The following is a 288,358-nucleotide window of genomic DNA, read 5'->3' on the forward strand; positions in this document are numbered from 1 at the left end:
TAAAAGAGATTGTGGTAAATAAATAAAACATAAACAGATACTGAAAGAGTGTGATTATGAAATATATTTCTTGTTTAAAAAAATAAAAAATAAAATAAATATATTTCTGTGCTATACACTGCGTAGTCAGGATCTGACCAATCACCTATCACCATTTACCAAAACATAAGCGAAAGCCAATAATAACATTTACCGGCTTCCCTGATCCCGCCCTCATAAAGTACTCTGGCCAATCAGCAGGCTTAGTGGGCGGGGCTGTGTCGCGCTAACCTTGCTGTTACAAACTGTGGCGAATGGAGAATCACCTGTCAATGCCGACCTGCTGTCCCAAACACGGAAAAGGACACATTACTGACAATATTACACCAAGGTAATTATTAACAACCCTCTTATAAGTCTATAGAACCGATTTTATAGTTTCTGTTCTGTTTAAAAGTGCGCATTTCACCTGAAACGGCATCACTGTAACATGGTGAGGAAATACCGGTAGAGCTGATGTAGCTAGCGTTAAATAACTAGTTTACTGTGTTTCTGTCTTCCTGTGTTATATGTTATAGATAATTAAACACAGCCTGGACACTGAAATGGAAGACAGTGAGAAAGCATTTTATATATTTCTATTTTTGTTTTTTATTCTTACATCTTTTTACTACATTACGTTCCATATTAAAAATATATTTAAATGTTGGCCAAACAAAACATACCCGGCGTTAATAGTAAACCTTAATACATGACTGATAATTTATATTGCATACATTTATTTATGTATTTATCAGGACAGAACTAATATCACACTATCGAATTGAAATCACCATATTACAAGGAAATGTTAGTACCTTTCTTTTATAGACTTACATACAAAAAAAATAAAATAAAAAAAAAGAAGAAGAAATGAGGTAAACTAAAAAAGTATATTCGTAAACATTTAGTGTGTGCCTGTTCTGATCTGCATACTTATGTAATGTAAATACATGAATACACAACAATCAGACTTACAGATGATATAAAAATGATCATTGCATTTCAAATTTTGCACCAATTATGAGCAAGTTTATGTACTATAACATAAAAATAAGGTGGATGTCACAGTCAAAAGGCAGTAACAGAGCAAAAGTGAATGCTGAAGTCCTGCAGTGACAGAGCTAATCTGTCAGGATCAGGAGGATTTCAGGATAAAGAAGGGGATTGTCTGTCTTGAGCAGATCTCACCTAACATATAACTGAACCAGCACGCACAGTAAACGACAACACAAACCTTTTGGATCCTTCTTGTCTACGAGGATTTAACTTTGTGCTTTGTATTTTTGTACAGGAAAGGGGATTAAATGTAAAGGCTTTTTGTTTTTTTCTAATAAGTTTTCTGAACAGGATTGAGCTTTACTGTCCTGTCCTCTGCAGGGGAAAAGGTCAGCTCCAGTCAGACTAAGGACAACGTACTGGGATTCAATGGTAGAGAATAATGTAACACAGGTAATGTTCCTGCACAAATGACCGACTAATTGACAGAGGTGGGATGATTTACAGTCTATCAGTACCTGCAGAAGTTTGTGTCATTGTACCAAGTTAATGTTAAGCTTCTAAACCGAAAATACTGATCTTTTGGTTAGAAAAAGCTCAAAAAGATGAAAAAAATCATCCTCATCAAGATTTTGTCAGTTTGATGTGATTATTTAGACATTTATTAATTACTTTTACATAGATTATTCAGTTCAACCACTATCCACTTTTTGTTTAAGTGGAAAATTGTTATGCAGTTATTCAAGGTTTGGAAAAAATGTCAAAAGTGCTGTTCCTCAAGGAAAGCGCAAATATTTAGCATACCACACTTTTCTTAATATATGATAGTACATTATATCCAAAAATTAAACTGATATCATTTTTATTTTAGTTTTAAAAGACATTAATCCAACAAAGTAACAGAGTGAGATGTTTGCTCAGTGTGATGCACCATAATATTAATCAAGGATTTTATTAAGATACTGATAAAATTATCAGTCTTTGGCCACATATGTTTCATTACTATATTTAATACACATCTTTCTGCTGTTTTTTTTAATAACAAATAGCATTCAAAATCATTATATTATTTGATTATTATGAAATATAAGATTAGACAGGCATATATCTTGAACATACTTATTTACACATTGCTATTTCCATTCTGAATTTATGCTGTATGCATTCTTTTACTACCTTTGCTCTTCTTAATTTACACTGTATTCTCATATTTTCTTATATGTCCAGTTGTAATTCAGATACAAATTAAATGAACAGTTCTAGAAACTAGAGATGCATGTATTTCATGCTGAGTAATAAAAAATATGGTTTTAGAGAAAAAATAAATTGACCCTGATGTTCACTTTGGCTTGGCCAGGCCCTTTATGAGAAACTGATTCCTCCTATAGTTAATCCAGGAGGGGACTATAGGTGGAATTATAAGTAAGTGAAGTGCTTTACTTTACAAGTGCAGATAAAATAAAGCATAAAACATGAAGAGAGCATTTAAAATAATACATTATTAAAATTCGTCACATTAAAATAACATAAAAATATCCGATTAAAAGAACAAAACTAAGCCACCCAGTCAACGAAATGCCTGATTATATTATTATATTATGTGATACTGAATTTACTGAAAGTCCTCCCTGTTCATGCTCTGTTTGTTGGACTGGGCGTGGTGGTTTCCAGGTTTTCGTCATGGTCAGGTAGTTGTGGACAGTGATGGGGTTCTTCAGGCGGCTCACACTCCTACTCTGGAAGAACATCACATACCGCCGGAGAAACAAGGTGAAAACATCCTCACATCGCATCTAATTTGTAGATTCTGTAACAAAACAAACTCTCTAGAAAAAAATGAATTAATTCAGAGCTGCAACATTTGTTATTTGTGAAGATTGGCTCTTTTCCATTGTCGTATACTTGATGTCAGTCTGTATAATTGACTGATTAATGTGACAATTATGAAGGCATCTTCTTAATTATCAGAATAATCAATCGATCTTTACATTTTTTTGTTTCCTAGTGTCAGTGTTGGGAAATATGCTGCTTTGTCTCTTGTAACCACAGAATTACACACAATAATTTTTTGCATATCTTGAAAGACAGTAACTGGTATTCATATATATTTATTTTACTTATATTGATAATATTTGTTTTGTACATATTTTACACGTTGATTGTTCTAATTGAATTTTAAATGTTTTAATATATATGTTTAGAGCTTTATATATATACATATACACACATGTATATATAACAGGTGTCTGGGATACAAAAAATAATGACAAATGTCGTAAAATAGTTCTATATTGTGATAAATATCATTGCATTGGTTAGTTTTGTTTAAATTGTTATCTTTGCTTTCAAAATACCTCAGATGGTTTTTACTTAATTTCTCTCAACACTGATTTTGCTTCTTTTTTTTTTTCCATGACTATTTTAAATGTTGTACCTCTAAATTTCTAAAATATTTTGTGTGCGCTGCCTGTAAATAATAATTTTTAATCTACTTTCTTCCCATCTCACTTAGGAAGAAAAATTTCCCATGACACTTTAAGGAAATATTGATGTTTATAAACTATATAGACAAAAATATTGGGACACATCATGGATTTTTTGTTTTGTTTTGTTTTTGTTTTGTTTTTTTTAATCCATGACTATGATTTTAAATGTTCTACCTCTAAATTTCAACAATATTTTTCGTGCTCTGACTGTAAATAATAATTTTCTATCACAGCTAACCATCTACTTTCTTCATATCTCACTAAAATCTCCCATTAAACTTAAAGGAAATATGATGTTTGTACAGTCATGTAAAAAAATATTAGACCATCAAAAGTCATCAAAAACAGCAGTTATGCAGTCAAATACTAACTCGTGTGTGTATCATGTGACTAAAACAGACAGAAAAGAGAACATCTAAAAGCACTGTTTTTGTCAGTTCAATGCCATAGATATTGATGGAAGAACTGAAGTGATTTTGTTTATTATACAAAAAACATGGAAAATGGATAGATATCAGCTCTGAAATTAAACTACTATGAGCTGTTTTTGTTGGTATCATTATATTTGTCCAAACAAATGTACCTTTAGTTGTACCAGGCATTAAAATGAACAAGAAATTGAAGAAAACAAGGGGTGGTCTAATAATTTTTTCCACGACTGTATCTCAAATCAGCATCAACAGGACATCTTACAGCTGTAGCCATGTGTCCCAATATTTTTTTTATAAACATTAATATAATAGTGATAATTTCTTCCCTGTTACTTTTCCTTATATTTGCATGGAGCAGCTGTTACCACACAATTTCCTCTGGGATTTATTGAAGTATTTTGAATTTGAATCTGAATCTAGATGTTTTTCTCGCCGCTCATCTCAGAGTTCTGATTATCTTCTGCAGATCCAGCTGATCATCGAGCTCCTCTGGCCTCTCTTCCTCTTCGTCATCCTCATCTCGGTCCGTCATTCACACCCTCCTTACAAACAGACGCAATGTGAGTGTTGTTACGTAACCTTTGTCTTTTCAGCCGTAAACACTGGTATAAAAAATTGCTTCCTGCCAACCAGGTCAAGAGGATTAGTGCACTTAAAGTCAGTCTTGTGCCAGACACTCGATGTTGTTGTTGTTACCGATTTGACCTTCTTGGAAACGTCCAGCATTACTCTGTTGTGTTAAAATCACATGTAGGGATGTAACGATTACTGGTATAATGATAAACCGCGGTAAAAATCCCGACAGTTAGTATTACCGTTTAAATTCTAATTATCATGATAACCGTGTTTGATTACCGCACTTTTAACACAAACTTGATCTGAAAAATGGTCAAACAATGGCTATAAGGGGCCATCTGTAATGCACATTTATATGTTTGATGTTAATATTTGAATGTTTCTGCCAACAGAAAGTACATTGTGCTTAATATTTTATTTTATTTTTTATTTTTTTCAATACAACTTTTTTAATACAACTTGGTTAAATCATTTCAGGTTGTGTATAAGACAGGAACTTTTTGAACATTTCAAGCACATTTCAACAATACTGTGATAATAATGATAACCGTGATAATTTTGGTCACAATAACCGTGATAGGAAATTTTCACATCGTTACATCCCTAATCACATGGTAACATAATGAAACATGACACAACAATACATGACATAAATAGGCCAAATGGTCAGAGACTTAAAGGTAAACTATGCAACATTTAATTAAAAAAATGATGCCTACAATCCCTTTCAATCATCACCTGTGACCCATTCGAGGTGTACGGACATGTTTGTTACCTGTAGAGATCAGGACTCTTTCTGTATTTTCTTATTTTCATCTTGTTTTGTTGTATTTGAGACTTCTTTCTGTTACATTGCTTTTTCCAGTTTCTGTGTATGCGTACAGTGGGTGCATTCACTTCAAAATGAAAGTGACAAATTAACCCTTTCGTGCACTGTCCACTCCAGTGGACAGTTCTTCTCCAGCTGTTCTCTTGTATATTAATGGGTTTTGTTGTTTTAGTTCCATATCAGCCAACACAGTGGACGCTTATGCACCATCCAATACACTCTAATTCAGATCATTACTGTAACTTTACTGTTCTTGATAAACCTGATATGCACTAACATGTTTAAGTGTAAATCAGTTGTTATTTGTTAGACAAGAAGGTTTTTTTTTTGCATATTATCTCCATGAAGTGAGTAATTACTAGCATTAGAATATGTTAAAATGTGAGAAGACATCAGATTAGCAGCATTAAAAATGTTTTTATATCACTGTCTGATATTGGGTTTTAAACACATTTCTTTACTTCAAAAATTAAATGCATGGATATTTTTGTAACTCCCTAGAAAAGAAAAACCTCGATCGCATTGTGTTTTTTCATGGCTAAACACTGAAGAAAAAAATCTTGTCTAAGGTTCTCATAATTCGTGCATGAAAGGGTTAAAATGAGATTTGTTTCCATGTCATCCAGCTACAGTTTGTACTCAACTGGACGTTTTAGGATTTTTTGTTTCTAACACCACCAGCTTCTGTTAATATGGTGTTGATGTTTGTTCTTCCAAGGTCTGTAGACTGAATTTCAGGCCACTCATACAGTCTTTTCATTGTTTGTTCTCTTGGCACTTAACGCTCTGATTTGTTCTGACTTCCTTCTCCTTTGTTTGTAGGTCATTTTCCAAACAAAGCCTTGCCATCAGCAGGCACCTTACCCTGGATTCAGGGCATTATCTGCAACATCAACAACCCCTGCTTCCACAGCCAGACCCCGGGGGAGACGCCGGGCCAAGTTGGCAACTTCGACAACTCCATGTAGGTCGACTGGAGGTGAAAACACAGGCAGAAAGACACAAAAATGCAAAATAAAGAAGCTTTTAGTTGGGTTGTATATGAGGCAAAGTTTATGGAGCGTGTTTTTGTTTCATTCATTTTTGCTTAATTTTGGACTGCATTGTTAGAGATTAGATTAGATTAAACTTTAATGATCCCACAACAGGAAATTCACTGGTCAAGGCAGCGACAGGATAAAATGCAAGAAAATATGCATGCATAAGGTAGTGCAAAAAAACACAAACAATGCAAAAAAATAATAATAGTAATAAATAATAAAACTGCATAGGCTGTCTACAGTGGAATGCAAAAGTTTGGACAAATATGTCCTTCATGGAAGAGCCATCACAAGAAAACCTCTTCTGCGTCGTCACCACAAAATTCAGTGTCTGAGGAAGGAACATGTTGACAAGCCTGATGCATTTTAGAATGAAGTTAAAATAGAACTGTTTGGCCGCAATGATTAAAGGTATGTTTGGAGAAAAAAAGGCACAGAATTTCATGAAAAGAACACCATTCCAAGTGTTAAGCATGACAGAGGGAGACCGATATATTGTTTGGCCAATATATTGCTTTTTTTTATTGCTTAATTTAGTTTTGTATGTTGTAAGATATTTGATCAGGCACCTGTGTGGGCAGCACTTGGAGTTCAGTGAATGTTAAAAGAGTACTATATGTAGGCGTATTAATAATTTAATTTATATTGCTGCAAAAAAATCTTAATTATCTGAGTGTTTCAGTTGTAATTTTACAGTCAGTGTGCTTTAAAAAAAATCTGCCTTAAATATCGGCCTCTAAAATCAGCTGTAGATATTCAGATTCAGATTCAAGTTTATTTGTCATTTCAACATATAAAAATACACAGAAACGAAATATTGTACTCAGGTCCCCGACTGTCAGCAGCATTTAGTAAAAATAGTATAAGTTACTGATAAAATAATAAAAACAATAAAATACTGATATTAAAAAAAATAACAATAACACCCCTCCTAAAAATTACTTATAAATAACAAAAAAAAAGTTTTATTTATAAAGTGCACTGCAGTAAAGTGCCAATTTAAAAGTGCATTCTGGGCTCAAAGTTCAGCAGGAGTTCATTATTGGCCATCGGCTGACCAAATTTTTAAGAATCGTCATCGACCTCAGAAAAACCCGTATCAGTTGACCTTTAAAGCATGGGGCTGGATCCATCATGCTTGGAAATTGTTTTGCAGCCAATGGGAGAGGGAACATTTTACAGGTAGAGAAAAGAAAGGATTCAATTAAACTACAACAAATTCCAGAGGCAAACATAACACCCACTGTTTAAAAAAAAAAAAAAAAAAGCTGAAGTTGAAAAGAGAATGGCTTTGTTAAATGGACATTTATTCTAAACACACCCCAAAATCCATGATGGAAGACCTGAAGAGGCACAACCTAAGGTTTTGTCATGAACGTCACAGGTTTATATCGATGTTTATAAACTATATGGTCGAAAATATTGGGACGCGTCATGGCTGTAGCTTGTTAGATGTCCTGTTCAGGCTGATTTGAGATAAAAAAAAAAAAATATTTGTCATTATTGTTTTGTAGCCCAGACCCCTGTTAGAAACGAAACACCTGAATTCAACGTGTCCACATACTTTTGTCCATATATTACTTTAACATAAGAAGCAGAATATGCAGAAAACGCACAGGGAAATAATGCGGCTATTATGTGATAACTGAATTCTAACGTCGTCCTCCTGCCTTCGTCCTGTTCCAGATTGTCTCGTCTCTTCGTGGACGCTCAGACCGTTCTGTCCTACAGCGGAAACCAGACCTTCTCTGGGTTTCGTGACCTGATGGAGAGCGTTCAGAGGCTGGGAGAGAGACCTGGAGCCTGGCCAAGTACAGTACCGATTGTTTAGGATTCCCTTAGCTGTGATGTGAAGAGGATGCTTTGACATTCAGACACTAAAAACACACTCTGGTGGAAACATCTGATAAATATTTTCTTATTAAAAACCATGGATGGACAGATGAGGTTACATGTATTGATTGAACTCAGTCTTTGTTGTATCAGAGGACGGGCCTGAAGCTGGAAGTCCAGATGTGGATGTGAGATAGGAATAGTTCAGGGACATAAAGACTCAATAAACATATGAGGGTCTGAACTTGGACTTGCTTTACTGCCTAAAATCGATATCAGTTCAGTGTATGCTTTGTTTAGAATATCTTTGCCGTTCATTTAGTTCCGTCTGAGGGTGAACTGAAGCCCTTAACAGTAATATTAACCTCCTAAGTCCAAGCTATGGGTTTTCTGTCCACATTTGTGGATAAGAGTTTCACAAAGTTATACAAAAAAAAGGAAAGAAAATTGTCCACCACAAAGACCATTCCATTAAAATCTAAATAAGTGCATCTGAAAAAACTGTTGCATCATGATGTTTCCAATATAGGCACTTTTTTAATAAAAAAACAAAAAAAGCATGTACTTTGCTGACATTTCCTGGGTCTCAGGAGGTTAATTTTGCATCCAACTCTTCCGACCCACTGGTGTTTTGTGTGAGTTTAAGGTTTTTAACATGTTAGTTCAGCTGATCCAAGCAGCGATAAAAGACATACAATTGTGTTTGTCTTAAAACGTGTCTGGTTGTTGTGAATATAGGTTCATATCAGTTATATTTATCAAAATTAACAGGGCTTGGCAGGCTTCAAAGGCAAGGTGGGCTTTTTATACATATATATATATATATGTATATATATATATATATATATGTGTGTATATATATATATATATATATATATATGTGTGTGTGTGTGTGTGTATAGAAATTTTGAATGTTAGAATCACAGTACATAAATACAAAGTGAAGAATCTCATCTATCAATGTTTACAAAGAGGAACAAGTAAATGCATAAATAAATAAAAATGAACAATATAAATATGCACAAAGTCACAAAAATAAATGCATAGTGCAATAGCATTAACCCTGTACAACCTGAACCATTAAATCATTGACAGAAAATTCCAATTCTTTGAAACCGGAGCCTTTAATGGTCCGTCTGAACAACCCAAAAAATTGTCAAATATCAATTTCCATGTATGATTTTCAATTTTGTATCATATTTGATACATCAGGTCTCAATGCTCAAATATTATTGTTTTTGAACAAACAAAAATATAATAAAATACAAACATGTCTAACAAATTGGTAGTTCCTTTTCAAAATTGTCACAGTTCTTCCTCCTTCCTCATTAGTGACAGTCTTGTAGTGTCACTGGAAAGGCCTCTGGTGAATGAACTCCTCCCCCTGGTGGATTATCTGTCATGTACATGTATCTAATTGTATACATCACGTTTTTCAAGAAAAAAAAATATCTCTCTGATCATGTAGAGGGTTTCAAAACTCATGTATCAAATATGATACGTTAGGCTTTATAGGGTTAAAATGTCTACAGACAGCAGAGCGACACTACTCAAGGGGTTGTAGATTGAAGTGTTTTTGCAATACACTCAATGGCAGATACATTTATAGCACAAAAACTACTGAGTTATTCAAACTGGCATTGAGTGGTGGGCTTTTTTTTTTTAAAGGGTCTTCACGTAGTATTTCTATGTTCAAATACTTTTTTAAAAAACCGGCCTAAACTTATTATTAAAGTGTTTAGAATAAAGATCTGTGAAGTTCTGCCAAAGACACCAGTGTATGGGATTGTGGAGATATGAAGTGAATTTATTTACAGTAATGGGGCGGGGATTTATATGACCACTAGAGGGAGTAATCAGATTCCTCAGAGATGGTTTTACCATATAAACATTTAAAATCATAGTCATGGATTGAAAAAAAAAATATCAGTGTTGAGAGAAATTATAATAAAAACAGTCAGTGAGGCATCTTGGAAGCAAAGATAACAATTTAAACAAAACTAACCAATGCAATGATATTTATCCCGATATAAAACTATATTCTGACATTAGTCATTATTGTTTTGTATTCCAGACCCCTGTTAGAAAAGAAACACCTGAATTCAGTGTGTCCCAATACTTTTGTCTATATAGTGCAAGATAAAATGAGACTTTATTTATCCCACAGTGGGGAAATTCAAGGAGGAAAGCAAACTGTAAAATTCTTATAATATTCGTATTCTTCCTTTGGTATTAGATTTTCCATGTGATAAATAATGTTCTGCTCAACCGCTGTGTACTTTAAAGGTGCATTAGTGCAGGTTATGACGGTATGAATGTAATGTTTAACCAGTTTCATTCTGATCCCAGTCTTATCAGATCTGCTCTGAACAGTAACAGTAGCAGCAGCTGATTTGTGTCAGCAGCTTTAAACTGGTGTTGAGTGACTGGATGAATGTGTTCATTTACTACGGTGGAGATGGCCCTGAACGCAGCACAGAGCGACTGTAATGTGGACAGATTGAGTTACACAGTGAACCAGACAAACAATGAATGGATGAATGAAAACAGGTCGGCCTTCGTATGCAGAAGACTGAACGGGCTCAGAGAAAGAGACGACCACAGAGAGGAAATGTGTGAATAAATCATCTGAAGCAGGGACGTCAAACTCAGTTTAGTTCAGGCACCACATACAGCCTAATATGATCTCAACTGGGCAGGACCAGTAAAATAATCACATAGTAATCCTTAAATAATGTCAACTCCAAAGTTTTCTCTATGTTTTAGAGTGAAAAAAGTCTAATTAGGTTTGACTTTAGATTAGATGTTTGATTGTTGGTTTATATTCTCATACATGATGTTGTTTTATCTCACTCCTTTATTTTTGCATTGATTTGACGGCATCATGTTACGTTATCCCTGCCCTCTTTATTCCGATTCATTTAATTTATTTGAAGTGTCATGTTTCTGCATTGTTGTACACATCTCTCCTGTTGTGTTGCTTCTGTTTTAGTGTTTTTATTTGCATCATGTCCTGCTGTTGTGCCCTTTACTTGTCTGTCAAAAGCACTTTGTAAACTTTGTTTTTAAAAGGTACGATATAAATAAAGTTATTATTATTATTATTATTATTATTATTATTATTAGATTACATTATGAGAATGTTTCCACTGTTTACATTACAAACTATCCTTTAAAAAATATGAATAACTTATTACATTAACAGATTTCTTCTCCAATAAGTACATTATTTACTCATTTAAATGCAAAATAATTGACTTCTAGACAGTATTCAGAGGACAAAGATGGTCAGCTGAGAAGAGTGGGAATGATTAAAAAACAAAAATATAAAATGTAGATGTATATCTGTTGAAGGGTAAATGGTGGAATGAGTTTAAATGTTTGGATCAATTCTGGAAAGAATTCTTCACAGACTAAAACAAACTCTATGAACTACATGTTTGAGGTTTCCCAGAAAACACTTTGAATTTCAGCAGTGCCTGCTGTGTGTGTTTCTGGTTTAGATCTTCCAGTTGGGGAATACCTGAGAGCCAATGAGACGTTCTCCTCGTTCCTCCTGACCAATGGCAGCCTTTCTCCTCAGACGGTGGATCAGCTGATGAAGGCTCGTCTCAGCTCTCAGGTGAGAATCTGCCTTTACTTGTCCTTTTCTTCTTCTCCTTCTGCCTGCTCCTCGGTCTTCTTGTTCTTCTTTCCTCCTCCTTCATCTTTGTCTTCTTCCTCTTCCTCCTCCTCCTCCTTGTTCTTCTTTTTCTTCTTTGTTTTCTTCCTCTTTCTCCTCTTCCTTCGTCTTCTTCTTCCTTGTCTTCTTCTTCCTTGTCTTCTTCCTCCTCCTCCTCTTTGTTCTTCTTTTTCTTCTTTGTTTTCTTCGTCCTCCTCTTCCTTCGTCTTCGTCTTCTTCTTCCTTGTCTTCTTCTTCCTCCTCCTCCTCCTGCTCCTTCTCCTCTTTGTTCGTCTTTTTCTTCTTCCTTGTCTTCTTCCTCCTCCTTGTTCTTCTTCATCTTCCTCCTCCTTCTTCTTCTACTTTTTCTTTGTCTTCTTCCTTCTCTTCCTCCTTCATCTTCTTCGTCTTCTTCTTCTTCCAGAAACTTAGTGTCTAATGTGAAAATGAAGGCACAGTTTTTAGTCGTATAAGAATGATTTTCTTGAGGAACCACCACTGTAGCTGGAGGAAAGCCTGATGATGAGTTCTGAACAGGTTTCAGTTTTATAGATTTGTATTTGTGTCGTAGATCTGATCAGATTTGCTGATGTGTCTTGGTTGTCGTTGCGTCCAGGTTTCTGTGGCCGGAGCTCAGCTGCAGCTGAAGGACTTGGTTTGTAACGCCTCCGTGTTGGGACAGTTCCTGACGGTAGACGGAGGAGAAGATGCCATGAAGGACCTGCAGACGCAGCTGTGTGACGTCCCGGCTGACGTCCTTCAACAGGCCGAACGCCTCTTCCTCTCTCAGCTGGACTTCACCAAGTTCTTCACGGTAGGAAACAGATGAACTTGGAGTCCACAAAGTAGAACAATTAATCACATCAACAATAAACACATCCTCCAGACAGAATGATATGATAAAACTATGTGATGATCCAGAATATGATGACCAGGATATTTCAGATTTCTGATTTCTTTTAACCCAGAAAGACCTAGTGCTACTTTTGTGGCAGTTCCAAAATTTTTTTTTTCTTTAAATGTAAATTTTCTTAAGTGACTTATCTCCGTTTATTATATTATTATCCTTTATATTTTGTGTTTTATCAGTAAAAATTATGTACTTTCCTATATTTAATTTACTTATCATGATGTTCATAAAAGCTCAGATTAAAGTTGAGGGTTATTATATCAAATACAGAGAAAACTGAAGAAAAAGTGACTTTTGCAGCAAAGATATCAATAACAGTATAATAAGATTTATCCAACTACATGGATTTTGCTGGTGAGTCAGTGTTTCCATTTTTTATTCATTTTGTTCATAATGTTGCTTATTTTCTCAATGTTATTTATTATTTTGTTCATTTTGTTCATTTCATTTATTATTTCACACATTTTTATCATTTTGTTGATTTATTATTCATTTTCATTCATTTTATTCAGTACGCTGGCTGTTTTTGTTCATTTTGTTGCTTATTTTATCCTCTTTTTTTACTTTATTTTAGTATTTTTTTTGCAAATTCTTCCCACATTACTTATTATTTTGTAGTTTTTTGTTGTTTTTTGTTCATTTAATAAAGTCAGTTATATAAAACAAGTGTGTCCATCCACTGTCGTTGATCTGACTCCATGGGTTTTACTGGTGAATCAATGTTGTAGAAGATGACGGTGTTTCCATGGTAACTACAGAGCCTCTGAACGTCCAAATGGGTCATATCTGATGACCATGAAAAGATGAAGAACTGTATTTCACACCAGTGGATCAACAGATATTAAACACTTTAGATCAGTAGATGCTTTTGGTCACTACTGGTTATTTGGGTCTTAAAGGTTGAAGGATCTCTGGTGTTTCCCAGTAGTAAACCTCTTTAAAATCTGTTCGTTCCTCCGTCAGAGAGAGCGTCTGATGTCCAACGCCGCCGACCTCAGGGTCATCAGTCGGGCCGTCACCTCCGTCTCCCAGGAGTTGGCCGTCGTCATGGACAGTGTAAGAGCAAACACACACCTGGGTTTGTCCAGTTTGTAGCAGATCCTGTTGAATCTCATGTGCTACGTATTTGTTTTCCAGAGGTTTTTTTGGTCAGGTGTTATCAGAGTGAGGGGCTTGTTCTCCTGCAGGAAACATTTTTCAATTTCACTGAATTTTGGATCATTATTTAGCACCACACCAGTGGGTAAATGTATAAAAACCTAAAGCAGATCTCAAATAAACAACTCCATCTGATAGTGGTTTAGTTAATTTTGATCTTCTACAATAATTTGTCTTGGGCGCTGCATCTTAGTCTCATAAACGCTCATAAAGTACTTATTGACAACTATATGTCATTATTACCGCCGCCAAGTGAAACGATGGAGGTTATGTTTTCATTGGGGTTTGTCTGTCTGTCTGTTTGTCTGTTAGCAAGATAACTCAAAAAAGTTATGGACGGATTTTCATGAAATTTTCAGGAAATGTTGATACTGGCACAAGGAACAAATGATTAAATTTTGGTGGTGATGGGGGGGGTGATCTGCCTTGGCAGAGGTCTGTGTTCTTCAAGTGCTTTTCTAGATAAAACATAACATCATCTTAATTGCGTGATAGAGAGTTTCTCTTTATTTTAGTGCAAAAAAATGACATTAACCCTTTCATGCATGAATTATAAGAACCTTAATCAAGATTTTTTTCCTGAGTGTTTTTATTCCTCTTTAGGCATGAAAAAAACAATGCGATTGAAAATTTTCTTATGAAAAATAAATAAATTTAAAAAAAGTAAAAAAAAAAAAAAAAAAAAAAAACATTTAAAAAAAAATAGTAATAATAATAAAAAAAAAAAATTCTTATGAACCTATTTTTCATGAAGTTGCAAAAATGTCCACTCAGCTGGACACCATGCATTTAATTTTTGGAACATGCATTTACTGATAATTGCGTGAAAACTAAAACTATTACACTCAGGGGAGATCTACACAATGTTACCAATTCATGTCAGAAACGATATGTAATGTCTTAAAACTTTAATAAAGACATGTGTAAAAAAATAAATAAAACAACAAAATCCATGAATATACAAGAGAACAGCTGTAGAATAAGTGTCCACTGTAGTGACCAGTATACATGAAAGGGTTAAATTATGAAAATATTTACCTTAACAAACTATCCTTTACAATAAAATGTGAATCACCTGAACAAATATGAACGACCTGAAATATCTAAAGAAAATTAAGTTCAAATTTAAGAATATTCTGCTTGTTGCTAAATGTTTTGTTCCTTTGTGGATCCGATCTGTAATGCACATGTAAATAATAAGTTAGAATTGCACTTATTTTTCTTAAGAATTTTTCTTTTTTTCAAGTTATTCACATCTTTTTTGTTTGGATAGTTTGTAAATGGGAATATTTTCATAATTTAATGGGGGAAGGGGGGTGTTGTACTAAAACAAAAAGAAACATTTGGAGTTTCATTATTTATAGGTTGTTATATTATTATTTTACTGGTCCGGCCCATTTGAGGTCAAGTTGGGCTGAATGTGGAACCTGAAAGAAAATGAGTTTGACATCTCTGCTTTAGATCATAATAGACTTTTCTACTGCAGTTCCACAGAAGTTTTATTACAGTTAAGACTATGAGTGATACAACTAAACATTTAATTGAAATGTAAATGACAGAAAGAAAGAAAGAAAGAAAGAAAGAAAGAAAGAATGAATCAATGTTTTGTACAATATGAGAACTTCAGTCGAACAGTGGTTTTGTAAAAAATATTTGATGTCATGCGTATATTTATCCTATTTTCCAGTGTTTAATGCATAAGTATTTAACAAGCAGTATATCTGTCTGTCAGTTTTGTTTCTAGAGTGAAGCTGGAAAACTTTTCAGCATTTTTTCACTAAACATCCTATAATTTATTGTTATGTGTTGATGTTATTTTCTATTTAATCGTTCAGCATTTTGTTCATTTTTAATCACTTTGTTCCTAGAGCAGAACTACAGAACCATGCAGTATTTTTCTAATAAAGTACTCATAAACTACTTGAAAAACTCCTCAGCTCTTTTGTTGTCATTAGGCAAACTCAGAAAAAATAAGAAAACATCGCAGACAACTACCAGTTTTCAGTTTTGTGTGGGTTGAGGACTGTTGTTAATCTTCAATAAATCAAGGCTTTTCTCATAAAATTAGGTACAAACTATAATAACTGAACTAAAACTAGTCAATTTCCAACTTAGAAATGATATAAAACTACTTTTGACCTTGTAATAGAAACTAAAAGCCAAAGTGAAAGTCTAAACGTTACTAAATATCTTTCTTTGTGTTGACCTCGTCCCTCTTCTGCCTGTTTCCGTCCAGTTCTCGTCGCTGTCCAGCTTCATTGAGATGAGCGCCGCCCTCCGTCTTCTGTCTCCGGAGAATCGGACGGCGCGGCCTCGGGAGAGTTTCAGGGCCTTTTCCAGGATCATGTGTGGTCACCCTGAGGTCGGCGGCGAACGCATCCCTTCGCTCAACTGGTACGAGGACAACGACATCAAGTCATTTCTGGGCAAAAATGGTACAGAGGACACGGACGTGGACAACGACACCAGCACCAGTAAGACACGAAAACAGATCAGGCACCGTTTATGTTCTTTTAATCATTTCAATATACTTTTTTATTTTTATTGGTTTTATGTACCCTATACTGTCCTCTGATTGTATTTTTTAATATGTAGATTTTTTCCCCTGTGTATGTTCTTTTTATTTACACTATATGGACAAAACTATTGGGACACATTGAATTCAGGTGTTTCTTTTCTAACAGGAGTCTGGGATACAAAACAATAATGACAAATGTCATAATATAGCTTTATGTTGGGAAAAATATAATTGCATTGGTTAGTTTGGTTTAAATTGTTTTCTTTGCCTCCAAAATGTCTCGGAAATTGTTTTTACTTAATTTCTCTCAACAATGATTTAGGTTTTTTTTTAATCCATGACTATAATTTTAAATGTTCTACCTCTAAATTTCTAAACTATTTTTCGTGCTCTGACTGCAAATAATAATTTTTAATCTACTTTCTTCACATCTCACTTAGGAAGATAAATCTCCCATTAAACTTTAAGGAAATATTGGTGTTTATAAACTAAATGGACAAAAATACTGGGACACATCATGGCTACAGCTCATAAAATGTCCTGTTAATGCTGATTTGAGATATAAACATCAGTTGTTTTGTATCCTAGACCCCTGTTAGAAAACAAACACCTGAATTCAACATGTCTGAATACTTTTGTCCATATAGTGTCATGTCAAGCATACTGAATTGCATTTATGCATGAAATGTGGCATATGAATAAACTTACTTTACATTTATTCTTATACAGTCGAGTTGGAAATCAGTGAAAAAGAACTTGAGCACTACTTTAAATTATTATATGAGCTTGAGAATGTTTTTATTTATTCCAGAAAATACTGACAACATTTCTACCAACTTCCAAATATCACAATTTAGTGCATTTATAGTCAGAAAATGACAACTGGTCGAAACATAAAAAAATAAAAAATAAATAAAAAATACAGCATTTTCAGAGCTTGACTGAGGCAAAGAAAAGAAGTTCACATTCTTGTCCAACCACAAAGCTACTGTTTTATTTTATAGATCAATATTTAGCAGAAAAAACACCATTTTTAGTCAAAGCTTGCATGCATTTTTCTATTCTTTCCATCATGTTAGGGAAATCCTCTGAATGCCTTGCTTGATTTGCACTTTCAAAGCTGGACTCTGTAAATCTTTAAACAGTAGAGAACCTTACAGACTGCTAAGACTGGTCTGTGTGTGCTTTTGGTGTGATGTTTAATGAAGTCTTTACATGTAAAAAATAATGCACACTGTTATTTTTTTCCATCTTGCAGCTCCGTTCTGTAAAAGTCTGATCCGAGGTCTGGAGTCCAACCCTTTGTCTCGTATCGTGTGGAGAGGAATCAAACCTCTGTTCATTGGAAAAATGCTGTACACCCCCAACACTCCTGCAGTTGTACGAGTCATGAAGGAGGTAAACACTCACCTCTTAGTTATCACCATCAACACATAAAAAATTGTACAAAAATAATCACAGTGAGTCACAAATTAGGGGAAAAAAATCAAATGAACAGAAAAAAATCAACAAAATGAATAAATTGATCAACTAAACTGAACAAAATAATCAACAAAATAAACAAAACTAAAAAAAAAAACTAAATGAAGGAAAATGTTGAATTTGAATAAAATATGAGTAAAAATTACCCCCCAAAATAAACCAATAAAGCAATCACATATTTTTCTCTTTGTTTGTGAAAAAGTGTAAGAAAATTTTTCATTTATAAAATCTAATTTCTAATTTTATAAAATCTAATTTCACGTCATTTTGGATCATTATTATTATCGTCCATCCTGGCAGAAACTTGCAGAAACTTAAAGAATCTAGAGCATGTAAGAAAAACAACATCCAAAATGGTTAATAGCCAAATCTGATCAACTGATCTGGAAAAGTTATTATGTTAGTTTTGATATTCTGCACATTGATTCTGCAGTAGTTGTAGTTTAGATGCTGCTCATTAACCTTATAGTGGTAGTGAAAGCTCCATAATGCATTATTTATTATTTGTTTATTTGTGTCAAACTTTGAAGTAAAAAAAGTAAAAAACAATAAAAGCAAAAAGTCCATTAAACACTCAAGGAAAAAAGAAACGCACCATTTTCATTTTCTCGATTTTTTCAGAACTATGACAGTTATTGCAAAATTGCAAACTACAATGAGTTCAGTACTGTTCTGAGTCCAAATGAAATGACTGTTTTCCTGGTTCCAGTTGATTGATTTGGATTAGCAATAAGAACTGTATTTGTGTATTCCTCACCCATGTCTGCTCATGAGTCAAACTCACAGATGAATTGGACCTCTCCTCAGTTGAGCACAACCATTCCCTATAAAAGACACCAAAATGGAGCAAAAACACATTTGTCCACAATGACACCACTACTGCAACCGGACAGAGATGGGGCCATTGCCGGCTGAAACCTGTCATGTAGATGTGACAGCTGATTGTCCTGGTCCTGTGCAGCGGTTGTAACAGGCGGTCGACCAGATCTGGGACGGTGGTTGGAGGAGCCGGTGGTGTGGTAACGCTCAGCAAGAAGTACAACAGTAGAGTGGTGGAGTCCAAACACCCTGGCTACAGCCTGTCTGCTCCGTCCAGCTGAAACATGCCAATGGCCCCATGTCTGTCCAGTTGCAGTAGTGGTGTCATTGTGGACAAATGTGTTTTTGCTCCATTTTGGTGTCTTTTATAGGGAATGGTTGTGTACAACTGAGGAGAGGTCCAATTCATCTGTGAGTTTGACTCATGAGCAGACATGGGTGAGGAATACACAAATACAGTTCTTATTGCTAATCCAAATCAATCAACCGGAACCAGGAAAACAGTCATTTCATTTGGACTCAGAATAGTACTGAACTCATTGTAGTTTGCAATTTTGCAATAGCTGTCATATTTCTGAAAAAATTGAGAAAATGAAAGTGGTGCGCTTCTTTTTTCTTTGAGTGTATATTCATCCATCAATGGTCATTAATCACAGAAAAAGTAATGAAATACAGTATATTTAACATAAGTGTACATATCCATCAACTCATAAACACAGTTTGAGACGGGACATGAAGAAGCAAAGGCTTATCTAGTCCTGCCCCTTCATTCATAACCATTCATAACCAGTTGTCAGCCCTGCAATGAACTGGCGACTTGTCCAGGGTGTACCCCGCCTTCGCCCCTATGTAGCTGGGATAGGCTCCAAGCGACCCCCGTGACCCTAGCGAGGATAAAGCGGGTTCAGAAAATGAATGAATGAATGAATTCATAACCAGATATATTTCCTTCATTGGCTATCTATCACATTAAATTGGAGAACAATGAATAACTGGTCAGAGCACCTTTGTATTGGTTGTATCACTATTGCACAACCATTCTGCCAGAAATAAAAATAAACAATTTATTTATTAATGATTATTAAATATGTCTATCATAAAACATTAACTTTGAGTCATGTACATTAACATCAATAAACGGTAGAAAAATACTTCCTTTCCCATTTTCTGGTAACTTATACATATATATATATATATATATATATATATATATATATATATATGAGATAGGATGTTAAATGAGATATTTATTGTATTTATTGATGACTATGTATCACTATAGAGGTTATTTTTAGAAGTATCTATCTCCATTTCATGTTGTGTTAATGGCTACAGGCATTAGTAGACTTTTTTTCTCTGCAGTTTCATTTTATTATATGTGTAATTAAAACTACAACTGAAATTGCTGTTGAAGCTTTATCTGAAACATAAATAAAAGTGTGAGTAAATCAGAGGTACTGTACGTGCAGTCTGCTGTTGCTGTAAGACAAAACAAAGCCATCAATATAAGCACATCCTTTAAAAACTATTCAATCTCGTGTCTGCTTAAGGTGAACCAGACGTTTGAGGACCTGCAGATCCTTCAGCAGATGAATAAGGCCTGGATGGAGGTTGGACCACGAATCAAGAGCTTCATGGAGACCAGCGTGGAGATTAAGCTGCTGCAGGTCAGACCCAGGAAGTTGTGATTTTAGTTACTAAGTTTATTTAACACAACCAATGTTTTCTTAAATGTACTATTGATTTAACATAATATGTCGCTTTCAACAGTGTTCATCTTAACAAAAGGACATTTCAATTTAAGAATGACTGGATCTGAATGAGCTGAATAAGATACTAAAATATTAAAAACACAAAAAACAACGTTAATATTCTGTGGAGCATATTCCCATCATAATGCTGTAAATACAAAAGAGTTGAGGGGATGAATTTACAGTTGTATATGGCACAGAAATAAAGGCAGTGCAAAATGAATCCTCCTTTGTTACATTATGACTATTTCATTCCATAAGTTTGTGTCTATTTATTCTATTTTTGTAATTTTCTTTTTTTTATTGTCCTCTGGGCCTTGAGTTAAAATTTTGTCGTTTCATGTCTTCATATTTTAATGACAATAAATCACCTTGAATGGCTCCGATGCTCATCCTAACCCTCACATTTATAGGTTTTGATGCAGCACTTCTTATAATTGAACTGATAAATATGCTTCTTTCCAGTTCTCATGAATACACACTCTATAAACAAAGGCGAAGTTACACGCATTTGCAGCACGCAATGTATCACACTGGTACAAAAAATATGGAAAGAGAAAATGAAGATAAGACATCAAATCCAGTGTGTTATACAGTCATGAAAAAAATTATTAGACAAAACAATGGTTATGCAATCCAGTCCTAACTCCTGTGTGTATCACGTAACTAAAACAGACAGAAAAGAAAACATGAAATGCCTAAAAGCACTGTTTTTGTCAGTACAATGCCATAGATATTGATGTAAGAACTGAAGTGATTTTGGTTATTATCAAGCAAACATGGAAAATGAATAGATATCAGCTCTGAAATTAAACTACTATGAGCTATTTTTGTTGTTATCATTATATTAGTCCAAATAAATGTACCTTTAATTGTATCAGGCATTAAAATGAACAAGAAACTGAAGAAAACAAGGGGTGGTCTAATGATTTTTTCCACAACTGTATGCCTGTTCATGCTGTATTTTTCTGCCTTCATGACAGGACTTGTTAAGGCGTCCAGAAGTTGCCGTCCTCGTCAACCTGCGTCTGGAGAACACAACCTGGACAGCCTCTCGGATTGCACGTTTCCTGTCCACGCCATCACCAGACACTCCACGAAAGCCTGGAGCGCCCCCCAACTGGAAGGACATCTATGACGACCTCAACCACACCATCAGCACCCTGGCACAAGTCACTGAGGTTGTACACCATAAACGTACAAGTCAATAGGGATGAGAAAGTAGTGATTCTGGTTCCATTACTGATATTAATTCTCTTATTGGTTCTCATTGGATTAGGGACTAAACCATTGTACAAATGGCTTTGTTTGCATTAACTCTTTAACATGTTGCATTAGATTCGAACAAAACTCGTAAAGGGTTCTAAAGGTGTACTTAAAGGAGTGTTAGATCTACCTGCTGCAGCCTCTGAGCCTCATTGTCGTCTAAATGTAATTCTAGGACATGGGGATTATTCATAAACTACAGTAAAGCAGGTTGACACAGTGAAATGGCGCTAGCACTAACAGTATCGATAGAACCCGGAGTTTAATGTCAGCGGATGCAACAGAGGACGCCTTGCTCTGTGATTCACGTCCAGAGTCCCTTTGCTAAGCAGCCAATCAGAGACGTTCTATTGGTGCAGTTTAATCGGAGGCTGTGGTTAAATGTTTGTACACGTTGGATGTATTTAACCCTTTATTATAACACTGGTCAACAAAAAATTTATTGTTTAAGTTTTTTGAGCTGATTTAGGATAATTTTGGTGCTGAATCCAAAAATCACATTAATTTTGCTCAATCAGGTCAACTTTCTGAACTATGCTACATATTGGCTTTTTAACATTTTTGCTTACATTTATGGGCATTTTCACATCATATGATACAAAATTCTTTCATATTTCTTGCAATAAACGAGTTCTGAAGATTTTACTTTTGCCAATTTATGATTAATGGTTTTTTTAATATTACAGGTGAATGAAATGGCTTCGACTAGAAGATCTTACAAAAATAAGCCTGACATATTCTGCTACATCTGCGGTGAATACACCATTGTACCTAACAGGAATCAAGTGATCAAATGATTTTTTTTCTCTTAAAACCTGTTTTGGGTGAGAACTATATAAAAAATCAACTGATAAAGTCACAAAAATGTCATCAATTTTGTGAGAAGATCAAATTTTTCAAAATCAAATTAGCAAAAAAACCTGACCTGATTGAGAAAAACAGATGTCATTTTTGGATTTAGTGGTGCAAAATGGTCCTAATTCAGTTGAAAAAACCTAGACAACTTGCAAAAAACATTTTTTTGTAACCCAGTGTAATGGAAGCTCTGCAACTGTTGCAGATGGTCCAAGTGTCGTCTTTACTGGTGAAACACAACCATACTTTTAAGGCTTCTGAACCAAAATACGGAAATGACCTGATGATGCATTTGATGTGATGACATTGTGGAACCAATAAGCAGAATCTTGAAGCAAACAGACCAATGATTCCAGGGAACTGAGCTACTGGAATGTGGTACTGCTTATTGATTTCACGATGTCATCACCTCAAATACATCATCAGGTCATTTCCATATTTTGGGTCAGAAGCGTTCTAAAATATGTTTCTCTACTAGAACTGGTTCTCGATTCCCATGCCTACATGTCAGCAGTCTTAATAATTACATGTAACACATGTATTGGGGCTTATAGTAGGCCAGTGTTTCTCAAACTGTGGGGTGGGCCCCCTAGGGGTGGCACAAAGGCTTGCTGGGGGGGGGGGGGGGGGGGGGGGGGGGGGCATGGGATCACTCCTGGGTGTTTTTTTGTTTCTTCAGGTTAGAACATGTAGCAGGTGGAACTAAGGTTTTAGCGTTGGAGCACCCTAAAAGTTATAGTTGCGCCACTGTTAGAATGTTGTTGGGGTTGAGGGGAGCCTGGAGATTTTTCATCCTCCAAAGGGGGGCCCAATAGAAAAAGATTGAGAACCACTGTATGAGGCATATGTGCAACATTTTCTTTTTTAAAGTGCTTTCTACAAAAGACAGGTTAGGTCGCAAGAGGTCTAATGATTGAGCCCTGAGGGATGCCACATCTCGTCTTTACATTGACATATACACTGTTGTTGTTCTAATGAATAAAGGTCAACTTTTGACCTTTAACCTTTAAATTATTCATATTCTACAGCATTCCTTTTCCTTCTGCAGTGCTTCTCTCTGGACAAACTGGAAGGATTTGAGACTGAGGGTCATCTGGTCGACAGGGCGTTGGAGCTGCTGGAGGACAGGCAGTTTTGGGCAGGTGTGGTTTTCCTGCTGCCGAACTCCTCGTCTACTAACCTGCCGCCACACGTTAGATACAAGATCCGAATGGACATCGATGATGTGACCCGGACCAATAAGATTAAGGACAGGTACTGAAGGAAAAAAAAAACACAGCCACTTTTTCCATTTAAGCCAAACTACACACTGATATTTAATCATGTTCATGTGACCTTTCTGTACGAAATATATCCATACATACAAGAATTAGTCAATTTCATCCTCAGTTTTCTGTATTACCGCAGATGGTAAAACAATAAATAAAACTAAGTGATCAGGTTGGATGGGAATGGGATGAGGATACATTTGACCAACAGCATCTTTTCAGTCACTGAACTCAGTCTATAAAGTCAGAAAAACAAAACATATGTCCTTGAATTACAAACACATGAACACATGCTCACACCTACATATTGAACCGGTAGCCAATACCTGTTCTGTTTCTGTTGCCATGGTAATGCTACGTGATGCTTATATTAATATGCATGACTTATACGTCCTCGTAACCAGAAGAACGTCAGCTAAAAACTTAATAAAGCCAATTTTTGGAAAAGATAACAATCCAAACAACAGGCACTTAAATGGACAAATATCTAAAACGAGCTAACAGTCTGGGACCAGCACATGTCATGAATAATTTGATAAAATAACAGACCAATGAGACAAACTTTGCAGCGCGAAGCTAACACTAATCAGACCGAACAGTGTTATTTCTCTACCACTAAGACTCACTGATGAAGACAAAGAGCAATAATAAAAGTGACATAACATCTGCAAAACAAGCTAAAACTGGACTAAAGCTACTCAATTCCTCAAAAAAAGTACAACTAAATGTACTTTTGAACTTGTAAAACTAACAGAAGCAAAACTGAAAACCCAGACCAAAGTCGAAGGTAAAGATGAAAGCTGCTGTGCATGTGGATTTGTTATTTACGTGTTATTTTGTTTCAGGTTCTGGGATCCCGGTCCTGCTGCAGACCCGTTTAATGACATGCGCTACATCTGGGGCGGTTTCGTTTACATTCAGGATCTGGTGGAGAGAGCCGTGAGCCGTGTCCTGACCGGAGTTCAGCAAAATACGGGCATCTACATCCAGCAGATGCCTTACCCCTGCTACGTGGATGATGTGTGAGTGTTGTCGATAACACGTTTCCACTGTTACATACAGGAAATGAGCGAGTCCAGGGAGCTTTTAACAGGAGAGTTTAACATTTCCTGTCTGGTCTGTACATTTTGGCTGTGAGCTGATTCACAGTAGGATATTAAGTGTAAGAATTGATTCTATTAATGCTAAATCAAGGAGGCAATCAGCTTTACTCTTGTGTTATTTAGTCATAGTATTTGAGTTTGTGGGGTTTTTTTTCAGGGTTCTCAAGGGGTCTTAAAAGTCTTAAGTCTTGAATTTACAAATCTGCATTTTATACCTTAAAAATGTCTTTAAAAGATATCAGATTTGATAGGGTTGGTCTTAAGTCATCTTGCCCTAAATTTGTTCACTGTATTATGTTTAAATGTGTTTGGGAAATGTCCAAGCTGCAGAGAAAGTAACGTTAGTCGACTCAGTTCCATCCATTCCAACTCAACAATTTACATTGAAATTAGGACCCAGTTATCGCTAACTTTGCAGCCCCCGGTGAGAAATGACTCAGAACGGTGGGAATCAAGGCGCTGGAGTAAATAAATAAATTTTCCTAAATTCTTGGAGTTACAAATTTTTGCCAGTATGGCTGTGAAATGGGCATTAAATTCTGCTCTAAGTAGTATTAAATTTAACTTGTAGAAATCTGTAGGAACCATCTTAGACTCTTTACTTAAAGCAAGCCTGGTTTAAAGTGAGAAATCTGCTCAACATGTCAAAAATATTGTACCAGAGAATTTTTTTTCTTTGTTTAATGTAGACCAACATCTGTCATTATATTCTTAATATCACATCTCCTTCATTCATTCATTTTCCAAACATCAGGAGAGTCATGGGGTCACCCTGAACGCGTCGCTAATTCTAGGGCTGACATATACAAATGAACAAGCATCGACTCACATGTTTGCTATAGTAAATGGTAAATGGACTGCACTTATATAGTGCATTTTCTACACCTTCATGGTGCTCAAAGCGCATTACAAAGCCTCACATTCACCCATTCACACACACGTTCATACACCAGTGGGTGACTGTTGTCATGTAAGGCGCTGCCAGGCCCTACTGCTAGTTTAGATGTAGTGTAGATGTGTTTGAACAGTGGGAGGACCCAGAGAGAACCCAGGCAACTTGCAAACATGCAAACCAGTGGTTGGATCAAACCCCAGCAGCTTATTGAATCAAATGTTCGAGTCTAGCTTTTTTAAGGGTTAAGGGGAAGAATAATACTGAATGTTTTATCTTCACTGTAAAATCATAAACTGGTGTCTTGTGGATCTGGAAAAAGAATTAACTCCGGTGCTCTTCCTGTACAATCGCTTCTGTCAGTGTATACTCATGCAGTCACTTCCAATAATGTGCAATAATTCTGTGTAATGTGAATTATGTGCAATAAGTTTGTGCAAAAATCCTCTCTTCTTGCAATAACAATGCAATATTTATTCAATATTTATTCAAACATAAATGTACTATTTTTAGAGACTTTTCATAGATATACATATTGTTAATGTTAATATTGTTATATTATTATAATATTGTGTCTATTCATATTTTATGTCTATCTTTACTTCAGTCTACTTTAGTTTTGTTTTTATTTTACTTTCTGTAAAAATTTTCAATTCTATTTTCTTATTTTACTTTCAGTTTTTGTAATTTTCTGTTCACTCTGTTCTTATTTTATTACTGTTACGCCCCGGCCTAGGGGTTTACCAGGGCGAACATAATATCGCTCTACTTTTGTCCCCTCCCAGCTCCCAAGCACACACGTCAGTCAAAAAAACTAAAGTTCACAGTATTTATTTTTAAATCAACTAAAGAAGGGTTAGGGGAGGGTGCGGCTAAAACAACAAACAAAATATCTTCTTTAGGAGTTCAAACTAAATTACCTACTTCAAAATAAATGGAAGAAATAAAATACAGAAAACTAACCTAAACTCCATAACCAAAAACAGGAGAAAACGGGGAAAACAAAAGAGCCGACCTCCCCTACCAGAAAAGCATCAATTTACAAAAACTCTATTTACAACTATATACAAACTCGACTAAACACGAACACATGAAGACTGACAATCACACACAGGAACACACGGTTGGAAGCTGGCAGGAGACAAAAGAGAGAAAGCGAAGGGCTGGATCCAGGGCCATTTAAAGGGGCCGGGCAATCACACTCAACCAATCAGCTTCCTGCTAAACAAACAGACACATAAAGGGCACAGCACACCTATAGGACGGGGGAGAACACACACACTAAACAGAAACATATATACATATACAGATAAATAGACAAATTATGACCCAGGGTCATAACAATTACCTATTGTTTTTTTATTCATATTGTTGCACTAACTGGAATAGCACTCCTTATTTCATTACATACACACTAAAGGTGGTTCTGATTCTGTGTCTGATTCTGGTTGTGGACTCCTGTTTCCTGTCAGGTTCTTGCGAGTGCTGAACCGCTCCCTGCCTCTCTTCATGACGCTGGCGTGGATCTACTCTGTGGCCATGATCATCAAAGGCATCGTGTACGAGAAGGAGGCGAGGCTGAAGGAGACCATGAGGATTATGGGTCTGGACACCGGGACTCTGTGGCTCAGCTGGTTCATCAGCAGCGTCGTTCCCTTCCTGGTCTCTGCAGCGCTGCTCATCGCTCTGCTCAAGGTGAAATGACCCCAGATCAGATCTGAAGTTGAACAGCTGCACATTTACAGTACATTCACACTGCAGGTAAAAGGGACCCCAATCTGACTTTTTATCCATATGTGACCACACATCTGATCAGGACAAATCAGACCCAGGTCACTTTCATATTTGGTCCAAAATCAGATTCATAGCTGATGTTTTGCAATGTGACATCAGTCCGAACGCACATGTTGTATTTCATCTGACTTTAGCATCACTGAAATTTGACTAATCACAAAATTCTGCAGTGGAGGAGACTGAACCTGACAACATCTATATTTACTTCTATCACCACAGTGTGATGTATGTGACGTCACCTCAGGACTGTAGACTGTTCAGACACGAGCCATTACATTTACGTTATAATTTGAAAAACCTCGCAAAAAAATTTACATTGAGTATTGAGACCTGCAGTGTGAACTTACTATTAGTGTCCAACAGCATAAACACAGAAAGATGCAACATGCATTTTAACATGTTTCATTAATTTTTGTATTTTCATTTTTTCTTTTTATTTTCTCTTTCTTAGTTTTGAGTTTAGTTAAATTACTTTTTAATGTTTGGTTGGTTTAGTTTTAATTCCTAGAAAATAATATCTATGTTTTTTGGGTTTTTTTTCATTAGTTTTTTTAACCTCACACATGTGATTTCATGTCATTTAATATTGATCTACTCAAAATAATTGTGAGAAGCAGAATCAGACTTTTCTTTATTGGCCATATTTGTGCACACCAACTCTGGCTTTTAAGTACAGCGTTCTATAACACCTGCCAGAGGGGAGACGTTTTAGCAGTGTGTTAGCAGGTATAACAGGCCAAAATATACCCCTGGTCTTCTATTCTATTCTATTCTATTCTGTTCTGTTCTGTTCAATTCTATTCTATTCTATTCTATTCTATTCTATTCTGTTCTATTCTGTTCTATTCTGTTCTGTTCTATGTTGTTATCAGTGTTTAACTTTGAACATTTATATAGTATGGGGGACTTGCTAGTCTTAAAACTTGAAGTTTCAGGATGTGATGACTTTTATTATATTATGAACAGTCAAATTAATTCAACATTATGTTACAATTGCATTGTAATGTTTTATTTTCAAGGTGCTTTTATTTGTATGTGAGGGATCTACAGAGAGGTTAGTGTTGTATCTAAAGAAAAAACAAAAAAGAAACCTTAAAATCTCACACTCATGGTTAAAACCCAGTTATAAGTGTCTTTTATCCAGACTATAGGTCGGTAATTAGTCGTCTGTGACCCCAGTTCACCTCCTGGTTTCCTTCCTTCCAGTGGGGTGATATCCTGCCCTACAGCGACCCCGCCGTTGTGTTTTTCTTCCTGACGGCATTCGCCACCGCCACCATCATGCAGTGTTTCCTCATCAGCACCTTCTTCTCTAAAGCCAACCTGGCCGCGGCCTGCGGAGGCCTCATATATTTCGGATTCTACCTGCCGTATGTGCTGTGTGTGGCCTGGAGAGACCACCTCAACACCTCCCACCGGGTCCTGGCGGTGAGTAAATCAATACAGAAACAGTCACATCCACAGGTTTAGAGAAATCACTCCACGCTGTGAGTCAGTTATTATGGTTTTAATAACACTAGTCATCCAAAATTCACTCACCCACTGGCAGATTTTATGCAAGACAGTCTGGTTTTCCACTATATGGACAACAGTATGAAACACCTGAATTCAACGTGTCCACATACTTTTGTCCATATAGTGTATGTAGTGTTTATTATCAGTACTATAGTATGTCACCGCTAAACATTCAGTGTGGACATTAAACGGTGCTTTCGTGTCCCCTCAGAGTTTTCTTTCTCCTGTGGCCTTCGGGTTTGGCTGTGAGTATTTTTCTCAGTATGAAGAACAAGGCATGGGCATCCAGTGGTACAACATGCACACCTCTGCGGTTCAAGGAGACACCTACAGCTTCTTTACATCCATAATCATGCTTTACGTTGATGCCTTCATCTACGCCATCGCTGCCTGGTACATCGAGGCCGTATTCCCTGGTAAGACACAGTTAGGGCGCCGTTTTCAACTGGGTTTTGTTGAAATTTACTCTAATTTGACTGTTTTGTTTTTCATTTACTCTGAAAATCACTTGAAAATAGTGTTCAAAATCTGCTTTTTATTGTTCAGTGTGCTTTATTTGTTTTTGGGGGGGGGGGGGGGTTTGTTTTTTTTTTATGTTACAAGAAAAGACCCTGTTCATCCCCAAGTATTTTACTACACTGACAACAAATACAAGAAAACGTAAAAAAAATCAATACTGTTTATAAGTATAGGAATGTGTTTGAGTAAAATTAGCATTTTTGTTCATTTTTAGTAATTACTGACAACGTTGCTTCCACATTCCAAATTAATATCCAAATGAATGAATACTGTCACATCAGGCAGAAAATGAGAAATTATCAAAATAACCAACAAATGCACAATGAAATAGTGCAAGCAACAATAATCAATGATCCAAATCATCAATAATGTGGGAAAACATCTTCAACTGATTTAAAACGTCTTCAGGGCTGAAACTAACATGTATATTCATTATTGTCAATCTGTCAAATACTTACTTGGTCAATAAATTGTCAGAAAATGGTTAAAAAAAGATTTTCCGACCCTAAAATATCCTCCTTAAATGTGTTGTTTGATCCACAACGTAAAGATATTTAGTTTACAGTTTATAGAAGAGGAAAGAATCCAGGAAATATACAAATTTAAGAGGAAACTGATTCTCGAATTTCAAAGCAGTTGTCAGTTAATTGAATGATTGATCGTTGCAGCTCTACTGTGACTCTATCTATGTGAACGGCTCCTGTAGATTCAGGTCTGTGTTCAGTTCAGTCCAAACAGTCACTTCTGGAGACAAAATGCAGTCAGTTTAATGTTTCTACCTTTAGATGAATTGGTCTCCTGTTTTTTTCTTACATTAAACTCTAACGGAATTGAATGTAACTGTGAAATTGTGTGTTTTTCCATCAGGAGAATTCGGGATCCCCAGGCCCTGGTACTTCATCTTCATGCTGAACTACTGGGCTGGACTTCCTCTGGAGGTGGGGATGCCGATCCCCCCTGCACCAACCGAGCAGGATGAAGGTACATGACGCCGCTTTACATCACGGACAGAACCATTTGTTTACATGCGATAAGATTGGGTTGATTTCTGGTTGGTTGTGTCAAATTAAAAAGCCTCACTTTGCTAAATTCAACCAGTTTTCCATCATAAGTATGGTGTCAATGCAGCATAATAACATGTTTGTTGTAAACAGACTAATGGCGCCACTAATGTATTACAAACCATAAGTGATTTTACTGCTGAGCTGAAGCCGGAAACATGAAGGAGGATCATATTTCAGCAAACAGAGGGGATTAGGGTGAACATTGTGTTTATTGATGTGTTTCAGGGATGACATGAGAGGCTAAAACTGCACCAGTATGGTAACATGGCTGATCTGAAGCTCACAAAAGAAATGAAAAATACTCACAGAGATTTGAAAGTTTTCACAAATCTGACTTCAAACTTTCAGCATCTGGGCTGAATTATCTCTCTATGCAGTGCTCTAGGACAAAAACGATCCTCAGCTGACATAAAGCTGAGATCGTCCTGAAGGCATGGTGTCCGGAGTCTTTGACTTCATTAGCAATTACTTCAAACATCTTCTCTAATGAAACTACTGGTCGGATTCATTTAAAATTGTATATGTAACTTCCTTGGGACAATGTCTACAAAGTTTGTTCACTGTTTTGAGAAATTTAAATTTTTGCACATTTTTGAAATATAAAAAATATGCCTTTACTTGTAATGGTCCATATTTTAATGGCTTATAACATGGAAATGGCTAGAGATGTCAATATAGTTACTATTGAGCACTAATAGGAAGTCATATGGATGGTCATTTGGGTCTGTGACCTTTGACCTTGAGTGACCTTGAAGGGTCAAACTCAAGGTCACCAGTGTCTAGATTTCAACAATCTTCTCCGAAACTACTTTCTGGATTATTTTCAAATTTTAAATGTAGCTTCCTTGGGACAGTTTCTATAACGTTTGTTAACAGATTTCAGAAATGCAAATTTTTGCACATTTTTTTAAAAATATTAAACATTTGCCTTTACTTATAATGGTCCATATTTGGATGGTTTATAACATGTATTTTTTTTTATATAAAATGTGAATTAACCGCCTGAGATCCTGGAAATTGCACATTTTGCCTTTTTTTACTTAAATAATTGCCTATGTCTGAAACATCATGATGCAACTGTTTTTTCAGATGCATTTTTTTATGTTTATGGAATGTCCTTTGCAGTGGACAGTTTTGGGTTTTTTTTGTATAAACCTGTGAAACTCTTGTCTACAAATGTGGACACAAAACCCATAGTTGGGTCTTAGGAGGTTAAAGAAAGTGTAAAAAATGCCCTTGGAGCTCTGAGGGTTAATGACAAATTACCCTAATGAGTTAAGTTAATAAGCCCGATAAGGACAAAGTTTAGGTTCAGGAGGATGACACATTTTTCATTCTGACTTCTGCGTTTTATTTTGCATTCTTATCTTCAGCCCCTTCTTTTTTTAGAAATAGAACATTAAGGCTCTGTATAATTCTGTGCCTGCTTTCTATAATCAGACCACATCGAACCAGAGCCCACCAACCTGGTCCTCGGCGTCAGCATCAGAAACCTGGTGAAAATCTACAAGAAAGGAGCCAAACTGGCCGTGAACCACCTGAACCTGAAGTTCTACGAGGGGCAGATCACCTCGTTCCTCGGCCACAACGGAGCCGGAAAGACCACCACCATGTATGTACTGAACCAAAGCGATTAGATTAGATTAGATTAGATTAGATTAGATTAGATAGAACATTATTGATCCCTTGGACAGAACTTCTGGGAAATTAAGGCTCCAGTAGCAGTACAGTATTGTATGTGTACATATAAGAAGAATTAGAAGATTAAAAAAGAACAGAATATAATAACTATAAAAACAGTAGTAAAAACAGGCAATTGCACATTAGAAAGTACTAGTAGTAATAAATAATAAAAAGTAGTAGTAATTAATTAATAAATAATATAATAGTAATATATTAATGACAGTAATATATAATGATAATAACAGAAATATAATAATAAAAGTAATGAAGTAGTCATAATAACAGTAACTGTAACAATGATATAAAAGTAAGTATGAAGAATAATAATACAGTAATTAGCATTAAAAAACTAAATTAACAGCAACAAACAAATGTTGCACACTGGAATAAACAGTAAACAAAATTGCACAGTCTGAGATACACAGATCAGGAACAAGTTAAAGTGTTCCAACCTTCACAGTCTGTTTTTATAGAATTAAGTTTAATATATTCAGAGAAAGAAGTCACAATGAAAAGGTAGAACTTTACAAGAAAAATGTGGATATTCTCAAAGAAGATGTAAAAAAGCAACTCACAATAAAATAAATTATTACGATTGGATTATGAGTTTAAAATAATGCATTTTGTGAAAACATTGAGAAACTGTCTGATATTAAAGTCAAGAATTTACAAGAAAAGTAACAAACACTAGATTAAGAGCTTTTTTCTTCTCTTAAATTTTTAGTCTTAAGTCATGATGTTTTTGTTAAAATATTACCCCCTTCCCCTTTTATACCTAAACCGACCCTAACAGGTCACCATCAGAGGCCTAAAGAGTATGCAGAAGTGGAAAAATATATTTTATCTTTCTAATGCCGCTAACAAATGCAGCTTAATGCACAAATCAGCCTCTGCACTGACACTAAATGTAATGCTTTTTGCTGTATTAAATGTCCTGGATATGTGTGAAGTAACTAAGGTTCTGCAGCTCGTATTCACTGTTCACAGTTCAGTAATTTGAGATAACATGAGGTGTACAGGAACAAAGTATTGATGTCACGTATCTGATGTTCACCAGATCCGTCCTGACCGGCCTGTTCCCTCCGACCTCTGGGACCGTGTACATCAAAGGGATGGACATCCGTCACGATGTGGACATCATCCGGAGGACGCTGGGAGTCTGTCCTCAGCACAATGTCCTGTTCGATATGTGAGGCTCTAATAATAATAATGTATAAAGCCCATGAACATATGCTCCCCTACAGTGTACAGGAGATGTTTGAGCCCAGGCAAAGGAATTATAATTTAAGGGGAACTGAAATCTACAAGAAAATTAAGTGTAGAACAAACATAAAAAGTCAGTGTATCTCTGTTAGAGGGGTTCATCTGTGGAATAATAATAATAATAATAATAATAATAATAATAATAATAATAATAATAATAATAACAATCTGGAGCAAAACTTAAAAATCTCTTCTTCAATCTGTGCATTTAAAAGGATGTATAAATTCACTATAATAACAAAATATAGAACATTAGAAGTACGTATAAAATAAGATATTATAGTTAATTGGTTATCATGATAGGAAGATCATATTTATTGATCATTGTATTTGGAGTAAATATTTGGGGTTGATACGTATATTATAGTTTATATTGAAAACGGTTGATTATTGCAAATCTGATTGTGTATGAGGTGACTAAAAAAAGTGTATATGAATGGTTTTTATGGATGTTTTGTGTTATTGTAAAAAATATACAGAGGAAAATGTGTGTTAACAAAGCAAAGGCGGCGGATCTAGTTTGATTCTTAGTTCGTAAATAGGGGGTGGGAGTCAATAAGTTCTACTTCTTCCCACTCCTTTTCGAGCACAAAAAAATTGTATTTATTTATTTGTTTTGACCATGTATGATTCTTTGTTATCTGATGATTCTATGTGCTCGAAATAAACTACTACTACTACTGCTACTAATGTCGCCTGATAGAAACACACATCGATAGTCAATGTTTTTAAGAGATTTACACTGAATTCTACTTACTCTCATTACGTTTGATACTCATGGACTTAATAATAATGTACAAAAAACAGGTGCAATTATCCTCATCTTCATCCTCCACCTTCTCAGACGTGGTTTACTTTGTTTGGTGTATTTCTTTTTTTATTTATTTAACCTCTCTTTAAGCAGTGAAAGTGCTTTTCTCATCAAAATATGTCATTAACTGAACATAAAAAGAAGTGACTCCATCCACTGTCATTTATCAAACTCCATGGGTTTGATTGTAGAAGATGACAGTGTTTTCACGTTCACTACGGAGCCTCTAAACATCCAAATGGGTCATATCTGATGACCAAACTGCATTTTATACCAATTATTTAATTATCAAGGATCAGTGGCTCAGCAGTTATTAAGGAGTTTAGATCATTTGACGTTTTTGATGCCGGCGGGTTTTGAATGTTATAAGTGTGGAGGGTTTACTACTCACTGAAATAAGGAAATCAAGTCAGAAAATGGACTGTTGACACCAGGACAGGCACTGAGGAGAAAATGATTGTCCTTTCCTTCCTTTTTCTCTTTTTCATAGTCTAACGGTGGAGGAACACGTCTGGTTTTACGGCTGTCTGAAGGGTTTGTCTGAAGAAGAGGTGAAGGCTGAGCTCGATACTCTGCTGGAAGACGTCGGCCTGTTGCACAAACGACACGAGCAAACCAAAAACCTTTCTGGTAAGTTTATAAACCTCCTCATGAATACATCACTTCTAGTCTCCTTTTTACCACACCAGTCGATAGGCCTTTAACTTTTGTGAAGGCGCTATGTCTGGGATCATCGTCTTCATCGTTGTTGTCGTCTTCATTAGCAATTTCTTCAAACATCTTCTCCGGTGAAATTACTGGTCGGATTCTTTTCAAATTTTATATGTATCTTCCTCAGAACAGTGTCTACAAAGTTTGTTCACAGTTTTGAGAAATTTAGGTTTTTGGGGTTTTTTTTCAATACATTTTTTCAATATTAAAAATTTGCCTTTACTTATAATGGTCCATATTTTGATGGTTTATTTATTCATTTATTTGTTTGGGACAGCGCATATTAATGAACATCTACACTGTAAGTAGAATTTACTCAAAAAATTTGAGGCAGGTGATTGCACTTAAATGATTTGAGTAACGATCGACTAATCAATTGGTTTAAGTAGGTTCAACTTTAATGCTAAAAGTATTGAACTTAAACTATTAAGTAGAAAACACTAAAAGACAAGTTATTTGTACTTTAAATCTGTTGTAAAATCAACCCCACTATCCAACCATTCAACTCAGCATTTTAGCTTACAGACTAATTTTCTGAATTGCGGCCAGATTAATTTATCATTGATTATACAACTTTTTTTAAGTTAATCAAATTCAAAATCCTATTCCTAACTAAAATAGTTATGAAATTATACAACTTAATATGTTGTAGCATGAATGGCATTTAGCTCAATGTTATTTGCCAGTACAGGAAGTGCTTTTAATTTGACAAGACATTAAGATTTCCATAGTACAATAGCAATAGTAGATGAACAGGAAACTTATGGTTCTTCCTGTGGCTCTGACTCATGGTGCAGCTCTACAAAAATACAAAAACAAATACAAACAGGCCAATAAACACTGCCATACACACATTAAATCCAAATTAACACTAACACCACAACCCCGCTGAACCCCTGCACAGAAAAAGAACACATTTTCAACAACATCCCCAATACCCACAATGCAATGCGAAGATAAAAAGGTGCGGTCATGACTTAAACTTAGTGATTTAAATCCATTCAACTTAAACTTTTTTGTACTTTCAACTATGTCTACAAATTAGTAGAATATACTTAAGATTTTATAGTAACATCATAAAACTTAAATCATTTAAGTGCATTGTAATTAAAGCATTTTAGTAAATACAAATTCCGGGCTTACAGTGTACAGCAACTACAGCTGTAAATATGCCAGTTTCTACCAACAATGCTAATTTCCATCTGCAGTCCCGAGGCAGATGACAAGAAAAGACAATTGACAAAAGACAAAACATCATTAAAAACACACAAAATAACACTGTGAGGATAATCTACTGATGGTCACGGGCTTGGTTTTCCTTCATCCAGTGTTTAAGTTGTGATATAACATGTAAATGGTTACAGATATCAATATACAGTCACAGAAAAAATTCTTCACTCACACCTTTTTTACTTCAGTTTCTTGTTCATTTTAATGCCTGGTCCAACTAAAGGTACATATTTTTGGACAAATATAATGATGACAACACAAATAGCTCATAGTAGTTTAATTTCAGAGCTGATATCTATACATTTTCCATGTTTTTTTGATAATAAACAAAATCACTTCAGTTCTTACATCAGTATCTATGTCATTGTACTGACAAAAACAGTGCTTTTAGTCATTCTATGTTTTCTTTTCTGTCTGTGTTAGTCACATGATACACACAGGAGTTAGGACTGGATTGCAGAACCATTATTTTTGATTACTTTTGACAGTCTAATAATTTTTTCCGCGTCTATAGTTACTATTGATCACTGTTAGAAGTCATATATGGACTGTCATTTAATTAGTTGAGTTCTCCTCCAGTAAAAGTACCGCCCACTTCTATTGTTAGATTGATCTCCTCCATCCAGACCACAGGACTCTAACATAGAGACAGAACCTGACAGCCTCACAAATTCAACTGGGTATTGATTCTTGATAGAACATGCTGCTGATATAAAGGGACATCGGTTCTATTTTTAGGTGGATGAAGTTTTATTTTCTCCTAAATTGAAACCCGTCTCTGTTCCGATCAGGTGGGATGAAGAGGAAGCTGTCGGTTGCGATCGCGTTTGTCGGAGGGTCGAAGGTGGTCGTTCTGGACGAACCTACAGCCGGAGTCGACCCTTACTCCCGCAGGGGGATCTGGGACCTGCTGCTCAAATACCGCAAAGGTAGCAGACGAGGAGGGGGTTCTGGGGTTATAAGATGATTAACAGTAAGGAAAATAACCAGGAAATATCACGTAAAACCAATTTATTATTACATTTTTGCTTCATTTTATCTCAAAATGAGTGATAATGAGAGAACAGTCAAAAAGAAAGTCCACTACATCAGCACAGATCAAACCCATCCTCTGTTTAACTGCTTTCTGCTTCCATCAGGACACCACTATAGAGTTCCTCTAGCCAAAAAAAAAACTGACAAAAACTCTTTTGTTCCCATTGCCATAAACAATCTAAGAAAACAATACTTTTTCCACCTGTATTTTATTTTATTTTATTATCTACTCGATCATTTATTAGTTAATTGAGTATTGTGTACATTATATGCTAATTTATATTTTTATTCATAAATCAATTTATTACTGTTTTTAATACTGTAATTCATCAGTGTATGCTTATTGTATGTTTTATTTTTTTCATCTGACTGTGAATGAGCCAAGATGATTTTGATGATCTCTGATGTGTTTAAAGAACATAAATTATGTAAGACTCGTAGTTCGATTCACTCCTGCTGCAAAAAGCAGAAGCAAACTCTGTTTATAGATCTTAACCTGTCCCAGACATTCCTAAATTCAGGTTAAAATATTTACCCTTTCATTTAGATTAGATTAGATTAGATTAGATTAGATTAGATTAGATTAGATTAGATTAGATTAGATTAGATTAGATTAGATTAGATTAGATTTTATTGATCCCACAACAGGGAAATTCAATAGTCAAGCCAGTATCGGGATAAAATGCAAGAAAAAATGTACATGCATAAAGATAGTAGATTAGATTAGATTTAGTGATTTATTCCGAACATGCAATGAAATTTAACATATATGCGAACAAGCAAAACATAAATATTAATACAAATATCAACACCATAACAATCTTAGACAGAAGAACAGCACAGTAGTTCCATTTACGTGCCTGAAGAGGGGTGGGAAGAAGTGCAATTTATTGAATCCCACCCCCTCTCCATAAAATATTATTAATAATATATATGTCCCTCTTCCTTCTACATTACTCTTTTATATTCATATATCCATTCACACACACACACACACACACACACACACTCATTCATCCATGTACACATACGTGCGTACATACATTTATACATATACCCACAACATACAAGTACACATACACGCGTACAAATACACATATAATCTTTTACCTATATGTTTCTTAATTGTACCAGCAAATAAATAACTACAATAGTAGTAGTACAAAAGAGTATTTTAATAATAATAATAATAATAATAATAATAGTAGTAAGTAATAAAACCCTATAGACTATATACAAATTATATCTTTTGTTGTTTGCAGCGTGAAAATAACTCAAAATTACAGGCAAAACACAGGAATTACATTGAAAACAGGTCCCTAGATTACACAACTGGCAGATAATAACTGAGTAAAGTACGTCTTGTCCAGATCGGACCATCATCCTGTCCACTCACTACATGGACGAGGCGGAGCTGCTCGGAGACCGGATCGCCATCATCTCCCAGGGGAGGTTGTGCTGCTGTGGATCACCCCTCTTCCTCAAATCCCACCTGGGATCCGGATACTACCTGACCGTGGTGAAGAGGGAGGGGCTGGACACGGCCACGCCCAGCAGCACCAGCATCAGCACTGGGACCAGCATCAGCACCAACAAACTGCCTCCGATCAGTAAGGTCTGATGCCGTTTCTGAACTTTAAATGTCCAGTGAAAGGAAAGTTGTGTGTGGAGTCACATGCAGAGTCTGATATTTACTGCCTTCTTAAATTGTCAGCATCAGTTTGGCATTTATTTTCATGTTTCAGTTTTGTTCAGGGTTCCCCCGGGGTCTTAAAAAGTCTTAAAAGTCTTGAATTTACAGATCTGTATTTAATACCTTAAAAAAAGTCTTTAAAAGGTATTACATTTGATATGGTAGGTCCTAAGTTCTGTCGCCATAAACTTGTTTGCTGTATTGTGTTTAAAAGTGTCTGTTAAATGTCCAAACTACAAAGAAAGTAACATTAGTCTACTTTGTTCCACCCATTCAAACCTGATCATTTAAGTTGAAATTAGGACCCAGTTATCACTAACTTTGCAGCCCCCGTTGAGAAATGACTCAGAATGGTGAGAATCAAGGCGTTGGAGTAAATACATACATTTCCTAAATTCTAGGAGTCACAAATTTTTGCCAGAATGGCCGTGAAATCTACATTCTGTTCTAAGTAGTCTTAAAAGGTCTTAGAAAGTCTTCAATTTTTACTTGAAGAAACCTGTAGGAACTGTTTGTTGTGATGTGTTTTGTTTTTTGTTTTTTTTTTTAACTTTTTATTTTAATTTTTTAAATCACTTTTACAGGGTAGTAACAAAAACAAACAAACAAAAAAAAGCACACACACACACAATACAGCAAGGGGGGATGCTGTTCCTTATGCACTTGACTGCTTTTCCGTATCAGATCTGGTAACAAGAATTTGTGTCCTTGAATACGGTCCATTTCTCCCATCTTTGCTTAAAAGTTCCCACCTTAATCTTCAGATAAAATGTTAATTTTTCCATGGTATATATTTCCTCTATAATGTCCAGCCATTGCTCTAGTTGAAGAGGGTCACTTTTTAACCATTTCCTTGTGACTACCTTTTTGCAGGCAAGAATTAAGATTTTAAATAAGTAAGCGTCTTCTCTTTTAATTGTGTCATTAGGTATTAGACCCAGGTTGTGATGTGTTTTTTAAATCATCTTAGGGCTGAAACAACAGCACAGGAGGGAAATTAAAGATGAAGGTTAGATGATACATTAGCAAAGAAAGTATGAAAGACACGATTTTATTTTATTTAAACTTTATTTAACTGGCCAAGAGGTCAGAAGTGAGCTAGAAAGATATAATCTAGTACAGAGCATCTGTACTGTGAGTGTCTAATGTTTCCTGTTTGTGGTCCAGGACAAATACATGAATGAATGAAAGTCCCTGTGGTGTAAATGTAGCCTGTGCTTTGTGCATCAGGACAGTGAATCGTCTATGAGTGAAGACACAGGCCTGGGAAGTGAAGACAACAGCTCCGGTATGTCTTAAACCTCTGTGTGAACTGTCAGTGTTTCTATAAGCATCGCTTCAGTGTTATGATTAAAAACTTGACTGACCATCCTGTCCCTTCCCGTCTTTTTGCCTCAGGCCTGTCGGCGTTACTGTCTCTGGCTCGTCTCCACATCCCGGGGGCGAGGCTGGTGGAAGAACTGGGCCAGGAGGCGGTCATCAACCTGCCGCAGATCGCCGCTAAGGACACCAGCCTGGCGGTGTTTCTGTCCGAACTGGACCACAAACTGGTCGAATTGGGCATCAGCAGTTACGGCCTATCAGACAGCACCCTGGAGGAGGTATTTATGAGGACAAAAGTATTGGGACATGTTGAATTCAGGTGTTTCTTTTCTTTTCTTCCTGAAGGCATCTCCTTATTTATCAGAAAAATTGATCGATCTTTACATGTTTTTCTCTCCTGTTGTCAGTGTTGGGAAATGTGCTGCTTTGTCACTTAGAACCCCATAATTACCAGTACACACAATAATTTTTTGCACATTCTTTAAGACAGAAACTGGTAGTCATATATATGTATTTATTTTACTTATATTGATAATATTTGTTTTGCACATATTTTACACATTGATTGTTCTAATTGAATTTTAAGTGTTTTAATATATATATATTTAGAGCTTTATATACATATATATATATATATATATATATATATAGATATAGATATAGATAGATAGATAGATAGATAGATAGATAGATAGATAGATAGATAGATAGATAGATAGATAGATAGATAGATACACACACACGTACATATAACAGGGGTCTGGGATACAAAATAATAATGACAAATGTCATAATCTAGTTTTATATTGTGATAAATATTATTGCGTTGGTTAGTTTTGTTTAAATTGTTATCTTTACCTCCAAAATGACTTAGAGATGGTTTTTACTTCATTTCTCTCAGCATTGATTTTTTTTTGGGGGGGGGGGTTTATCCATGACTATGATTTTAAATGTTCTTCCTCTGAATTTCTAAAATATTTTTCATCCTCTGACTGTAAATTAAAATTTTCTGCCACAACTAACCATCTACTTTCTTCACATCTCACTGAGGAAGAAAAATCTCCCTTTAATCTTTAAGGAAATATTGATGTTTATATCTTAAATCAGCATGAATCAGCATGTCTTATAGCTGTAGACATGATGTGTCCCAATATTTTTGTCCATATAGTTTATAAACATCAATATTTCCTTAAAGTTTAATGGCAGATTTTTCTTCCTAAGTGAGATGTGAAGAAAGTAGATGGTTAATTGTGGTAGAAAATTATTTTATATAAAGTATTTTAGAAATTTAGATAGATTGTGAATTTATATGTTTTTGTATGTTTTTACTTTCCTGTCCTCTTTTATACAAATGTCATATAAACCTGTAGCCGTGCTCATTCAAGGAGGATACTGACACAAACGATTAACATGACAGTATTTAATTTTTCATCGTCCTGCTTATCTCCAGATCTTCCTGCGGGTTGCAGAGGAAACCGGGGTGGACGCAGAGACTCCGCAGAACCAGACACTGTCAGATGATCAGAGAACAGAGAGACAACAGGTGGACGAACCAGACAGAGGTGTGCACGTATACAAAGAACACATCCAACAGGATTATGTGTCTCAGTGTGTTTCATTTACAGTCTGTTGTTCAATGTGGGTGTTTTTTCTGTTGATGCTTCCAGTGAGGAAAAGGCTTCGTAAGCGAGGTACATTCGGTTCTTTTAGTGACGCCGTAGCCCCTTTTCCACCAACATTCCCAGCAACTTTTATTACCAGGAATTTATTTACCTGGGTAAAAGAATTCTTGGTAATCTGTGTGATTTGTTGTTTTTTTTTTTTATAAACGCTCTGTTTTTATAGACTCTTTCACAGATATATATACTGTTGATATTGTGTCTCTTCATATTTTACATCAGTTTTTGTTGTATTCTACTTTAGTTCTATTCTTATTTTACTTTTTGTAAAATTTGACATTTAATTTTCTCATTTTACTTTTTAGTTTTTGGAATTTTATATTTGTTCTTTTCTTATTTTCTGATGTATTGTTTTTAAAGGCTACTCTATTCTATTCTATTTTCAAATTTGTCAGGTTTCTTTGCTGGTTTCCATCTTATCTGGTTGGTCAGTCCTGATGAGGTGTCGTCTCTTTCATTGTGTCAGTCTGAGTTTTGACGTCAGCGTTTCCCATTTCAGAGCCTCAGGAGACCGACCTGCTGAGCGGAGATGGACGAGGCGGCGTTCCTCTGACTGGATGGTGGCTGACGTGGCAGCAGCTCAGGGCTCTGTTCATCAAACGGTGGCTTTATGCTCGGAGGAGTCGCAGGGGCTTCTTCGCTCAGGTGACGACAGATATCAGACCATCAGAGTTCAGCCAGAGCTCAGCTGAACTGGGTTTACAAATAAAAAAAACCAACTTGTAATCTGAATGTATTAAGTCCAAGTTCATTCGTGTAATAAGAAATTATAGTTTCAGTCAATATGACAGTGGTTGTTTTCACGATTTAGGTGAGGTCAGTCGTATTTATTTAGTCCATCCATCGTGTAAAACTCATTTTAGTTCAGGTTCCACATACATACCAATTTGAACTCTAGTGGATCAGACCAGTAAAATACTATCATAATAACCAATAAATAATAACAACTCCAAATTTTCTCTTTGTTTTAGTGTAAAAAACTAAAATTACATGAAAATGTTTATTTGAAAAAATGTCTTAAGACAAATAAGTACAATTTTAATAATATTTTGCCTGTTACTAAATGTTTTGTGTGTTTGTAGATCCACTGTGATCTGCGAGTTGTAATGAACATGAGTCGAAGCATACTATTGTTAAAACTGCACGTATTTTTCGTAAGAAATCTCAGGTTGTTCATGGTTGTTCATGTTATTCACAATGATAGTTTGTAGATATAAACATTTTTATAATGTAATTTTGCTTATTTCATTGATTGATTGATTGATGGATTTATTTAGAATATGAATGTCAAAAAAGAAGAAAAACTAGAAAAGCACTCGGAGAGTGCAGACCTCCGCCAAGGCTGATCAGTGGCCCCCCCCCCGTGGGCCCCCCCACGCCAAGGAGGTTATGTTTTTGCCAGGGTTTGTTTGTTTGTTTGTTTGTTTGTTTGTCTGTCTGTCTGTCTGTCTGTCTGTTTGTCTGTCCATTAGTGTGCAACATAACTCAAAAAGTTATGGACAGATTTTGATGAAATTTTCTGGTCTGCACCCCCCCCCCCCCCCCCCCCCCCCCCCCCCCCCCCCCCCCCCCCCGATCACCACCAAAATTTAATCATTTCTTCCTTATCCCATTTCCAACAAACCCTGAAAATTTCATCCAAATCTGTCCATAACTTTTTGAGTTATGTTGCACACTAACGGACAGACAAACAGACAGACAGACAGACAAACAGACAGACAAACAAACAAACCCTGGCAAAAACATAACCTCCTTGGCGGAGGTAATAATAAATAAACAAAGGAAACATTTAAATTTCATTCAAAAACATATGGAAGAGTAGCCCGTGGGCCAAAATCAGCTCTCCAAAGGGTTCAGTCTGGCCCACAGGGTGAATGAGCAAAATCCAAAAATGACACAGAAGACACTGACAGTCAAGAGTGTCACTGATTCTTGACAAGTTGTATTGATCATAAAATTAAATGCTGTATTTTTCAGTTCCAGATGCCTGTTCCTAAATGTTTTGTGTATTTATAGATCCACTGTGATCTGTAAGTTGTGATACACAAGTGTAAATGAGAAGCTCAGGCATAATATTGTTAAAATTACACTTATTTGTCTCAATAAATTTGAGGTCGTTCATTAATGATCAGGTGATTCACATTTTTTGTTGAAGGATAGTTTGTAAATATAACCATTTTCATACTTTAATTTTCCTTTTTTTGTACTAAAACAAAGAGAAAAACTTGGAGTTGACATTATTCATGTGTCATAATGTTATTATTTTGCTGATCCAGCCCATTTGAGGTCATATTGGTCTATATGTGGCCCCTGAACTAAAATGAGTTTAACACCCCTGGTTTAGAGGAAAAACTAAAATTTGAATGTTTTGAAGATTTTTACATTAGAATCAGGTTGTTTTGAGGAGTTATCTGTTATTTTATTAGATATTATAAGAGGGAAAATGTGCTGTTTGTGTGTTTTTCTCTGAGTTGACGGTGTATTTGTTTGGCAGATCGTCCTTCCTGCTGTGTTCGTGCTGATCGCTCTGCTCTTCAGTCTCATCGTTCCTCCATTTGGGAAGTATCCGCCTCTGCAGCTTCAGCCATGGATGTACGGAGAGCAGTACACCTTCTTCAGGTCAGACACGTTTATGTATACTGCAGTGAAAGGACATGGATGGATGGATGGATGGATGGATGGATGGATGGATGGATGGATGGATGGATGGATGGATGGATGGATGGATGGATGGATAGATAGATAGATAGATAGATAGATAGATAGATAGATAGATAGATAGATAGATAGATAGATAGATAGATAGATAGATAGATAGATAGATAGATAGATAGATAGATAGATAGATAGATAGATAGATAGATAGATAGATAGATAGACTTATATGTTCCCATTACATACAACTTAAATGCATCTGTTTAAATAAAGAGCAGAACAGCACATTTTGTGTATTTTATTTGGAAACTAGAAGCACTCGGAGAGCGCAGACCTCCGCCAAGGCTGATCAGTGGGCCCCCCCGTGGGCCCCCCCCACCCCCGATCACCCCCAAAAGTTAATCATTTCTTCCTTATCCCATTTCCAACAAACCCTGAAAATTTCATCAAAATCTGTCCATAACTTTTTGAGTAATGTTGCACACTAACGAACAGACAAACAAACAAACAAACAAACCCTGGCAAAAACATAACCTCCTTGGCGGAGGTAATAATTTATGTCTTGTCTTGAGCTGTTTGCTTTTTGTCTTCGCCTCTTCTTTCATGTCTACAGCAATGACGCCGGACGGAACCCGGCCATGGAGAACCTTCTGGAGGCTCTGCTGGACCAACCCGGGTTCGGTACCAAGTGTATGGAGAAAGAGGAGGACGACAACAGCACGTAAGACAACGACAGTACAACACACACAGTCGTCCCAGTTACAGCAGAATGAACAGCAGTAAAGATGAACACGTACAGTCCTGGTCCAACATTCTGTTTGTTGGTTTAGTAAAGTTCAAATGTCCAAACATATGCACTGGTCAGTCTCTGTATTAATGCTGCCTTCACGTGCTGTCAGGAAGATGATCCTTTGTACTGGTGAATTGGAAATTATGAGTGTGTTGTGTTCAAGTGCTTTTGTTGTCGTAGCGAAATGAAAAATGGTTGACACTTTTTTTTTTTGTAAATTGTGTATACTATAAATGTGTAAAATCATCAGCTAACAGCAGCAGAACGTTAATAAAAGCACTTTTTGTCATTTGCTGAGAATCCCTCATTTTCCACTATGTTGAAAAGGTCAAAGGCTATTTTTATCTCGGCCACTTGTGGATCAAGAAATTTTCCCAGTTCTCCAGTGGAAAATATAACATGAGGGGGCGTCCATGTACAATTTTCAAGTTCATTACTAGTATTTACTATAATTCGCACAGCATGTGAAGGCAGCATTAGACTGTAGACATATGGGAAGTATGTGCAACTGCATGTTTTACTGCATGTTTGTTTTTGTTTTTTGATACAAGACAGTTTGGTTCTTTAAGAATATCTGGGCTCTTTCTAGTTTGACTGGTATTGCTGTTAGTGTCAGATTTTAATGATTAAAAACATAGATTTGGAAATTATTATACTTAGACATCAGTGCTTACGATAAAAGTTGCTTCTCTTTCCAGACCTACAAAGTTTTTACTTCTCAAATAATCAGAATCAGTATACTTTTTATTATTCATGTCATAGTTGCTCCATTCAAGTGTAATAAAAGTATAAGGAAAGAAATTATCAATACAACAAGAAAATATTCCTCTGAATATATATACGAGGGCTGTTCAATAAGTTCATGGCCTCACCCAGAAATACTGGTTGTTATAATACAGGATGTTACATTCTTTCGTGATAGGATAGTGATGCTTGAACATCGATGGACCAAGTGCATTGCTGTAAATGGAGATTATGTTGAAAAATAAAATATAAATTATCAGTCTGTGTTGTTCTGTTCTGGGTGAGGCCATGAACTTATTGAACGGCCCTCGTATATATATATTTTTTATGCCATATATATATATATATATATATATATAAAACACTCTTAAGACACAATTAGAACGGCAGTTTGTGCAATATGTACTAGACAAATATTATCAGTATGATAATTTTAAAGACATACATATATAAGTGTGCAAAAATATTGTTGTGTTATTAAAATTATGTGGTTATAATGTGGAATTAAATCATCATCTAGAATTAGAAGTTGCATTTGTAGGTGTTTTATGTCTACACAAACTTCTCCCTTAACATGAGTTGACTGTCAGATCCTTCCTGGTCATGTCTTCAGTGTTTATATTCACTCAGTGTTTCTCACCCATCCTGGTTTCAGGAGTCCAGGGTGTGAGGTCCAGGGTGGAGGACAGTTCATGCGTCCTCAGGTGCTCTTCTCCACCTGGGAGATGTTCAGCAGAGGAAACTGGAGCCAAACCAGGATGACTCCTGAATGTCAGTGTAGCACCGAGGAGGTCCGACGGATGCTCCCGGACTGTCCGCAGGGCGCCGGAGGACTCCCACCCCCCCAGGTCAGTGACCCGGGTCCCAGATCCTGGTTCTCAGATCCTGGATCAGGACTCTTTAAGGATCTGAGTTCACAGCTTGACCTGCTTAAGTAAACTGGTCATGACCTCCACCAGTAACGTTATCAGTTTGAATTTAATATAGCTTTCTTTTCTTTTCCTTTAATTTTCTTTAATTTTGCTTTTCTTTTTTTACTCTACTTTTCTTTTACTTTTTTCTTTTCTATTGCTGTCTTGCTTTTTTCTTCTGTACTTTTCTTTTACTTTCTTTTACTCTCATTTTCTTTCACGTTTTCTTTTACTCTGCTTTTCCTTAAAATTTTCTTTTTTTTACTTTTTCTTTGCTTTCTTAACTTTCTTTTGCTCTTATTCTCTTTTATTTTGTCTTTTCTTGTATTGTTTTATTTTCTTTTACTCTTCTTTTCTTATACTTTTACTATTTTCTTTCTTTTACTTTTATTTATTCTTTTTTCTGCCTTTTTTGTTCTTTTCCCTTCTTTTCTTTTTTTTCGTTTTCTTATACTTTCTTTTATTCATTTCTTTTCAGTCGAAGGCTGACATGAGGTCTGTAAATATGTTGGTTTTTTGTTTTGGTTTTTTTTTCAGATGAAGAGGCTGACCGGAGACATGCTCCAGAATCTGACAGGATACAACATCTCTGATTATCTGGTGAAGACGTACCCTCAGATTCTCAAGAAAAGGTACCTCATCAAACATGAACCAGATCACATAAAATCAGGTGGATTCCTGTTTGTGGTGTTAATATATGTGGTAAATGGCATCATATATTTAACTGTATAATAATTTATATATATATAACATTATAATTTTCTTACATTTCTTCATTTCTGTTTTTTTTTTCCTCTCTTCTCACTTAAAGCCTGAAAACCAAGAAGTGGGTGAATGAATTCAGGTGAGCAGCTGGATCTGCAGGATCATGCTCATTGTGCTTAAAAACGGTTCTTTTATTTGAAATCAGGGTTGTCAAACATACGGCCCGTAGGCTAAAACTGGCTGTCCAGTGGGTTCATTCTAGCCCACAGGATGAAATAGCAAAATCCAAAAATGACACCGAAGACATTGACAGTTGAGTGTCACTGAATACTGACAAGTTGTATTGATCATAAAGTTAAATGTTATATTTTCCAGTTCCAGATGTCTGTAATTGTAGATCCAATGTGATCTTCAAGTTGTGATGCACATGTATAAATGAGAAGCTGAGGCATAGTTTTATTAAAATTGCACTTATTTTTCTTAAGAAATTTCAGGTCGTTCATTAATGTTCAGGTTATTCACATTTTTTGTGTAAGGATAGTTACCTCCACCAAGGAACGGCAGAGGTTATGTTTTCATCGGGGTTTGTCTGTTTGTCTGTCTGTCTGTTAGCAAGATAACTCAAAACATTATGGGCAGATTTGGATGAAATTTTCAGGAAATGTTGATATTTGCACAAGGAACAAATCATTACATTTTGGTGGTGATGGGGGAGTCTGGGGGGGGTGATCTGCCTTGGTGGAGGTCTGTGCTCTCCGAGTGTTTTTCTAGTTGGTAAATGTAAAGATTTTCATACTGTAATTTTACTTTTTTGTTTTAAAACAAAGAGAAAAAGAGTTGGAGTTGTCATTATTTGTAGGCTGTTATGTTATTATTTTAGTGATCTGACCCACTTGAGATTTTCATATTTGCTGTATTTGGCCCTAAAATGAGTTTGACCCTCTTGTCTTAAATGGACATTTCTCTTTTGTAGATATGGGGGTTTCTCCCTCGGAGGCAGCGCCACACAGACTTTATCTCAGGTCCAACATGTCGAAGACTCGATCATGGCCATCAGGACTCGTTACAGCGTTTCACAGGTACAGAAAAGTTCTAAACCAAGTGGAAAACATCTGTGTGTTCTCCTGGATGTTCACTGTTTCACCTGAAATAAATCACTGAGCTGCACTTTATGTCATACATGCTTATGCATTTTATTTTGCTCAGTTGCTTATGAATGTCTTCTAAATGATGAATGTTTTGTATGTGTTTTTACTCATGTATGTGTTTTTATGTGTCTGTTTTTAAATATTTTTATTGTTTTTATCTTATTGCTTACCTTTTTGCACTGGGACCTGAGTACACATTTCGTTCTTTTGTGTGCTACATTGAATAAATGACAACAAATGAACCTTGACCCTTGTTTTCTGGTGGTTTGTTGTAGAATAGTTCACTGGATCATCTGCTGAACCGACTGCCGGGTTTTCTGGGAGGACTGAACAGTCAGAATAATGTCAAGGTAAGTGTCCGTTTATCTCTGGTTACCTCTGAAATGACCACAGTGAGGAGTTATGCATGTTTGTCCTCTGCTGTGCTCAGGTGTGGTACAATAACAAAGGCTGGCACGCCATGGTGTCATTCGTCAACGTGATGAACAACGGGCTGCTGAGGGCGAGTCTCCCACCGGGTCCACAGAGGAGGAAACACGGCATCACGGCCTTCAACCACCCGCTGAACCTCACCAAGGAACAGCTCACAGAAATGGCCATGTCAGTTTTCTACTGCAGGGTTTGATGATCATACATCAACAGCCTTTAGGTTTTTATGTGAACTGTTCTGAACCCAAAAAGGGTCATTACAGGTCCAGAGTGTAAGATCAGGGAGGTTTTAGGAGGATTTAACCACAGATATGAAATATAATATGAATAATTATTAACTATTAATATTAAACTAAATCAAATCCAATCCGAGTTTATTTATAAAGCACTTTAAAAGCAACACAGTTGGATGAAGTGCTGCACACAAATACAACTCATAAAAGAGTTATAAACACATAAACCCAAATTTAATACTAAAGCAAAACAATAAAAAAAAACATTAATAACAATAAAATAAAAACATCTCAAACTGAGATAAAAGCCCAAAAGAAGAAATAAGAAATATGTTTTAAGAGATAAGAGATTTAAAACCTTTAAATGTGACACTTAAAGGTCAGTGTATGCTGCGTTTATGACCTGTAACCGTGTTTTTTCATTGAGGTTCAAGTTTGTTAATCTGGTCTGTTTGGTGTTTATCGATGTCCTGACCTGTCTCTGTCCTCCTCCTTCAGGATGACCACGTCAGTGGATGTCCTGGTGTCCATCTGTGTTATTTTTGCCATGTCCTTCGTCCCGGCCAGCTTTGTCCTTTTTCTGATTGAGGAGCGAGTCAGTAAAGCCAAACACCTTCAGTTTGTCAGCGGCGTCAAACCCATCCTCTACTGGTTGGCAAACTTCACCTGGGACATGGTTAGTACCCACTGACCCCAGGGAAAAAAAATGGTATTTTTGTTTGTTTGTTTTTTTGTTTGTTTTAATTTTTTTCCATAATATTTTTTGTATGACGTTTACAGATAAGATACAATATCAACAACATAGCGTCTTTCTTCCATTTTATAAAAACAGTAGGTAATCTATTACAACAAGTACATTGTGGACATTGAAATAAAATATCAAGGTTCAAGAATATCCTGACAAACTGGATTGGGGAAAAAAAATAAATAAATAAAGTAAGATTTAAATAAAACTAAATTTTAAATAACACATTGAATGCATTTTAAATTCATTAAAATCAGAGGAAAAATTTTTCTGGCATGGTAACTACATGGTCCATAAACATCCATCATTTTCAAGCGTTAAGTTTAAGTTTTGGACATAGTGAAAGTTTGGTGTGGTTTCCATATCTTAAAAAAGTTGTTGTTTTTTTTTTTTTTTTTTTAAGTTTATGTTATTCTTTGGAGTGGAAGGTTTGTTAACATCTGTCTCGACCACATCTGGTCTTTGAGCGGACAAATCCATAGTCACTGAGTAAAAGAATAAATAATAAAGAAATGAAAATTTAAAAAATAATGGAGAGCTTAAAGGTGTTCAGTAGTTTGTAGTTTTGTCCTGAATGTTTAATGTCATTATTTTCCAGTTAAACTACACCGTCCCGGCCTCCATGGTGGTGCTGATCTTCATCAGTTTCCAGCAGCAGTCGTACGTCTCTGAAACAAACCTGCCGGCTCTCATCCTGCTCCTCCTCCTGTATGGGTATGACCACGCCCACAACCACACAACCATGACCACACCCACACTGACTCCAACCTGATGGGATGTTGATCTGATCCAGTGTCGATCTATTATGTCCAGCATTGTCTTTGTCTTGGTCGTTGTCTAAGGCGTCATATTCGGTAGCAATTTCTTCCTTTTCTTGGGCAGCTGTGGCTACAGATGTAGTTTACCACCACCAGAGTGTGAATGTGAGAGTGAATGAATAAAGGGTCAATAATATAAAGCGCTTTGGGTGTCTAGAAAAGCGCTACATAAATCCAATCCATTATTATTATTATTATCATTATTATTATTATTATTATTATTATTATTATTATTCAAAAATCTTTTCTGATGAACCTACTGGTTGGATTCATTTAAAATTTTATATGTAGCTTCCTTGGGACAATGTCTACAAAGTTTGTTCAGAGTTTTGAGAAATTTTGATTTTTGTAAATTTTTTAAACATCAAAATTTAGCTTTTACTCATAATGGTCCATATTTTAATGGCTTATAACATGTAAATGGTTAGAGATATCAATAAAGTTACTACTGAGCACTGATAGGAAGTCATGTATGGACTTTCTTTTGGGTCCATGACCTTTGACCTTGAGTGGCCTTGAAGTGTCAAACTCAAGGTCACCAATGTCAAGATTTCAACAATCTCTTCTCTAAAACTACTGGTCAGATTCATTTAAAATTTTGCATGTATCTTCCTTAGGACAGTATCTACAAAGTTTGTTCATCATTTTGAGAAATTTTGATTTTTAAATTTTTTTTTACTGATTTTTGAAATATTAAAAATTTGCCTTTTCTTACAATGGTTCCTATTTAGATGGTTTATAACATGTAAATGGTTACAGATATCAATATAGGTCCTATTGATCACTGATAGAAGTCATATATGGACTTTCATTTAATTAGTTGAGTTCTCCTCCAGTGAAAGTACCGCCAACTTCCACTTTAACTCTTTAAGTGCCAGACAGTTAAGGGGATAATAAGCCTTAAAAGTGCCACAGAATTTGGCCGTTTTTCAGTATTTCGCATCGTTTCTATAATATTTGAAGAATCCTGCAGGAAACCGCTCGGTAACATCCGACCGATTGCTGATTAGATAGACAGCCGATTCATTATTGATCGTAATTTGCATAATTTATAATAGTAATAATAATAATAATAATAATAATAATAATAATAATAATCTTTATTTATATAGCACTTTTCATACATTAAAAACTGTAGCACAAAGTGCTTTACATATCAGTTTAAAAATCAGTACCGCCCCCCACCCACTCACCCGCGCACACACACACACACACACACACACACACACACACACACACACATACACACACACACACATATACATGCAAACCCACAAGCTCACACATACTTCAGAAGACTGACTGAGCACGGGCAGACCAGAACAAAAATGTACAAGTAAAAGTAAAACATCAGTTTAGGAGGCGCTGTCTCAGGGAGCCATCCGCACCAGGAGGCAGCCGCCGACCCCGGCGACCAGGCACCAGCAACACAGCCCCGCATCCCAACTAGTGGGAGAGGGCCAACTGGGACCCCCACCCACCAGAAAGGAGCGGACCCCAGTGAGAGAAGGCGCCACAGCCCCCGGAGTCCACAGCCGCCCCCCGGCATGGAGGGCTCCCTCTGATGAAACACCGGAGAATAAGAAACATTAAAAAGATAGAAAAATATTATTCGGTCGCGTGACCTCAAATTCCCGTCTGCTTGGTCTCAAAAGGGGGACACAGAAAGAACGTCATCGAAATGTGAGAAAGAAATGGGGGTGGATGGTTTGTTTGTACACAAATGTGGCGTGTTCTCCAAAGCCGATCTGATCGGCCCGTGGCACTGAAAGTGTTAATATGTGTGTGTTTTTATTTTTATTTTTATTTTTATTTTATTCTATTTTATTTATTTATTTTTTTTTTTTTTTGATTTTATGTGTTGGTTTCTTGCTTGCTGTTTTTGATCACCTTTTATATGTTTCTTTTATAATGTTTTAAATGTGTTTCTTTTTGTTTCTTTTATTTCAATGTCCTGTGTGAAGCACCTTGAATTGCCTTGTTGCTGAAATGTGCTATACAAATAAACTTGCCTTGCCTTGCCTTGCCTTGCCTTACTGGAAGTTTGATCTCCTGCATCCAGACCACAGGACTGGAACATAGAGACAGAACCTGACAACCTCACAAATTCAACTTGTTATTGATTCTTAATAGAACATGCAGCTGAGATATAGGGACATTGGTTCTGTTTTCTTTTTTATTCATGCTGTGCAGTAAAACAGTTCCTGTCTATCAAACAGAGGGTGACTTTGCATTTTTGTCAGGTTTGAAGAATTTCTCTCGCCGCATGAGTGGCAACAGTTAAATCCCAGAATCCTCGTCTGAACACATTACAAACAGACCAGTCTTTATTCCTTCACTTTCCAAGTCATTAATAGCCATATGTTTTTCTATTCACCATAATCATATACTGTATGATAATGCTTTGTTTCGCTCCACTTCCAGTTTGAACTTGTCATAAAACCATTTGACTGTTTTCATTTTTTCATTTCAGATGGTCCATCACCCCCCTGATGTACCCAGCATCCTTTGTGTTCAGCGTCCCAAGCACGGCCTACGTGGTTCTGACGTCCATAAACCTTTTCATCGGCATCAACGGCAGCATCGCCACCTTCGTCCTGGAACTGTTCGTAGACGAGGTGAGTAAATACAAGAAAAATGTAGAAATACGCATTTTTAGTACATAAAATGTTTATATTTATCACAGTTGTATAATTAATTGAATCACAATTGAAATCACATTTTGGAATGCAGAACACATAAATCAAAAAACAGTCAAATATCTTATCTCCTCAATTTTCCCAGACCTGTAAATGTTTTATACCCCAAATCAACAAAATTATACCTTGAAACATTTTAAGCAGCATTGATTTAGGACTGATTAACTATTAACAAACCCTTCTATTCTATACTGATTTCTAAACTCTTCCTTCTTAAGTTGTTTATAAATGAATACGCACTTGGTTTATTGTATTATTCAAGGTCTAAAAACACAGAATTTTTTTGTTTTTCTCATCTAGTTCTCATTTTCTCTAAATAAATAATCTAAGTGACATTTTTTAAAAATGGAATTTGTGAAACATAGGTGTCAATACATATACCTGGAAAAAGTAAATGTAAAGTGTATAAAATGTTTATATTCATCACATGTTGGACATAAAGCCACATAAATCTTTTTTTTAATAGTTAATTGAGATACAGATCAATTATTTTCTCCTTTTCAGCATCTGAATGAGGTGAACCGGATCCTGAAGAAGGTTTTCCTCATATTCCCTCATTTCTGTCTGGGCCGAGGTCTGATAGACATGGCCAAGAACCAGGCCATGGTGGACGCCTTCCAAAGACTAGGTACCAATGAAAGAGCAGGGGTTTTCCTTAGAGGAAGGGTTTTCTTTGCATAGAGTAAAGTACATAAATACAGAAAAGTATGAATTGCAAAAATATAAGATGAACATCAAAATAAAGTATTTACAAAAGTGTCACAGGTTAGAGTTACTTATATACAGGGCAGTGTTTCTCAACAGGGGCGATACCACCCCCAGGGGGCGCTGGGACACTGTCATGGGGTGTTTGGAATGAGAAAGCTGAGAGGTGGTGCTGAGACATAATTGGGGGACGTTGGTTTGCATTGGTACATCACGGCACCCCCCTCCGTCCCCTCCCCAGTCTTCTGGGGGCGGTCTCCCAGGGGCACTACCTATGCAATGTATATAAGCTCCGCCAGACTCACTGTCCTCACCCACCCCCACTCGACAATCAGTTTGTTACAGAGCAGTATAACGCACCCCCACACACACCCTGTCGGGGGGGCGGGGTGGCAGAAGGCTCGTGATAACATAAGGGGGCGTTTGTTTAAAAAAGGTTGAGAAACGCTGTTACAGGGTGAGAGTGCAGCTGTTTATGGCAGTTTATACAAAGATACGTTTGCTCATGAGTATCTGTCACACTTTGAGATTTGACGTCACTATTGTAGTTCATTCTCATACACACATGAAAAACGTGCAGCTTATTTTATTTTTGTTAGTTTATAAAATAAGTGTATCTCAAAAGTTATGTATGGTAAGTATGAGTTTGTATGTATGAAAGTTTAAAAGTAGTATGTACAGTCGCGGAAAAAATTATTAGACCACCCCTTGTTTTCTTCAATTTCTTGTTCATTTTAATGCCTGGTCCAACTAAAGGTACATTTGTTTGGACAAATATAATGATAGCAACAAAAATAGCTCATAGTAGTTTAATTTCAGGGCTGATATCTATTCATTTTCCATGTTTTCTTGATAATAACCAAAATTCAGTTCTTCCGTCAATATCTATGTCATTGTTCTGACAAAAACAGTGCTTTTAGACATTCCATGTTTTCTTTTCTGTCTGTTTTAGTCACATGACACACACAGGAGTTAGTACTGGATTGCAGAACCATTGTTTTTGATGACTTTTGATGGTCTAATAATTTTTTCCACGACTGTATGTATTCGGCCGTTTTTCATGTTTATTGCTGTAATTATGGTAACCATGGTAACCACTTCACCAGAAGCTGTTTAACGTAGGACTAATTCTTCACCCTCCAGGCACCAAACAGACTATGGATCCTCTTCAGTGGGACTTTGTTGGAAAGAATCTGTTTGCGATGGCAGCAGAAGGTGTTATTTTCTTCATCTTCACCATTCTGCTGCAGTACAAGTTCTTCATTCACTTCAGGTGTGTTTAACACCAGAACTAAACAGGAAACACATCTGCAGAGTCACACTGTTCCCCCAGTGGTGGTGAATGTTCATACCACATGCCTTAGGTTTGTCTGTTTTCATTCGTTCAGGCCGTGGTGGACTGAGATGCCGCCCCTCGGTCCAGAGGATGAAGACGTTTCCAGAGAGAGAGAACGAGTCAAAAGTGGAAAAGCACAGAATGACATCCTCACTATGATGGACCTCAGCAAGGTACCACAAGAATTAAAGTCCAGAAAGTACGGTTCACTTAGATATGGAACATGTCATTAGCCTCGTAGCATAACTGTCTAAGTCATATTTTTTCAGGTCAAACCCAATGATGAAAAATGAGTGTTAGGAGAGTAAAGTTATACAGATAACACAATTTGGGCAAAAATATGATATAGACAATTACGCTATGAAGCTAACGATGTGAAAGCTTGTTACTCAGTCATGCCAGCACAGCAGCAAAAATGTCAGAGGAAACATTAAAAGCATGGGATGAGTTGCAATAAATATAGTCATCAATAATAATATAATAATAGTTCCCAGCTAAATCTGGCATATTTACACAAAGTAATGTTTTTATTTGTACTGAGTGTTCATTAATATGCGCTGTCCTCATCAAATAAACAAATAAATAAATAATAAAATAAATAAGCAAAATAAATATAACAACATGTTTCATGAATTACTCAAAAAATAAATGTAGAGTGTCCTGATAGTAGAAGGAATAAATATTAGTCACTAACTATTCTGATAACATGAAATTTCAGAATAATATTTGATTAGATTACATTAGATCTGCTAGAACTTTATTGATCCTTTGGGAAAAACTATCAGGAAGTTAAGGTTCCAGTAGCAGCACAACACCAAAAGTACGCATGTAAGAAATATTACAAGACAAAAGGAAAGAAAATAATAATAACAATAACTATAAAAACAGTAGTGGAAAATAGGCAATTGCACTTTCAAAAGTACCAGTAGCAATAAAGAATAAAGTAGTAATAATAATATATAATTAATTCTGTTATAATATTATAATCTGCACACACACACACACACACACACATATATATATATATGTAGAATAATCATAACAGAATTAATGCTAATAGTTATAATAATAAAGTGATAATAATAATTGTAGTCATAACAATATATAAGTAAGTAATGTAAGTATGTAAATAATAATAATATTAACCCTTTCATGCACACAGGTCACTACAGTGGACAGCTATTCTACAGCTGTTCTCTTGTATATTCGTGGATTTTGTTGTTCTTTTCATTGTTGTTGTTTTTTTGGTTTTTTTTTTACACATATCTTTATTAAAGTTTTAAGACACTACATATCTTTTCTGGCATGAATTGGTAACATTATGTAGATCTCTCCTGAGCATAAAGCCCCAGAATCACAAGCCCTCCCCATAGTTTTCACACAATTTATCAGTAAATACATATTTCTGTGTGTCAAAAATTAAACGGAGGATTCTGTTGGGTTTCTGTAAATTGGCTTAGAGTCTGGTTTTGACCAACTCTATATATAAAGTGTCATGAGATAACTTTTTTTTTTTTTTTTGGGATCTGACATTATATAAATAAAATTTGATTGATTGAGGGATTTAATTGGTTTTCCCATGTAAGTCGCTTTGGAAAAAAGCGTCTGCCAAATGCATAAACATAAACATAAACGTGTGGTGTCCAGCTGAGTGGACATTTTTGCAACTTCATGAAAAATAGGTTCATAAGAATTTTTTTTTTTTTTTTTAATTTTTTAAATTATTATTGTTATTTTTTAAATTATTATTTTTTATTTTTCAGAAGACAATTTTTAATCGCATTGTTTTTTTTCATGCCTAAAGAGGAATAAAAACACTCAGGAAAATGTTTTTATTAAGGTTCTCATAATTCGTGCGTGAAAGGGTTAATAATAATAATACAGTACAGTGGACATTTAATTTCTTCTTTTTTTTGACCATATTTGCTGATTCTCAGTTCACATACACAGATTCCAGTATAAACACATTCATTATTAATCCTCCACAGCAGACACTGACCTGCTCTTTGTCAACTCCTGGTTTTCAGTGTACTTTCTGTTTTACAGGTTTATAAGGCGGGCAGAAAGCCGGCAGTGGATCGTCTTTGCCTGGGGATTCCTCGTGGTGAGGTGAGAGGTTTGGAATTATACGTCTATGCAGCGGCTCTACAGCTGGGATCTAAACTGCTTTAATTTGTTTATTTATTTATGTATTTATTTAAAATTTATGGTGAATAACATCCAGTTTTTGAAAGACAGTTTTTGAGGCGGATCTGTAGGTTATCATCCAGAAGTGGGAGTACTGTAATTTTAGCTAGAAGTTGTTGTGCAGAGTGTGTAAAAGAGGATTTGTCACAGTAAATGTGAGATTGGACCTTTGTGAGCAGGACATTTATTTGTGTTTGTCGACAAGCCTGATACTGACATACGTGTAGCTTTCAACATAATCTATCTAAGAGCCATCCAAGGAGGACATTTTGAATTCACCAACAGTACTGCCCGAGTTTTCTGCAACTGTAATGTGATGTTGTTGTACTTTGTGTACATCAGTGTTTTGGTTTGCTGGGGGTGAACGGAGCAGGAAAGACGTCTACGTTTCGCATGTTGACCGGAGACACAGCGATCACCTTTGGAGAGGCTTATCTCAACCACCACAGGTACAGACCTTCACACAAACTCACAAAACGAACATCTACTAGTACAGGAAGTAGCAGGAATTCTAACTTTTGTCACCCACTCACATGGTTGTTTCTTAGTGGTTCTCATCCCATCTGGGCTCTTTCTGATGATTTCCTCTGGTGTTAGTTTTCCTCACCATGGAAGACCAACACTGTGACTCACTACTCCCTCTAGTGGTGACATAAACCCCTGGGCCGTCGCTGGAAATAAACATAGTTCATCTCTACAATCCAACACAGTCATTGTTGCAGAACTTCACAGGTCTTTATTCTAAACACTAATTATAATTTCACATAATTTTTTAACATTTGAAAGTAGAAATTCTACATGTGGACCCTTTGAGATGGTCAGGGAAAGTCTTTTTCAACAACTCAGCCGGTCTTTTATTTGCGCTTTTGTCTGTTAAATAAAGATTTACGTGATCTAACATCACAGATTTGATTTTTTATTGTATTTAAGAAAATGTCCCAATTTTTCTAAAAATGCAGTTTGTAAGAAAACACAGAAAACACTTTATTTTAAAGTCTATGATGATAATACAGTATCACATAATTTTTTAAACATTAGAAAGTAAAAATGGTACATAGGGCTTCTTTGAGAAGGTCAATGAAAGCCTTTTTAAACTATTCAGCAATTCTTTTTTTTGTGCTTTTGTCAGTTAAATAAATATTTGAGTAGATATCAAACTGGAAGAAAAATCCAAGGCACTTTCTTTAAACATTAAAATGCCTTTATTAACATGGCACGGTCATATCTAGACCCAGGGTCTAGTGTCTTGCATTTTTCTTCCAGTTTGATATCTACTTTATGAATCCCTTTTTCCAAAGAGCACCTCGAACAAACTCTTTTTTGGTCTGAAAAGCATTCCTTCCCGTGAATTTTTTTAAATATTTGAGTAGATTGTATTATTTTCTATGATGTAACGTAACATAATGCTTTACTTTCTTTACTTTCTTGGTAAATTCCACTGACATTTTCAGTTGAATAACCTCTCAGCTGGCATGTCTGTTTCTGCACATGAAATTTGCCACCATGCCAACGTGGCCCTGATGTTTATCTGTTGCTAGGTAACCCACTTCAGTGACGATTCTATGATTCTGGGCATTGCAACGTGATTTTTTAAGGTTATTATATTCCAAATTTACTATTACTAAAATTAATATCTCCCAGAATATTGGTCGTATCTACTTGTCGTTTTTGCTAGTCTGTTCCTTGACCAAAAATGCATAAGTATTTCAGACTGCAGCAGTCAGCTCTTTCCAGATTTTGTGTGATGCCCGAAACACACACACAAGCATAGTCCACTTCCCTTTTATAATATAGATAAATGTCAGAGCTGCAGAACTAGTATCTGTTTCTGTGGTTCTCAGTGTTCTGACGGAGATGGAGCGAGTCCACCAGCTGATGGGTTACTGTCCACAGTTCGACGCCATCAGCGACCTGCTCACAGGACGGGAACATCTGGAGCTGTACGCCCGTCTCCGAGGCGTCCCTGAGGAGTCTGTTGCCAAGGTAACAGAGGACAGAAGAGCTTATCTTACAACATGGAGAATCAGGAACGTCCAAGTTCGGCTCAGTTTCTGTTGGAGTTTAATCTTCCATAAAAGACATTAGTCTCCCTCTGTTGTTAGCCTGGGCTCAGTCTTGGAGGATGCACTGAGTTTTTTCTCTGTACAGTATTTTTAAGGCCTGTTTTTCAATTCGTTAGCCTCATCACATAATGGCCTAATTCGTATTTTTTCAGATGATGCAAAATGAAGCGGCAGTGTAAGGAATGTGAAGTCACCCAGGTATCACAATTTGGCCAAAAATATGACATAGGTAACTATGCTATGAAGATAATGAAATGATAACCTGATTTATCCAGTGATGTAACCGTCTAAAAGGTGTGTTTCATCATCCATACTACAGTATATTTGCCTGTTGTTGTCATTGTGTGTAGTTCAGTGACCCAGCTAAAAAAGTAAGATAGTGGCTTAACAGTAAAAAAAAAAAACAAAAAAAAAAAACACACTGTAAGCAGAAGAGTCCAATATTAGGTAACAATATTGATTACTTGAGTGGGATTTGTGAAAGGCTTGAAGATAATAAGATATTATAATTGAAATATTAAAAAAAAAAGACTGCATGTAACAATGAGCGCAATGAGTGTTAAAATGTTGTGATGGTCAAACTTTTCTAGTTATCAGTTATTTCGATTGTGACATTAGATGTGTTTTCAAAAAACTATTTTGACTTTCAGATTAGGAAATATTTATGTAAACAGAAAAATTCAAGAAAAGTTCCAGAATTTTGCAAAAAAAAAAAAAAAAAAAAGCTTTTTTTCACTCACTTGATGTGGTTTTTGTCTTGTATAACATCTGTTTTATGGGAAATGGAAATAATTTTTTTCCCCTAAATCCTGACGTAGTGACCATGTAACTCATGTAACTGATCAACCATTTGCAGCATCTTCTAGATATTCAAATAAACTCCTCATATATGTCTGATACAGCAGGTATTTATTCTACTGCCTCATCTGTGGAAAAAAACTCCACATTTTATGGAACATGTCTCCTGTGAACTGAATAAAAACCCCTCGTATGGACTTCAGGTGCGTTTATCCCAGGTTTGTAATGATGTAGTTCCTCTGGTGTCCTGTAGGTGGCGCAGTGGGGTGTGAAGAAGCTGGGTCTGACACAGTACTCTGAGCGGGAGGCCGGAGGATACAGCGGAGGCAACAAGAGGAAACTGTCCACCGCCATCTCTCTGATCGGAGCTGCTCCCGTCATATTCCTGGTGAGGATTTAACCCATAGACCAGTGTTTCTCAAAAAGTGGGGTGGGCCCCCCCGGAGGGGCGCAAAGGCTTGCCGGGGGGGCATGGGATCATTTCTAGATGTTTATTTTTTCTTCAGGTTCGAACATGTAGCAGGTGGAACTAATGTTTTAGCGTTGGAGCACCCTGGACTCATTTTAGGGACGTACAACAAACAAATCCACTGCCATGGTGATCTGTGACTGGACTAGACAAAGAGTTTAGGTTTGGAGAATGGACAAGGACTGGACTGGAAAAGAAAAATGTGCAATGTTTCTGTTTTTGCACAGTTTGTACAGTTTGCACTTTGATGTTCTCAGATGTGCAACATAAACGGGCTCATTGCAGCCACTGATGTTGTTAAAATATTCATCTTTGTTACCAAAATGTGTTTGTTGTTCTAAAAAAAAAAAGTACCTTATAGTCATAGTTGTAAGATAATTACACATTTCCTATTTTTATTTTGAAAAATAATGTCTCAGGGAGCAGTTTTGTTGAGTTCATTTGTATTGTTAATCAAAAATCTAAGTTATTTGCACAACAAATTATTCAAGGAAAAGCAAAAAGTATTCTTACGATATTGATGTTTCTTTCAATAAAAGTAATAATTGCACCACAGGTACAATGTTGTTGGGGTTGAGGGGGGCTTGGAGATTTTTCATGCTCCAAAGGGGGGCCCGACAGAAAAAGATTGAGAACCACTGCCATAGACATATATGATTTAACCCACTTAGGACCAAAACCACCAATGGATCAACTCTATGTATCCACCTACTGCATCAGTCACTGAATAAAGTACAAAGCTCATTGTTTACACACATCTGTATTCATGTATCATCAAGTTTTCTTCTCCAAACTAAAACTCATAGACATTTATTTTGACAGTTTCTCAAAATAACTCTGTCTTATAATCTTCACGGGCTTCATCAGTTGATAGTTTACATTATAGCTCTGTTAGCTTAGCTGTGGTTTTAGACAGAAAACAGCCACAGTAAAACCACTAATCACCTCTGTTTTCTCTACGGTTTGTGTTGTCAGTAGCTGAATTAAAGATCTGTTTGGAATCAAACATACAAGGTCAGAACTGTCACAGTTTTAGTCTGAACTGTGGATCAACAATTGACAGCTTAGCAAAGATAAGAGCATCCCATAATAACTTTATACTTTCATAAGCCTCAGAATCAAACTCACCCGTGTATAAGAAACACTGACATTTCAAAGTCCACTTTTTTTTTCAGTTAGAGATGTGGAAACAATGGCTTCTGTCTTTATCACTTCTTTTGTTAGACTCTAAAAGTTGTTTCTTAATGGTTCTCATCCCATCTGGTCACTTTCTGATGCTCTGGTCAAAGACCATGTGGTCAAAGGCCCTCTAATTTCTACAGTCCAATATATTGGCATCTTTGGCAGAACTTAACAGCTCTTTATTCTAAATACTATTGATAATTTCATTTCATTTTTTAACATTTGAAAGGTGAAATTCTACATATAGACCTCAGGAAAAGCATTTCTCAACAGCTCAGTAGCTCTTTTATTTGTACTTTTGTCAGTTAAATAAAGACTCAAACGAACTAACATGACAGATTTTAGTTTTTATTGTATTTCAGTGAATGTCCTAGTATTTTTGAAAATGCTATTTGTAAGAAAACGCAGGAATCTGCAGTAATGAGTTGCTATCAAGAAACATAGGCTAGAAATGTGTTCATATATCTCTTACTGCATGAGCCCCATTTTTTCAACAAAGGAGGGAATGTTATTATTCAGTGTGAATTACTGTTTCCTCCAAGTGCAAAAATAAACACAAATAAGGATAAAATTGTCTTGTTAGTCAAACCTCTATTTAGACTCTGGAAACAAGTGCCTTCAAAATAATAGTTAAGCATAAAAACCATGTATATAAAGTAGGGTTCAGATAATTGAAAACACAACCGTTGTCATGTCCTGTTAGCTTTAGTTATGATTTAATGTATATTCCTGATTTGACTCTTTCTTCGTTTCAGGATGAACCGACCACTGGCATGGACCCAAGGCCAAGAGGTTTTTGTGGAACTGCATCCTCAGCGTCACCAAAGAGGGAAGAGCTGTAGTGTTAACATCTCACAGGTAGGGGGCGACATTCACTTCAATATAAAACAGTGTAAGCAGCTGCTGATTGAAAAACACTAGACTGAGCAGCTTCATAGTCACTTCAACACTTTGAATGAACACAAATAAACCTATTTTTAGTGTTTTTACAGTAAATCTTAAGTGTAAATGAAATAAAACTGCCTTTTTTTTGGTTTATTTCAAATATGCAATAAAACAACGTAATCTTACTTAGTCCTTAGAAATAAAATAGATACTAAGAAATCATGGGACAAAAAACAAAACTTATACATATACATGAAAGCAGAGTATGACTTCATTTACACATTTGAAAAGGGCTGGGAGGAAGTATAAATTATTTAATCCCACCCCTTCTCCACACAGCAGTCTATCCTTTAGCTTCTTATCAGCATGATATATGAAAAATCAAGTACCTGCGATTTCTTATGAGTAATTAACCTCACTTATCATCCTCACATACACATACATACACACCCATATTGACATAGCAGATAAGTAAATAAATAAGTACATACATACATACATATATAAATCCTTGAAGGCAACACAAATGAATACACAATAAAGTAAACAATAAGACAAAGTAGACAACAACAGTAATCAAACAAAACATTACATTAAAAAAAATACACAAAAAACAAGGAACAAATGAAATAAAACAAGACAAAATATTAATGTAACATAAGTATTAGGACCCTCTGTCTTTACACTGGGACCAGACCATTGGTTTGTATACCAGTTTAACCCTTTCATGCATGAATTATGATTACCTAAATCAAGATTTTTTTTCCCTGAATGTTTTTATTCCTCTTTTGGCATGAAAAAAAAACTATGTGATTGAAATATTTTTATGAATCTGTTTTTCATGGAGTTACAAAAATATTCACTCAGCTGGACACCATGCGTTGAATTTTTGAAGCAAATAAACATGTATTTACTGACATACTGTGCAAAAACTATGAAATAAAATCATTTTTAATGCTGTGAATCTGTTGTTCCTCACATTTTAACATACTATAATACTAGTTATTACTCACTCAGATAATATGCAAAAAAAAAAAAATGCAACTTTTTGTTTTAAAAGAAATTTAAATTACAGTATAATAACAATTAGCAATTGATTTACTCTCAAATATGTTGCTGCAGATCAGGTTTAGCAAGAACAGGAACAGTAATGGTATGAATGGTAATGTATGGGGTGTTGCATAAGCGTCCACTGGGTTGGTTGATATGAAAGTAAAACAACACAGTCCATGAATATACAAGAGAACAACTTTGAATAGCTGTCCACTGTAGTGACCACTATGCATGAAAGGGTTAAATGGTTGGATATTTTGGCTTTGCTTGTGTGCCTTCTCCTCAGTGTGTAAATCCTGATGGGTTTCATTGTGCGTTGTCTTTGTGTCAGTATGGAGGAGTGTGAGGCTCTCTGCACCAGAATGGCCATCATGGTCAACGGCAGGTTCCAGTGTCTTGGATCTGTACAACACCTGAAAAACAGGTAACACACCGACTCCACACTCTAACCAGGTTAATGTTCGTCGGAAATCAGTGTATGTCAAACATACGGCCCAGAGACCAAAACCAACCTGCCAAAGGGTCCAACTCAGCCAATGGTATGAAATTGTGAAATGTAAAAACTACACTGAAGATATTAAGAGCCAAGCGTGTCAGTCATTTTAGTTCAGGTTCCACATATAGACCAATATGAACTCAAGTCAGTTGGATCAGTAAAATACTATAATAATAACTTAGAAATAATGATAACCTCTAATTTTTCCCTTTTGCTTAGAGTAAAAATGAAAATGTTTATATTTACAAAAAATGTGAATAACATGAGCAAATATGAACAACCTGAAAAGTCCTAATAGGAGTAAGTGTAATTTTAACAGTATTCTGCCTGTAATTAACTGTTTTGTGTATTTGTAGATCCTTTTTGATCTGTAAGTTGTATTGCACATGTGTAAATGAGAAGCTGAGGCATAATATTATTAAAACTACATGTATTTTCCTTAAGAAATATCAGTTTGTTCATGGTTTTTTAAAGGGTAGTTTGTAGATGTAAAATTTTTCATAAAGTAATTTAACTTTTTTCACTCTAAAACATAGAGAAAAGTTTGGAGCTGACATTAGTTACACATGATTATGTTATTATTTTACAGGTCTTGCCGGTTTGAGATCATATTGGTCTGTATGATGACAGCTTCTCATTTTTTCCTCTTAGTTTTAGTGTGGAAAAAGTAAAATTACATGAGGAAAATGTGCAAAAAATGTGAATTATCTAAACAACCGTGAACTACATTAAATTTCTTAAAGAAAAATAGGTGGGATTTTAACAATATTCTGCCTGTTACTAAATGTTTTGTGTATTCATAGATCCTTTTTGATCTGTAAGTTGTAATGATCATGTGTAAATGAGAAGCTGAAGCATAATATTGTTAAAACTGCACTTTTTTGCACTGAAGCAAATTAAGAGTTATTATGTCTAGGTTATTATGTTATTGTTTTACTGCTCTGACCCACTTGAGATCATTTTGGGCTGAATGTGGCTCATGAACTAAAATGACTTTGCCCCCCTGTTCTAAATAAACACATCCCTGAATAAACGTCTCACATGTTCTAGATTTAGATTTTTTTTTTTTTTTTTTTTAATTGGTAACACCTGTGTTTGTGCTGAAAACAAAGTTTGCCTCCTGATTCGATAAGTTTTGCCATGGAAATGGTGACATCTGGAAAGGACTCTTTGTTTGCTGGTGTTTCTGGGGCCTTGTAGTCACGGAAAAGCAGCTGATTCAGTTATTTAATGAGGTTGACAGTCACGAGATGAGTGAAATTAGCAACTACAGTGATCATGCTCTGAATGGAATCAGGGGGAAGTGGTCAGGAGCACATACGAGGACATACGAGGACAACACTGTCCAACTCAACTTAAACATGTCCAGTTGTGATGTTTAACTCAGTTTTAGATAAAGTATTTATACTTTGCTGAAATATTTCCATTGTCAGCAGCTTTATTCTTCTACTCCACTAAATCTCAGGGGTAATATTGTACTTTTTGCTTAATTTCTCTCAACATTGATTTTGTTTGTCTGTTTGTTTTTTTATCCATGAGTATTATTTTAAATGTTCTCCTGCTAAATTTCTAAAATATTTTTCATACTCTGACTGTAAATAATAATTTTCTACCACAACTAACCATCTACTTTCTTTACATCTCACTTCGAAAGAAAAATCTACCATTAAACTTTAAGGAAATATTGATGTTTATAAACTATGTGGACAAAAATATTGGGACACATCATGTCTACAGCTGTAAGATGTCCTATTCATGCTGAATTGAGATAAAAAAAAAACAAAAAAACATCAATATTTCCTGAAAGTTTAATAGTAGATTTTTTTTCCAAAGGAAAATATGAAGAAAGTAGATGGTTAGTTGTGGTAGAAAATTATTATTTACAGTCAGAGCATGAAAAATATTTTAGAAATTTAGAGGTAGAACATTTAAAATCATGGTTATGGATAAAAAAAAACAAAAAAAACAAAATCAATGTGCAGAGAAAAGAAGTAAAAACCATCTCTGAGGCATTTTGAAAGCAAAGATAACAATTTAAACCAAACTAACCAATGCAATGATATTTCTCCCAATATGAAACTATATTGTGACATTCGTCATTATTGTTTTGTATCCCAGACCCCTGTCAGAAAAGAAACACCTGAATTCAACATGTCCCAATACTTTTGTCCATGTCGTGTATTTTTAAAGGTCATAATCTGATCTAATTTCTGCTTTTGCAGGTTTGGCGACGGCTACACCATCATTCTCCGTCTGGCAGATTCTAAACCCAACGAGGCGTCGTCAGTGTCCGTCGACTCCTACATCAGGAACTCTTTTCCCGGCATCGAGCTGAAGGAGCAGCACCAGAACGTCCTGCAGTACCAGCTGGCCTCGCACCGATGCTGCCTGGCACGAGTCTTCGACGTCTTGGCCAATAACTACGAGGAGCTCGGTGTCATCGACTTCTCTGTCTCACAGACGACACTGGACCAGGTGAGGACGTTAAAACCTCTAATGTACGTCACATCAGAGGTCTGGAAACGCTGTCGGCTCAAAAACCAAAAGATACAGGTGGCATCTGACTACGAACCACGATAGCATCTCTGAAAATAAACCTATTTATCACAGCATTTTATGTCAAAGGGCAAATGTAGAAGAATGTTTGAATAGGTTTAAGACAGTGTACGCTTAATAAAAATGAATAAAATAAGCAGTAAATCAACAATATGAGCCAAAAATTAAGGAATTCAACAACATGATTATGATGATAATGAACAAAAAATCCACAACTTGAACAAAAGTGAACATGAAATGAGGAAAAATTTAACAAAATGAGTCAAAATTAACAAAATAATCAAGGAAATTGACAACAATGAGCAAACAACAGATAAAGCAATCAACAAAATGAGCAACAAATAAAGAAAGTAAACAACAAATTGAACAAAAGTGAATAAAATATTCATGATTGTAAACGGAAATTATCAGGAAATCATCCGAATTGTTCAAATGAAATTTACAAAGAAACTTGTAAACATGAAATCATGACTCTAGATGAGCCTGATTATTTGTGTATTGAGCAGGGAAGTAAATAGTTATTAATACATGTCTGAAGAACAAATTATGCAAATTGAACAAAATATTCAAGAATGTGAACACAAATAATCAGAAAATTAAGGAAACAGCTGCTGAAACAAATGGCTTCACATGAAAAAAATGCGGTGAAACGCCGTCAATTTAACAATCTCTACATTTTCCGTGAACACACAGATACACACAAACTTGAGTTTTCTTTATTCTAAACACTCTAATAACACTTTTAGGTCATTTTGGTTATTTCAAAGTACAAATATTACATATAGCTCATTTAAAACTGCTCTGAAACTTACAATTAGGAAATGGAAGTATAGGTAAATATGTTAACATTTTTATATTTTGTGCCTAAAGTTTGACTGTCTTTACCCTTTCTCATGAGTATGTAATGAGATAATAATGTCGAAATGTGTGGATTATTCCTTTAAAAATGCTGCCTTTTTAAAATGAAGTCATATTTTAGGTAATTTTAGGTCATTTTTTTGTTATTATTTTGAAGTAGAAACCTTACGTATATCTGCCTCATTAAAGAGTTTTGTGACCTAAAGCCCAAAAGGTGTAAGACAGTGTTTTCAACCTTGGGGTCAGGACCCCATGTGGGGTCACCTGGAATTCAGATGGGGGTGCCTGAAATGTCTAGTAATTGATAAAAATAAAAATAAAAACTTGCTAATAAAAAATATATGGTGAGTTGAGAGAGACAATCCTAAACATAAAAGACATGACAAACTGTGAGTGTGAAACTGCAGCTCTGTGGTTCTGTTTCTGTGTCAAATGTTCATTGTGGTCAGTTTCAGATGCTGCAGCTCTTTCATAATTCATAATTTCAGTTCTTGTTTGTTCAGTATTAATTGTCCTCCTTGTAAATCACAGCTGGACTGACTAGACAGATCCTGACCAAGGAAAATAAATTCTCCCTTTGCGCAGTAATCTACACCTGGATTTACTGCCTCTGTCCACAATAATATACATTATATAGACTAAATGTTATCTAAAATTAACGTTTATTTACAACACAGTATAGCAAACTATTACATGATCAAAAACAAATTAATTTTAGCCAAAAAAAGTTTCTGTTTTGAATGTCTGGGGTCGCCAGAAATTTGTGATGTTAAAATGGGGTCACGAGGCAAAAAAGGCTGGAGACCCCTGGTATAAGTGCTGACCTCCATCTACTGCAGGTCATACACTCATTTATACACCTGGATTTGCTGTTTCAGGTGCAGCTTCAACACACAAAGACATAATAAACATGAACAAAACGGGGTGAGATGTCATCGATTAACAATCTCTACCATTTCCGTGAACAATAACGACCCTTTTTTTGCAGGTGTTGTCAACTTTGCCAAAGAGCAGACCGACGACGATGACTGCCTCACAGAAGTAGTCGTCAACAATGGAACCGTGCAGACCAACACGGTGGCTCCGCCCCCTCGGATTAACCCCGTCATCACCACCACCGCCTCCCCCACCGTTCAACCACCAGTAACTCCCCCTCCGCAAAGCAAGACTCTACTGCAGCCGTCTGGAAAGTCACCTGACGGTAAAACTAAAGAGGGTAAGTCCAAACATGGAAAAACAGGCAAAGCAAAATCTAAAGACGCAAGCGGAGAACCAAGCAGCAGCATGGCAATGACCCAGATACGGAAAGAGGAGACGGTCCAGGATGCACCTGGGACCAGCCGGAGGGGGAGCAGTGGGTCCGACAGCAGCGATGACCAAGGAGAATCTGGTAAATCCAAAGCGAACGGGTCCAAACCAAACACAAACAGCAAAGATCCCACGGCACTATTCATGGTCGGCAGCAGCACACAGGACAGCACACTGTGAACAAGTCTGAACGACACGACCAGGACCAACTACTGTTACGTTTTCATCAGGTAAAGGTGCAACCAAACTCATCAGAACACCAGTTAAAAAAAAAAAAAAAAAAAAAAAAAAAGTGGACGTTGGTATGAGGTGATACCAACAGTTACAGCTTCCCAAACGGGCTTCAGTGCCTTGTTGAAACCACTGAAAACATCTGTAGCTTCATATCCTTCTGTTGAGTTCAGGAATGTTTCTTTGCGTCGTCCGTTTCTGTGTTTGTCTCATCATTTGAACTCAAAACAAAGGGGTATACATCAGTGTAGAGACCACATGTGGCGTCCCTCAGGGCTCAATCAGTAGACCTCTTATCATCTAATCTTTCTTTTGCAGAAAGCACTTTAAAAAAAGAAAATGCTGCACATATGCCCAGTAGAGACTCCAGTACACGTTACATATAATTATTAAGATTATTTGACTTGTTTGTATGTACGTATGTGTATAGGTATTTATGGGTTATGTTACAACAAAATGAGTTTACTTATTGAAAATTTTTGAATGGTTCAGTGTGTAGGACATGGCTTCACCTCTGCTTCCTTCCTCTATGCATTAACTTATTTCAACGTCAACCTCGATTAATGAAAGAACAAGGCTAAAGACGTTCATTTTGTCTTCTGTTTATGTAAATATAGTTTTTTCTTTTGTTCAGACAAGGAATAGTTTTTAGTTTTTAGATGTTACCTGCTTGACAGTTTCGACTGTGACTCCAGTCTTCCTCAGAAGCGTCATCCGACGTGTTGCTACAATGACACGTCAGCAACACGTCGGATGACACTTCTGAAGAAGACTGGAGTCACAGTCGAAACTGTCAAGCAGGTAACATCAAAAAACTAAAAACTATTCCTTGTCTGAACAAAAGAAAAAACTATATTTAATGAAAGAACAATCTCCGGGCTGCAACTACAGGCTAAAAATGACAGGTTTTGACAAAGTCATGCCTCAGACAAACCATAGTTAGTGTAGTTCAACCTGTGGACACTGTGAATAATACAGGACGTAGCAGATGCAGAGGCTGAACCGGGTCTGAACTGGGTCTGAACTGGGTCTGAACAGGGTCTGAACTGGGTCTGAACAGGGTCTGAACTGGGTCTGAACAAGGTCTGAACAGGGTCTGAACAAGGTCTGAACAAGGTCTGAACAAGGTCTGAACTGGGTCTGAACAGGGTCTGAACAAGGTCTGAACTGGGTCTGAACAGGGCCTTTACCAGAATTCGCAGTGCGATGTAGGGCAGCCATTTTTCATCCACAACCGCAATTATCCCCAGAGGTCCACCAATATGGTTTTTTTTAAGGCCAATGCCAAAGGGCGATTTATGAGGCCGATTTTTTTTTTTTTTTTTTTTAAAGCACATTGACTGTAAAGTACAGTTAAAACACTCAGATAATTAAGATTTTTATGCAGCAATATAAATGAAATTACACTGGTCAACAAATTTTTAAAAATGATTTGCTTCAGACATTAAATGTGCTAAATGTTATGTATTTTAATAAGATTAATTGGAAAATAAATGACAAAAGTGCCGGTTTGCTGATGTTTTCAAGGTATATGATTAAGTGTTATTCCACATATATATTGGTTTATGTACATTTATATAATAGTTTTATAAATCTTCCACTAAATAGAAGCTGTAAAGTGAATGTATTCTAATGTGCAGACAGTGTTTTGAAGTAGATCTTGTAGCTCTGAGACAAATATTCCTTTTGAGTCAAACCCATTCTCTCGTTAATTCTTGAGTTTCACATTTTGACCCAAGGCTGTATCTTGGAAAGTTCAGCCAACCAGCATTTTTGACTGGATTTTTCTTTATCAGTGACTCTCATGTGGTAAAATGTCATTACTTTTATTCTGGAAGCATTTTCCTTGCAGACCAGTGTTATTAATACACATACACATAGTACTCTTTTAACATTTATTGAACTTTAAGTGCTGCCCACACAGGTGCCTGATCAAATATCTTATAACATTTTTACTATTGATCAAATATTGGCTTTCAAAAAAAAACAAATTAAGGCCAATGACCAACATTGGAAAAAAATCTATATATAGGCCCGATATATCAGCCGGCTGATTTATCGGTCTACCTCTAATTATCACCACATTTCTTTCATGTTGATCATGTTTAGTCCATAGACCCACATAAAAGACCCTATGGTGGTGCTAAAATACTGAGGACCAACTTCTGGAGCTGGTTTGTCCTCTCTGGGTTACCATAGAAACATAATATTGAGCTCATTCTAACAATTCGTAGTTACAGGTAATAATTGGTACATTCATAAAAACATAGACATGAACATTAAATATAAGTTCATTCATTCATTCATTTTCTGAACCTGCTTTATCCTCACTAGGGTCATGGGGGTCCCTTGGAGCCTATCCCAGCTACTTATGGGCGAAGGCAAAAATATAAATATAAGTTATTTAATTTATTTATTTAACCTTTATTTAATCAGGTAAGTTGATCGAGAACCAATTGTCATTTCCAGCGATGACCTGGCCAAGATATCGTATCAGATCCATCTAAATCCTACATACTGGACCATCATGTATTTAAAATTAACTTAAACTGTTACCGTTTTGTCAATCAATCAATGCTTTATTTTTTCCTTTTTTCTTTCATGCGTCTAAGTGTCATCGGAGGGTAAAAAAACTCCTGTTTTGCCTGATGTTATTTTATTAAATTTATTTATGAGTCATGTTCTTTTTTTTCAGCTCTAAATATTGAAATCAGGCGTTTAATGCTTCCTGCACACCTCCAAAAATCTGAAAAGTCATTTAAACATGATATAAATGAAGTATTATAGTCGACTAAATGGAACATTTTCTATCAGAGACATTTTTATTTCCCACTTTATGCGTGTGATTCTCATTGTTTTTGTTGCAGATTTGTCATTTTTAACTTTTTACATGATGCCAAACACTTCAGAATCAGTAAAAGTTAGAGATTTGAGTGAATAACAGCAACAATGACGATCAAACTACAACGCCTTTGCTGAACTATTTTTTATTCATTTCTTTTAATTAACGTTTTCTAAGGAGGTGGTCGACTGAATTAACCACTGTTACAATATTAGCATGAGACAAATATATCAATGTCTGCTGAATTAAAATACTGAATGTTATGATCGACGGTCGAACCGATGCAACATAAAGTCTGTAAACAGAATATTATGCAGGATTAAAAGAAGAAACTGAATGTATTTTTACTAAATGCTTTAACAGTTCTACATGAACATCGATCTGTCTGTTCATCTACACTGTAAAACGTAAACCTGTTTAGAGGAAACAGGCGTGTGATGTTGGAGAATAAAGTCTTGTATTGTTTTAACTCTTCTGTTCGTTGTGAGTTTGTGAGAAGTTAAATCGGTGGGTTTTTCTTCGTCATAGCAAAGATGAGCGGAGGGAGGCTCTTATGTCTGTTAACGCTGTAAAAAATAAGAGAAATGAAATTTGAAGTCAGCATTTCAGTCATTTGTGTGGTTTTACATCTGAGGATCTATCTATTTATATCCTCCTAAGACCCAGGAAGTGAAAAGTTTTGCTTTTTTACATTAAACAGTCATCTTGATTGGAAACTGCATAACGCAACAGTTTTTTCAGATACATTTTTTTTAAATGATTTGTATTTATTTATATTTTGAATGGAATGTCCTTTGCAATCGACAGCATTTTTGTTTTTGTAAAACTGTCAAACTTTTGTCCCATACAGAGGACAAAAATGCATTGCCAGGTCTCAGGAGGATATATTTGTATGTACTGTAGATCTTTTCAGCATCCACTTCCTTTTTACTGCATATTTTATTAATTTTCTGTATTTTCTTTGATTATGTAAACAACAAAAAAAAACAACTACTGGTTCAACGTTAAATCAATATTTTTACTCAGAACTGTAAAATTTTCAGTTTAGAATGAAAAAAAAAAACACTTAAATAGCTGTAAGTATTTAAAGGCTCTATCAGCATGTGATTGTGTAAATTAATATTTGTTTTTAGTTATTTAATGACTTATTTATTTCCCATCAGGACTGAAAACAGCACAGAATGGAAGACAAGATTTCAGATAAATGACAGTGTCTTCTGGGAAAACTGTACTGTCCAAACATTTTTAATCATTAATATAAGATAGGAGAATAACTCTATCTATCTATCTATCTATCTATCTATCTATCTATCTATCTATCTATCTATCTATCTATCTGTGGCGATTTCTCTCAGACTGCAGTGGAAGCCCGGCTTCCCCTAAAATTACGAAAATTAAATGGTTAAATCTGTTCGGTTGTGTTGACATTTTATTGACTATAAATGTGTTAGAACACGTTCATCTTAAAGATGAGTTCGTTCAAATCAGCTTTATCACAAATCAACAGACACGATGTTGTTCACTTCTCCGTTCCCGTGTCTGTGTTTTCTCCTCCATCTCTGCTCAGTGCATTTGTCCGTAGACTGTGTCCCTCTCTGGGCTTCAATGGAACAGTTTTTTCATTGCCTCTAAACTGGACGGTAATTGGATAAATGCCACGATGTTGTCCCGCCCCCGGACGCCGGGAGTCTCTGGGAGTGAGTGGAGCTGTGGGCGGAGCTCGGCCGGGCGGGACGCCGGAATCCCACGTGCTGATTGGAGGATCAGTCAAAGGCTGAATCCCGTTTGATTGACAGCTGTTTTCAGATCTGCTCCTTCACTGACACAGTTCAGTTTATTACTGTCACACATTCTGCTGTGAAATCAGAGAAACCACTACCAAATTACTCGTTCATTTCTTGCACTGTAAATAAAACACACTCATTGTACTTCCTTGTTTCAATTTAACATAATTTCAGCGTTTTCTTGTTTCAGTTCCATAATTTAATCATTTCTTGTTCAGTTTAATATGGTTTTGTAGATAGTTAAATCAGTCATACTGTCGGCTAGGTCACAGTGAAAGGAGCATCTGTAGTTTAAAAAGGCTGAAGTCTGACACCCACAACACACTGGGCCAAGGCAATCTGAGCAGAGAGGACACTGGTCCAGTCCTGGAAAAGACGCCTACTGTGTAGGATAAGGTTACTGAGCATTTTCTTAAAAAGGAACGGAGAGACGAATGTATGTTTAAATAACTTGACTTTTTTTTTGTTTTTTGTTTTTTTTTATGTAAGCCGACAATGAGCTTCCCCTGTCTGAAAGACGAGCAGCCGCCACTGGATAGCACATATTCTTCATTTACTGCTACTAACATCTTATGTTTATGTTTATGTTTACGCATTTGGCAGACGCTTTTTTCCAAAGCGACTTACAGGGGGAAATCAATTAAATCACTCAATCAATCAAATTTTATTTATATAGCGCCAGATCACAAAAAAAGTTATCTCTTGACATTATATATAGAAAGTTGGTCAAAACCAGACTCTAAGTCAATTTACAGAAACCCAACAGAATCCTCCAGGAGCAAACACTTGTGACTGGTGACAGTGGAAGGAAAAACTTCCCTTTAACAGCAGAAACCTGGAGCAGACCCAGACTCTTGGAGGATGGACTCTTATTTTGAAAACCGGAAGTCAGACTGCTTGTTCGCCGGTTCGGGACCGTTTGAATGCATTTCCTGTAATGCTTAGGATGCGCGGGTGCGCTCATTTCAGTGTCCGCTGTTTTGACCACGGAAAAACGAACGTCCGCTGGCTTGACCGCAGTCGGATGGGAGCATGCGCACAATTCTTACAGGGTAAAAAACATTATGTCACACCGGACTTCACCCTCCGCTAGCTGGGATAACACCACCGCTAGCCGAGCTACAACCACAGCTAGTGTTAGCTAAAATAGCCCCGAAGAACAGAGCAGAAGCTAACCTGAGGATGAGTCTGTGTCACTGCACAGGTAAGTGGACTGCTTCAGAAGGAAAAGGAAATGTTTGATCAACTGCTAACACAAAACAAAGACATTTATCAGGGATTTATCAGTACAGTTATGGGTAAAGCAAACACTACAACGGATAACTTACAAGGGAGCTGCAAAAGTTCCAAATAGGACCAAAGGCCCTGTAGCTTACCGGCCAAATTAAAAACTTTGGGAAATGTATCCAGATGCCATTTATTATCACCCAGTTCTGTGTGTTTATTATATTACAGAAATAGCCCATGTTTTGCTCATATTCCAATCACATCTGTAAAAAAATTCAAATTCCAATTTGATATCATTGAAACTTACTGATTTATTGTATTAATCCACTTCCTATCTGTTATAATGGGAACATTTTTCAAAGTCACACCAAATCCAGAATCAGATCTGGATCAAAATAATAAAAAATAGAAATTTACACTGGATATCATTTATATTTACTGAGTTATTATATCGATCCACTTCCTATCACTTATAATGGGGAAAGTCACACCAAATCCAGAATCAGATCCGGATCCAAATAATTTCACTAACTTTTGTTGACATCATCATAAAGAAGCTGTATACCAAGTTTAAAGTCAATCAGAATTGTAGTTTTGGAGAAGAAGATGACTGAAATTTTTGTAACTGACAACAGACGACGACGGACACCTCATGACGACAACAGCTTACGGCCTGTCGGCCGGTAAGCTAAGAATCGGTTGCAATTTACACAGAAGGATGTGGATGATACAAAGACGCAGTTGGGCAATCCAAAACAACAGAATAACACCACCCAGACAGACTTGTTCAACGTATGTGACAGTATGCTGGTCGTGTCTGATAAAATAGAGTATCTGGAGTCTCAGTCCAGGAGAAACAACCTGATGATAGATGGCGTTCCAGAGTCACCTGGAGAAAGCTGGACGGACACAGAACTAAAAGTGAAAAAACTTTGAAGTGAGAAGTTCCAGTTCCAGAAGGATGTTGAGATGGAGAGGGCTCACCATGCTGGAAAACCTGAAGGAGACAGACCAAGGCCCATTGTAGTCCGACTTCAGAAGTTCAAGGATAAATCCGAGATACTACAGAGAGCCAAATGCCTCCGAGGTACGAAAATCTATATTAACGAGGACCACACAGATGCTTTTTAGGTAAAAAGAAGAGAACTAATGCAGTATGAAAATGATATCAAATCAGTAGATAAGTATTCAATAATATATTTTAACAGCAGAAGTATGTATAAAAAATTTAATTCCATCAAAGAATATTTAAACAACACTCATCCATTCAGTTTCATTGTCATTTCAGAAACCTGGCTTAACATTGATAAAGGTATTTACTTTTGTCTAGATGATTATGAATTAAGATATATGAACAGAAAAAAGAAAATGGGGGGTGGGTCCGCGCTATATATTCATAAATCAGTAAAATGTATGGTCTTAACAGAGATGACATTAGAAATAGATGAAACGATGGAATGTGTGACTGTAGAGATCCACAATGAAAAGAAGAAAAATGTAATTCTAAGCTGTGTATATCGATCACCTGGTTCAAGTATTGAACTTTTCAGTGAATGGACGGAGAAACAATTTTCTCCTGTAAAAGAAACTAAACTAAAAACTATAGCTGACTTCTTGGACATAATGTACAGTATGTCCCTTTATCCATCAATAACTAAACCAAACAGAATAACATCACACAGTGCCACAATTCTAGACAATATCTACTCTCAATATCACTCTGTTTGACTGAGACATAAAGAAAAGTAAAGAAGACATGAAAATGATCTGTAAACCAATAAGAACTGAAGAAACGATCAATGCCTTTAACAACAGTCTAATGCTCCAGAATTGGAGTACAGTCTACAGGGAACCAGACGTGGAGAGTGCATATGGTAATTTCTTAGATGTATTTATTTCTCTGTATAACACACACTGCCCTGCCAAAGAGCTCTGCATAAAGAAAAAGAAAATAAAAACACTCATGGCTTATTAAAGTAATAATAAATGCTTGTAAAAAGATAAAGTAATCTCCATAAGTCGTTCATTAAGTTAAAAATTAAAGAAGCAGAACAAAGATATAAGACTTACTGAAATAAATTAACAAACATAATCAGAACTATCAAAAAGCAATATTATAATAAATTATTATATGAAAGTAAGAATAATATAAAAGGAACTTGGGATATATTGAACAACTTAATTAAACAAGGACCTACTAAAGCAACATATTCTGACTACTTTATTGATAAAAATAGTGTAAATCACAGCATGAATAACATAGTCAACCGTTTTAATAGTTTTTTTGTAAATGTGTGCCTGGAGTTGGCTGCAGATATTCCCAACCAAGGTGATGACCAGTGTAATGAAACCATTAAAAGGAATCCATATTCAATTTTTCTGTGTGCAACAAATGAGCAGGAGGTGATAAACACTGTTCTAAAGTACAAAAGTAAGCTATCCACTGACTGTCATGATATTGACATGATTGTTAAAAGAGTCATAAATAACTTTGCAAAACCTCTAACCCATATCTGTAACTTATCCTTCCATTCAGATCATTTCCCAAATAAAATGAAAATAGCAAAAGTCATTCCACTGTGCAAAAATGAGAGTAAACACAGCTACACAATGTACAAATTTTCCAGGTCATATGAAATCTGAAGTTTGTAGACATTCGTGGAGGGGGCATGTCTACGACGTCCAGATTTTGTACAAACCCATCGTTTTTAAGAATCTTTGTGACCTAGGTATTAGCGCTCTTTCCTGGAAAATGACAACATCCGGTCTCAGAAAATGAAAAAGACGGGCATTTTTGGTCCATTTTTCCATTTCTGTCAGGTAATAACTTTCTTTTTTGTTACTAGAGAGAGAAAACCAACATCTAAGAAGTAACAGTAAATGAACAGCATTATGGTTCTTTGTAGCACAGACACCAGCGCCCCCACCTGGAGCTCCTACAGTATAGAGGGGATGCACATACATCACTTCTCCCCCAGGCCACGCCCCTCTAAATCAGACTGAGTGGCAAAAACCAACCTGCTCAACATGACGGAGTATAGCAGTAAACACCGCCAGAGAAAAGGGAAAATGTGAAATCTGAAATTCAATGAAGGACAATTGGACTGGACATGGATCTGAACGAGCGACCAAAGAACAAGTGGTCCATGAACACTGACATGTGGACACAAATGGAGGATCCGGACATCCAGGGTGGAGGGGATCAGCGCTATTTGGACCTGAAACAAATATACATGGTTTCATCATTACTGACAACCAGGGTCCAAAACTAGGGCCCAGAACCAGCTGATCCAAAGTGCATTTCCAGTAGACTGTGGACTGACCCCAGTGAATATATGCATGATCTACTGGGACTGAGGAGATTTACTGAGTCTAGTTCAGATCCAGTACTTTATCCAACACAGATACTACTGCTGTGGACCAGCAGGGCACCACTGGATTCTGGGAAATTAGCAGATTTAAACCACCTGTTTTTAAATTGCGACATTATTCTTGTAATATTATAGTTTTATTGTTGGAATATGACGACTTTAATCTCATAAACGGATGACATTTTTATGAGTTCTTTTTGTAATTACAACTTTATTGTCATAACATTGTGATTTTTTTTTGTATTCGACTTTATTATCATAAAATTACGGGTTTTGTATCGATGTTTTATGACTTTATACTCGTAGTCACAAGTGTTTTTATTTTCTTATGTGGTCCTAATACTCCATCATAGCTTTATGCTCCACTACCCCTGTATTTGAAAAACTAGGTTAGCCTCAGTTTAAGTTAGTTTACTAATCATGTAGGAGCACAAGGTTCAGAGTCACAAAATGAAGACAAAAACCATGAAAGATCTGATCACGAAACCAAGAGCTTTACTAAGAAGGAACGTTAGCCAAAACAATACGTCATTTAAGGTAGAATTTTACCCAAAAATACAGCATAAATTAATGTTAGCTGACACCAAACAGGATCCACAGATCTAGGTTTGGTTTCCTGGATTTGTGGATCCATCTACTTCTTTTTTCTTTGTCTTTCGGCATCTGTAAAACGATAGCTCCGACTGCTTTTCAAACCTGTTCATACAATCAGTCTCACAACAGCTCTTTCCCCATTTTTAATTAAATATTGTTCTTCAGTTTAGACAGTATTGAAGCCAACACTGTCACTCATCTCCTTCTTTCTGCCACTCAGTGGGCGGAACCACGGTGACTTCCACCAGCAGTGACGTCACGTGCAGACCCTCTATTGTTTGCCACAGAAGTTCAAGCCTTCAGATAGTGAGTACTCCACTTTACATTTCAGTCAGGAGCTTTGATGTCACTTTTTTTAAACTTCAATCAAGTCACAATCCACCAAATCATCTCATAATGAAGTCCAGTTAAAAGATTGTTGTGTCTGGTGCAGCATTAACCAACAGTATGTGAACCAAGGGAAGCTGGGAGCAGCTGGACTGGGAAGCCACACAACAAAAGAGGTGAGGTGGGAGCTTTGCCACACCGTCACTAGTTTGACATTAACTTTTGATTTATATGAATAATGCATCTCTTCTTTTCTTCAGTACAAACTGCTTCTGTATCTGAGCCATCAGAAACAAGTGACCGCTGCCAAGATCCACCCAGGCTTTATGTTAGCGGTGAGCACAAACCCAAAAATGTTTTTTTTTTTTGGTGTTTTATTTGACACTTTATTTCTAAACATTTTAGTTTTACAAAACAAGAACATGAAATTGAGGTCTAGATATGGCGATTATAACATCAAACATGCATACAACATCAAATGCTTTTATTAACTAGTACTGCCACTGTTTGTAAAGTCTGTCCATTTTCTCCAGCGCCTTTTTCAGGGCTCCTCCTGGAGCTGCAGGGTAAAAGTCAGCTGTTCCATCAGTCAAATGTTTTCTGCGATAGAAATAAAAAAGCCTGTTGCGGGTGGCTCTTTCTGTAGCCAACATTTTGTTGTGACTCTTTTAGCTGATGTCAACAGAATCTTTAGGAGATAAACATTGTCTGAATCCAGTTTGTCTGGGAAGCAACCAAGATACAGTACAGTAGAGCAACTGATGTGAAACTGATGTTTTGCTGGTTTTGAAATGTACAGACAGATTAGAAACAGCCAGATGAATAGAATAGAATAGAATAGTCTTTATTGTCATTGTGTGTACAATGAAATTAGGAAAATTAATATCGTTAGACACTTATGGACTTTCTTTTTTGTTACTAGAAAGAAATGAAAATCAATCTGTTTTTTAAAATTTGGTTTATCTGTTTTGACACTGAAAAAGAAAAACACCTTGAGATTCAATTTAAGTTGTCTATTTTAAAATGAAAATCAATTACCCACTAGTTTTTCTTTTGTGTCTGAAAAGAAAATCCAATTACCAAAAGATACACTGACTCGTTTTTAACAAGCACATCAGAATTTCATTGTGTATGCTCTGCGTATACAGTGACAATAAAAGGAATGTTGAATCTACTCCCTCCGCTCTGTTCTCTGCACGTGTAACGAACTGCCTGTCTAACCCCCTCCTTCGCTTCATGTCTCTGTCTCTGTCATCCCTTCTTCTTTTACTGTTCTCTCAGTCTGACTGGGGGAATGGGTGAGGAAAATGGAGAGGGGCCATTTTTCCAGACCACAACTCCTGCCAAACCCCCTGTGCCGGCCAGTGAGTAGGAAGAGAAGGAGGAATTGGTCAGAAACCCTCTGTACAGTCCAGACTGAGCTCTCAGATTTGGTGGGAAACACCGCTTCAAACCCCGACCCCTGCCTTTTGTTCCGCCTTACGTGTTCAGTCAGACAGCGTTGTACCAGATCTTTCCTCATACATCACTCATATTTGATTTCTTTTTTCTCTCTTGTTTGTGTTCAAAGCTTGAAGAGGCGTTCTCCACCTGCCCCGATGTTCAGTGACAACGACGAAGATGATGATCTGGACTGGCTAAACTGACATGACATGCAACCACAATAGTGTCTATGTTTTTTTTTTTTTGGAATGCTCAACGCTGTAGTAAGTAAGTAAGTAAAGCTTTATTTATATAGCACTTTTTAAAACATGTTACAAAGTGCTTCACATAAAGGAGACATAGATAAGAACAAATAGGAAAGACAAGAATAAGAAAACAGTTTCAACATGCACATACTAACTTTCTGGCACAAGCAACACACACTGAACGAACACCATGGCCACATATGTCACAAACAACCCCTAAGACAGACCCACAACCAACACTGAATACACCAATACACAGACACAATATAGATGGAAACAAACCTCCATACGCAAATATATGCACACGCACACACACACGCACACACACACTACACTGTCCTGATTTAATGAAATGCTTGTTTATAAAAGTGAGTTTTTAAGAGTCCCTCGAAGGTGTATAAAGAGGAATGTGGTGCTTTCCCATCTGTCTGCGAGGAGAAGCTCATGCTGATGAACTGAAGGAAAAGTCAAACAGATGAACAACTTCTCTGCGGTTTCACATTGACTGAACTGCTGCCACAGCTTCACGGAGGACAAAACTACAATCCCTGGCTTTTATTCTGGTTAAAATAACAAGCCTGTAATTCACAGAAACTGCTTTTCTTTAATTGTGTCATATCTTTTGGTGATACAATTTAATATCCAGCTTTTTACACAGCACTGTAGCAGATTATTTAGTTGGATCAGCAGTTACCCTGTTGACGTCTGTGGTTTCAGACTGTATCGTGAAATGGTTTTTAATTATTAGCTTGCTGCTTTAAGAATAACTTTTACTCAATTTTGCTAAATTTTGCTTATATACATTCCTGAATATAAATGAGATGAAACTGTGGCCTTCATTGCCCATCATAATGTTTTCATTCATTCATTTTCTGAACCTGCTTTATCCTCACTAGGGTCACTGGAGTCTATCCCAGCTACATAGGGGTGAAGGCGGGGTACACCCTGGACAAGTCTCCAGTTCATCGCAGGGCTGAACATATAGAGACAAACAATCACTCTCACATTCACACCTGTGGGCAATTTAGATGAACCAATTAACCTATCGGTGCATGTCTTTGGATGGTGGGAGGAGCCGGAGTACCTGGAGAGAACCCACGCAGACACGGGGAGAACAGGTAAACTCCACACAGAAAGGTCCCGCCCCCCATCGACGGTGTTGGAATCGAACCCAGGACCTTCTTGCTGTGAGGCACGAGTGCTAACCACTGCACCACCGTGTCACCCATCATAATGTTTTGTTCATGTTAAATCTGGTTTTGTCTGCCATATTTTTGTTAAGTCCTCTGAAGATGTTATTTTCTCTCCTCCATTTGCTGGTTAATTTATTTCTCTGAATATCCACTGCACATATATTCATGAAACCTGGATGAAGCGTAGAGCGTCGGCCATGGATGAACCCAGTAGTTTATGGAGCAGACATGTACAAATTGGATACTACCTTTTTTTTTTTTCTCATTGCAAGATTTTGATTGAATTAAATGACTTTCTGCAGAGGTATGCCCTACTTTTTTGGTTTTTCACATTGTTTACATCTATATTTATTGTATGGTTAATTACTTTGGAATCAATGAGCCTGGTGCTTGTGGATCAAATATTTGCCACCAGATACCATTGATTTAATTATTGCATTAAGCCTTTGGAAGTTTGTGTTGAAATAGTAAACTAATTATTATGTTGGAGATGAGTCTCATGTTAAACTTCAAAATATGGAAATGAACAATCATACCATTAGATTTAAGTGTCAAAAACCCAATCAAACCCAATCAGATGTTTGTTTGTTTTTTAAAAAGATGCAATAATATTTCTAATTTGGACTTAAATCTAATGCTGTTTATTCTAATGTACATAAAAGCCTGAATTATTTAGTTCAAGGCTGCTATAAATTTGTTTTTCCATTATTATTTTTTTATACTGAAAATGTTGAGTTGATGTGACTCCTTTGAGCCAGCAGGCAGAGCTTAAGGCCCTCGTAAACTGTTATTGTAGCCAAACAGAAGCACCGCACCGGTCATAACTTGGATCAAAGCCCAAACTAATATGAAATATTCGGTTACAGTCATGTAAAAGGTAGGTTTATTCCAGTGGCAGTAGGTTTGGTGTAGGTTTATTAATTGTTGACCTCAAAATGAAAGACACTTTTGTATAATTCTTTTTTTTTTTTTCTCCTTTTTTTCATACTTTACTTACAAAATACCATATACACAAACCAGAACATGGCATGGAGAAAAAAAAAACAATGCTTGAGGTGAGGCAGGAAGAAATTAAATACAATTACATAAATAGGTAAGTAAATTAAATAAAATAAGTCAAGGAATCAACAAGAAGAGAAAAAAAAATAAAATAAAATGAAAATAAATAAATTACAACAAATTCTTCACATAAGGCTTTAGTCTTCACAGCTTTAGGGTTAGTGCAAAAGTTAAGTGTGTCTAGATAGGATTTCAAATAAGATTTAAAGACCACAAAGCTGGGTTTCTGATTGGCAAATTTGCTTGTATGTATATGAAATTTAGCTAATAAGGAAATGAGATTAAGAATAAACAATTTCTGAACAGGCAAATCAGTAATAAAGAAACCAAATAAAATATCTTCAATTTTGAAGTTAAAAGAAATATCCAGCTTTCTATTAAAAAAAAAAAAAAGATTGATATCACACCAAAAAATCTGACAAAAGGCACATTCCCAAAACAAATGAGTTAATGTTTCATCCGAATTATGACAAAATGAGCAAAAAGGGCCGACACTGATCTTCTATTTAATCAGAGCTGAATTAGTTGGATAACACCTATGGAACAGTTTTAAAGACACCTCTGTCACTTTACTGGAAATAAAAAAACTTGCTTGGTAATAACCATACCTTTTCCCATTCCACATCAGAATATAAATTACTCCAAAAAAAGATGGAAGCTGGCTTACAAATTGTATCCCTTTGAATCATTTCTCTAATGCATTTATTATTAGTTTTTTTACTCAAGAATGGATGTAAATTTCCTGTGTATAATTCTGATTGCGCAATTTGAGGGGTAATGGTTGTTGAAGGACTAATAGTAGAAGATAGCAAAGTTTCTAAACCTGAAGGGATAGCATCAAACACAACTGCATATTCTCTAGGGAGTACCGGAATTTAATATTCTAACAAAAATTCACTCTAAGTAAATAACGGACCTTCCTTGTTAAACAACTGACAGACAGCAGTGTTCGGTAATCAACCCAGTTCTTTAAAAACAATGACTTACGTTTGAAACATATATTCTGGTTATTCCATATATAACATTTGTGAGGGGAAAAGTTCTGCTTATATAGTCAAGGACCAACATAAAAGTAAGTGTTGATGAAAATGAGAAAGTTTCTTTTGTCTAAATCTGTTTTTTCCTCCCGTTCTGCAAAGACATGAATTTGCACGTACTGCCTTTCTTGCCTCTGATTGGCTAGAAAGGCTCTTCCGTGATTGGCCACTTCAATCTTTATTTATTTTATTTATTTTAATTTATTTAATTAATTTTTATTTATTATTATCTTTATTTGACTTGATCTGGGGCATTTACTCATTTCCAAGGCAGGCTGTCAACAGGTTGTTTTTTTTTTTTTTTTTTTAGAACGTTCAGTTGGAACTTTGGGGGTGGGAGGGGCGGGGGACGTAATTTGACGTGATGACGTAATTTTCATAAAGGTTAAATACAAACCAAACCTTCCAATAGGCGGGGCAGCACGTTGGTAAAGTGGTCTAAGCTCATTGCTCACTGAGCGGATGTCGCGGGTTCGCGCCCGGGGTGAGGACGTGTGTGAATGTGAATGGGAACCCCTATGGTTAGACGTACTGGTGGCGTAGTGGTGGGAAAGCCCACTGCGTCACCTGGTCGGCATGGTACCCAGGGTGCGTATGGAAGTGCATGGGGCTAACGGCTCTGTCGGGGTTGGCTGGTAGGGTGATAGAGTTGCCCATGTGCGGAAGTACGTATCCATCCCTGGATCCAGTGCTGTGCAGGCCGGGCCGGCGTAGCGTGGCCGGCATGTGGGATGCGTGCCAGTACGTCGGCGCCAGGGGCACACGTCAAAGGGGGTGGGGCCAATGGGCCCATGTTGAGGTTGGCTGGTAGGAGGACAGGGGTTCACCCGCTCCTGGAGGCGTGTCGACTCCAAGTAGGGGTTAGTGCGTGTGTGCGTGGGTGGGTGAGCATGGGTGAGGGTCACTGCGCTGGCGTGCTGTCCTTTTGGCTTGGCTTGGCTGATGTTTATTAATTATATAAATATAAAATTATTATTATATTAATTATATAAATATAAATTTTTTAATATTAAATTTATAATTATATTATATTTATAATTATATTATATTAAATTTGTAATTATATTAAATAATTCTTTTTTATCTTTTTCCTTTTTTTAATAGACATATAACAATATCATAACACATCTACATGTTATTTTTCATGTTATTTGACATATTATGACTGACATAAATGCCAAGTTGTCAATAATTTTTAGGGTAAATACCAAAGCAATATTTCTTGCAAGTTTAAGTTTGATTAATTGTGCAGCTCTAGTTTTAGCTCAATCCAAAGTACTCTATTAAACTGGGAAACATGTGCAAAACGGAGGGATACCTTTATTTCATGGATGCACCACCACAGGGATTCACATATTCAGTCATTTTTACAGTTTTGTAGAAGGATCCTGTGTTTGTTTTCTTCATGGAGTGGGCCCTGCAGGTGCCAGCTTATGGAACCGTTGGCAGTGTGCCCAAGGCCACAGACAGTCTGCCCCAGGTGTCCGCACAGCTGTTAGCCCCTGGTCCGCTGTTAGCCCCTGGTCCGCTGTTAGCCGTTGGTCTGCTGTTAGCTGCACTACCTAACTGAGAAGTGTGTGTATGGAGCAAGTAGGGTAAACAACACAGATGTACCTGACCAAAGATAATTTGAATAAGAAAACAAGAGCTTCTGAAGGGATAGAAATCATTAGATAGTTTCTGCCGGTGGAAAAACAGCCCGAACCTTCTAGAAGGATGGAAAAAGGGGAGAAAAGCTTGTCGGCTCTTCTCCGGAGAACCGACCCGTGTGTTTACTTCATGAAGAAACCCATGGAAAAGGCTGCTGAAGACGGGCTGACTCAACTCTTCTTTTTTGACTCCAAGTGTGAGTTTTTTAACTTCTATTAGGAACAGGACTTAGTATTCAGTTCCAGTGAATTAGTTTTAGAACAGAGTGATTTGCTCTGATCTGACGGACGGTTTTCCGTCAGTTGAACCTCCAGAAGGAAGGAAACAGAAACAAATGTAAACACACTGAAAAATGGGGAAAGGGAGGGTTGTTCACTTTTCAAATATGTACTTGGCATATACAGCACAATTGAATTCATAACATATACAACACAGTTTAATTCTGTTGTTCTTCCTAACATATGTCAGTCCTGTTGACTTCTTCCAAACACTCCTGGGCTCCTGCTTTAGGAGGAAAACCTCATCTGCACTCGGACATTTTTTCGCTGGGACTGTAAGAATAATGCTGCTTTGGACCACTCTGTACAAGGTAAGGAGGAATTCAATCTTATACAACGTTATTCAGAATGACTTTATGCACTGTTTTCACAGAGCCAAGCTGTTCTATGCTATTAGCACCGAGCAACATGAACATGTCAGTGTCAATGCTAAGGTTAGCTTAAGCTACCGCTTACGTTAGCTACACGACTGTTGGCGAGTATTATTTTATATGCGGTCATATTTATTGAAATGTACACACAGCGTATGTTTTGTGTCGACTTCAGTCTAAAGTGTGTGCTTTCAAGAGGGTTATTGACAGCTGAGCTTAGTTTAGTGGGGCAGAGGCAGTTGGAAGCGGTGCAGTGGCTTGGCCTGGCAGAGGAGAGCTAACATGATGGTTGTGGGTAAACATCATTCTGTACATTTACATTACGGCTAAAATGTCCTTAGGGGGTCAAATGAGTGGTCATTTTTGTCAAAAGAAAGTTGTAAGAAATGCATAGAACTGTGTTGAAATAATGCTAATCCATTTGTGCACAGACTACTGATATTATTTGACAGTGGAACCTATGTTTTCATAAATATTGGATTTTAATAGCAGGTGTATGTGAAAACTTTTGCTGGTGGACGGACGTGACATTACCCATGATGGTCTGGTCCGTACCAGTACTTCATTAGTAATAAACTTACGGACTTACTATTGCTAATTCTCCTCTTATTCATAAATGTTAGTATTATGGATCTAAAACAATAACAGCTGACACAAAAACACTAAATGTGTTTAAAAGAATAGAATATTTGTTTTTCAGGTAAATTCAGTTCAAATATAACTTGGCCATTTGTGACATGAAAATATAGCATTAATTGTGATGAAACTGGACATTTTTGAGCTGAAAACATAGTTCATATGAGCATCAACATGTTGAACAGAAGTGAAATCCTGTACATTTGCAGAACTTGCATTTACCAACACAGAGTTCCTTTGGGGATTCACTTATATTGATTTCTTATGCACAAAGACAGAAATAAGACCTCCAAGCAAATTTGAGCCGTTTACTGTTAAGCTGGCGGGTCAGTTCTCCGTTTTTCCGGAGGTTAGGTCGCTGTGCCATGACATAGACCAGGGGTCAGCAACCCTGGTCCTAGAGAGCCACTATCCTGCATGTTTTAGATGTGTCCCTCTTCCAACACAGCTGATTCAAATGATAAGCCTATCATCAAGCTCTGCAGAAGCCTGATAACGACCGTCAGGTGTGCTGGAAGAGGGAACCATCTAAAACATGCAGGATAGTGGCTCTGTAGGACCAGGGTTGCTGACCCCTGACATAGACCGTTTACTGACAGTGAGAGGACGGACCAGCTGACTGTTAGCATGAAGGAGGAACACTGGGCCCTCTGGATTTTTAACCCTTTCATGCATGAATTATGAGAATTTTAATCAAGATTTTTTTTTCCAGAGTGTTTTTATTCTTCTTTAGGCATGAATTTTAAAAAAAATCAATGTGATTGAATTTTTTTTTAATGAACCTACTTTTCATGGAGTTACAAAAATGTCCACTCAGCTGGACACCATGCATTTAATTTTTTTTAAAAATTTAACCTTTATTTAACCAGGTAAGCTAGTTGAGAACTGATGCTCATTTACAATAACGACCTGGCCAAGAGGCAGCATACAAACAGAATGAGTAGCAGCACAGGTTATATGTACAAACAACAGAACAGATTAAAAATTACATTTTTTAAGCAAAGAAACATCCATTTACTGACATACTGTGTGAAAACTATGAAATACAAACATTTTTAATGCTGCTAATCTTATGTGTTCTCACATTTTAACACACTCTAATACTAATTACTCACTCAGATAATATGCAACAAAAAACAACTTGTTAAAAATAACAACAACTGGTAATTACAGTCTAATAACAATTAGCAAATAATTTACACTCAAATATGTCACTGCAGATCAGGTTTATCAAGAACAGGAAAGGTACAGTAATGGTATGAATGTCAGTGTATGGAATGATGCATAAGTGTCCACTGTGTTGACTGATGTGGAACTAAAACAACAAAACCCATGAATATACAAGAGAACAGCTGGAGAAGAACTGTCCACTGTAGTGACCACTATGCATGAAAGGGTTAATCTTTGATTTGGGAGCAGGCTGTGTAGAATGTGTCGATTGTCTTTTATATAATCTGATAAAAAACAAAGCTGGCAAAAGTGTCCCCAGCTCAGAGAAAGTGAGAGAGAGGGGCGAGCGAGCTGTAGGTTGAATGAGGAGAGAGAGCGCCGGTAACATCAGTAATGCAGTTAATTAGAAGAACAAAACGATGTTTTCTGATTTTGTCACAGGGGTTACGGTGGAAGTACTAAAGCAAGCCTGTGTGAAGCTGCCTCACTGCTGGATACAGAGTGAGTTCAGCTGAAGATTACACCTGTCTGTCTGCTGTGTCCATTAACCCAACCAAAATCATCTACCAATGTAACATTTTTAATAACTTCTGATCCAGTAATCCTGTCAATACATAGAGTTGGATCAATGACAGTGGATAGAGACACTGGGTTTATGTTCAGTTATTGATATCATTGCTGGAAAAGTCAGTTTTTCTTCAGTTTTGTCTGTTTCTGATAAAATAACCCTCATCTTAAATCTGGGCTTTTATGAACATCTACATGATCGGTGAATTAAATATAAGAAAGTACTGGATTTTCACAGAAAATGTGCAAAATACAGAGAATAATATGACAATAAATAGTGATAAATCGCTTAAGAAAAGTTAAATAGAAAGAAAAATTAATTTAGGAACTGCCACCAAAGTCACACTGGGTCTTTATGGGTTAAGTAGACAAGAAATGTTGTTGTCTTCTTACTTATTTGATTTTTAATTTCAAGCAGACAATGGACAAACAAATGTTATTTTTCACAGTTCAGTTGATACAGAAAAACAAAATGTAATTCTCTTTTTCGTTTCTCTGGCTAAATTGAATATCTGAAGGAATGGGATATGATTAAGTAATTTAAAAAATATATTTTTCTGTTATTCATTTATTTTTTTTAATAGGTATCTGATAGTTGAAAACCAGGTGACCGACCCACTTGCTTTGAGCAGTTTCACGGGCGCTATAGTAATTGGTGAGTATTATTAAAAGGGTTTTGATGATTTGCGTGATGTGTTTTACTTGATTTAACTATGTTGCTTTTAATTTTTGAAAAGAAAACCCAAAACATTTTGTATTTGCTACAATTGCAATACAATTCAACATTCCTAGCTAAAACTAACACAGTCTAAAACAACAGTCCTATAATGATTCCTGCCATCATGAAGGTCATAGTATTCATTCACTGTCTGTAATGTATAATATTTTTCTCTGAATAGGTATTTGGTGTTCCTCTTGTTCAGAGACCTGTGACAACTTTGCTTCGTGCACTGTTCCAAAGGCTCTGCAGTAAATGGTGAGTATTCAAATTATTTTGTTTAATTTGATTACACAGACTTTCAAAATTTATGTATATGACAATGTTGCTATCAGTTTGTGAAATATTCACCTAAAGATTTTGTACAGTGTGCTAAAACGCCAAGAATATACACATTATCCAATTTACTGGATCCACATTTTTAGCTTAGCAAATATAGTCTAATACAACAGGCCTGCAATCAATCCTACCATCATGACGGCTATTGTGTGATGTTCTTAACAGTTTCAAAGAGGTGTGTCTGATATTAAGAGTGGCTGTCCTAAATGGGAAAAAAGAAGAAATTCCTCTCACAAAACAATTCAACTGCACCACACACTACAGCCTCCAAAATGACCAGTTGAATCAACATCTCACTGTTTTAGCACTGTAACACTGTATATGATAACCTTCATGAAGGTAGGATTTTTATTTTTTTTTTGCAATACTGTTGTATTTGACTGCTGTCGTTTTTGCTTGATAAGTGAGTATGCATTTGAGTAACACAACAAAATAACTATGAAGAAGTGTGGATCTGTTCAGTGAGGAAGCTCTGTTGGCTGTGTTTTAGGTTGGCTTGCCTGTAACTCTCTCTCTCTCTCTCTCTCTCTCTCTCTCTCTCTCTCTCTCTCTCTCTCTCTCTCTCTCTCTCTCTCTCTCTCTCTCTCTCTCTCTCTCTCTCTCTCTCTCTCTCTCTCTCTCTCTCTCTCTCTCTCGTGGATGTGGCAGTGTAAGGAGTGTTCAGTAGTCATTTCAAGTACGTTAGAACTACTTAACCATTACAAACTCAAACATCCACATTTTGGACACACCACCCATGTACGTATTCCAAATGTCCATGCACATTTAAGACATGGAATGCTTTAATTGTACATTGTGGTGGAAAATTTACTTCTATACTACTGTCGTGACTGGGTTCGTCTTCTTTACTGCTGTTCATTATTCATGTTATATGTTCTCTGTGTGTGATATTTACAACTGCATAACACCCTGACCCAGGAAGGGAGTTCTTGCCTTGATTTAAAACCAAAACACCTAAATGTCTGGATGTGTAGATAGATGATGGCGCCTGCACTCGAGATAGGATCCCAGACCCTAACCCTAACCCTAACCCACTGTAAGCAGTTTCTGGGAGAACCGCTGACTGCTGCAGCCGAGGACGGGCCGGACCATCGATCGACAGCGTAGACCCTGGAGCTGGAGACCCTGCATCACGCACCCACACTCGCAAGACTCACTGGTTGAAACCTAGCGGTGATAACGACCCCAGTGACGTCTCATACACACTATCCTTTGCCTGGTCGCTGGCGAGTGACTGAAGACCCCTGCCCCACACATACACTGATTCGACAACGATGGAGGTGATCAAAGGGTCAGCGGTCATCTTCATGTGTCGGTACATATGGCACCATGGCACACTCTGTCAGGTATCTGATCCTTCTTCAACGCATCACACTCCTGTTACGCCCTGGTCTGTCGGAAGACAGCAAGGGACAGAAGAACCTCGGAGACGTCACGGACGTGACCTCCACATCATTGATCACCACGAATATAATGATAATACGTGGTGGCGGGTGACACGTGATCTGACACGGCGTGTCACTAACCAGTCATGCTATGTGTGCAGTTTGATGCCACACAGCTCACACGAAGGTACTCTGTTTGTTCCTTATCCGCTCCCGATCAATCACACTGTATTGACACTGATAAAGTGGACAGTGGGAGACTGGCCGAACATCACATCAGTATACCCCTGGCTGGGGTGGAAACCCAACATGATCTTCAGAGACCCAAGAAATTTTTCCAGAGACACTAATACTTCTATGGTACAGAAAAATGTTGTTTTTAGGCTCAGAAATCTCTCTAATCCTTTTTTCATTCCACAGCTGTGCTTCCATTCCCCAGTCACAGAACACACACGGTATCATCTGGGACACACATCAGGGTGTAACATTACTCTTAAGGTAGCCTGCGGGTTAGCAAATTGCGAAAATAGGACTGATAAATTTACCTTTTCTACGACAGAGACATTCTCCCCTTCTCCATTTTTGGTCCTCTATAACATCACTGCATTGCTAGGTACACCATCCCCATTGACACACTTTGATGCTAAAACTAATGTTACTACCACATATAATGTCACCGTAGCTCTCACCCCTTCTGATTATGGGTATGGCTGTCCCACAGATATGGTGTGGACGTGTGGTCAACACTCATATCTGTACCTCCCAGCACAGTGGGCAGGTACGTGTCATCTCTCTTATCTGATTCCTGCTGTTTCCAAATTGACCATTAGTCCATTAATGTCACCACCTCACACCCGTGTGAAACGGGACCGAATTTCAGGAGGCCATGAGTTTGCGATCAGTATCATTCCCCTGTACGGCCCTGCCCGTTTAGCTTGGTATATAGAAGAACTTTCTGTTGAGTTGGAAAATCTCACTGCTTCAGTTGAACAAGGGTTTGATACTCTTACGAGTGAGATGAAGGCCTTCCGCACAATCTCTTTACAGAATAGGGCAGCGTTAGATCTCCTGTTGCCCGAAAAGGGAGGTGTCTGTCACCTAACTGGAGACCAGTGCTGTACTTATGTACCTGATATTACTGCCAACATGTCGGATGTCCACAACCAACTTGATCATCTTAGACGAGTCCTACATGAGGAAAACACTGCATATAGTACAACAGGTTGGGATTTTTGGGGTTGGTTACTGTCTGGGGGATGGAGGGCTCTGTTGGTGAAAACTCAAACATCCACATTTTGGACACACCACCCATGTACATATTCCAAATGTCCATGCGCATTTAAGACATGGAATGCTTTAATTGTACATCAAAGTAGAATGCATTCCACACAGGTTAGTCAGTTTCAAAAAGAATTGACTTCTTTCAGCTGTCACTTATGTGCATGCAAGAATTTAGCTAACGAAAGGGAGTACTTTGTTCATATCAACATACATCTGAGGAGGAATGAAAACATTTCTTGCATGTTTGTTGGCTGTAGTTTTCAAACCAATGTTTATGGAACGTTTAAGTCTCATAAGAGTCGCAGACATACACCTCACACCCTAAGTGATTTTAGTCAAAGTCAAGTCAAAGTCATCTTTATTGTCAGTTCTGTCGTGTACATTGTATACAGAGAGAACCGAAATTACTGGACTCTAAGGCCCCACAGTGCAAGTAAACATAAAGTGCAAATAACATAGAAGAGTCTAAAAGGTAAACATAAAAGAGTGCAGTAGAGAGTAACAAAAGAACAACAATACCAAGTATTGTGAAAACAACTAAATTAGCATCACCACCATTGCATGATTCTTTTTCTGATTGCCAGGACGAGGAGTGCATGGAAGAGGAGGTTTCTGATACATCACTAGATTCACTCCACTGGCTCCCTATTTTATATCGTTTTCATTTCAAAATTCTGGTGCTAACCTTCTGGGCTCTACATGGCCAGGCCCCTGCATACATTGCTTCCCGGATTCAGCCCTACAGCTGGGCTTGTTGCCTGAGGTCTTCAGAACAGCACCTGCTGATGGTTCCACACGCCTGTTTTAGCACAGGGGCTGACAGGTCCTTTAAAGCTGTAGCACCACGTCTGTGGAATGACCTGCCTCTACACTTACGGTCCATGGAATCTGTAGAGAGTTTTTAAAAAACACCTCGAAACACTCCTGTTCAAACAGGCTTTTTAATTTCCCAACTGAGTCATGGCCACCACAAACTGATTGCACTCTATGTATTCATCATATTTTAAACTGTTTTTAATGGTATTTTATTGTGTTTTACAGGTATTCTAATTGTATTTTATTGGTACTGTTTTATTCATTTTTCGCAATGTAAAGTTGCTGCCCTACAGTGTTACATGCACTCCATGTGTCTCCCCCTACCTCCCCCCTCTCCCCCAGTCTCTATATATCTCTATTGCTCTCTCTTTTCTCCTCCTTTAAGGCGGCCATACACTGTGCGATTTTAGAGACGATTTCTCACTCGTGCGACTCTTTCTGGCATGAGGCCAGATGTGCCTTTAATGGTGTGTGGTGTTTGGTGCAGTGTACATGGGGTAAGGAGAAGACATTAACACCTCACGACCAGCAATCGTGTATTCGCAAGGAAAACGGAGCTGTTTGAAATCCTGCTCGCTCCTCGTGAGGGTATGGCACTGTCAAAGCAGTGCCACGAGCCCATGTGCCTCCAATTCTCACACTGTGCATGCACGAACACAGAAGCATACAGTAGCGTACAAGCTAACAGTAGCTGCTATTGGCCTAGTGCAGTTTAGCTTTTGCAGTTTACCTCTAGTTCCCTGTGCTGTAGGATTGACAGCCCATACTGTCCATGTCTGGACCACCAATTCCTGCCCCAAACACATTGTCGTCTTTTCTTCTTTTTTGATTCCCCACAGATAATGGCACATATTGCCAAAGCAGCTCGTTGGTTTTTGTTTAGCACTACCATTCGTGACTCACGCCAATACACAATCATCTATGCACTTATGGATTCCTTGGTATTTTAACGTTGTATTTCCGGATACAACACTGGAACGTGTGGTGCGTCCTGTGGTGTATTGTCCTACAGTGTGAGCAGTCAGGTTGCATACGAGCATCGTACAGTGTGAGAACATGAATTGTGAGCCTGACTTGACGATTGATTCGCACAGTTTGAGATGGAGCTGCGTGCAATGATCGAAATAATCGCACAGTGTATGGCCGCCTTTACTCTCACTCTTTAACCCCAACTGGTCAAGGCAGACGGCCATCCTTCAGGAGTCTGGCTCTGCTCCAGGTTTCTGCTGTTAAAGGGAAGTTTTTCCTTCCACTGTCACCAGTCACAAGTGTTTGCTCCTGGAGGATTCTGTTGGGTTTCTGTAAATTTGATTTGATTTGATAAAGCACTTTGTGACTCTGTCTGTGAAAAGTGCTCTATAAATAAAATTTACTTACTTACTTATTTAGATTGGAAAGGCCAACCCAAGGGACTTCCTGGTGTCATTCAGTAACAGCTAGCAGCAGCCTTGTTAAAGTTGGAATATTTAGGACATGTTCCAGGTACAGCTATTGATGAATTCTTACAAGAACTTAACTACTTGATAAACTCTGCATCAGTTCCATTCTCTAGAAGTTTAGTAAGTGATATTCTTGAGCGTCAAAATCTCCAGCTTGATGACTGTGTAGTTACAGAAATCACCACATCAGTTTGCTCAGCTAACCCAGTACAAAGGGCAATTGAAAAAGGTGGCCTTCTTAGTACTTCATATCAGCGTAAACAATATTACAAGGAAAAATTCAGTGTTGTGGAACCAATTACCTACATACTAGATCATAAAAAGAAACACACTTTTCAGTATGTCCCACTGCTTAAATCCTTGCAGCAAATATTGAATTGCAGATTCATTCTTGATAAGATTGTTGAGAATCATAGCGGACACCAGGATATTAAACTTGACCCTTCTTATGAATTAAGGTCCCCTGAAGATGGTTTGCATTTGAAAGAAAACAGCTTTTTAAATGCTGAGGAATTACAAATATCACTGCATCTGTACGTGGATGATTTTGAGATCTGCAATCCCTTAGGTACCTCTCGTAAAAAACAAGCTTATTTATACCGCAAATTTATACCATGTATAAAATTCTTTAAAATAAATAAACAAGTGATGCTTAGCCTGGCAGGGGGGCGAGAAAAGCCTGGGGGCGAGAAAAGCCTGGTGGCCCACCAGGCCTACAACGCACTGGGGGAGTCACTGAACTTTATAAACTTTCTCGGGAGCTACAGGCATCGAAACGCATCTGGCTTTAAAGGGAGAAATTCGTATGCGTCTCATCCAGTCGTAAATGTATATACACGTGTACGTCACCTCAGGTGTGAATGAATTAAGGTGCAGACCATAAACTGTTCCAGAATAAAGCCCTGTTAAGAACTTAGGATTCTTACCACTGACAAACTAAGGTAGAGGGCTTTGAAATTGAAACATGTTGTGTTGAATTTGTTTTAACAGCATAATGCAGTAATAAAAGATTAACGCAGACCAATCACAAAATAAGTGTTCTGACTAAAATTGACCAAGTATTCTACAGCATAATACTTGTAGTCATATATTTGTGTGTTTTATTTGATTTAATCTTGTGCCTTTTGTGACTGTTCCCTCTGCAGGCTGATGACGAAGCCCTCCAAGGATCCATTGAGGACACCATGGTAGGAAGAATACATTGTCGGACCAGGAGATGCCACCAGTAAACCAGAGGACATCGGGGTTGTCCTTGAAGGCCAGATGGTACTGCAGGATCTGGACAATGTTGCAGTGTTGTTGGGCTTAATGTATGCTTTGAACCTCAGCTACCCCACTGAACTGAAGTATACCTTTGAAGTGCTCCAGAAAGTTGTGATGGAGCTCGACAGTGACACTCTCTCTAAGAAAGCCCAAGTTCTTAAAAACAAACTGTATCAGTGAGCTGTTGCCAGATATGACATGGGTGAGACAACAGTTCACCGTGTTTGCTCCTTGGGATACAGAACATTGTTGCTCTTTGATTGCATTGATGATGCTTTGAGCACTTACAGAACTCACTTTATATTTGCTATATCATATTTAGTTTAAAAACGGGGAGCCTTGCGTGGAGCATTGCTTTGCTTTAACACTTCTGAACCCCAGTCTACCATGTTAGTCCGTTGGAATATGGACTGTTTATTGCACTAGTACTGGACTGAAATGTTGCAACTCACATATTGCCACATTACTTTTATGTATGTTTTTGGTAATATTTGTTTATTACATGTGCTTACAAATTGGACGTCAGAAGTGTTGGTGTTACTCTGTTGTTTTTTTGCTCCACGCTCTTTATAACAGTTGTTGACATTGTAAAGGGAAAGGATACTTTGTTGTGATTATTGCCACTTGTTTTTGTCCGCACATACCCCATTGTGGTACATTGTTATCTCCGCCAAGGAGGTTCTGTTTTTGCCGGCGTTGGTTTGTCTGTTTGTCTGTCTGTGTGCAAGATAACTCAAAAAGTTGTGGACGGATTTGGATGAAAATTTCAGGAAATGTTGATACTGGCACAAGGAACAACTGATTACATTTTGGTGGTGATTGGGGGTGGAGGGGCCATGGGGGCCCACTGATCTGCCTTGGCGGAGGTCTGCGCTCTCTGAGTGCTTTTCTAGTTTATTGATGTTTTGTTTTCAGTAGGAAGCTGGTTTAAGGACAGACAGTACTTTGTTGTAATAAGTGATGTGTCCATACATTCATACATATATTTACACAGACATTCATACTGTTAAAAACTCCACTTCCTGGTTGGGGAGGGGCAGGACCTCACCTCGCCTATCAGGCCACACCCAACCCTTCAAGAGGAAGGATCAGGCCCAGCCCATCCTCTCATCCCATCCTCAAACAAAGGGAAAACTTTGTTTGACGTAGAGCATGCAGCCTGAAGAAGAATCACTTAAATGCACAGACTGGATGGATGCATACCTGAGTGAGTTCTTTTGTGTTATTGTTAGTTGAATGTCCTTGAACATGTTTCGAATTGTTTTAGTAATACAGTTATTGTTTCCCTTTGTTTAAGATTTAAAATCATCTCATCCAAATCATCCTACTCATGTCATCACCTGAACTGTCCCGCCTGTAAATAATCTGCTTGAAGAGAAAATAAAGCATTGTAAACGGAATCCCTGACCAGTTATCATATCTGACCGTATGCCAATGAAGAAGTTTTAATTATTCCAACACAAATCAGCCCTTCAACCTCAGCCTTCATAGTTTTTATACATACCTTAGATTTTTTTTTTCTGTCTCTCATTAGGAAGCTGTTTTAAGGACAGACGCTACTTTGTTTGAATAAGTGATGTGTCTTTATACATGTACATCAGTGGCGATTTCTCTCAGACTGCAGTGGAAGCCCGGCTTCCCCTAAAATTACGAAAATTAAATGGTTAAATCTGTTCGGTTGTGTTGACATTTTATTGACTATAAATGTGTTAGAACACGTTCATCTTAAAGATGAGTTCGTTCAAATCAGCTTTATCACAAATCAACAGACACAATGTTGTTCACTTCTCCATTCCTGTGTCTGTGTTTTCTCCTCCATCTCTGCTCAGTGCATTTGTCCACAGACTGTGTCCGTCTCTGGGCTTCAGTGGGACTGAGTGGAACAGTTTTTTTCATTGCCTCAAAACTGGACGGTAATTGGATAAATGCCACAATGTTGTCCCGCCCCCGGACGCCGGACGTCTCTGGGGGTGAATGGAGCTGTGGGCGGAGCTCGGCCGGGCGGGACGCCAAAATCCCACGTGCTGATTGGAGGATCAATCGAAAGGCTGAATCCCATTTGATTGACAGCTGTTTTCAGATCTGCTCCTTCACTGACACAGTTCAGTTTAATACCGTCACACATTCTGCTGGGAAATCAGAGAAACCACTACCAAATTACTCGTTCATTTCTTGCACTGTAAATAAAACACACTCATTGTACTTCCTTGTTTCAGTTTAACATAATTTCAGTGTTTTCTTGTTTCAGTTCCATAATTTAATCATTTCTTGTTCGAGTTTAATATGGTTTTGTAGATAGTTAAATCAGTCATACTGTCGGCTAGGTCGGAGTGAAAGGAGCATCTGTAGTTTAAAAAGGCTGAAGTCTGACACCCACAACACACTGGGCCAAGGCCGTCTGAGCAGAGAGGACACTGGTCCAGTCCTGGAAAAGACGCCTACTGGTACGATAAGGTTACTGAGCATTTTCTTAAAAAGGAACGGAGAGACGAATGTATGTTTAAATAACTTGACTTTTTTTTTTTGTTTGTTTGTTTTTTGTTTTGATGTAAGCCGACAATGAGCTTCCCCTGTCTGAAAGACGAGCAGCCGCCACTTCTATCTATCTATCTATCTATCTATCTATCTATCTATCTATCTATCTATCTATCTATCTATCTATCTATCTATCCATCTATCCATCTATCCATCTATCTATCCATCTCCAATATTTCCATAAAAACATCCGTTAAACCTACACTGGGGCTGGGTTGCTTTCCTCTGGGCAGTGTTCCTTCCTCCTCTTCTCCTTCAGATGATCGACCACCAGTAGACGATCAGACCGGAAGCGTCTCCATGGTTCTTCATCATCGCTCCTCTTCCTCCTCCCCAGTTTTTCAGTGACTGTTTGCAGCAGCGTCTCCAGACTGGACAGGGAGATGTCAGGGAGACCAAACTCATCCGACCTCTGAAAAACAACAACGTGGAGAATGAAGCGTCTGATCCAGGATACAGCAGTGAGTCGTCTAAAAACACAAGAAGAACCCTGGTGTTTGGTGTTGTGTCCGCAACATATCGTACATTTCTTATCATTTTAAGTCATGGTTCATGCTTAATTTTTTTTTTTTTTTTTTACTTTTTATTTAGATATTTTCATTTTTCCACAAAACAGAGCATTCTGACATAGGACCCTAAGAATTAGAATAGAATCGACTTTATTTGCCATTTGTACAGATACATCGCAGTATAGGTACATGGGAATTCTTGTGTGTTTCCCTGAGTCACGGAGTTAGAAAAAGACATGAAAAAAACATAAACAGCTAAAATATATAAAAACAGTTATTGCACAGACAAACACAAATACACATTTGTAAAATAGAGTACTGTTCAGAAGAAAAGTAATAAGAGTACTGGAAGGAAAAAAAGTTATTGCACATTTAAATTAAAAGTACTGGGAGGCAGAGCAGGTTATTGCACATTCAGCTCAGTTCAGAATTAAGACACAAGTAAATGGAATACAATAGAAATACCATGAAGGGAAATCACATGGAAAATAAATATTTGCTTTAACCAAAGAAAATTACAGCAGTACAATATCAGTCATAGAGAAACATAATCCTGTAGTAGCTCTCATTCCTTCATCAGTCACCCAAATAAATAGTACAGTTCCATCTTTGTTCAGAAGTGTCCATCTTTAGTTGTAGACTATGCTTAAGTCACTTTTAGGTCACTTTATTTCCAAATTTCCTGAGTTTGAGGCAACAGCTTTAACTGTCTCTTATTCTTGTTTTAATTTCTTTCTTTATTTTGACCTTGTCTGCACTTTCCTTTTGTTGAATGTTTTATTCTCTATGATTTTAATGTAATTTTATGTGTTTCTATGCCTTTATCAGGCACTTTGAATTGCCTTATGTATGAATGGTGCTGTACAAATAATTGTGCCTTGCCCTGCCTAGAAAATCTTCCTCAGCTTCAACTCAGTGACCATATATAGACATTTGTATGTTTCTGATCTGATCAGCAGGTGCTGCAACATCGGGTCTTTGCAAACAACTCTTCTGGGAAACTGTGGCTCAAGAGTTTCCTCTTATTACAGCTCAACATGTACACAACGACTGCAAGTTTCCTCTCACCTCATTTTATTGCAAATATTCCTGTGATATCCTGTGAAAACTCAAATCTTCGACTGAATCTGAGGTTAGTGTCGACAAAACACATAAAGACCCAAACATCCACCTGCGACCAGAGGTATCCACTGATCTAAACTGATGAACAGCTATTGATCCACTGATCCTATCAATACATGTAAATACTTGGTGTAAAATGCAGTTTGTCATCTTTTCATGGTCATCAGATATGGCCCATTTGGACGGTCAGAGGCTCCGTAGTTACCATGGAAACACCGTCATCTTCTACAACACAAGTGTCAAACATGCAGCCCGGGGACCAAAGCTGGCCCGCCAAAGGGTCCAGTCCGGCCCATGAAATGCAGAATTACACTGAAGCAGTGACGGCTGCTCGTCTTTCAGACAGGGGAAGCTCATTGTCGGCTTATATAAAAAAAAAAAATGTCAAATTACTTAAACATAAATTCGTCCCTCCGTTCCTTTTTAAGAAAATGCTCAGTAACCTTATCCTACACAGTAGGCGTCTTTTCCAGGGACTGGACCAGTGTCCTCTCTGCTCAGATTGCCTTGGCCCAGTGTGTTGTGGGTGTCAGACTTCAGCCTTTTTAAACTACAGATGCTCCTTTCACTGTGACCTAGCCGACAGTATGACTGATTTAACTATCTACAAAACCATATTAAACTGAACAAGAAATGATTAAATTATGGAACTGAAACAAGAAAACAGTGAAATTATGTTAAACTGAAACAAGGAAGTCCAATGAGTGTGTTTTATTTACAGTGCAAGAAATGAACCAGTAATTTGGTAGTGGTTTCTCTGATTTCACAGCAGAATGTGTGACGGTATTAAACTGAACTGTGTCAGTGAAGGAGCAGATCTGAAAACAGCTGTCAATCAAACGGGGTTCAGCCTTTCGACTGATCCTCCAATCAGCACGTGGGATTCTGGCGTCCGGCCTGGCCGAGCTCCGCCCACAGCTCCATTCACCCCCAGAGACGCCCGGCGTCCGGGGGCGGGACAACATCGTGGCATTTATCCAATTAATGTCCAGTTTAGAGGCAATGAAAAAAACTGTTCCACTCAGTCCCATTGAAGCCCAGAGACGGACACAGTCTACGGACAAATGCACTGAGCAGAGATGGAGGAGAAAACACAGACACGGGAACGGAGGAGAAGTGAACAACATCGCATTTGTGATAAAGCTGATTCTGAACGAACTCATCTGTGAGATGAACGTGTTCTAACACATTTGTAGTCAATGAAATGTCAACACAACCGAACAGATTTAACCATTTAATTTTCGTAATTTTAGGGGAAGCCGGGCTTCCACTGCAGTCTGAGAGAAATCGCCACTGCACTGAAGATATTAACAATCAAGGATGTTAAAATCATTTTAGGTCAATTCAATCTAAAGTGGGTCAGACTGGTAAAATACTACCATAATAACCTATAAATAATGAAAACTGCAAATTTTTGTCTTTGTTTTAGTGTAAGAAAAGTAAAATTACACAGAAATGTTTACATTTACAAACTAGCCTTTTACAAAAAACCTGAAAAACCTGAAATGTCTAAAGAGAAGTCAGTGGAATTGTACCAATATTCTGCCTGTTACTGAAACTTTAGTGTATTTGTAAATCCACTGTGATGTGTACGTTGTGATGCACATGTGTAAATAAATAGTGTAAAATTTTCAAATTTCTCTTATTTTTCTGACAAATTTTCATAAAGTTTGTCGATGTAAACATTTTCATTATGTGAGTTTACTTTTTTCACTTAAAAACATAGAGAAAACTTTGGAGTTGACGTTATTTATAATAAGTTCTTACTCTATTATTTATGTTATTTTACTGGTCCGGCCCACTTTATATCCTATTAGGCTGTATGTGGCTCCTGAATTTAAATGAGTTTGACACCCTGTTCTACAACACTGATTCCCCAGTAAAACCCATGGAGTTGGATCAATGACAGTAGATGGAGACACTTGGTTTAGGTTCAGTTAATGAGAGACTTTGCTTTAAAAAGTCACTCTTTACTTCAGTTTCCCCTCTGATTCAATAACCCTCAACTTTAATCTGAGCTTTTATGAACATCGTCATGATCAGTAAATTATATATCAGAAAAGACCTGATTTTTACTGAAACGATGCCAAACACAGAGGATAATATTATAATAAATAGTGTTAAATCACTTCAGAAAGGTTACATTTAGAGGAAAATTTCATACAGGAGCTGCCACAAAAGTAGCACTGGGTCTTTATGGGTTAACTGGCCACACATTTAAAACAGAAATGTCTTGCATGAGATAATAATTGATCTAAACCCAAGCTGGTCCTTCAGAAAGAGAGGAATGAAGGAAGTAAAGGAAGGAAGGAGGACTCACAGTGTTGGACAGAGGTTTGTCCATCCATGCTCTATGGTCCAGTTCTTCTCGTGTCCCTGATCCTTGGTCTCTGTTTCTGGCTGTTCTGGTCTTCGTTGTCATGGCGACCACTCTCTCTGTTAAACCGATGTCAGGTAAAGGGCTGTGTCTCCTCCTGTTCCTCAGATGTTCTTCAGCCTCCACAGGTTTGGTTATGGGTGGAAGGACACACCGAGGACTCCGTGTCCTCCTGGTCTCTGTGGTTCTGTCCAGTCCTGGATCCAGAGTCCGTTCGCAGGTTTCACGTCTGCTGCAGGTTTCCTCCTCCTCTTCTTCATCCTCCTCTTCCTCCTTGGCCGAAGCCAGAACAGGCATTAAATTGACACAAAGCTTCATCACATTCCCTGATTTCTCAAATGTTGTCTTGACTCTCGCTGTGGTTGTTTTTGTCTTCGATGCAGCTTTGACCTTTGACCTTACAGATCTCATCCTGGGAAGTGTTTTCACTTCACAGATGATCATGGGCTGAGTTTCTGGTGCATGTTTTTCTAGTTTCTCTGTCCTCGTCTTCTGCTCTTTCCCCATTCCAGCATTTATATAAAAACACTTTAGTTCTCTGATATTTTCCAAACATAATCCTCTTTAAAAAAGTAGACGCCACTGGATCTGAAGGGTTGAATCTCACAGACTTTCAGCTGAAATGTGTCGGACTCTTTTCCTTTTGTTTGTGAAGCTGAGGACAATAATCTGAGTGTGAGTCAGGTCTATTAAAGTGGCTGTTATGGAAACACACACACAAACTGCAGCTGGACTTAATATGTGGGAAAAACACAGTGTTATTTCAATGTAAGACGAAGCAGGAGTCACCAACATTTCAGATCCCACCTGAACATCAGCTGAATTCAGAGGCATAACATTTTCAGAGGTTTTACATTTCAGGTTTTGAGGAATGGGTTTAAGGAGGATTGTCGAAGATCATCTATGGTTGAGATGACTGACTAAGGATTTAGCAAAACAAACCTAGATAGATCACTGTTATGTATCAATGAATTAGAATAGATACATGTTTCAGCTACAAAATAAAAACTAAACATCATGGAAGTGCATCTATTGTTGATTTGGAAATAAGGTTTGTATCAAAATGTTTCTCAAATATGAGCTGGATTTTTAGGAAATCAGCCAAAGAAAATGCAAATTTGTGATTTTTTAGTGTGAAATGGATGGATCCAGTTCATCCAGTTGCTAAAAATGCATTAAATAGTTACTTTTTCTGTTCATCAGTGTTCTGTAAGTGCTCCATATCAGTCAGAACCAGACTATAATCCTAAAAAAAATATTAAAACTAAAGCCCTTTTGTGCATGAATACAATAATAATGATAATAATTATGTAGAATGAAAGATTATTTATTGAAGAATATGGAAAAATGTCCAAAAGGACTACATTTCCCATAGAAAACTACTGTAATAAACAAAAGAACGTCATGCAGGGTATCTATCTTGTTACATATATCAGCTGCCATTTTAAATTGTTAATATTTTAACTTTAATATTGTAATTTTTCTGGAAATTTATCAAAAGAGATGAAATGGATATTACAAATCCACTGATCTAACCACTAAAGGAGCAGATAGATTAAAAAAAAGCAAGGTCGTTTTCCTCAAAATCCATTCCCAAATAAACATATTAAATAGTAATTAAAAAACAATAGTAAATAGTAATTAAAAAATACATTGCATTGTTTACATTGCACTTTATCCTTATCCTTTGCACAGACTCATTCATTGCACTGACTCTAAGCACAACAGTCTCCTTTTGCACTGAGTTTTTGTGGAAGGTTAAAGTTTTTTCTTTTTACGATTGTGTTCTTAATATTGTGTTTTACTACTGTTGTTTTGAAGTTTGTGGATACTGCTGGAACCTGTAAATTTCCCCATGGGATGAACAAAGTATCTATCTATCTATCTATCTATCTATCTATCTATCTATCTATCTATCTATCTATCTATCTATCTATCTATCTATCTATCTATCTATCTATCTATCTATCTATCTATCTATCTATCTATCTATCTATCTATCTATCTATCTACTAAATGTGTAATTATTGTTCTATTATATGTACTTTCTGGAGTGGTGACAGTCTTCTTTACCGGTTCACACTGTTGGATCAGAGTGACACCTCTTCCATTTCTCCTGCCTTTGTTTTGCTATTTTCGCTCAGCTCAGTGTCAAGCTAGCAGTCCGACTGTTACCTACTTATCGTAATCTGATAAACGGTTCGTTTTCACTTTTCTTTGTTTTTTCCAGTCGTGCTTATTTTCTACCGATCCAGCCGCAAGGATCCCCCTCTTTCTGTGTCCTGAATAAGATGGTCGTTTTGACAAATAGCAATGAAGAACAGGATTATATGTGAGTGAAAATCCTGACCCTGTTCCATTAGCTTGACATTTAGCATGAGCTTAACTAGCTCCTTTTAAATGGCCAGCTTTAATTTTACTCCGGGAGTTGTTGTGTCTGTTTAATCTGTTGTAAAACTACGAGCTTGTCAGTGGTTCGGTTTATCTTGATTGACACTTTATTGGTTATTTTAATAACCTTAATACTGGTGTTTTTTTATTCATTTTACAACCGTTAAATGTATTCACTTAGCATGTTAGCTTTGTAGCTGCTAACCTGTAATTATGAGCTGACGTGTTTCAATTAGAACCAATGTCAACATGCTAATAGCTAAGCTAATACGCCTCTGCACTTTTTAATATGTCTCATTTTGAAGCTGCTCCCTTGTGTGTATTTTCTGGTTAAGATGAAGTCACACAAGTGTTCAGGAATAGTCTTTAAATCTATCCTGGAACCAGCAGCTGGTTTCATACAATGGATTTGTTAATGTTTACATGTTAAAGTGAGATTTAGTGATTGGTCTCAACTAAACCTGAGCTGATCTGTTAATGTGCTGTGGTGCTGCTGATAATATGCAGGGCATAGATAGGCTAAAAATGGCATCAGCTGAGTGAGTTGGCTCGTTTTCACAGGCAGAAAAAACAACAGGGGCGGATTTCACCGACCACCCACTGACCTACATGTGAAGCTGCTGCAGGATGCTGTTCTACTGCAGTCAAACACCTACACTGTACATTATACATGATCATTTCTTACATTTAATCAGAATAGGAGTCACTGGGATGGAAAGACAGGCAGAAAACACAGTTAACAAGGTTTTGACAGCTGCACATCATACAAATACCATACAACCATGAGTGAAATAATGGTGTCACAGTAAAGATAATCAGGTCAAACATCTACAACCATATGAATCTGCATCAAGTTATGTCACATTACTTTGCATTTAGAAAGCAGAGATAGTCCTAATGTTTGGAGCAGGCTGTGACGATGTGTACTCCTGTGTGTTTAACCACTTTATACTTGTGTATGTATGCAGATCCTAAACTATGGATCGACCTGTCTCTCCATATCAGACAGGCCTCCTCTCTCTCTGTTTTTAAATCCCTTCTTGAAACCAATCTTTTCTCCTTGGCTTTTGAAACCAAGTGAGATGTTTTAATGTATTATTTTTATTCTGTTGTTTTATTTGGTATTGGTTTATTCTTATTTTTTGTTGTTTTTAATTGTACAACTTTTTGTGTTTTTTAATCTATTCTTTTATTTTATTTAGGTGTTATTTATTCTTCTGTACAGCACTGATTTTTTTTTTTGTACAGTTGTTCTATGTCTCCTAATCTATTCTTGTATTTTATTCTTTTATTTTGGTTTTTATTTATTTTTCTGTACAGCACTTTGGTCCACTGCGGTTGTTTTAGAGTGTTTTACAAATAAAGTTGGATTGGATTTACCAGCTGGGGAAAAAAGAAAGTTAATGATAAAAAGCTGATTTTATTGGTGTGTGTGACTGAAGTGTAAATGGGAATGTGGTTCTCTGTTTTCCCAGCCTGATTGAGGAGCGTAAATGCACCTCCCTGCCCAGTTCTCCTGCCAAACGAGTGTCTCCCTCCAAAAAGAAACAGTTCTACATCAACCAAGCCATTCGCAACTCTGACCTCATACCTCGACCCAAAGGCAAGAAGAGCCTGCGTCGACAGGAGAACAGTAAGCTCTGGATTCACATCTGCAACTGCATTTTACACTTTCACTGTTATTATTTTATTTGACATGTTATAAACGTGATGCTCCAGCTCTGCACATTTAACGTAATCCTGTTTGTCTTCTGTCTCCTCTGAAATCAGCACGTTTTCTCGCCAATCTTCTTGAGAAGGATGAATGCTCCAAAGATGATCTGGAGGTTTGCAGTAACCCTGCCATCCCGTCGATTTTCACCGAGGCCTGCACCAACGGGAACTACGTAGAGGTGAGTCCCATTTAGACCAGTAACACTCGGCTGCCACTGCCAGTTCAGGCTGAGCTTTTTAGTTAAAGAGATTGTAGTTTGTGTTAAAACTTTCTGTATAAAGGTCTAATGTAATATAACATTTCCACACAAATGGATGTGTAAATATCAGTAAAACTGTACTTGGTATTTCTTTAGTATAATAATATACATTTCTTTTTGTTTTGGTCGTCTTATGTTGATAATTTGCTTTGGGCATTTGCTTTTGTTTGTAGTTGTATTATGTTTTTTGTATGTCTGAAGTAAAACATTAATTCATAAATACAGAATACCTAATAAAAAGGACTAAGTCTGTGTTGTATATGTTGCTGATTCATGTACTTAGATTATATCACATTCATCAAATTTTTATTCATCGCCATTGATCATTCTATTAGGTTACTTGTTGTTTGTGTTATACATCTTTAACAAAGTAAAACTAGTAACAGTAATACAATAGATTTTGTCTCTACTGCTTATTTTGTTTTTCTTATTTTGAAGCTTTTTGCAACACTTTATTCCAGAAGGGAGCTCAGAACTCAGAGGAGTTATTGTTGGTACAGTTCATTTGCAGATGCTGTACAGAAATTACAAAAGGCACAGATGTATAATAATGATCTACCTTTGCACATTAGACAGGCCCTTTCACTGTCCATTTTTAAAACTCATCCTAAAAAACTATTTTATACTCCTTGGCTTTTGTTCCAGCATGAGACTCTCCTCTGCTTTTGTTTTTATTGTTTTATGTTGTTTGTTTTATAGTTATGCTTTTATGGTTGATGTACAGCACTTTGTTTCAGCAGTGGTTGTCCTTAAAGTGCTTTATGAATAAAGTTGAGTTGGTATTTATTGTTTTACTGCTTTTTTATATGGCAGACACTTCACAACGTCTGGTTTATCTCATCTTTGCTCTGGCCTTTTTTAGTTCAGAGGATGTTATTAGATCATAAAGTTTGTCTTGATTTTGACCAAAGCTTCATCTTTAAGCTCCCAACCAGAAGTGAAGGTTCCTAAACTCAGTGCTTCTGTTCATCTTCTGTTCTTTTAGCCATGGAATGACTTCATGAACTGCTCCGGCGAGGAGCAGGAGAGGCTTCTGTCTCTGCTGGAGCAGGAGGACGCCAAGAAGAAACAGTCCACCCGACTCCTCAAAGACCAGAGGAATGGTGAGGATCCACCGCTGAAACGTCTTAGTCATTATCTTTAACAGTACGCCTCCGTTAACTCATCCTTTCTCTTCAGTAAATCCTGCCTTCACTGCTCAGGACTGTTTTCAGAGGATCGATCGGAGGCTTCGAGTCACTCTGAGACGCAAACAAATCCCTCTGGTGAGAATCGGCCGTTTACTGCTGCTCTCACTGAGTGTGTGGGAGGATCAGGTCATTTTTATTTCAGTATTTTGTCTTTTCATTTCCTCACAGGGGACTCTGGAAGTACTTGAGGAAGACCTTCTGACGTTTTTCAACGCTCAGCCGCACTCAGTTTACACAACCAACCTCCGCAGCAGGTACCAACCCTCCTGTACACTCCAGATATGCTTTAGTTTTTATTAATATACACACACACACACATGTTTTTATTCCCCCGCCCGCCCACAGGTCCTTCCATCTGTCAGACATTTTTGTCCAATCGATTTCTTGAAGACTATTCACTAGATTCTTTTCAAATTCAACACACATTTTCTTTACCACTAGGAGAGGGGCAGGGCACAGCTTTATGGCTGGATTTTAAGTTTTGGATTTTTTTTTTTTTTATTTTGAACCAACTGATTTCTCAAAGACCATTCACCCAATTTGTCAGACAAAATGCTATCAGGTTGAAAGTCAAGACTAGAGCAGATGTTTGTCTTGGTTTCACTGAACTACTAAAAAAGGACAACAATTTAGTTAAATCTAGTTTACGATTATCTTTAATTTAAAATTCAAAATGAATCCCTGACTGGGCAGGGTGTCAGTGAGCAGGAGGGGCAAAGTGTTGTGTGGTGGGGTGAGGGTATTAGTAAGCTCCACCTACATTTTCACTTTTGAAATATTAAACCTTAGTCGTTTACAAAGTTCAACTGGACTGGTTTTGTTCTTGAAAATGTTAGAGGTTCTGAATTCAGATCTGATGAATTTTCTTGGATGAGATGAAACAGTATTCAAGAAAAAAACAGTTGAACTACTAAGAATGAATGATGACCTGGATGAATGACAACTTATACAAAATCTTGTATCAAAATCTTGTATAATCGTCATCTTGTTTTTTCATGATCAGCTCAGAAACGGGGTCATAAAATCCCCCTCAGACAGATCACACTGTGACGTTTATATGACAGTAATACAAGTCAAAAGCCCCGCTGATGGATGGAAGACATGTTTGCCCTCTGTAAAACACATCAGGCCACTTTAAACCTCCACACTTTACTGAAGGAAATGGAGTCATTAAGACGGCCTGAAAGACGAGACGCATGATTTCATTGATTTATTTCGGAAACTGGATCCAGTGGCGTTCGTTTGCTGAAGGCGCTGTTTGTCAGAGGACGCTGAAATGTGTTATCTGTGTTTGTGATTCAGTTTTGAGCGTCTGCTGCTCCACGCCGTCTGCCAGTACATGGACCTGGTCTCTGCAAGTGAGTGGAAACAACAGATCACACTGTTTCTGAGATGCACAGATTTTACCACTGATATGAAAAAGAATCGGTGAACAGATATTTATGGCATTGCTGTTTGTTTGACCCTCAGGCACTGACTTCCAGGGTTCACGTCAGACCGAAGTGGTGAACAAACAGCAGGAGTTCCTTCCTCCTGCTCTTCTGCTGTCGGCCTACCTGGAGCAGATGAGCTGAGAGGAGGACTGACTCTGCCTCCACAGGGCGCCGCCGCATCCAGACGCTCTGGGAGATGTAGATAAGGTCTGCAGTCTGTACGTAACGTCCGCCACGCTCGGCCTGGCCTTACCAACAAAGCTGCAGAACACCTGCTTCCATTGTCCTTCAGTTTGTCTCTGGTTCCTGGTGTGAATTTTCCATTTATTTGCTCTCTAGTAGATTTTAAGGAGTGATATGACAATGATGAAAGCCGAGTTATCAGCTGTTATTATCACTGCCATTATAGCCCCTTTTCCACCAGATTCCCAGGAACTTTTATTCCCAGGAAATTATTTACTAAAGTAAAAGAATTCCTGGTAATCTGTGTGGTTTGTGTTTCCACCCCAAAGTTCCTGAAAATGTGTTCAAATCAGGCTTGGTCATTTCAAATCGACCGCTGCTTGAAGTCCCGTTGAATTTCTTTTAAACGTATTTCACAAATATGTTTGATGAGGTCCAGGCTGTTTGGAGCGTATTTGCTGAATACGCTCATTTTCCAAATGATCAAAACACAAATGAAATGAAGCTCGTAGAAATGGAATAAGCAAGTTAGCAGCCACGCACTGGCTTACACGTAAGTGCGAAAGCTGCAAATATGTTCCACCAATCAGCATTCTTCAGCACACAGCCCCGCCTCCAAGAAATTCAATTCAATTCAATTTTATTTGTAGAGCCTTATATCACAACAAGGTTGCCTCACAGGGCTTTACAGAACTAGTTGGATATGAAAACAAGCAACAGTCAAATAAACAGCAGATGGATTCCGGGGAATCTGAAAAGTCCCACCCCTCTACCAGGAACTTTTTTCAGGGAAAGTTTTCTTACCTGGGTAATTTTGGTGGAAACTCAAAGAAGTTTTTCAAAATCTTGGAAAAGTTTCTACGGTAGAAAAGGGGCTCATGTCAGTAAAAACTCAACTCTGAACATCAAAGTAATGAAACAACAGAGCTACAACGAAAAAAACATTAAAATGTTGATGATTTTAGGTGCAAGTTTAGGTTTTTTTTAGGTACCATTGGTCAAGAATTCCACTCAAGCAATCTGATTTTATGAATTATCATCCACAAAGTTGTACCAGTACTCCCAGTCCAGCTGATCCTGAGTTGACCCAACATGATAATAGAAATCAGAGAAGTCCTTCACATACCACCATCATGACCTCCTATCACACACCCCACCCCCTCCCCCTCAGGCCTGACCTTCCATCACTGAACCCCTCTAAAGACCCTCTAAGTGCAGCAGAGTTGTAAAAGTTTGATTGTAATGAGCATCACATCGCCTGCTGCCTGTGTGACCGAAGAACAAACCGACCTCTGTTAGAACTCAGCACTGAGTCGGTGTCGGGTCAGTGTGGGAATCTCATGACCTCATATGTGATGTGGACCTTACAGTGTAGATCAGTAGATCTGATCTATTTTCTAACAGTTTAATTGGGAAATGATCAATTATTTAAGGTTTTTCAGGAGATATTTCCTTTCTTCATAAACCCAAAAATGACTGATGCCTAATAATCTTTACTACTGGTAAAAAAAGCCAAAAAAAACATGACTTTAATACATATGAAGTGTATGTATGTCATTTCATAACATTTACAAAATGTATGAGTCTAATGTTTAAAGTTTCATCACCTTTTATGCAATTTTACAATAGTTTAACCTGAACAAAGTCCATTTCTTCACTTTGTAACGCCCACACTAGTCCAGTAGAAATGACACTCTATCACTTTAAGAATTTGTAAATTTTACATATTTTAATATTGTTATGCCTTTCTGTCAGTATGTGGCTCAATAAAAATGGGTCCTGAACTTGAATTTGGGAATAGAAACATATTAGACATCCTCATAGTAGACGATAACATCTTGTTTCCTCTGACCTGGACTTAAAATCTTACAGTGACTTAAGATGAAGCTCCAACTGATAAATATGTTTTAACTGGATAACTATCAGTCAAGTCTGGGGTTTCTCTGAAGCGACCAGATTTGCAAAAACAGAACTATGAAATGTAATTATAACCTGTGCTTTTTTGTTGTACCGTGCAAATTATTATAAAGAACTCGTCAATGGATATTGAATGAAAATCAGCTGAACCGTGTCACTAAGGACCGAAAAATGAGTGGAAAATTTGCCGTTTCTTCAGCCTCAGCGGCATCGGGGCTGTTGTGTTGATGTCGAGCATGTAAAGGTGCTAAAAAAAAACAGAAATGCATCACTGCCTGAAAGATTAGCCTGTAGGATCAGTGTAAGTAGTGAAGCATGAGTATTAGTCATTTTTATAAGCACAGACACATCATCATAGGAAAACAAGTACATGTGTTGTCAAGGGAATGAAATATCCGCTCTTTCTCTGCCTGGAAGTCAAACGAATGTTGATCATTGTTATTGTTGTGTGCATCAACAGAAGTCACTCTGTGACCATTTCTACTTTTTTAAAATCTGTTTTCTCTCTACACGTTTCGGTCAAATCCATACATACAGTTATATTTCAACCAGTTTAACAGCTCATCAGCAGACGACTGGATCATCTTTAAAGGGCTCATATTTATCTAAACCCACTTTTCTTAGTCTGTGGTTCATTTCTTTGTGTATTTGGACCCTAATAGTTCAGACAGTTTGAATTTGAACCCTCCAAGTGCTGCAAAGCTATCTTTATATTCATTTGGGCAAAAATCCAGTGGATTACTACAACCTGTTTTAATTCCTGCTTAATTTGTTACGTTTTATAACTAGTTACATCACAACATTTGCACATATATGGTCAAGACTTCCGACGAACATTTCTCCAAGTACGACATAATTGTTTATCAGCAGCAGCGGTTGGAGTAAAAACTGAAAATATGTCCAGATTTTGAGTCGATTACCTAAAATGTTCAGTTGTTGGTTGTATTAACAAACACAAGTGGCTGAACAGGACAGAAACCACAGTCAACAACCTGGAGGGGGTGGGGCCTGAAGTGGCTCATTTGCATTTAAAGGGCAAGTGCTCAAAACCACCTTGATGGTGTCATTACTCAGAAATAGGGTTGAAGATGGATCTGTGGAGTTGAATTAATGAAGAATTCAGACCCCATCAGAGCATTTACAGTTTATGGAGACCACAGGGAAATGTTTGAAAGTGAAGAATTCAATTTAAAAAAAAAAAAAAAAAAAAGCAAAATATCACTCCTTTAACCTCGTGAAACCCAGCTGTGGGTTTTCTGTGCACATTTGTGGACAAGAGTTTCACAACTTTATACAAAAAAAAAGAAAAGAAAACTGTCCACTACAAAGGACATTCCACAAAAATTTTAAAAACTGCTTCTGAAAAAACTATTGCATCATGATGTTTCCAATATAGGCACTTATGTGATAAAAAACAAAAAAAGCTTGTACTTTGCTGACATTTCCTGGGGTTTTGGAGGTTAAGGCTGTACGTTCCTTGTGTTCTGATGGAAGTGTATTATTTATGTGTGTGGTTGTAAACACAGACTGAGCTGCTGATGAGCTGTTTTCTCTGCACACAAGTATAAACTAGAAGTCGAGCGATCGTTTGACAACGAGGCGGTACCATCCTGTTCACATGACTTGATGCATTTTGTAAGTTCTCATACTTATACAGTCAGAGATAATGACAATTATCATGTTTCACCAGTATGATAATCAGTTTTACTGTTACTGTACCGAACAAATACTTCTTTAAGGTCACAAAATCAGGGAATATTGCTACGTTCAGACAGTTCACACTTAACGCACAATTCAGATTTTTTGGTGAAATCCGATTTTTTTTGTGTGCTCGTTCATATTACACATTAAATGCGACTTCTGTCAGTTTTGAGTATGAACTGAATGCGACCTTGAAGTGACCCACATGCGCAAAAGAGGTCCTGATGTAATACGTGACCATGCAGGCACGCATTGTGTTTACAGAAGTGTGTGTTTTTTCTGCTGCTCCTCCTCCTGAGAAGTAAAGGTCGGATAATTGTGACTTCATTGTTCAGACTGAAGTCACATTGCACAACATGATATCATGAATTGTGTACAGATAACACACCACTTTTAATCGGCGTGTTATCTGTACGCATTCTAAGTTTTCTGTGTGTATTTTCACGCTGCGTCAAATACCACGCGATTAGCGGGTAGGGGTTAGTGGTTAAGGGTATGTAAACTGGAGATCTTGGCGTACATTGACACACGAAAGGATGAAAATGCGTACGTATAGCACGCCAAACGCCATAAGAACTGGCGTCACATACAACGCTATTTCATGAGATCAGTCTGCATTGCAAAATATCTGATACGCATCGGATTTAGGACCACATATGAAAGTGGCCTGGATGGGATTTTAAAAATTGAGGCTTGTGCTGTTCAGACTGTCTTTAACAGATCAGGTACAGGTCACATATGGGCAAAAAAATCAGATTTGGACCACATTTACCTCCAGTCTGAACGAAGCCTGTGTGTGTGATTTGCAGAATCGCTGATTATCTTGTTATCCTACAGTTTAGACCAGGGGCCACAAAAGACCCTGGACCAGAAAAATAATAGCGTAATAACCTAGAAATAATACCTACATATTTTTTTTCTTGTTTTAGTGCAAAAAAGTAAAAGTGCAATTTTAACAATATTCTGCCTCAGTTCCTCATTTACACATGTGTATTATAACGTACAGATCACAGTGGATCTACAAACACACAAAACATTTAACAACAGGCAGAATATTGATAAAATTTCACTTTTCTTTAGAAATTTCAGGTTCATTGTTTTTTTTTTTTTCATTATTTGCATTTTATGTGAAAGGTCTTCTACATTATATAAACTGCGTACAGATGACGCGCTACTTTTAATTGGTGTGTTGTCTGTAGGCATTCTAAGCTTTCTGCGTGTATGTTCACATGGTTAAGGTTAGGATTGGCGGTTACAGATGATCTTGGCATAGAGTGACACGCGATCAAATGGTGTTGAATAACGCGCAAAAAGATGAAAATGCGTACGTATAGCACGCCAAATGCCATAAGAACTGGCGTCACATACAACGTGATTTCATAGGATCAGTCTGGTGAAAGGATAGTTTGTAAACATAAACATTTTCATCATGTAATTTCACTGTTTTCACACCAAACAGAAAAAATAGGAGTTGTCATTATTTATGGGTTATTTTAATAGTGTTTTACTGGCCCGACCATTTGAGATCCTGTTGGTCTGTGTGTGGCCCCTGAACTAAAATGATTTTGACATCCTTGATCATTAACTCTTCAGGCGCTGGAGTTTGGAGTGTTTTTGTTTAAATATTAAATTTTGATATCAAGCTCGGAAGTGGTTAGACATAAAGTCATACTGTAAATGAGTAAAAGTCAGTCAGCGATTCCAGTTGATAATCATTTATCGGTTGCTGCCGGAGCCCATTTCCATGGATACCGACAGTTTATGAAATGGTGTAACCGCTCTGTCTGGTGTAAATGTTACATCAGTGACAGTTATGGATGAAAAATGATACCATGAACTGAACTGTGTTTGGAACCGTTCTCACAACATGTTCTGTTTACACATAAAAACATTTACATAGTCTTTTTTTTTTTTTTTAAAGTGGACTACTCTGTGTGAGGATGTGCTGATAAAAGATAGTAACTTCTGGTGAAGGCCTGCTGAGCTTTGACTCGCAGCATTGTTGTTTCTCAATCTTACAACCCCATAAAAACACTTCTGCCTTACAAACACGACTTTCTACGTTCTCGTGTACATATATTTGTACATTTATACTTGACTGGATTTTGGAAAACGTTTATCCGACTTGTGTAAAACCTCCTCCCGGTTTCTTTTCTATACTGTCGACAGCAGTGTAATGAAACTCGACCTGTCGGGGCATTTTGTTAACTACCAAAGTTTGTGTGTTTGTTACAATGAAATCCGATTTTCTCAGGCTTTGGACTCGTCTCGGAATGTCGCCTTGTATTTTCACATGATGTTATTTTATGATGGATGAGCTCATTGTGATCATTTCAGCCTCAGCGTTTCGAGGCGTCGCCAACTTTTTATCTGTGCTGTAAATATTCATCTGGGTTAACTGACCTGTGCCAACATGTATGAAAACACTGCTCAGTGTGGAAGCTTTATACGCTCGTCTCAAACACCCGTGTGTATATAATGATGTGTGTTCCTGTAATACTATTTATAATTATCACTGCAGCTATTAAAACATGTACAAACCGTTCACTTCAGTTTGTGTCTTATTTACAGGATGAAGACTGATAAATGTAATAAATGTGCTCTTTCTTTACATTTATTATTATACACTATATGGACAAAAGTATTGGGACACATTGAATTCAGGTGTTTCTTTTCTAACAGGGGTCTGGAATACAAAACAATAATGACTAATGTTTGGTAATATAGATTTATTTTGTGATAAATATCATTGTATTGGTTAGTTTGGTTTAAATTATCTTTGCTTCCAAAATGGCTCAAGACAGTTTTACTTAATTTCTCTCAACATTGATTTTGTTTTGTTTTTTTCATTCATGACTATGATTTTAAATGTTCTACCTCTAAATTTCTAAAATATTTTTCATGCTCTGACTGTAAATAATAATTTTCTACCACAACTAACCATCCACTTTCTTCATATCGCTTAGGAAGAAAAATATCCCATTAAATTTGAAGGAAATATTGATTCATTATTATTTTTTTAAAATCTCAAATCAGCATGAGCAGGACATCTTACAGCTGTAGACATAATGTGTCCCAATACTTTTGTCCATTTAGTTTAGTACATTTACATCAGTGTAAATAAATTTATGGAAATTATGGGAGAGTTTTGGATTTTTGTTTGTTAAAATGTGTGGGGAAACCAGGTCTGAAAACAATCAGATTAAGGCGCATAACTAATAATCAGGCTGTTACTGTGTGTGTGTGTGTGTGTGTGTGTGTGTGTGTGTGTGTGTGTGTGTGTGTGTGTGTTTTTTAAAGGAAGCAGTGTATCTGCAGATAAATAGAGCTCACAGCCAAGTTGTTCCACTAGATGGCGTAATACTACAAAGATAAAGTATCAACGATGGGTTTAACCAGGCAAAAAAAAAAGGTTCATTTAGCAGCTGTTTGCACATATAGTTTCTTAAAACAATGTTTTGTTGATTTGCATAGTATCTAATTGCTTTTAGTGATTTATTCTGTACATGCAATGAAATTTAACATATGTGAACAAGTAAAATAGAAATAATATAAAAATCAACAATCAAGACAATCTTAGAAAGAAAAACAGCACAATAGTTTCATTTACATGCTTGAGAAAAGGGGTGGGAAGACTCTTAAAAATTCAATGATACTGTAAGTTGTAAAAATAAATAAATACATAAGATGAGGATATTTAGAGAAATGAGCAGCTTTATTAGCAGAGTCTTAAGGACAAGTGAAGGATGAGGTATGCACATCCTTAAGTAAAAGTACTAATAAAACACTGAAAATACTTCATTACAAGTAGAAATTCTGTATTAAAAACTCAGTCAAATTGTCCATTGTGTAGTAAAACACTCCCTAACAGTGTTTTACTGAAATATCTGATGTTTTTGACTCATATTCCTGGTGCACATGTTTGAGTTTGAGCTCATTTGACTGTTTTTATAAACTGATTTTTGTTTAATCTCCATAAATACATCATGCATCATATGTTTGTATTTTTACAGAGAACCCTAGACTTTATTTTGCCTCAGAAAAAGGAGGATTTTACTTCATCCTTCAACATCAACCACATGGACAAGAAAGAGAAGAAAAATAGAGACGAACTAAAGCTCTGAGATAAATGCAGAATAAGAAATGATCTGAAATACACCGAATCAGAGGGATAAAATTAAGTTAAAATTGTCCTGAATCTATTTCAGATATTTGTCAAGTACTAAAATATAACAACCAGTATGTTATGCACCAAAATAATGACAAAGTAGCACCACTTTTACATGTTTACGGTCAAATATTGAGTCACTTAGAGGAAACATCTACAGAAATGTACTTTTGTAATGAGAGAAAATATAAGCATAGACTCTGAAAGTTTATATCTGAGCTCAGAAAACTGGTTTAGATGGTTTTTATTGGAGTAAATTCTTCAGAAATGAATAAATATTTGTGTCTAAAAGGATTAACCCTTTTTTTTTTTTTTTTTTTTTTTGGATCAAATTAACCTTTTTACTCTATCAACGTGCAGGTGTTTCTCCAAAAACAAGAAAACTGTTGATATTGTACGGTTATGTCTCTAATCACACTGGTCTACAAGGAAAATGCTTCCAGAATAAAAGTAATGAAATTTTACCACATGAGACTCACTGATAAAGAAAAATCCAGTCAAAAATGCTGGCTGGCTGAACTTTCCAAGATACAGCCTTGTGTCAAAATGTGAAACTCAAGAATTAACGAAAGAATGGGTTTGACTCAAAAGGAATATTTGTCTCAGAGCTACAAGATCTACTTCAAAACACTGTCTGCACATTAGAATACATTCACTTTACAGCTTCTATTTAGTGGAAGATTTCTAAAACTATTATATAAATGTACATAAACCAATATATATGTGGAATAACACTTAATCATATACCATGAAAACATCAGCAAACCGGCACTTTTGTCATTTATTTTCCAATTAATCTTATTAAAATATGTAACATTTAGCACATTTAATTTCTGAAGCAAATCATTTCTACAAAATTGTAGACCAGTGTCACCACCTCTGAGGATTTCCCCCCAAACCTACAGTTAATTTAGGCCCAAACCCATTAGTCCTTAATTTGGTATCGAGTGTGAAATGGTGGTTTTTTTTCATCAGTGCAGAGAGCTTCAGTCCGGAGCTGTGACTTTAATTCAATCTCTCAGTGTGTCGGGGTAATGAACACACTTCCCTCCAGGGTTACGTTACATGCGATGAGGCCGAGGGGAGGATCATTTTTCTTTTTTAAATATCTTGAGCTCTTTATTTTGGTAAACAGCTGCAGGACTCCAGCAGCTACTAAACAGTCAGCGCTCGCCGTGAAATCTAATCTGCAAATAAAGGAAGCTGTTGACAGTTGTGGGACTATTAATTTTATTTAACAGAAGCTGAAGGGGTTATTTTTTTATCCTGTAGTCAGAGTGTTTTTGGCACATGGACTGGACTCAGCACATGTTATCTATCATTTATTTCACTCTCATTTCTCCTCCTGTTTTAGTAAAACAGAAAAATTGAATGGTGTGAAAGTGAAGCTGTTATCTTTTAGCTTCTCACAGTGCGATGATGCTTTTCACTTTCATTTTTGATGCAAATTTAACCCATAAAGACCCAAACATCCACCATCAAACATAATCATCTACTGATCTAAACTGTTTAATACCTGTTGATCCACTATTCCTTTCAATACATGTAAATAATTGGTGTAAAATACAGTTTGTTGTCTTTTCATGGTCATCAGATATGACCCATTTGGACATTCAGAGGGTCTGTAGTTACCATGGAAACACCGTTGTCTTCTACAACATTGATTCAGCAGTAAAACCAGCAGAGTTGGATCAATGACCGTGGGTTGAGGCAATTTGTTTATGATAACTTTGCTGAAAAAGTCCATTTTTCTTCAGTTTTCTCTGTTTCTGACATAATAACTCTCAACTTTAATCTGAGCTTTTATGAACATCTACATGATCGGTGAATTAAATATAAGAAAATACATGATTTACACTGAAAAAATGCAAAACACAGAGGATATTAATATAATAAATGGAGATAAATCACTTAAGACAGGTGAAATAGACAGAAAAATTCATTCAGGAACTGCCACAGAAGTAGCATTTGGGTCTTCATGGGTTAAGTCATCTGTCTAAGTATCAGTCATTCATTCATTAAACATGAATTCTGAAAGTACAACGTGATTTTAGGTGAGTTCCCTTCCAGTAAAAACCTCCTCATCTAGTTTTCAAGATGAATATTGAAACTGTAAATTAAAAAGATGAAACAAAATGAATTAACTGCACAGCATGTGAGTAATATTCAGAGCCGGTCGATTGAAATCTGTCTAGTTTTCACACCACATTAACTTTATTTCACCAACGGTCAAATGAAGCTTATGTTTCCAATTTTATACTGGAATTGTAACCAACAGTTTGCATGAGCACATTGAGATGTATTTTGAGGAGATAATGGTGTGTTCTGGACCAAACGAATGTCACGATAAAAGTTTAACAGGTTGATTTTTAAAGAAATCAGGTGGTTATATGTGGTTTTGAGCTCTTCTTTAGGGTCAAAAAGAAAACAAGAAAATGATAAAACACGAAAACATGTTGTGTTTTGGTTGAGAATGTGAACAAAATAAAGACAAATGAGAAGAAAAATGTACAAATACATTCTTTTCTTGCCCCTAACATTTACTTTACTTTCTCAAAAATTAGACACCAATGGGTTAAATGAATTTTCTTCACATAGAAACTGATAATAGACATTAGAATTAGTAAGCATAAAACATTTGAATGATATATACAGTAAATTCAGTGCAATTTAATTCACTTCCATGAGAACTGTCCACCATATCATGATCAAAATATGGAAAATATGGATTTTTTCACAACATTTATCATGCCAAAATATGACCAGAAACACAAACTGTCCCAGATCATTTATACTGAACCTGTAAATTAAGTACTTTTTACTATTTCCCATGTAGTTTCTACCAGACTGCAACACTTTGGTGATTTTTTATCAACTACTGCAACCATTTTGAGACTTGATAAAGTAAAAAAGAAGTGTAAATTATCTGAACACAGCTTCTTAAATATGAGTATTTTCTGGTTTCTTGTCTCCCCTGTGACAGAAAACAACAACTAATTATTATTTTTATATTCAATTAATCTGTTATGTGTTTTATTGATGAATTTATTGATTCTCTTTTCTAAAAAATATGTGAAAAATGTTTCAAATCTAATCAGTTTAATGTCACAGAGGAGGAAAGAAATCAGATGTACAGTATAAATAAATTTGAATTGGACTGGGAATAAATTAATGATTATTAAAATGGATTTGGCAACAAACTGATTAATCGACAAGCCATTTGAGGACATTGTTGTGACACTGACACACTTTAATAAATATTTTTTTCTAACTGGCTGATTTTTTTTACCTATAAAATATGAGAAAATATCTGAAAAATCTTTCAGAGCCAAATCTAATCAATTTATTGTCACAGAAAAGGAAATAAATCAGTAAAAACATATAAAGAAAGTCTGAATTTGAGTTTTTACATTTTTTTTTTTATCTTAAATTACCAAATATTTACAGATTAATTTAATATTTGGCAACAAACTGATCAATTGATTAGTTGACAAGACATTTGAGAAGCCAAATCTAATCCATTTATTGTCACAGAGAAGGAAATAAATAAGTAAAAACACATTTAGAAAGCCTGAATTTGAGTTATAGTTATAATATTCAGCAACAAACTGATTAACTGATTAGTTGATAAGAGCTTTGAGGACACTGAAACACTTTTTTCAACATTTTCTGTTGTTTTATAACACAAATGTGAATGAGTGAATGAGTGAATGAATGACTGAATAAATGAATGAATGAATGAATGAATGAATTTTAAATGAATGTGTCTAAAATTGAGGGGAAAAAATTAATATATAAAAGCATCATCAAATCATGATATGCACAAGTTTGAAAAAGGACAAACTGGAAAACTGGGAGAAGCAGTGGAGATGTTTCAAGATGCTGTTGTTCAATCATTTCTTCATGTTTACTGCTGAATGAAAATATTTACATGTACAAACTCTCCTGTTACACTAAAATGTGAATACCCTGAACAAATATGAAGAACCTGAAATGTCTAAAGAAAATTAAGCACAATTTGAACAATTTTTCTGCCTGTTCTTCAGTGTTCAGTGTCTTTGTAGATCTGATCCATAATGCACATGGAGAAATGAGAAGTTGAGGAATAATATTGTTAAAATTGCACTAAATTTTCTTATGTTTTTTTTTAACCCTTTCATGCAATTATGAGAACCTTGGTCACAATATTTGTGTTTTGTTTTTTTTTTATTGCTCTTTAGGCATGAAAGAAACATGCAATTTAGGTTTTTTTTTTTTTTTTTAAGGAGTTACAAAACTGTCCACTCAGCCGGACCCCATGCATTTAATTTTTCAGGCAAAGAAACATGTATTTAAAACCTAATATCAGAAAGTGATATGGAAAAGTATGCAATAAAAACATTTTTAATGCTGCTAATCAGATGTTTTCCCACAAATTTAACCCTTTCATGCATAGTGCTCACTCCAGTGGACAGTTACTCTACAGCTGTTCTCTTGTATATTCATGGGTTTTGTTGTTTTAGTTCCATATCAGCCAACACAGTGGACACTTATACATCATCTCATAAACTGCAATTCATACCATTATTGTAACTTTGCTGTTCTTGATTGGTTCTTGAGTGGAAATCAATTGTTAATATTTATTTTTTGCATATTATCTCCATGAAGTGAGTGATAACTAGTATTAGAATATGTTAAAATGTGAGAAAACATCAGATTAGCTGCATTAAACATGGTTTCATTTCACTGTTTTCATATCACTTTATGATATTGGGTTTTAAATACATGTTTCTTTGCTTCAAGAATAAAATTCATAGTGTAGCTGAGTGGACATTTTTGTAACTCCATGAAAAACAGGTTGATTTAAAAAAAAAAAAAAAAAAAAAAAAATCAATCACATTGTTTTTTTTTTTCATGCCTAAAGAGGAATAAAAACACTCAGGAAAAAAAAAATCTTGATTAAGGTTCTCATAATTCATGCATGAAAGGGTTAAAATCCTCTAATACTAGTTTTTATTCATTTCATGGAGATAATATGCAAAAAAAAACAACAACAACCCTGTTTTGTTTGTTGATTTTACACTAAAACATGTCACTGTGGATCAGGTTTATCAAGAACAGCCTAGTTACAGTAACGGTATGAAATGCACTGTATGGGATGATGCAGAAGTGTCTACTGTGTCTGCTGATATGGAACTAAAACAACAAAACCCATGAATATACAAGAGAACAGCTGCAGAAGAACTGTCCACTGGAGTGACCTATGCATGAAAGGGTTCATTTAAATATCAGGGTTTTATTTGGATAGTTTATAAAAGTAATTATTTTCATAATTTAATGTTTGTTTGTTTTTTTACACTAAATCAAAGACAAAATTTGTTGTTGTCATTATTTATCGGTTATTCTGTTATTATTTTTCTGGTCCGGCCCACTTCAGATCAAATGAAGCTGAATATGGAACTGAACACAAATGAGTTTGACAGCCCTGTTTCAGAGCTTTATCAACACGCTTCAGAAAACGTCCAAGCACATGTTTGAGTGTTGGTGTTTGTAGAATAAAGCTGAGGTGTTTTCAGGGTTAGTCAGTGACTTTGGACGCCGTTCGTTCCGCTCCACACTGTGCATGAACCTCCGCCCTGCTCCGGGTGGGGGTGCATGTATGCATGGATGTATGTACGTATGGGGGGCTGGCCCCTGCTGATTCAGAGGTTAGGAATTTGCATCTGATTGCTGTTTGTCAACCAATGATGTGAGTGTGCAGGCCGGAGCGTCTCCACGCCTCTCCCCGTCTGTCTGCGATGTGAGCTCTGAAAGCGACACTCCAACTCTGAAAACACAATTACACGCAAAAGCCCAATGCGTGGATATCATGCAGTCACATGAAACCACTTTATTTCTAGCTGATAAACACAAGAGCCGCCACCTCTCGTCCTCGTCCTGGTTTTGGTGCCGTTTTTTTCTCAGTGTTTGACCGAAGAGGAGCCTGGATTCACAGACAACAACAGGAATGTGTCTTCCGGTTCCAAAGAGTGAGAAGAGCCGACGGAAGCCCATGTAGTAAGTTTATATCTGCTGCAGTTCGCCTCCGTCTGGGTCTGCGTTACCTGTTTGTCTAATGAATGTCGCTGCCTTTCTTTTGTATCTATCCGTTGTCTTGTCTTCGTCATATACAGCGTTTTTTTCTTATCGATACGCCGTTATCAAATCGCCTGATCAATAGTCGATTGCTTGCTGAGGTAGCGGATGGATCCGGTCCAGCCGTATCACCACTACCATTGAATGTGAACGTTAATTTCAAAACTGCGCTTAAATTCAGGGCACTATTTCTTATTCTTTTTTGGTTTAATGGCTGACTTTTGAGGTGTTGTCAACGTTTTATTTAGTTTGAATTTATTTATTTATTTATTTATTTATTTTTTACCAAAAATGACGAATTAACCTAGCAAATTAAGGTGTCTTAGAAGCTAGCATTTTTGTCTTAAATCTTACATTTACAAATTTACAGCTAAATGGCATTTAGCATTTTGACTGTTGACAGCTATTACCGGCTTATAATGATATCAACGTGTAAAAATGCAACAATTTACTTACACATGGGAAAGAAAATAACTTTGAATGCGTTTTAACTGCACAGTTATAGCAAATTTGTTAATTTCAGTTAACTCAAGGTGATTTTCTTCTTGGTGGGGTCTACAGTTAGCTAAATATCCTGCCAATAATTTCCTGCAAGGTTTAATACATATAAAAGACACTGCATTTAACCATTGTGTTAACATTACTTGTAACTTGGAAAAAATCCAGTGTCTCAGGTTATTTGAAGCCTAATTATGACATATACATATAGAAATAAGTTTTGTACATTAAAATTAGTAGCCCAGACTTTTAACATACATTCAAGAAGGGCTCACTTTTTATACATTGTTAACATTTTAGGTCATTTAACTACATTTTTTGACTGAAAAAGAAGAGGTAACATAACAAAATAGCATGTCTTAGGAGCTAGCTTTGTTGTGATTAATTTTATTGAATAAACGGCTAAGTAGCATTAGCCGTTAACTGCTAGCCTAAGCTAATAAGGATATGAATATGTAAAAACTCAACAAAAGTGTTTATTACACATAGAAAAAATGAATAGGTTAGTTTTAACTAAATAGTTGTGGTCAAAGTTGCTAATTTTAGTGATTTTTAAGGTGATTTTCTCAATGATGGGTTCTACAATTATCTAAACATATAATTTCCTACAAAGTTTGATGTACAAATAAAAGTCTATTATCTTAACATTATTTGTAGTGTGGACAAAGTTCAGTGTCTCTGTCTATTTCAAACCTAATTATGAGATAAAAATGTGAAAATAGCTTATGTATGTTAAAGGTTGTAGCCCAGACATAGTCTCTCATGCATATTTTTTCCCGGTTAAACCCCTGAATTTGTGTATATCTGTGTTGAGGCACAAAACAAAGGTGGAGTGGGTGGATAAAAAAAGTCTGTCAGCATCTAAGATCAAGACAAGTCAAGTCAAAACATCAACCGTTTGATATGGACACAATGGGCTGCCTTCAGGACGACATTCACGGTGGTGGGAAACTCCACTGTACATAAGAGCCTTCTTATGTCTGTTCATGGTCGTATCGGGTATAAATAAGGGCAGTGCAGGCCACTATTCATCCATGAACATTGGATTGGACGAGCTAAAGAAATCCATACAACTTGGTCTGGTCCTCCAGGCTGTCAGACCTCACAGCCAAAACCAAAAGCTGCTGGCATTTGGTGTGTGGTTGGTTGTATACTTTCTCAGTAGGTGCTTGCTCAGTTGTGGGGGTGGGGGTTTGCATTCACAGGAAGCTACTCTGGTTATAAAGCCACGTCTAGTGCTTTGTCTCAATGACCTTAAACATATATGTTCTGCAATACAGATCTTGAAAGTTTGGAGGTTCTTATTGTCCAAGTCTGACCTAATTACAAATTCAGAATGTTTCTCAGCCTGTCAGCTTTAGTAAGATGAAGAAACATCTCAGAATACTATGTAAAAATGGTTGCAGATACAGTTTCAGCAGCTGTCGTACAACAATAGAAGACATTTCCCTTTAATGCCCTTGTGTGCCATTCGCTTTGTAGGTGGCAGGACGCGGTTCTAAAACGTCCTTGGCATCATAACCTATGGTCTCACTGAGATTTCATAAATTGATGAGGAAATGGCATGTTGAAATGAGCACATGTGAACCACAAGCAACTAAATCTTCACTTCAAGATGACATATTGAGATTAAGATCGTCACAGTTGGTTTCACCATTACCCTGCATATCCAGATCGACAAAAGTAAAGAAAGTGCGAGGCAGTAGATCGGTAGAAGTTGCCACCTGTGGCTTTGCAATGTGATTATTAAGCATTGAAATTCTTAAGAGAGATTTCCGGGCCCCTTATCGCACCCTGCACCCCACCATCGTCCAATCACTTTAGAGGCTTGCCTAGAAATTGCCTCACTAATCTGTTTGGTCCAATCTGGCATATGGTTTCCTCCAGGCCAGCGCCGGTCAGCTGTTGCCCGCTCCAGGTTTCCAGCAGAGAAATACTGGTGCAGCAAATGGGTGGAGTGATGTTTGGTTGTGATTGGCTCATTGTGGATTAGAAACGTATGGCCAGCGATCAAGTTCAGATGTTTAAAGACCTCCTCTTGTTGTTGCATATTTTAGGATGGCCTAATGACTAACATTCCTTGTTATGAAGCCAGGCTTCACATAGAGACGCTTGTTGCTCTCGATTTGCGGAACTGTTGCCAGAGTTGTGTTTATGTTTTTAAACTCATTTCTCACTACCTGGTATTTACTCCAGTTGATGGTAGAAGATCTACTTTTGTCATCTTCATGTCAGCACCTCTAGGGCTATAGTAAAGAGAATGTCTCGGCATTGACGGATTGAATATTTTCTTTTAACCACAAAGTACAGTGAAAATGCCTGTGAGCTTTTTAAACCGTCATTAAACCCCCATTATTTGAGTTGTTCAACACTGTTCAACATTAGTAGACATGAATCCACAAATAGATAGTCTTGTAGATTTATTGTAATGCTGAAACAGTTTGTTTAACTCATAAAATTGTTTGGAGAAAATTATTCCACATCAGTTAGAAAACTGGATTAATCTTTAACAAGCTAAAATACCAAAGAGTATAAGCTTCTCAAACAGGAGGATTTGCTGCTTTCCAGTGATTATCATTAATTGAAAGCCTCGGGGTTATTGACTGTTATGTATGAAGGTATGAAGGCATTTCTATTAAACCCGAGAAACATGTTCTCATTCTTTCTCCATTTCCTGACAGTTTAATGATGAATCCAAACAATACTTGAGAGATTGGGTTGGTGACTTGATGCTTAGTGTGTAATTTTCCACTCTACTTTTCAGACACTTCTATCACATTAGCGTCTCGATATGGCCTTGATATGAGCGGATGTTGTAGATATGGCACTTGGCCAGGTCTGGCTTGTCATGCTTTTGGTGTGTGTACTCATTGTCTTGTTCTGATGTGTGTTTTTGTTTCCTGGAGTGTATTTGTTCATCTGAACACTGCTCCTTCCAGCCATTTGTCCAATCAAGTGCTCAGTGTTCAGTGACTCTGAGGCCGGCACAAAGCCTCGTCTTGTCGATGTGTACCTCCAATTTAAAACCGGTGTTCTATTTGCTCTCGGACAGATTAGGCAGGTATGTGGATTCGCACCTCCGTGTGTTTAGGTTTGTTCAATATTAGGTCGCAGGGTGGGCCATTTTGTAATTTAAACTGTTTATGAGCACAATCCTCACAGCTTCCTGTCATCACGGCCGTCTGATCTCAGCCAAAGGGTATTTGAAGAACATTTGGAATCAGTAATATGCAAATAGCTCTCTCGGTTTGCCTTCAAGTGCCATGGCTCAGTGAGCAGCGGTAACAGGCAGTTGCCCATGGAACTGGTTAGTGGCTGTGAATGAACGACAAACATACACAGGGAAGACAAACAGGTACAACACCTGTTTGTTTTGTTCTTATAAAACTATAATCCTGTGTGGGTTGAAAACTTCATGTTGTCAGTACCTTAAACCTCCCTTTTCAGGCTTAAGGGTGTGGGCTTTGGCTTCAGGCGTCCAATGTGTCACTTACTTGAGTGTTTCAGTTATAAACAACCTCCTGTATTAGCATCAATTGTATTCCAGTGAATGAGCGCTGTGTGTGCACACTGCAAGCTTTCCTTCCATTAAACAAGTGGTTTCAGCTGGTTTTCTGCCAAAAGCTACATTTCTGAAGGGCCTGTGCAGCACGTGGGGCTTTAACTCTGTTATCCTGCCAAAAAATGCAGGAAAAAAATGGCAAGTTACTTCACTGCTTGGGCTGGAGCCATGGGGGAATCCCAGCATGGTGCGTTGTGACGCAGGCGGAGCGCTCTCAAAGGCTGGGGCTGAGGTTTTGGGATGCCCTGCAGTGGCTGAACCAGGCTGCTAAGACAGACCAAGGCCTTGTGTTTCTAGGCGGCTGCAGAAACCGTTCAGTGGCAGCCAGTGTCATCTATCCTGGTACTTATCTGCCTGGATACCAGCACGCAGCTGCAACATAGTGACACGTCTGTCAAAGCTGAAGCATTTCTAATTTATATCTGAATATACCAGCACTGGCAATCCGCCCAGACAATCAAAAGTTAATTTGTGAGTGGATGGAGCTGCCAGCTTTTATTAGGGGATCACACATCACAGACAGGCATCCGAACCTGTGATCCACTCGTAGCTTTTTTATTTTTAATTTTTTTTATCCTTGTAGATGTCAATTAGAGCGCACGAGGCTCATGGGTTAAGTCTCCTGCTCATCCACCTCTGCTCTGCACACAAAAGACTTGATTGTGAAAGATCACAATGCAATGACGTGACCACACAGTCACCATATAAACCAACAAGTTAATCCAGTTTGGGCCTTTCAGCTATTCACTGAAAATGTAAACCCCTTACCCCACCTCTGCTGCAGTAGAGTAACTATCATCATACCATCAGTCTAGAGTTACAATAGCAGTGCACTGAGCTCTGCGAGCAGCAACATGCACGCCGCCTCCTCCTCAATCCGTTTTTATGGCAAAGTCGGTTTGCACATGAGGAATTTGACTCATCTGGTTGGCTCTGCAGATACCTTTAGGAAATGTAGCAAACACATTCAGAAAGTGAGTTGTACAAGTTGAGAAGTACTTGCAGAATAAGTATTAATGTGTAAAATCAATGCAACATTACAAATGATATGAAGTGTGTTTCTGTTAAACAGTCTGCACCATCCTCTGGCTGCACAAAACAAAGCCACAACAGTGAGAAACACTATAAATATCATGGAATAAACAGAGCCATCTGCCATCGAGCATCAAGCACAGGTTATTCAACAGCATGTCACCGCTGTCAGACAAGTGTTGACTGGACTTGATGTGATTTTACTGTAGGTAACAAAAGAGAAACAGTTGTTCGAACATGTAAAATAATATCCAGGAGTACACACCAAAAGCATAAAAAAAGGGCTATTGTTTTACTTGTGCAGTGTTTTCTTCCTTCACTGTACCATGTGTTACTCCTCCAGAGCTGTCATCACATGAGATTTATGTTTGCTCTTCTCATACTACAGTCTCCACGTGAAACCAGAGGTAGTTTTGTAGCTCGGCGGCGAGGTCAATATCCACCAGGCAGGCGGCGGCGGCGATGGGCACGTCAGCTGAATCAGCACAGGCATTTTCTTCACTTTAACTACTCATATCTGACACATTCTTAAACTTAAATTCATCTGTCTTGCGCTCTTTCCATGTGGGCTGTTCAACTCTTTACATAGAACTACTTAAACCTACAGAAATACATTATCTTTACAGCCCACAGAGGAATATTTTGCTCCACTTTATCTGGAAGAACATTCAGAAGAGGCCGAGTTGTGTCACGGTTTTGTGAATGGTAGCTGAGTCCAGTGTGGATTGGAACGGTACCAGGTCCAACAGCGCCGGCGGCATCTCAGACCTCGTTACTGTGCTTCCTATTTATGCCACCTACTTAAGTTAGTGATAGAAGACACTCATCAGAAAGCTTTTAATTCCTCTATGTCAAGAGTGTCAAACTCATTTTAGTTCAGGGGCCACATACAGCCTAATATGATATAAAGTGGGCCGGACCAGTAAAATAACATAAATAATAGAGTAAGAACTCATAAATAATGTCAACTCCAGTTTTCTCTGTGTTTTTAAGTGAAAAAAAGTAAAATCACATAATGAAAATGTTTACATCTACGAACTGTACTTGAACGTAACATGAACTACCTGAAAATGTGTAAGAAAAATAAGTGAAATTTTAAAATTTTACATTTTAGTTTATTTATTTACACATGTTCATCACAACGTACACATGACAGTGGATTTACAAATACAGAATGCAGAATATTGGTACAGTTACACTGACTTCTCTTTAGACATTTCAGGTTATTCACATTTTTTGTAAAAGGCTAGTTTGTAAATGTAAACATTTCTGTGTAATTTTACATTTCTTACACTTGAACAAAGACAAAAATTTGCAGTTTTCATTATTTATAGGTTATTATGGTAGTATTTTACCAGTCTGACCCACTTTAGATTGAATTGACCTAAAATGATTTTAACATCCTTGATTGTTAATATCTTCAGTGTAATTTTTTCATTTCACGGGCATTTGGCGGGCCGGTTTTGGCCCCCAGGCCGCATGTTTGACACCTGTGCTCTATGTCATCATCCAGACCGGCTGGTTATACTGAAATTAATATGTAGATTTGTATTTAAGTAGTAATAAAATACACTCAAACGCTGAAGGTAAAAGTAAAGACGCAACTACACGTGCAAACCCACTTCCATGTATGTTTACACATATGTGCATTTTCTGAAACACTGAAGAGATATGTTTGTATTTACATGTGACTGCACTTTAGGGTAGGGTTGTATGAATAATTTTTTTTTCACATGTATTTTTATTGAGTATCCTTCTAACTTATAACCCAAAGCAGTACATGAAATAGGAATGATACACTTTTTTTTTTTTTTTTTTTTTAAAAAACATAAATGAACAGATGAACAAAATAACACATAGGGCATTTCAAATATCAAAAATTAAAACACAAAAGTACTGATGAAAATGAAAATGTGCATACTTATAGAGATAACCATATATAAATAAACAAATGAATAAAATAAAAATAATAACTTATAAATGACTAATGCATTTTTAAAAAATGTACATATCTACACATACAGGTGTTGCATGAATTATTGTAACTTAAATGCAAAAGTATAGAAGTGAGTTAAAAGTATAGAAAAATACAAAATCCTCAAAACAAGTTAAAGGGGTCATATTTTAGTAAACCCACTTTCATTAGTCTTTGGTTCATTTATGTGTGTATTTGGACCCTAATAGTTCATACAGTTTGAATTTGAACCCTCCAGGTGCTGCAAAGCTATGTTTATATTCATTTTGGCAAAAATTGAGTGGATTTCTACAACCCTTTTTAAATTGTTTCGCTTAATTCGCTTAATTTGTTACATTTTATAACTAGTTACGTCACAATATTTGCACACATAAGGTCAAGACTTTCGATGAACATTCCTGTTTCTGTTGTCATTACTCAGAAATAGGGTTGAAGATGGACCTGTGGAGTTGAATGAATGAAGAATTCAGACCCAAGCAGAGCATTTACAGTTTATGTCGACCACAGGGAAATGTTTGAAAATGCATAATTCCATTTAAAAAAGCAAAATATCACTCCTTTAAATGTAGTGACTTCCATTTTGCAGGATTTCCATGGTCAACGACCAGACACTCACTTATGTATGTATCTTCATTTATGTGAATGTGAATATAAAGTCTGGAATTTGACCAAAGATGCCTTGAAAAATGTCTTTAAAAGTAAGAAATTCTGATTTATTAAATCTGCAGATGCCCCAAATGTGTATTTTTCCTTTTTTTGTGTATTTTCCAACATATATATATATATATATATATTTGCATATTATGTTGTATTTTAGCATATTTTGTGTATTTTTGCATTTTTATATATATTTTTTATATCAATTATTTTAGTCAAAAGTTCAGATTCATCATACTTGCAGACACCCTGATTGTGCATTTTTTGTATTTTTTTGTGTATTTTTGTGTGCATTTTAGCAAATTCCAGCGCATTATGGCATATTTTTGTGCTTTTTTGGTGTATTTAAGTGTAATCCTTGTACATGTCGGTGTATAATAACTCCAACAATCATTCATAGATGGAAAATGCAAAACCCTCAAAACAAGAAAAAATGTAGTGGCTTTCATTTTGCATGATTTGCATGTAAAGTGATACTCAAACACAACCAGACACGTTAGATGTTTTACATTTATTTATTTATGTACCTTCATTTATCCAGGAAGGTCTCTGTGGGATACAGTATCTCCTCTTCTATTTCACATAGAAAATACAGTCAATATGTTAAAGCAACATTAAAAAAATAGAACAAGAATGGGTGAAGTAAGGTAAAGAAAATCGAAAGGGGTAAATAGACCATAATTTTCACTTCTCTTCATTGTCGGCTCATTTGTGTTGCTCTAATGTGGTTATTTGCTCTAAAAACATCATTTTAATTAACTTCAACTAACGAAGAGAGGAGGTTTTTATGCAGTACAATCACATTATGACCAATCTATGCATCTAGTTCATTCATTCAGATTTTTTTCCTTTATGATCTGTGAAGGTTGTGCTGGGAGCTGCTTGTTTGCGGACTTTATCCAACTCCATTTATATGTAACAGTAAAAGTGGCATGTAAAAAAAAAACAAAAAACAAAACAGTTAAAGTGGCTGGTGTTTATCACTGTTACAGAGAAGAGACACTGTGGAATACAGTAAAGGCTGTAAAAGGGTGGGTTTGAAGGCTCTAGTTTGTGTCTGCTGATATTTGGGATTCAGTGACGCTAAACAAAAGAACACAGGTACCTGAACAGTGATCAGTAATGACAGCTGTCAATCATGTCTTTAGCCCCTCCCTGTCTGTAAACACCTGTGATTGAGACCTTGATTATTCTAAAAATTGATAATCAATCCTTAAATCTGACACTCAAAGGTCTTAAAAAATACACAGGCACAATAAACTATATTTGCTCCATTTTCTTTGTAAATATTTGTACAGAATTAGTCAAATGTGTAATTAGTGTTGATCATTTTCATGTATTTTTGTGTATGTTACTATATTTTAGTATATTTTAGCATATACTTTGTGTTTTTTAGTGTATTTTATGTGTGTCTTATTGTATTTTCGCATATTCTTGGGTATTTTAATATATTGTAGCATATCTGTTTATATATTTTGGGGCATTTTTTGTGTGTTTTTTTGGTATATTTTAGTGCGTTTTTAGTGTATTTTAGCATATTTTAGTGTCATTTAGCATATTTTGAGGTATTTTAGCATAATATTTTGTCTTTTATCATATTTATTTGTATATTTAGATCATTTTTTGGTGTTTTCTTGTATATTTTAGTGCATTTCTAGTGTATTTTAGCATATTTTAGTGTCATTTAGCATATTTTGGTGTATTTTAGCATAGTTTTTGTGTCTTTTAGCATATTTATTTGTATATTTTAGGGCATTTTTGAGGAGTTTTGTGGTGTCATTTGGTGCGTTTACAGTGTATTTTAGTGTATTTTAGTATATTTTTGTGCGTTCTAGTAAATTTATGTGTGGTTTTTTGTGCAGCTTGAATATCAGTAGTAGAAACCTTAGTTAGGGACAAATGGAAATGGAACATTAGCTGAATTGAATCTGGTTCAACACAGTAACTATGAGGCCCGTTGGACTGTTGATTGACTGAAGATGCTTTGAAAAACATCTTAAAAAGTCATAAATTTGACTCCCATCTTTCCACAGAAGGTTGAATTCTTGTTTCCTCTCAGAAAACTTTCAATCGCAGTATGCTGGAAGGTGATTTTGGAAGTTTTGGCCAAAGATGCCAACAGCGCCACAGCTTAATTTTTCTTTTTTTTTAATTTGGGTCGATCCCTGGTCATCCTGTAAACAGCATGTCACTTATTTACTTTAATCGTCGTGTAAACACTGGTTAACACTTGGCGCGATGAGTTAAAGAGTAACTGTGCAGGGAGTAGCCAAACAGTAGTCATTCATCAGTTTTTCTACTAAAAGCATAAAAAACAAGAAGTTGGTCAGTGGTGCTGGTCTTGATTATGAGTCCCTCTCTCACATTCCTTGCAGCATTACCTCGCAAAGGCAATAACACAGGGTCCATTGAGCCTCGCTGCACCAACAACAAGATCATTGAGCAAGTGTCGCGCAGGCCGGTCACGCACTTTCCACTGACCCCGTCCACCAAGACACAGCAACACAGCAGGCCAAATCTGATTAGCCACAGCTATGCCATAAATTAAGTGGGCATAGAGCAAAAATAATCCGCAGATCCACTTCTCAGCAGCGAATCTGCGGCCGTCTATCACGGAGCAGAGTGATTTATTGTAACCGATGTTTCAGTGGGAAGAAGCGTCACAGACGAGAGTTTGGTCTGAGTGATATTTATGTCTGGAAAATAAGTACAGTTATACAGTAATTATATATCAGAATATGGAAAACAAGGGTTCATAGTGGTATTTTTATACTCTTCTTTTGTCTGTAGGGTTTATCTGAATGTTCCGTCTCAGCTAATACACTTTTTCATTGACATTTTCAAGCATTTGATCATAAGGAAGAGTTTACCGTCTTATGTATTGTTCTAAGATTACGCTCATGTTCTTAATCTTGATTTCATGTTGTGAAGCCCTGTGTACATGAGCTGCCTCTTGTTCCATTCGTTCACATAAATTTATTGTCTTTTACGTCATTTTTATTTCACATAGAAAACACAATCGATACAGAACTATGAAACCTGTTGTACTGTTATTTTTGGGAATGTAAGGTCTGAAATTTGACCAAAAATGCCTTAAAAACCATCTTAAAAAGTCAGAAGTCCAGCTTCATCAGACCAGCAGATACCCTAATCGTGTACTTAGTGTATTTTTTGTGTATTTTAGTGCAATTTTTCTTTTGTTTTTTTTACTGTGTTGTGCGAATTTTAGCAAATTTTGTGTATTTAAGTGCATTTTTTTCTTTTTTACTGTATTTTTGTGCATATTTTAGCACATTTAATGTATTTTAGCATATTTTATGTATTTTTTAGGGCATTTTTTGTGTTTTTTACTGTATTTTTGTGTGTATTATAGCACATTTTTATGTGTTTTAGTGGATTTTTTCTTCTCTTCTTTTAGTGTATTTTTGTGCATATTTTAGCAAATTCTTGTGTATTTTTGTATATTTTTTGTATAGTTTAGGGAATTTTTTGTGGGGTTTTTTTGGGGTGTTTTAGCATCATTTTTGTGCCTGTTGATATATAATAACTCCAACAATCATTGTTTGATGAAAAATACAAAACCCTCAAAACAAGAAAAAATGTAGTGACTTACATTTTACATGATTTGCACCTTCTTCAAGCATCACCAGACACATGTTCAATGTTTTACATTCATTTATTTATGTATTTTCATTTATCCAGGAAGGTCCCAGTTGGATTCATTATCTCTTTGTCAAAACCCCCCCCCAAAAAACGCAGCTACAAACTATTTTACATGGAAAACAATCAATAAATTCAGATAAAGTAGAAGAACATTAAATCTTATTCCATTCTTTCACGTAATTTTCTTCTCTTTTACGTCATTTTTTATCTCAGTGTGTCTTTAAAATCACAAAAAAACCATCTGATTTCCAAATGTTAGGCTTTAAACCTAATGGAATTAAAGATTTGCCTTTGTTTTAATCATCTAATAATCACTGGCGACTGATGATATCAACATATTTTGTTATCGCCTCTATACAACGTGTTGTCATTTTCACATTGTGTCTTTATCTTTGCTCTGGAATAAGGACGCTCAGTACCTATCATCATGAGTTAAATTATGATAAGTAATTAGATTAACAGAGTACAGTACAGCCAGTACCACCTACAGAGACGTACACTGCATCAAGTAGAAATCCAGAGGAGAAATTACAGAACCACCCACGCTGATTTATGATCTCTGAGACACAAATCACAGAAATACCAGCAAAGAGCATTTAGCACCAAAAGGGAAGATGAGAAGAAGGGAAAAAAAGGCATTGTGGATGCTTTGTTGATTACTCATCTGTGATTTTCCAGGCTGTTGTTTTAATACCAGAAAGACCTCACCCGGTTCATCTCAAACCACAACGCTCTCTGTCAGGAAATGCATAGTTCGATTTCTAATGTTGAAATGCTGCAGCGACGTTGGCACACGACCGCTTTCCACCTTCTGACATGGCGGTTTTCTTCTGATTTCACACAGAGAAAAGTAAAATACAAAAGAGGAAGAAATAGGACAAAAAGTGCAGTGTGGTACTTTCAGATTACACAGGCTGAGGCGGGAAAAAATGAAGTGTTTCATGGATTTGAGCAGTTTTTATGAATCTGTGCTTTACTTTAGTCATAATTTCCTTCTTTTAACAAGTTTTTACCTTCATTCCTGCTTTGATAGATGGTTAATTATCGAATTGTTTATGGGTTAATGATGCAAAATAGGAATAATAAAGACCCAAATCACCACTGGCGACCTAAAGAATCTACGGATGTAAACTGTTTAATACCTGTTGATCCATTAATCCTATTGATCCATGTAAATAATTGGTGTAAAATGCAGTTTGTCATCTTTTCGTGGTCATCAGATATGACCCATTTAGACGTTTAGAGGTTCCTTTGTTACTGTGGAAACACTGTCATCTTCTACAACATTGATTCACCAGTAAAACCCATGGAGTTGGATCAGTGACAGTGGATGGAGACGCTTGTTTTATGTTCAATTAATGATAAGTTTTGCTGGAAAAAGTCGCTTTTTATTCTGTGTACTCTTTTTCTGATATAATAACATTTATTCCAATTATTTATTTGAGCTTTAATGAACATTTGTACAATCTGTGAATTAAAAACAGAAAAATAATGGTGATGAATCATTAAGGAAAGGTTAGATGTAGAGAAAAAAATCACCTGATAGTCACCACAAAAATAGAGATTACAGTAAAAAATGACAGAAACTCAGTCTCACACTAGTTAAAGTAAATACATTACATTCAACAGTTACATTTCAGTTTTGCATCCAACAAAATAAGCCACAAACTGAATGAAATGGACAAAAACGAATAAGAAAATCTACAAAATAATAATGTATAAAATAAGCCAAAAAAAAATGAACAAAAACAGTCAAAGTAATGAACAAAATGGATTAAAAAAAAACCTGATCCATTGATTCAACAGGAAAACCCATGTAGTTTGATAATTGGCAGTGTATGGACACAGTTGCTTTTATGTTCAGTTCATGACATGTTTTGCTAAAAAAAAAAAAAAAAAGTCATTTTTTTCTTCAGTTTTCTCTGTGTCTAATATAATAACCCTCAACTTTAATCTGAGCTTTTATGAACATCTACATGATCAGTGAATCAAATGTAGGAAAATACCTGATTTTCACAAAAGAAAGCAAAATACAGAAGATGATGTTATAATAAATGGAGATAAATTGCTTTAAATAGGTTAAATCTTGAAAAGAATTCATTTGGGAACTGCCACTGGGTCTTTATGAGATAAAAACTGTGTCAGATGTGAAAGAAATAAGAGACATGAAGCAAGAAAAAAACGTGCATTGTCAATATTCAGCAATATTCAACAAACATGCTTACCTAGAATTAAAAAAGAATTTAGTCTTTGTAAAAGACAATGTATTTCTGGTTCCAATAAACCAACCAATCTGGAAACTGCATGTGCTCTTCTGATGGAGCACCATTTACAACAAATTCATCTATAAATCAGTGTAAAGAGCATTAAACTAAAGTAAAACGACTGTTTCTAGATCTAATAACTGCAGATCCCAAAGCAAAAGTTAAATATAGAGGAAAAAAATATGTTGGAACTGCCACAAAAGTATTATTGGATCTTTATGAGTGAAGGTTCTCTAACATCAACACTGATTCTGATTGAAAATGGATGAAATAATAACAGAAAATCAGATGATCTAGTGGTGAATCCATTACTACAGTTGGTTGATTTTTACATTCTGTCTGTAATTCTTTCAAATATTAATATGATGTGAAATTCAGGTAGTTTTGCATTTTTGGATTCTGGAGCCTGTTCTTGTCCGTTTTACTGCACTAAAGAAGCTGAATCAGATCTATCTTTATATAAGTATGTTTACATTTGCTCAACTACATAATGCGTGGCCTTTTTCCACCTTTGCCCCTTAGTGTATTATTACATGTCAGTATATTTTTTACATCTGAATTTCTTTGTATGATTATATGGACTCGTCCGTTGAGAGGACTTTGATACCAGTTTTATACATGTTTGACTGTTTTCCTTTAGGCCGTTTTAAAGGCAGTGCGTCCACGCCCAGTCCCTATTCTATGTTCCATGTATGTTCCTGTACATGTATGTGTGTTGGCGGCGGTGTGGGTCTCTTTATCTCGTTGGAATTAGACCCTTAGCTCTCGTTCTTATCACTCTGTCCTGTTTGCTCAGACCTTGCAATCTTCCACCTCTCAGATGTAGGTTAAAAAAAAAAAAGAGGATTAACCCGTTAGCTCTCGTCGTTTCTGCTTTATCCTGTATTCAGCCAACTGTCAAAGTTTCCATCCTGGCGATGGTTGCCCCCCCCACCCCACCCCCATCCATCCCCCACCCGGGTGGGGCATGCCCGGCTCCGCTTTAGCCAATTAAGGTGTTAAATGAATCCTGAGGGTCTTATGTTCAGCTGTGCTTGTACGAGGATTTGTCTTTATGTTGTATAATGTGTAATAATTTGCCTCTATCTCCTGAGGGCAAACAGTCTGTTCTGCCCCCCCACCCCTCCTGCTGTAAGGTCAGAGGTCAGGGTGTTGTACAGGGAAGTCCTGAATGTCGTCGTCTTCTTCTTCTTCTTCTCCCTCTCCTTCTTCTTCTCCTTCTTCTTCCTCTTCTTCTCCTCCTTCTCCTTCTTCTTCTTCTTAAGCTCCAAGCAGCAGTTATTTTCAAAATTATTCAGCGCATTGAGTTCCAACAAAAGAAAAGTGTTATATAAGTCAAATTCATTATTATTCAATTAAAATGTCAAAAAGCTGCACGGACCAATGGCTCCTACAATATTTTCTCTATTATCTGATCAAAATGTCAGAAATGGTGAAAAATGTTCATCGCTGTTTCTCCAAAACATAATGTCAACAAATGTCTTGCTTGATCCACGACTAGAAAACTAAGGATGCATAGGATTGTAAAATTCTTGGCTGATCCCGATATTAAAATGACATTTTGATTGGTAGGATGCTGTGTTCAGTGTTTTGGTTTTATGTCCTGTCATTAACAGAGAAATTTACACCATAGACTATACTATATACTATATGCAGCTACATTCAGGAAGTAGTCCTGAATGTAATTTGAAGGGTCCATATTTTGCTAAACCCACTTTTCTTAGTCTGTGGTTCATTTATGTGTGTATTTGGACCCTAATAGTTCATACAGTTTGAATTTGAACCCTCCAGCTGCTGCAAAACTATCTTTATATTCATTTTGGCACCACTCGAGTGGATTTCTACAACCTGTTTTAATTCCTTCTTAATGTGTTTCATCTGTAACTAGTTACATCGCGACATTTGCACATATAAGGTCAAGACTTCGTACGAACATTTCCCCGAGTACGACTTAATTGTTTATCAGCAGCAGCGGTTGTAGCAAAAACTGAAAATATGTCCAAACTTTGAGCCGATTACCTCAAATGTTCAGTTGTTGGTTGTATTAACAAACACAAGCAGCTGAACAGGAGAGAAAGCATGGTCAACAACCTGGAGGGGGTGGGGCCTGAAGTGGCTCATTTGCATTTAAAGGGCCAGTGCTCCAAACCACCTTTCTGGTGTCATTACTCAGAAATAGGGTTGAAGATGGACCTGTGGAGTTGAATGAATGAAGAATTCAGACCTAAGCAGAGGATTTACAGTTTATGGAGACCACAGGGAAATGTCTAAAATGCATAAATCCATTTAAAAAAGCAGAATATCACTCCTTTAAATGTAGTGACTTCCATTTTGCAGGATTTCCATGTTCAACGACCAGACACTCACTTATTTATGTAAATATCTTCATTCATGTGAATGTGAATGTAATGTCAGAAATTTCACCAACGATGCCCTGAAAAATGTCTTTAAAAGTCAGACATTCCGCTTTATCTATTCCATTTTAGAAAGCAAAATATCACTCCTTTAAGGGGGATACAAACACGCTGGAATCTGGCGCCTCCAGTTTGGCTCCTCTGTGGCCTCATCTGTCATAAAATGCAAATGTAAGCCTTTAAATGTAAATGTAAGTGATACTGAGAGAAGAAAAATGAACAAGTGGAACAGGACAACAGACGGGCTGAGATGGAGCAGTTAAACGGCGATCAGATAATGACTCACGGCCAATGCTTTGCTTATTGCTGCATTATTGTTGCATTGCCTTAAATTATCACCACATGTCAGACATCGGTGCAGGATTACGTCTGTCCTTTGGTCTTTGGTAAACACAATATGCTAAGTAGTCGTATTGATTTGAGGGCAGACTATTGCACATAGGAAGCCTTCAAAAGCTCCGGCAACGCAGTTATGGAGGAAATCCTCTATTATTCCACTCAGCATCTCCTGCTCACATTTACCATACATCAAACCGTACATAGTATTTGTCTGTCGGTGATGATGCAAGGCCTGGTTGCAGGATTTTTTTCGCTGTAATGCAGTTTCAAAAGTGGGAAAGTGGGTGGAGCAGAGCAGCACAGTGCAGTCGGTGAGAGAGAGATGGAAGATTTTTATTACTTTTATCCAGGTTTTAGTGAGGTTTTAGCTGTGTTTTTGGGTTGAATTCTTGTAAATATTTGTATATAATAGTGATAGTGCTGTTTTGGAGTGTTTCTACTAGTGTGTTTTGCTGCGTTTTTCTGGAGTTTCACTTTTTTACCTCCGTCAAGGAGGTTATGTTTTTGCCGGCATTGGTTTGTCTGTCTGTCTGTCCGTGTGCAAGATGACTCAAAAAGTTATGGACGGATTTGGATGAAAATTTCAGGAAATGTTGATACTGGCACTGGTGATGGGGGGGCACTTCTCTACCTTGGTGGAGGTCTGCACTCTCCGAGTGCTTTTCTAGTTTTCACTGTTTTTATCTGTTTTTATTTGTATTTTCTGGTTTGTATAGTTCATTGATAGTTGAATTTTAGCTGTAAATGTTAAATGTAGCTATATAAATATAGATGCAGAGAGGTAGCCAGGGCAGAAAGAGATGCACTGTTTGCAAAAGAAGCAGATCACAGATGTTTTTCTCAGTGAAATGAGCAGCTGTGTCTACAATTAGACAGAAAGTGAACAGAGACTAACACACAGGCTAAAACTGACAAGAAATAATAATAATAATAATAATAATAATAATAAAAGAAGCTGTAACATGGACACAGAATGCTCTTGGCAAACAAAAATGTTTGAGCACATGCAAAATATTTGAAAGTTTATTTCTATATTCTCATAAAGTTTCATTATGAACATTTATGGTTGTTTTTCATGATAAAGTGTTATAACAAAAGATGATTAATGGCCAGATATTGAAAGTGAAGTTCTTTCTCAAAAAAGGTGCAAAAGAATTGGCAAAAAAGACATTTTCTGACACTTTTATTGCAAAAAAACCAAACAAACAGAACCATAAATCTAGGCAGCCTGTTATAATGGTAGCCCTTATAGGATTAAAGCAGCATCTCTCTGGTACTAAATGAATTTTCACCTTGGGTAGTGCATAGAAACAGTCATTATCATGTTTTATAATGAACGGATTCAGTCCTCGACCACCAACGCTGCTTGGTTTTGCAGTGAGCAGTGGTTTAGATATTAAGTGCCTTATCACGCTCGCAAAGGTCTGGTTATTCATAGAGTGTGAGAATGAGATACCAAGTGAACCTATTGATATTTAACACAGCAGAATGGCACCCACACAAGTAGGACAACGTGTCAGAGAGTATTTGAGAATAATGCTTTAATGTCCAGTGATCATTAAAAGTGAAAAGTGACAGCCAAGCAGTTCATCTCAATATACAGAATAATTAAGATTGGCTAAAAAGATTAATTTACCCATAGTTTTCCAAACAGTTGAGGTTGTAGCATTTTCCATAAGTTTGTTGAAGATTCCTGTGCTTGGTTTTGGGATCTGAAGGTCCTTTTGCTAGAAAATGTTATGTTTTCCAATAACTCATATATGATACTAGCCAAACATTTGGACACATCTTCTCATTCAGTAGTTTTTCTTTTTTTTTTTTTTTTTTTTTCTACATTGAAGATTAATATTGAAGGCATCTAAACTATGAAGAAACATACTTTGTATTTACTATTTAATTCAATTAAACACTTTCTCATAAATAAATAAAAACCACAATATTTAAGCGTCTTCCAAACTAACAACACAAGTGCAAGAATAAGAAAAAAGTGCAATTCATCAGTCATTGTGAAATATTTGTCACAGATATGAAGATGGATGTGATAAGACATTCATTCTATCAGCTTCAAGACCTAATATTGATTATCAGCAGCAGACTCTTCAATTCCAACATAACTGCTTATTTATTCCTCTACAGTGTTGATGTGGGCTGTTACTAAAATGTAGAAAATAATGAAAATGACGACAAACCACTGAATGAGAAGGTGTGTCCAGAACTTGGCTGGTACTGTATGTGCATAAGAATCAAAAATGCAAAAACCAGACTAGCTCTGCAGTCATTCAATCTGGAAACAGTCATTTTACTTTAGTTTAATGTTCTTTATATTGGTTTATAGATGAATTTGTTGTATTTGATGCACCGTTAGAGGAGCACATTCAGTTTTCAGTTTGGGTGGTTCATTGGAGTATGCTGGCTTTAACAAAGATGCCAAATTCTTTTTAATATAGGTCAGCATGTTCCTCTGCTGAATTTTGAAAATATTTTTACCCATGAAGGCCCAGTCAGTGCTACATTTGTGGCAGTTATTGAATGAAATTTTCCTCTAGATTTAATCTTTCTTAAGTGATTTATGTCCATTTATTATAGTATTTTGCTTCTTCGTTTTAAAGTGAAAATCATATATTTTCTGTATTCAATTCACTGATCACTGACGTTCATAAAAGCTCAGATTAAAGGTGAGGGTTATTATATCAGAAACAGAGAAAACTGAAGAGTCACTTTTTCAGTAAATATATCAATAACTGAACATAAAAACAAGTGTCTCCATCCACTGTCATTCATCAAAACTTCATGGGTTTTTCTGGTGAATCAGTGTTTCAGTTTTTATCCATTTTATTCATTTTATTAATTACTTTTTGTGGTAATGTTGTAGAAGATGACGGTGTTTCCACGTTCACTACAGAGTCTCCGAATGTCCAAATGGGTCATATCTGATGGCCATGAAAAGATGACAAACTGCATTTTACACCAGTTTTTTTTTTACATGTATTGATAGGATTAACAAATCAACAGGTATTAAACATTTTAAATCAGTAGCTGGTGATGGCCACCAGTGGATGTTTGGGTCTTTAAGGGTTAACTGAACTGAAAGGAACAGATTGTTTCAGGAAGTGATTCAGTTCAATCACCCTGAAGATGTGTTCGTTTTGCCTGCAAATGACTGTTCTGTGAATTACCCAATGCCGAGCAACGCTGACTACAAATAGTGCCACAGTAACTGCATACAGATGAGAGGAATATGCATGGATTTTTTGTGTTTATTAAAGGGGTCATATTTCTCTAAACCCACTTTTATTAGTCTTTGGTTCATTTCTTTGTGTATTTGGACCCTAACAGTTAAAAAAGTTTGAATTTGAACCCTCCAGGTGCTGCAAAGCTATCTTTATATTCATTTTGGCAAAAAACGAGTGGATTTCTACAACCTGTTTCAATTCCTGCTTAATTTGTTACGTTTTAGAAGTAGTTACATCACAACATTTGCACATATAAGGTCAAGACTTCCAACGAACATTTCTCCGAGTACGACTTAATTGTTTATCTGCAGCAGTGGTTGTAATAAAACTTAAAATATGTCCAAACTTGGAGCCAGTTACCTAAAATGTTCAGTTGTTGGTTGTATTAACGAACACAAGTGGCTGAACGGGACAGAGGAGCACGGTCAACAACCTGGAGGGGGCGGGGTGTGAAGTGGCTCATTTGCATTTAAAGGGCCAGCGCTCAAAACAGCCTTTCTGGTGTCATGACTCAAAAATAGGGTTGAAGATGGACCTGTGGAGTTGAATGAATGAAGAATTCAGACCCAAGCAGAGCATTTACAGTTTATGGAGACCACAGGGAAATGTTTTAAAGTGCATAATTCCATTTAAAAAAGCAAAATATCACTCCTTTAAAGGAAGCCCAGTCAGTTTTAGGTGTATTAGATCAGCATCTGGATTCTGTGCTTTTTTGTAAATAAAGTGTCCAGAGTGAAATGAAAACCACCAAACTAACTGATGTAAGTCTAAACCTAAAGCCACTGTCAACCTACAGATTTTTCTTTTTTCTTTTTTTTTTTATGTCGGGATCCATGCATACGCTGCGTGACTTCTAGTATTTTCAAGTCAGCACTTCTGTTCTGAAAGTCGAGTTGAGGTTGACAAGTCAGTGATGACATCATCAAAAAAAAAACAGTCACACACTGGTAAACCGGCACCAACATCAGTAAACACAGGTTTATGATGCACAGAAACATCAGCAGCAGCTACCACGCTCTAACAGCTCTATTAACGCCTCAATGTGTCACGTCAGCCTCTGTTTACTCCGCTGCTATTTTTTGTGCCAGGTCTATTTCTGTTGGAGTGTGTCTAAGGTGTGAAATACACTTTTACATCTAAAAAATAGCCTGTATTCACTTGTAGTCAAGTCAACACAAGAGACAGACAAAAAACTGGTGCCTATAGAGCAGTTTAGAAAGTACTAGTATCGATAGAGTCAGTTTGATGTTCAGGTCCTAATTTATTGATTGATTTTAATCTCGTTTGCTGTTCATTAATTGAATTTTATTATATCCCCAAATGGAGTTTCGGGGATATAATGCTTTACCCTGAACGCCACCGCCGGATATCCTTTGTCTGAACGCCATAATCATAATCAGAAATACTTTATTAATCCCTGGGAGGAAATTTGTGTTACAGTTGCTCCAACACAGTTAAAGTACAGAAAGAAAGCAACTCAAGAGCAAGGGAAGAAAAAAAGATAAAGTAAACAATTAACAATACTTTGCAGTTATGTACCAGAAAGAGATTTACAACAGAAGTTCCAATATTCCTGTTTGAGTTCTATCGAAATTACAAATGTGCAAAAAGTGATGCTTTTTATAGATCTTTGTAGATTTGAAAGTATAGTCTAGAGTGAAAAATATTATCCTGAATGCAAAATTATAATCCTAACCAGGACAGATTTGGTTGGATTTCTTGTCCCTTGATAACCAACGTAGTGGACCCCTAGTGGAAGAACCCTATGGAGTTCAGCTTCTCTATGAGTATTATAAGTCATCCAAATGGGGGTGCTTCAGTTGAAGATCAGTTTTTTTAAGACATAAATCAAGTAATAATAGGCTGATTGAGACAGAATTGGTTCATATTGATCGTCTTATAAATGTCCATTTTCTGTCTGCCATCCACAGTTCATATGGCGTCACTTTCATGCACTAGGTGGAGTTTTGTGGGAAAAATAGGTTCTCTGACCATTATTCTGTCACTATCAAATCGATGTAGCTGAAACTGAGTTCATATCGACCTTTAGTTTACATGATGTCATATTTTGACACCAGGCAGTGTGTTTTTTCCAAATGGTTGGAGGAGCAGGGGACTGGGGGGATTTCAGGGGTATACCCTTGCTGTCAGCCCCCAACAGCATAAACCTTGTTGTTTTAGATGTTTGTGTCTTTGACTAAGATGAAGAGTTACATAGTTTGTGATAAAGAGAGATAAACCTAATGGCAAGTGTGTGACGTATTTATTTTATCTAGTGGTTGTGTTTTAGATGTTTGTATCTTATTTGTCCTATTATTTTGCATCTGTTTTTTGTCTGTTTTAAGATTATGATTCTTTATTTGTCGGTATATAGATCACACACATAGACATGCACCACACACTGAAATTGACCTGCATTTAACCCATCACTAGAACAGGCAGGAACACACCACACACTGCAGACTAGGAGCAAATGGGGGTTTGCCTTGCTCAGGGGCACATCAGCCAACAACTCTCTGCCAGTCTGGGGAATCGAACCAGCGACAGGTCCAAACCGACCCTCCAGCCTTCTAGGCCAAGGCCAGATTCTTATTTTTACTCTTATTTTAACTACTTTACCATATCATGTATTTATACTTAAATCTTTGTGCAGCTTGTGTTGTTTTAAAAAAAACCCTTAGCCCTATCAGCCCACCAGCGGGACAAAAAAAATTATATTAATATTCATCTACTATAAAAATGTAATAAATCAGGACAATGGATGTGTTTTTCAACTTTTGCTCAAAGTTTAGACCCTGATGTTAAAAAAAGTACATCAAAAGTGTATTTTAGTGCAAACTTTAATGTTCAAACATGATTTTTAATCTTTGTGGGGTGAAATATACGCTATTAAAAATCTCCGACACGAACAATTAATTTATGCATAGCATCGTCAATCCAGCTGAAAAAAAACAGGCGAGGACAAAAAAATTCTAATTTCTCTTTTAGTTTGTTACAGTTTACTCAGGCACAGTAATAGATACAATATTTTAGACAATGGGAATAGATTCTGTCAGGTCTCTAAATGTCCATAGACACCAAGAACATCCATATGAACCTTATTATTATAAGTATTATAAGTAATTCTTCATTTACTTTGGGTATGTCGTTTTAGGCGTTTTTCCCCTGAAAATATGGTCAGGGTTAAACAGGTTAAATGTGTTGTATAAATAAACTTCACCCTGACTTTGATGTATAATGTGTTTTCAGTGGCAAAAATTATGCTTAGGGTTGAAACCCAGTAAGTACTGTTATTATACTGATCAACCTGTAGTTCAGAGGTGTCAAACATGTGGCCCGTGGACCAAAACCGGCCTGACAAAGGAGTCCAATCTAGCCCGTGGCATGAATTACACTAAAGATATTAACAATCAATTGTGTTAAAATTATTCTAGTTCAGGTTCCACATACAGACCAGTATGATCTCAAATGGACCAGACCAGTAAAATAATATCATAATAACTTATATGTAAGTATTGACAACTCCAAATTTCAGTCATTAATTTAGTGTAAATAAGTAAAATTACATGAAAATCTTTACATTTACAATCATCCTTTCACAGAAAATGGGAATAACCTTGAACAAATATGAACAACCTGAAATGTCTTAAGAAAAACAAGCGTAATTTTATCAATATTTTGCCTGTTACTACATGTTTTGTGTATTTGTAGATCCACTGTGATCTACAAGTTGTAATGCACATGTGTAAATGAGAAACTGAGGCATAATATTGATAAAATTGCACTTATTTTTCTTTCAGGTTGTTCGTGTTATTAACATTTTTTAAAGGATAGTCTGTAGATGTAAACATTTTCATCATGTAATTTTACTTTTTTTTCACTCTAAAACATAGAGAAAGGTTTGGATTTGTCATTATTTATGGATTATTATGTTATTAATTTACTAGTCTGACCCACTTGAGATCACATTGGTCTGTATGTGGAACCTGAACTAAAATGATTTTAACACCCCTGCTCTAGTTAATGCTAATGAAAACCATCCAAATCACTGACTATTGTGTATTTCCATTTTCCCAAACACTGTTCTATTAATTTCTCACCTGAAATCGTGTTAAACCACAACTTCAGGGTTCTGCAGAGTCTTGTTTTCAAAGAGAACAAAAGGGGGAAAACATTTAAATAGTGAGATAGAACAGAATGAAACTGTCCGTATCAGGCGTCTGTTGAACAGTAAAACAGGCTCAGAGCTGATGGAGTCGGATCGGTTCTGGACCATGATGGATCCAGATCCTGTACACTCTCTCAATCCGCGATCCGCTGTTCTTTCCTCGTGGCGTGTCGGCCGTGACGCCGCTCGACGTCTGGACGGTGTCGACTGAACCCCACCTGTCTCGGCGTCATTACGATGAGCACAACCACGGTGCAGCTGGTACTTCTTGTTCTAGTATTCTTGGCACAGAGCGATGATTATTGCTTTCATATGAGGAGTATCAAACCCGCCTCCTGCTTTTTGGGGAAGCGGCGACAACATGCGAAGTGGCGCAATGTCATTTGCAGGATATAGCATGAAGGAAATCATGATGGTTTTGATGAACAGTGGCATGAAACAAAGCAACCACTTCTGCTTCCCTCTGCACAGCAAGAGCCAACAGAACAGCTTTGAAACCACTTCTGTCTAAAATGAACACGTCTGACACACAATGACGGACAAACACACATTTAATTTGTCCTGTTAATGCAGTGTCGGGCACTAGGCATTATAGACGACACAGAAAACTATCAGTACTCGTATTTCTGGTTTGTTTGAAGGGAATTTTCCTGTTTCATTTCAAGATTCAATGCAAGATTCAAAGATTTTTAATGTTTTATTGTTAATTCACTGGATGCACTGGACATACAGAGAACGCAGATGTCATTTCTCTTTCACCTTGTTATAAGAAAAACAGGTCAAAAATAGAACAAGATAAATAAAAGGTATAAAGTATAACAGAATGTGAAGTGCGCATCAATCTATGTACAGTGGCAGTGCAATATAGTAACAATTATGAGGTGAATAATGGATCAAAACAGCAGCAGATCTGACAATAGTGTAATGTTTGTCATAAAGTGCAGTAGACAGGCCTTGAAATTTCTTGTTTTTTTCCTCCTCCTTAAAAGTGCTGTAGTTAAAGTAAGTAGAACACAGTCTAGTCAGCTCCCTGTATCTAAGACGAATCAGATCCAGTTAGGTAAGATGTTTTAATCCTGCTTATACTGGTATGTTTCTCCATCTGACAACTGCAGACGTTCAGTTGTGCCTCTATCACCCTTAAAGAATGCAATGAATCAATATTGAATATCTGTCGGCTGCCTGGCTGCATCTGCTCCGTCAGTTGTCACTTCCTTCACCCTCTGAAGAAACACAGGTTTCACAGCTCTTATTTCCTTGCGCAACATTTCTCTAACATGCAGCCATTGTATAGAGTGACTGAAATACTTTTTCCTGTGCGCGACGACTCCTGCAGCACCAGCGGCGTCTGACTTCTGCACTTTTGACCAGTGCAGATCAAATGATTCTCGCTCTTGTTCTTTTTGCATTCTGCCAGCACTGCCTGAACTTTATGATTTTAACTCATAAAGACCCAAACAACCACCACCAACCAAAAGCATCTACTAAAATGTTTAATACCTGTTGATCCACTAATCCTATCAATACATGTGAATAATTGGTGTAAAATGCAGTTTGTCATCTTTTCATGGTCATCAAATATGACCCATTTAGACGTTCAGAGGCTCCATAGTTACCGTTACATTGATTCACCAGTAAAACCCATGGAATTGGATCAATGACAGTGGATGGAGACACTTGGTTTTACATATATATATTTAAAATGAACAGAATACATACAGAATACATACAGAATAATAAATAACATGAAAAAAGAAGCAAAAAATAAACAAAAATGAAGCTTAAAAAAAAAAAAGCAACAAAATGAACAAAAACAGCCAAAGTAATGAATAAAAGGAACAAAAATGAATTAAAAAACTAACAAAATAATAAGTAACGTGAACAAAATAAGCCACAAACTGAACAAAATGGGAAAAAAAGACAACAAAATGAACAAAAATGACTAAGAAAATCTACAAAATAATAAATAATGTATGAAATGGGCAACAAAATGAACATTAAGAGCCAAAGTGATGAATAAAAAGAACAAAAATGAATTCAAAAACCAACAAAATAATAAGTAACATGAACTAAATAAGCTACTAACTGAATGAAATTGGAAAAAAAAAAAAGAAAAAAAATCCAGCAAAAATGACTAAGAAAATCTACAAAATAATAAATAGCAGATGGCATGGCCAACAAAATGAACAAAAACAGCCAACATAATTAATTAAATGAACAAAACGGATAAAAAACTGAAACATTAATTCATTAGCAAAACCCATGTAGTTTGATAAATGACAGTGGATGGAGATGCTTGTTTTTATGTTCAGTTCATGATATATTTTGCTGAAAAAGTTATTTTTCTTTCATTTTCTCTGTTTTGATATAATATCCTTTGAATTTACTCTGAGCTCTATAAACATCTACATGATCAGTGTATTAAATATAGGAAAATAACTGATTTACACTGAAAAATCCAAGTATAATATTATCATAAATGGTGAGAAATCACTGAAGAAGTTAGATTTAGTGGAAAATTCAATTGGAAGTCGACACAAAAGTAGTGCTGTGTCTTTATGGATCATGGTTTTTTATATTTGGCACATAGTTTTTACATGCATATTTATTTTATCTTGTATATATAGTGTCTGCTTTATTTATTGCTGCTGCCTCCTGAGCCAATTGTATCCAAATTTCATTTTTAGATGTAAATCTGAAATGACAAAGTCTGTCTATGTTTGTGTCTATGTTGAAGGTTGAAGTGCGATCCATCTGGATTGGGTGTGTAATTAAAGAAAAGCAAGACTGAAAGCTTTTATTGTGTTGTTTTCTCTCAGCCTGACATTAACCACACCACGTTACTCGTATGCGTTATAACTGATTCAAAGCTGCACAAATGGATTGATTCGATACAGTAATTTACTCATGATGTTTTAATTAACTTGATATTTACAGGCAGAAATGTGTGCGAATGTATGCGGGTCTCGGTTTTCGACCGCAACAAGTTTATTATTGTTTTCTGCTGTGAAGGAATTAACACTTGTAATGTGTCACCTGGGACATAATTCCTCACATAGTTGGAGTGTGTAAAGATCAGCCTGTTTTCCATTTGACTCAAGACGTGAGATGATGCGTTCAGGAGCTTCTGGCAGCTGCCGTTTACAATCAACCGTATTTCTTCTGTAAGAGGATCTACGTTTATCAGGAATTTTGTGGGTGTGGGTGTTGTCTGACCCAGGATGTATTCACTGAACATGGAAAAAGGAACTGGAGCCTTATTTTTACCTGCCAGCGTTTGGAGACGCCACTTGGACCTGATCGTGTTTATCCTCCAGTCGGTGTTGAAATGATACTTGTGAAACCTTAGTATGATCCTGTATGTAATCCCAACACGTCAAACACTCTGCAGGCAGACTTGAAACAACACTCCCTAAAAAAATAATCCCTCCTGGATATCCTGTAATACAGGGATGTTAAACATACGGCCCGCGGGCCAAAACAGCCCCGCCAAATGTTCCACCCATGAATATGCTAAGTACAAAAACAGTCCAGGTTGTCAGACTAATTTCAGTTCAGGGGACACATTCACCCCAATATGATCTCAAATGGGCCAGACCGGTAAAATAATAACAGTGAAAAAAGTAAAATTACATTAGGATAATGTTTGCATCCACAATGTTTCCTTAAAATTTTGAAAAACATTAACAACTTGAAATATCTTAGGAAAAACAAGGGCAACTTTTAGCAATATTCTGCCTCAGTTTATCATTTACACATGTGCATTAAAACTGACATTACAATTACAAATACATCAAACATTTAGTAACAGGCAGAATATTGGTAAAATTGCATTTACTTCTCTTAAGATATTTCAAGTTGTTCATATTTGTTCAGGTTAGTCACATTTTCTGTTTAATATAAACATTTTCATGTAATTTTACTTTTTTACACTGAAACAAAGATCAAATCTGCAGTTGTCATTATTTATAGGTTATTATGATAATATTTTACTGGTCTGACCCAGTTGAGATTTAATTGGTCTGTAAGTGGAACCTGAATTAAAATAGTTTTTACACTAGGGCTGAAAGATATATCGTTATCGTATCGATATCTAGATATGAACATTCAAGATATTAATATGGAAAAAGCAACGATATAAACGATGTTGATTTCTGCAGTAAAAAAAACATTTTCTGCAGTAAAATGTTTGATTTGTAATTCATTTATTCATACTTTATGTTAATGTTGATGACTGGCAGTGAGTTCTTATAAATAAAACTGCACTTTCCACATTCTTTTGCATTATGATGTTTGTATTTTTCTGATAAATGCTTGGTTTTCACCGAACCCGTAGTCATATCGTTTCGTATTGATATCGAGATATCTGGCATGAAAACAGAGATATGAAATGTTGTCCATATCGTTCAGCCCTATTTTACACCACTGACTGATAATTTCTTCAGTGTAATTCTTGCATTTCACAAATTCATCCTACAGGCCGGATTTGGCCCCCGGGCCACATGTTTGACACCTGTGGTCCAGGGTGTCAAACTAATTTTACATTTACTCCAATTTCCAAAATGTTAACAATATTCTGCCTGTTACTAAATGTTTTGTGTCTTTGTAGATGCACTGTGATCTGTGAGTTAATGCACGTGTGTAAATGATAAACTGAGGCAGAATATTGTGAAAATTCACTTATTTTTCTTCAGAAGTTTCAGGCTGTTCATAATCGCCTTTTTATTCATTCAGATTTTCTTGTGAAAGGGTAGGCTGTAAATGTAAATGTTCATAATTTAATGTTTTTGTACTATAACAAAGGGAGTTGTCATGATGAGTTTGACCTCCCTGCTGTAATCTGAGTATGAGGCTACATTTAAGGCACGTTGTGACTGAATGAACAGGAACTGAGATTGAGGTGGTCGGCCTCAGAATGATTTTGAGACGAGTTATGGGTAATTTTTGTGCGTCACGATTCTTTTAACACCGTTCATGATGTTCACACTCTGACGGAAGTTTGTTTTTTTAACCCTTTGGAGAAGATTATGTCTCTGGCGCCGCAAGTTTGTCCACAGCGTCATTCAGAATACTGTCACTCCTGAACACTTTGAACTATTGACCAAATCCAAATGGCATCTGAAAGGTGAGATTCGGGTCTTTCTGTTGCTCTTCAACACATTAGGGTAGAGGTCTGTGTTGGCCGGGGGAGAGGGGTGGAAGTGGGCGGAGCAGAGAGCAGGAGAATGCAGTCGGTGAGAGAGAGAGAGATGGAAGAGTTTTATTACTTTAGCAGCGTTTTTTGTTAGATTTTTGTGGTGAATTCTTGTAAATAACTGTATGTAACAGTGATAGTGCTGTTTTGTAGTGTTCTACTCGTGTGTTTTGCCGTGTGTTTGTTCAGTTTTGCTGGTTTGTACAGTTCATTGATAGTTGTATTCTAGCTGTAAATATGATGTAAATATGTCTATCTATCTATCTATCTATCTATCTATCTATCTATCTATCTATCTATCTATCTATCTATCTATCTATCTATCTATCTATCTATCTATCTATCTATCTATCTATCTATCTATCTATCTATCTATCTATCTATCTATCTATCTAATATTAAAACACTATCATCATTATCATTCTCATTATTATTATTATTATTTCTCAGTTTATCATTTACACATGTACATTACAACACACAGATCACAGTGGATCTACAAATACACAAAACATTGAAAAATAGGCAGAATATTGATAAAATTGCTAAAAGAATTTAAGACATTTCAGGTTGTTTATATTTGTTCAGGTTGTTCATATTTTTTGTGAAATGATAGTTTGTAAATGTAAATATTTTCATGTAATTTTACTTCTTTACACCAAAACAAAGAGAAACATTTGAGGTTGTCATTATTTATAAGTTATTATGATAGTATTTGTATTTTGAATTTCCCCTAGCGGATTAATAAGTAAATCTATCTATCTATCTATCTATCTATCTATCTATCTATCTATCTATCTATCTATCTATCTATCTATCTATCTATCTATCTATCTATCTATCTATCTATCTATCTATCTATCTATCTATCTATCTATCTATAAGCAGATGTTTTTTCTAGGAGCTCTGACTTGTTTTGTGTTTTAGTGAATTATGTTTTTCTCAGTTTGATTTAATAGTGGGCATCTGTGAAGTTCAGTGCAGTTCAATGTAAAAGTGAAAAAATGTACTAATTAATTATAGAATCAAAAACAGTGCTTCTGCATTGCACAACGAGGAAGAGACAAAAGACAGTTTCAGAAATGTAGTTCAACCATATCACAGTGTTATGTGTACTTAACAGCCAATAGGAACACACCACAAAAATGATGACGTTTATGTCGATAAAACTACTCAGTTCTCATCCCAAACGGGCTTGTTTTCCCAAGTTACTGCCAGTTTCTTCTTCTTCTTCTTTCCTTTGACTTTGGAGGTTTTAGTCCTGCTACACACCCCGCGAGAACAGACAGATTTGTTTGTTTTCTCGAGGTGGCAAAAACAAGAACGTTTATTCTGGCCGAGACATTTCACGGGAAACTCAAGGTCCTCTGCTTTTCTGCATTAACCACGCCCACTTCAAATACCTGACCAGTCTCACAGTAGTTCTCACACAATTTCAGTCCCAACAGTATAAAAGTACAAGATGCAGGTGGTGGTTACAGTGGTTTGTTCGTCTACTGTATTAGTCAGCGGAGATGAATAAGTGGCAGCGTACACTCACCACTGCCTCCCGTCATGACTGGGACCCCAGCGAGTCCAGCACCTGCAGCTCCACTTCATTTCCCAGCATGCCGTTTGGCTCTTATCTGGGACCGACTGATCTAAACTGCAGCCTACCCGAAGTAAAGCCAGACTTATTAACATTTTCAGCACTTTCTGAGCAAAGTGAAAGCAGTTACTCTGTGGTCTGGGTGTTCGTCATCAGTGGCAGCAGAGGACATGCATCAGGTGTATTTACTTGAAACGCAGACTTCTTTGAATACCTGAGCACTTTTGGGAAATGATTCATAGGAGAAGTGTGAATAGAAGTTGCACTAAAACTTCCCAGGGTGAACGCACATGAGTCGGTGTTTACTGTTGCTGGAGTGGAACCAGTTTTAGATCTGAGCCAACCAGGTGAAGAAAGCGAAAGATCCTGTCTGTGATTTCACTTCCTCTGGTTGCTTAAAGAAGAACATTTAAGAAGCAAATGTGTTTTCAAAGCTATGGTAGAGAAAAACCACACTAATGCAAATCAACTCAATGCAAGGCTTCATTATGTTAAAACAAATACACTTAAAATGCAAAATCAGAGTTTGGGGATTTAATTCTGCAGTTGTGGCTTTTAAATTACGAGAAAAGACATGTAAAATTATGTTAATGCATATTTTTCATATGTGTTCCTGTGCATATCAGAAACAGAATACTTTAATAATCCCAGGGGAAGTTGTTGTGTATTACATGTGCTCCATGCAAGTGTAATAAAAAGTAGCAGGACAGAAAAATATACACTCACACACACACACACACACACACACACACACATATATATATATATATATATATATATATATATATATCTAAATGTATATATACAAAATACACACATTAAAACAGTATTAAACACAAATTGAACAGCAATTTGTACAATATGTACTAAACAAATATAATCAATATGATAATTAAAAGAAATATAGATGAATAAATACTAAAATATTGTGTGTAATTATAAGAATGTGGTTATAAGGTGGAAAAGATATACTGTTTACTTAATCCTTACTTGAGTTTTAAAGTGTTTATGTGAAATTGTTATCGTCTGTTGTCGTATTTTTCAAATGTCGGAGCTGCTTTTGACTCATTACTGGAACTCACAAACCTTTTTGACCTGTAACCTCAGTCATGAATCAAATGATGATGTCGCTCTGTTTTTCGCCAGGTACTTGTCGCCTTGCTGCTAATCTTCATCAAAGCGGAGGGTGAGAAAATAGGGAAGTAGAACCGATGCAGTTGCAGAAACAGCATTGGGACATGAACAGAACAGTGTGGATTTTAACCCATAAAGACCCAAACATCTACCATTGAACAAAACCATCTACTGATACAAACTGTTTAATACCTGTTGATCCATTAATCCTATTAATACATGGAAATAAATGGTGTAAAATGGAGTTTGTCAACTTTTCATGGTCATCAGATATGACCCATTTGGAAGTTCAGAGGCTTTGTAGTGAACGTGGAAACACTGTCATCTTCTACAACATTGATTCACCAGTAAAACCCATGGAGTTGGATCAGTGACAGTGGATGGACACACTGGGTTTATGTTCAGTTAATGAGAGATTTGACTGAAAAAGTCACTTTTCATAAGTTTTCTCTGTTTCTGATATAACACCCTTAAGTTTAATCTGAGTTTTTATGAACATTTACATCATCATTGAATTAAATATAGGAAAATACATGATTTTCACTGAAAAAATGCAAAACATGGAGGATAATATTATAATAAATGGTGATAAATCATTTAAGAAAGGTTAATTAGAGATAAAAAAAAAAAAAAATCATTTGGGAACTGTCATACAAGTAGCACCGGGTCTTTATGGGTTAAAGTTTTTTTTATTCCATATTGGACAGTATCAAATTAGAGAAGTGTGTGTTGAAGATGTCCAGTTTGGTTGTAGGACAATGACAGGGAAGTTTTAAATGTGGTTTTCTAAATAGTTTGTGGAAACTTTCAACTGTTGTGATGCAGCCACATTAAAGTTTTGCCTTGAAGCTGAAGTTATTGATGTTGAGGGAAGAAAGAGTTTGACACAGTATTTTCCTAAAACAGATGTGCAGATAGTTGCAGTAAGTGTGTGTTTGAGTCAATGAACTCAGACTCATTATTCATCAAATTCTGTGGAACTGACAGTGGAACACAGGGGTTTTTTTCTGCCTTTTTAGGGGCATTTTTTTTCTTTACTTACATAATATTTCTAGAGTTGCTATGATTAATCAATTACATATCGACTAGGAAATTAATTGACAGTTATTTTGATAATTGTGTCACTTTTAATGAAAAAAAGGTCAAAGTTGTCAGATTCCTTCTTTTTAACCCTTAAAGACCCAAAGCATCTACTGATCTAAAACTTTGAAGAACTTTTTAACCTCTTATCTAATCAATACAATGAAATAATTCAGGTAAAATGCTGTTTCTCAGCCTTTCAGCAGCATCACAGGTCTTTTTCAGATGCATCCACAGTATCTGTAGTGAATGTGGAAACACTGTCATCGTCTGTAACACTGATTCATCACTAAAACCTATGTGGATTAATAAATGACAGTGGGTGTAGATGCTTGTTTTTATGTTTTGTTTATGATATATTTGGCTGGAAAAAGTCATGTTTTCTTCAGTTTTCTCTGTTTTGATATAATAACCTTTGAATTCACTCTGAGCTGTTATTAACACCTACATGGTCAGACCCAGAAAAGTAAAAGTTGTGGCTTTTTTACTTTAAATAATTGTCTTGATTGGAAACTGCATGATGCAACAGCTTTTTTCAAATACTTTACTACATTTTTGATGGAATATCCTTTGCAGTGGACAAAAAATGCATTGCTGGGTCTCAAGAGGATATAAAAAATGCTAGACTTTCATGAAAATGCAGAATTTAATACTATAATAAATGGTGATAAAACACTTAGTAATGGATAAATGCACAGAGAAATTAATTTGGGAGTCACTGCAAATATAGTTTTGGGTTAAATGTAAATATTCTCTGGTTTCTTCCTCTGTGATGGTAAAGTTTATCATTGTGTTCAGACCATACGAGATATTTAGGACATGGTGTTCAGCTTTGGGACACACTTTTTCACCTTTTTCAGACATTTTACAAACCAAATGATTATATTTAATTAAGTTAAAAACAGGAATGACACATTTACTATCTTCAGCCCCTAGACATTGGTATTAAAATATTAATTGTCATTTAAATTTTATAGAATGATTTACCAAACAATTTTTATGTCAGTACTTCTAAAATGTAGACTAATATGTTTTCCCTAAAGTCAGCTCTCCCCAACATAAAAACTACCACATCTAGAACCCATGGTTCCCCCACAGGTCAACGCACTAGTGTACTTACACCAGATTAACTGACACTGAAAATAATCATTAGTTGCAGCCTAGATAGTAGACAGGTCTTGTAGTCTCCTGTGGTCGATGAAATAGAAGTTTGACCGTTTTATTTCTCCTCTCCCACAGGTCTTTGCAGTCTGTCAGGGAACTCCTGCGCTCCTCCTTTGGCTTTCACTGCGACTCAGCTCTGCTGCCGGCTTCAGTTTCCAAAGACTGAAGGAAAAGTCATTGAGACAAGAGAGAGGCCTCTGTCTCAGAACTGCAGCTGACCTCTGACTGCATGTCTCAGAGCTTCCACCAGACCCTCACTTCCTCCTCCTCCTCCTTCTCCTTCCACGTCTCCTCAAGGACCCACATTTCCTCATAACTACAACCTCCAAACTCAGCTATTTGACAGCTACGGTTTCAGCAGTCGTTCCCTCGGGGCAGAAGCATCAGGACTGACCAGCTGTCCCCCGTCCGGCTCCCGACTGGTGCTCCTTCAGTGGGGGAGGGAGGGGAAGGAACACAGCCCAGAACTGTGCGGCTTTCCCTGGAGATGAAGCTGCAGGCTGTCATGGAGAACCTGCACAGGCAGCAGAGGGCCAAGCTGCTGATGGAGCAGCAGCTACAGCAGCAGGCGGCTGCTCAACAGATCCAGGCCCGTTCAGGTGGAGGAGGGGGAGGGGACGAGCCCATGGGGAGCCCCGCCCCTGAGGCGGAGCAGGCCCAGATGGCAGCGCTGGCCGCCATGCGCGCGGCGGCGGCCGGGCTGCAGAGGGTGTCGGACAGCCCCATGTCAGAGCGCAGCAGCGGCGGAGAGGATGAAGGAGACGATGACGACAACGAGGAAGGGGAGGAGCAATACAAGGACATGATGGGCTCAGATGAAGAGGAGCAGATGTAAGTTTCAAACCAACGCACCTGGTCCAACCATGTCCTGTCACAGATATTCTAGAACAGAGGTGTCAAACATAAGGCCCTCGGGCCAAAACCAGCCCACCAAAGGGTCCAGTCTGGCCCCTGGAATGAATATGTGAAATGCAAAAGTTAAAGACGTTAAAATCATTTTAGGTCAGGGGTCACACACAGACCAGTATGATCTAAAGTGGGTCAGACCAGTAAAATAATAACATGATCTATATATAATGATAACTCCAAATTTTCCCTCCAACTCCAAAGTAAGATTACATGAAAATGTTTTCATTTACAAACTATCCTTTCACAAAAAAGGGAATAACATTAACAACAAGGTTCAACCTGAAATGTCTTAAGAAAAATAAGTAAAATTTTAACAGTATTCTGCCTGTTATTAAATGTTTTGTGTATTTGTAGATCCACTGTGATCTGTAAGTTGTAATGCACATGTGTAAATGATAAACTGAGGCAGACAATTGTTAAAATTGCACTTTTTTTCTTAAGAAATTTTATGTTTTTTGTGGTTGTTCATGTTATTAAAATTTTTTAAAGGACGGTTTATGTGTAAACATTTACATAACATAATTTTACTTTTCACTCTAGAAACAAAGGGGAAAGTTTGGAGTTGTCATTATGTGAAGGTTGTTATGTTATTATTTTACTGGTCCAGCCCATTTGAGATCATATTGGTCTGAGATAAATGAGTTGGACGTCCCTGTCCTACGGTGTTGCATCGTAAGCTTCATGTCGCTGTCGGTCTCACTCGGTTTATCGCCCTCACAGCAAACAGAAATGGGATGAGGAAGACTTCGAAGGTGAGATGGAGGAGGACTTCGATGATGACCTGGCAGAGGAGGGTCTGCCGACGGGCCACGACGCCGTGGCTCCTGGGAAAGGCATCCTCCTGCTGCCCCACCGCCAGCTCCACCCCCACTCACAGCTGCTGAAGGCCCGCCCCTCCGTCGACCAGGAGCCCCGTGTCGCCATCCTGCCCCCCCACGCCACGCACAGCCACCTGGGCGGCCAGGACCACGGGGAGTGGACCTACGAGGAGCAGTTCAGACAGGTAGGGACCCGAAGACCCCCCCCTATCTGCCAATGTCGCTAATGTGTCGCAACGATATCACGACAAGTCATGTCTGTTCCATCTCTATTAGTATTTGAGCCTGTGTTTGTGTTGGAGTCAAAGAGCTCAGACTTGTTTATTCGTTAAATTCTCTCAAGCTGGTGTCACTTCACATTTCATTCGAGACAATTCTCAGGGTTTTTCTGCCTTTTTTAGGGCCATTATTCCATCCATCAGGGATGTGAGTGGCCATATTCAGTCCAATTTGATCTCAAGTGACCAGTAAAATAATAGCATAATAACCCATAAATAATGACAACTCCAAATTTTTGTCTTTGTTTCTGTGCAAAAAACCCCATTAAACTATGAAATATTGATATTTACAAATTATCCAAACAAAAAAGATGTGAATAACCTGAAAAAACGGAAATTTGTGTAGAAAAATAAGTGAATTTTAACAATATTATGCCTCAGCTTATGTATACATGAGTATTAAGGATTGGATCTACAAAGGCACAAAACATTAGTAACAGGCAGGATATTGTTAAATTGCACTTATTAAAACTTTTTTCTTTTTCTAAAATGTAGAGAAAAGTTTGGAGTTGACATTATATATAGGTTATTTTATTTTTATTTTAGTGGTCTGACCCATTTGACATCATCATGGGCTGAATGTGACCCCTGAACTAAAATAAGTTTGACAGCCCTGGTCTAGAATGTTCTGCTTCTGTAAAGTACGGAGGTTGTTCTGTATTGATCAGTTCAACACGTGTGGCCTTTGCATGAAACCAGCAGCATATGAAGTGATTCGACCAGGACAGGACAATTAACACCAGCCCCTGGACAAATGTGGACAGAACCTAAGGCCAGGCTTTTAGGCTCCGTTCAGACAGCAGGTCTTCATGCACAATTTGGATTTTTTTTTGGTAAAATCCGATTTTTTGTGTGTGTGCTCATTTATATTCCACGTTAAATCTGACTTCTATCAGTTTTGTGTATGAACTGAATATGACCCTGAAGTGACCCACATGTGCAAAAGAGGTCCTGATGTAATATGTGACCACGCAGGTACGCACTGTGTTTATGGAAGTAAATATGCGCAGAATTGTCGCATTTCAATGACATAAAGATCATATAAATATGACCTGGCCGTTCAGATTGAAGTCGCATTGAAAACTAGAAAAGCACTCAGACAGCGCAGACCTCCACCAAAGCAGATCAGTCAAACCCCCCTGATCACCACCAAAATGTAATCATTTGTTCCTTGTGCCAGTATCAGCATTTCCTGAAAATTGCATCCAAATCCATACTGAACTTTTTGAGTTGTCTTGCTAACACACAAACAAACAGACGAACCTCGATGAAATCAGTTACAGGTCACATATGGGCACAGAAATCAGATCTGGGCCACATTTGCCTGCGGTCTGAACGTAGCCTTAGTTTTCCCCTCACTGGTGGACGGCTGGTTCTGGTCTAAACAAACCAGTCGCAGAGATTCATCATTTTCTAAGACCTGGTGTGAAATGGGAGTTTCCTCTCATGAGCAGGACCGTGAGCCAACAAAGCCAAGCTGGTGGAGGCGAACGGGAGGAGGGGTGGGCCGTGAGCTGTGGGCTGTGGGTGGTGGTTTGTCTGCATTTTCACAGCTTTACTATACTGGTGTTTACTGTAAACGTACTCGTGGGCTGGATAGTATGGAAAAGGCCCCTGAGAAATGAGACTGCTAAGAGATTTGAGTCTGTCAACACGTTTACACCATATGGACAAAAGTATGTGGACACATTGAATTCAGGTGTTTCTTTTCCAACAGGGGTCTGGGATACAAAACAATAATGACAAATGTCAGAATATAGTTTTATATTGGGATAAATGTCATTGCATTGGTTAGTTTGGTTTAAATTGGTATCTTTGCTTCCAAAATGTCTTGACTTAATTTATCTCAACAAGGATTTTTTTTTTTATCCATGACTATGATTTTAAATGTTCTACCTCTAAATTTCTAAAATAATTATCGTGCTCTGACTGTAAATAATAAATTTCTACCATAACTAACCATTTACTTTCTTCACATCTCACTTTAAGGAAATATTGATGTTTTTATCTCAAATCATCATGAACAGGACATCTTACAGCTGTAGACATGATGTGTCCCAGTATTTTTGTTCATATAGTTTATATAACATCAGTTCTGAACATCATATCCCATGCAATATTTTGATGCACCCTTCTACATATTGCACATTGTACCTTTAAATTGTAGTAATAAACTCTGGATTTACTCATTTTAAAGTTAGTTTTGATAAAGTCAGATTAAATTGAACAATAACAAAAATCTCCTATTAAACTTGAAGGAAATATTGATGTTTATATACACTATATGGATAAAAATATTGGGACACATCATGTCTACAGCTGTAGGATGTCCTGTTCATGTTGATTTGAGATAAAAACATCAATATCCCCTTAAAGTTTAATGGGAGATTTTGCTCCCTCAGTGAGATGTGAAGAAAGTAGATGGTTAGTTGTAGTAGAAAATTACTATTTACAGTTAGAGCATGAAAAATATTGAAGAAATTTAGAGGAAGAACATTTAAAATCATAGTTACGGATAAAAAACAGGTGCAAAAGAATTGGCAAAAAAAGACCTTTTATTACAAAAACAGCATAAAGAAATCTTGACGACCTGTTATAATGGTAGTCTTAGAAGGGTTAAAGTTACACAATATGTCACAGTACAAAAGCAAACATATATCACAATACATTCATGGCTCCGAGCATCGACAGTGTTTTGTTTGAGTAAAAGGGAAATGATTCAGGAGCTGATATGGAAGCTTCACTATCAGTATTTGTACTAGTATGGAACATTATTGAACAATACCTCTGAGCGTAGCAGCGTTTCAGAGATATGAGTGATGTCTATACGTCAAATGTAAAGCAGGAACAGCTGACCATACATTTCCCTTTATGTAAAATCTGTTACTGGTTTTCCTGTAATAAAGGTATATTATCCACTGAGCACCATTTCATGCAAAGGCGGCGTATATACTGGAAACGTAACGGTAGCCACACTAATGGCCCGCAGCAAAATATCCAAACATTAAACTTGTTTAAAGTGGGAGCAGCAAGAGATAATTCCCAGTCATGAAAGATTTGTAGATTTTTTTTTTTTTTTTTTGTTAAATAAATACTCTCACTATTCTGAAGGCATGTACTTTAACCCTTTCATGCATGAATTATGAGAACCTTAATCAAGATTTTTTTCCTGAGTATTTTTATTCCTATTTAGGCATGAAAAAAACAACGCGATTGAATTTTTTTATGAATCTATTTTTCGTGGAGTTACAAAAATGTCCACTCAGCTGGACAGCATGCGTTAAATTTTTGAAGCAAAGACACATATATTTAAAACCCATCATCATAAAGTGATATACTGTGTGAAAACTATGAAATAAAAACATTTTTAATGCAGCTAATCTGATGTTTTCTCACAGTTGATCATACTGTAATACTAGTTTTTACTCATTTCATGGAGATAATACATAAAAAAAAAAAAAAAAAAAACTTTTTGTTTGAGAAAATTAGCTGTTGATTTACACTCAAACATGTTAGTGCAGACCAGGTTTATCAAGAACAGTAAAGTTACAGTCATGGTCTGAATGTCAGTGTAGATGATGCATGAGCGTCCACTGTGTTGGTTGATATTCTCTTGAGATCTGGTAAAGTGAAAATCTTTAGCTTTTTTTACATTAAACAGTCATCTTGATTGGAAACTGCAAAATGCAAGTTTTTTCAGATACATTTTAAAAATTATTTTCATTTATTTATTTTTTAATGGAATGTCCTTTGCAATGAACAGCATTTTTTTTTTAATAAAAACTGTCAAACTGTAGTCCCCTACAGCGGACAAAAATGCATTGCTGGGTGTCAGGAGGACATGGAATTAAAACAACTAAACCCATGAATATACAAGAGAACAGCTGGAGAATATCTGTCCACTATAGTGACCAGTATGCATGAAAGGGTTAAATGAACACACCATTACAGCCGACTTACATACGCTTCATTTTTGAGACTAAACATAGATTCTGTAATTTAAGGCCCATTTCTTGTAATTACAGAGCGTATGGAATATAAGTCGACTAAAACATATGTTCTGGCTCTGTAAATAGTGCGCTCCTCCCTCTGTAAAGCCTGGTGTAAATGACTTTGTACTGTGCCGAGCTGAAAACAGTACATGTTTATCGTGACATGTCAGTCAGCGGAGGATCATGCGCCGGTGAATTTACTGTAACTGACAGTTGAATAATCAAGACGGCCAGAACGATGACTGTTGAGATACTGTTACACAATCCAGTCTCCATTAAACCTATGCGCACGCCTACACAAATACTCCCTCCTCCCCCTCCTACCACTATAGAGACAGAATTAAAGGCCAGCCTACATCCTGTCATTGGGAGGTTTCGCCATTTTAATGTGGTATAAAACTGAAGACATAACTCTCACAGGCCCTGGTGTCATCATAATTATGCCCGCAAGCAACAATTATTGAGTTATCTGCTAATAAATCATAAGAAAAAGTGAAAAAAAATACCCTTCTAGTCTCTCCAAGTCAGGGATTTTAGTTCAGGGGCCACATACAGCTCAGTATGATCTCAGCTGGGCCGGACCAGTAAAATAAAAACAGCGAAAAAAGTGAAAAGTGAAATTACATCATGAAAAATAAGGGCAATTTTAACAATATTATGCCTCAGTTTATCATTTACACATGTGCATTACAACTTACAGCTCACAGTGGATCCAGAAAGGAACAAAATATTTAATACATTGCAAAAATCTAAATCTTACCAAGTATATTTTTCTCATTTCTTGTCAAAATATATCTCATCACACTTAAAATAAGACATAATCACCTAAAGAATAACTTTGCAGTGAGATATAAGAATTTATTTTTAGACAAATCTTATTTCAAGAAATCTTACCAAGATCATTTTCACTGGTTCTGTCGGCAGATTTTTTTCCTTAATTGAAGATTTTTTTGCTTAATTCAAGTAAAAAATCTGCCAATGGAACAAGTGAAAATGATCTCGGTAAGATTTGTTGAAATAAGATTTTCAAGATCTATTGTCTAGAATTTTTAAAATATTTTTACACTAAAACAAAGAGTAAAAACTTGGAGTTGTCATTATTTTGGGGTTATTATGATAGTATTTTACTGGTCTGACCTGCTTGAGATTGAATTTGGCTGCAAATGGGACCTGAACTAAAACGATTGTGACATCTTTGATTGATATCTTCAGTGTAATTTTTACACCTTTGGTTGAAAAAAAACCCAAAACGTATATGCTAGAAAAAGGTGATAAACTCCTTTGTATTCGTACTTATTTATTTCGTTACAGGACAGTGTGTACTGGCATTAGCTGCAAAGAACAAGATGCATGCACCAGATTTAGCAGAGAAGCTAATTTCCATCTGTTGTCCTGGACAAACGACCAACATAATAGAACATCATACAGAGTATGAAGTACTAACACACTGAAAGAGAACCGTTAAAGATGACAGATACAGGACAGTTTACTCAGGCTGAACGGTTACAGCCAAATACATAAAAAGGGGCTTACAGTCTAAAAGTACAATAACACTTCCAGAATAAGAATAAGATGTAAAAGAAGGAAGAGGAAGGAGAGAAGAAGAGAGAGGGGAGGGAAAAAAAAGAATAAATTAATAACTCTTTAACTCTTGTTTTTCTGTTTGATTTATGTTGAATTTCCCTTAAATCAGGAAAAGCTGACTCACTTTTCAGTCCTGCAAATGATTCATTCTGCACAAGACGAAGAACAAAAGCAACCATCGCACCATAAAATACAATCAGTAATGTTCCCATCTGGTCTGCAGAGTTCTGCTGAATTTCCCTCGAATCTGGACATATTTTTCACAATTATCCACATTTTTCCTAAAAGAATAGTTTGGAAATGTAAATATTTTCATGGAATTTTATGTTTTTACCTTAAAACAAAGAGGAAACCTTTGGAGTTGTCTTTATTTATAGGTTATTATGGTAGTCTTCAACTGGTATGACCCACTTCAGATAGAATTATTCCATGTATGGTCCCTGAACTAGAACGGGCTGAATTGCAGCCTTTGTCGGGTCGGTTTTGGCCCACGGGCCGTATGTTTGTCACCCCTGCTCTAAAGCGCATCACCATTGAAAATCATTACATCTGAGAGGCAGGTGTTCGTCCCTTACTTGTCACTGCCCTATCTCGTCAGTATTGAAACTGCAGGATTGTCGTCATGGACAATATTTACACTTGACTAATTCTGCCCTGAGATGATTGTGGTGATTAGTAATAACTGCAGCTGTGGCCTGTGATCATAATGAAGTAAAATGACCTCCCTGCTGCGAGGACCACTGTCTCTATCCTGATAATTCTAACCTGAACTCAGTGATTTTGCTCATAATTTGCACCCGGCGTCTTTCTTTTTCTCCTTTCAAACCCTAAATTTGTAGCTTTTTCTTGTTTCGTAATAGAGGTGGGAGATTCATGTTTTGACCCGCTTGTCGAGTGCAGACTTTCCAATTTTCTGCGTTTACTGGCCTGGAAGAGTCGTGGAATTTAATCTATAAAGACACAGCCTTGACGAGGGGAAGCTGAGGTGTGAACGTTAACAATTCACAGTTAAAAGTGAAACATCAACGCAGAAATCACCAACATAAGATGAACTAAATAGAATTTCCAAATATGAAAGCATAAGGTTATGACTAAAACTGACTTTCTAACCCTTAGAGACCTAAACAGCTGTCAATCAATCAATCAATCAATCAAAGTTTATTTACATAGCACTTTACAACAACATGAAGCAGACCAAAGTGCTTTACACCTAAAAGCCTGATTAAAATATAAGATAGACAGAGGTTAGCCAAGTGCCATAAATAAGCATAAAACAATAGGACACAATACACAGTGATTAAAAAAAAAAAAGCTGTTACAGACGGAAAACATCTACTCATCTAAAATGTTTAATAAAATGTTTGATCCATTGACCTGATCAATACATGTAAATAATTGATGTAAAATACAGTTTTACATCAACAGTGATTCACCAGCAAAACCTGTGCAGTTTGATAAATGACAGAGGATGGAGACACTTGGTTTATGTTCAATTAATTGTATATTATCCTGAAAAAGTTACTTTTTCTCATGATTTACATGCAGTTGAGTTTGAAATACAGTCATTCTGAATAAATTTCTTGTAGAAAAGTAGTTTAGATGCTTTTGCAGATTCTGTCAACGTAAAATCAAGTCCTCCTTCCATATAAACAGTTTTTCTTTTTTTTTCTTTTTTTTTTGGCATTTTTGCTTTATTTGAGGTGAAAATAACTTTATGTTTTGACACTGTTGTACAAAAACAACTCTGCTCACCATAAATTTAATAGGATTGTTGTTCATTTAACCCTTGAAGGCCTGAACATCCACCAGTGACCAAAAGCATCTGCTGATCTAAAATGTTCACTAACTTCTGATCCATTAATCCCATCAGTACATGTAAATAATTGGTGTAAAATACAGTCTGTTGTCTTTTCATGGTCATCAGATATGACCCATTTGGACGTTCAGAGGCTCCGTAGTTACCATGGAAACACTGTCATCTTCTAAAATATTGATTCACTAGTAAAACCCATGGAGTTGGATCAATGACAGCGGATGGAGACACTTGTTTTATGTTCAGTTAATGATAAATTTTGCTGAAAAAAGTCACTTTTTATTCCGTGTACTCTTTTTCTGATATAATAACATTTATTCCAATTTTTTTATTTGTGCTTTAATGAACATTTGCACAATCTGTGAATTAAAAACAGAAAAATAATGGTGATGAATCTTTAAGGAAAGAAAAATAACACCTGATCGTTGCCACAAAAATAAACATAATCATCCTCCATAGGAATCAGGACGAATATGTTGGACCGAAGCCAGCAGCGGCACTTGTACCGACACCGGCGGCCATTGTTGTTGTAGCGCTTGAAGGTGCCACGAGAAAGTGGAGACGTGTAGTCACATAATGACGTGGCTCTCCCTCCTGAGGAAAAGCAAACCTGTTTTTAGAGGTTTCTCACTTGAACCAGCCCATAAAAAATGAGGTGATTGTGATATTTGGTCGGACTCACAGTTGTTTTTTTGAGCTCGCAGGTGTCTCACCTTCACACCTGATCCTGGGATTTGCAGGTTTTTGCCGGTTTGTCGGCAGCTGAAACGTGTTTGGATTGTGTTTGGATGGTACTCCGTGGGCAGGAAGGGGTTAAGGTTGTACAGTTTATTTTGGGCAGGTGGGTGGAGGCTGCTGGAATGTGCCTGAGGGAGGGTGATAATGTGGCCACTGCGAACCCCAGATCCTCAGCAGAAACCTCGCATGCCTCTATCAGTCCTCAGCAGTTGGAACCCGTCCAAACTGAAAACTGCCCCGTTCTGTCTTTTCTTCTTCAGCCACGTCATTTGTATCGTCCAATGTTGCATCAACCGTTTCCTAATGAGCTTTGCAGGTGGCCGTTATTATTACTATGGCGACGAGGTAAAAGTTCAAGTCGGAGGAGAAACATGGAGAAGACCTAAACCTTCTATTTACCGTTTTACTGAGTCGACTTAGCCCAGGAATCACCTCAAAACTGGTATCAATGCCACATGTTGAACCACAGATCTGTGGAAATAGTGGAAAGTGTTAGATAGTGGTTGGATGGTTCTGAATTAATGGTTTAGAGAGATTTTACGCAAAAAACATCCACATCAGACAATATCACAAATGAATTAAAGACATAAAAACATACCAGACCTGATGGCTTTGAGTGTCTCAGTCTAGTTGTACTTTATTTATTTATTTCATTCATAAGATAAAAGACAGACACAAAGAATATCTGTGTTTACCTTTAACAGCAAAGTGACCACGTTATGAATGAAAAGGAGCAGAAAGAAGAACACTCTCATATTTTCTGTGTGAATAGAATAGAATAGAATAGAATAGAATAGAATAGAATAGACCTTTATTGTCACTGTTACAGGAACAATGAAAATCAGTTTAGCAGCTCTGTTTCTTATTTAGTGGCGAAAACACTTAAAGTACAAAAAGACTGTATAAAAGTATTACACACAATTATACTGAAAATATATACCAAAAAGTATTGACAATATACAAAAACTATAAAGAAATACTAAAATATACAAAAAGCTAATTTTATAGTACAGACAGAAGAAACATATACAACATAAAAGGATATATACAGGCAGTAAAGTATGTGTACAAGGTTAAATTAAACACGGTAAATTAACATGTTGAACCACAGATCTTTGTAAACAGTGCTTCGATGGTTCCGAATGAATGGTTTAGAGACACAGTATCACACATGAATAAAAGACATAAAAACATACCAGAACTGATGATTTTGAGTGTCTCAGTCGTGTTTGTTTATTTATTTATTTATTTATTTATTCCATAAGATAAAATAAAGACACAGAAAAACAAAATCTGCTTTTACCTTTAACAGCAAATTGACCCTATTATGAATGAAAAGGAGCAGAAAGAACGACAGTCTTATTATTATACTGAAAATATATGCTGAAAAGTATTGACAATATACAAAAACTATGAAGAAATATTAAAACATACAAAAAGCCAACTTTATAGTGCAGAAAAAAGAAACATATACAACATATAAGGAGATATACAGGCAATATAGAATATGTACAAGGTAAAATTAAAAAATAAGGCATTGCATTGAACATAGAGTCGATCTAAACCTTATATTTACTGTTTCTACTTTAATGTACGTTCAGAGTCGACTTTAGTCCTAGAATTGCCTCAAAACTGGTATCAATAGCACATGTTGAACCACAGATCTTTCTAAATAGTGGTTAGATGGTTCTGAATTAAAGGTTTAGAGACTATCACACATGAATGAAAGATTTAAAAACATACCAGACCTGATGGTTTTGATGTATTTTACTTAGTGATGGCCTCATAGCGTAATTGCCTAAATCATATTTTTTGCCAAATTGTCATATTTTATTAAGCTCAAGTTAATGAAATACAAAAAAAGAAAGAAAAGAAAAAGAAAATTAGATTTTACGTTTCAGCAAATTGTCCACATTATGAATAAAAAGGAGCAGAAATTATGCACACTTTGCACTTCATGATATAAAAGCTCATATATTTTTTTTCTTTTTACAATCTGTTATAGGTCAGAATTCAAAAGTTGTTAATTTTTGCATGATTTTATAAATTCTGACCCAACTACAAAAATCAGCGCGTTGTAAACAATAGAAGATGACTACGTTAACACCCTTTTTGGAAGTGAGTAAAAAATGCACATTGACGCATTTTAGCATTTAACATTTAACATTTGACCTAGCACAAAAAAATAATAATGCATATGATATAAAATATACAGATAAATAAGTAATCCAATTTTTATGTATAATATGTGTAATATAGGCAAGGCAAGTTTATTTTGTATAGCACATTTCAGCAACAAGGCAATTCAAGGTGCTTCACACAGGACATTGAAATACAACGACAGGAAAAAAGAAACGCATTTAAAACATTATAAAAGAAACATGTAAAAGGTGATTAAAAACAGCTAGTAAGAAAACAAGACATAAAATCAAAAAAAATTAAAAAAAATAAAATAAAATAAAAAAAGAATATAAAAAAAGACAGAAAAGTTTTGTGGGGGGTTTTTTGTGTAAAAAAAATGATTTGTTTACATTACAAACGTGGCATTTAAAGGGTTAAAAACATGACAGTTATTGAGTATTTGGTATTTTTGTTTATGACTCAAGTTGGTGAAATACAAAAAAATGTATTAAAAAACAAAAAAGGTAAAAACACACTGAAGAGATTTTTTTTGACATTTCTACAGCACTGCTTTAGGTGGTTCTGAAGGACTTCTCTTGGGGGTGGGTGGGGGGTACTGGGGGGTTAATATAATATCTGCCTTCATTTACTGCTGCAATTGATCATTTGCAAAAACAAAGACAAAAATCCCACCCTTTCTTCTTCAGTCCCTCTATGTTTGCGTGGGTTGCGGTGCTGTAGGTGCACATTCCTCCGTGCACACACATGTAGGTGTAGGTGAGTGTGGTCCTGAGGCGCCTCGGCCTGGGATGCACCGGCGAAGGCCCAACCTGCATTCCAGGAGGATCAGCCGACCACCTTCTTCGTACTCCGGAAAGGTCAGGCTAAATCCAGCGAGGAGGCTCTGTCTGACTGCTGCACATGTCTGATTACACCGTGTCCATCAGCAAATTAATCTAAATATTCGAAGCGGTGTCGTATGTGTCTGCAGCTCAGTGTGTGGCCGAGTTGAATACAGGACAAGGGGTTAAATAGCTATCGAATTATGCCGGCATCACCAGATTATTCGGTGATCGAAGCTGATGTGCGTCGCTGCCGGAGTGCTATTTCAACAGAGTTATTTCAGTGATTGAGACCCTCCATACACCCCCCCCACCCCCAACCCCCCCAAAAAAATGTCCATATCAATATCACTCTTTACATCGCACTCTGCATTTTTATTTACAGCCAATGTAAAGGCTCCTTCTAAGGTACATAAAGTGGCATTCAACGCTCAGCTGGCTTCGTGCATCTGTTCCCATCAGCCACCAGTCCTGGGGAACATCAACAACATGAACGTCAAACCCATCTGAGCTCTGGACCCCCATTCAGATTTAATTACAAACAAGTTAAAGCAACACTATATGAGCAAAAGTATGTGGACATGTTGAATTCAGGTGTTTCGTTTCATACGAAATTGGGAGTGGGATAAATATCGTTGCACTGGTTAGTTTTGTTTAAATCGTAATCTTTGCTTCCACAATTACTCAGAGGTGGTTTTTACTTAATTTATCTCAACGTTGACTTTGTTTTTGTTTTTTTTTTAATCCATGACTATGATTTTAAATGTTCTTCCTCCAAATTTCTAAAATATTTTTCATGCTCTGACTGTAAATAATTTTTCACCACTACTAACCATCTACTTTCCTCACATCTCACTGAGGAAGAAAAATCTCCCATCAAACTTTAAGGAAATATTGATGTTTTTATCTCAAATCAACATGAACAGGACATCTTACAGCCGTAGATATGATGTGTCCCAATATTTATATCCATATAGTTTATATAAACATTAATATTTCCTTAAAGTTTAATGGGAGGTTTTTATTATTGTTCAATTTAATCTGACTTAAAATGAGTAAATCCAGCGTTTATTACTACAATTTAAAAGGTACAATGTAATATGTAGAAGGACGCATCAAAATATTGAATGGGATTTAATGTTCAGAACTGTGTTTTAATTAGTTTATATTTATTATATTGACCAAAACACCAGGTCCACCATGTTCCTGCATAGTGAACATCTTGCAAAAAGAACATTTAACTCCACGTTTCATTTATATGTAAATGGCAGCATAGGTGACTAAAACTGACTTTTTAAATGTCATAAGGATGATTATCCTTATTGATTTTCTAGGATTCTTTTTCAAAACCAAACCATAGATTTATGTTTCTGAAATTTAAGATCTGGACCTAAAATGAGTCACAGCAAGAACATGATATGACTGAATTTTCCTACTTAGAAAAGAAGAAAAGTGTTGTATGGGAGAGTTTATATATATATATATATATATATATATATATATATATATATATATATATATAATGTTCTTTTTATGTTCTATTAATTATATAGTTTGCTGAAACAGTCACTTTTTGTTCAGCTTTCTCTGTTTTGATGTAATGACCTTTTTACATCAAGTTTTTATGCACATCTAAATGATCAGTGAATTAAATATTGGAAAATACCTCATTTTCACTGAACAATGCAGAGGATAATATAATAAATGGTGATAAATCATTCGGGAAAGATTAAATGTAGAGAAAAATCCATTTGGAAGTTGCCACAGAACTAGTTCTAGGTTCTTCCAGGGTTAAAATAAAGCGCTGACTGTATGTAACGGTCTTTGAATTTACAGTGAACATGTGCATGATCAGTAAATTAAATGTTGGAAAATACTTCTTGGTAGTTCTTCTCGGTTCTACTGGACTGGTTTAGCTCTTTCAAAAGAGCTAACCCAGTCCAGTAGAACTGAGAAGGACTACCAAGAAGAACGATGACCTGAGTGAACGAAAACCTACACAGACATGTTGGAAAATACCTGATTTTCACTGAACAAATGCCAAATTCAGAGGTTAATATGACAAGAAATGTTGATAAATCACTTGTATGTGTAGAGAAAAATTAATTTGTAAATCCCCATAAAAATAGCAGCAGGTCTTTAAGGGTTAAGGAGTGCGTTCTTTGCGTCCGCTGTAGGATGGTGTTTGGAGGGTATTCACACATATATCACACATTGAACTTATAAAGTTAAACCAGGATTTCATCAGGTTTAAAGATTAATCCTCTCCGGTGCAGCCCAGCTTTAACCTTTGTTCACTCGTTAAGCACTAACTTTAATGGTGAGGTTTTTAATGTACATTTTAATGCTGATATCTCCAAACACTCAGTAACTCAGCAGTTTGTCGGCGTCTGCGGTCACAATGTAAACGCCATTAACGTACTATGTGTGGTATTTAACCATAATAACTGAGGTAGACGAACATGAACGTGGTGATTCAGCACTATCATACTTTTAATACACTATTACACTATTGTTTATGAATAATCTCCATGTTCTATAATTATATTAAATGATGACGAAGCTCAAAGGCTGCGTTTTTTTGTTTTTTTGTTTCGGTTCAGTACGGGAAGAAAGAAAACCCCTCAAAATGTCTTTAATACATTTATGAATTTTTGAAAAATATTCTCCCAATTTTTGGACACAATAGAATATAGAAAAACAGGAATATAATTCTGCTGCTATAAATCAAATAGAAAATGAAATAAATTATTAATATTACTAAATGTATTTTAAACATTAGTTTTGCACTTTTCCCTGACAGGTAGTTTTGAACAAACAACAAAAATCTAATCACAGTTCTGTCAGTTCACATTCTGCGTAAAAATACCCAAAAAATTCCACATGACATGCAACATTAACAAGAGGACAAACTGGTATTCTCTTTAAACAAACTGAAGAGCAACTTTGACAACAAAAAATTAACCAAATTATTTATTTTAGGACAGAGAACAAACTGTTTAGGCCACTTTGTGTACGTGTGTGCGCGCGTGCATTCAAGGTGCGATTTGTCGGGGGATTTTTTTTTTTTTTTGGTCGGAGCCGTGGGAGTGGGGGGTCCATAACTAACGTAACTAACGCTGGCGTGAAACGAAAGTGAAACTTTATATTCTGTGAACGTCCAGAGAGAGAGAGAGAGAGAGAGAGAGAGAGAGAGAGAGAGAGAGAGAGAGAGAGAGAGAGAGAGAGAGAGAGAGAGAGAGAGAGAGAGAGAGAGAGAGAGAGAGAGAGAGAGAGAGAGAGAGAGAGAGAGAGAGAGAGAGAGAGCTGAACTGATCCCAAACGGGATTGTAATGATGGTTGAGGGTCTTCAGTCTCTTCCTTCCAGGTTCACATCATATTTACCTCCGCCAAGAAGGTTATGTTTTTGCCAGGGTTTGTTTGTTTGTTTGTCTGTCCGTTAGTGTGCAACATAACTCAAAAAGTTATGGACAGATTTTGATGAAATTTTCAGGGTTTGTTGGAAATGGGATAAGGAAGAAATTATTCAATTTTGGTGGTGATCGGGGGGGGGGGCCCACGGGGGGGGGGGGGGGGGGGGGGGGGGCAGACCAGAAAATTTCATCAAAATCTGTCCATAACTTTTTGAGTTATGTTGCACACTAACGGACAGACAAACAAACAAACAAACCCTGGCAAAAACATAACCTCCTTGGTGTGGGGGGGCCCACGGGGGGGGGGGGCACTGATCAGCCTTGGCGGAGGTCTGCGCTTTCTGAGTGCTTCTAGTTGTTGTTGTTGTTGTTTTTTACCTTATATCAGCTGTTATTTGGTATTTCAGGTCAATGTGTGCGTCCTTCAATATGTCCGTGTGGAATTTGCGCGGATTTAAAGTTCCGCATCAAACAATGTCTTTCGTTTCGTTTTCTTTTTCTCATCATACTGTGCCGTTTGGGTACAGCTGTGTACCGAACCGAACAGGTGTGTACGGAAACGGTTCGGTTCGGTACGTGTACCGTTACAGGCCTAATAAATATGATTGTCATGTTTTTGTGCAGCCCTTGTTTTGCCTCCAGTTGTTTCCACATTACAAAAATCAAAATAACAGACAAAGAGACAAAATAAACCTTAAAGACAAGAGAAATGCATATAATGATAATATAATAAATATTCTTATCAGTACCATCCATAAAGATGATGGTGTCAGTCTTAGATAGTTGATTAAAGTTGTAGTTTTTAGTCCAGCAGGATGTTGGTGGATGTACAATTACAATCTGGTTTCATTAATGTGGAGTCTCCTCAGCTCCTCCTCCTCCTCCTCCTCCTCCTCCTCCTCCTCCTCCTCCTCTTTATAAACAATATCGTCCTCAGGCCAAACGGTGCAGAGGCCACGGTGAGGCTTTGAAGTCTCCTCTCCGGTGTCTGTGTCGGCCTTAAACACCAGCAGCTGGGCAGATGGAGCCCAGATGGACAGTAAAGTAAGGATGTCTTTAAAAATTCATGGCACTCACCATGATCAGGGCCAATGGAGGGGAGTTGGCATTAAACATTAAATTGCTCTGACACACACACACACACACACACACAGTCAGCAGGAGCAGGGGGAGGGGGTTGTTAGCGACTGCAGGAAGTGTAGCTGGAATAAGAGCCAATTGGGAGCGACACTTATTGGGATTACCCGTCAGGTTTGTGCTGATACAGCTGTCTGATAAATGCATGTCGGGTTTATATTCCGCCGTTGCTTTCCGAGGCCTTTTGATCTGCTGCGGAGTCGTGTGAATAGGTCGGAACGTGTTGTTTTTGTCGCGTTTTGTGGAAATGTGTGTGTTTTTTAAAGCTGACGATGGTTGGAGAGTTGTGGTTTCGGTGAAGAAGTGAAATAAATGTTTGGGGTCAAAGCCAGAGCTCCAACTGATGGTTATGGTCATTAACAGCGGTTTTGTTTTTGGTTTTTTTATCAATTAGCCCATTGATTGTTATTACTATTACTTACATACTTATGTTACTTCTATATCATTGTTCTATATCGTCATTATAATAATAATAATAATAATAATAATAATAATAATTTATTTGTAAAGCGCTTTCAATCAAAGTGCTGTACAGATATAAAATCAATCACAATAAAACATAAAAAAACATAAAAACTAAAAACATTACTTACTACTATTACTGTCATCACTTTATTATAACTTTTATCCTGTGATTATTAACCCTTTCATGTATACATGTCACTACATTGGACAGCTATTCTACAGCTGTTCTCGTGTATATTCATGGATTTTGTTGTTCTTATTTTTTTTTTTTTTTTTAACACATATCTGTATTAAAGTTTTAAGACACTACATATCTTTTCTGACATGAATTGGTAACATTATGTAAATCTCCCCTGAGCATAAATCCCAGGATCACAAGCCCTCCCCATAGTTTTCACTCAGTTTATCAGTAAATACATGTTTCTGTGCGTCAAAAATTAAATGTGTGGTGTCCAGCTGAGTGGACATTTTTGCAACTTCATGAAAAATAGGTTCATAAGAATTTTTTTTTTCATTATTATTTTTTTTAATGTATTTTTTATTTTATTTTTATTTTATTTATTTATTTTTCAGAAGAAATTTTTCAATCACATTATTTTTTTCATGCCTAAAGAGGAATAAAAACACTCAGGAAAAAATTTTGATTAAGGTTCTCATAATTCGTGCATGAAAGGGTTAAACTACATATATTTACGCATATTGAGCATATTATATTTTAACATAATTTGATATTTGTTATTTATCATCATTGCTACTACTACGTTATTACTTTATCATTAATACTTTGATACTTGTTGTTTTTACCAGTACTTTCCAATATTTTTCTTGTAGTATTTCTTGTATGTGTAGTCAGTGTTTGTGCTGCTACTGGAACCTCAGTGTCCTGAGGGCTCTGTCCAAAGGGTCAATAAAGTTCTATCTAATCTAATCTAATTTAATCTAATCTAATATTTTAAAAGGGAAGTGGACTCTGTGTGTGTGTGTGTGTGTGTGTGTGTGTGTGTGTGTGTGTGTGTGTGTGTGTGTGTGTGTGTGTCTCGCGCATCACACAAAATCCGTACAGAGCTGACTGCTGCAGTTTGGCGTACTTATATATTTTTGGTCAAAGAACAGACTAGCGAAAACAGCGAGTTGAATATTTTGGGAGATATTAGTAATTTTGGAATACAACAGCCTTACATTCACGAATACACAACAAATATCCGTGCTGGAGGAGCGGGATTCTGCCCTTCAGGGTCGGGATGTGGATTTTAAAAACACCCCCTCCCCCCTTTTCACATCCCATCCAACAATGATGAAGTCCAGGATATCATCAGTACCAGTTGTAATCTATTACATCAATTAAATATGTAAAATAATAACTATCAGAGTTCAAACAGTTGTAATCGAAATACATCAATGATCATATATAAAATAATAAATATCACAATTTACCAATTCATTTTTATGTCAGTACTTGTTTCTCAAAAGTCAGCTCTCAAACTACCATATCTAGAACCCAGAACTCAGTCTTTAATAACTTACAACAAAGTCCAAATATTGAGGCTCTCGCTGTGTTTTGGGCGATGATGAAGAACCAGTTTACCTCCGTCTGTTTCCCACAGGACATCTTTAATTCTGTATTTTATCCTTAACCCATAAAGACCATGTGCTGTGGTTATTTATGGTTTTTTAACCCTTCTTTATGGACAGATCATGTCACTTATCAAACCACAGAAACCAGATATTGAACACTAAAATCTATTATAATGATGAAACACTGAATTACATGAGTAAAATAACACATTTAAACATCATTTAAATGTTTTAACCTTAAAAATGTAGACAAAATAAACCTTAAAGACAAGAAAACTCCATTATATATCCAGATATGGAACACTAAAATCTACTATAATGATGAAACAGTGAATTACATTAGTGAAATAATAGATTTAAACATTATATAAGTGTTTTAATATTAAAAATGTAGACAAAATAAACCTTAAAAACAGGAAGAATGCATATTATGATGCGTTATATATCAAGATATTGAACGCTAAAATCTACACTTAAAATAACACTACATTTAAACATTTTACAAGTGTACAAGAAAAATGCATATAATGAAAAATATAATACATATTCTTATCAGTTCAACACAACATTTAGAAGTGTTTTGTAAGTGTAACATTTTATAAGTGTTTTCACTGAAAATATAGACAAAGTAAACCTTAAAAATAAATAATGATAAATATGATTTTCCTTGTAATTGTTTCCACATTCCAAACCTCAGTTGTAATTGTATGCGTTTAGTTTTGCTGTAGTTCCTCAGCCCAGTGCTTCTACTGCCGGTATTTGTTGGATTTAAGCTCATTATGTGGAACTGGCTTCCGGTAGCGCGGGGTCGATTTCATTAATTCATTAATTATTATCACGCTGTGCTCGGCGAAGCCACGGCGTTCAGCGATCTGTGTTTAACCCAAAGCAAACGAGGCCTTAATGACCCCATTCATGTCATGAAAACAAAAGGCCAAAAACGAAGGTGGAGGCGGCCTGGGAAGAGCTGCACGTCTTCCTGTTGGGGAGGGGAGGGGAGGGGAGGGGAGGGGGGTGTGACCGAGGGAAAAGGAAAGAGTCAGCCGGGCTTTGAGTCGCTGCCAACAACACTGTGTAGTACTTGCTCATTCTGACTGTGAAGCGCTGCCAAGAAGTTGAATGGCGTCCAACACCTAGCGTGCAGCGTGGAGCTGATGTCAGAAACTGTACAGCCATGGGGATTCTGGAAGTTGGCAGCCACTCAATACGAGGGGAGGGGTTGGAGGGGGTGGGGGGGTGGGGGGTTGGAGCAGGAATGTAAACAAAGATTGCGTAAAGGCTGAGGTTTGCGCTTTTACGCTGTTTTTTTTTTCTTTCTTTAATCATTTTCTACATTTTATTTCAGTGATTGTTGTGTGATTCCAGATGATATTAAAGGCACCGTGAACAGCTTTGCATCTGTAAATCTGACATTGGACGCTTTACTTTCGAATTTTATAATGAGTTTAACACATCAGGTTTTTAAGACACGCTTTTGTCGTTACTGTTGTCTCTGTTTTTTCAACCAAACTATTGATTTGTGTTGAAACTAAGTGACTGGTACTTGAAATAATTACACTTTAGACAAAACTTGGCTTTTTATGATGTTTCTGTCTGTGTGAAATTAACTGTTTTCTCAGTTTTATTAACCAAACTATTGATTTACAATCACAATAACTAACACATGAATTAATATATGAAATAAGTGACATAATCTAATCTGTGAGGACAGTTTTTTTTTTCTTTGTTTTTGTACATTTTATTTCAGTGATTATTGTGTGATTCCAGATGATATTAAAGGCACCGTGAACAGCTTTGCATCTATAAATCTGACATTGGACACTCTACTATAATTTTATTTTTAGTTAAACACATCAGATTTTTAAAACGCACTTTTGTTGTCACTGTTGTCTCTGTTTTTTCAACCAAACTACTGATTTGTATTGAAACTAAGTGATTGATACTTGAAATAATTACACTTTAGACAAAACTTGGCTTTTTAGGATGTTTTTGTGTGTGTGAAATTGACTGTTTTCTCAGTTTTATTAACCAAACTATTGATTTACAATCACAATAAGTGACACATGAATCAATATGTGAAAGAAGCGAAAATCTAATGTCAGGACAGTTTTATTTTATTGTTTCTGTACATTTTATTTCACTGATTACTGTGTGATTGCAGCTGATAAATAAGGCACCGTGAACAGCTTCGCATCTATAAATCTGACATCAGACGCTTTACTTTTGAATTTTATGAGTTTAACACATCAGGTTTTTAAGACACGCTTTTGTCGTTACTGTTGTCGCTGTTTTTTCAACCCAACTATTGATTTGTGTTGAAACTAAGTGATTGATACTTGAAATAATTACAGTTTAGACAAAACTTGGCTTTTTAAGATGTTTTCTCAGTTTTATTAACCAAACTATTGATTTATAATTACAACAACTGATACATGAGTCAATATGTGAAATAAGTGATAATCTAATCTGTTAGGATATTTTTTAATTGTTTTAGTACTTTTTATGTTACTGATTACTGTGTGATTCCAGCTGATAAATAAGGCTCCATGAACAGCCTCACATCTATAAATCTGTCATTGGATACTTGACTTTATACTTTCATAACTAGTTAAATATATCAGGTTTTTAAGACGTGCTTTTGTTTTAATGTGACACCATTAATTGATCTTACCCAGTGTTTATACCAGTAGAATAATTTCCTCGCTTATAGTTTCCAATTTTCCGACTGAATTATTAACGTTTGATTTCTTGTTCAACTCAATCATGACAAACTGCATTTTACACTAATTATTTACATGTATTGAGAGGTTTAGTGTATCAGCAGGTATTAAACAGTTTAGATCAGTAAATGGTTTTGGTCACCATTGACTGTTTGGATCTGCAAAGGGCTCATATTTAGCTAAACCCACTTTTATTAGTCTGTGGTTCATTTCTTTGTGTATTTGGACCCTAATAGTTCATACAGTTTGAATTTGAACCCTCCAGGTGCTGCAACGCGATCTTTATATTCATTTTGGCAGAAATTGAGTGGATTTCTACAACCTGTTTTAATTCCTGCTTAATTTGTTACATTTTATAACTAGTTACGTCATGACATTTGCACATAAAAGGTCAAGACTTTCGACAAATGTTTCCCCGAGTACGACATAATTGTTTAGCAGCAGCAGCGGTTGTAGCAAAAACTGAAAATATGACCAAAATTTGAGCCGATTACCTAAAATGTTCAGTTGTTGGTTGTATTAACAAACACAAGTGGCTGAACAGGACAGAAAACACAGGCAACAACCTGGAGGGGGCGGGGCCATGTGCATTTAAAGGGCCAGCGCTCCAAACCACCTTTCTGGTGTCATTCCTCAGAAATAGGGTTGAAGATGGATCTGTGGAGTTGAATGAATGAAGAATTCAGACCCAAGCAGAGCATTTACAGTTTATGGAGACCACAAGGAAATGTTTGAAAATGAAGAATTCCATTTAAAAAAGCTAAATATGACCTCTGTAAGGGTTAAACATCAACATCTTTACAGATGATGGAATCTTTCATAAACCTGTGACCGAATGTCCTCTGAGTGTTTACCGTGTGCATCCTTCTTCCATTATGACTTCTTTCTGGAGGGAAGGCGTGCTTCGTCTTTTCCCTTTGTTTAAATCCCTGCATAACAAATACGCCGTAGATGTAGCCGTGACTTGAAAAGCTCTGAATGGCTGCACTTATCATCTAAGTGACTCGACCTCATAAAGGAGCCCAGTGGAAGGCATTCATCCCGACCAAAGCTCCGCACGTCGCTTTCAGACGCATCTGAAAGGGTAGCGCACGTTGAAAGCTGTCGACCTCCAAGATGTCAATTAAGAAGGAGGTCAGACTGATGAAGATACTCCGCTGCACATTTTCAAGGTCTGAATCGCTCTTTGTGACTGTGTGAAATAAAACTGGACCAAATAGAGGAGGGAAAACAAACGTTACGTGTCGATGCAGGCCACACTTTACTGACATGGTGTCATAAAGACGACCGTTCACGCTTTTCTCCCATGATCCTCGGGGCGAATCCGAGCGCCGTGACGACACTCGAGCTGCCCCATCTTGTCTGAGGGATAATAGCCGACCTATTTTGCGAGCACGGTGGAGGGTCGAAGGTAGACGTTCTCATTGGAGGCATTTTACAGGTCTCAGCTTCTCAAGGTGCATTGTTTTTTTCCAGGTTAATTTTATTTTTAGTTTAGTACGAGAATATACAAACAATACAAAACAATAGCACAGTAAACAGCTTTGGGAAGAATTACACTGGGTTACAAAAAAATGTTTTTTGCAAGTTGTCTAGGTTTTTTCAACTGAATTAGGACCATTTTGCACCGCTAAATCCAAAAATGACATCTGTTTTTCTCAATCAGGTCAGGTTTTTTTGCTAATTTGATTTTGAAAAATTGGATCTTCTCACAAAATATAATAATTAATACCAAAATAAGATTGGTAAGCACACTTTATGAAACTTGTGACTTGATTCCTGTTAGGTACAATGGTGTATTCACCGCAGATGTAGCAGAACACGTCGGGCTTATTTTTGCAAGATCTTCTAGTCGAAGCCATTTCATTCACCTGTAATATTAAAAAAAACATTAATCATAAATTGGCAAAAGTAAAATCTTCAGAACTCGTTTATTGCAAGAAATATGAAAGAATTTTGTATCATATGATGTGAAAATGCCCATAAATGTAAGCAAAAATGTTCAAAAGCCAATATGTAGCATAGTTCAGAAAGTTGACCTGATTGAGCAAAATTAATGTGATTTTTGGATTCAGCACCAAAATGATCCTAAATCAGCTCAAAAAACTGAAACAATAAATTTGTTGTTGAGCAGTGTTATTTCTGTTGTTTAAATTCTGTTTTTTAGAGTATTAACCCATAAAAATCCAAACATTCACCAATGATCAAAAGCATCTGCTGACTGAAAATGTTTAATATCTGTTGATCTGAACTCATATTCTGAATGAACCTCATGTAGAAAAGTGGTTTAGTGGCTTTTGCAGATTCTATCGATGTAACATCACACCTTCCACATAAACAGTTGGGGTTTTTTTTGCATTTCTTGTTTATTTTAGGAGAAAAGAACTTTAATTTTTTTTTTATATATTTATGCAGAAACAACTCTGCCAAATGTAAATATCATAGTACTGTTGTTTATTTAAGCCTCAAAGTCCTAAACATCCACCGTCAACCAAAACCATCCACTGATCTAAACTGTTTATTACCTGTTGATCCATTAATCCGATCAATACGTGTAAATAAATGGTGTAAGATTCAGTTTCTCATCTTTTCATGGTCATCAGATATGACCCATTTGAGCGTTCAGAGGCTCCATAGTTACTGTGGAAACACTGTCATCTTCTACAACAAGGGTGTTAAAATTACGGCCCGGGGACCAAAACTGGCCCGCCAAAGGGTCTGATCTGACCCATGACTTTATGAAATGCAAAAGTTAAAATCATTATAGTTCAGGTTCCACATACAAAGTAGTGTGACCTCAAGTGGATCAGGCCAATAAAATACTATCTTAGAAAACTATAAATAATGACAAACTGTATTTATATCTTTAAAAAAAAAAACACCAAATTGCATTTTTTGCAGTTTCTCAAGGGTTAATCTGAAGTTTTGCAAAGAACTGTAAAGACAAAGCACTTTTGGGAGTAATTTGCACTTTTCTTCCCTCATTTCTCATCTTTTTCTATGTATTTTAATCTGTACAGATGCCAAATTAGGCTTTTAATTGATCTTACCCAGTGTTTATAACAGTAGAATCATGTCCTCGCTTATATTTTCCAATTTTGTGTTTGATTTCTCGTTGTTCAACTCAATCATGATTCGGTTCAAGTAAAACTGAATTTCACTACATTTTTGTCAGATTAGTAAAACACACAAACACAGGTTTTTCAGATGTTCTATTGTCTTAATATGTCTTAATGTTGTCTGTCTTCTTTCAACCAAACTATTGATTTGTATTGAAACTAATTGACTGATACTTGAAATAACCAATAAAGATCTTAAAGTTGAGTTGAGCATCGTTACACTTCAGTGAGATTGAAAAAGACCCAGTGCTACTTTTATGGCACTTAAAAAATAGTTTTTTCACTATATTTGAATTTTCGTAAGTGATTTATCGCCATTTATGATCATATTTTCCTGCATGTTGTATTTTTTCAGTGTGAATCATGTATTTTCCTATATTTAAGTCAATGACCATGTAAATGTTCATAAAAGCTCAGATTAATGTTGAGGTTTATTATGTCAACAACAGAGAAAACTGAAGAAAAAATGGCTTTTTCAGTAAAATCTCTCATTAACTGAACATAAACCAAGTGTGTCCATCCACTGTCATTGATCCAACCCCATGGGTTTTACTTGTGAATCAGTGTAGTAGAAGATGACGGTGTTTCCATGGTAACTAGGGAGCCTCTGAACATCCAAATGGGTCATATCTGATAACCATGAAAAGACGACAAACTGTATTTTACATCAATTATTTACATGTATTGATAGGATTAGTGGATCAACAGGTATTAAACAGTTTAGATCAGTAGATGGTTTAGGGCACTGGTGGATATTTGGGTCTTTATGGGTTAAAATTCAGACAAAACTTGGCTTTTTATGATGTTTTTGTCCGTGTGAAACTGACTGTTTTCTTAGTTTTATTAACCAAACTATTGATTTACAATCACTATAATTGGCACATGAATCAATATGTGAAATAAGTGACGCAATCTAACGTCAGGACTGTTTTTTTGAGTGTGTGTACATATATATATATATATATATATATATATATATATATATATATATATTTTTTTTTTTTTTTTTTTTTTTTTTTTTTTTTTTTTTAATTTCTGTTTCCATATCTGCTGTGGCAGCTGTCGGAGGTCATTTTTGGTTTAAGGTGCATTTCATGGAAATTGTTGGTCTCTGGGGTTTGGTTTTGTGTGGCTTTAACCCTTGTAGAGGACGGTCCCAGGTGGTTCATCGAGGTCAAAATGTCACCGTGCATGCATTGATTGGACCCATGTGTCATCCTCTTCTCCAATGGGAGGGATACCTGTCCACCGAGGGGGTTTGAGTCAGTTTGGACGGATGCGTTTTTAAGACCGCCACTGTCCTGTCCACCATTAACCCTTTATAGTCCACCCATAGAAATACTCTGAAATTCTAAAGCTCAACCTTAGTGTGTTGTTGGAGGACATATCAAGACTTTATTACTTTAGTGAAAAATTTTTTTTAACTTTATTTATAGAACTTTTCAACATTTATAGAACTTTTCAATTAACAAATATAACATTTATAATTTCAAGAAATGTGTTTGTAATACAGAGATTGACACCAGACATAATACAAACAGAACCTATGGAGAAAAAAAAATTAAATAAAAGGTAATACAAACAAAACACACATAACAAGACAGTTAAGACAGTGCGTTCTGGTACATTTAAGGAAAGAAAATAACTAAACAAAACAGGTCAATAAAAACATAAACAACTTAAATGTATTTATAGTTCCAAGCCAGGTAACATATTCACGCAGCAAAAAAGAAGCTTCCATGTTTTGTTAAATTTGTTGACAGTTACTAAGGGTGCACCTCATTTTTTCTAACCTGATGTTAAGCACGATGTCTCTGATCCATTGATCGTGTGTTGGAGGTGATGAGTCCTTCCATTTGAAAAGAAAAGTACGCCTAGTTAGTAAAGATTGGTTAGCTACTTTTGTGAAAATTGTTTACTGTTATGTAGAAAATCAAGGTTAATGAAGTTACCATATTTAGTTCCTTAAAAAAAATCCAAGAAGTGAATATAAAAATACAAGAAAAACACATGTAAGGTGCTAGGAACATGTATCTTAGAACATTAGAACATAACTTTTAGAACATTAGAACAACATAAGTGCTGATCCAGACACCTGTCAACATAAACATTATCCCTTTGAACATCATTCCTTAAAGCGATTTAGTGATTTATTACGAACATGCGATGAAATTTAACATATATGTGAACTAGCAAAACATACATAATAATACAAATATCAACAATCATAACAATCTTAGACAGAATAACAGCACAATAGTTCCATTTACATGCTTGAAAAGGGGTGGGAAGAAGTGCAACTTATTTAATCCCACCCCCTCTCCCTAAAATGTTATCAGTAATATATATGTCCCTCTTCCTTTTCTGTTACTCTTTTATACATAGACTGTATAAAGTCAGGCAAACCAAACAAAATACATCCAAAGATAATAGAAAATGAATACAATATAAATAAAAAAACCAAGTGCAAAACTACATATCCAGGAAATACAAAACAAACAAAACACAGGTAAATATATACCTGACAAAGTGATGCAGAACAGTGACGACACCAGACCAAAATAAGCAAATCAATGTCACAAGATGCAAAAACAAATTCGAAGCAAAATGTAAAAACTTATAACTCTTCATATAATCTCATTGTTCTGTTTTTATACACTTTTTTCAGTTGGTATATGTTTTTACAGTCCTTATATATCTGTCATTCATCCATATACCAAGGTTATTATCGTTAACGAAAACTAACAAAATGACGAAAACTAGAATTGAAAAAACATTTTCGTTAACTGAAATAAATGAAAACTATAATTAAAAGAAAAAAACGATAACTGAAACTGTATTGTGTGTTTACAAAACTGACCAAAATGGATAAAAATTATGGATAAAATTCCTTTTGTTTTTGTCTTTGTCAACGTTGGATTAATACGAAAGTGATTTATTTTGCTTTAGCAATTTTAGCTGCTGGCACCATACGACACTTTTTGCTCCGTCACTTGTGTTCACTTGTGGTTTCCAGTCGTCTTCTGGTCCCCACTCTACCTGGAAAAATGGAGACTAAAGTTGGGAGAAAGCAGCAGAGTCCTGTCTGGGATTAATTGGAATACGACAGCGAAGAAGATAAAAGAGACAACAAAACTAAAATTAAAACTAAAACTAAACTAAAACTAAGCATTTAGAAAAAAAATGAAAACTAATAAAAACTAGCAAACCTGCTCTAAAAACCAATTAGAACTGAATTAGAGGGAAAAAAAGTCCAAACTAAGTAAAACTAAACTATAATGAAAAATCCAAAACTATTAGAACCTTGCCATATACACATACTGTACGTACGTTTATACATATACCCACAACATACAAATACACATATGCACATACAAATACACATATAATCTTTTACCAATGCGCATTTATAGTAGTGCCATTACTTCCTGGTACCTAACAGAGCAGGTCCACTCCCTGTCCATGCAGAGGTGGACCTGACAGACCCTGTAGACCACATTGGACCTCAGATTGTTGACTCGATGTCCTCGCTGGAACTGTTGCTGTCACTTGTTGCTTTTCCATTGACCCTCAAACTGCACAAATATAACTTGTGCTTAAAAATGTACCTAATGGAAAAATGATCATTTCGCCAAAAGTCAAGTTTTTTGATTAAAAGTTTTTACGCTGGTGAGAGGTGGTTTTTCAGGCGTAGCGCAAATGATATATCACACACAACTGCAATGGAAAGACCTTTTTTTCACAACTAGAATCAGGTGAATTAAAAAACCAGATGTTGGTGTACAGTACGTTACAACAAGCGAAGAAGAAGAAGAAACATGTCACGGTATGTGTGGACACCAGGAAACCACATCATTTTTTAATTTAGTACGAGATAGAGGGGTAATATATAATAATAATGAATATATCTGTAAATAAACACCATATTTATGTTCGTTGTCATGTTTCTGGAATGACTTCTCGTGTCATCTGATGATAATAAATAAACAAATCATCGCATTTGTGATTTAATGGAAAAACCGACATTACGCACTTCTGTTTTTTCGACATTTAGTAAATGTCGGTAAAGTTTTGCGCAGATGTTCGATGGAAAAGCGACTACTGTCTTGTAATGTATGCGGAAATGACCAAAAATAGTCACTTGCCCGATAAAGGGTTAAAGTCATTACCCGGCTCATTGGTCACTCTGATCGACAGCGCATCTTCATCATCCTCGTCTTCTTCTTCACGAGATGCTCCCCCTGAATAGAGCATCTGTGGAGAATAAAAGGCCTTTCAGCCGTCCGAGGTCAGATGAGATCTGCTGCGTCTTCATCCTGTTTGTATACAAGCAGAGGAAAATGCCTTTCCACCATCGCTGATGTTCTCTGAACCTTCAGCTGCCCTTTATCTCTGTCTCCATCTGTGCGCCTTCAGAGACGAACACTATCATGGCATCTGCGCTGGCGCTGAATAAATACCTTCAGCTTTCACACAAACGCTCATTAGATGATTATCTGGCTCAGACTTTTTCTGCCGTTTTGAGGTGAAAGCAGGGGCTCAAATAGGGACTTAACCCTTATGCCCCCCCCCCCCCCCCCCCCCAGGCATTTTTATACATTATTCCCACTTTTTTTGTTTTTGATTTGGGGATCATTTTGACTGTGTTAAAGCTTGTGGCATGAATTTTTGCAAGAACTTTACTAAATTTTTGAAATCCATTGTATTTTTTCCCACACAGTATTTTTTTTTATTTAAGTTTTATAGAAAAGATACAAAACAATATCAACAACATAGCTTCTGCACTGTAGAAACACATTGCGCAATCTACCACAACAAGTGCACTGAGCACAGTGAAACAGAACATCAGATTCAAAATCAAGAAATTATCTTGACAAAATGGATGAAGCGGGAAAATAAATAAATTAATAAATATTAACATAAAATAAGATTGGAATAAAAATAAATTAGATATATATATTAGAATAAAAATTTACATAAAAATAAAAAACAGGTGAGTGAATAAATAAATTAATTAAAATTTGAAAGAAAAATAAATAAATGAATGAAAAAATGGGAAAAAAAAAAAAAAAATTCACATGTATGATGACTACGTGGTCCATAAACATCCTTCATCCTCTTCAAGCCTTACAAATCCAGTGTTTTTTACTCATATTTATCTTTTTTTTTTTTTTTTTTTTTTTAACTATTTCACACCCTGTGGACATGCAAATATGTACATGCACAAAAGAACTGCTATTAAATCATCATACTTCAATATTTTTTTGGCTTTTTTCATAAATCTCTTAGACACCTTCAATGAAACCTTGTTATTTGGTTTAGTTTTGTTGAATTTGTTGGTAATTTTATTCATTTTGTTGATTATTTTAGTCAGTTTTGCTCATTTTGTTGATTATTTTATTCCTTTTGTGATTAATTTGTTAATTGTTGTTAATTTTGTTGGATTATTCGGGTCAGTTTTGCTCATTTTGTTGATTGTTTGGTTCACTTTGTTTTGTTTTTTTCTGTTCATCTTTGCTTTATGTTGATTATTTTTGTTACTGGTATAAAACCTCAGAAAATTAATGCCACAAATCTCATATTGTCTGAGCAATAGGGTTAAAAACATGTTAAGTCTTTAACCCCCCATACACTGAACTGTATTTAATAATGATAAAGTACTGATGGTACAGATTTATGTTTATTTCAGTGTATGGGAAATGAATCCTTCGAACGGATCCTTTAGTTGCTCTGTGCTTTTCCATTCCTCTCAGACACGTGTTCCTCCTCAGAGTCCAGACTAAACGTTCTATCATTTATTCATCAGCGCTCTAAAAACACATCGCTCTATAATCTTCAATTGCGGCTCCGCCCTCCTCCCTCCCTGGGCCGGTGGAGCTTTTCCTCGCCCTACATGGGCATTTATCATGCTGATACTGCTCATTAGCACGGCGGTCAGAACACAGCGCTCTCAGCTCCAGAGGTCTGGGAAAACGCCTGCTGCTGTTTCTGATGCTTATCCACATGCACTAGTGGCGGGAAAGGGCTGCGTCCACAGCACGCCGTCATGGGTTCGCGCTCATTTCGGTTTCCACGTCTTATCGTAACCCTTTTAGTCGATTGTGTCTCCGGCGCCACATTTTTTTCATTCAAATCATCGTAACTCCTGAACTGTTTGTGTTATTGACAAAATTCAAATGACATCTGAAAGCTGAGATCTGGTTCTTTTATGGAAGTGAACCTGTGCCGTCAGATGATGAACTGTTGTTTTTCGCGGCGCAGCGATTCACATGATATTATTTATTTATCCTTTCACTCTATTTATCCTACAGTATTGAAATTCTCATGTCATTTGCACTTTTCCAATGCTATTTGCACTACTGTTAAACTATTTGCACTACTAAATTCTACATATCTTTTTTATAAACGTTCCTAGTTATACCTCTGTCTTTTATATTTTCCTAATGTAAATACGTGTGCCTTCTACTGTCTTTTGTTGTGCCTGTAATTTCTTGCACTAAGTTGGAGTGCTCGACCTCAATTTCATTGTACTTGTACAATGACAATAAACAGATTCGGATTCTAATTCCGATAGACGCATCTGTGCACCGCTAGCTGAGCGTTACATGATCTTCGGCACGACGCGTGATTGGGTGAAAGTTAGATCAAGTGGCTCGTTATTCCATTGGTTTTGCCTGGTCAAGATGTCCACGCTGTATTGAATTTTTTATATTTAATTTGAAACACGTTGTATTTGAGAATATTGGATTAAAAAACTTTGTGGGGGGAATAATTTAATTCAGATTTTGAAATTCTGTGTAAAAAAAATTTGAAATTCAACTGTTAAGCAAAAAAGTAACCAAAAAAAAGTAATTTATGAAATACAACTATTCAAAAAAAAAAAATTTCTCTGCAAAATACAACTGTTCAATATCTGATGGTACAGATTTATTTCCAGATTTTTCTATTGTTATATAACACATTAGGGTAGAGGTCTGCATTGGTTGAAGGGGAGGGGTAGAAGTGGGTGGAGCAGAAAGCAGCAGAGTGCAGTCAGTGAGTGATAGATGGAAGATTTTTATTACTTTTAGTAGCGTTTTAGCGATGTTTTCGAGGTGTTTTTGTTGAGTTTTGCCAGTTTTGTATAGTTCCTTGATAGTTGATTGACCACACAGGCTAAAAAAGACAAGAAATAACAAAAAATAAAAAGCTGTAACATGGACACAGAATGCTCTAGATCAGTGTTTCTCAGCGGGGGGGCATTGGGACAGCGGGGGGGGCGTTTGGAACGGAAAAGCTGAAAAGAGGGTGCTGAGACCGAAATGGGGGGGGGTGGGGTGGGCGTTAGTCTGTATAAGTATCATTATCAAGCAGCATGTTAAGTCAATGGCGAATTTCCGTCCCCCCACCACCTATGCAACGTATATAAGCTCCATCAGTCTCACAACCCCCCCCACACACACGCACACACACTCTTCAACTTGTTACTATAACCCCACTCCCCTGGTCGCACAATTTTTTTCGGGTAGGAGGCTCAATATGACATAAAGGTGCGTTTGTTCAAAAAAGGTTGAGAAACACCGCTCTAGACAAACAAAAATGTAAAGTTCTGTTTTGCACATTTACAGTTGTTTTTCATAATAAATATGATTTTAAAAAAAATTCAGCTCAATTTTTTTTTTTTTGTTATTATTTTTTATTATTCTAATATCGAATATAAGAACACTTTAGCAAAGACCCAACAGGTCAGGACCATGTCAACCAAGGACAGGGGGATTGTGGGATGTCCAAACAGTGACATGTTTGAGTGTCCAATTGAAGCACAGATCGGTTATTTATAGGCTGATGTTCTTTTTATTTGGTCTTAGTGGACTGTAAACCAACTTAGGAACGTTAGTAAAATTTAATAAAAGTGATGGGATGATGGGAGGATGTTGATTATGGTCTGAATGTCTTGTGGCGAGAAAGGAGTAGTTCAGGGACATTAGGACACATTTACAAGACACCATATTAAGTGTCAAACATACAGGCTGTCAAAAGGGTCACGTGCAAATGATAAACTGAGGCAGAATATTGTTAAAATTGCACATATTTTCCTAAATTTCAGATTGGTAATGGTTGTGCAAAGGGTAGTTTGTAGATGTAAACATTTTTATAATGTAATTTTACATTTTTCACTCTAAAACACAGAGAAAAGTTGACATTATTTATAGGTTAGTTGACAAACCGGAAGAAAACTCCAAGGCACTCTCTTAAACATTAGAATGCCTGTTTTACCATGGCATGGTCATATCTAAACCTCAATCTAAGGTCTAGATATGACTGTGCCATGGTAATAAAGGCATTTTAATGTTTAAGAGAGTGCCTTGGAGTTTTCTTCCAGTTTGTTATCTACTTAATGAATTCCTTTTTCCAAAGACCACCTCGAACAAACTCTTTTTTGGTTCTAGAAGCATTCTTTCCCATGAATTTTTATTATTTATAGATTATTGAGTTATTACTTCACCGGTCCAGCCTACTTCAGATCATACTGGGCTCGATGCAGCCCCTGAACACCCCGGATCTACTGTTTTAACCCAAAACCAAAGAACAGCATCTTCAGTCGATGAATCGAAGCCTGTGGTCTAACAGTGACACACTGAAAACTCCACAAACCGCCTTCACCTCGTCTTGTTTTTCCAATTGGCTTCATCTGTGAATTAAACGTAACCGTCAGATATAAACTCTCCTCGTCTTCCTGCGTCGATGGAGGTGAATTTATGAGGTCAGCCGGCCAATCACATCAGATTGTGATGCATTTGATGTGGCCTGTCAATAAAGCGGCGTTCAGTGCATCTACAGTCAGACAGCTCTATTGTTGCTGCTAATTGTGTAATGGGGGAGGGCAGGGCAGGCCACAGCGCTCACAAGACAAAGGTAGTTTCATTATAAACAACAGTGTGTGGAGACGTGTCAGTGCAGTTTCTGTCACATGCTGTCAGCTCTGTCAACTGACTGGATTAAATTATTTTCCAGATGAATGTAAAGACACACACAAAAGCATCCAGTCACTAATTCAGACTGACACAACAAATGGAAACGGCTTAAGTGTGAGGTGTATTTTTGGACCTCGATCCTCCTTTTCTTATGACTTTCACAGTTGTGTCAGTGTTGGAACTTGTTGTGTTTCTTGTGCTAATTACACTGGTCTACAAGTCAAATGCTTCCAGAATAAAAGTAGTGAAATTTGACCACATGTGAGTCACTGATAAAGAAAAATCAAGTCAAAAATGTTGGTTGGCTGAAGTTTCCAAGATACAGTCTGGGGTCAAAATGTGAAATTTGAGAATTAACGAGAGAATGTGTTTAACTCCAAAGGAATATAATGCTACATTTCCACCTCGTGGAACCGGCTCAACTCGACTCTGGTACCAGGTCCTATTCCTGTAGACTGTTTCCATTATAGGATACTACCGACTTTACAGTACCTGGACGTCATAGCGATGCAGCGCATTACTTCTGTGTCGTCTGCTCAGAGTTGCTGATAAACTCACTCGTTGCGTGTTCTCTCATCAAGCTCACACTGAATTTTTACGTCTGAACCTCCTCGACAAACCATGGTGCAGTTTCGCTGGCTGTCATCATGTGGATCAACCTACCGACATATTTACTGTAAACTTCCGCATCTGTTTTTTGTAAAACAGCGGGTCACAGAGACAACTCTGACCAATCAGTGGTCTGCAGTGTTTACACGTCATGTTTTAGTATCTGGTCCCCAGTCGTGGAACCTCGGAGGTGATACCAAAAAACTAGTACCAGGTACCAGATTCCAGGTCCTTTTTCATAATGGAAACGCAAAAAGGCAGAGTCGAGTCGAGTCGATACCACGTGGTGGAAACGCGGCATTAGTGTCAGAGCTACCAGAACTACTTGAAAACACTGTCTGCACATGACAATACATTCACTTTACAGGTTTTTTCATTTCATTTATTTCATTCATGGTTGTGCATTTCATCAGCAGACATTCAGTAATCATCAGGTGAACAAACATTTACACACCCATGCTCGAAAAGGAGCAGGATGAAGAAAATCTTATATTTTCTGCTCCCTTCTAAATAATAATAGCCTTAATGGTTAGCAATACACAACTAACTATGAAGTCAAACTATATAATGTCAGACAAACCAAACAAAATACATCCAAAGATAATACAAAATGAATACAAAACCAAGTGTAAAACTGCATATCTAGGAAGTGCAAAACAAACAAAACATAGGTAACTAGAAAAGCACTCAGAGAGCACAGACCTCCGCCAAGGCAGATCAGTGCCCCCCCCCCCCGATCACCACCAAAATTTAATCATTTGTTCCTTGTGCCAGTATCAACATTTCCTGAAATTTTCATCCAAATCTGTCCATAACTGTTTGAGTTATCTTGCACACAGACAGACAGACAGACAAACCAATGCTGGCAAAAACATCACCTCCTTGGCGGAGGTAAATATATACAATGGTGTGCAAAAATATTAGAACACTTGTCAAATCTTAAGTAACTGGTGGTTTATTTTTTTCCCAGAGCCTGAATTTCACTTTTTTTGCCATTGCAAAAGGTAAAGGCAAAGGTACTGAGAATAGTTCACCTACAAATGTATCAATCCAGCCCTTTGTTTACATTTTACTTCAGTATTTAGTGTGCCCCCCCTTTGGCAACAATTTAAGGAAACTCTGGAATGAACTTCGGAGAGATGACACTGGGGTTGAAACTCTCAGAAAATACATCGACACAATGCCAGAAAGATGCGCTGCTGTGATTGTTGCCGGGGGGGCACACTAAATATTAGAGTAAAATTTACAAAAACATCTGAACTGATACATTTGTAGGTGAAATATTCTCAGTACCTTTGCCTTTACCTTTTGCAATGGCAAAAAAGTGAAATTCAGGCTCTGGGAACAAATAAACCACCAGTTTCTTAAGATTTGACACATGTTCTAGTATTTTTGCACACCAATGCACCTGACAAAATGATGCAAAGCAATTACAATACCAGACCAAAATAAGTAAATAAATGTCACAAGATGCTAAAACAAATTTGAAGCAAAATGTAAGAACTTCTAACTGTTCATATAATCTCATTGTTCTGTCTTTATACACTTCTTTCAGTTGGACTATGTTTTTATGTGTATGTTTATAGGTTCTATCTAGTAGAAGATTTATAAATCTATTGTATAAATGTACATAAACCAACATATATGTGTAATAATACTTATTTGTTTTCCAATTACTCTTATAAATTGTCTTATTACTGGTGTCACTGTTAGGGGAGTTAGACTGTGGAATAGACTGAGTGCAGAACTAAAATAAATTGCCGGTATGATTGTGTTTAAAAAGAGGCACAAAGAAATTATTTTCCAGAGGTACACTGATAAATAAACTCCATAAGATGTTTGTTTGTTATTTGGATATGAATTTTGCAATGTGTTGGTGAATGTGTTGTAAGATGGAGTGACTAAATGTACATGTTTCAACTTTGCTGATGTAAGTATGGAAAGGTGTGAAGGGGTCGGATTAGATCAGTTTAGACTTCTTCCTACTCCTTTTCACTCATGTAAATTTTTAGGTTTAAGACGTTGCAGTTTTAAGTTACTGTTTTGTTCTCATTCTCTTGATTATCATTTATTTGCATTTCTGTTTACATGTCATTTACATGGTCGAAATAAAGATATCAATCAATCAGTCAGTCAATCAAAATACAGAACATTTAGCACATTTAATCTCTGAGGCAGATAATTAAAAAAAAAAATCATAAACCAGTGTTATGTGATGATCATATGAGGAAGTGACTCCGCCTCCCAGATGTCACATAAACCTGAATAACACAGACCAAGACAAACAAGAACACCATGTCTCATCTCTTTGAGTGTGTAGTCAAGCTGAACGTACAGATTAACACATCATTTGTCTTACGTAATACTTATCCAGTTCATGTCTATTACTTTGTTCCTTGTTTTGATTCGAAAACAGAACATTTGACCACAGAGCTAGGCGACACCTCTGAAAATAACACTTGATTTCAGTAATTATCACAATAGATGTCAACTTTTTTACAGTTTAAATGACGGTTTTTGGTTCTGAGGGAAAGTTCAAGACACCAGATGGAGATTTGTGGTCTTAAATTTGTATTTTTTTTTCAGAATTTTTTTAATTTAACCTTTATTCAGCCAGGAAAAAAGGACTCATTGAGATTAAAAATCTCTTTTGGAAGTGTGTCCTGGCCAAGACAGCAGCAGCAGAAGTTACAGAAAATAGAAATTACAGCCAAACATCTCCACTAAAAATGTACATAAAGCACATAATACAACTCAAAATTAATTATTAAGTGTGTAACAAGGTGAAATGTAATAAGAAAAGCATTTTTCATCCGTGATTTTGTGCTTTTTTTTATCATTTAATGCTCATTTTGTCATGAAATAGAAGCAAAGAATATGAGCACAATCTCAGCTCTTATTCAGGTGTATGAAAATAATTATTTGCAGCCGTATTTGTGATTTTTAGGTAATATGGAGCCTCACACACTGATTTTTGGTCCTGAGTAAAAGTTTAAGAAACCAGATGGAGATTTGTGGTCTTAATTTAATTGCAAAAGATGAAACAAGGCAAATCATGATGAAAAAAATACCTCTCATCCATGATTTTGTGCTTTTTTTGTCATGAAATAAAAGTAAAGAATAAGAGCACAATCTAAGTCTCTATTCAATTATATAAAAGCTACATAAAAAACAACTATTTGCAGCCATACTTAGTGATTTTTCTGGATTTTTAGAGCTTCGCACACTTAATAAATATCAAATTAAACATGAAATGAGATTAGAGAGAATTTGCATAATCTTAGCTTCTATTGAACCACATAAAAACTACATAAAAGAGGATTATTTGCAGCCATATTTGTGATTTTTCTGGATGTTTCGACCCTCAAACACTGATTTTTGGTCCAGAGGGAAATTGTGAGGATCTAGATCAGGGGTCAGCATCCCTGGTCCTCGAGAACCACTATCCTCCATGTTTTAGATGTTTCCCTCTTCTAGCACACCTGATGGTCGTTATCAGACTTCTACTTAGTTTGATGATAGGCTTATCATTTGAGTCAGGTGTGTTGGAAGAGGGACACATCTAAAACATGCAGGATAGTGGCTCTCAAGGACCAGGGTTGCTGACCCCTGATCTAAATGGAGATATGTGGTCTTAAGTTAATTGTAAAAGATGTAATGAGGTGAATTATGATGAAAAAAGCAACTCTCATCCCTGATTTTCTGCTTATTTTCTTCATTTAATGCTCACTTTGTTATGAAATTAAAGCAGAGAATATAAGCAGTGAAAATAAACAATAAGCTCATATTCAACTGTTGGAAAACTACATAAAAGATGATTATTTGCAGCCATATTTGTGATTTTTCTGGAAATTTAGAGCCTCACATATTGATTTTTGGTCCAGAGTGACACTGTGAGAATCTAGATGGACATTTATAATAATAATAAAAGTCTTAGAATAAAATACTGAATATAAAACAAAACATCATGATAGGCCATGAAAAGCCGGCCTAATTGTTTGTGTTCTAAAATTAATTGTAAAGAATGTAACAAGGTGAATGATGGAAAAAAAGCACCTCTCAACACTGATTTTGTGCTTATTTTCTTCATTTAATGCTCATTTTGTCATGAAATCAAAGCAGAGAAAAAAACAAACAATAACCTCTTATTCAGCTGTATGAAAACTACATAAGAGATGATTATTTGCAGCCACATTTGTGATTTTTCTGGAAATTTAGAGCCTCACATATTGATTTTTGGTCCAGAGTGATACTGTAAGAATCTAGATGGAGATTTATAATAATAATAATAAGAAGAAGAAGAAGAAGAAGATAATAAATTGCATTTATAAAGCACTTTTCATTCAAAAGAATCTGAAAGCGTAACAGTAAAAAAGAAAGTCTTAGAATAAAACATTACATGTAAAACAAAACATCATGGTGGGCCATGAAAAGCCCATCTGATTGTCTATTTGTGTTCTTAAATTAATTGTAAAAGATGTAACAAGGTGATCAAAATTAACATGAAATGAGATTAGAGAGAATTTGCATAATCTGAGTTTCTGTTGAACTATATAAAAACTACATAAAAGATTAGTATTTGCAGCCATATTTGTGATTTTTCTGGATGTTTAGACCCTCAAACACAGATTTTTGGACCAGAGGGAAATTGTGAGGATCTAGATGGAGATTCGTGTTCTTAAGTTAATTGTAAAAGGTGTAACAAGCTGAATCTTAAAGAAAAAAGCATCTCTCAACCCTGATTTTGTGCTTATTTTCTTCATTTGTCATGAAGTCAAAGCAGAGAAAATAAATAAAAATAATAATAATAATAATAAAATAAAATCTGGTCCAGAGTGATACTGTGAGAATCTAGATGGACATTAATAATAATCATCATCATCATCATCATCATCATAATCATAATCATAGTAATATAATAAATTGCATTTATAAAGCTCTTTTCATTTAAAAGAATCTAAAAGTGTTACAGTAAAAAAAAAAGTCTAAGAAAAAAATATTAAATGTAAAATAAAGCATCATGGTGGGCCGTGAAAAGCCGGTCTAATTGTCTATTTGTGCTCTTAAATTAATTGTAAAAGATGTAACGAGGTGAATCATGAAGAAAAAAGCACATCTCAACCCTGATTTTGTGCTTATTTTCTTCATTTAATGCTCATTTTGTCATAAAAGCAAAGCAGAAAAAATGAGCAGTCTGAGCTCTTATTCAACTACATGAAAACTACATAAAAGATGATTATTTGTGAGTTTCCAGATGTTCAGAACCTCGGTTTTATCAAAATAAACATGAATAAAATCCAATAAATTAGCAAAACACTGAAACATTTGTGAGTGTTTTAACTGAAAATGCCAACGAAACGAATCCAGGAGTAGAATGAAAAGCATAAATTGCGTTAAATATAATTATCACGTTAGCGCCGATGTTGGTTTTATGTGTCCGCTGTGTTTGTGCTTTAAAACATGTTCACTCTGTAATGAAGGTAATCACATAATGGCTTCAGTCGTCAGAGGATCGCCTTCATGGAGGTGAAATGGCATTACTGTTTGCATGTAAACCCTCAAACCCAGTGAAATTCCTTCTGTACACTGAAGAAACACTGTTTTGACTGCGGTGAACGGGACGCTAATGGACCAGCTTCACAACCAGGATTAAATTTAGTCCTGACCTTATGTGTGACCCGCAGAAAACTTAGTTTTCTACGGACGCTTTCATCTACATTCTCACATCCCACAACACAGATGTACATGTTTTTTTGCATTTTAGTCTTTTTTTTAATTTGTTTGTGCGTCTCATTTTGAAGTGTCATTTTCAATCACACTTTGTCTTAAAAGTTGTGAAATCATGAGCAAATCCAATTAATTCTCATCGTCACATGTTTCTTCTTTCATTCACTTAAACAAATTCATTAAAGGGCCAGATCCAGCGGTGACACGGGGACACATTTCCTGTTCAATAGTCTCTGTGTTTAAACTAAATAACTTATGTCCATGTTTAATACATGTATGAATAGTAAGTACTTTCACATGACACGAGTTACAGTTTACAGAAATAAAATTTGGGGGTAGAAATACTTAAATTACTGCTGCGTGACGGAGACTCAAAATGAACTTTTTTTTTTTTTTCTCTTTACGGAAATGTACAAAACATGCTGTTCTCGTAAGAAATTGATCCTAAATGAAACATAAGGCTTTAGCTCTGATGTTAAACTACAACTGTGATCAATATTGAATAAAAATATTGAAATGATACGTTTTTATGAAGGCAAATACAGCAGTTTGTACCTTTGTTCAGTATCACAATAAAAGACTTTGCTGGAACTAAAACACTACAAATATGCTCGTAAACTTTTATTTAACATCCATATTAGAACTGAATTGATATATACAGATAATAACAGCATATTTGACTAATAATTGGATTGTACATAACCTTTCTATATTCTTCTACTGTTGAATAATTAGTTCCTACAGATTCACAGACTTAAAATATCACTTATAAAAGCAAGAAAAAATATTATTATTAAAGTTAACAGTGCATTTACATATTTGAATCCTTTTTTAGGTTTCATTTTATGTTGATTATATCTTTTTTTCTGTAAGTGATACTGAAATTTTGTAAACAGTTCCATAAAATTCTAAATAAAGATTCTGTTGGGTTTCTGTAAATTGGCTTAGAGTCTGGTTTTGACCAACTCTATATATAAAGCGTCATGAGATAACTTTTTTGTTGTGATCTGGCGCTATATAAATAAAATTTGATTGATTGAGTGATTTGATTGGTTTTCCCCTGTAAGTCGCTTTGGAAAAAAGCGTCTGCCAAATGCATAAACATAAACATAAAAATAGAGTTCTTAAGCTAAAAAAAAATGAGCCTTTTTTAGAAATGATCGGTGAAACTTTAATTTTTGACACTGATGTTCACTTTGGCTTGATCTGACCCTATATTGAAAAGTAAATTGAGGTTTTACATGTGTTTATGTTTAACTCATACATCTAATCTGAGGGACAAACTCACTATTTGAGTTGTAGCTTAAAGTGATGTGCATCTAGTGGGACATGAATTTGTGGACGTCGTCGAGCTTGTTTTTCTCCATTTTCAGGCGTTTTATAAACAAAAGAACTGATCAGCAAAGAAAATAATCACTTGTTATAAAGTTTATTACTTGGTTTATGCAAAATATTTCACACGTCCTGTATAAAAGGCTGGAAATTTAATCATTGATTTGATGAATTTGTGAAATGCAAAAGTTACAGTGAAGATATTAACGGTCAATGTTGTCAAATCATTTTAGCTCAGGTTCCACATACAGACCAATATGATCTCAAGTGGGTCAGACCAGTAAAATGATGTCAGAATAACCAATATATAATGACAACTCCAAACATTTCTCTATGTTTTTGAGTCAAAATTTTTAAATTACATTATAAGAATATTTATACCCACAAACTATCCTTTGAACAACCTGAAATTTCTTATGAAAAATAATTGTAATTTTAACAATATTCTGCCTCAGTTTATCATTTACATATGTGTATTACAACTTACAGATCACAGTGGATCTAGAAATGCACAAAACATTTAATAACAGGCAGAATATTTGTTTAAAAAAAAAAAAAAAAAAAAAAAGTACTTAATTCCCTTAAGACATTCCATGTTGTTCATATTTGTTCTGGTTATGCACATTTTTTGTGAAAGGATAGTTTGTAGATGTAAATATTTTCATGTAATTTTCCTTTTTTTACACTAAAACAAGGAGACAAATTTGGAGTTGTCATTATTTATAGGTTATTATAATAGTATTTAACTGGTCTGACCCACTTGACATCAAACTGGCTTGTATGTAGGACCTGAACTAAACTGATTCTGACCCCCTTAACTGTCTTACCAGTGTTAATGAAGTTTCAGATATGTTAACAGTAGTCTGCATACGCTCAGCTGCAAATAAACTGTTTAATAGATTCTCTTCCACGATAATGTTTTAGTGATACGTGACAGTAGAAGATGTTTTTCTGAGCTGTAAACTGAATTAAAACCATTTAATTGTGATGACACACACATACTGTTGATAATGAACCCATAAACTACACCATATTTATAGAAATCAGCTTTTAATACATGAAAACAAAAACATGTTCTTATTTTACAATCAGCTGGAATCAACTATTTCAGCTCAATCCCAAAAAAAGGACAATTTTTCTTTGTGTTTTAGTGTAAAAAAGTAAAATTACATGACACTTTTTAACTATTCTTTGACAAAATAATGTGAATAACCTCAACAAATATGAACAACCTGAAGTGTCATAAGAGAATTAAGTGGAATTTAATTAATATTCTGCCTTTTATTAAATGTTCTGTGCATTTCTAGATCCACTATGATCTAAGTTGTAATGCACATGTGTAAATGATAAACTGAGGTGTAATATTTGCCGTGGTGGTTGTTGTGTTGGCTTCGGTGCGTTAATGGCGTCTATAAAGGGGCTTAGTGTGAAACAATGCACTGTTTCAAACAGCCGATCATGTGTTCAGGCGCTGTATGAAGACCCCTCCTCACATCCCCTTTCCTGCTGCTGACTCCCCTCCCCCACTCTGTGTGTGTTTACATTTTAGCCTCTTAAAGGTTACTTCTCCTTACAAACCACCAATCACCGACCGGGCCTCGTCTTCACACGGTTTGACCCAAACTAACACAGTTAATTCGATATAGTTCTGCTTCACACACACCAGTGTTTCCATCATGACGCAGCAACATTTGTCAGTTCAACATTCTGAGATAGTAAACATTCACTCTCATCTCTGATCAAACATTACAACACAAGGAGTAAGAATAATATAGGAATATAATAAGAATAATACAGAAAAGAAACATGGATGTAACATGAGCTGGTACTGACAGATCTATACACCACTGTTACTGGGTACCACTTTAATTTCTCTATTAAAACTAATAAATGACCTCATATTAGCAGTAAATAACACTCGTCTTCACTGAAAAAGGATGATGATGCTTTAAAAATCCAATGCTATGTGTGTATTTACGTATCAACGTTCCAATATTTTATACAGAATGCATATAACTAGTAAACTTGAAGCGACTTTTAAATGGCTGCATAAATTTGCCAGAAAATAAAGAAAAACCACCACAACAACATCCACAAATGGGAAGTTTGGTTCATAAACAGAAAATATTCACATTGAAGAAGCTTTAATCAGAAATTTTAGACTCAAACTGATGATCAATTATAAAAATAATTGTCAATTAGTGTAAAAATCGATGAATTTTTGCACCTTTAGGTTCATTTTTTTGTCGAAAATAAGTGAAACAAACTGTATTTATTGTTAAAGTTGCTTATTTATACATCCATAGAAACCATTGTTACCTGTTACCACATTAATTTCTCTGTTAAAACTAACAAATGACCTCTTATCAGCTGTAAATAACACTCTTCTTCACTGAAAAAGGATGGTGATGCTTTAAAATTTGATGCCATGTATGTAATTGATTATACATTTTACAATATTTTACACAGAATACAGGAAATATTTCACATAAACCAACTAGTAAACTTAAAGCAACTTATATACGGCTGCAGAAGATGGAGAAAAACCGCCACGATAACATCCACAAATGTGCAGTTTGATTATAAACAGAAAATATTCAGATTTAAGAAGCTTTAATCAGAGATTTTAGACTCAAACTGATGATCAGTTATAAAAATATCTGGTGATTAGTGTAAAAACTGATGAATTTTTGCAGCTTTAGGTCAGTTTTTTTGTCAATAATAAGTGAAACAAACTGTGTTTATTCATAAACTTGCTTGTTTATACATCCATAGAAACCATTGTTGTCTTGTTAACAAATCAATTCCTCTGTTAAAACTAACAAATGATCTCAGATCAGTTGTAAATGATTCGTCTTCACTGAAAAAGGATAATGACATTCTGTGTAAAATACTGGAAAAGTAAAAATCCCAATATTTTTGTTCATATATTGTATTAAAAGTTCACCAGGAAACATAAACTATATGGACAAAAGTATTGGGACACATCATGTCTACAGCTGTAACATGTCCTGTTTGTGCTGATTTGAGATAAAAACATCAATATTTCCTTAAAGTTTAACGGGACATTTTTATTTATATGATGATATTTATCTATATTATGATATTTAGTCATTGTTGTTTTGTATCCCTGACCTTTGTTAGAACAGGAACACTTGAATTCAACGTGTCTCAATACTTTCGTCCATATAGTGTATGTCATATTTTGTAAAAATAAAGTCAGATTCAGGCCAGTTTTACCTGCAGTGTGAACGTAGCGCTACCACCTCTAGTGTGTCCTGTCACATGGGAGTTTATATCATGATGTCAGCTCTTTTTTTAACCTCTATAAGCTCTTAATTTAACCTCACGTGTCCCATACACACTGTTGGTTTATTGGGTTCTATATGTATCTGTAACTTTCCTCTGACCTCTGTCATTCAAATAAAGAACTGAATAAGTGCAGATGAATGTTAATGATATGCAGGAAATATACAGAGAGTGGATTTGGAAACTGATTTGGGGCGATTTCCCGCCTGTATTTAAGGACGTAAACACCTATAGATGCACAGAAGTGTGGCTCTAAACTATGAGTGCATTAAAACTAAGAGCAGGTATTGCACTTTCTATAGGTAAAGGTCACAGTGACGACCTTTTTTCCCTTTAACCTCCAGTGTTGTTGTGTGTCTGTGCGTGCGTGTGCTTCACCTCAAGGTGATCGGGGTGATTGACAGCTGTAAGAGAGCATGTAGACGATACCCCGCTCTCCTCTCAGTTTTGGTTTTCAGTTGCAAAGCCTCTATTATGTGCTATGTGACACTCGTGTGCTACCGGCTTGCTAACTGCCATTTGCATTAGCGTCGAAGCGAACCCCTCCCCCCTCCCCACACCCCCAACCCCCCCTCCCCTCCCCTCCCTCCTCGTGTCCATACAGTATCACCTACCAAACAGGCTTGCCTTTGGTTACTTATTATTCCTATTATAAAAGCGCTCCATTTCCCCGTTTTAAGGCCTGTTTATAATCGATCTGCAGACAGGCTGCTGCTGACCTACATTTACTCAGACAGGTGGGAAAGCATCGGCAGCAGCCAAACACTGCATAGTTGTTCATCTGCGGCGCTGACGTCGGACGTTTTAGCACTTCAGCAGCTAAAGAGGCAGCATTTGGTTCCACTCACTTCCACCATTTGTCACCTGAACTAACAGCAATTCTCAGTTTACGGCAAACACATGACCTCATTTCAGCTGGAAATAACACTCGTCTTCACTGTCATTCCGCAGTTAATGCAGAAGTTGGAGGACTATCGCAGCTTTTGATTCATTTTTGTCAAAAATGAATGCAACAAACTGTGTTTATTGATAAAGTTGATTACATCTGTAGAAACCATTACTTGTTTACACCTTAGTTTCTCTGTTAAAACTTACAAATGACCTCATATCAGCTGTAACTAACATTCACCTTCACTAAAAAAGGATTATACTATAAAATCCAATGCAATGTATGTAATTGATTCTTAATTTTCCAATATTTTACATGGAATACATGAAATATTTCAGATAAACCAACTAGTAAACTTAAAGTGACTTTTAAACCGATGCATAAATTGCCTGAAAATGGAGAAAAAACACCACAACAACATCCACCAATATCAAGTTTGATCCATAAACAGAAAATATTCACATTTAGAAAGCTTTAATCAGAGATTTTAGACTCAAATTGGTGTTCAGGTATCAAAATATTTGCAAATGAGTGTAAAAATCAATGAATTATTGCAGCCTTATATTCATTTTTGTCAAAAATAAGTGAAACAAAATGCATTTATTGATAAAGTTGCTTGTTTATATGTCCATAGAACCCACTGTTACTTGTTAACAAATTCATTTCTCTATTAAAACTAACAAATGGTCTCATATCAGCTGTAAGTAACACTCTTCTTCACTGAAAAAGGATGATGATGCTTTAAAATCCAATGTTTTGTATGTAATTACTTATTAATTTTCCAGTATTTTATATAGAATGCATGAAATATTTCACATAAACCAACTAATTAGATTAATGTGATTTATATATGGATGCAACTAATAGTTATTTTTACTGATGATCAGTTGTTTTGGTTTGAAATATTTAGCATAAACCATCTAATAAACTTACAAACAACTAACAATTAATTGCGGATTAGTTCTTTTGTTTATAAAATGCCTGAAAATGGAGAAAAACAATCACGACGATGTCCACAAATGCAACGTTTTATCCACAAGCAGAAAATATTCACATTTAGAAAGCTTTAATCACAGATTTTAGACTCAAACTGGTGATCAGTTATCAAAATATTTGCAGACTAGTGTAAAAATCAATGAATTGTTGCAGCCTTATGTTCATTTTTGTCAAAAATAAGTGAAACAAAATGCATTTATTGATATAGTTGCTTGTTTATACGTCCATAGAAACCATTACTTGTTTACACATTCGTTTCTCTGTTAAAATGAACAAATGACCTCATATCAGCTGTAAATAACACTCTTCTTCACTGAAAAGGTCCAAAAATCCAAATGCCATGTGTGTAACTGCTTTAATCAGAGATTTTAGGGTAAATAAATCACTCAATGATGATCAATTATTGACATATTTGAGGATTAATGTAAAGGTTGTTAAATTGTCGCAGCTTTTGATTCATTTTCATCTGTTAAAACTACTGTTCACGTGTGAAAAAGTGCATAAAAACACCTGCATTTTATTCTGAGTCTGATCCATTTCACCTTCGACGTGTCTCTGCAGTTTTACATTCCCTGTTTTTGTTCTGAACGGGGCGTGAACCTGCTCCCAGCCTTACCAGTTGGCCCAGTTTATAGTAGTTTATCTAGTTTCTTGCCGTTTATCTGAATAGCAGAGCTTTAATCCAGGAGGGGCCCCTACCCCTGCACGCCAACCATGAAAACCTATAGAAGTCTGCAGCGACCACACCCACCTGATACCGGCCTGATAGACGCCATGTGAGCTGCAGAGCATGTCAGAGTCGTATAAAACACACTGAAGGAGAAATAAAGGGGTGAACAAAGAGAGGCCGATAAGGACCAGGGCAGAGACCAAAAGATTACAACAAAAGCCCATAATGAGGACAGACACCGCAGACACATAATGACATTAAGGGCTGGTAGTGGTCCTGCTGGTCGGACGGGAAAAGGCGAACAGGCGTCATGCTCTGATGACGTCACCTCCAATAATAACGCGGCCAGTTTTTAGTCATTACCATCCATTAACGCGTCTGCTCCATTACCAGCTTCTCTCTGGACCGACGCTGCTGCTTCGTCTTGATTCAATAAGACCGATCTGTAGCTGTGGACGCTTTTCCTCATCTGGATAAATCACAATCATTATCCTGATGAGGGATGGAAATGAATAAGATTTTACCGATTGCAGTAGCATTATTGATTGTTTGTATTGATTCCTGGTCAGTTTTCTGTGTGGACAAATACCACATTAATTTCTCTGTTAAAACTAACAAATGACCTCATATCAGCTGTAAATAACACTCGTCTTCACTAAAAAAGGATGATGATGCTTTATAATCTAATGCTGTGTATGTAATTACTTATTAACTTTCCAATATTTTATACAGATTGCATGACATATTTTACATAAACCAACTAATAAACTTAAAATGACTTATATAGCTGCATAAAATCCTCAGGAATGGAGGAAAAACTACTGTGACGACATCCACAAATATGAAGTTTGATCCATAAACAGAAAATATTCACATTTAAGGAGCTTTAATGAGAGATTTTAGACTCAAACTGATGATCAGTTAGAAAAATATGTGATCATTAATTTAAAAATGTATGAATTGGTGCAGCCTTAGATTTATTTTTGTCATAAATAAGTGAAACAAACTATTTATTGACAAAGTTGATTGTTTATACATCCGTAGAAACTATTGTTACTTGTTACCACATTAATTTCTCTGTTAAAACTAACAAATGACCTCATATCAGCTGTAAATAACACTCGTCTTCACTAAAAAAGGATGATGATGCTTTATAATCTAATGCTGTGTATGTAATTACTTATTAACTTTCCAATATTTTATACAGATTGCATGACATATTTTACATAAACCAACTAATAAACTTAAAATGACTTATATAGCTGCATAAAATCCTCAGGAATGGAGGAAAAACTACTGTGACGACATCCACAAATATGAAGTTTGATCCATAAACAGAAAATATTCACATTTAAGGAGCTTTAATGAGAGATTTTAGACTCAAACTGATGATCAGTTAGAAAAATATGTGATCATTAATTTAAAAATGTATGAATTGGTGCAGCCTTAGATTTATTTTTGTCATAAATAAGTGAAACAAACTATTTATTGACAAAGTTGATTGTTTATACATCCGTAGAAACTATTGTTACTTGTTACCACATTAATTTCTCTGTTAAAACTAACAAATGACCTCATATCAGCTGTAAATAACACTCGTCTTCACTGAAAAAGGATGAGGATGCTTTATAATCTAATGCTATGAGTATATTTACTTAATATTTTCCAGTATTTTATACAGAATGCATGAAATATTTCACATAAACCAACTAGTAAACTTAAAGTGTCATATAGGGCTGCATAAAATCCCTGAAAATGAAGGAAAACTACCACATCAACATCCACAAATGTGAAGTTTGATTCATAAACAGAGAATATTCACATTTAGCAAGCTTTAATCATTGTTTTTTTTAACTCAAACTGGTGATCAGTTATAAAAAATATTTGCAGATGAGCGTAAAAATCGATGAATTTTTGCAGCTTTAGGTTCATTTTTTGTCTAAAATAAGTGAAACAAACTGTATTTATTGACAAAGTTCTTAGTCTATACATCCATAGAAACATTGTTACTTGTTACCACATTGATTTCGCTGTTAAAACTAACAAATGACCTCATATCAGCTGTAGATGACACTCGTCTTCACTGAAAAAGGATAATGACGCTTTATAATCAAATGCTGTGTGTATTTATTTAACTTTACAATATTTTATACAGAGTGCTTGAAATATTTCACATAAACCAACTAATAAACTTAAAGTGACATATAAGGCTGCATAAAATCCCTGAAAATGAAGAAAAAACACCACAACAACATCCACAAATGTGAAGTTTGATCCATGAACAGAGAATATTCACATTTAAGAAGCTTTAAAGAGAGATTTTAGACTCATTCAGACTTATTAGTGTAAAAATCGATTAATTTTTGCAGCTTTAGGTTAATTTTTTCTGTCTAAAATAAGTGAAACAAACTGTATTTATTGATAAAGTTCTTTGTCTATACATCCATAGAAACATTGTTACTTGTTACCACATTGATTTCGCTGTTAAAACTAACAAATGACCTCGTATCAGCTGTAGATGACACTCGTCTTCACTGAAAAAGGACAAAGAAAATCTTCAAAATGCAAAGCTTTAAGATCCCACACTATGTAGGATGTTGCTGATTAAATCTGTACAGAATGTATGAAATAATTAGCATAAACTATCTATTAAACTTAATGCAATCTCTATAGGGCTGCAACTAACAATTATTTCCATGGCTTTCCTGGAATTAAGGCCACGTACCCTAGAAAAATCTACTTGAAATAATATCTTACAAACATTTCAACTCACATTACTTGGATTTCTTCTTCCTCCTCGTTTCTATTTTCCTGCAGTGTTGATGTATGTGTTCGGTGGAAAAACAGATAATATCTGTGATTTGAACAGTTCAGAACCGGTTTTCGCCTGCATCCCTAACACCGATCAGATGGTTTCTAGATTTGTGCTTCAGAGGTTGAGTTTAACAGCTTTTATCCTCATAGATTATATGGATGAATGTATGTTTTATTAGTGTTAAAGGCTCCAAGAATCCTGCTACTACAAATGCCACATTTACAGCCTAGTATTACCTGCTTTTGTAAGACTTTAGAAGCAAAAAATGTCAGAAAACTCTGCTTTGATCTTAACTGTGTGTTATATTTTAACCCTTAGATGCTTAAGTGGGTCAAAAATTACCCGATGAGGTTGTTTTCTTGCAATACCTTTGTAATGAAAAGTTATTTTTTCATATTCCTGATATTCCTTAAAAAACACGTTGCTGAGATCTTGCCATTTACATTTTTAATTTATGTTTTATAGTTTTTATGAAATTGTAGTTTTTGTTTTACTACCCTAAGCTTCCATGGGTGGGTCCAAATGACCCCCATTCTTTTTAGTGGAATTTCATCTGAACCTTTGATTCATTCTAGGCAAGGCAAATTTATTTGTACAGCACAATTCATACAAAGGACAATTCACAGTTTTACAAAAATGGAAAAGAGACAAGTTAAAAACACATAATTAAAGCATAATCAATAAAACATAAATAATAATCAATTAAACTAGAGAAAAACTAAAAAATGACCTCAAATCTGCTGTAAATAACACTCGTCTTCACTGAAAAAGGATGATGATGCTTTAAAATCCAATGCTCTCTGTGTAGTTACTTATTAACTTTCCAATATTTCATACAGAATGCATGAAATATTTCACATAAACGAACTAGTAAACTTAAAGTGACTTATATAGGGCTGCATAAAATCCCTGAAAATGAAGAAAAACCACCACGTCAACATCCCCAAATGTGAACTTTGATTCATAAACAGAGAATATTCACAGCATAATAATCAACTAAAATAAAGTAAAAGAGAAGAGAGCAGATAGAAAACTTTCCGTTGTTCTATGCACAGTTGAACAGAGACGTTTTCAGCCTGGACTTAAATATTGTCCAAGTAAAGCCAAAGGACTCACCCATAAAATGAATGTTGACATTGTTCTATTGCTCTTATACACTATTTATCATATACTATATATACTTTGCATTTAAAATTTTTCAAATAGTTTAAAAAACATTTTTAAAATTGTGGAGAAGAAGGTTTAAAAAATGAAAAATAGAAAACAAAATCAAATATAAATCATTCTTTTGTGGACCAAAATATAATATGAATGATTATTTTTTACATGACGAAACAACAAAAGTTGCATAAAAACCCACAGATTTTAACATGGATCATTTTTGACCCATTTATAGAAGAGTGGAGGGCTCAGACACACATCATGCATTCACTTTAACAGTAAGTAAAGCTGTCAGACTAATGTAAACGAGTAAAAAAATGTACAATATCTCCCTCTGAAATGGAAATAAAAAGCAATGCATCGTAATTTTAAGTAAGAGTATGTTCATGTAGTACTTTCCACCTTTTATTCTCATCTAACACAGGTCATGTAAACAGTTTATTTTTCCATTATGGGATTCCTAATGCAGCTTTTTCTAATTAGGACATGATATGCAGATGTCATTCAGGTCTTTGGAACATTCATTTGCACATAAACTGCATATTCAGAGTATGTCTGACATTTATCAACAGGTTTTTGGATATTCACAAATATTCCAACAGTGACATTAGATGAAAGTGTTATAGGATTTATGGAAGGGAATTCTACTTGATAAGCAGCGGGATTTCCATAGAATATCATTTTTATCAGCGTTTAAACAACTCAGTATGACTTAGAAATAGAAGTAGACTGATTAATTTATTAATTATAGGATGTTTAGGGCGTAGAAATTGGCTCTAATAGCTAAAAAAATACAATACAAGCCAAGAATCGCTTACATTACTTCCATTTAGTTTGATTTTCAGTTCCTTGATTTATTATTAACTTCTCTTGAGTCTTTTGTGTGGATTGATTTAGTCATTTACATTTTTATTACTTATTGACTTCAATGTTAAGTTGCAGGGGTTAATGCAGTTTCCACTAAACGCTGCTTTTTCACTGACTGTACAGGTTGAACTCAGTACTATCAGATACTATTTCTAGGAACACATCCTCCGAGGTCAGATAAAGTGATACTAAAGTTGGCGTAGATCGTGCAGATTTGCAGACTGGTTGATCCAGAATGGCCGCTGCATCAGTACATACCGGTGTCGTCATGTGATCATGTGAAACGCCGAGTCAGTCGAGTGGTAAATCTTCGAAAATATCAGATGAGTCGGCTTTATGCTGATAAATCGACAACAGATTTGAGTTTAAACAACTATATTCTCGTCTGAAACTTAACTTAATATAACATCTCGTTGTGGAAATTGTCAATCAGAGCCTTCAGTTTCTTCATTGTCCATTAATGTCCTGCTTGTAGCTACAGTTGCGCTGAAGACAAACTCATAATAGTTTATTCTGCACTGATATGACATATGACGTACTTTGTGTTTAGTTCCAAATTAATTTTCCTCTATATCTAACCTTTAAGTGATTCATCACTAGTTATTATAATATTATCCTTTGTATTTTAATTTTTTTTAGTGAAAACCAGGTATTTTCCCATCTTTAATCCACTGATTATGTAGATGTCCATAAACACTCAGAGTAAATTCAAAGGTTGTTAAATCAAAACGGAGAAAACCGAAGACTTTTTCAGCCGAGTATAGCATTAACTGAACATAAACCCAGTGTGTCCATCTACTGTCATTGATCCAGCTCCGTGGGTTTTACTGGTGAATCAATGTTGTAGAAGATGACGGTGTTTCCATGGTAACTACGGAGCCTCTGAGCGTCCAAATGGGTCATATCTGACGACCATGAAAAGATGAAGAACTGTATTTTACACCATTTATTTACATGAATACGCTGATAGAATTAGTGGATCAACAGGTATTAAACAGTTTAGATCAGCAGATGGTTTTGGTTGTCAGTGTGTTATCGTATCAGCTTTTAAAAATCCACTATTTGTTGATCTTTTATAGGAATACTGGGAGGGGGGTTTAGTTTAGTTTGGTAGTTTGATCCCCATTAGCTGCTGCATACCCCAGCAGCTATTCTTCCTGGGGTCATCAACAACACAAAATCAAAGTACCAACAATTTCCCACAACTCACTCAACAAACAGGATGTACATACACTCAACACAACAACACAAAAACCAAAAATCAACAATAGCATACAATACAAAACAATTACAATAATAATACCAACAACAACAGAAGAAAGAATAAATAAACCAAAAATCAGAAACAAAAAATAAAAACATAAAATAAAAATAAAAACAATATGTTGGAAAAAGAGCAAAACCTGGAGCATTAAGTGCATATGAGACACATTTTGATTAAGCACCAGATTATTGATGGGGCTGAAATCCTGTTTTGGAATAAGATTTAATGTATATTTCTGTTTATTTCTTTAAGAGATCATTGTCCAGTTGTGGATATAAGTTAAATGTCATTGACTGGTTGATCCATACAGTCATGTTTGTTGCTGAACTTTTAATAACAGGGTCCTTGAAATCCTTGAAAATGCCTGAGTTTCACTGTTGTGTTTTCAAGGTCTGGAAATGCTTAAATTTTTGTTTAAGTGCTTGAAAGTGCTTCCAATTCTAACTCTGTGATGTGATGTATTTACTCAAACTCAAACTTTATATCCAAAAAGAACGTTATGGGGTGCTCTCAGTTCAACTCCAGGTACATTTTGATCTTAATCTTTGTCTCAATGCGAGTGTGTTTGAAGAACAAGTTGCTCCCCTTTTTTTGGATACAACTTTGTGTTCTCCTTTAATTTCTTCACGTTCTGCTATTATGAAACATCATTTTAGATGTTTATAGCATAATACTCCAACCAGGGACCTTTCTGTGTGGAGTTTGCAGGTTCTCCCTGTGTTTGCATGGGTTCTCTCTGGGTACTCTGGCTTCCTCCCACCATCCAAAGACATGCACTGATAGGTTCTTTGGTCGACCTAAAAATTGCCCATAGGTGTGAATGTGAGAGTGACTGGTTGTTGTCTCTACAGGTGTGCTCATAAGTGTACATACCCTAGCAGAATTTGTGATTTTGGCCATTTTTCACAGATTATGCATGATAATACAACAACTTTGGCTAGTGGTTGGGTGAACGAATGAATGAATGAATGAATGGTTTATTTTTGGTTTGTACAGTAATCACCGCACACAGCACAACAACTACAATAAACACAAAAACCAAAAAAAGGACTAGGCCAGAAGCAGAAGCTTATTTTTTGCCTATCCTTCTCACCTGACACACCGCTTTCATAAACCCTTTCATGCATGAATTATGAGAACCTTAGTCAAGATTTTTTTTTCCTGAGTGTTTTTATTCCTCTTAAGGCATGAAAAAAAAAACAATGTGAGTGAATTTTTTTTAAATCAACCTGACTTTGACTTTGACTTTCATGGAGTTACAAAAATGTCCACTCAGCTACACCATGAATTTTATTCTTGAAGCAAAGAAACGTGTATTTAAAACCCAATATCATAAAGTGATATGAAAACAGTGAAATGAAACCATGTTTAATGCAGCTAATCTGATGTTCTCTCACATTTTAACATATTCTAATACTCACTATTACTCACTTCATGGAGATAATATGCAAAAAATAAATATTAACAATTGATTTCCACTCAAGAACCAATCAAGAACAGCAAAGTTACAATAATGGTATGAATTGCAGTTTATGAGATGATGTATAAGTGTCACTGTGTTGGCTGATATGGAACTAAAACAACAAAACCCATGAATATACAAGAGTAAAGCTGTAGAGTAACTGTCCACTGTAGTGAGCACTATGCATGAAAGGGTTAAATTAAATGCGTACATCTTCAAGCCATTTATTATCAAACAAATGTATTTAAATCATACTTACAACAGAAATGATCCAAATGACCCTGATCCAAAGTTGACATACCCTAGTTCCTAATCCTCTGTATCGGCCCCTTTAACATCAATGACAGCTAGAAGTCTTTTGTTGTCGTTGTGGATGAGACACTTTATTTTCTCAGATGGTAAAGCTGTCCATTCTTCTTGGTACAACACCTTCAGTTCCTTTAAGATTGTGGGTTTTCTTGTATGAACTGCGTGTTTGACACCTCCCCAAAGTGGTTCTGTGATACTGAGGTCAGGAGGCTGAGATGGCCACTCCGTCACCTTCACTTTTTTCTGCTGTAGCCAATGACAGGTGGACTAGGCCTGGTGTTTTGAGTCATTGTCATGTTGGAACATCCAAGACCGTCCCATGCACATTTTATTTGTATTTATTTATTTAGTTAGTTAGTTATAGGACAGTGTGTAATCGCATTAGTTACAAAGAACAAGATGCATGCACCAGATTTAGCAGAGAAGCTCATTTCCATCTGTTGTCAATCAAATCAATCAATCAAATTTTATTGATATAGCGCCAAATCATAACAAAAGTTATCTCATGACACTTTACACATAGAGTTGGTCAAAACCAGACTCTAAGTCAATTTATAGAAACCAACAGAATCCTCCAGGAACAAACACTTGTCCTGGACAAATGACCAACAGAACAAACATCACTTCGATTACAAAGTCATAATATACTGGAAGAAAACCGTTAAACATGACAGATATCTGCGTGAATATGTTGCCTGGTCTGGAACTTTAAAAATATTTTAGGTGTTTATACTGTTATTAACCTGTTTTTTTATTTATTTATTTATTTATTTTCTTTCCTCCTGTAACGGTACCAGAATGCACTGTCTTGACTGTCTTTATGCGTGTCTTGTTTGTATTGCCTTTTTTTTTTTTTCCTTGGGTTCTGTTTGTTGATCATGTCCAGTGTCAATCTCTGTATCATGAATACATTGCTTGAAATTATAAATGTTATACTTGTTAAATGAAAAGTTTTATAAATGTTGAAAAGTTCTATAAATAAAGTTAAAAAACAAACAAACAAAAACATGACGGATATAGAAAAGTCTGCTCAGATTGAACGGCTTCAGCCAAATACATCCTAAAAATACACTAACTTTCCTAGAGCAATAGTAAGATATAAAGGATAGAATGAGAAGGAGAGAAGGAGAGAAGAAGAGAAAGAAAAATCAGAGTATGTAAACTTATGAGCACATCTGTATATGTCAGCCCTGAGATGAACGGGTGACTCGTCCAGGATGAACCCCGCCTTCACCCATAAGTAGCTGGAATAGGCTCCAACACCCCCCATAACCCTAGAGAGGATGAGGTGGATTCAGAAGATGACTATAGCCCAATACAATGTATATCACTGTGATAAAAAGTGAAAAAAGTAATCATGAGTATATGTATTCCTGTAGATGTATTCTATTTTATGTATTTGACCCCAGCCATAAGGTGCTGTGTTGGAAAAATTTGAAAATGACCCATGAAAGTGCTTGAATTTGACCTTGAAAAATGTGTCCAAACCCTGTAATAAGTCAAACTAAACACTGAGAACGGTCGTCCGTTAGAAACAGAAGGGAACAGCTGTGTGAATTCAGATTCCTGGTCACGTGTTCATTGATACGAAGCCCATGTCCGTGTTAACAGCGAGTCCTGAATGAGGCCTGAAACTGGATACGCATTAGTAAGACGGATACTGTGAGCGTGTTAACACCGTTCACACTTCACCGTAGACCGCCGCCTCCTCCAGTTGGCAGGGAAACTGCAAAACTAATCAACACACAGGCTCTCGCTGCTCTGGCTTTAGTCACACACTTTAAAACGCTGCGAATGAACAATCATCGCATGAAAATCTGAGCTTTAATACCTCGTATAATATCATGTCGTTGCTCACGCTGACAGCTGGCCTCCCGTGGGCTTCTCCTGCATTAGAGAAGGCATTTTGGTACTTCTATATCAACACTTGTACGTTCTACTCAGTGGAATACATGTGTGCGTACGCGGCTGTTTCCACATCTGTCGGATCTGGAACTCGGGGCCCCTCGTTTCCCATGTGACAGCGCTGCCGCCGCTCCGCTAGGGAAATATTTGTTTGTGTGATTAGGACAGAAAAAGACAGAGAGAGGAGGGGGGAGAGGGTGAATAAAGCCACGTCAGGAGGGAGGGAGGGGGGATGGGAATGGGTGGGGGGTTGTTGGTGGTGGTGGTGGTGGGAGGGGGATGCAATTTCCAAGATTTATGGCGCGGCACTTCACGAAATGCATGCATCCTGTAATTAAAACTCCCCCCTTGCCTCCAGCAGGCCTGTACATTAGCAGGAATACCCCCACCCCCCCACTCCCACCCTGTATACCTCAGCCCTCTTCAATCCGACAGCCCCGCCCCCAGCTCGCCAGATAATAAGATCTTATGGCAACTTGGCGTCACTAATGAGGGCTGAATGCCACGCTGTCGTAACCACCAAACCGGTGCATTTTCAGTCTGAATCCACTGCACTTTTTTCTTTTGCTAAAACTGTAAGTGGTTTTATTCTCCTGTTTTTATTCACACCGGTTTAGTGGTTTGTAAGGAGGTAAAACAGGCCATAATATGTAAATGTGAGTCAAATCCACATCCTCCTGTTGGACTGTCGGTAACATACACTGGGGTTTATGACAGACAGAGGTTACACTATGAATAAACAGGACTATGCAGAAGGAATGTGAAGTATTCAGAATATCAAACAGTGGGAAAACATCATCAAATTTAAGAAGAAAACCTTATTTTCCAGCCAGAGTAACAATGAACGGGAGTACAACAGTAATAGTTATTGATGGTATGTTATAACGTGTCCTCTTTTTCAATAAATTAAACCCAGTGCTACTTTTGTGGCAGTTCATAAATGAATGTTTCTCTATTTCTACCTTTCTTAACTGATTTATCACTAGTTTTTATTTTATTTGTATTTTGCATTTTTTGGTGTAAATGATGTATTTTTCTATATTTAATTCACAGATCATGTAGATGTTAATGAAAACTCACAGTAAATTCAAAGTTAATTATATCAAAACAAAGAAAAATGAAGAAAAAGTTGCTTTTTCAGCAAAGATATTGCTAACTGAATGTGAAAACAAGCGTCTCCATCCACTGTCATTGATCCGACTCCATGGGTTTTACTGGTGAATCAATGTTGTGGTAGATGACGGTGTTTCCACGGTAACTACGGAGCCTCTGAACGTCCAAATGGGTCATATCTGATGACCATGAAAGGATAACAAACTGTCTTTTACACCAATTATTTACATGTATTGAGAGATTTAGTGGATCAACTGGAATTAAACAGTTTATATCTGGAGATGGTTTGGGTCTCTGGGTTAATAAGTGAGCTGTTCTTTTCATGCACTGTAAACATTAGTCATATTAAATTGGAGTTGGACGTTATAAACTCAGCTTCTTCCAGCTGCATTTCAGATATAAAGTGTTGTTTAAGAGCCACAATGAAATAGTTGTACATTGTATGACTTTTTTTTTTATTATCACCTTCTATTTGGAGTGTTCCCTTTTAAATTTGTAGTATCTTTTTGCCTTTTGTTCACCTTTATATTTTATTCCTACTTATGTTCAAAATAAACTTTATCATTATTATTAAAAGCACTAGTACTGAAGTAAAAGTACAGTTAAGAAGTAAAAGACTGGTTGATTCTTGATGGTATGTTCCACAGTGACCCTCCACCACCCCCACATCACATCATGTATATGTGCAGTCACTATGGAAATATGGAAATATCTGTAAATTTTATATTTAAATTTAAGAACGTTTATTTCTGCTTGCCTTTCTTTTGCACTGGTGTAAGTCTTATCTTATCTTATCTTATCTTATCTTATCTTATCTTATCTTATCTTATCTTATCTTATCTTATCTTATCTTATCTTATCTTATCTTATCTTATCTTAACTTAATCTATTAATCTTCTGGTATCCAGGTCAGCATATTATGCACACTTTGCACTTCATGTTATTAAAAGGTCATATTATTTTTCACAATTTGTTTGAGGTCAGAATTCAGAAGTTGTTAATTTTTGCTTGATTTTTTTTTAAATTATGACCCATCCACTAAAATCAATAAAACATTGTAAATAATGTAAAATACGACACTAACGCCCTGTTCCGAAATGAGTAAAAAATGCACATTAACACATTTTACCTATTAACGTTGACCGAGCATAATAATAATAATGCATATTAACCAGTGTTGCTGTTCAAAATAAAAATGAATCCAATCCACTTTATTTTTATCATACATTTAAACAACAAGAATGTTTCCAAATCGCTGCACATACACAAGAAATACACTAAAAATAATAAATAAGTACATAAAACTACAACAATGCTCTAAATAAAACAATAAAATCAGATAGTTAAAAGTAATAAGATAAATAAAAATAAATAAAAGACATAGAGGACCACACAACTAAAGTGGAGTTAAGAGACAGAGAATAAAAGTGGGTCTTAAGACGAGACTTCAAACTAATTATAAATAAGTAATTTTTATGTAGTTTATTGAGGAAATTTTTTTTGTGTTTTTTTGCATCAAAAATGTGGTTTGTTTACGTTAAGAATGTGGGTTTTAAAGGGTTAAAAAACAGGATATATATTAAGTATTTGGTATTTTTGTTTAGAGCTCAAGTTGATGAAATGCAAAAAAGTGTAAAAAGGAAAAAAAAAAAAACTGTATGAAAATTTTTGACATCTGCGCAGATTATGCGCTTTGGGTGATTAGGAAGGACTACTATGGGCTGGACACCAGAGGGTTAATGTTGAATAATAAGGGTTGTGTTACTGGTGTTTTTGTTGTTTGTTTGTTTGTGGTCACAAGATCAATCTGAGGCTCATCACGTGATTATTGGAGAAGCAAAGAAGGTCAGACACACAAAATGTTTTCAGTTTTTAGACTTTTATCACTGTTTGGTTTAATTTTTTATTCAGTATGAATCGGATGGAAGCTGTTTTTCACATGCACTGAAAAATTAAATCCAAATACAGAAAATAAGGATAAAATCAGACACCGAGTGTGTGTTTTTGTCTTGTTTTACCAAGTATTTGATCTAGTTTTTATCTCATGTTTGTCTTTCTCGTTTCTTTTTGTCTTGTTTTTGCTCATTTTTGTCTCATTTTCCTCTTAATTTAGTCTCTTTTCTCTTACTTTCATCTGGTTATCTGCTTATTTTCGTCTCTTTTTCTGATTTTTATCCCATTTTTGTCTCATTTTCATCTCATTTCATCACTTTTTTTGTCATTATCGTCTTGTTTTTCTCGTTTGTGGTTTGTTCTCATTTTCTTTTTATCTTGGGTTTTTTGCTTAATATTTCTTGTTATTGTCTCGTTTTCATCGTTTTTCTCTTGTTTATCTCTTTTGTCTGTTTTTGTGTTGTTTTCCATGCTGTTTTTGCCTCCTTTTCATCTTGTTTCCATCTCATTCTCTGATTTTTATCTCATTTTATCTAACTTTATATCATTTTCATTACATTAATCATCCTTTAAACACTTGCACATTATTAGTCTTGTGCATTATTTCCCTCTGACGTGCTTGTTGTGTATGTATAAACAGAGGCGGTATTTAATCTGTTGTTGTGTGTGTGTGTGTGTGTGTGTGTGTGTCTGTGGTGTTGTGTTGTCCTACCAGCTGTGGCTTGTTCTGCTGCCTGTGTGCAGTAACAATACCCTGCTTTGGTTCTGTTTTCTGTGGTTTTGTTTGGCGGCGCTCCGTTGTACAATACGTTTCACAACTTGATGTTTTCAATAACACATTATGAAACTTTGTGACCTCACAAACATTAGAGGCCGAGTGAATCGACACGTTCATGCATCAACAAAACGCAGCTGAAGACGAGGATGTGAACGTTTGCACTTGAACGCACCACACACATATAGAACGACCTCCATCAAGATATTTTATTATCACATCGGCAAAAAAAACTAGGCTGGAAAAACAGCCAGAGGCTCAATAGATTCACTGTACTCCCCCCGATGGGCGCCTCACTTTTACTGCTAACTTTCACTGAACTTTCCGGAGCCCGGGGCCCCGCCGGCAGCTGGACTCACATCAGGTTCCCATCAGCCCCGGCTCCGGCTGCTCCACAGTTTTTAATGTTTTTGTATTTTTACGGAGCTCTCCTGAAGATCAGACGGCGGAAGGGCCGATGTTTCAGGATGACTGTCGACGCGTCATCGGGGTTTATTCCTCGGTTTAGACTCCGCTGTCACTCCTGATAATGATGATGGGTTGCCGTGGTAACAGTGGATAGCCATTGATATTAATCTGTGTCTTGTTCTCGTCCACAGCTGTACGAGCTGGATGCAGACCCCAAGAGGAAGGAGTTCCTGGACGATCTGTTCAGCTTCATGCAGAAAAGAGGTAGATCCATGTTTGAGGGGGTTGGTCTCAATTCCACATCATTTTCATCTCGTTTTTATCTTATTTCCATTTTATTTTTGTCTGGTTTCACTTTTTTTTGTCTCCTTTTTGTCCCAATTTATTTTGTTTTTGACTTGTTTCATTTTGTTTTTGTCTTTATTTCATTCATCTTGTTTTTATTGTTATTTTTGTCTCATCTTCATCATGTCATGGTCTCATTGCCATATTGTTTTCATCTGGTTTCACTTTTTTTTTGTCTCATTTTTGTCTCAGTTTATCTTGTTTTTGTTTGTTTTATTTTGTTTTTGTCTTTATTTCGTTTCTTGTTTTTAATCTTATTTTTGTCACATCTTCATTGTGTTATGGTGTCATTTCCATCTTGTTTTTGGCTTGTTGCATCTTCCTTTTGTCTCTTTTTATCTTGTTTTTTGTCTTATTTTATCTAATTTTTCTCTTATTTTTGTCTCATCTTCATGTTTTTGTATCATTTTCATCTTGTTTTCATCTGATTTTTATCTCATTTCCATATTGTTTTTGTCTGGTTTCACCTTTTTTGTCTCATTTTTGTCTGTGTTTATCTTGTTTTTGTTTGTTCCATTTTGCTTTTGTCTTTATTTCATTTCATCTTGTTTTTATTGTTATTTTTGTTTCATCTTCATCATGTTATGGTCTCATTTCCATCTTGTTTTTGGCTTGTTGCATCTTCCTTTTGTCTCTTTTTATCTTGTTTTTGTCTTGTTTTATCTCTTTTTTTTCTTGTTTTTGTCCCACCTTCATGTTTTTTTTATCATTTTCATCTTGTTTTGATCTCATTTTCATCTTTGTGTTTCTCATTTTCATCTTAGTTTTTCTCTTTTTTTCTTGCTTCATCTTGTTTTTATCTCGCTTTATTTCATTTCATCTTGTTTTGGTCTCATTTTCTTGTTTCTGTATCCTTTTTTCCCCCTTGTTTCATCTTGTTTTCAACTTGTTTTTACCTCGTTTTCATGTATTGATGATGATTTATTCATTTTCCTCTTTATATCTTTTTCCACGTCATCATATCGCTTATAAAACCATCGGACAACAACCTGTGTTCCTCATCATAAATCCAGGAAATGATCATAAATGTGACTCTAACAAACATGGAAAGGGTTGGAAGTGAATAGAAATAAAAGAAGAATTAATCCTATCCAATGAGGTTTGTTGAATAGTATCGTGATATAAACTTACACAGACCGTGACAGAGGGTTTTGCTCCCATTGCTCAGTGTTACATATGACACCTGGGCCATTCAGCGCCTTATCTCGTCCTGTTGTATATCTTTGCTTTATCGTGCAGAGGCTTTTTTACCGCTCAGTATTTGGACAGACAGAGGAAGAGAGAGGAAGATCTTCCCCCCTGTCTTTCTCTGACATATGACACAGCACTGTCTACTCGTCTTTCACCGCGATGGGTGGGGTCTTCATTCATTTCAAAGATGATTGCTTTATGGTTGTGCAACCCCCGTCGTTCCCAGGCTATAACTAGAAGGAACATATCGTATCAATGCCTGGGAATGGATATGTTTACCCTCCCATCCTGTCGCTTGTCTTCAGCTTGGCACAAAAAAAAACACTCATACACACACATTTACAACGCATTGTCGACAGAAGAACGTCAAAACTACAACGGAGACACATATACTCCCCTTCAGCTCATCAAAACAGCCCGTCATCTCATTACAAATGACAGAAATGGGTGAAATGAATGAATTGCAGTGTTGGATTTCCATATTGTGAGTAGAAAGTGTCCAGCCGCTCTGTGTGATGAGCACAAACCAGTTTTGTCAGTTTGACATGTAGAGTTATGGCTGAGAATGAGAAATAAATATGTAATAAATTAAAAAATCAACAAAATGAGCAAAGTAATTGAAGAAATTATCAAAATAATCAATAAAATGAACAAAATAACTACAAAATGAACAATAATCAACAAAATAATCGACAAATGAACAAAATAATCAATAAAATGAACAATAATGAGCAAAATAACTACAAAATGAGCAATAATCAACAAAATAATCAAAAAATGAACAAAATAACGAACAAAATGAACTGTAATGAACAAAGTAATCGACAAAATGAACAATAATCAATAAAATAATCGACAAAATGAACAATATTGAACAAAATAATTGACAAAATGAACAAAATAAACATTAAAATGAACAATGACGAGCAAAATAACGACAAAATGAACATAATCAACAAAATATTTAAAAATGAACAAATTAACCAACAAAATGAACTATAATGAACAAAATAATTGACAAAATGAACAATATTGAGCAAAATAATCAACAAAATTAACAAAAGTCAACAAAATGAACAATAATCAACAAAATAACTTAAAAATGAACAAATTAACCAACAAAATGAACTATAATAAACAAAATAATTGACAAAATGAACAATATTGAGCAAAATAATCAACAAAATTAACAAAACAATCAACAAAATGAACAATAATGAACAAAATAATCAATAAAATGACCAAAAATGAACAAAATAGTCAATTCAATGAACAAAATAATCAACAAAATGAATGGAACCAAACAAAAGTATTAAAAACTTGAACAAAATTGGTCAAGATAATCAGGTTTGGTTCAACACATCTGATGTTTCCAATTGTTTGTGCTGTTTCATGTCATGGGGTCAGAGGTCACACTAAATAGGGACTTTAACCTACACAACCCATATTTCCTGTATTTTCTTGTTGTATCTGAAGAAAAGAAAATGAGAAATAAATATGTATGATCCATTCAACCTTCATTTTTGTTGAGCATGACATGTCTCCAGAGGAATAATGAAAATTTTGTGATTTAGAGAAAGTGACAGCTTGTATGAAATGAATGAATTTAATATGTTTCCTCTTGGATTTGTATCATTAACAAGAAAAATTCAACTGGGCGACAACAACAAAAGTCAGATGAGAGAAATAGTGGGTCACAGATTTAAAAAAAAAAAAAGTAGTTTTGACCCTTAATTTTCCTTTTCTGAAGTTATTTTGTGTGTTGATTTATGACTGAGAATGAGAAATAAATTTGTTATGAATGAAATAATTAGCAACATGAGCAAAGTAATCGAAAAAATGATCAAAATAATCAATAAAATTTACAAAATAATCGACAAAATGAAGTAAATAATTGACAAAATGAACTAAATAATCAATAAAATGAACAATACTGAGCAAAATAGTGACAAAACAGTTATCAACAAAATAATCAAAAAATGAAGAAAATAACCAACAAAATGAACTATAATGAACAAAGTAATCGAGAAAATGAACAATGAACAAAATAAACAATAATGAACAAAACAATCGAGAAAGTGAACGAAATAATCAATAAAATGAGCAATAATGAGCAAAATAATGACAAAATGAACAATTATCAACAAAATCGTCAAAAAATGAACAAAATAACCAACAAAATGAACAATAATGAACAAAGTAATTGACAAATTGAACAAAATAATCAAAAAAGATCAAAATAACCAAGAAAATGAACTATAATGAACAAAGTAATTGACAAAATGAACAACAATGAACAAAAGAACCGACAAAATCAACAATTATCAACAAAATCATCAAAAAATGAATATAACCAATAAAATGCACAATAATGAACAAAGTAATTGACAAAGTGAACAAAATAATCAAAAAAGATCTAAATAACCAAGAAAATGAACTATAATGAACAAAGTAATCAACAAAATGAACAATAATGAGCAAAATAATCAAAAACTGAATAGAATAATTTAAAAAAATGAACAAAATAATCAACAAAATGAATGGAAACAAAAGTATGAAAAATGTGAACAAAATTGGTGAAAATAATCAGTTTTGATTCAACACGTCAGATGGACGACAACAACAAAAGTCAGATGAGAGAAATAGTCGGTCACAGATTTTAAAAAAAGTAGTGTTGACCATTAATTTTCCCCTTCTGCAGTTATTTTGTGTGTTGGATTTCCATGTAGTGAGTAGAAAGTGCCCTTCAGCCCTTCTGTGATGAACACAAAGCAGTTTTGTCACTTTGACATGTTGATTTATGGCCGATATAATCAGATCAGCAGACCGAGGACTGACACGGGCGACAACAGACATGTGTTCACAACTGAAAAACCAGCAGTAAATGTTTACAGAGTCAGAGGCGGCTCATGGGTGGGTCTGCCCGGACCCTTCCCGGCATCCGACAGCGCCCCCTGCAGGACGACGGCGCCGCTGAGGCCACGTCCACATGAGCCCAGGAGGGGAAACGATGTGTTTTTATGTCAAACCTGAGCTGTGTTTTTTAGTCCCTTTCTTGACCTGAAAGTGATGAATGCGTCTCGTCTTGTCAAGGAGGAGAAATCAGGCTGAACAGGTTTCACCGTCAAACGTTTCACTTCACATTTTTAGTCTGGGCGGTGATTCTGAGAGGTGTAAGCAAGGTTGAATAACTTCACACTAGACAAACCCTCAGAGGTTTTTGTGCAGAAGAATTTTATCGGTTAAAATAAAAACATGTCACAGAGGGTCCAAACTGTTCTGCGTTGTCTCACGGTTTGTTTGTTTTTTGTGTTTTTTTTTTGCAGTTTTTTCATCCATTTTTATTTTTATCTTACCGTTATGATTTGATTTGATTTTCAGTTTAGGTTTTAAGGCTTGTTCTAGTTTCTTTTTTATCATTTTATTTGTTATATGAAGTAGTTGACAGGGTTTGCATTTACAAAGGTCAGAATTATTGTCACTCAGGACAAAAGTGTAATTTAAGTGTAATGTTTTGCTGGTTTTCTTTGAAGTGGGTAAAATTTCTATTCCTATACTTTAGATATTGCGCATCACTATTCAGACAATGCGATGGAGTCAGTGTTGAGAATAAACTGTCATCATTTTGAGTTTCTTGAGTTTCTTTTGCTCTCCCAGAGACACGCATGTATTCATTTTTAAAGATAGTACACAAAGAGCATTGCATCATGGGTTGTTTACTCATATTGTTAGCTATTGAGTGTACAAAAGTCTGAAAATGTTTTGCTAGTTTTCTGAAGTGGGTTTTCTACACATATACTCTACATATTGTACATTCAGTCTACTGTGTGTGGGTCAAAACACAGTAATGACCCGTCAGAGAGCAAACTTTAACTGATTACCATTCTAACATTTATTTCAATATAAAGTAGCTTCTTGTTTTGGATAATCTCTTATGGTCCAACTAAAGCAAAAATGAATTTAAAAGTAAAAATGTGGGTCATTTAGCAACACTAATCTGTCAAATTGTCTCTAAAATGTCCCGTCAGAGAGATTTCGAATATCGTGTTTTGACCCATATCAAGATATGATTTTTATTTTTAACTGACGCTACCAAGCTCTCGACTTATGGCCAGTTTTTTAGCAAAACTCTTTAACTGCACATACAGTCCTGTGGAAAAGTCCTGGTCCAACGTTCTGTTTGTTGTTTTATTACAGTTCTAATGTCCACACATGCATTTGTCTCTATTTAGATCCAATCTGATGTATGTGAAGTATGAACAGCAGGAAAAATTAAAGTTTCAGGTTAAAAACCGCTTCTCTAAACCAAAGTGGTCATGTTTAATGTGACCTCCCTTTGTATTTAACATGTCTTTAACCCTTTTGTTCAGACAATATGAGATTTATGGCATTAATTTTCTGATGTTTCATATTAGGTTTCATTCAACTCATGTCAGATGTTTCTAATTGTTTTTGCTACTTCTTATCATGGGGTCAGAGGTCAAACTAAATTGCAACTTTAACCTGTAGAACACATTTAGTTCGGTTTTATGTGCGTCTTTTGAGACTGTGCACATATTCCCTGTATCTGAACAAAACAGAATGACAAATAAATATGCATGATTATTTCAACCCTGAAAAAACAACAAAGATAAAGATAAAAATAAGACTTTCGTACAGTATTTTACTTTTAATGCACAATGGAGTCTTGTGTTTGTGTTTACAACTGGGTGATAGGGATAAAAAAAAAAAAGATACCTGAATCTGTTTTTGATATAATAACTGTCAACTTTATGCAGAACAGCTACATAATCACTGAATTAAATATAGGAAAATACCTGATTTATACTTAAAAAATGTAAAATACAGAGGGTAATATTGGAATTAATGGAGAGAAATCACTTAATAAAGGTTAAAAATACAGAAAAAATAAATTCTTGAACTGCCATAACAGTAGCACTGGGTCTTTATGGGTTAAGCAAAACATTTATAATGAATACATTAACATTAGAAAACAATCAGACAAAAACACCCTTCAATAGACTCCTCCTTCCTGGAAAAAACTGCATTAGGATCTAAATCAGATCTGTTACTTTAAGACAATTAAAATCACTTGTTTAAAAAAAAAAAAAAAAAAAAAGGCTCTTATTGTATAGAAATGGAACCTGTTTTATTTTGATCTTTTGTCTCATGTTAAGGATGTGATATTCAGTTATTTCTAGTGTGTCACAGTTTGTAGGGTTTTCTATTTATTCTAGACCACGTCACTGATAAAAAATGAGGCTTTTATCTGGTTAAATAAAGGATATTATATAGAGCAACAGACTGATTAATCAGTTTGTCTATTAATAGTAACATGATGATCAGCATCGGCCAGTTTAGTTTTTTATTTTTACCTTGTGCATATCCTTTATTACTTTGTATATGTCCTGTATTTGTTATGTACAATTCTTCAATTTCCCTCAGGATTAATAATCTATCTATCTATCTATCTATCTATCTATCTATCTATCTATCTATCTATCTATCTATCTATCTATCTATCTATCTATCTATCTATCTATCTATCTATCTATCTATCTATCTATCTATCTATCTATCTATCTATCTATCTATCTATCTATCTATCTGTCTGTCTCCCTCTCTCTCCCTCTCTCTTTTTCTCTTTGTCTCTCTTCTCTCCCTCTCTCTCTCTCTCTCTCTGTCTCTCTTCTCTCCCTCTCTCTCTCTCTCTGTCTCTTTTCTCTCCCTCTCTCTCTCTCTCTCTCCCTGTCTCTCTGTCTCCCTGTCTCTCTCTCTCTCTCTCTCTCTGTTTCCCTCTCTCTCTCTCTCTCTCTCTCTCTCTGTCTCTCTTCTCTCCCTCTCTCTCTCTCTCTCTTTCTCTCTCTCTCTCTCTCTCTCTGTCTCTCTCTCTCTCCCTCCTCTCTCTCTCTCTCCTCTCTCCCTCTCTCTCTCTCTCTCTCTCTCCTCTCTCTCTCTCTCTCTCTCCTCTCTCTCTCTCTCTCTCCTCTCTCTCTCTCTCTCTCTCTCTCTCTCTCTCTCTATGGGTTAAGCTAAAACCTTTTATTTATTCAGTTCAATAGCATCAAAGACCAGGCACTTAAATGAATAAAAACATACCATTTAGTAAAACATAATCAAATAGATACTGGGACATATGGACCGTTTCAAAAGGGGAAAAAACACACTGGTATTTGTGCTGTCGCTCTGTTGGGATGAACCCGCTGAACTCCGTGTCCTGCCTTTGTTTGTTAATGTTCTACTCGCTCGTCTTTTCACTTTGCCGTGCAAACCAGACATCAGAAGATTTCCTGCCTTCACAGTGTTATTCTTTACCCAGCTGACCCGCTGACCTCTGACCTCTGTGTGTTGCCAACAGGAACCCCGGTGAACCGCATTCCCATCATGGCCAAGCAGGTCCTGGATCTGTACATGCTCTACAGGCTGGTGACGGAGAAGGGCGGCCTGGTGGAGGTCATCAACAAGAAGCTGTGGAGGGAGATCACCAAGGGACTCAACCTGCCTACCTCAATCACCAGCGCAGCCTTCACCCTCCGCACACAGTCAGTACAGCCCCCCCCCCCCCAATCACCTGTATCAGACTCTATCGCGATGCATTCAGCCAAACTCCTTCTTGTTAAAATGACAGTCCTTCCACTGTTTCATTACAGCAGTGGTTCTCAGTCTTTCTGTCAGGGCCCCTCTTTGGAGGATGAAAAACCTGCAGACCCCCCTCAACCCCAACAACATTGTAACAGCAGTGCAATCACAACTTTTATTGAAAGAAACATCAATATTATAACAATACATTTGGCTTTTCCTTGAATAATTTTTTGTTCAAATTAAAAACTAGAAAAGCACTCGGAGAGTGCAGACCTCCACGTCCAAGGCAGATCAGTTGCCCCACACACACACACACACACACACACACACACACACACACACACACACACACACACACACACACAGACATACCCACCAGAATTTCCTCATTTGTTCTTTGTGCCAGTATCAACATTTCCTGAAAATTTCATCCAAATCCGTCCATAACTTTTTGAGTTATCCTGCACACACACAGACAGACAGACAGACAGACAGACAGTCAAACCCCGATGAAAACAGAGCCTCTGCCGTTCCTTGGTGGAGGTAATAACTTGAGTTATACTGCTTAAATGTAAAGGTGACCGTGCCTTTTCCATCAGGGCCCCTCAACTGTGGAACAGCCTGCCTGAGGAGATGAGGCTTGCAGAATCACTAACATCTTTTCAATCACTTCTTAAAACACATTTTTATAGACTTGCCTTTATGTGATGTCTGTCCTTTTTTAGTTTTCTTCTTTTAAATTTGAATTTTGTCCTGTTAGGTTATTAATTTATATTCTCAAACATGATGTTGTTTTATCTCACTCCTTCGATGAATTGTCGTATGTTGCTGCTGCTGTTAACTGTCAGTTTTCCCCACAGTGGGATAAATAAAGTCCAATCATATCTCTGCGATACTTTCAGATACATGAAGTACCTGTACCCGTATGAATGTGATAAGAGGGGACTGAGCAACCCCAACGAGCTCCAGGCGGCCATCGACAGTAACCGGAGGGAAGGCCGGCGACAGAGCTTCGGCACCTCCCTCTTCACCTACTCCCCCAACGGGACGCCCACCATGCTCTCCTCTCCTAAAATCCCCAACCCTGCCATCGGGCTACCGGTGGTCACCAACGGGGCTTCGCTGACGCCCATTCAGAAGATAAAGAAAGGTTCGATGTTTGGATTTTACTGTTTTTACATCAGGGTCTGAAAATTAGGTTAAATCACAACCCACATGTTCCCATCGTCATCCTATAAAAACTATGTAGACAAAAATATTGGGACACAGGTGTTTCTTTTCTAACAGGGGTCTGGGATACAAAACAGTAATGACAAATGTGTGTTCATTTATTTAACCTTTATGTAACCAGGTAAGTTAGGTAAGATAGTTATCATTCTATAGTTTTATATTGGGATAAATATCATTGCATTGGTTAGTTTGGTTTAAATTGTTATATTTGCTTCCAAAATGCCTCATAGATGGTTTTTACTTAATTTCTCCCAACATTGATTTTTTATTTTTTTTAGTCTCTGACAATGATATTAAATGTCTACCTCTAAATTTCTAAAATATTTTTCATGCTCTGACTGTAAATAATAATTTTCTTCCTCAACTAACCATTCAATTTCTTCACATCTCACTTAAGAAGAAAACCCTCCCGTTAGACTTTAAGGAAATATTGATGTTTATATACTTATCACCATTAAAAACACAACCATATGGTGTAGTTTCCAGAAAATGATGTGCCCAGGTGCCTATTTTGTGTATGTTGCTCACAAGATGAGTAATACAGTTAACAGCTGTATTTTTTTCATTCCTGATCCACGTGACGTCTGCGTTTGGACTAATCCCTTAATGTTGGACGTTGAGTCAAATCTCTTGTGCAGAGTCATGCACGACAGGTAACTTTAGGTGTTAGGTGTGGTCAATAGCCGATATAAAGTCAGCAAAGAAAACGCCCAAATGTTTTTGCCAGCTCAAAATACCATAACTTACAACAGAGAGAACGTGCCATTGGCGTGTTAGGAACAGGTCTGAGCCACGGTGAAGTCGCTCGCCGTGTGTGCTTTTATCGCTATACAATCAGTCGTCTAAGTGCCAGATTGGTACCAGTCCTCGCTGCACTGCTCGTTTGGAAACTAGAGGTAGACACACCTGATATTGAATGATTACACTTTCAATTTCTGAGTACCTGTATTCAGTGACCGAATAAACGTGTTAAGTTGATCACAATTTGTCCACAGTTCATTCACTAATGACCAGTGCCTCCCTCTTTAACTCTTTCAGTGCCATGGGCCGATTAAATCGGCTTTACGAATACAACCTTTAAAGTGCCACGGGCCGATCAGATTGGCTTTGGAGAACACGCCATATTTGTGTACAAACAAACCATCCACCCCCATTTCTTTCTCACATTTCGATGACGTTCTTTCTGTGTCCCCCTTTTGAGACCAGACGGGAATTTGAGGTCACGCAACCGAATAAATTATGCAAATTACAATCAATAATGAATCGGCTGCGTCCGGTGCGTTTTGAATCTAAGTAGCAATCGGTCGGATGTTACCGAGCGGTTTTTGACCAAGGAAGAGCTCACATTTCGTTTTCTGCTTGGGAAATTTTATGAATGAATTTATGAATGAAATCATATGCAAATTAGATGGCCATTTTGTAGTAATATCGTAAACACAGCGATCTGTCAAAACAGTCCCATCTGCTAGAAAATGAGTTCTGATGACGATTCAGACTTCGATTATAAAAACGACACGAAATACTGACAAACGGCCAAATTCTGTGGCACTTTTAAGGCTTATTAGCCCCTTAACTGTCTGGCACCGAAAGAGTTAATATAAAGGTAACACCAAACCAGTTAATTTAATATATCTCCAATAGGGGTGTTAGAAAATATCGGTTCTGCAATATATTGTGATATTTCATTTCACAATACTGTATCGATATTAAAAAATACTGTATCGATATTTTTAGGTATTTATTCAAATGCAGATATGGTGGAGGTTCATTTTTGTTTTTTGGTTTTCTTTATTGTTTATATTTTATTTATTATTATTTAACACTGCTTTATTAAATAATGGTTCTTTGAATCATCCTAAAAGTACTTTTTACTGTCTGAGAGGCAGATGGTAGTTCTTTACTTGGGATTGAACTAAAATACTGTTCTGATATTAGTTCTGAACTAATAGAATATGAACATTTGAACAGGATCTTTAACTGTAATGTCTGTAAAACATCATTTCAGTTTGAACACAGGAACATTTTGTGTTATAGCATTAGATCCTGTTGTCATCAAATAAAAATATGTTTAGTATTTGTGCATATTTCTGGTGTAATTCAGTTCTTCCAGGAAATAATCATTAAAAAAAAAAGAAACAAACAAAAAAATTGCATTTTTAATAGTATCATGATATATTGTGATATATCGTATCGTGATCCTAGTATTGTGATTTGTATCGTATCACCAGATTCTTGCCAATACACAGCTCTAATCTCCAAATATCCATATTATTCTGACCGGTGCGTTTTTAATGGCGCTAAGTATATCTCACATTAGTATGAACAGGACATCTTACAGCTGTAGACATGATGTGTCCCAATATTTTTGTCCATATAGTTTAGAAACATCCACTGATTGACTGAAATTTGCTCTTTCAGTGAATATCCATGCTCTATTCAGTTCAGTTTATTTTGGATATGCAACAAAACAAACAAAATGACCGTACCTTAGTGGCTACAAATAACACAGATATTGCAACATGAGGATCTTGAAATTCCACCTAACACTTTAATTTCTCATCATGGGCACAGCCTCCATCATCCTTGACCAGGACAGAGGCTGAATAAATCTGTGAAGGGAACAAAAAATGCTGATGCAGACAGGACTAATACTGTATTATCACAGGACGGCAGTGTTTGCTGAAATAGTGGAAGTAAGTTGCAGTGGAATTTTTGCTTTTACAACCTCCGCTGTTTTTATAAATGACCTGACACTCACAGGTAAAACTAGTTCTGGCTGCTTTTGTCTGTCATCATTAAACCAAATGTATGCGTTTCCAGCAACTAACCATCTATCAGAATAAAAGCACACGTCACATGACATTTAAAGCAGCAAAAAGCCCCTTAAAAAGTTTTATTTTAACCACACGCTTTGCCACCCACCCCCAGGTAATATTGATGTTTATAAACTACACGGACAAAAGGATTGGGATACGTCATGGTTACAGCTGTAAGATGTTCTGTTCATGATGATTTCTTTAAATTTACTTTTTATTAGATTTCCTTTTTTTATCAGTACAATACAATGTATACATTTAAATCCAGTTAAATCCAGTTTCTTTTCCTTTTTCTTAACTGTATGTGTATTCCTACAAACCTCCACAGGCAGCATAGGATGGAAATTAAAGAAAACAATAACAATCACAGCAAACAAATATTGTCCAATTCCAAAAATAAGGCTGTCAGTATAAATCTTAGTCAGAAACAGGATGACATGTTCGTGCTGATTTGAGATGAAAACACTGATATTTCCTTAAAGTTTAATGGGAGATTTTTCTTCCAAAGTGAATGTGAAGAAAGTAGATGGTTAATTGTGGTAGAAAATTAATATTTACAGTCAGAGCATGAAAAATATTTTGGAAATCAAGAGGTAGAACATTTAAAATTATAGTCACTGATTAAAAAAACGAAAAACAAAATCAATTTTGTAAAAAAGTAAAAAACATCTTTGAGGCATTTTAGAAGCAGAAATAACAAATTAATCCAAACTAACCAATGCAATAATATTTATCTCAATATAAAACTATAGTAAGACGTTTGTTATTATTGTTTTGTATCCCAGACCCCTGTTAGAAAAGAAACACCTGAATTCAATGTGTCCCAATACTTTTGTCCATATAGTGTACATCAGGTTTGTGTTGCAGCTCATGTTGTTTGAGGAACCAACACATTCTCCTCTGTCATATATGTCTGTTCTTGTCTAAAGTTCTCCTTTTCTTCCTTCTTCTCACCATCTGACCAGAAGAGGAGGGAGGGACGCCTCTGCCAGGGATGGGCGTGGCTCGTCTGCCGGCCGGCCCTTTGGCTGGACATTCGGTGGCGGCCGTGCAAGCGGCGGCGGCCCAGGCGGCGATGGCGGCGCAGGTGGCCGCTCTGGAGCAGCTGAGGGATAAACTGGAGGCCGGAGAGCCGCCGGAGAAGAAGATGGCCCTGCCCGCTGAGGAACATCACCGTCTGCTGCAGAGAGCGCTGCAGCACAACCTGCTGGCCATGACCAGCCAGTTACCCATGAACATCCGCATCAACAACCAAGGTACGGACACGCCCCAAAAGGGGAGGAGCTAAAGCCACACCTGACGTTCACCTTCCACATCAGCTACACAATGAGCCCATTTACATGACTATAAAAATCCAATTATGTTATTTCAGGTTTCACATAAAGACCAAGGTTATTGTCGTTCACGAAAACTGACGAAATGACAAAAACTAGAATTGCAAAAACATTTTCGTTAACTGAAATAAATAAAAACTGTAATTAAAAGAAAAAAACGGTAACTAACTGAAACTGTATTGTGTGCTTACAGAACTAACTGCAATAGATAAAAATTATGGATAAAATTCCCTTCGTTTTCGTTTTTGTCAATGTGAGATTGATACGAAATCGATTTATTTCGCTCTAGCAATTTTAGCTAGCGGCACCATACGACACTTGATGGTCCTTGACTTGTCGTCACTTGTGGTTTCCAGTCGTCTTCTGGTCCCCACTCTACCTGGAAACATGGAGACTAAAGTTTGGAGAAAGCAGCAGAGTCCTGTCTGGGATTTATTTGAATATGACGAGAGAGAAGAAGAGAAAAGATATGAAAAAACTAAAATTAATACTAAAACTAAACTAAAACTAAGCATTTAGAAAATAACAAAAACTAATAAAAACTAGCAAACCTGCTCTAAAAACTAATTCAAACTGAATCAGTGAAAAGAAAGTCAAAACTAAATAAAACTAAACTACAATGAAAAATCCAAAACTATTAGAACCTTGACACAGACCAACATGATCTGAGGTGGATCAGACCAGTAAAGTACCATCATAATCATCTATAAATAATGACAACTCCAAATTTTTCGCTTTGTTTATGTGTAAATAAGTAAAATTACATGAAAATGTTGACATTTATAAACGGTCCTTTCCAAAAAAACTGTGAAGAACCTGAACAAATGTGAAGAACCTGAAATGTCTTAAGAGAAGTAAGTGCAACTTTAACAATATTCTGCCTGTTATTAAATGTTTTGTGTATTTGTAGATCCAGTGTTTACATATTTTGATGGGTTTAGTGTTTCAGAAATTATCAAACACTAACGTGTTGACCTGTGGGGAACCATGGGTTCTAGATGTGGCAGTTTTTATGCTGGGGAGAGCTGTTTTATGGGAAAAGATGTTAGTCTGTATTTTATAAGTATTGTTTGGTAAATCATTCTTTAAAATTGAAACAACAATTAATATATTAATACTGAAGGGAGGGACTGAAGTTAGGAAATGCATCGTTCCTGTTTTGAAGTTCATTTCCTAGCATCAGCAGCGTGGCACTACGCTTCCCGTTAACCGTCATGGGCACAGCAACGTGATTGTAAGGATATTGTATTCCAAAATTACTAATATCTCCCAAAATACTGGTCTTATTAAAGAGCAAAGATATTTAATGTTGAGTTGGGACTATTCCTCAACTGTTGGTGCCAAATTGGCCAATTAAAAATGTCTCAATTTCTCAGAACCGCACAGGTACACACTCAGACCGACAGATGCTCTGAGACCTTCCAGTGTTATAATATAGATTTTACATCAGTCGATGGTTTCGGTGGCTAGTAGGTTTTTGGGTCTTTGTGGGTTAAAGTGACCATCATAAAGACGCTGCGTTCAACATCTGCATCCATAGGTGATTAATTATACCCAGTTATAGGTTGTTAAATCCACCTATTTCATTAATAATCTGAGGATAAGTCATATTTAAGGAGGGTTTTTTTTTTTTTTTTACATATAGGTGTTTACCCTACAGTGTGGGAGCTGGTTCTCACCCTTTGTCAGCATCGTTGGCAGTTAGCATTTACATCGAAAGTCATTTTTGTTGTTTAACCACAAACCACACACAACCCATGTAAGGAAGTAACCCATAGCAGAACTGTATGTTGACCTGTTTGTCGTATGGAAGGAGTGTGTGTAGATCAGAAATATAGATCATGCAGACATACATGTGTGGATGGGGATTCCCTCCGGCTCTCAGACACTTTGATCTTATAGCTCGGTTCCTGTCGATCAGATGCAACGGGCCGTTTCTCAGCACTGAAAACACAGGTGACTGAAGGGAAACGCTCGAGTGGACGCTTCTGCAAATCCACAGTAGTCGCTTTGTTTGTTAGGTTCACAGATCGACTCCAGCTCCAGTCAAACCATACAACAAAAACACATTAACATTTAGATGTTTCCTCATTTTTCAGTTGTCCTTTTTGAGTTTCTGTGCGGTGATGCCTTCATGTTCGTCATTACATGTGTGAAAGTTGTTTATATGGTCCTGACTGGAAACTAAATATTTGTGGCGATGCCAGAGCTGCACAGTTAATTGAATCGCAGCATCGGCCTGTGCAGTTATATAATCACAAAAAATAACAATTTAAAGGTCCAGCTTTAGGAGGATTTTATTTTATTTTATTTATTTAACCTGTATTTACTTTAAGTCGGTTCAGAACTAATCCTCATTTCCAACAACGATCTGATCAAGAGGCTGTAACATTAGTATATAATTATACATATATACATATTAAAAGCACATACACCACCGACAAATGCCTGAAGCAAATTACCAAAAAGACAACCGAAAATAAATTTATAGTACTAACGGAAATACTTAATACAATTGTTGTGATATTTACACATCCAAAAAGGAGTAGGTTAAAGTTAAACACTTATTTATATTGTGTACAGATAATCTAATATAATATAGTATAACTTATTATAACTTATTATAAGTGAGCAGGTAAACTGAAATCTCAATGTGACTTTTTCACTAAATCATTATTATTATCATCTATATTATAAAAGCCATGTGGCGTCTGTGTGCATGTATGTGTGTCTGGGGATTCACACAAAATCCATACAGAGCTGACTGCTGCAGTGTGTCATACTTACATATTTTTGGTCAAAGCACAGCCTAGCAAAAACAGCAAGTTGATAGGACCAATATTTTGTCAAATATTAGTAATTTTAGAATACAATACCCTTACAATCACATTGCTATACCCAGAACACTTTGGCGGTGACTGCTGGACAAATGTGGTACAGCATGCACGAATACACAACAGCATAAAAACGACCACATCTAGAACCTGTGGATCCCCATGGGTCAACGCACTAGTTCACCTTTATTTAACCAGGAAAAAAAATCCCACTGAGATGACGAACCTCTTTTCCAAGGGAGTCCTGGTCAAGATAGGCAGCAGCAAACACAACACACAGTTACAGGATTACACTGTTAAAACACAAATAACAGACACATTTGACTATAAATAGTTTGTAAAACTAACATTTACAAGCAGATTAAAAAAAATACGACCAATGGCCCTGTAGCTTACCGGCCAAATTCAAAGCTTTGGGAAATGTATCCAGATGCCATTTATTCTCACCCAGTTCTGTGTATTTATTCTATTACAGAAATAGTTCATGTTTTGCTCATATTCCAATCAGATCTATAAAAAATTCCAATTCCAACTTGATATCATTGATACTGATTTATTGGATCAATCCACTTCCTATCTGTTATAATGGGAAAATTTTTCAAAGTCACACCAAATCCAGAATCAGATCCGGATCGAAATAATTTCAATACCTTGTGCTGACATCATCATACAGAAGCTGTATACCAAGTTTGAAGTCAATCAGAACTGGAGTTTGGGAGAAAAAGACGATTGAAATTTTTTCCCCATTAGAGCCCATGTTAAATTTTGCGTCAGTTCTAGATCCAGAAGAAGATCCTGATCAGCATGTGGACATTATGTTTGGGTCATCTCCCCATCAGGGCTGGACTGGAGACATTTACACTGGAGATCATTTATATTTACTGAGTTATTGCATCCATCCACTTCCTATCTCTTATAATGGGGACATTTTTCAAAGTGGCACCAAATCCAGAATCAGATCCGGATCCAAATAATTTCACTAACTTTTGTTGACATCATCATAAAGAAGCTGTGTACCAAGTTTGAAGTCAATCGGAACTGTAGTTTCAGAGAAGAAGACGATTGAAATTTTTGTTACAGACGACGACAGACGCCACATGACGACAATAACTTGACGACAAGTGCCAGTTATGGGGTCGGCCTCAAGAACTCTCAGTTTGGATTTAAAGCACTCAGTGAAATTAACTGTTAGTCTCCGATCTTTCTGCAGCTGATTCCATTCATAAGGTGCAGAGTAAACAAAAACCCTTTGGCCCAGTTCTGTACAGGCGAATGCAACAGAAAGCAACAAATGATCATTTGTACACAGAGATTAAATATCAGAATTTGTCTTCATAATTAATGTACAAATGTAGACAGACCGGAAGCCAAGTATTGCTTTATATATCGTGCAGCCGTAGATGACATAAATCAGATTAAAGTCAGACTTTATTTGACACTGAGAAACTTTACACCTTCAACACCTGACCGTGAAAACATCCAAACAGTGTCAGATTCGTGATTCCACACAGTGAAAGTCAAAGAAAGAAACTTTTCACATATAAATAAAACTCTATGGTACATTAACGATGGTTTGTCTCTGGTTTTGTCGCCGACAGACGGGAGGCAGGACTCGGCCATGAACCTCACCACCAACGGCACAAGCAGCATCAGCATGTCCGTGGAGCTGAACGGAGTCGTGTACACCGGTGGGTACCGCGGTCATGTGACTCCAGGGCTTCACTTCCTGTTCACTCTATTAGTATTTCAGTATTCAGTTAGAAACAGACGGGGGCTTATTAATCCTGCATTTTAGTGTGTTTTTATACATGCTGGTGTGTAATAATTCAGTCATTCATGGGTGGAGGGGTTCAGGTCCGAGCTTTAACAGTAGCAGAAACATTAGTCAGTGGATTGAAACATGGTTCAACACAATAACTATGAGGACTGTTATTTATGTGAATGGAAGGTCTGACATTTGACCAAACACAACCAGAAAAATGTCATAAAAAATCATAAATTCAGCTTCATCAAACCTGCAGATGCCATTTTTTTTGTGTATTTTTGTATATTTTTTGTTATTATGATGTGTGTTGCTGACCTTTTGGCTAGGTCGGCCTTGCAAATGAAATCTTGATCTCAGTGGGTATTACCTAGTTAAAATAAAGGTTAAAATAAGTGCATTGTAGTTTATTTTTTGTGTATTTCTTTTGCATGTTGCTGTACAATAACTATGAGGCCTATTTTTGTGCTATTTTCATGAATATAAGGTCAGAAATATGATGATAGACGCCTTGAAAAATGACAGAAATTCAGCTTCATCCAACCTGCAGATGCATATTTTTTGTGTATTTTAGTGCTTTTTAGCAGATTGTTGTATATTTTAGTGCATTGTAGTGTATTTTAGTGTACTTTAGCATATTCTAATATATTGTAGTGCATTGTAGTTTATTTTTTGTGTATTTAGTGTATTTCTTTTGTATGTCGCTGTACAATAACTATGAGGTCCATTTTTTCTGGCATTTCCATGAATGTAAGGTCTGAATTTTGACCAAAGACTTCTTGAAAAATATCAGAAATTCAGCTTCATCAAATCTGCAGATGCATATTTTTTGTGTATTTTAGTGCTTTTTAGCAGATTGTTGTATATTTTAGAGCATTGTGGTGTATTTTTTGTGTATTGTAGCATATTATTTGTGTATTTTAGCATATATTTTGTTTAATTCAATGCATTTTGCTGTATTTTTGTGTATTTTTTGTGATTGTTGATATATAAATACCATGAGTCCTTTTGAACTATTACACTGGGTTACAAAAAAGTGTTTTTTGCAAGTTGTCTAGGTTTTTTCAACTGAATTAGGACCATTTTACAGCGCTAAATCCAAAAATGACATCTGTTTTTCTCAATCAGGTCAGATTTTTTTTGCTAATTTGATTTTGAAAAATTTGATCTTCTCACAAAATATAATAATTAATACCAAAATAAGATTGGAAAGCACACTTTATGAAACTTGTGACTTGATTCCTGTTAGGTACAATGGTGTATTCACCGCAGATGGAGCAGAATACATCAGGCTTATTTTTGCAAGATCTTGTCGTCGAAGCCATTTCATTCACCTGTAATATTAAAAAAAACATTAATCATAATTTGGCAAAAGTGAAATCTTCAGAACTCGTTTATTGCAAGAAATATGAAAGAATTTTGTATCATATGATGTGAAAATGCCCATAAATGTAAACAAAAATGTTCAAAAGCCAATATGTAGCATAGTTCAGAAAGTTGACCGAATTGAGCAAAATTAATGTGATTTTTGGATTCAGCACACCAAAATTATCCTAAATCAGCTCAAAAAACTTAAACAATAAATTTGTTGTTGACCAGTGTTATTTATGTGACTGAAATGTGTGAAATTTGACCAAAGACGCCTTCAAAAATGTCTTAAAAAGTCAGAAATTCAGCTCCATCAGACCTGCAGATACCCTGTAATAAGACTATTTATATATATGTAACTGTTTACCTTATTTCTTTTCTCTTCAGGTGTTCTTTTTGCTCAGGCGGCGGCAGGCTCGGTTTCCTCCTCTGCATCTGGATCGTCTGTCTCCAGTAAAGCCGTCAGCAGTCGCATCGTCTCACAGCAGCAGCAGAACACACCTACCTCAACTTCATCCTCCAGCAACCCGTTGTCTTAACAAACCCTCAGCCTTTCCCTTTAATTTTTTTAATTACCACGCTAAGTAAAGCCAAAAAACAACCTCATTTTCTACACAATCTATGCCAAAAAAAACCAGAACCGTAAACCACACCGCAACATACAAACTGAAACTCACGTCACTTGAAGTACACTATCTCAGGTTTTCTCTCACCAACTCACCTCTTTTGTTCTTCATAGCCAAAATTATTTTAAAAAATATATCTCAAGAGAGCCAGTATATGCTAAACAAATATGTATGCACAACCTGTGAATTATTTATTTCTGCATAAATGTACAGATTATTGGAGAACAAAAGAGAAGGTAATAACTATAAAGGGTAATACACTGTTTACACACACAAACACAGCTACTGACTGACAGCGACGTTTTATCCTGTAGGGGAGAGATTTTTTTTTTTTTTTTTTTTTAATTTTATCTTTTCAATGTCATTATTATCGTTATTTTTACTCTCATTCTTGTGTTTTATCATTTAAATTTTTAACAATCCTCTCACTGCAGGAAGAAAATCTATATATTTAGAATTCTATTAAAAACTATGAGAAAATATGAATATCCTCTATTTTTAATCAGAAAAGCTTTAAGGTATATGTTGTTTCTTCAGGGCATATAACTTTGTACCGTTGTGACCTCATTTTGTGTAATGACCTTATTCATGTGGCAGCCATTTTGTTAATGACTTGCACGTCATATCAATACCAGATTTTCCAGTTAAAAAAAAAGGATATTCCATTTCAAGAATCTGCAACATGATATGCTCACCTTTACAAATATTTGGTTTTTACTGCAATTTAGTAGTGGCTAGTTCGCTAAAATGCTACATAGCTGTAGTTTTAGCTGAATACTAACAGTTGTTGTGGTTGTTTTTCCTAAAATAACGAGCAGATTCATTATTTTACAGTTTTTCTTCACATAAATTTAGATTTTCATCAACAAAAAGGCCAAGTCAACAAAAAAAGCTGCCTTGTAGTAGCTAATTAGCTAAAATACCATATGGCAGACATTCTGGTTAAATACGATCAGTACTGTTGTTGCTGTTCTTCTGAAAACTGTCTGATTGTGTGATTTTAGGGATTTTGTGGACAAAGCTTTAGATGTTTTATGAATCAAGGCCCAACAACCAATAAAGAAACAAAAAACAAAGCAGTCAAGTAGTTGCTAATTAGCTAAAATGCTACATAGCAGTCTTGAAAGCAAACAGTTCTTAAAACATCTGACTAATTCCATACATTTTCCATAATTTTTCTGTTATCGTAACATTAGAGTTTTGTTGATGAAAGGCCTAGTCAATAAAAAAAGCCCTCTACTAATTCTTAATTAGCTAAAATGCTACAAAGCGACCATTTTTTCTGTGGCTAAAATGCTGCATTACAGTAATTCTGGTTGAATACATGCATTTGTGGATTTTCTTACTAAAACTGGTGACTGAATTTTAGGTTTTTGTTGACACGAGGCCTAGTCAACAAAAAAGCAGCTTAGTAGTCCCTAATTAGTTAAAATGCTACGTAGTGACCAATTTTGCTGTAGCTAAAACGCTGTATCGCAATAATTCAGGTTGAATAGATACAGCGGTGGTTGTTCTTCCTGAAACAATTGGCTGATTCTATAAATTTAGGGTTTTTGTCAACATATTTTTAGATTTTTGTTGACACGAGGCCTAGTCAACAAATAAGCAGTCTAGTAGTAGCTGATTAGCTATAATGCTACATAGCAGACATTCTGGATGAAAACAAAAGCAAAGCAAACTTAATTTTTTTGTTGTTGTTGACATAGTCTAATATTATACTTTTTGCTGACTTGAAGCCTGTTGGATAAATATCTGTATGAGTCATGCAAGTAGCTGCTAACTGTTAGCGTTCAAAATGGCTGCTGTTAGAATAAGGTCAGATGTGCATTTGGGGAAAATGAACCAACGCCTTCCGCCGTTCATTTTTTTCCTCATCGCACGTCAACACGCTGGACTTGGGACCCGGACCAGCATCCTCATCGACTGTTCCTAATGCCGCCGGGTTCAAACTTTACATGAAAAACACGCCGGTTTTTCTCAGGTGTTCATGTTCGTTACACGATAATCGCGTTGTACAATATCCCGCCGTCTTCTATTACACTTGACAGAGCAATTGTTTTGTTTTGCATCTTTCTCTGCTGAAAGATCCCTTTTTATATATTTCCATTGTTTTTTGTTTTTGTTTTATTTTATTTTATTTTTTTTTAGTGGAGTGATTGTCTTAAGGTCAGATGCATGCCTGTATTTGTAGACTAATCAGGAGCAAAGCAGAAAAACTGTGATTTGTTCCCACTGTATCACTATTAACGTGGTGACAATCACTCGGACAATCAGGAAAAAGCTACGCGTGCTTCTGTAAAGGGCCGGCAGTTTCTTCAGCTCGTATGTGACATTTTGTTGTATTTTTATATCATCAGATGCTTTTATTTTTGTTTCGGCTATGTGTATTGCATGACTTAGTGCTTCTTCGGATCCAAGTGCTTCTTATCCTGTGCTGTGATGAGGTCAGGTCGATATCACAGAGAATGTCTCGCAATCCTGTCTAGATGTTACTTAATATTGTGATCCACGGCTGCAGCCCAGCGCTTATCGCTTGTGTCTTACTTTGGAGGGACTTTCGCTGCAGCACAGAGCGAATCAGCGTCACTTGGCACGTTGCTCAGCGTCGTGAATCGGCTTCTTGACCTTTAGCTGGTGTTACGTCTCTGTCTGGACTGTTGACTGGTAAAGGTTGTTACTCAGCCCTTAACCCCGCCCCTACGCAAAGCAACCTCATTCCTACTGATGCTAGTTAGGAAGTCAATCAGGCTTTGTTTGTAGGTTCTGTTCTGAGGCCTTAACGCAGCGTGAGAGGACCAGAGAACCACAGTACCTCCGTTTAAAACCGTTCTACGCTTCCAATTAAATACCAAACCAGCTGCTAATCAGTGGCTGGTTCATGGTTCATACTCAGTTTACAGATGCACAGTTCTCATTACAGGTACAAAAGTCTTATTCCACCTTTTATCTTTGTTGTTTTTTCAGGGGTTGAAATGAGCATACATATTTATTTCTCATTCTCTTTTCTTCACATACAACGAGAAAATCCAGGAAAGATGTGCACAGCATTAAAACACACACACAAAAAACAAACTAAATGGATTGTACAGGTTAAAGTCACTAATTAGTTTGACCTCTGACCCCATGACAAGAAGCAGCACAAATGATTCAATATCAAATTAATTCATTTAATTCAGGCTTTAGCTTTCTGAAAGCATGAAAAATTCAGAATTCGCAAAATCAAGATTATTCCTCTCATCAACAAAAATTCTAAATGCAGTTGAGTTTTCTCTTCAGCTCATGCAGCCAGGAAAATCAGTTTAATCATCCTTAACGTTGAAGTAATCTAGATTTAATTTTTTGTCCATATGGCCGAGCTGTAGACATGAAACCAAGACTCTTTGATACACTACTGTGTAAAAGTCTTATTCCATCTTTAATTCTGTTGTTCCTCAGGGTTGAAATGATCGTATGACGTATTTATATCACGTTCTCTTTTCTTCACATACAACAAGAAAATCCAGGAAATATGTGCACAAGATGAAAAAACACACAAAAAGCTGAACTAAATGTGTTATAAAGGTTAAAGTCACTATTTAGTTTGACCTCTGACCCCATGACAAGACACATCACAAATGATTCAATATCAAATTAATTCATTTAATTCAGGCTTTAGCTTTCTGAAAGCATGAAAAATTCATAAATCGCAAAATCATGATTATTACAGTGAGAAAATTTTATTTAATTATTCGTAACATTGACAAAAAAAATCTAGATTACATTTTTTGGTCCATATGGCTGAGCGTTAGACATGAAAATAAGACTCTTTTATACACTACTGTGTAAAAAGTCTTATTCCACCTTTATTTCTGTTTTTTTTCCACAGCTGAAATGATCAGACATTTATATCACATTCTGTTTTCTTCATATACAACAAAAAAATCCAGGAAATACGTGCACAGACTGAAAAAACACAAAAAAAAAACTGAACTAAATGGATTGTAAAGATTAAAGCCACCAATTAGTTTGACCTCTGACCCCATGACAAGAAGCAGCACAAAGAGTTACAAACATCTGACATGTGTTGAGTGAAACCTAGAATAAAACATCAGAAAATTAATGTCATATTGTCTGAATAAAAGGCTTAAAAACATGTTAAATGCAAAGGGAGGTCACATTAAATATGACCACTTTGGTTTATAGAAGCTGTTTTTAACCTGAATTTTAATTTTTTCCTGCTGTTCATACTTCACATATATCAGATTGGATCTAAGTACAGAGACAAATGCATTTGTGTGGACATTAGAACTGTAATAAACCAACAAACAGAACGTTGGACCAGGACTTTTCCACAGGACTGTATGTGCAGCTAAAGACTTTTGCTAAAAAAAAAAACAAAAAAAAAAAATTAGCCATAAGTCAGAGCTTTGCAGCATCAGTTAAATATAAAAATCATATCTTGATATAGAGTAGATTGAATGTACAAAATGTAGAGTATATGAGTAGAAATTTTTCCCACTTCACAAAACCAACAAAACATTTTCAGACTTTTATACACTCGATAGCCAACAACGTAAGTAAGAATCCGTTTAAACAACCCATGATGCAACGCTCTTTGTGTAATATCTTTAAAAAATTAATATATATGTGTCTCTGGGAGAGCAAAAGAAAATCAAGAAACTCAAAATGATGACAGTTTATTCTCAACATTAACTCCATCGCATGTAAAAACCTATATCACAGTGGCCTTCATTGACTCTGTTCAGAAAGTACAGTTAAAGTTCCATCTAATACATGTTTGTCAGAGGCAAAACAGAATCAGGGTCTCACTGGTTGAGTTAATCACACAGAACCGCTGTACTTCTAATAGTTTGAGAACAATAAGCCTTGTACTGGTTTATGAGTTTTTTCGGGGGCGTCGTTCTGCCATTTTTAGACTTGTTTCATTTTACAGAAGCGGAAAAAAGCAGCAGCAGCTTTGACCTACATTCAGATTTTCATTCAGTGTACAACTACATACAGTACTTATGTCTGTGTTACTTCATTTGTTTGTGTTTTACAGTTTTAGCAGAAAAATCAGAACATGCAATATTAACTGTCATAGTCTAAAGAGAATATTCCATTTTTATAGATGTTGTGTGTTTAAAAGACTCAAATATAGGCATACATGATTGAAATAGTGCCTCAGTTCAGTTCACCTGCTGTTTCACGTTTATCTCACACCACTGTCTTTATTCTTAGATATAAATACATAGAATATTCTGTTTCCTCCAGCAGGTTGGACCACAGAGTTAAAGGAACACTTATTTATATTTGTGTACATATAATATATTATAATATAATATATAATATAATATATCAGGTAAAGTGAAATCTCACTTTGACTTTTTTTTACTAAATCGTGCAGCCACAGATGACATAAATCGTTCTGTATCTGAACAGATTGAACTCAGATTGAATCAAACTCGGTGAACCACCCAGTGAAACTCACACAAAGAAACCTTATTTTATTTCATGTATAAATAAAACTCTACAGCAGGGATGTCAAACTAATTTTTATTTTTGATTCAGCCCAATTTTGATCTACAGTGGGTTTCAAATTCAGTGAAGCATTTAAAAAAAATAGCATAATAACCTATAAATCATAATCCAAATTTTTTCTCTTTGTTTTAGCTTTTTAAAAAAAGTCAAATTACATTATGAAAATATGAACAACTGGAACAAGCATGTACAACCTGAAATATCTGATGAAAAATTAAGTGCAATTTTAGCAATATTGTCACATATTATTATTATTATTATTATTATTATTATTATACATGATTGAAATAGTGCCTCAGTTCAGCTCACCTGCTGTTCCACATTTATCTCACATCACTGTCTTTATTCTTAGACCTAAATACATAGAACATTCTCTGCCTCCTCCAGCAGGTTGGACCACAGAGTTAAAGGAACGAGAAAAAAAGATGGAGATGCTGAAAAGACTCTGAAACTCACTTTCAGGACTAGTTTCAGCTCTGATCTTATCAAGTCGGAGCAGCAGAATCAGACGGTATGGCCAGGCTCAGATTACAGTGGGCAGTCGGCTGTGACCACACCATTTTAACTCAACCAGTGAAACAGTTTCTGTGTCTGAAAAACATTTGAGGAACTGAAACCTGCATCTGCGATAGACAGCAGCTTCAGGCTTATTTAAGAAGGTTTTCTGTTCGTACATCACGCGGTCAAATACACTGTTTACGTGATAATCGGTTACTCTGGGTCAGTAAATGTATATTTATTTCCAGAGTGAAACCTCAGCCTCAGCCGTTGCCTTTCAGCCGGTGAATGATGCTCATGTGGTTTTTGACAGTGCGATTCACAAGAGCTGAGGTTCTCAGTGTTATCAAAAACCAAGTGCATTTTTACTGTATGAGGCCGCATGTTGAGAATCAGACACATGGAAATCTCTGCTTTTTTTCAAACTTTGACATTTTTGGTCATTTTCTCATAGTTTGAGCACAGAGCATAAAGGTTAGCATTGCATTTTAACACCAAAAAGCTTAGAGTTACACATCATTTAAGCTGCACGTTCCTTATTACCATATATATTAAATGTAGTTTTGTGTTTTGCTACAAAAACAGGCCATTTCCCAATGATACACCACATTATGAAACTTGTATTTAATATTAAGATCATATTTTATGTACAAAATCTTCCTTTTTCCCTATAAATGAGCAGTAATTTGGAAGTTATTGGGTTAGTAGTAAGAGATATGGTCAAAATTTTGATAAGTAGCTGAAAAAATAGCTCCAATATGTACCAAAATCTGTTTGTTTGTTTTTTTTGTTTTTGTTTTTTTTTTTTAAATTTGAACATTTTTAGTCATTTTCTCATATTTTGAGCACGGAGCATAAAGGTTAGCGTTGCATTTTAACACTGAAAAGCTTAGAGTAACACTTTATTTAAGCTGCGCGTCGCTTATTACCATATATATTAAATGTAGTTTTGTGTTTTGCTACAAAAACAGGCCATTTCCCAATGATACACCACATTATGAAACTTGTACTTAATATTAAGATCATATTTTATGTACAAAATCTTCCTTTTTCCCTATAAATGAGCAGTAATTTGGAAGTTATTGGGTTAGTAGTAATAGATAGGGTCAAGATTGTGATAAATAGCTGAAAAAATAGCACCAATATGCACCAAAATCTGTTTTTTTTTAATCTAACTTTAACATATTTGGTCATTTTCTTATAATTTTAGCACAGAGCATAAAGATTAGTATTGCATTTTAACACCAAAAAGCTTAGAGTTACACTTTATTTAAGCTGCATGTTGCTTATTATCATACATTTTAGTGGTACGTTGGGTCTGCATGATCATATTCTGCATCCACTAGTCTGACTCATTTATGAGCAAAACTCCACTTCTCACAGATTTAATATAGATTTATTTGGGCACTATTAACACTTGTAGTTTTGGCCATTTCCCGATGATACCACCACCACATATGAAGCTTGTGCCTCATATTAAGGTCATAATTTATGTTCAGATTCTTCCTTTTTCACTATATATAGGCAGTAATTTGGAAATTATTGGGTTAAGAGTTATAGATATGGTCAAAATTTGAATAAATGGCTGAAAAAAAACACCAATATGCTATTAATATGTCTGTTAATAAGCAGTGCAGAGCAGTAAAACAGGCTGAAGCAAAGTCTTATGGTTAAATCTTTAATGTGAGCTGTAGTGGTCAATAATTACTGTGTATTCGTTCTCATCTGGTCTCCGTATTCCTTCTCATTGACTCAAAGATGCTGTAGGTTACAAGAGGACATTTTTCCTGGGTTTTTTTTACACTCGCTGCATCCCTTTTTGTTCTCTGTGTGTGAGTACTGTAGGAAGCAGATGTCACTGCCGCTGTAAATGGCTGACAATCAAATAGAGATGTGCAGCGTCCTGTGGGGGAGGGCAAAACTCAATCAGTCCTGATCAGAAAGGATCTACGGCGCTGTTTTTAGATTTGACCCCCGTGACCTTTTGGCCCCAGAGGCGACACTCAAGCACCTGTCCCCTCCACCGGATCCATGTTTATTGTACATCTATCGACCCGCTCACTTATTTGCATTTGACCCACTGAGGTCTTGCAGCTCTATTATTTTTTCTTCTTCTTTTTTTTTTTTTAATTGCGTGGTAGTGACAATCATCCAGCGCTCTAACTCAGCCCCGTTGAAGTCTCGTTGTGATGCTGTGACTGTGAAAGTGACCATCGTGACCACAGACAATCAGAATCAGACTCAAATGTGACTCACACCTTTAGTTTAGCAGCTGTTGTAGTGACATAACACAAACAGGATTACAGTTATAAGCCTCGACCTCTATGTTCAGAGCTCCCCCTGGTGGAAGGATCGGTAATAACACAATCTGGAAAAAGAAGTCAACATTTAGGTCAGGGGTGTCAAACTCATTTTAGTCCAAGAAAACCTTACAGTAACACTTTATTTAATGTCCACGTTGCTTATTCTCGTACATGTAAGTGGTATATTGGGTTTTGTCCGACATTTATGATCAAAACTCTGCTTCAGAATGAACATATGCTGAGTCATACATTTAATTTATACATATTTGGACCCTATTAACACTTGTACTTTTGTGTCTTGAAACATAAATAGAATGATCTCAGGCCTGACCAGTGAAATAATAACATAATAACCGATAAATAATGTCAACTCCAAGCTTTTCTCTGTGTTTTACAGGGTTTGTACAGGTGCTTGAAATCCTTGAAAGTGCTTGAATTTCAATGTTGTGTTTTCAAGGTCAAAAAGTGCTTGAAATTTTAACTCATTGGTGTGATTTATTCTTTATATATATATATATATATATATATATATATATATGTGTGTGTGTGTGTGTATATATTAACACGGCCGTGTTAGATGGCAAACCAAAGCTACTTACAGAGAGGTGATATGTTTTGAAAAATTAAAATTTATGTCAAAAAAGAAAATTGTCAGGTGTTCTCAGGTCGACTCCAGGTACATTTTTATCGTAATCTTTGTCTCAGTGCGAGTGTGTCTGCAGAACACCAAGTGGCTTCACTTTTTTGGGATAAAACTCTGTGTTCCCCTTTAATTTCTAAACTTTTGGCTCTTATGAAACATAATTTTAGATGTTCATAGCATAGTCATAAGTTTATGTATTCCTGTAGATATGTATTTTACTCCAGCGATAAGGTGCTGTGCTGGAAATTATGAAAATGACCCTTAAAATGCTTAATTTTGACCTTGAAAAATGTGTACGAACCCTGGTTTTGGAGCAAAAAACGTCTGATTAAATTATGAAAATGTTTAAATCTGAAAACTATACTTGAACAACCTGAGATGTCCAAAGAAAAAGAAGTGCAATTTTAACAATATTATGCCTCAGCTTCTTATTTCCACATGTACATTACAACTTACAGATCACAGTGGATCTACAAATACACAAAACATTTAATAACAGGCAGAATATTGGTAGAATTGCACTTATTCTCTTAAGACATTATAGATTTTTCATATTTGTTCAGGTTATTCACATTTTTTGTGAAAGTACTTGGTAAATGTAAATATTTTCACATGATTTTACTTTTTTACACTGAAACCAAGACAAAAATTTGGAGTTGTCATTATTTCTAGGTTATTTTGATTGTATTTTACCTGTCCAACCCACTTGAGATCAAATTGAAATGAGTTTGACATCCTTGATTGTTAAGGTTTTCGCTGTAATTTTTGCATTTCACAGATTATCACAGGGGCTGGATCAGACACTTTGGGGTCAGTTTTGGACCACGAGCTGTATGTTGAACACCCCCTGGTTTAGGTGTTTTTAGTTAAAAGCTGCAGATGTTCAGGAGTAAATGTCTCACTGTGTTAGACATAATCACCCTTCAAGACTTTTGAAGATGTACAATGTAATCGGTAATGAAAGAGGAAGCAGTTAATCTGATATTTCCACAAATATTAACAGAATGTAGCTGTGATTCAACAGAGTTTAATTTAGTTCAGATGTATTTTTTTCTCAAAGCCACCAGCTACATGTAGGACCTAAAGTTTTGTCGTCACTGTTGTAAATTCAGTTAAAAACATGATAGAAGTTTGTTTGGTGCGTTCATGTGTGTCTGTACCGGTCGTAAATATGACCTCCCTATTCAAAGTGCTTTCTTCGTGCGAGGCTATGTTTTGTTTTGTCTCGGAGTTTTGTTTTTTTTTCAGACGTTGTAAATGTAACGCCGTTCAGAGTCAACCACCAAGTCTCAGACGTCGGAGCGTCCAATCAGCACAAAGCTCCTCATGATTGGCCCGCTTGTCTCTGTTTATATCAAAAAAAAAAAAAAGAAAAGTCACAACTTCTAAGTGTTTTACCTTAAAATATTGCTGCTTTTATTCTCACTGGAGCTGTAGGTAAAAACAACAAACAAAAAAAGAAGAAAAAAAAAAAAATAGACAGAAAGTTGATCCAAAAGCAGAGCGTCTTGCATGGAAAAGTGTCTGACTGCTGTTCCCACATGTTGCAGACATGGACATTATGGTGCATTGTGGGTAAGAGACTTTTACCGGACGTGACCACTGACTTTAACTCCGAACGGGGACTGTGGACGAAGACAATGACGATGAGAAAATAACACAATGCCTTCTGCTGTGACAATTGTTTTATGAATTAATTCATAAATTAACCTGCATTACGAAGATTCATTAAATAGAATATTTCTGAAATATGGCTTTATAGGGCTATGGATTATATCATGTATTGTTTTTTTTGTTTTTTTTTTGGTTTATTTTGCTCTTTCTTTGCTTTTTTTGGATATGCTGTAGCAACCCCAGCACACAGAGATTACATGTAGAGCAGATTTATTAATATAGCGATATGATGATGATGAGAATAATGTGATTATTTTAGGGAAGCATGTGATGGGGTTTCACGTGTCTCCATGAAACTTCAGAACTGAAACAAGGCTCTGTCTCTTGTCTCTTGCAACTTCTCAGGAAAATCTACCTCTACCTCCAGTTTGATGCATTTAGGGCTCAACTTACAGTTTAGTGGTACACAAAGAGGGCATGAGGGGGCCACCGCGGGCTGAAATGAACTTTATATTGTGCAAAAAAAATTTAAAAAGGAGCTATTTGTATTATTATTTTTGACTGGATAACAATAAAAAAAGTCTCCGCAGGTATTGTGTTTTCACCCTGGTAGGTGACCGTAAAGGTTAATTTTAATATTTGGTGGCGCTCGCTCACTTTCTCTTGTGGTTCATCTGCTGTTTAGTTTATTCGAGCAACAACAACAAGGAACCTCCAGCTCAACAACTACTACTAGTACTACAACCAGTACTGCTTCAAGTACTGCAGGTCGTTTTCAGTCTGTTCTATTAATGTGTGCTTATTCCTCCTTTTTTTTTTTTTTTTCTATAATGATTAAATCGGATGAATGGGATGTTTCCCAGTAACCACGGTAACAGTGAAGTGGCGGCAGGCAATGCAACTGTTTTATTTTTCTGTTTTTTTTTTTTTTTGGTTTTTTTTTTTTGTTTTGAAGGGTGAAGAGCTCTTCTTCCCTATTTACTCAATACGTGTTTGTGTGAATAGTTTTATTTTGAATCTGAAATTAATAAAGATATCACCTTTCTTAAATGTAACCAGAGAATTGGATTGTTTTATTTTTTGTATCATGAATGGGTGAGAAATTATGATGTTCACATGATTAAAACCAGACAGGATAAAGTTGTACCGATGAATGAGGCTTTAGCTCCATTCACACTGTGCTTTTTCATTTAGCTTTTCTCATCATTCATTGAAATTCCAGTGTAAACATTAACAAAAGCAGTGAAAAGTGTGGATTGAAACCTTAAAGTTTAAAGAGTTTATATGGGGGCTTCAAAAAGTTCATTGAAAAAGAACATAGCTAAAAATAATTTTAAATCTCGTGGCCCTCAGTTTTACACGGATGGACTTAAAGGCTGGTATCAACACTACTGAGTGCATTGGTCTAGATCGAGCATATGTTGAAAACTAAAGATCATAACTTAAACTCTTTTTTCCAGCTCCTTTTTCTACAAACTCTTTGAAGCCCCTTGTATTTGTAGTATTGGTATTCCAAACTGTCACCAGCAGGGGACAGTCTGGTACCAGAACACACTCGGAACTACCAAAACTACCAATGTTTATTTTATTTGACTTCATTTTTGAACATTTGGTGTTTTATTGTACTTTTTATTTAACTGTAATTATTTTTATTTTAAATGTTTCCATTTTATTGTATTTTTTTGTGTTGTGTGCACTGGCACCCTTGCAACCTTCACAAGGACTAAGCAGCTCAGACAATGGAAGAATTTTTTAAAAATATATTTATTTTATTTATTTACGTGATAAGCACTGCACTCAGTAAGAGTATTAGAATATAATTTTTAAAAATGAAGATTTTTTTTAATTATATTTTAATACTCTTACTGAGTGCAGTGCTTATCATAGCTGTATCGTGGGCTGAATATTTATTTTATTTTATTTATTTGATTATATCCTGTCATGGGCTGTAATTTAAAAAAAAAAAAATTTATATCATGTTGTGGACTGCATATGTTATTTTATTTTATTGTATCCTGTCGTGAGCTGTATTATTTTATTTTTTATATCATGTGGACTGCATATTTTATTTTATTTTATTCTATTTTATCGTCTCGTGGGCTGTATATTTCCATGGCTCCACCCACACTCTGTCATATAACCCAGTGCAACGTGACCACGGCCTCACGTTGTCGCCGGGGCTCGCTAAGCCCCGCCCCGTTACCGTGTTCACACTGGTGGACCTATGGGAGCCCGGCAGATTTAAACCCACGAGCGATTCGAGAAGACCCGGGCTGAGGGGGGCGGAGCTACAGCGGCGGACGACTCCGAACAGAACCAGGCGGACCGGAGAAGAGGCACAAAGCCCCAGATTTAACCACTGTTCTCACCTGGAACCGGCCCGGACTCATATGGTTTAGAGTTAAAGACCCAACGGAGAGAAGAACAATGAGACTGAGGTCTCAAAAGAACGTTACGACCCTTCCGGAGACGCCGCGGATCAACCGACGGTTCAACAAAGCGAGGCCGAGACGAATCCGCTCGTCGGAGCCAGAAAGCCCGCTCCTAACCCAGGTAAAAAAAAAATAAAGAAAAAAACACCGTAATGCGAGCTCCTCAAACAACAACCGTGTGGAAACGTTACCCGATTATAGACACACGAATAAAGCCCGGATTCCGTGAGTAAAACGGCGGTATTAGTTGTAGAAGTGGCTGTGGTCCGCACCAGGGTCTGGACGCGGTAGTGAATATAAAACAGACTGTGGTGCTACCGGGGTTTGTTGACCAGGAGCTTTAAACTCACCCACCGGGGGTCATATACCCATGGAGTATCATCTGGAGGAAATGAACCCCTTCTGTCTGTTCACTGTTTAATTCTGTCTAGCGTCAGTAAGTCTGATGTCAATACCGCCAAAGTGTGTTTGCAGGATCCAACGCTAGCTAACAATAACATTAAAGTAACACGGTTACTCTGTTTTAGCTAGCTTAACTGACATCATCAGATAAATGTTGTGAAAAGCAGAACTTGTATTTCTGTATTATCACAATAAAACACAGCAGCCAAGCGTTTTAAGTCATGTAAAAAGGAAAAAGACTCCAAAGCTGAGTCTGTTTCCATCGTAGTTTGTTGTCATTCAGTCAGGCTAGTCTTACTGTGTTATTGTTGTTTCCCAAATTATGTGGACGATAACTTTACTATGTTAACTTTTATCGTCTGCAAAGGGCAGGTCATTTGTCTTTTGTCTCTAGTAAAGTTAAGCCACTTAATTTACAGACCAGCTGTTGTCAAGTAGAAATGCACACAATAAGTCAAAAGTGCATTTCATTCATCCTTTCAGGGAAATAAATTTATCTTGTACATCTATATTCATTAAAATATGTAGTTATTGATTCATCACTGCATCACTAGGGCTGAAACTCACTTAAGGTGGTATTTTGAGTTTTTTGTTTGTTTGTTTGTTTGTTTTCATCAACAAGGATTTCCAGTAGGGATGCACCAACTGCAAAATTCTTTGCTGATATTGATGTTACTTTTTGTTTTTTTTGTTTTGTTATTTGTTCTCCCTTGACAAAGAAACCTTTCAAAACATAGAAATAGTTACTATCAGTCTTACATCACATTATCTGATTAAAACATACAATTTCTTTTTACTTTAACACAACACTACCATTGTTGAAAAGATATTTTATATGCTAATACTGCTATCAACAAACACTGGATGATATATTGGGGCCACCCTCATTTCCACAGGAGAAAACCTCATTATTCATGTTTTTCAGACGGCAAATACTCAGCTAAATTGATTCAATATGTTGCATTGTTGGCCTTAGTTTTTCAGATGGCTGGGATAATGTCTGTGTGGAGGCATTTTAAGTGCATGGGTGGTGAGTCTGAGGGTCATCTTGGAAGAAAATGTTATATTTTGGACTAAATCGCTCACAGTCTATTATTATAACAATTTTTGCATGCATTGTTATAATCTCAAGTCCACGGTGGAAAGACTACAACCATTCCATCTGCAAAAAGTAATTTTTAGTAACTTTTAATGCACCCCAGATATATATATATATATATATATATATATATATATATATATATATATATATATATATATATATATAAAAGGAGGGAAAACACCTTGTGTTATCTAGTGCTACTTATGAGTCGTAGTAAATGGATAAGTGATAGTTTCTGATCAAATAGGTACATGGAACCATAACATCTAAGTCCTGTAGAAACCAAGACAAACCTGTCTTTAAATAAGTAAATTAGACACCTCCTGGTCATCTTGTAGTTTACAATTGTTTTAAGTGTTTACCATAGACATCAGCCGGTGATTCTCTACAGGGTTTATGATCCTCATCCCAGCAGGAGGTTGTGAGTTTAAGGCTGTGGAGGGTCGTGACGTGCTGTCTGGTCCAACAGAGGATTAAATAGCCCAGTCACATGTGAAAGAGGGTCCCAGTAAGTAGGTCAGCAGGACACATGTAATGCAGTCTCTTTACATGTATGAAGCCTGCACAGTTTACATGCGATCTAAAATAGTTCTGTTCACATTTCACATATGAGCATTTTGCCCTGGTGTCATCGTGGGTTAATTACGACAAACCTACATTTCCCAGTGGTGACACATTTACAGCAATGATAGTGATTCATATTCCCATAATGCACAGTAGAGGAGGAACAGACATTAAAGTGTATGTTTAGAAATTATCATTGCTCTTCTCAGTCTTTACTGTATTAACATTTAAACCTGTACAGGCATGTAGTGTCTTTTCATCCTTTATTTATTTGTTACTATGGCTGTATGGTGACCATTTAATATCCAGATAGTAATCTATATGGTCAGTTTTACTTTAAACGCAGTGACTAATACTGTGCAGTCATATTATTGTATCTATTACCTGAATGTCACTATATACATAAATATGTCAAAATGTCAGCCACTACTGGTTGAAAATAGAATGAAGAAGAGAGACTGAAATGCCTTGTCATCCTGCAGAAGCGTTAGCCAGTTACAGTACCAGGGGCAGCCGCTGTTCCGTCTGTGTTGCCGTGGTAACACTACGCAGCACTTGTCTAAATATACACATGCTATACATCAACGTAACCCGAAGAAGGTCAGCTAAAATCTCAACAGAACTAATTTTTGGAAAACAAAAACACAACTCAAACATTAAGCACTTAGATTGTTAGCATTGTTTAGATATTTGACGATTTGAGACCAACGTATGCCATGAATAATTTCATAAAACCAACCAACGAGACAAACTTTGCAGCGCTTTGCTAACACTAAGCAGATCCAACAGTACAAGTATTATCTTCTACTGCTAAAACTCACTGAACGAAACAAAGAAGAGCAAAATAAAGGTCACATTATGAAGTGGTGATTATGAATTTTGTCTTCCTTTTGCTGTTTTCTGATCATAATTTGGTTTTAAATGAATGAGGCTTCTGCTATTTGCTAATCCATTGTTTTGTGTTCCACTGAAATAATTTTGACTAGAAACAAATAATCCAGGGTTTAACAGGTTAATAAAACTCTTTTTATGAAGCTCCTTTTCTTTATTGTGCAGGTTGACAGTCCTGTGCATAATGACTCCCACGATTCAGACGATGACATTCCCACCTTCAGAAGGCGACCGCTCCCCCGCATGCGGCCACGGAAAAGAGCCATAGCTGTTGATGACCAGGAAAGAGGTACAGACGATCATAAATGCACAATGGTTCACATTTTCAAGGGTTCTTTACGTGAATTATCTATTTTCTCTTCCTGACTTTACATGGTTCTCTGTTCTTGTTTGTGTCGTATAGCTCTGGCCTTCCAGACTCCCATCAGGTCCATCATGAGGCCTGAGCGCATTCTGTCAGAGATTCAAGCACTGACTCCTCAAAACTCATCAACAACCAGAAATCTCTACTCACCAATTGTGCGTTTCCTCACACCCAGCAAAGAGAGTGAGTACAGCATCTGATTCTCAAATCCACTTGAGTTTTTTTACAACCTACTCCCTCTGTTTTCTATTCTGTCGACCAAAGTGGCTGGTAGAGTAAACTCACTTACCAGCCACAGAATAAAATACACAGGCATCTTTGAGGTGGTTTGTGGTCATGAAATAGACAGAGTAGAGTGAGCGACTCAAGCTGTTCAGTGTGTATTAATGTGGTCTACTGACGGGCAGTGTTTATTTTACTGGGGAAGGACTCTGTGTCCTGTTATGTTCCAGTATGACTCGTCTGTTATGTGATTCAGACAGAACAGACACAGTAGAAAGCTGTCTTCTGAAAATGCTGAAACACTGAATGAGTGATAGGCTTTAGCAGACGAGATGCAGAAAAATATAAAGCCTCTGCCTCTGATGCTCTTGTTTTGGCATTTTCTGCTTCTTAAAGTGTTTGGAAGTTACTTTTATAGTTTTTGTTTTATATTCTCTTCTTCATATCCAATTGCTGTGAGAACACATGGACCATCAGATCATGATTGTGCCTTTCTTTAAAGTTGTGATGCCTAAATGTTGTGTTTTCTGTCCAGACATGCATGCAGGAAATGGAAATAATGTGCTGATGAGTCCAGAGCAGGGTGTATTTGGATATGGATCCGTTGACCTGCTGGCAGGAGAAGATGAAGACGATGATGTCTTCAGTCCGTAAGTTTGAGAACACTTTAACTATTTGTGTCATGTGTACTAGTCAAGGATGAGCCGTGGTTTCTGAATATTTCAATGGTTCATACAGTATTTATTTTAATTATTAAGAGAGCTTCAGACACACTTCATCTGACAATGTCATTTTCAAACACTTGGGATCTCTCAAAATGGAAAAAAGTAAAGTAAAATATCCTGGGATCATGAGTTGTTAAAGGTGCGGGAGACTTTCATGAGCAATTTGTCATCAAATGTGTAAAACCTCAGTCATAGCCTAAGTATCACAAATCCGTAAGTCTTTCTGTGATTACTCACCTGAATCTCTTGCATTACGGTGAACAATTTCAAAGTGCCATCCACCATAAACAAAGCGGCAGGCGGCTGCGCGAACCTCCCTGCAGCGGCAGCACAGGTCTCCGTTTCCCACAATGCACGTCGCGACAAAAAATTCCGAAGATGCCCAAGTTCCCTCCTGGTTCTGAATGTAAACACATGGCTTTGTTTATGGTAGATGGCACTTCGAAATTGTTCACCGTAATGCAAGAGATTCAGGTGAGTAATCACAGAAAGACTTCCAGATTTGTGATACTTAGGCTATGACAGAGGTTTTACAGATTTGATGAAAAATTGCTCACAAAAGTCTCCCGCACCTTTAAACATTTTCCAAGTGCTGTCTCTCACTCTGCTCCTCTACACTTTCTAATTTCACACATACTTCACTATCCCAGCATTAACACCATGCCAGTGGACTGCAGTTGTAAGTTAGCCGGCTTGGCTAACACTGGCATGTTTATAAATGTCCATTAATGAGCACTGTGCACACTCATCAATGCTATAATCCAGTGACTGTCTGGTTCTAATGAGACAGAGATGAGGAGAAAGGCTAAGCTTATCAGCCATCCAATAACCAACCTAATTTTACTGCAGGTTTTTACTGTCCCTCACACACACACCTTACAACTATCAGGAACTATTTTCCTATCGTTATGATTACCGAGCAGTCTCATAGTGATACAGACAGAAGAGGTGGGGCTACTCAAAGCTAAGTTACATGGTAAAAGCTAGTTGCTAAGCATTGCTTCACATTGCTTTCACTTATTGCGTTCATATATTGGGACTTTCAGTAACATTATTTGGAGCAATGGGTTGTAAAGGATTGTGATGTTTATTACAACTTTGGCAAAATCTGCTGCCTGAATTTACTTTCATGTAAGCCTGCACACCTGGCTCAGAGCGGCTTCTTCTCCATGTGTCTGCCCAGTTTTCACACACACACACACACACAGAGCTTCCACTGTCGATTGGCATGTACCATGTAACCAATCAGTTGGTGCTGTGGGAGGGACAATGCATGGAGCTGAGACAGCCGGCTGCATCAGAGCTAAAATATCCCCTTTTTAAGTTTGATGCATTGTATCAGCCATTGAATACTTTAAAAAGCTGATAGCAGTAATGGTCAAAATGACGAATATCAAAGCAGTCTTCTGTCAATTTGATCATTACTGATGTCCTGAAAAAAGGACATGAAATGAAGTGGGTCCTAAATTACATTAATAATGGCATAAAAGTGCTCGAGTTTCTCTGTATAACCAGAGCCTGCTGTTTTTAACATTAGACAACTCATTTCTAAACAAGTGTCTAGTGGATCATAAGAGAAACACTGAAGAACATGAGCAATCAACCTATGAACATTTTACTGAAGTCATTGTGCAGGCTGTGATGAATGCAGGCAACAGAGATGTGATTAGGGTTGTAGTTGAGTTGTTAGTCAATGAACAACCATCACACGAGCACATGTAAATCTACCACCGTGCACCTTGTTGAAAGCTGCACAATCCCCTGAGAGCCAGCGTCTGTCAGGTTGGATTTGTTTTGTCATGAAAATAATGTCATCATTTACTTTTCTAGGTTCACTTTCATCAAAAACATACCATCACAGTCGCAACATTCGCAGCCTCGGCTCAGAGACATTCCTCCAAAGACCCGGAGCACTCCAGAGGCCACGCTCGTGGTCGACCTGGTGAGTAGATCTGGACTAAAACACAGTAAACGAGTCTGATACTGACTCTCAGGTTTCCATTGTGATACTAAAATTTACTGATGCTGATGACTCCTGTTCTCTCAGGAGGAGACTCTGATGTTCAGCTCTCTGAGTGTGATTGAGGATGCACAGTACTGCTTCCACACGGCTTTCCAGGACCATCAGTACAAGGTGAACACACGCTGTAAACCCTGACTTATAGATGCAGACAGTGGAGGATGATGGACACCTCCAGTCATCTGCACCATGTACATATACAAGTTCGCTAAAACTGGGGACAAATGAATGTACAGGTGGTTCATTTTGTTTATTACATAATATTTAGAATGTGTTTAAGATTTAGACACACAGTTGGGGTCATTTTTCAATAACAAATGTATAATTTTACATGATTTTGCACCATTATTATTATCACTATCAAAAATAATCTGTAATGGCAAGATTGGAGTAAAAAAAGTAAACATCAATACATCTAAAACATGTGGTTCCTGTCAAATTGATTTTACTATAATTTGGCTTGATGCAGCACTAATGAAGACTTAGTTTAATGGAAAAAGAGATAAACGGTGTCAGAAGATGAAGGTCGGAAACATGGAAGAACATGGTGATTCTGTTTGAACCTCATCCTGACTTTGTCGGTGCTTTTGTCCCATAGGTTTACATGGTTCTACGGCCGTATGTGAAGGAGTTTCTGCAGTCGGTGGCAAAAAACTACGAGGTATGAAAATCACAGTGTTCATCTCATGGAATCGGGTTTTCTTGTTTATTGTTGCAGTAGGTTTAGTCACAGTTTGGTTTCAGTTTTATCTGGAAATAATTCATGTTTTTAAAACCTATCGACTCTCCTCTGTATACATCTTCAACACTCACATTTCCCTTTTTATATTAATTTTTTTTCTCATTCGATTTAATCACTTTTTATCGCTGCAAAAATCATAAATGTATCCTTTGGACGAAGTCGTTCCAGCTGTTGTGTCTGTTCCATTTCAGCTGTTTGTTTACACGTGTGCAAAGAAGACGTACGCCGAGAAAATAATGGACATCCTGGACCCGCAGAGAAAACTGTTCCGGTACGTTTCCACTTGTTTCATAAACTCTGCTCTCAACCGCTACAGGTTTACGACACAGTGTTAACTCACCGCAGACCCACACTACTGTTAAAGGGACGGTTTGTGGTGCAATCGTGTGTTCTGAATGGCTGAGTTTTTATGAAAGTGATCCGTCTGTCATTTATCACTTGAACTCCAACATGTAATGAGTAAAAAAAATATAGTTATAATTCTAGTTTTGGTGTGGACAGTGCTTTATTCTGAGTAAAGTAAATTTAGAGAAAATAATTGCTGGAAAATACTGCATTGTGTGGAACTGACCTGTGGATTCAGGCCATTAAACTGTTTTCCTCGGTTTTATCTTATAAACATGAGCAGCATAATTTCCAACACTTGATGGTGGCAGGAAAATAAGAAGTCATTAAATAAAGTGTCTTTTGGTAGCATCCTGTTAGTTTAATCTGTGATTATATACACACAAATGAAGGCTGATTTACAGCTGTATCCAAACTGTTGAAAGATCCAGACTCCACACCGAAGGTTGATTTACACTCAGTCTACATGCTCATACACAGGGTTCCTGCAGGGTCTGAAAAAGTCTTAAAAGTCTTGAATTTACAAATCTGCATTTAATACCTTAAAAAATATTTAAAAGGTATTAAATTTGATATGGTAGGTTTTAAGCTCATTTCACATAAACTTGTTCACTGTACTGTCTTTAAATGTGGGAAATGTCCAAGCTTCATAGAAGGTAACGTTAGTTGACTCAGTACCACCCGTTCCAACTCGACAATTTATATTGAAATTGGGAACCAATTATTGCTAACTTATGTTTATGTTTACGCATTTGGCAGACGCTTTTTTCCAAAGCGACTTACAGGGGAAAACCAATTAAATCAACTTTGCACCCCTTGGTGAGAAATGACTCTGAACAATGGGAAAGGCATTGGAGTAAATAAATAAATTTTCCTAAATTTTAGGAGTTGCAAATTTTTGCCAGTATGGCCGTGAAATGGGCATTAAATTCTGTTCTAAGTAGTCTTTAAAATGTCTTAAATTTAAGTTGTAGAAACCTGTAGGAATCCTGCATACAACTTCGTGTGAAGGCAATAACTAGGACAGATTTGGTTGGATTTCTTCTCCTTTGATAACCAACATAGTGGACCCCTAGTGGAAGAACCCTATCGATTTCAGCTTCTCTATGAATATTATGTCATCCACATGGGGGTGCTTTAGTTGAAAATCAGGTTTTTGGACATAAATCAAGCAATAATAGGCCGATTGAGATAAAAATTTGATTCAGAATGATCGTCTTCCAAATGTCCATGTTCTGTCTACCATCCAGAGTTCATATGGGGTCATTTTCATTCCCTAGGTGGAGTTTTGTGGGAAAAATTGGTTTTCTGACCATTATTCTGCCACTATCAGGTCCATGTAGCTCAAATTTAGTTCCTATCAATTGTCTAACAATTATCATGGATATATTTATATAGAAGGTTTATGGGGTCATTAAAAAGCATTAAAAGTCATTAAACAGATTTTGTGAAAATTAAGGCCTTAAATGGCATTAAAAAGCATTAAATTTGATGTCCAGAGGCATTAAAAAATGAAATACACTTGATGGGAACAAAAGTATTGTTATTCCCGATTTATTTTGATTATATAAACATTTAATAGTTTTGATCGGAAGTATAGTGTAATGATTGACAGGGTGAACCCTTTAATTGGCTTTTGTTTACAGCCAATACATGAAGTCACAACACCAGATGCTTAGAATGCAACGTGCTGTAAGCGTGTTCACGCCGTGGTGAAAGAGTGAGGGAATATTAGCAAATGTGGGAAAATGCAAGTTTCAGCAGAAGTGATTGAAGGAGGAACTATTCAGAACCTGGTTAAAGCCTGTTGACAGTAAACCGTCATAAAACTGTATCTGCAGTTGGACATGAGCATTAACTTTGTTTAAAGTGGCATTAAAAAGGGCATTAAATTAGATTTGCTGGTACCTGCAGAAACCCTGATATAGCAGAGGATTGGGGGGATTTCGGGGATGTACCGTACTTTCCGGACTATAAGCCGCACCCACCCCGTCTCCAACGTCTCACCATCGATTAGTTGATGCCAAGCTTACATGCAACAGCTCTATTTCCTTCTTCAACAGCCGGATCAATCATTAGCCCAGAAAACATAAATTGGCCACATCATTTTTGAGCCATGGGTTCACAGCGTGTGGAAAAAAGTATCTGCTTATAGACCAGAAATTACAGTACCCTTGCTGTCAACCCCCGACGCCACAAGCCTCATTTTACTTGAGATCACATTGAGCTGTATGTGGTCCCTGAACATCCTGGACTCTTAATATTATCAGTGTAACTGGATCATTTGGCCCCATGTTTGACACCCCTGATGTAGAGGATATATAGGAGTGGTCTTAGGATTCTCAGGTCCTGACTCTGACATGTAGAAGTCCAGTAAAGCTGCATCCAGGCTCCATTTGTCCAGTCGTAGTGGCATCAGTGGACAGACCACTGGCGTTAAAGACGGAGAATACTGTTTGTTTATTAATTTGTTCAGTTTTATCTGGTGCTTAAAACATTTTTTCCGTGGTGTAAACACATTTATTACTGCTGTACTTGTGTCTGGTCTTTAGTGTGTGGATTCATCAGTGTCAAAGAGCAGGCGTGTCCATGTTCTAAGGATGTGGACAGAACTAATGAGTTTTCCATTAGTGTCTATGGTTAAATATCACTCTGCTGTGGTTTTCCGGGTCGTGTGTGTTACACTAAATACTTGTCAGGATGTTTTCCTAAACGGTTGCTTCATCGTAGGCATCGTCTGTACCAGGAAGACTGCGCCTGCGTCCTCGGCCACTATATCAAAGACCTAAGCGTCCTCGGCAGAGATCTCACCAAGACGGTGGTCCTTGACAATGCACCGCACACCTACCCGTACCACGTAAGCCCCGCCTTATATAACGTCAAGACTTTGAATGAAGTGTTTTTATTGGTCAGAGTGGAGGCAGAAGGTTCTGGTAACAGATCACAGTAAAAACGTAACAACCACCTTCTCCTCGTAGCTGATGAACACTATACCCATCAAGAGCTGGTCTGGAGAACCCGAGGACCGAGAACTCCAGAGGCTCATCCCCTACCTGGACAAACTGTCTGCAGCGGTGAGTCGACACCAGTCAACACTACAGACCATGATTTACAAGACTCTTTTTAATCTCGTGTTTTATTTGGAAACTCAAGTAAGTGATCGGGTTCATTTTCAATTTTCCTCCATTTATCAGATCTCAGGTTGGACAGAAGGTTTGACATCTGCCATGTTAGGCTTTGATTGACAGCTGTGATTGATGGATTTTTCGTGACAGGCAGCTCTACTCATCAGTTTCACTGAGACTACAAAGTTTGCTTTGTTACCCAAGGTTTAATGAGGTTTACCGTTTTACCAAGTCTGTAAGCTAACATTTAGCATGACCCTTTGTGCTCCCACAGTGCCACCTTTTTTGTCCAAATATGGTCACTTCCAGCTCCAAAAAGCCAGCATTTGATTCAAATTGGATTTTTAAAAAAATAGCTAAAAAAAAAACTTTATTTGTTCCCAGTGGAATTTTAAAGGCACATATAGGCAACATGGTAAAAAGAAACTTTAGAAATCTAAGAGAATGAAGTAAAAAAAGAAAACTGAAGGAAAAGTGACTTTTTCAACAAAATCACAACCACTGTCTTTTTTTGTCATAAGATGATAAACTGTATTTTATACCAATTATTTATGTGTACTGATAGGATTAGTGGATCAGCAGGTATTAAACACTTTACATCAGTGGAGGCTTTTGGTTACAGTTTACTCTTTAGGTCTTTAAGGGTTTAAAGAGCGTGCTCAGAGAATAAAACAGCCTGTAATGAACCTCTTTGGCCTCTTAGGGGCAGTACAAACTGTAAACACGGCGGCTGACCGAGCGCCACCTTCATAAAGTCGATATGTACATCACACAGGTCTGTTTACACATGCAGCGTCATGTTTAGGTCAAATATTTACTGTGTCCTGGGCTTCATTAAGGCCCGGGGTTGATCTGAGGTCCTTCAGCTGCTAAACGTCCTCCTGCGTCTCCAGTTTGTTTGCTGTTTGTTAGTTTACAGCAGCTTCCTGTGACGCTGGAATGAAGATCTCAGACTCAACCAGAGCAGTAACAAACACTGGCGTGTCATAAACCTTTACGACCCGTCTTTAGTCGCTTCTTCTCATCCGTTGTAGTGAGAGTGATGAGAGCATCCATGAGCCTTTGACTCCTTAATCTGGAGGATCTGCGGCCTTTCCCAGCTCCATATTTGACCGTTTTCAGAGGTTTATCTGCCGCAGCATCTGCCCGTCGTCCTTCCTCCCCCGGCCTCATCGTTCCAGGCTGATATCTGCTGTCCTGTTGTTTCAGGAGGACTTTCGGGAGGTGCTGAAGAAGAGGAAGGACCACTTCCACCGGCTGCTGTCGGAGGACTGACGCTCTTTAACCTCCTGCATTGACTTTCACAGCTCATGCTTGCATTCTTCTTTGCTTTGGCTAAAAGCAGAACGCGACAGCAAGCGGCGGACCTCCTCTTGTCCCAACAGTTTTAAAAGACCAACCATCGGTATTCCAAACATGCTGCTGGTCATCCGTCACCAAACGACCCCCCCCCCCCCCCCCCCCCATTTACCCCTGACTCATTCCACAGGGCAATAAACCTCTACCCAGTGTGTTTTACACATCACCACTTGAAATACTTTCTTTATAGTGAGATTTTTAATTTATTGATTATAATAATCAACATCTGTTATCGCTGTATATTTTACATATTTACTTTTTTATGCAATAAAGTGAATCAGTAATAAATGGGAAACTTAAAATGATTTGTTTTGATTTTTGTATGTAGTTTGTAACCAATGTCTTTACCATGGTTTTCTCCAAATCAGTCCACATTTATTTATTTATAAAGCCCATTAAAATAATAATGACCAAAGTGCTGTACAATTAAAGCAGTAAAAATCTTCAACAACACAATAAAAACACAGATCTTTTGTTTTTATTAATGTTTCTGCTGTTGATTGTGGGTTTTGGGTGAACGCTGATAGATGCTGCTCTTTTTTAGAAATATTCCAAAATGTTCTTCCTGCTGCTGAAATAATAGAACTCATCACTTCCTGTTGAGCAGGAAAATGAAGGTTCAGCAGGAGAGCAAATGGAAAAGATGTGTAATGTAGAAATGGATTCATCCACTGAATGACTGAGTGAATGAATGTAGAAATCTGACTTATTCAATTATTTTGGTTTAATGTGAAACTGTTTTGATGAGCGACCAAATTGTTTGAGTTGAAATGTGAACCTCTAATTCCACATTCTTAATATTTCCTGGTGTATTTACAATACAGACCAGAAAAAGCAACATTTTCACCATATTCTGACATTTTATTGATCAAACATCTTATCAATTGTTAAAGTTACGTCCACATTAATCTACAAAAAAAGTCCTGTTGAATCAAGCAAAACAAGGAAAATTGCAACAAACCTTTTCTTAATCTAAAAGGTGCAACAAAATGAATAAAACTAAGCATGTGCAAGTCCTGATGAAGTTATTGGTATATTAGACATTACAAGCCATTAAAGTATCTTACAACCAGATTTGTTATATCCCAATTTCACTCATATTTAATCTAATTCAGTTTTTTCTATTGGTTTGTCTTCTGTCAATGTCCACATTTGTCGCTTAAAATTTTCAACTAAACCAAATCAAACTCACTTTAATCTTTCATAAAGCTTATTTTGTAAAGTCTGAATAATAGAATGATCTTAAATTTATTTTAAAATTATCCTAAAAAGCATTAAAAGCCTGTCACACATACTACAAATGTGTTTTTGCAACCTATTAACCGAAAAACTACCTGTGCATGACAAAAAATGCAATATTTCCTTCAGTATTAACCTTGAATAAACCTTAAAGGACTCATACACTCTCAAAAACAGAGGTACCAGCTTGTACTTAAAAGGCTACAAATGCTTGTCGCTGGGGGTGTACTTTTTTGAGAGACATTTCTGTACCCTTTCGAAATGGCCCATTTTTGTACCTTAAGTACTTTACGTAGAAAGAAAACTCTCCTATAGTTGATAATGCCATGATGTTTAAAGTTTGAACCGATGGCCTAATTGAGAAAAAAAAAACAGTATAGGCAAACTATGACATCAAGACATGGAGGTGTGAATGAAAACTGGATAAAACAGAGATTATGGCAATAATCAGAGGTTCTAATAAGAGAAATACATTATTAGGCTATTATCATTGAGCTAATTGGGCTATTAATTTAAAACACACATTATTATTAAATATAATATAGAGTAATTACAGTATGATATATAATAAATAATGTGCTCAGCCTAATGTTTGAACTCTAATTAGTCCTACTGTTCAGTCCTAGCCTAAAGCCTGTTCTCATGGTCTACACAGTTTTTAATGCTGCAGGGTTCCTTATAGAACACATTTGTACTTTCCATAATTTTGGAGCCTTTTTCATAGTCTAAAGGTGACAGTCTGGCCTCCTAAAGACCAATATTGTACTTTTGAGAGAACAGTCTTTAAAAAATGTACTTCTAGGTACATAAATGTTCTGATCTCGTACCTCTATTTTTCAGAGTGTAGGTGTAAAACTATAATAAACCTGACAGAATATGATCTGATAGTCATTCAGATGTTGCTTTTTGTGGTGGGTTTTCATCCAGTCTTGCTCAGCTTCATCCTGGGTTTGGAGCAGCTCTGAGGTTTATTTCCAGGATAAATGTTTAATGTCCTGTTTAGACAAAAGTTCACAGTGGATGGATGTTCATGTTGAATGTGAAGGTAAACTGAAAGTAAGTACTGCTGCTCCTCACCCCCTCCCCTTCCTCCTCCTCCTGTTGCAGCTTTATTTGCTCCATATGGTGTTTGACATGGTACCCAGGGAGAGCAGGAAAAAAAGAAAAACCTCCTGTGTGGGCGGAGGAAAAGCCTAGTATTTTGTCCGTCCTGAAATTTGATTCACAAGTTCAGGATCCTGGAAGACAAAAAGCAAACGGAGGGGGAGGGAAGAAAGGCAGAGAAGGACGCAGAGAGAGGGGCTTTTTAACCACGACTGGACCCAACTCACCAAAACCTCCACCACTTCCGACTAAAGTAAGTCCACCTATACCAGTCTGCTTTGGTTTGGGGCTCAGTCAGGTTTTTAATCCGCCCAAATTAATTCATTCTGCTCCATTTGGGTCTAAAATCTCCCTATAATCCGCTGTAATTACCGCTGAATGGCCACTAAATAGAAGATTTCAGAGCCGCTTCTTTGCGCACAGCTTCACGCACCAAATTACGCACTTTCCAGCACCGAGAACTTACCAAGCCGCGCGTCTGGTTCATTTTCCGTGCGTAAAACCAACTTTGGACACTTTTAACTTTGGGAAAATAGCGGGAGATGGTGTTTTTCCAAAGCACATTGCCCCCCTACGCGCGGTTCCATATCCACGCAGCTCTGATAACCACCGAGATTTATTCCCCCTCCTCCTCCTCCACCTCCTCACATCTAAAAATACAAAAAAAGTAATTCCACACTTCGCACCACATGACAAAATCTCCATTTGTTTCATGCGCACCGACTCTGCGCCACACTTGGATGTGCGCCCAAAAGACCCGCTCCAAATTCTACCCGCAGACGCTAATCAAAGCCAATGAAATTCACCGTGAAAGGCGCGTGATTTGCGCTTGTCTTTGATGCCTCTTTGCGTTGCGTTCATCTCTCAGACGCATTACTTGGACTCGACTTCATTTAACCTATTTTTTACGCGCAGTAGATCCAGTGGAAAAGAAGCCGAGGCTGATCCACAGAGGCTCCAGAATGATTTTACACTGATTTCACCTCCTGTGATATGAGTTATTTCCTGTAGTTCATCAGTTATCTGCTCCTCTTTGTCTTCTTCTTGTGATCCTGGAGCTGCCATGTGTTATTTGTGTCCTGTGTTTGGTTCCATCAGGCCTTTAGACGCAGGGCCGTAGACAAAAACACTGAGGCCAAGGTCCTTCCACACCTCAGCCAACATATTAACCATAAAATACAACAGTTACATCATATCAACAGAATTATGTTTTTAAAAAATGAACCCATAAAGACCTAGTGCTATTTATGTCAGTTCCCAAATTATATTTTTTCTATATCTAACTTTTCTTAAAGCTGCGTATGACTTTCGTGACCAATTTTTCATCAGATCTGTAAAACCCAAGTCATAACCTCAGTATCACGAATCCGTAAGTCTTTGCGTGATTATGCACCTGAATCTCTTCCCTCACGGTGAACAATTTTGAAGTGTACTCCACCATAAACAACATATTTGTTTACAAACAGAGCCAGTAGGTAACTCAGGCATTTTTGGAAATTTGTCGCAGCGAAGTGGAGTTCCACGCAGCTGCAGTAGCAAAAGGCAATGAAACCGTTTCCATGTTTGTTGCCGCTGCAGCCATAATGCAGCTGCATGGAGCTCCACTTCCCACAATGCACGTCACAACAAGTTTCCGAAAATGCCCAAGTGACCTAACTTATTCAACTTAAAGATGAGACAATCTGTGCACGAGGAAGACGGTGGAGGATTATTGTTTGGAAGGAGAATCGCAGTCACGTTTTCTCTGGAGCGGAGGCTGCAGCTCATAAAGTGAATTACTTCCGTGGTACACATGTACTGTGAGGTTCTACTGGGTCACAAATGGACAAGACAAAGACATGCATCATGGACTCACCTGTGACGATTATGACATAATCGATATATCACACTGCTGCTGAAACAAGCAGAAATAACATGCATCGTAACTTATTTTTGTTTTATAATGTTATATTTTTATCTGTAAGAAATTAATGAAGAGTCGAACAGTTGCTTCTGTCATGGGACGATTTGAGTCTCTGAACAATGTGAGTTGCGCATGCGTAGAAGCATTTATCTCTGTCGGCCATCTTTTATGACTCACTACTAGGGGTGCAACGGTACAGGTAGGCCACGGTTCGGTCTGTACCTCAGTGTTTGGGCCACGGTTTCAGTAAATGTTCTGTGCATAAAGAGAACAGTTTTTTTTCTCCCAAAATTCTATTTTTATTTTGCTCGTCAGCAAAACTGAATTTCACAGTAGGACTAAATTCTATCACTGTACTGAATAAAATAACACTTTCTGTACTCATGGGCCGTTTCTGAATGCATGTTCTTGTCTGTTCTTGCGTTCTTGTGAAACGTCATCAGTCGTGGCCCAAGTACTGTTCCAACTGCAAGTTCTCATAAACCAAGAACGCATGGAATACCCGGATGTTGTTCTTGCCAGCTAGCTTAAACCAAGGATGCACTGGGTGGTGACTCGTGTAGACTTGGCTGGGAAATAATTCCCAAGAGGCAGTTTGTGCCGGCCCAGCCGTGAGCCCACCGGTTTGGGCGGGAGCCAGGTGGTTGTTGGCCCGCCGCCTCAACCGGGATCCGGTCGGCTGTCCCTGGCTGAACCAATGAAATGTATTCGAGTTTTGAAAAATATACAAAATGTATAAATGACATGTAAATACTTGTACAAATGTGTTGAAATCTAAACGAGTGTCATTGTGGTGATTTGAGGGAAACGCGTTAAAGAGCAGATGGTGTAAATACAGCAGAGACAGGGAGGAAAGTTTACAAGTACCAGCCGTTCCAATTACAGATAGACTTGTGTTCTTAGGAAGTCCGTTCTCTGAGACCGTTCTAACCAAGATCGTACTCCGAGTTCACAAGACCGTACTCTGCGTTCCTGGTATTGAGAAACGGCCATATTGTCCGGAGACTCAAATCGTCCTTTGACAGTTTCCACATGTTTTACCACTGGTGCTCTTTGATGACATCATCGCATTGCATTTCATTATCTATGCTTCAAAGTCCAATGCTAATAAACCTCTATACTGTTATTAGACTGATCCAGTGGTGTCTTAAAAATCACAGAATAAACAGTATCATTAACTGCACTTATTTGTTTGACAGTTGATAGTGAACTGTGATTTCACTACGTTAATGGTCCTGTCGACCGATCTGTCATAGAAGTAAAAACATCACATCGACACAGGTTTTCAATGAGTTTAGAAGCTGAACACAAAAACTTTCCTCTGACGATTTAGACCAAGAGTGTCAAACTCATTTTAGTTCAGGGACCAATATGATCTGAGGTGGGCGGGACCAGTAAAACAATAACAGAGAAAAAGTTTAATTACATTATGAAAATATTGACATTACAAAGTTTCCTTAAAAATGTGAATAACATGAACAACCTGAAAAAACTGTAATTTTCATATGCTTATCATTTATACATGTGCATTACAACTGATAGATCACAGCTGATCTAAAAATACACCAAACATTTAGTAACAGGCAGAATATTTTTAAAATTACACTTCTCTCAAGATATTTCATTTTGTTCATATTTTGTTCAGGTAATTCACATTTTTGGTGAAAGGATAGTTTGTAAATGTAAGCATTTTCATGGAGATGTACTTCATTTTGACTAAAACAAAGAGAAAATGTGTAGTTGTCATTATTTATAGGTTATTATGATAATATTTTACTGATCTGACCCACTTAAGATCATATTTGTGTCTGTATTTGGAACCTGAACTGAACTGATTGTTGTAATTTTCACAAATTCATCCCACGGCCCGCATCGGGCCTTTTGGCGGGCTGGTTTTGGTCCGCAGGCTGTATGTTTGACACCTGTGGTTTAGACGCGTCAGGGCGATGAAACCCATGATGATAAAAGGATCTGATCACTTCACTGTGAATCAGACAGTTTGGAACCGGTTTTTGTTTCCATCTGTTCTCACCTGGTTTGTTTAATCTGAAAACATGCCAAAGTGAAAAGACGCTGCAGTTTGATCCTGATGAAGAACTTTTACTAGAATGGAGTTTTTCCATTTGTTGCAGCTTTATCCTTTTAATCCACTTCATCTCAGAAGTAAATATTGTGGTTTTTACGCCTGTACATTTATCTGACAGCTTTGGTTGACTGAGCGTTTATTTTGAGCATAAGAAAGTAGAAAGACAAGACCAGAAAAAAGAAATAAAAGAACATAATGAATGTACAATATTTACAAGTGAAGATAGAGAGAAAAAATAGTAGTAATAATTGTACATTTATGTACAGTCAGAAAAAAATATTAGACCACCCCTTGTTTTCTTCAGTTTCTTGTTCATTTTAATGCCTGGTCCAACTAAAGGTACATTTATTTGGACAAATATAATGAGAACAACAAAAATAGCTCATAGTAGTTTAATTTCAGAGCTGATATCTATCCATTTTCCATTTTTTCTGGATAATAACCAAAATCACTTCAGTTCTTACATCCATATCTATGGCATTGGACTGACAAAAACAGTGCTTTTATTCATTCCATGTTTTCTTTTCTGTCTGTGTTAGTCACATGATACACACAGGAGTTAGGACTGGATTGCATAACCATTGTTTTTGATGATTTTTGATGGTCTAATAATTTTTTCTGCCACTATATACATATACACACATTAGAGTAGAGATTAGATTAGATAGAACTTTATTGATCCTTTGGGAGGAGCCCTCAGGAAACTGAGGTTCCAAAACCAGCACAACACTGAATATAAACACAAGAAATACAACAAGAAAATAGCAAAACAATAGCTATGAAAAACAGTAGTGACAAAATTGCAATTACGCATGGGAAAGTACTAGTAGAAACAAGTGGTGAAGTAGTAATAATAATCATAAGCACCTTAAGTAGCTTATTATGTTATAATATTATAATAAAATATCATAGTATGCACAATATTATATGTATATGTATAGTTTAATAATTACAGGACAAAAGTTACAAAAAAAATGGATAACAGTGATCATAGTCATAACAATGATATGCAAGTAATATATAAATATGTAAGTATGTAACACATATATCTGTTTACACACACATTTATATATAGATATGTGTAATCTATCATATGAACATTCCTGATTTATTTTGGGTGTTATTTGCCTGAAAAGAACTGGAAGGAAGTAGAACCTATTAACTCCATTACATATCCATATCCATAAATTCCTTAGATTGAAATTCTGTACAGTGAAAACTCTGACTTTTCACACTTTACACATATTTTGCTGAAAATACTGACATAGTTTTAGTGAGTGAGAACTGTTTTACAGAGGTAAAGGATCCACTGAGCTTTAATCAACTGTTTCTGAATGTGTCAAGCCTCAGAATGTTCCTCAGTCATTTCAGCTTTGAAACGTTTAAAGGTTTTTAAATGAGAGTAAAGAGAGTGACGGTGTAAAAACTGCAGGAAATAAAGCTCTAATTGTATATTTTCTCAGTTTTAACATGTGTTTTCTGTGTTTTGTTGTGAATAAAATAGGGGTTTGAGATTTACAGGTCATTACATAATATTTTATTTATATTTTGTGCAGCATTCCAGCTTTGTTTGGAAATAGGGTTGTAATTCTGCAGTGAAAACTCTGACTTTTCACACTTTGCTGAAAATACTGGCGGTTTTCTAAGTGAGATTGTATTTTTTGTAGTTTAATGTAAGTAAAAGGTCCACTGAACTTCAATAAACTGTGTCTGAAAGTGTTGAGTGTCAAAATGTTAAAGTAGAAAATAGTCTCACTGCAACTTTCATTATTTTAAAGGTCTTTTTAAATGAGAGTAAAGAGATTGACGATGTAAAAACAGCAGGAAATAAAGCTATAATTGTATATTTTCTCTGTTTTAACATGTTTTCTATGTTTTATTGTGCATGAAATATGGGTTTGTGAGATTTGCAGGTCATTATGTAATATTTTATTTATATTTTGTGCAGCTTTCTAACTCTTTTTGGAAATAGGGTTGTAATTCTGCATTGAAAACTCTGACTTTTCACACTTTGCTCAAAATACTGACATAGTTTTACTAAGTGAGATTATATTTTTAGTAATTTAATGTAAGTAAAAGATCTGCTGAAGTTCAATAAACTGTGAAAGTGTTGTGTCAAAATATTAAAGAAGAAAATAGTCTCATTGCAACTTTTATTACTTTTAAAGATCTTTTTAAAATTGACTAAAAAGGGGTTGACAGTGTAAAAACAGCAGGAACTAAAGCTTTCAGGTCAAGAAAAAGACAAAGAAAACACATGTGTTTAGTCTGGTTCTTCTTCCAGGTTCTGGTCTCCTCATCGCCTACTCTGTCTGTTTTTTTTTTTCAGGCCGTTTGACGATGAGCGCCTCGGGGCTTCAGGCCACAAACCGGCAGAACGCGAAGGAGCTCGACAGCATGAAAGAGTCCATCAGTGACATCATCAACCAGCTCCAGGACATAGACCCGGCCCGCCTGTCCTTCTCCCCGTTCCTGGACCTGGACACTCAGATCTCCTTGGCGCCGGTGTCCGACAGCCCCGAGTCGTCAGTGGAAGAGCTGCACTCGTCCTCCCACTCAGTGTCAGGCTCCCAGCGTTCCCTTGAACCGCCACCAGCCAGCAATCCGCCAAGAAGTGAGTTATGACCGTTACTAGTGATCAGAGCAGAGCCACCGGAAACTAAAGGGGGTGGGATTCAGGACTGAGCAAAACAGAGCAGAGTCCACGTGAAGCTCCTTCCAAACTTTTAGTTTTTTTAGTTCAGCAAAAGTAAAGATCCTCAAACTAGAGCTCTGGACTAAATTTATCACTTAGATCAGTGTGTCACAAAGTTTTTCCTGGAACTTATTTATTTATTTATTATTATTATAAATGATAAACCATTGTGACCTAGATCATCACAGGCCCTGCATCAGGAGCAGAGCAGGTTTATACACATTTAGGAACATTTTTTTCTGCTTTTTTTGATGAATTACAACACTTAAAATGATATCATGAGTCAGTGAATCAACCACTTTGAAGTAATGCACTTTTATTTAACCCTGTCAGACCCAGGTGTTAAACATACGGCCAAAACCGGGCCTCCAGAGGGTCCAATCCAGCCCCCGGAACCAATTTGTGAAATATACTGAGATACTAACAGTCAGTGGTGTTAAAATCTTTTTACTTCAGGTTCAATACTCAGACCAGTATGACCTAAAGTGGGTCAGACTAGTTAGATACTATTATAATAACCTGTAAATAATACCAACTCTTTTTTTTTTTCCTCAAATTTTTCTCTGTTTGTGTAAAACTTACAATTCCATAAAAATGTTGACATTTACAAACAGGTTATTTCACATAAAATGTGAATAACCTGAACAAATATGAGCAACATGAAATGTCTTAAGAGAAGTAAGTGTAATTTGAACCATATTCTGCCTGTTACTGAATGTTTTGTGTATTTGTAGATCCACTGTGATCTCTAAGTTCTAATGCACATGTGTAACTAATAAACTGAGACATAATATTGTTAAATGGCACCTATTTTTCTTAAGAAATGTCAGGTTGTTCATGTTATTCATATTTTTAAGGAAAGTTTATAGATGTAAACACCTTCATAATGTAATTTAACTTTTTTCACTGTTATTATTTTACTGGTCCGGCCCATCTCAGGTCATTTTGAGCTGAATGTGGAACCTGAACTAAAATGAGTTTGACCCCCCTGCTCTAAGACAAGGCAGGCAAACTCATTTTAGTTCAGGAGCCACATTCAACTCAATATGAAGTGGGTAGGACCGGTTAAATAATAACATAATAATCTATAAATAATACAAACTTCAAACGCTTCTTTACATTTTAGAGTTAAAAAAAAATAAAATTACATTATGAAAATGTTTATACCTACAAACTACCCTTTAAAAAATGTGAAAAAATATGAAAAAAAAACTGTCATATTTAAGTTGTTTTACTGAAGTTGTATTTATAAGTCAGAGTGTTGATTTGTACATGTGTTTTAGAAACACATTAATGTATATCCTATGTGCTAATGCTAACCGCTTATGCTAACTGCCAATGCTAATGCTAGGCACTGTGTGTATATTAAGGGTAAGATGCAGGCACCGAATTTACCTACGGTGATAATAAAGCAAGTTAATCTTTATTACAGAGTTTATAACTAAGGAAAAGAATAAAGAAATGTTAGTAAAATATTGTAATATATTTAAATGTGAATTAACTGAGAACACAACACATTGTCACTGATATATATGCACTTAATGTATTTTATTTTATTAATTTACGACTTTACTCTGAAAGAATATCCACAGTTATAGACAGTGTGGGGTGAGACTGAAACTCAAACATTTTCTTCGATCAAAGTCAAATTTACAAGAAAATGGGAGAAACTGGGTTCATGTCATCATATAGTTTCAGTTGTTATAATATTTATTGCATATTTTAACTTTACTTTCCTCTAAATATTCCCTCCCTCCTTGCTCCTGAATTTCTGTTGGTGGCTCTTATTCACCATTGTAGAAATGAGAAGTAAAAAAACAAGATTTATTTTTACATATGTTGCTAAAATGTTGGAAAGAAGCTGAGATCCGTTTAACAGCAGCCTGAGAAAGTCTCCTGTCCGTCTCCAGACTCGCGTCGTGCAGATGTTTAGAGCCACAGTGTGAAGTTCTGCAGACGTTCTGCAGCGAGACTCCATCCTTAATGTGAAGTGAGTCAATATTTGCAGCTTTAAACAGAACAAATATTTCTGGAACCTTCTGCTTCGACTGAGAAGAGCTTAAAGTCGTGTCCTCGTTTAATTTCAGGAGGAGAATCAGGATCCTTTTCAGCTTCGTATTGTTGTTTTATGTCAGTAAAATGACACACAGAGCTGGAGTTTATCAACGTAACAGGAAAAATAAAACTACTGATTGGATTCATTTCAAATTTTATATGCAGCTTCCTTGGGACAATATCTACAAAGTTTATTCAAGGTTTTGAGATGTTAGGGTTTTTAAATTTTTGAGGAATTTTGGAAATATTAAATATGTGCTTTCACTTATAATGGTCCATATTTTAATGATTTATAACATGTAAATGGTTACAGATACCAGTATATTTACTATTGAACACTGATATGAAGTCATATATGGACTTTCCTTTGGGTCCATGACCTTTGACCTTGAGTGACCTTGAAGGTTCAAACTCAAGGTCACCAATGTCTACATTTCAACAATTTTCTCCAAAACTAGGGATCGGATTCATTTCAAATTGTGTACGTATCTTCCTTGGGACAATGTCTACAAAGTTTGTTAACAGTTTTGACAAATTTCAATTTTGGAATTTTTTAAATATTAAAAATGTGCCTTTACTTATAATGGTAAATATTTTGATGGCTTATGTTTATGTTTATGTCATGTTTATGCATTTGGCAGACGCTTTTTTCCAAAGCGACTTACAGGGGAAAACCAATCAAATCACTCAGTCAATCAAATTTTATTTATATAGTGCCAGATCGCAACAAAAAAGTTATCTCATGACGCTTTATATATAGAGTTGGTCAAAACCAGACTCTAAGCTAATTTACAGGAACCCAACAGAATCTTATAACAGGCTTATAACATGGACATGGTCCCAGATATAGTTCCTATTGATCACTGATAGAAGTCATATATGGACTTGGATTGAATTAGCTGAGTTCTCCTCCAGTGAAAGTACCGCCCACTTCGATTGTTAGATTGATCTGCTGCATCCAGACCACAGGACTGGAACATAGAGACAGAAGCTGACAATCTCACACATTCAACTTGTTACTGATTCTTGATAGAACATGCTGGTGAGACACAGGGACATTGGTCCTATTTTTCATGCAGTGGAGTATTTATACATTTTTCCTCTGGTAAATGTTCTAAATTCTTGTTCCACCACTTGTTCAGTAGTTGTACTGATGTATGGGATCCATCATTCAACAGGAGCCCAACCTTGTTTTGGCCCCGGGACCTTTTAATTACATCGACGCAGTCATGTGACTTAACCTGGTTTAATGTGAAATGACACCAAACCTGTCACTGTTATTACATTATCACCTCATCATTGATTTCAGATAATTCACCCGTGGGAGAAAAGCTGCAGGAAACAAACACAAAAGTAGTAGTAGTAGTTTATTTTGAGCACATAGAATCATCAGATAACAAAGAATCCTACAACATGGTCAAAACAAATAAATAAATACAATTTTTTTGCGCTCGAAAAGGAGTGGGAAGAAGTATAACTTATTGACCCCCACCCCCTTTTTACAAACTAATAATCAAACTAGATCCACTTCCTTTGTTTTAACACACATTTTCCTCTGTATATTTTTTACAATAACACAAAACATCCATACAAACCATTCATATACACTTTTTTTTAGTCACCTCATACACAATCAGATTTGCAATAATCAACCGTTTTTAATATAAACTATAATATATATATCCACTTTAAATATTTACTCCAAATACAATGATCAATAAATATGATAGTATCTTCTTATCATGATAACCAATTAACTATAATATCTTATTTTATGCGTACTGTAATGTTCTATATTTTGTTATTATAGTGGATTTATACATCCTTTTAAATGCACAGATCGAAGAAGACATTTTGAAGTTTTGCTCCAGATTATTCCACAGATGTACCCCTCTAACAGAGATACACTGATACAAAAGTCATATTTCATCAACACTTCCACGTTATTCTGACACGTGATCATTTGCGTCACTTCTTTTCACAGCTGCAGCCATTCATACAGTAGTTGTCAAGTGTTAAATTAATCAGTGATCATCAATAATCTGCAGCAGCGTTTTTCTTTCCTGAATTAACTTTGGGTTGTTTAAGGGCCTTGAAACACTTTTACTGACAAAATTATTATTATTATTTTTTTTAATGTTCTTAAGCTTTAAAAAATTAAGAAAAAATTAAGAAAGGAAGGAAAGAAACCTAATAAGTTAACTTTAGTTGATAGAAATTACAGATATAACAGTATTTTTTTTAAACGTAAGTTGTACTGATTCCAGTCATTATCGTTTTATTGTATCAGGTTTTGTGTGTTGGACTTCTTTGTGTTCTCAAAGCTTTATACTCAAATCAAAATGTAATGTTTATGTATGTTATTCTACATCAGATGAACACAAACCATTGTTAGATTTAGATTAAATTATTGGAAGACAATTAAAATCAGGATTATTCTGTGACAGATAATCAGTTAGAATTGTGTCAGGACAGAAATAATTGCTGCAGATATTTTTCATTTAAATTGTAAGGGAACCAACAGTCATGTCCTCAGATGTGGTTTTTATTTTTCCACCACATAAAACATGAAGTTAGAAGTGATAATTAATTACTTTAGTTGTTTGGGGTGTTTTTGCTTCATTTCTGCTAATATTTGTTTATTCGGCTAATTACCTCCGCCAAGGAGGTTATGTTTTTGCCAAGGTTTGTTTGTTTGTCTGTTTGTTTGTTTGTCTGTCTGTTTGTCTGTCCGTTAGTGTGCAACATAACTCAAAAAGTTATGGACAGATTTTGATGAAATTTTCAGGGTTTGTTGGAAATGGGATAAGGAAGAAATGATTAAATTTTGGTGGTGATCGGGGGTGGGGGGGCCCACGGGGGGGGCCACTGATCAGCCTTGGCGGAGGTCTGCGCTCTCCGAGTGCTTCTAGTTTAACTTTTATTTTGTTCACCTTTTGTTCGCTTTTGATTTTTGTTGATTATTTGGCTAATTTTCTTGATTATTTTCTTCATCTTTGTTAATTTTGTTGACTCTGGCTCAGTTCTTGTATATCTTGTTCATCTTCAGTTCATTTTCTGATTACTTTGTTGATTTTTGTTGATTTTGTTGATTATTTGGCTAATTTTGTGTTTATTTTGTCAACTATTTGGCTAATTTTCTTGATAATTCAATTCAAGACCTTTATAATCTGGCAATTGTTTCTGCCGCAGTAGCAATTAACAATAACAGTGAGACACAAGATGACAGTGACATAAATTATTAGAATAATTATTTACCTTGTCGTTTGATCATTTTGCTGATTTAGGTCTTATTTAGCTCTTTTTTTTTTATTATTGCTGTGACTGTATGAAGTGAATAGAACCAAATCCATCTGAGTGACTCTTATTGGACTGTGTGTTCATAGTTTCAGGTAAATCCACTGGTGTTTTCTGTGTGTTATCAAGCTTAAAATTACTAAATAATTTATTACCAAACAGTTAATAACTAAAGGATTAAAGCTACAATATGTAAGTTTTCAGTAATCAAATATCTTAAAACGACCAGGTCTGTGTTTTATAGTTCGATGACGTAGATACATTTCACCTACTGTTGGATCTGGTTCTGAATGTGTTGTCTGTGTTCGGACCAGGTTCTGCTCCGTGTCACCAGCGACCCGGCGACGGCCTCCCGAAGCAGCACCAATCAGAGACAGAGAAGGGGGGTCCGGACCACGCCCCGTCCAGCCCCGTCGTCACAGCGCACAGTTCGGACTCTGCCACAGAAAACTGCATCGGCACCCCGACCACGGCCTCGCAGTGCGACATTCCCAACGGAACCGACACCAGATGGAGTCCGGAGTCTACCAACCTGGACTGCAGTGGCGACGAGGGCCGGCCGCTCATAGCTCCGCCTCCAGAGAGCGTGGAGCTGACGGTGTGGAGCTCCGAGGGGCGGGAAGAGACTTGTGAAGCCCCGGAGGAGGCCGCGAATCGGGGACGATGCTGCTGTCGGTACCGGTGCTGTCGGAGCGGCCGGGTTCCCGCCTTCCTCTCGGTCCTGGCGTCTCTCCTCTGTTCAGCCGGGATCTTCTATGCACTATATTTTCACGTCCCTATTCCACCCCCCAGAATACAGAAGGAATCCAGCCGCTTCGTCTTCACCCTCTGCTGCTGTGGGATCGCCGCCCTGCCCATCCTGCTCGGTAAAACACCCAAAAACTGACCTGAAGAGACAAAGGCTTTATGAAGAAAGATGGGAAAATCAGCACCAGAGGCACTTTTAAATGTTCTGTAGTTTTAAAAATAAAGAAAAAATTAAGACAGGAGGGAAAGAAAGCTAATAAATAACTTTAATGAATAGAAATCGCAGATAAAACAGTTTTAGTATCTTAAGCTTCTTGGTTTACATATTTTTTAAAATTAAAATCAGCACCTGAATCATTTTTAAATGTTCTTAAGCTTTAAGAAATAAAGACAAAATGAGGACAAGAAGGAAAGAATCCATAATAAATTAACTTTAGTGAATAGAAATCACAGATACAACAGTGTTTTTCTAGCTTTAGATTTATACTTCACATATTTTTTGGATTAAAATCAGCACCTGAATCACTTTTAAATGTTCTTAAGCTTTAAAAATAACAACAAAATGCACACACTGTTTATGGAAGTAAGTATGTTTTTCCTGCCACTCCCCCTCCTGGGATGCAGAATTGTGACATTCGTCGCATTTCAATGACGTAAAGGTCGGATAAATGTGACCTGACCATTCAAACTGAAGTCTCATTGCAAAATATCAGATACGCATCAGATTTAGGACCACATATGAAAGTGGCCTGGCTCAGATTTGTGCTGTTTAAACTGTCTGTAACAGATCGGATACAGGTCACATATGGGCAAAAAAATCTAATTTGGGCCACAGTCGCCTGTAGTCTGAACATATCCAAAGTCACAGTTGGTTCCCAGTGGACGTCAAGCTTTGCTTCTAAACTTTTTGGATACATTTACATTTTTTTTTACATATATATGATGATCAAAATGGTCCACAATGATGCTAAACTATTTCTATTTTTAATAAGAAAATGTAGTATTATCACATGCTATAACCTCCAAACTCAAGACCCATTTTTGTTGAATATTTGCCTCATTTTCATGACTATGTACTCTATTTTTTGGAGATTTTGTTGCCTCTTTGGCTCATTTCTTGTTTATTTGGTTCATCTTTTGTTCATTTTCTAATTACTTTGTTGATTTTTGTGGATTATTTGGTTAATTTTTTGCTGTTTATTTGCTATTTAGTTTATTTTCTTGATTATTTGCTTCATTTTCATTAATTTTCCCTTAATTTCTTATTCATTTTTTTCTGTGATTACCTTCTTCATTTTTTGTTCTTTTTTGTTGATCATTTGGCTCATATTTCATTTATTTCTCATCAGACTCAAGAACTGTCTTACATAAGCTTAAATTAGTAAAACCCAACAAAACCAGAGCCTCTGAACACCAAGAAAAAACCCTGACGTTGGTGTTAAATGTGCAGATGAGTTTCATGATGTATTTGCTAAGTGGTCCAGTCTTTTTATTGTATGTTTCATCCAGTGGAAAAGTGACATGTTATTGTTCCGTCCATTTAGGCTGAAAACCTTCTTAAAGTTGGGATGATGTATAATAATAGATATAGAAGATAGTATTAAGTATGAATTATGTTTTGACTCTGTAAGAGGAGGAAAGTACTAATATTTTTGTTAAAAGATAAGAACTAAAAGTTAAGAAGAGGGTTGAAAATTGACTTTAAAACATAACTTTGTGCAGATTCCTGTAAATATATGCGTTTTGTCTTTTATCACCTGCGTGCTGACGTTAAAAAACAGCCGTGCAAGTGTCACAAATGAAAGATAAAGATTAAGAGAGAGGATTTGGTCCGTCTGGCCGCCTTGTCTTGGAATGTTTCAGTGTCTCCTGTCCCCTTTAATTTTGTGCACTTTCAACTTTCCTTGGGCCTCTGCAGAGAAGCATAATTTCCTTCTGCTGCACATAGCTTTAAATGGAAACTACAATAAGAGGCTGGCTCCTGCCTCCGTCTCTCCCAGGCTGTGGCCTAATTGTTTCAGAATATTTTAATCACTTCCTGACCTGGGACACGGGGACGAGGGGGCAGGTGATGAAAGCAAATCCTGTCCAGACCGTTTTCCTTTCACCTATTCGTCAAAGCGGTGACATGTTGCAGCCAGAGAGGAGTATGTGCATGTAGATCACACCGCCGCTGTATTTTAATGAGGATACAAAAAACAAAGTATGCTGTCAGACAAGATCAAGTGCAGCGAGGAGTTGCTTGAGGCTGAGATCTGTCTGTGGAAACATGGCTGTGATTCAACATGCTAACTGACTTATTGCTCTTCTCTCCCTCCCAGCGATGATGGTGGGTGCAGGTTGCCAGTTCTGCTCCGGATCCTTCGATCTGCACGAGCCGTTTCCCAGAAGGCGGGCGGTTCAGCAGCTGTTCGTCACGGCGTCCCTGGAACAGTTAGTCCTCTACGTCCTCAACCTCATCATTTTGGCTTCATTAGTGCCTGACCATCTTCTGAACCTGGTGCCCATAGCGGTGATCATGTTCATCTTAGGGAGGTGAGGATGGAAACGGGACGTTGGGGGTATTTGAGAAAAAAGTGTGGGTTTAAGTTTATGTGATGTTTGTGTTTTCGCCGTACAAAGAGGAATCTAGAGAAGGGCTCTGATTGGTCAAATCAACCTGTAGAGCAGTTTAGTCCAGGGACCACTTCCAGCCCAATATGATCTCAAGTAAAACAATAACATCATTAACTACAAATAATAATCCAAATTTTACTCATTCTTTTAGTGTGAAAAACATAAAATAACATTATGGAAAAGGGCGTCAGCCCTGGGATGAACTGGTCACATGTCCAGGGTGTACCCTGCCTTCGCCCATAAGTAACTGGGATAGGCTCCAGCGACCCCTGTGACCCTAGTGACAATCAAGCGGGTTCAGAGAATGAATGAATGAATGAAAATGTGAATAACCGTAAGAAAAATAAGTGTAATTTCAACAATTTTGTGTCTTTGCTTATTAGCTTATTATCAGACTGTATAATTCCTCCTCCTATAATCCCATAAATCCACACAAAAATATTTTGCACACTTCTCAGATCTGCTTATACTCAAAGAGGGTAACTGGTTTTCATGGATATTTCTTTTGCTTATCATCATATTGATAATATTTGAACTTGTTGTACACATTGTTTGTTGTAATTGTGTTTTAACAGTGTTTTAATACGTATATTTAGGTTGATCTATCTATCTATGCACACTTTTTACTACTTTTTCTTATACTTGTATGGAGGAACTGTACCACACAATTTCTGTGGGATTAAACTATTCTGAATCTGAATTAACACAATTTACAGATCTACAAATACACAAAACATTTGTTAACAAGCATAATATTGTTAAATTGCACTTATTTTTCTTAAGTTATTTCAGGTTGTTTATATTTGTTTATGTTGATGTGTGTGACCACGCTAACATTGGCTGCAGCCTCCATAGTTCTAAATACTTTGATACATCAGGGCTGTGAGATGAACGCTAACATTAGCATATAGTATAACTGTATTGAAACGCTAAATTAAAATCTGATAACGTGATGCTGATGTTTCAAGGATAATGCTAACGTACGTATTTTTAATAGGCAATATTAAGAGTTTGTATTTGGAGTCGTATAAAATCCTAATATTACCTGCCACATTTTGTAGCATGTTAGTATGCTAATGTTAGCGAACTAGCGTTGAACATTGGTCGTTGTCATTTATCTCAAGGGGATTTAAACCAAGTTATCTGGAAATTACTGTAGATATTGAGATGTTTAATTGAATATGTGGAATGCTATGAACAGTGTTGGGAAGTTTACTTTACAAAATTTACCCTACAATAGCATTTAGATTATTTTCCTCATTAAAACAAAGAATATTATTACTCCAGGAATGTAGTATACCTTATTTTATTGTATCAGCTTTTAACAAATATTTTGAGCTTTACAATGAAGCTTACAAGTCCTAAATAATACATTTATACCGAACTATATAAACAAAAGTTTTCTGGAGTGATGCTGTCAAATTTGTATTAAAGTTGTTCAGTATAACTTGAACTGTTGTGGTTTTAAAGCACCGTTACATTAGTTGGTGTCTCTCCAACACTGACTGTGCAGTTGTTGTCTAGACACTGAAATGTGAAACTGGTGGTGGCATAGTGTCAAAACAACAGTTCATTGTTTGAGCGAGGTTTATGGCCTGGTCTATTTCCTGGACTGCTGGGGGCTGTTTCCAGGCAACATGACCTACAGGACAGGGACCAACCAGGACATAAACCAGGACATAATCCACCACAAAACAAAGAAATACCATTCTTACTAGCATGTTGTTGTAAGAAAAGATGAACGGTACCACTTTATTTTAATATTGTCTTTATAAAGGATTTATAAATTAGGTAGTAAACACTTTATAAGCTGTTATAACACAATAGAAAAAGATCGTAGTATTGTAGCGGTCTGTTGTTTGACAGAAAGTGAGGCTGCATTTTTCTTTAACCTTAAGAATTTTGTACCAGTCAACTTTATCTGTTTATTTTTTAATAAATTAATAGATTTTTAACCACCATCAGAGTTGCTCAGAACTCAAAAACTACATATTATATTCATATTAACATGTTCATCCACTAAGGCATTGGCAGTAGACATATTCAACATATGATCACATATGATCATATATGATATATACTGAATTAAAGCTGCAGCAACTGACCGATTAATTAATTAGCTGTCACTTATTAAATTAATCATCAACTGTTTTGATCATCTTCTAGTCGGTTTGGGTACATTTATCTCTGATTTCAGCTTCTTACATATGAGTACTTCTTGAGTAAACTGAATATCTTCAGGTTGTGGACATCTGAGGACATTATCGTGAGTTTTAGGAAAAACTGATTGATGTTATTCACCAGTTTTACACCAAATATCTACTGGTTAATCAAGAAAGTGATGAAAATAATAATAAGTTGCAGCCCTACAGTGAATATTAAAGTATAATGCCATGCTTCATGATTATATATGGTACATGTTAGGAACATGTTACAGATTTTACTGATTTAAATGAAAGCTCTTGTTGCCTGTTACAAATGGTAGAAACTCATTGGTTACTGGGTTAAAATTCTGACCGGTAAAAGTACAATGTTACTTAAAATAAGTAACTACTATCTTGCTAAATAGTGAGTCTGAATTGAAAATTGTTTAACTTTATTAATGATTTTTATAAAGTGTTTAACCCTCAAAGACCCAAAAGGCAACCAAAAGCATCTACTGATCTAAAATGTTTAATACCTGTTGATCCACTAATCCGATCAATACATGTAAATAATTGTTGTAAAATGCAGTTTGTCATCTTTTCATATGGCCCACTGGACGTTCAGAGACTCCATAGTTACCGTGGAAACACCATCATCTTCTACAACATTTATTCACCAGTAAAACCCATAGAGTCGGATCAATGACAGTGGATGAGACACTTGTTTTATGTTCAGTTAATGATATATTTTGTGAAAAAGACCACTTTTTACCCCCTCTCTTTTAATTTGACCTAATAACCTTTGGATTTACTCTGAGGCTTTATGAACATCTGCATGGTCATTAATGTAAATATACCTGATTTTCACTGAAAAATGCAAAATGCAGACGATAATATTATAATAAATGGTGATAAATCAGTTGAGAAAGGCAAAAAAAAAAAAAACAATTTGGAAGTTAAGACAAAACCGGTCATGGGGGTCTTTAAGAGTTAATCAGGGCAGGGTTATATCTCTTTAAGTGTGAAGTGCGACAGGTTTTTCTCCCATGAGCGTTTCTCCAGTAGAAGTTTATCATCAAAGTTTGACATGATCTGACTTCCTGTTTGGTCCTGGTTTCTCCCCACAGACTGGTCTACTGGGTCAGTCTGAGCGCGTGCAGCTCGTGGCGAGGCTTCGGCGCCGGCCTGACCTTCTTCCCGCTTCTCGCCTTGGTGGGTCTGAATCTGTTCTTCATGTTCATCTTTGCTTTAATCCCGTGGTTCTCTGGCTCTTAGAGCGTCCTCCCCAAAAACCAGGTCACCCCTTTTCCCTGGTCATGACGGGCGACATCACAGAGGCCGAGCGGCGAAGCAGACATCCAACCCACAGACATCCTGGACTCTGAGTGAGGAGCCGAGCTGCACTTTCTTCTTTGTGAGGAGGAGATCTTTCCAAAAATAGGCCATTCCTGTGGTCTGCAGTTCAGCACAGCTACAAACGCTGCCACTATAAGCTTCATGTCTGTGACGGCTTCACTTGTATTTTTGCTCCTCCTTATGCAGGACTGTTTTTTATGTGGATTCATGCTTATTATCTGAAATGCAAGAGCTTTTCCCTGCTAGTGGCGGAGGAGGCCTTTGAACAATGCTGTAGTCTTAAAACATTTGTTCTTTTAAGCTATTCCAGTGCCTATATTTAATGTTTGGAAGTCAAAGTACTTAAAAGCTCTGTGATATATATCCGGCTGAATTTGGTTTTGACCTTAAAAAGAAAAACAAAAACCCACAAGCAAAGCAACTTCAGTTCTTCAACTTTATTATTTTAACTGTCCCAAAAGTTTGTACATGATGACAGCAGAATAAAAGCTATTTGTAAAAAGGTTTTTTTATGTCTCGAGTCGGGTCAGTCTTTAACAAAGGCCTACTTTTGCTGAGCAGCTATTCCTGGAGAAACTACAGTGTGTTTTTGAAGCGCCGGGGCTGTCATTACGTGATAACATGCTCTCGATGTTTCCCTCCATCTCCGCCCTTCTGGCGTCCTCGCTGCTGCTGCTGATGCTGCTCGCTGGCTTTGTGGCGCTGAGTCGAGGCCCAAACAAAAACAAGATACCAAACAGGAGACGAATAAGCCGTCAGAATTATAATTAAATCCATTTCATTTGACCTAGACTGCTTATCCAGATGAATTAAACAGTTTTCAACCTCAAACGCTGAGATTTACTTGATTTATGAAGGGTTGAACTTCACTGACTCATGTCCACACATAACATGTTTTAAGGCTTAATTTAAAGGAGACTCAAACCAAAACGGGTGCAAACCACTGCTTTAGGGCAGAGGACGATACGACGACAGTCCCCGAGGAGGAAAAACTGAACATGTCAAATACGAAGGATTAACAGTAACCACTTCCTGAAATCCCACATCAAAAAAAACCTACTGAACATTAAACTAAAGTAGTGATATGATCTAACTACCACCTGCTTATGGGAAAAATACTAAACCTCTGCAGGAACGTTTATGAAGTGTAAGATTTTAAGAATTGTTCACACAGGATGATGAAAATGGTGCTAAATTATATATTTTTTTAATCAGAAAATGTTATATTTTCTCATGACATAAACTCCAAATTCAAGAACCATTTTTGTTGAATGTTTTCCTCCATTTTTTGGTAATTGTGTTTCCTCTTTGGCTCATTTCTTGTTTATTTAGTTCATTTTCTG

General features: G+C 36.4%; 6 protein-coding genes and 1 long non-coding RNA gene across 8 annotated transcripts; 5 read left to right on the top strand and 2 right to left on the bottom strand.

Annotated features, from left to right (window-relative positions):
- The first annotated feature begins 241 nt into the window (after positions 1-241).
- Positions 242-69,862, top strand: abca7 (ATP-binding cassette, sub-family A (ABC1), member 7). Its single transcript, XM_030131383.1, is given in 52 exon segments — positions 242-370; positions 1,399-1,470; positions 2,689-2,787; positions 4,401-4,494; positions 6,162-6,303; positions 8,066-8,190; positions 11,716-11,834; positions 12,490-12,687; positions 13,747-13,839; positions 16,178-16,415; positions 17,718-17,857; positions 20,311-20,427; positions 21,495-21,692; positions 23,681-23,886; positions 24,746-24,922; positions 27,368-27,590; positions 28,896-29,117; positions 29,416-29,620; positions 30,591-30,704; positions 32,228-32,399; positions 33,528-33,659; positions 35,035-35,174; positions 37,277-37,414; positions 38,891-39,135; positions 40,444-40,501; positions 40,612-40,814; positions 41,987-42,098; positions 42,204-42,227; positions 42,715-42,860; positions 44,710-44,834; positions 45,484-45,591; positions 47,060-47,252; positions 47,853-47,947; positions 48,127-48,159; positions 48,994-49,099; positions 49,444-49,518; positions 49,599-49,768; positions 50,329-50,506; positions 51,174-51,289; positions 53,867-54,011; positions 54,597-54,720; positions 55,941-56,070; positions 56,186-56,306; positions 58,180-58,242; positions 58,663-58,769; positions 60,162-60,303; positions 61,435-61,569; positions 63,588-63,612; positions 63,615-63,690; positions 65,102-65,194; positions 67,489-67,741; positions 69,669-69,862. Coding segments are annotated over 50 exon segments (6,717 nt in total). The 5' UTR covers positions 242-370; positions 1,399-1,470; positions 2,689-2,721; the 3' UTR covers positions 69,726-69,862.
- LOC115417474 (uncharacterized) lies at positions 45,744-67,357 on the bottom strand. The gene is made up of 3 exons (XR_003935168.1): positions 67,347-67,357; positions 66,880-66,884; positions 45,744-45,861 (listed from the first exon to the last, which is right to left on the bottom strand). It is a non-coding gene; the product is annotated as an uncharacterized LOC115417474 (long non-coding RNA).
- Positions 69,863-72,852: 2,990 nt separating the features above from the next.
- On the bottom strand, positions 72,853-104,752 carry LOC115417467 (uncharacterized). Its single transcript, XM_030131406.1, has 3 exons — positions 103,741-104,752; positions 99,993-100,201; positions 72,853-73,627 (listed from the first exon to the last, which is right to left on the bottom strand). The coding sequence occupies exons 1-3, from the start codon at positions 104,302-104,304 to the stop codon at positions 73,561-73,563; spliced, it is 840 nt and encodes a 279-aa protein (XP_029987266.1). The 5' UTR covers positions 104,305-104,752; the 3' UTR covers positions 72,853-73,560.
- A 1,160-nt stretch (positions 104,753-105,912) lies between these two features.
- On the top strand, positions 105,913-111,381 carry r3hdm4 (R3H domain containing 4). The gene is made up of 8 exons (XM_030131408.1): positions 105,913-106,129; positions 107,664-107,821; positions 107,959-108,080; positions 109,147-109,264; positions 109,341-109,426; positions 109,520-109,605; positions 110,654-110,709; positions 110,822-111,381. Exons 1-8 carry the CDS (start codon positions 106,089-106,091, stop codon positions 110,923-110,925), a joined length of 771 nt encoding a protein of 256 aa, XP_029987268.1. The 5' UTR covers positions 105,913-106,088; the 3' UTR covers positions 110,926-111,381.
- A 13,154-nt stretch (positions 111,382-124,535) lies between these two features.
- arid3a (AT-rich interactive domain 3A) lies at positions 124,536-242,504 on the top strand. 2 transcript variants are annotated; one of them, XM_030131391.1, is made up of 9 exons: positions 124,536-124,789; positions 158,908-159,663; positions 160,462-160,744; positions 221,006-221,078; positions 228,709-228,892; positions 229,835-230,082; positions 233,944-234,234; positions 238,745-238,834; positions 240,664-242,504. In XM_030131391.1, exons 2-9 carry the CDS (start codon positions 159,320-159,322, stop codon positions 240,813-240,815), a joined length of 1,665 nt encoding a protein of 554 aa, XP_029987251.1. In that variant the 5' UTR covers positions 124,536-124,789; positions 158,908-159,319; the 3' UTR covers positions 240,816-242,504. The 2 variants fall into 2 exon arrangements, with proteins under 2 accessions (XP_029987251.1, XP_029987252.1); XM_030131392.1 differs by having other exon boundaries at positions 233,947-234,234.
- An 11,231-nt stretch (positions 242,505-253,735) lies between these two features.
- On the top strand, positions 253,736-266,408 carry ctdspl3 (CTD (carboxy-terminal domain, RNA polymerase II, polypeptide A) small phosphatase like 3). The gene is made up of 11 exons (XM_030131405.1): positions 253,736-254,033; positions 257,037-257,160; positions 257,275-257,418; positions 257,993-258,107; positions 260,013-260,124; positions 260,230-260,316; positions 260,801-260,863; positions 261,136-261,215; positions 264,020-264,146; positions 264,268-264,363; positions 265,624-266,408. Exons 1-11 carry the CDS (start codon positions 253,908-253,910, stop codon positions 265,687-265,689), a joined length of 1,140 nt encoding a protein of 379 aa, XP_029987265.1. The 5' UTR covers positions 253,736-253,907; the 3' UTR covers positions 265,690-266,408.
- Positions 266,409-268,183: 1,775 nt separating this feature from the next.
- LOC115417465 (transmembrane protein 79-like) lies at positions 268,184-287,520 on the top strand. Its single transcript, XM_030131404.1, has 5 exons — positions 268,184-268,369; positions 274,435-274,719; positions 280,467-281,018; positions 283,221-283,434; positions 286,787-287,520. Exons 2-5 carry the CDS (start codon positions 274,446-274,448, stop codon positions 286,932-286,934), a joined length of 1,188 nt encoding a protein of 395 aa, XP_029987264.1. The 5' UTR covers positions 268,184-268,369; positions 274,435-274,445; the 3' UTR covers positions 286,935-287,520.
- The last annotated feature ends 838 nt before the right edge of the window (positions 287,521-288,358 follow it).

Source organism: Sphaeramia orbicularis, chromosome 4, assembly GCF_902148855.1.
Source record: "Sphaeramia orbicularis chromosome 4, fSphaOr1.1, whole genome shotgun sequence".
NCBI classification, from domain to species: domain Eukaryota; kingdom Metazoa; phylum Chordata; class Actinopteri; order Kurtiformes; family Apogonidae; genus Sphaeramia; species Sphaeramia orbicularis.

Excerpts from the sequence above, each read along its gene's own strand:
- LOC115417467 (XM_030131406.1), bottom strand. The coding sequence starts at position 104,304 with ATGGGGAAAGAGCAGAAGACGAGGACAGAGAAACTAGAAAAACATGCA. Across the intron at positions 100,202-103,740 it reads ACAAACCTCTGTCCAACACT|AGGTCGGATGAGTTTGGTCT; the intron begins GTGAGTCCTCCT and ends GTTGTTTTTCAG. Across the intron at positions 73,628-99,992 it reads GAAAGCAACCCAGCCCCAGT|CGTTAACAGACATAAGAGCC; the intron begins GTAGGTTTAACG and ends TATTTTTTACAG.
- arid3a (XM_030131391.1), top strand. The coding sequence starts at position 159,320 with ATGAAGCTGCAGGCTGTCATGGAGAACCTGCACAGGCAGCAGAGGGCC. Across the intron at positions 159,664-160,461 it reads TCAGATGAAGAGGAGCAGAT|CAAACAGAAATGGGATGAGG; the intron begins GTAAGTTTCAAA and ends TCGCCCTCACAG. Across the intron at positions 221,079-228,708 it reads CAGCTTCATGCAGAAAAGAG|GAACCCCGGTGAACCGCATT; the intron begins GTAGATCCATGT and ends TGTTGCCAACAG.
- LOC115417465 (XM_030131404.1), top strand. The coding sequence starts at position 274,446 with ATGAGCGCCTCGGGGCTTCAGGCCACAAACCGGCAGAACGCGAAGGAG. Across the intron at positions 274,720-280,466 it reads AGCCAGCAATCCGCCAAGAA|GTTCTGCTCCGTGTCACCAG; the intron begins GTGAGTTATGAC and ends TGTTCGGACCAG. Across the intron at positions 281,019-283,220 it reads CGCCCTGCCCATCCTGCTCG|CGATGATGGTGGGTGCAGGT; the intron begins GTAAAACACCCA and ends TCTCCCTCCCAG.
- ctdspl3 (XM_030131405.1), top strand. The coding sequence starts at position 253,908 with ATGAGACTGAGGTCTCAAAAGAACGTTACGACCCTTCCGGAGACGCCG. Across the intron at positions 260,125-260,229 it reads CCACGCTCGTGGTCGACCTG|GAGGAGACTCTGATGTTCAG; the intron begins GTGAGTAGATCT and ends CTGTTCTCTCAG. Across the intron at positions 264,147-264,267 it reads CGCACACCTACCCGTACCAC|CTGATGAACACTATACCCAT; the intron begins GTAAGCCCCGCC and ends TTCTCCTCGTAG.
- r3hdm4 (XM_030131408.1), top strand. The coding sequence starts at position 106,089 with ATGGTCGTTTTGACAAATAGCAATGAAGAACAGGATTATAT. Across the intron at positions 109,606-110,653 it reads ACAACCAACCTCCGCAGCAG|TTTTGAGCGTCTGCTGCTCC; the intron begins GTACCAACCCTC and ends TTTGTGATTCAG. Across the intron at positions 110,710-110,821 it reads CATGGACCTGGTCTCTGCAA|GCACTGACTTCCAGGGTTCA; the intron begins GTGAGTGGAAAC and ends TTTGACCCTCAG.